Source organism: Tamandua tetradactyla, chromosome 24 (assembly GCF_023851605.1).
Source record: "Tamandua tetradactyla isolate mTamTet1 chromosome 24, mTamTet1.pri, whole genome shotgun sequence".
In the NCBI taxonomy this organism is placed as follows: domain Eukaryota; kingdom Metazoa; phylum Chordata; class Mammalia; order Pilosa; family Myrmecophagidae; genus Tamandua; species Tamandua tetradactyla.
In genome coordinates, this window is record NC_135350.1 from 51,779,645 (window position 1) to 52,068,002 (window position 288,358).

Consider the following 288,358-nt stretch of genomic DNA (forward strand, 5'->3'; position numbering starts at 1 on the left):
TCAGGTGGGTCTTGATTAGTTTACTGGAATCTTATAAAAGAGGAAACATTTTGGAGAAAGGGAGATTTCTGAAAAAGCAGAAAATGAGATAGCCATGAGAAGCAGAGAGTCTACCAGCCAGCAACTTTGGAGATGAAGGAAAACACCTCCTGGGAGCTTCATGAAAACAGGAAATGAGGAGAGAAAGCTAGCAGATGACGCAGTGTTCACCACATGTCTTTCCAGATGAGCAATAAACCCTGACCATGTTCACCATGTGCCTTCTCACTTGAAAGAGAAACCCTGAACTTCATCGGCTTTCTTGAACCAAGTTATCTTTCCCTGGATGCCTTAAATTGGACATTTCTATAGATGTGTTTTAATTGGGGCATTTTCTCGGCCTGAGAACTGTAAACTAACAACTTATTGAATTCCCCTTTTTAAAAGCCATTTCATTTCTGGTGTATTGCATTCCAGCAACTGGCAAATTAGAACAGCCTGTACGTAGGAGCAGTCCTCACCAATGACTCACTGGGTGGATAAATAACCTAACTCTTACATCACTCAGGTGGGATAACTCTGAAGTAGGATAATTCTGACATATGTGTCCTACAAGAGTCCCTCTGAATCTCTGACTATTGAGGACCATTGGTGTAAGGACCCAAGTGGAAGCTGCTGGAAATTCTTGTCCATTCCAGCATAGTAAATAAAAAAGCAGTAACTCATCCCTGAGGTAAATTCAGATTTTAGTGCCACTGTCAAAAATTTGATAAAAAGCAGGATATTCTAGTTTGCTAGTTGCCAGAATGTGATACACCAGAAATGGAGTGGGTTTTAAAAGGGGGAATTTACTAAGTTCCTAGTTTACAATTCTAAGACCATGAAAATGTCCCAATTAAAGCAAGTCTATAAAAATGTCCAAATTAACCCACCAATAAGAAGTTACCATCACTCAAGATTGGCCGATAAAGTTCAGGGTTTCTCTCAAGTAGAAAGGCATGTAGCGAACATGGTGATGTCTGTTAGCATTCTCTCCAGGCCTCTTGCTTCATGAAGCTCCCCCAGGGGTGTTTTCCTTCTTCATCTCCAAAGGTCTCTGGCTGTGTGGGCTCTCCTAGTGGCTCTCATCATTCTGAAACTTTCCATCATTCTCATGCTTTTTCAAAATGCTTCCTTTTTTAAAGGATTCCAGTAAACTAATCAAGACCCACCTGGAATAGGTGGAGTCACATCTCCCTATAATCATAGGTTAATACCCACGACTGGGTGAGTCACATCTCCATGGAGATAATCTAATCAAAAGATTCCAGCCTACATTATTGAATAGGGATTAAAAGAAAGGCTGCTCCACAAGATTGGATCAGGATTAAAACGTGACTTTTCTAGGGCACATAAATCCTTTAAAACCAGCACACAGGTAGATATCACCTTGTTGTTCAAGATGTAGTGGAGAGGCTGGAGGGAATTGCCTGAAAATGTAGTGCTGTGTTCCAGTAGCCATGTTTCTTGATGATGATTGAACAATGATATAGCTTTCACAATGAGACTCTGTGAATGTGAAAACCTTATGTCTGATGCTCCTTTTAGCTACTATATCAACAGAAAAGTAGAACACATGGAATAAAAATAAATAATAGGGGGAACAAATGTTAAAATAAATTCAGTTTGAAATAGTGGTAAATGAAAGCGAGGGGTAAGGGGTATGATACGTATAGTTTTTTTTTCTCTATTATCATTTTATTTCTTTTTCTGTTGTCTTTTTATTTCTTTTTCTAAATCGATGCAAATGTACTAAGAAATGATGAATATGCAACTATGTGATGATATTAAGAATTACTGATTATATATGTAGAATGGAATGATTTCTAAATGTTTTAATTTTTTTAATTAATAAAAGAAGTTAAAAAAACAAACAAAAAAAAACCCAGCACACAGGATTAGTGAAACCTATCATATCCCCCATTCAAATTGCCTGTGGCCTATACAGAAGTTGGAAGGATTTCAGAGAATGACTGTGGATTTTCATAAACCTAATCTGATGTGATCCCCATCATATAGTTACTGTTCAGATGTAGTATCTTTTCTGGAGCAAATCAACAAAGCCCCTAGCACCTGATATGCAGCTATAAGTCTGAAATTTTTTTTTCTTCAGACCAATTTGTACCCTTTGTAGTCTTGGGACCATGTCAACTCCACTGCTCTCTGCCATTATGTAGTCTGTGAGATTATGATTATCTTGTCCACATAAAAATCACATTGGTCAACCACATTGATGACGTTATCTTGACTGGAACTTCTCAGTAACTGACAGGAAGTAGCAAGAATTCTAAATCACTTAATGAGACAGAGGTGAAGCAGAGAGTGGGAGATAACCCTATAAAAATTCAGAAGAACTTTGAGTTCAATGTAGCAACAGAGTTCATACGGAAGAGTGGTGGGAAGGAGCTCATGCATTCCTTTAAAAATATTTGCGTGCCTATCAAACGCTGAGCTCAGTGCAATGGGCTGGAATGTAGTAGAAAACAAGAAAGACATGACCCTGTTTCCATAGAGCTTATGGCCTAGTTGTGGAGACATCATCATTTCTTAAATTACATAGTAAAAACTATAACGGAAAAGTAAAGGATGCTTTATGAGCACATAATGAAGGGAAAGTTTGAAGAAAACTTTAGAGGAAATAAATGAAAGCTAATATTACGCTTGATTTTGATAGGACAACTGCTGGAAAATGGAAAAATTTACCCTGGCGAATTGTTAAGATACCACTTCCATATTGCATAAAATTCAGATACAAAGATTATGTGGTTCAAATTCATTTGCAAACAGTTAATTCTTTCACACGTTAAGTGACAATATGTCTCAGTTGGAGACTTCAGGCTTAGTCAACCAGGTCAGCAGGAACAATAGTAAATGTGGGTTTGGTGCTGTTACCCATGGTCTGGCTGCTCCAAGTAATGACTAAACTATTCCATTCCATTTACAACGTACTCTGATGATTCCAGCAGATCCTATCTATTAGAATCATTTAAGGACAGATACTGAGACACCTGTAGTAGGCTGAACCATGGTCCCCCCAAAGATGTGTACCTCCTAATCTCTGTAACTTGTGAATGTTACCTTGCATGGTAAAAGGAACTTTGCAGATGTGATGAAGTTAAGGATCTTGACATGAGGGATTATTCTGGATTATTCAGGTGGGCTTGATGTAATCACAAGGGTCCTTATAAGAAAGAGGCAGGAGATCAGAGTTAGAAGACTATGGGACAACAGAAGCAGAGACCAGAATGATGTTGCCAGGAGCCAAGGAATGCTGCATCCTGTAGAAACTGGAAGAGGTAAAGAAGAGACTTTCCTGGAAACTCCCAGAAGGAACTAACCCTACAAACACCTTGATTTTAGCCTCTTAAGACTCATTTTGCTCTTTCACCTCCATAACTGTAAAAAATAAATTCATATTATAAAAAAAAAAATTAGATACCCACTACCTCAGTGAAGTTCTTGGGAGTCCAATGGTATGGAATAATTTCAAGGTAAAAGATAACTTGCTGCACCTTGCACAACCTACAACCAAAGAAGAGTCACTAGGTGGACCATTTGGGATTTTAAAGGTAATATAGACTACATTTGGGTATACTATTTAGATACCACTTACCTAGTAATCTGTAAAGCTGCCAGTTTTGAAGGGGACTAGAGCAAGTATAGGCTGATGTGCAAGCTTTTCCTTTTTATGACCCAGCAGATTCAGTGATACTTGGAGTGTTTGTGGCAAATGGGATGTTGTATGAAACCTTTGGCAGGTGACAATTTGAAGAATTACAGTGTAGAACTCCAGGGTTTTGAAACAAATCTATGCCTTTTCTGCAGAAAACAACTCTCATCTTTGGACACAGATTCTATCTTACTACTGGTACTGAACGCCTTACATGTGAATTGTGTTCTCATTATGAATTGAGTCCTTCCTAGTATAACATTGGGTGATCACAGGAGCAATCTACCATCAAGTGGAAGTAGTATATAAGAGATCAAGCTCAAGCAGGTCCAGAAGATACAACTAAATTGCCTAAGCAAGTGGCTTATATGCCTTCAACATCAACTCCTGCCACTTCTCCCTCAATCACACCTATGACCTCTTAGGGGGGTTTCTTATGAAAATTGAATGAGGCAAAAGATGCTCAGGTCTGTTTTATTGGTTTCCATAGTTTGCTGCAACAGAGTGGAATGGACAGTTGCAACATTCCAGTACAGCTCAGGAGTGTCTCTGAAGGACAACAGTAAAGTAAAGTATAGTCAGTGGGCAGAACTTCAAGTAGAAGTTGTGATTGTCCCGCTGTCTGAACTGAGAGACGTCCAGAAATGTAGATTTATACTGATTTCACTGGAAGTTGCTGACAGTTTGGCTGGATGTTCAGGGAGTTGGTAAGAACAGATTCGGAATATTTGTGACAAGGAGGTCTGGGAAAGAGATATGTGGATGGATCTCTCATAATGGCCACAGATTGTGGAGATATTTGTATTTGATGTGAATGCCCTCCAAACAGCACCCACTACAGAGGAATCTCTCAGAATATCAGCTAGAAAAAAAGCCACATATTCTGTATATTATCTGTATGTCATTCTTTCCCTAGCTATCTTCAGGCTTATCAGTGAAGACAAACCTCTGCGTTCTCCATACTGGATATGGATTTGTCTTTTCTGTTTGCAATGCTTTTGCAAGTACTACTATTTTTAGTATTTCAGAATGCTTTATTCGCCATCATGGTATTCCACACAACAATTCTCCTGATCAGAGAGCTCATTTCAGAGCCAAAGAAGTAGAGCAGTGGGCTCCTGCCCAGGGAATTTACTGGTCTTACCACATAGCCCAACACTCAGAAGTCATCGTCATAGAATGGCAGAATGACCTCCTGCACTCACAGTGCCAGTTGGGAGATGGGGTTTGTTCTAGTTTACCAGCTGCTGGAATGCAACACACCAGAAATGGATTGGCTTTTTTTTTATTATTATTAATTAAAAAAAGAATTAACAAAACAATTAGAAATCATTCCAATCTACATGTACAATCAGTAATTCTTAATAACATCACATAGTTGCATATTCATCATTTCTTAGTACATTTGCATCAATTTAGAAAAAGAAATAAAAAGACAACAGAATAAGAATTAAAACAATAATAGAAAGAAAAAAAAACAAAAACAAAAAACCTATACCTCACATGCAGCTTCATTCAGTGTTTTAATATAATTGCATTACAATTGGGTAGTATTGTGCTGTCCATTTCTGAGTTTTTATATCCAGTCCCGTTGTACAGTCTGTATCCCTTCATCTCCAATTATCCCTTCTCTTTTTTTTTTTTTTTAATTAACGGAAAAAAAGAAATTAACCCAACATTTAGAGATCATACCATTCTACACATGCAATCATTAATTCTTAACATCATCACATAGATGCATGATCATCATTTCTTAGTACATTTGCATTGGTTTAGAAGAACTAGCAACATAACCGAAAAAGATATAGAATGTTAATATAGAGAAAAAAATAAAAGTAATAATAGTAAAATCAAAACAAAACAAAACAAAAACCTATAGCTCAGATGCAGCTTCATTCAGTGTTTTAACATGATTACTTTACAATTAGGTATTATTGTGCTGTCCATTTTTGAGTTTTTGTATCTAGTCCTGTTGCACAGTCTGTATCCCTTCAGCTTCAATTACCCATTGTCTTACCCTGTTTCTAACTCCTGCTGAACTCTGTTACCAATGACATATTTCAAGTTTATTCTCGAATGTCCGTTCACATCAGTGGGACCATACAGTATTTGTCCTTTAGTTTTTGGCTGGATTCACTCAGCATAATATTCTCTAGGTCCATCCATGTTATTACATGGTTCATAAGTTTATCTTGTCTTAAAGCTGAATCCATTCTGCCATTCTATGTCTTTTGATTGGGAAATTCAGTCCATTAACTTTTAGTGTTATTACTGTTTGGATAATATTTTCCTCTACCATTTTGGCTTTTGTATTATATATATCATATCTGATTTTCCTTCTTTCTACACTTTACTCCATACCTCTCTCTTCTGTCTTTTCGTATCTGACTCTAGTGCTCCCTTTAGTATTTCTTGCAGAGCTGGTCTCTTGGTCACAAATTCTCTCAGTGACTTTTTGTCTATAAATGTTTTAATTTCTCCTTCATTTTTGAAGGACAATTTTGCTGGATATAGGAGTCTTGGTTGGCAGTTTTTCTCTTTTAGTGATTTAAATATATCATCCCACTGTCTTCTAGCTTCCATGGTTTCTGCTGAGAAATCTACACATAGTCTTATTGGGTTTCCCTTGTATGTGACAGATTGTTTTTCTCTTGCTGCTTTCAAGATCCTCTCTCTTTGACCTCTGACATTCTAACTAGTAAATGTCTTGGAGAACGCCTATTTGGGTCTATTCTCTTTGGGGTGCGCTGCACTTCTTGGATCTGTATATTTAGGTCTTTCATAAGAGTTGGGAAATTTTCAGTGATAATTTCTTCCATTAGTTTTTCTCCTCCTTTTCCCTTCTCTTCTCCTTCTGGGACACCCACAACACGTATATTTGTGCGCTTCATATTGTCATTCAGTTCCCTGATTCCCTGCTCAAGTTTTTCCATTCTTTTCCCTATAGTTTCTGTTTCTTTTTGGAATTCAGTTGTTCCATCCTCCAGTTCACTAATTGTAGCTTCTGTCTCTTTAGATCTACCATTGTAGGTATCCACTGTTTTTTCCATTTTTTCTTCTTTGTCCTTCACTCCCACAAGTTCTGTGATTTGTTTTTTCAGATTTTCTATTTCTTCTTTTTGTTCAGCCCATATCTTCTTCATGTCCTCCCTCAATTTATTGATTTGGTTTTTGAAGAGTTTTTCCATTTCTGTTCGTATATTCAGCATTAGTTGTCTCAGCTCCTGTATCTCATTTGAACTATTGGTTTGTTCCTTTGATTGGGCCATATCTTCAATTTTCCGAGCGTCATCCATTATTTTCTGCTGGTGTCTGGGCATTTGATCAGATCTCCCTGGGTGTGGGACCCAGCTGGTTGAAAGGTTTTTCTGTGGAATCTCTGGGCTCTGTTTTTCTTTTCCTGCCCAGTAGGTGGCGCTCGTGGCGGTCGTTTGTCTGCGGGGCAGTCGGCCCGGGAAACCGCGCGTGGAGGCGGGGGTCGCTGGCCGTGGCTTGGGGGAGTGCCGGTCCAAATTGCCCAGCTGGCCCGAGACGCCAAGCGTGACGGGAGGGCCCCGCTATCCAATGTTCCCAGTCAGACCGGGGAGCCACGTGCGTGGAGGGGACCCCAGACGCCAGCCGCCCCGGCCGGGAAAACGTGCACCCCTCGGGTATCTCACAGCAGTGGATTCTCCCTACCCGTTCAGCCGTTCCAGAATGGGGTACGCTGTCTTTTTTGGTCTCTGTCGTGACTCCGGGAGCTGTTTTGTATTGTTTCTGTTTCTTTAGTTGCTTTTCTGGAAGAGGGACTAAGACCCGCGCGTCTTACTAAGCCGCCATCTTCTCCGGAAGTCTGGATTGGCTTTTAATAAGAGGGGATTTATTTAGTTAATGTATAGTTCTTCAGAAGAAAGGCAGCTAACTTTCAACTGAGGTTCTTTCTTACGTGGGAAAGCACAGGGTGATCTCTGCTGGCCTTCTCTCCAGGCCCCCGGATTCCAACAACTTTTCCCAGTGTGATTCCTTTCTGCATCTCCAAAGGCCTGGACTGAGCTGTGAGTGCTGAGATGAGGTATGCTGAGCTGCTTTGGCTGTGCTATGTTGGGTTCTCTCATTTAAGCACCAGCCAATTAAATCAAACATCATTCATTGCAGCAGGCGTGCCTCCTAGCCAACTGCAGATGTAATCAACAACAGATGAGGTTCCATCCAATAAACTACCTGTCATCTGCTCCAGATGACAGGTAGTTTATTGGATGGAGAAAGAGAAAGAGAGAGATTTTGCTGTAGGTTACATTTCAATCTTTAGAGGAAGAATATTCAAGTGAGACTACGACTAAGGAGTAATCAACATGGTCTACAGATGGATTGGAGTGAGTATTGCCCAGAAATGGATTCAAAGACTATTAAGACTTTTTGTCTCCTCATTTGGGAAGATAAAAATGTCTTCATTTATACTAAGGATAGCTGAATTTCTGGTGGAAATGTAGAGTTCTTTATTGTTGTTTGGAAGGTAAGGTAAGTGTAGTGGTGTGTATGGATACTGAGTAGCCAAAAAGGTCGATTGTGTCAGTTTTTAAGCTATAATCTCTCAGCTGCAAGTATTCCCTTTTTTTTTTTTTAACTTTTTTGTTGTGAAATAAAACATATATACAAAAAAGCAATAAATTTCAAAGTACATCTTAACAAGTAGTTATAGAACAGATTTTAATGTTTGGTATGGGTTACAGTGTCACGATTCCTTATTTTTTCTTCTAGCTGCTCCAAGACACTGGAGACCAACAGAAATATCAATATAATGATTCAGCATGCATACTCACTTGTTAAATCCTATCTTCTTTGTGATATTCCTCCTTCTCTTTAAATAACATATATACACAAAAGCAATTAATTTCAATGTACATTGCAACAATTAGTTGTAGAACAGATTTCATTATTTGGTATGGTTTACAATTCCACAATTTTAGGTTTTTATTTCTAGCTGATCTAATGTACTGGAAGCCATAAGAAATATCAGTATAATAATTTAGCACTCATACTCATTTGTTAAGCCCGACCTTCTCTGTATAACTCTGCCATCACCTTTGATCTTTTCCCCCCTCTTTAGGGTATTTGGGCTATGGCCATTCTAAACTTTTTCATGTTAAAAGAGGCTATAGATAATATGGGATAGGGGGATGGAACTAGTTGTGTTCTGGAAGATCTGGCCCCTTTGCATTTCAGGACCTACAACATCTGGAGGTTGTAGGTTTTGGGAAGTTACCCTTGTGCATGGAAGCTTTTAGAATCTTTTTTTTTCTTTTCTTTTTTTTTTTTCACATGGGTAGGCACCAGGAATGGAACCTGGGTCTCCAGCATGATAGAACTCTGTCACTGCACCACCATTGCCCACCCTAGAATCATATATAATGTCCTAGGTATTCTTTTTTATTATTATTATTGTTTAGTATAACATATATACAAAGCAAAGAAAGAAAAAAGCAATAATTTTCAAAGCACTCTTCAACAAGTAGTTATAGGACAGACCTCAGAGTTTGTTATGGGCTACCATGCCATCATCTCAGATTTTTCCATCTAGCTGTTCCAGAATATAGAAGGCAGGAAGCTAGAGGGAATAAATTTTTTATCATCACAATGGGCTTCTTTTTTCTTTTTTGTGCAAAATAACATATATACAAAAAAAGCAATAATTTTCAAAGTACAGCACAACAATTAGTTGTAGAACAGATTTCAGAGCTTGGCATGGATTACAATTTCACAATTTTAGGTTTACTTCTAGCTGCTCTAAGATATTGGAGACTAAAAGAAATATCAATTTAATGATTCAGCAATCATATTTGTTTGTTAAACACTACCATCTCTGTATAACTCCACCATCGCCTTTGATCTTTCTATCCCATTCTTTAGGGGTATTTGGGCTGTGGCCATTCTAACTTTTTCATGTTGGAAGGGGCTGTCACTAATATGGGGTAGGGAGATGGAACTAGCTGATGTTCTGGAGAGGCTGGGCCCTCTAGTTTCAGGACTTATCTGGTCCAGGGACCCATCTGGACGTTGTGGGTTTCTGGAAAGTTACCCTCGTGAATGGAACCTTTGTATAATCTTATATATTGCCCTAGTTGTTCTTTAGGATTGACAGGAATGGTTTTGGTTGGGGTCTGGCAAGTTATGATAGGTAGCGATGTCTAACTGAAGCTTGCATTAGAGTGACCTCTAGTGTAGCCTCTCGACTCTATGTAACTGTCTCAGCCATTGATACCGTATTTGTTACACTTCTTTTCCCCCTCTTTGTCAGGACGGCATTGTTGATTGCATGGAGCCAGGGCCTGACTCATCCCTGGGTGTCATCTCCCATACTGCCAGGGAGACTTTCACCCCTGAATGTCATGTCCCACATAGGGAGAGGGCAATGATTTCACTTGCAGAATTGGGCTTAGAGAGAGTGAGGCCACATCTGAGCAGCGAAAGAGGTCCTCTGGAGGTGACTCTTAGGCATACCTATAGATAGGCTAAGCTTCTCCACTATCTACATAAGCTTCACAAGAACAAGCCTCAAGATCAAGGGCTTGGCCTATTGATTTGGGTGTCGCTAGTGTTCGGCACAGTATCTGGGATTTCCCCAGTGGTAAAGTTTAAAAGTTCCATAATTTTTCTCCCATCCCTTAAGGAACTTTGCCAATCCTTTTTTATAATCTGTTTAATATACTCTGGGATGTATCCAGGCATTACATTAAGCTATATAGGATTAAAGGCTCTCATTCTGGGCACCCTGTGTTGGGATTGTTTAAATGATCTATCTAGACAGGTTGAGTTAGATTATGTGCTACAGAAAATTTAGTTTCTGGACATAATAAAACTTTCTTCCTTTGGTCTCAAAGAGGGGGTGAAGTTCTATAATATAGGCAATGTCTTCACTATCCCTTCATTCTGAATTACCTTAATCTCATCCCATTAAGCTTCATTCTTTTCTCTAAATACCAGGTTATACATATATAAAAATCCCCTCAAAATCCAGAAATAACAATTACCACTCCAGACTAAATATGACTGCTATAAGGGCTTACAGTCTAGGCCCCAGTTTTCTTAATAAATGCTTTCTAAATGAGACCATATTCTATTAGTTCTTTTGTTTCTGGCTTATTTTGCCTCACCAAATGTCCCACAGGTTCATTCACATTATTGCATTTCTCACAACTTCATTCCTTTTTGTTCCTTTGGTCATGTTTGATCATATGTTTATGCCATCGTTTGCCGTGCAAGTGTACCCTTTTATACTCTGCTTCTAGATACTGGCATAGGGACTCTGCAAACTAAATGTTTTGCTTTACCAGTGGATTTCCCATTAGGCTTTGCCAATAGGGTGTTCTAGATGGATAGTGCAAGGCTGGAGGGACTCAAAAGGACTTGCTCCATGTACTATTTCTGCCTGTTTCCTGTGCCCATAAGCATTCTCCAGCATTACTTCTTACCTAGAAACACTAAGTTTTCCCCATAGTAGCAGCTAATTCAGTTTGCAGATGTTTCTATACTTGCAGAGCCATCAGAGACACTAGCCACCTCAGAGACACTAGCACCAGCCAGCAGGCACCCCTTCCTCAGAGGTCAGAGTCTCAGATCAGAGGGCCCCTCTTCCAAACTCAGAGACACCAGCATCAGTTAGACAGCACTTCATCCTGTGAGTTATGAATTTTACCTCCATGGGGCCTCAATCAACCTAAGTTTTAATAACTCCAGCCTCTTCTATTTACTCACCAACTTGGGAGTGGTAGCTGCTTCCTGTAACTGCTACTTCCACGATAACTTAGTGCATTCTTTTGGTGTTTTTTGGCTGCCTAATTAACAAATTGATATCTGGTTAACAGTTTCTTATGGTAGATCCTGTGACGGTTATGTGTCAACTTGGCCAGGTGATGGTGCCCGGTTGTCTGGTCAAGCAATCATTGACCTATCTGTTGGTGTGGAGATATTTTGTGGATTTAACTCATCATCACATTGATTACATCTATGGCTGATTACATCTGCAATGAATGATATTTAATCTAATCAGTTGAAGGCTTTAAAGAAGGCACAAGAGAGAATCTCTTTTTCCACTTCAGCTAGTCAGCCATCCCTAGAGAATTTAACAAAGACCTTCATCAGAGTTGCCAGCTTGTGGCCTTCCTTTTGGAATTTGGATTCGTGCATCCCCACAGTTGCATGAGACACTTCTATAAAATCTCATATTTACAGCTATCTCCTATTGGTTCTGTTTCCCTAGAGAACTCTGGCTACTACAGATGCCCTTGGTGTGCTTTCTCTCTCCTGACTGGATGCTAATACAGATGCCTTCCTAGGATTCCCTCACTTACACTTATCTCTCAGTCTAGGCTGGAAATCTCTGTTGTGGACCCCCTGTGCTCCCATATTAATACACACAACATCGCTGATCACAATTATCATATAACTTTGCCGTTGTCTGTTTTCCTATATCTCCCTCTACACGGAGAACTCTATAATGGCGTATATTTCTAAATAATTCTTCTTGGCATCTCCAAGTTCCAGCATAGTGCCTGGAAAATAGAGATAGTCAACAAATACTGAATGATTGCAGAATGAATTTGGGAAGTGTGGGAAGGTGAAAGAGAGAGATAGAGGTAGCCACTATACCAGTGGTCCAGCTCATTTCAGGATTCCTTTACATGGTGCTATTCTGGAAAGTGTTTATTAACCAGCTTTTTAAAATTATTGCTATTCTGGAAAATGTTTTGTAACCAGCTTTTTAAAATTATTGCTCCAACTTGTAGTGTTTGCTGATTTCTGTTGATTAAATTCTTCTTCCAAAGCCAATTTCAAGCCACTAAGACGACGTTACTAAACACAGAATTGGGAAGAGATCTGCAATGTGCTCAGGTGAGGCAGTGCAGACCCCTCCAATAAGCCCCTCCCTTTACACTCTTAAATACTAGTGAGCACCCTAGAGAGATTTAGTTTATGTATATTATATCTATCAATATGTACATCATTGTAAATCAGAGCTGATAAATTAACAGCTTTATTAATTTTTACAAATAACAATAATAAACCCATTGCCTGTTAACATACATAACATATTTTTATAAAATGTAACTATATATTTTAAAAAATGGTGAGAAGAGGGGAAATTATTTTACCTTTTGGAAAAGCAAGGGGGAATACAAAGAAGAACTAATTTGTTATAGGTGGCATAGACACCGGAAGGGAAAAAAAAACCCTAGAGGAGAAATGGGGTAATCAGGGCTATGATGGGTCACAAGCATACAAAAGTCATAATAAGAGGAAGCTACAGGAAAGGAGACACAGTAAGTAAAGAAAAGCAATTAAATAGAGGAAAGTGGCAGAAGAGAGTATAAGCAAGTTGTTTGGTAGAGGGAGTAGTAAGAGAAGAGACAAGAAAGAGTGACCCCAATACAATAGAGGGTCAATGAAATTCTGCTCCTGATTGGCCGGCTAGTAAATCCATGCCAAGCCATGTCTCTTAGCTGAGATTTCTTTTTGCTGTAGACATCCTTTTAAAAACAATGTTTTTTTGAGATAACTTGTAACAGCCATTATTCTTGTATTCGATGGACCTAATTAACACATATCTACTGGAGAAAGCACCATGCTAGGTACTTTTACATCATTTTCTCACTGAAAAGGTGTAAGCCATTATATCTCAATTTAAGTACATGCATCAAAAATGCTTCCAAATATCAAGTGCAATGGAATGTAACTAGGTTGGCATGATTTTTATGTTCCATGAGCCATACTAGAATATAAAGGCCACAGCCATAGGCAATTGTGTCATTAAAGAATTTGTTGTTTTTTTCTTCTGATTCTAAAGGAGAATATCAGTTGAACTACATAGTATTAGGGTGGTAAGAGAAAAGGTTGTGTGCAATTGAGATTCTTTTAGTTAAAAAAATAAAAAAGACAAATCAGTTGAATTAAGCAAGATTTTATTATAAGACTATATGAGTATCTCATAGAAGCATAAAAGAATGCTATGGAGACTCAGAAACAGCTACACTGATTTCCTCTATGTCTCTTATCATGATTCTCTCTGAGTAAAAGCTACATTTTCTGTCCACGCACTCTAGCTTTCTCTGTTTCCCCATGTGCATGGCAGAATAAGGGTCCCTTGCCCACAGTTCCTAAGTCTTCCATTTGTACATCTTCTTCAATCTCTCTCCTTTTCTCCTTCTTCCTTCTTTCTACTCCTCATCCACGCCAATCCCAAATTCTTAGGATTCCAAATTCTTAGGACTGATTGGTCCAGCATGAGTCAAATATTCATCCTTGAAAAAATGAACCACATCTGGGAAACAGAATCAAGGAATCACCTTATGCAAGAAGGAAATGATGATGGAGAAGCAGTGGGGAATGATCACTAGAGAAGAGCAGTTAAGTTGTGTTGTGATCATTATTATTTGGTTCATTTCTAAAAGATGTCCACTGCAAAGGATGAACTACTTATCTTCCCCACATTAGGTAAAATGATTCTTAAACTTTCTCAAATGGATGGACAACAATTTAAAAATGTGTTTTGAGAAATCTCCTCCTGTCTTTGCTTCTCAGATTGTCCTTTGTCCTTTCCCCTGGGCCTGCCATCCTCCATGCAATGTACCACCTTCTAGATCTGTCCCTTTCCTCCTGAGCAAAATCTGTTTTCTATCAGATTTTTCCATGATGACATCTCAAAAAATAACCTGTGCTAGAGCTCAATGGTCTGATACAGTTGGCCATTCCAAATAAAACAAGTGTTCTCTAGTCATAATTTCTTATTTTAGAAGAGTGGTTCTGATGGGGCAGCAACCAGGGTTCAATTTAAAATTAAAAAAGAAAAGATACATTAAGGCAGGTATAAGTATATCACTGTACAATGAACAGTGCAGCCCAACTCTCCAAATATATGGGGCTGAACTTTCCTTCTGTTCCCATTCTGAACTAGCAGTCTTATATTTTCTGGCCTACTTTTTTCCCCCTTGTTTTCATTCCTTTATTTATTTTTTTCTTTCTCCTCCTGCCTCCTTTGTCTCTTTTTCCTTACAATGATGACTAGGAACTCCAATACAACAATAAAGAGAAGCATAGATTGTTGGCATCTTTGCTTCCATTCTGATTTTTTTTTAATTAATTAAAAAAGAATTTTTAAACATAACAGCAAACAAACACAAACATTCTTACCATATGATCATTCCATTCTACATATATAATCAGTAATTCACAATATCATCACATAGTTGTATACTCATCATCACGGTCATTTCTTAGAACATCTGTATCAATTCAGAAAAAGAAATAAGAAGGAAAAAAATTCATACATTCCATACCCCTTACCCTCCCTTTCATTGGTCACTAGCATTTCAGTCTGCTAAATTTATTTTAACATTTGTTCCCCCTATTATTTATTTTTAATCCGTATGTTTTACTCATCTATCGAAAAGGTAGATAAGAGGAGCATCAGACACAAGGTTTTCACAATCACACAGTCACATTGTGAAAGCTGTATCATTATACAATCATCATCGAGGAACATGGCTACTGGAACACAGCTCTGCATTTTCAGGCAGTTCCCTCCAGCCTCTCCATTACACCTTAATTAAAAAGGTGATATCTATTTAATACATAAGAATAACCTCTAGGATAACCTCCCGACTCTGTTTCTCAGCCATTGATACTTTATTTTGTCTCATTTTGCTCTTCCCCCTTTTGGTCGAGAAAGTTTTCTCAATTCCTTGATGCTGAGTCTCTGGCCTGCTTTTTAACAACTGCTTTGTTTTCACATTGTAGCCCTCACACTGTGTTCTTTGCATAATAAATAACATTATAGAAAATGCTCATAAGAAAACATGGGCCTAGATCGTAAGCTCTTATAACAGAAGTGGTACTTATTATTTCTGGATTTTGAGAGACTATTTTATATATGTGCGTGTATATATATATATATATTACCTGGTATTTAGAGATAAGAATGAAGCTGATCAGATTGGGGTTAAAGTAATTTAGAACACAGGGGTAAGGAAGACATTGTCTATAATTTAGAACCACACATACTCTTTGAGACCAAAGGAAGGTTTACTTGGTCTGGAACCTAAATTTTCTGTAGCACATAATCTAACTCCACCTATCTGTATAGCTCATTTGAATAATTGGAACGCAGGGAGCCCAGAATAAGAATGAGGTCCTTTAATCCTGTATAGTTTAATGTAATGCCTGGATACATCCTAGAGTATATTAAGCAGATAATCAAAAAGTAATGGCAAAATTTCTTGAGGGATGGGAGAAAAAATATGGGAGTATTAAACTTTACCATCAAGGAATCCTCTGATACTGTGTCAAACTTTAGGGGCACCTAAATCAATAAGCCAATCCCTTGATCTTGAGGCTTACTCTTGTGAAGCATAAGTATGTAGCAGAGAAGCTTAGTCTACCTATACGTATGCCCAAGAGTTACTTCTGAAGGACCTCTTTTGTTGCTCAGATGTGGCCTCACTCTAAGTGAGGCCCAACTCCTCAAGTGAAATCATTGCTCTCCCACCTACATGGGACATGACATTAGGGTGAACTTTTCCCTTTTGACATGGGAGATGACTCCCAGGGATGAGTCTGGGGAACCATGGAATCAACAATTCCATCCTGACATAAAGGGGGAAAAGAAGTGTAATTAATAAAGTGTCAGTGACAGAGAGTTCAAATAGAGTCAAGAGGCTACTCTGGAGGTTGCTCTTATGCAAGCTTCAGTTAGACACTGCTACCTATCATAACTTGCCAAACTCCAACCAGGACCATTCCAGTCAATCCTGAAGAACACTCAGGGCAATATATATAACCACAAGGGTTCCATGCACTAGTGTAAGTTTCCAGAATCCTACAACCTCCAGGTGGGTCTCTGGACCAAATAAGTCCTGAATCCTAGGCGGCCCATCCTCTCTAGAACATCAGATAGTTCCATCTCACTACCCATATTAGTGACAGACCCTTCCAACATGAAAATATTAGAATGGCCATAGCCCAAACACCTCTAAAGAGAGGGATAGAAAGATCAAAGATGATGTGGAGTTATACAGAGAAGATAGGATTTAGCAAATGAATATGATTGCTGAATCATTAAATTGATATTTCTTTTGGCCTCCAGCATCTTAGAGCAGCTAGAAGTAAAAACCTAAAATTGTGGAATTACAACTCATGCCAAACTCTGAAATCTGTTCTACAACTAATTGTGGTGCTGTGCTTTGAAATGTATTGCTTTTTTATACATATGTTATTTTTCACAAAAAAGAAAAAAGTCAATTATGATGATAAAAAATATTTAGGCCTTCTAGCCTCCTATATTCTGGAGCAGCTAGAAGGAAAAATCTGAAAGGATGGTATGGTAGCTGTATTAGTTAGGGTTCTCTAGAGAAACAGAATCAACAGGGAACACTTGCAAATATAAAATTTATGAAAGTGTCTCACGTGACCGTAGGAATGCAGAGTCCAAAATCCACAGGGCAGGCTGCGAAGCTGATGACTCCAATGGATGGCCTGGATGAACTCCACAGGAGAGGCTCACCAGCCAAAGCAGGAATGCAACCTGTCTCCTCTGAGTCCTCCTTAAAAGGCTTCCCATGATTGCATTTAGCATCACTAATTGCAGAAGACACTCCCCTTTGTCTGATTACAAATGGAATCAGCTGTGGATGTAGCTAACGTGATCATGACCTAATCCTATGAAATGTCCTCATTGCAACAGACAGGCCAGCGCTTGCCCAATCAGATGAACAGGTACCACAACTTGGCCAAGTTGACACTTGTCCCTAACCATGACAGTAGCCCATGATGAACTCTGGGATCTGTCCTGTAACTACTTGTTGCAGAGTGCTTTGAAAAGTATTGCTTTTTTTCTTTCTTTGCTTTGTGTATATGTTATATTATACAATTTAAAAAAGTTTAAAAAAATAACATTATAAACCAGAGGAACAAAATGCAAAAATCCTAAGAAGTCTGCATATGTGCAACACCTTCCAACACTCTAAAGAATGAACAAATTAATTTTTTGATGAGCCCTAAGGGAATTTTCAAAGTGAGAGTTTTCCAAAATTTGCAGTTCCTGTCCTCTTAAAATGCAAACATACTTCCAGTAAAGAACTGTTTGGTTTTTTTTTTTTTGAAGACATTAGTGTTTACCTGCATTTTAATAAGTATAACCCATATTCTCAGCTCCCTTTTCACTTGGCTACAAATCATCCTAGATACTAACCAACTTAATCTTATGTTCTATCTGTAACTATGGTATAGTAACCAACCAGATGAGAGTATAAATTATTCTGCCAGACCCTCCAGCTCACTCTGTCAGCTGTAAAATCTATACATGGAAGCCCTAGGGCTTTGATTCTCCTTCTCTCCCACACATAAAAGGCAGTATGTCTTGTTGGTTAGACTATAGATTCTATAATCAGACGTCATAGGTTTAAATGCTTCTTTAGTCAATTGCTAGGAAACTTTGAGAGAGTTGCTTAAGCTCTGGTCCTCAGTTTCCTCAACTATAAAATGGGGATAACAATAGTATCTATTCATGTAGTTACTGAATAAGTTAATATTACAAAGCTCAGAACAGTGGTTGACCATAGTAAGGATTAGTTGTTATTACTCACACTTTGTAATTTCTGTTGGCTTAGCTGTTATTACACTACATTTGCCTTTAGATAATCTCTTTACAGGTCAGGAGAAGAGGCACATTTAGTAGATGGCTGTAACACCTTATTCTAGTCTCTAATAATTGAATCTAATATTTTATGATGTAAGATATTTGTAATGGTATATTTACACCTTAACTATATAGGAGAGTACAAGAGTATAATTGCATAGAGAGGGACCAACCTGTGAGAGTAAGGTAAAGGAACAGCAGGAATTACCTCCACCAGTAAGAAAATTTACATTGATCTCATTCTTTATTATACAGTCACAAACTCCTTTGTTGAAATTCATAAATAGGTACACATTAGATGAATTTCCCAACATTTTGTTAGAGCCTTACTGAGTATGAGTACCTCAGACTGTAAGGCTACCTATTTTCCCCTGCAAAGTTTTTATTCTATTATTCTGTAAAGAGCATGGAAGTTTTTTTTTGGGGGGGGTGCATGGTCCAGGAATCGAACCCAGGTCTCCCACATGGAAGGTGAGCATTCTCCCACTGACCTACCCATGCGCCTGGAAAGACATTTTTGCACTGAAATGGCTTTTCATGGCCATACAATTGTGAGAAAGACCTATAATACATATCATTCATGAAGACAAATATATACTTACTGTTCTGTCCTGTTAGTCCATTCCCCAAAGATCTCTTATATGTCAAAAAATAATAACTAAAAGGTCACACTGAAGAACTAAATTGTTTAGTTTTTAGAAGAGAAATAGAGGGAGTATGGAATAACTCAGTCATGTTAAATATCCTACAGATAGTGGAAAAGTTGGGCCCATTAAAAATTTTGCAGACCTAGATAATTTTTACCAGCCCTCCTCTAGACAATGCAACTGGAAAACTACTCAGTAAACTAAAGTAATACTTGTTTTCTTGGTTGGGTTTTGTTTCGGTTTGCTAAAGCTACTGGAATGCAATATACCAGAATAGTTGGCTTTTCAAAAAAAAAGTTTATTGGGTTACAGATTTGCAGTTCCACAGCCATAACAATGTCCAAACTAAGGCATCAACAAGAAGATACCTTCACTGAATAAAGGCCTGTGGCATCTGGTGTTCCTCTGTCACATGGGAAGCACATGGCAATGTCTGCTGGTCCTTCTCTCCATTATGTCTCTGGGCTTCTGTGTGTCCTTGCTTGTTCCTCCCAGGCCATTTCTGTCTCTGTTAGTGTCTCTAGGCTCTGAGCACTCTCCAAAAATGTCTCTCCCTTAAAGGAACCCAGAAATAGTCCTTGAATGGGCAGGGTCACATCTTCATGGAAACAACCTAATCAAAATATCCCACCCAACAATAGATCTGCCTTCCCAAGAATGGATTAAAAGAACATAGGCTTTTCTGGGGTTCATAACAGATTTAAACCAGCACAGGTTTCATAGACGCAGTACCTGAGAAAGGGTTCTAGTGTGTGTATTTTATTGATGGAATGTTCTTCAGGAAAAAGCTGTAGGAGAGGAAGACAGGCAAGATAGCAAAGGGTTGAGCAAGGATTTAGTCCCAGGTAAAGTCTGGGGTAGGGAGATGTGTGTGGGAGAGTGAAAATGAGTCAGTCTTTGGTTGACCTTGGAGAGGGGAGGAGGGTAACCCCTCAGGAGACTCCGGGGTCTTGTTTCCACTTAGCCAAGGTCAGTTTTCTGCAGAAAGTCACAGCTGTGAGCTGTTAGCAAAGAAACTCATGGAAGCTGAAGGACCCAACAGCCTGAAAAGAGGATCTGCCCTGGGCAACAACAGTGCCTACCATACTGGTCTTCATTCTTCTTCCATGATGACTTTTTTAACATATGAGGGAAGAGACTTTGCTTGTTGACTTGATTGTATCCCCAGGATTTATCACAGAGCCTAGCACATGGTAGGTTTTTAATAAATTATTCCCTTCTTTAAATTACATATTGAGAGAATGCTATTGAATTTATAATTAATTTCTTAGCGCCATCTTAATACAGATTTTTCTTTTTGTGCTCCTACAAAATAACATTGTGGTGTTTTCCTTCCTGCCATATGACAGGACCCTTACTGCTTACATTTTTTATTTTAGCTTTTATTTTTTATTATAGCAATATATATATCACATAAAATTTGCCATTTTAATGGCTTTTATGTGTACAATTTGGTGGCATTAATTGTAGTCACAATATTGGGCTACCATCACCACCATCCATTACCAAAACATTTTCCATCACTCTAAGTGGAAACTCTGTACCCACTAGGTAATAACTTCCCATTACTTCCTCCCCCTAGCTGCTTACATTTTACATTCTTCTCTGCATATCAATTACAGGAGAGGAAGGAAATGTGGTCTTGCGGTCAGAACAGCAGAGCTCCTAGCCTTACTTCTCTCTTATTGGATGCTCAAAGGAAGTCACTGAACGTGTGAGAACCTTCAGTTTTTGCAAGAATAATAAACTCCCTAGGTAGTCCGTTATTCTTCAGATGAGCTGCATCTTTCGTACTTTTCTTTATATGTCAAAACTTCTTCCAACGTTGTGGATGAAAAATATCTAAAGCACCTTCCTGCTGGAGACAGGAGCCTGGAAGTCCCAACGCTTACAGAAAACATTTCTAGAATCTTAGAATCCTGAAATGCTGGGCCTGGCACACTGTGTCATGTATAGAGCAAAGGAGCTCATCTTTGCTCACTGACCTTAGTGCACAGAAGCAAACTGGCTCATTCTGTCTGTATATAAATAGAGAATGGACAGAGAGGGATCTGGCAGGTAGAATCTGATAGGGTTACTACCAAATGGACATTGAATACAGAGGGTATTGGACCCCCTCCTAAAAATGCCTTTAGGTTTCATCAAACTTCCTAGACCTAGAGAAATTATCAGGTAACCGCTTTCTCACTGCAAGCATTGGGCCATGCATAGCTGGGGGTGGGGGTGGGGTGGAGTAGGGGAGCAAGGTATTGGATCATGTTCAAGAAAGCTCTGGTTCCTAGGTTTTTGAAGAGATGGAGATGTGTTGCCCAAAGTATTGTGGTATTTTAAACTAGGTAACTGAAGGTATTAAAGCACTGAAAATTGGGGAGAAAACTGCAAAGTTTTTATTGAATTAAGACACATGAACTCAAACACTCTAATGGAATTAATAGCCTTAATAAAACAGTTGGTAATAAATTACAACTAGATTAAATAGTGAACTAATAAATGCATTTATAACCACAAATTATGTCATGAATAATTATCTGGCTTCACTACATCTGAGGAAGTTTGGACTTGGAGAAAAGAGAGGAGGGAGTTTGGAAACTGATCTGGGGAAGGAACTTCTGAAGTTGACACTGCACATGTGTATATATTTTCGCTATGAGTGTAAATAAGTAAACATGTGAAGTGGGAGGGACAAAAATATTCTCTGTAGACTGGGATGGGGAAGGCAGGGATAAAGGGGCATAGGATACTTTGAAATCAAGAAAATAGGAAGTTCACTGATCTCTAAGGATAAATCTTACATTCTTCAAGAAAGTGCCTGGATTGTTTAACTATTCTCCCTCCCAGGGATTTGTTAGAAATCACATTCTTTAATGAGGCTCATGGGAGGCCCAGAAGAACTGCACCAACCCATCACTATATAGTAGCTTAACTAAATAAGACAACAAACTAATCAGCTCCATAAATTCTATTTACACCTTGGTAGCAAGACTTGATAAGCCCATCAAGTCTTCCACGTAAAAATATCTTCCTCCAAACTTCTATTTGTCACCAAACACTAAAGATGAAAGGCTTAGATAGACAAGAGAATCTTGAACCTCTCCTTCCTTCAACTCTCCCCACCCCTCTGCCCTCCTTGCTGTCCACAATGAACCTGAGCTTCTCAAAACCATGAGAGCCTCTCGTTTCAGTCATTTGTTAGTCAGTTGATTAGCTCTTTGGTTTCTCTCAGTGAATGTATTTCTCTCAGTAAATTTCTCCAGTAAATAGGATGGGGAATTTTTCTGATAAGTCATTTATCTCTAATCGTGAAGCCATGGGCCATTTGAAACATTAAAGGGATTTCACACATCAACACTCAGACACAATGTTTTGAGTGATGGAGGGCCTATGAAATAACACAAGGATTTTTAATAGACTGGCCTTAAAATTAAAGCTGATCAAATCATTTCATGGTTCTTTGGGTTAAGGTGAAAAAAAAAATCACAGTTCTGTCGATCTCTCCTCTTCAAAGGGCACCCTGCTTTGGTAGAAATGAAGACCTGGAAGCTGATGGCAGTTTCCAGTGACCCGTCCCCAGCAGCCCTCAGTGGTGGTGAAGTTATACAACATAAACTTTCCCTTCTCAACAACTCCCAAGCAAACTATTCAGTGGTATTAATCATATTCACTGTGTGGCAGTCTTCTCACTACCTTCCATTCCTAAATATTCTCATCTCCCCAAACAGAAACCTTATACTCATTTTGCACTAACTCCCTCTTTCACCCTGCCCTCTGCCCCTGGCAACCTGTACTCTAACTTCTGTGTCTATGAGCGTGCATGTAGAAAACTTGATTTTATTTCATTATATAAATATATTTTTATGCCATCTGTTCTAGTTTGCCAGCTACCGGAATGCGATGTACTAGAAACAGAATGATTTTTAAATGAGGGTATTTATTAAGTTGCAAGTCCATGGTTCTAAGGCTGTGAAAATGTCCCAACTAAAGCAAGGCTGTAGGAATGTCCAATCTAAGGCATCCAGGGAAAGATACCTTGGTTCAAGAAGACCTATGATGTTCAGGGTTTCTCTTTCAACTGGAAAGGCGCATGGTGAACATGGCAGCATATCTCCCAGCTTCTCGTTTCATGAAGCTCTCCTGGGAGCATTCTCTTTGTGCATCTCCAAAGGTCTCTGGCTGCATGGGCTCTGTGGTTCTTGTGGCTCTAAAAAGAGACTCTCTCCAAAATGTTTCCTCTTTTAAAGGATTCCAGTCAAGGCCCACCTGGAACGTGTGGAGTCACATCTCCCACTAATCAAAAGTTAACACCCACAATCGGGGGTGAGTCACATCTCTATGGGAACATTCAAAAAGCTCTCAGCCAGCAATATTGAATAAAGATTAAAGGACATCGCTTTTCTGGAGCCCCCAAATTCAAGCCAGCACACCATCCATTTCTGAAATTTGGGAATGCTCCACTTTAATAGGAAATGCCTATATTACTCAGAATATAAGAGAATGAGGTTATTATTTTTTTAAAAAATGTTCATTCTGGCATCCATTCATTATTAGAGGTATCCAGAATTCCCAAATCTCCCCAAAACAAACATACCCAAGTGTTGTCACAACTTTTTCACGTTATAAAAACTTTCATTAAGCCTGAGTAATTATACAGACGTTAAATTGGTATGAAACAGAAACTGCTATTCACTCAGTGCTTAAACTCCAAATTGACATACATTGATAAAAAAATTATTTGTTTTCAGTTCTCCATCTGTTCTTTGTGCTATGTCTAATTATCTCCAAAATAATTTGAAATTTGTAGAAAAGCCTTCATAAAATTTTCATTGAGGAAAATTGATACATTTCTTACATTGTAAATTTTTAATTAATCTGAATAACAAATAATGATCCTTTCAAATTGCCTAAAGATTTATGTTAATTTGTTAACTAATATTTGGTTTTCAATTTAAAATATCCTAGTGGCATAACTACTGAAGATAACTAACCCAATGATTTCTTTTGCATCTTTAAGTTGCTGTTCTAATTTGTTAGCTGCTGGAATGCCTCTCCTCTCCTCTCTCATGTTGTTTGTGGGTGTTAAAGAACAAAAAATGGTTAAAAGCAGACAGTAGAAAGGATGTCAGAAGGAACACAGAGGTTGCAAAACATACTAATTGAATAGCCAGTCCTTGAATAAATTGGTATTAATTGTGCTCTCAGCTATTGAATGATCAAATAAATGAAGGAAGACCCTACTTTTTCCAGTAGTATTGTGGACTAGATACCTTGACCATACCACCTACTGAAAATCACAAAGATTTCCATTTATAATATGCAAAGCATCTTTTTTAATGCATCAAAGAGCTAGGGAAAAAAGTGAAATACATGCAAAGGCCAAAAACTAAGCTAAAGTGGGAACCTAGGTAAATAAAGGAAGTAGTGAAGCTGGCTTCACCTTAAGGCACTTATATAACCCGGGTGGACAGAAGCATCACTTTTTATGTATTCCCAGGGAACAGAAGACAGGAGATAAAGCCCAAGACCTGCCCAAGGTGAGAAGTCTAAAAGAAGCTCCTCTTAATCAAAGGGATAAACTCTTAGTCTTAGGATGAACTAGAAATAATCCAGTTCCCCGCTCACATCCAAACCATAGGACCACAAGGTAAATTGTCACTTTTGAACCATGGCACTGGGTAGAAGGAAAAAGATCTCTTCTAAGAGTTTATAGTTACTGCATCAGGTTGAAAGTATTGTGTACCCCAGAAAAGCCATGTTTCCAGCCTGTGTCAATCTTTTGGAGGCAGCTGTTTCTTTTAATCTTGATTCATTACTGTGGGTTGGAAACTATCGATGAGTTTATCTCCACGGAGATGTGACCCCACCCATTCTAGGTGGGTCTTAATTAGATTACTGGACTCCTTTAAAAGAGGAAGCATTTTGGAGACAGTCAGAGCCCACAGAAACTTCACAGCAGAGTTGACACTGATGCAGGCACATGGAGAACAGAGACACCGATGTTTGGAGATGTGTAGAGCCTAGCAGAAATTGCAGTGAGATGTTAAGTAAGCCAGAACCTGGAGAGAGCCAAAGGAAGCCAAGAGGTCAAAGCCAGCCATGGAGAAGTAAAATGAGGAACCCCTGCAGAAACAGAGGCTGAAAGCAACACAGCCCAGGGGCAAGGGACAAGCAGATGTCAGTCACGTGACTTCCCAGCTGACAGAGCTGTTCCAGACAAGTATCAGTCTTTTGTAAGTGAAGGTAACCTCTTGTTTTGGTGCCTTAATTTGGACACTTTCACTTCCTTAGAACTATAAACTGGTAACTTATTAAATTCTCCTTTTGTAAAAGCTGTTGCAGCTCTGGTACACTGCATTCTGGCAACCAGCAAACTAACACGGTTACAAATCAACTTCAAACAAGTTTGTAGCCTGAATTTTTACTATTTCTGTTGCCCAAAAAACTTTTAAGCCTAGAATTTAATTTAAAATATTCTTAGGTTTCTGTGACCTCTGGGTACCAGGTAGAAGTGTTCTGCTTGTCATATGCTAAATAATAAACCCCTCTCTTACCCAAAACTCAGTAGCATAAAATAACCAATGTTTTCTAGGTTCATAGATTTTGTGGGTCAGAATTTGGAAAGAGCACTTCAGCAACAATGCATCTTTACTCCATGATGTCTGGAGCCTAGATGGGAAGATCTGAAGACCAACTGTGGGATGACTGGAAGTTGAAATCACCAAAATCTTGCTCACCCACATGTCTGATAGTTGATGCTAGCTGCAGACTGGGACTTTGGCTGAGGTTGTTGGTGAGAAAACCTATATATGGACTTTCCATGTGGTTGCAGGAGCTTTCTTACAGCATGATGGCTGGGTTCCAAGAAAGGCATCTGTGCTCTAGTTTGAAGCTGCCAGACCTAGAATGACTTTTAAAAAGGAAAATTTAATAAGTTACAAGTTTACAGTTTTAAGCTTATAAAAATGTCTGAACTAAGACATCCAGGGAAAGATCCTTTAATTCAAGGAAGGCCAATGGGTCTGCAACAGCTCTGTCAGCTGGGAAGTCACATGGCTGGCATCTGCTGTCCCCTTGCTCCCGGGCTCCATTGCTTTCAGTCTCTGTTCCTGGAGGGGTTCATCACATTGCTTCTCCAGGGCTGGCTTTCACCTCTTGGCTTTGCTTGACTCTTCAGGTTCTGGCTTGCTTAGCATCTCATGGTGACATCTGTTGGGCGCCAAGCATCCCAAACACCTGTGTCTCTTTTCTCCAAGTGTCGGCATCTGTGTCAACTTTGGGTTCTGAAGTTTCTGTTGACTCTCTCTCTGTTGGCTGTATCTTCTCTGACTCTTTCCAAAATGTTTCCTTTTTTAAAAGGATTCCAGTAATCTAATCAAGATCCACCTGGAATGGGTGGAGTCACATCTCCATCTAAGCATAAGTTACATTCACAATTAGGCATGTTATGCCCCTGTGGAGATAATCAAATCACACTTTCCATGCACAGTTTTCAATCAGGATTAAACGAAAGGGTTGCCCCACAAGATTGGATCAGGATTAAAACATGGCTTTTCTGTGGTGCATATTAGACACAAGCTGGCACAGCATCCTAAGAGAAACATGTAGAAGGTTAATTGCCTTTTATTTCCAAGCTTTAGAAGTCACATAAAAATCACTTCCACCCTAGTCACTAGTGCTCCCAGATTCAAGAAGCAGGAACATAGACCTCACTTCTCAATGGAAAGAGTGTCAAAATCACATTGTAAAAAGAATATGTGCAATGGGAAATGCTGTTGTCACCATCTTTGGAGTAGACAATCTACCATCTAGAAGTATATACAATTTTTTTTCTAGAATAGCCCATTTTCAACTCAGGCCTTAAAGTTTTTCCCCAGATAAAGTTCCAAATAATATGAGCACTAGAATCACAAAATGCATAAAATTCATAAAGAAAGAAAGCACCTTATGAAAGAGCCAGCAGACATAGCCAACAGAAATGTCTTCAGATACTGGAATTTATTCCTAGATATTTGATTCTTTTATTTGCTATTGTAAATGGAATTTTTTCTTGATTTCCTTTTCAGATTGTTCATGACTAGTGTATAGAAACACTACTGATTTTTGCATGTTGATTTTTGTACCCCACCACTGGCTGAATTCAGTTATTATCTCAAGAAGCTTTATTGTGGATATTTCAGAATTTTCTGTAGGTGGGATTATGTTGTCAATAAATGGGGAAAGTTTTACTTCTTCTATTACAATTTGAATGACTTTTTTTTTTTATTCTTGCCTAATTGCTCTGGCTAGAACCTCCACTTCAATGTTGAAAAACAGTGGTGACAGCAGACATCCTTTAGAGAGCTTTCAGTCTTCTGCCATTGAATATGATGTTGTTGTGACTTATTTTTATATGTCCTTTATCATATTGAGGATAATTCCTAGTATTCTAAGTGTTTTATCAGGATGGGGAGCTGGATCTTGTCAAATGTCTTTCATGTGTCAAGATGATCATGTGGGTTTTTTCCTGCATTCCATTAATATGGTATCTTACATTAATTGATTTTCTTATGTGGAAAAACCTTCCATACCTGTAATAAATCCCACTTGAACACTGTGTTAATTTGCAAGCTGCCTGAATGAGATATTTAAGAACTAAAATGGCTTTTTAAAAGGGGAATTCAGTAAGTTACAAGTTTATACTTTTAATCCTATAAAAATATCCAAAGTAAGGCATCCAAGGAAAGATACCTTAATTCAAGGAAGGCCAATGGGTCAGGAACACATCTGTCAGCTGGATAGTCATGTGGCTGACATCATCAGGTCCCTTGCTCCTAGGCTCCATTGCCCTCAGCCTCTGTTCCTCAGTTTACTTCTCTTGGCTGATTTCACCTCTGGCTTCCCTTGGCTTTCTCCAGGTTCTGGCTTGCTTAACATCTCATGACAACATCTAGCTTTCTCTCCAGGCTTCTTCAACAGCTTCCCCAGAATTCTGTCCATTCTGTTGGCTCTGTCAGTTCTAGTGGTTCTCTCCAAAATATTTCCTCTTTTAAAGGACTCCAGTAAACTAATCAAGAGCCACCTGGAATGGGAAATCATATCTCCATCTAATCCAAAGTTCACACCCACAATTGGGTGTGTCACATCTCTGTGGAGGATAATATAATCAAAAGATTCCAACCTACGTTATTGAATAAAGACTGAAAGAAACAGCTGCTTCCACAGGATAGAATCAGGATTAAAGTATGGCTTTTCTGGAGTGCATAATACTTACAAAACAGCACAGAAAGTCATGGTGTTTAATTCCTTTAATGTGCCATTGGATTTAGTCTGCTAGTATTTTTTGAGGATTTTTGTATCTATTATTGTGCCAGTTTGAAACTATTGTGTACACCAGAAAAGCCCTGTTTTTTAATCCTGATTCAATATTGTTGGGTGGAATCTTTTTTATTAAGTTGTTTCTTTGGAGATGTGACCCACCCAATTGTGGGTGGGATCTTTTGATTAAGTGGTTTCCATGGAGATGTGTCTCCACCCATCCTGGAGTCCTCCTGTAAGAGGGAACAATTTTGGAGAAGCCTTCAGAGCTGACACAAAGAGAGATGTTTGTAGATACAGAAACAAAACATCCCTGGGGAAGCTGTTTGAAACCAAAAGCCAAACGCCCAGCAGACACCAGCCACGTGCTTTCCCAGAATGACCTTTCTTTTTTTTCCTTATTGTCCACAAATTTAAAGATAAGTTTATTGTCAGAGTACCTTATTATCCACAAATTTAAAGATAAGTTTATTGTTAGAGTATAATGACACATGTACTCCCTGCCTGCAGCATAGGAAGCCCCTGCCCTTTATACATAAGATAGTCCGCATCATAAAGTCAACCGTTGTGAAGCAGATGCTATCTATGTATAAGAACAATATTGTAGTTAGGGGCTGAGTCACTGCATGAACTCAGGATCAAATAAATTCTATATTCAATTAACTGAATCTTATAAAAGCAATGCAAAAACATCTATAAGATTTTGTTAACCATTTAAAATTATAAAACTATGCTCCAAGCAATATAAAATGGATAGTGTCCTAGTTTGCTAGCTGTCAGAATGAAATATACCAGAAACTGAAAGGATTTTACAAAGGGGAATTTACTAAATTGCTAGTTAACACTTTTAAGGATGAGAAAATGTCCCAGTTAAAACAAGTTTATAGAAATGTCCAATCTAAGGTATCCAGGGAAAGATACCTTGGCTCATGAAGGCCGACGGAGTTCAGCGCTGGAAGGCCTTTTAATGCTGGAAGGGCACATGGCAAATAAGGAGGCATCTGCTGGCTTTCTCCTGGCTCTAAAAAGGGCTCTTTCCAAAAATGTTTCCTTTTTTAATGGATTAATGGGTGGAGTCACAACTCAGTGGAAACTATCTGATCAAAAGTTACCACCCACAACTGGGTTGGTCACATCTCCATGGGAACAAACAAAATGCCCCGGCCAGCAATATTGAATGAGGAATAAAGGACATGGTTTTTCTGGGGTCCACCACAGATTCAAACTGGCACAGATAGATATACTGTATGTATTGTTTGTTCAGGGGGTTGTGCATTCCAGAAAATATGCATATAACACCACTTGATTGTATTCATAAATATTACTTTAACAAATATGCTAATTTTAACTATAAAGAACTAGTGTTCTTTAAGAACACCTGTGTTTGCCTTTTTAAATATTTTCCAATTTTAATCAGATCATTAGATCCAATTTTTTTCTTTAGTTTTGTGTGCATGTGCACAGTTCTAGAGTTTTTTTTAAATACTTTTTTGAGAAATCTTCATACACATACATTCCATACATGGTGTACAATCAATGGCTCACAATATTATCACATAGTTGTGTATTCATCACCGTGATCATTTTTTAGAACATTTGTATCACTCCAGAAAAAGAAATCAAAAGAAAAAAGAAAAAACTCATACACACCCTGGCCCTTACCACTCCCTTTCATTGACCACTAGCATGTCCATCTACCCAATTTATTTTACCCTTTGTACCCACTATTATTTATTTTTTAATTCATATTTTTTACTCATCCATCCATACCCTGTATAAAAGGAGAATCAGACACAGATTTTCATAATCACACAGTCACACTGTAAAAGTTATATTTTTAGACAATCATTTTGTAAAATCAAGGCTACTGAAACACAGCTCAACAGTTTCAGGCATTTCCCTCTAGGTACTTCAAGACACCATAAACTAAAAAGGGATATCTGCATAATGCGTAAGGATAACCTCCAAGATAACATCTCAATGCTGTTTGAAATCTCTTAGCCACTGGTACTTTATTTTGTCTCATTTCTCTCTTCCCCCTTTTGGTCAAGAAGGCTTTCTCAATCCCTTAATGCTGGGTCCCAGCTCATCCCAGGATTTCTGTTCCACATTGCCACCAGATCGGCCTTTCTTGAGTCAATATATCTTACTCTGGATGCCTTAGTTTGGATATTTGTATGGCCTTAGAACTGTAAACTTGTAACTTAGTAAATTGCCTGTATAAAAGCCAACCCAGGGCAGGCAATGGTGGCTCAGTGGCAGAGTTCTCACCTGCCATGCTGGAGACCCGGGTTCAATTCCCAGTGCCTACCCATGTTTAAAAAAAAAAAATGCAACCTATTTCTGGTATATTGCATTTCTAGCAGCATTAATAAACTAAAACAATATTAATAAGAGATATTGGTCTATAATTTTCTTTGCTTGTGGCATCTTTATCTGGCTTTGGTAAGAATGTGATGTTGGCCTAATAGAATAAACTGGCAAATATTCACTCCTCTTCAATTTTTGGGAAGAGTTTGAGTAGGATTGGTGTAAATTCTTCTTAGAATGTTTGGTAAAATTCACCAGTAATGCCATCTTATCCTGGGCTTTTCTTTCTTGGGAGGTTTTTGATTACTTGATTAATCAAAAGAGTTTTGATTAAAACTCTTATTGCTCTATTGAGACCCTTTATTTCTTCTTGAGCCAGTGTAGGTAGTTTGTGTGTTTCTAGGAATTTGCCTATTTTATCTACTTTGTCTAATTTGTTGGTGTACAGTTGTTTATAGTATCATCTAATAATAAATCATTTTGTAATTGTGGGTCATTAGTAATGACCCCTTTTCATTTCTGATTGTAATTATTTGCACCTTCTCTCTCTTTTTCTTTGTCATTCTAGCTAAAAGTGTATCAGTTGTATTTATCCTCTCAAGAACCAGCTTCTGTTTTTGTTGATACTCTCTATTGTTCTCCTTCTCTATTTCATTTATCTCCACTTATTTCTTTGGGGTGACCTGGCGTGGACATAGAACTCATTTTGAATAGTGACGAGTTAGAGAATCTAGACAGTAGGGGGGTTGATTGAGCAGTGTCATATTAAATGCTACCTGGTGCAGTACTAGGGAAATTGACCAGAACATAAGATCTAAGAAACATAAGGAAAGACTATTTATCAAAAGAAGATAATTTTCAATTTGGGAATACTCTAGGCTGGGATAAAAGTGCTTTTAGTTTATTTTTATTTATTTATTTTCGCTAGGAAAGAGGCACCTTATACAATAAATATAATGAGACTACACAGGGAAAAATATGATTTCTTAAGTAAAAAACAAGAAAAGCAGGTTTTATAAAGGGATGGAATGCTAACTAATACACTTATTTACCCCCTACAAAAGTCCTGGTTTCAGGGGAATCAAGTCCCTGGTCCAAAGAATGTCAGAATGTCTTAGCAATTGTGTAAACTTGGAAAGCCTCAGATAACTTGTCTGGCAGGTAGCATGTCTTAGATATGTGTGGGTGATTTCAACATGTACAAGTTATCTTTTACTTCAGGCATGTATAGATAAGTTGACCTTAACTTTAGACAAGTACAAACAAGTTGGCTCCAGGCTTTTGCCGGTTTATTTAACAACAAAACTGTCTATCAATAAAAGGATGAATAAACAAAATGTGGGATAGTCATACAATGGAATACTATTCAGGCATAAAAAGGAAAGAAGTTCTACTTATACTTGCTGCAATACTAATGAACCTTGAAAACATTATGCTCAGTGAAATAAACCAGACACAAAAGGACACATATTGCATGATTCTCCTTATATGAAATATCTACATAAAGAAATTCATGGAAACAGAAAGTACATTAGAGGTTAAGGGTTAATGATAGGGAAGATGGAGAGTGTGCCAGTTTGAAATGATTAGGTATCCCAGAAAAGCCTTGTTTTAATCCTCATCCAATCGTTTGGGCCCAGATCTATTGTTTAGGGTGGGAAACTTTGATTTGATTGTTTCCATAGAGATGTGGCACACCCAGTTATGGGTGTGACGTTTTGGTTAAATTACTTCCATGGAAATGTGACACACCCAATTGTGGGTGTAGCATTTTGATTAGCTGGAGATGTTACTCCACCCATTCAAGGTGGTCTTGATTGGTTTTCTAGAGGCCATTAAAAGAGGAAATATTTTAGAGAAATCTCAGGTGCAGATACTTGTAGAACAGTTGCTTCAGAACTGACAGAGACATGGATGTTTGGAGATTCTTGGAGTGTGGACAAAGAAAGCAGATGCCTAGGCATGGGCAGAGCCAAGCAGATGCCAGCATATGCCTTCTTATGAGATGCTAAGCAACCCAGAACCCAGAGTTGTGTCCCAGAGGAGCTGGTGAAGGCCCAAGGATGCTTAAAGAGGAAACCACTGTCAACAGAAGTTGGAAGCAAGGGAACCAGGAATAAGGACCAGTAGATGTCAGCCATGAGCCTCCCAGGTGACAGACATTGGCCTTACTTGAGCCAAGGTATCTTTCTCTAAGGTATTTGCCTTAGAACTGTAACTTGCAACTTAATAAATTCCCTTTTTAAAAGCCATTCCATTTCTGGTATACAGCATTCTGGCGACTTTAACAAATCAATACAGAGTTTCTGTTTTGAGTGATGAAAAGTTTTAGTAATGGAAAGTGAGTAATGGTAGCAAAACAGATAAAGGCAATTAATGACACTGATCTGTATACTTAAAAATGGTTGAAATGGCAAATTTTATGTTATATATATGTTACCAAATTTAAAAATCATTGCACATTATTTAACATCATTTTTATAAATTCAATTTTAATCCAGTGTCTAGTAAGAACTTAGCAAATAATAACCTGGCTTTCAAACAGTTTTGGAAACTAAAACAGTAATACATTTTAGAGGCAAAGGCAATAACAACATACCAGGTTTACTTATAAAAGCAATATAGATACTATGATAGATAGCCTTGTTTTTTTTCTTATGTACAAACCCAGTTTCTACATTCTTAACATTTTAAGCAAGGAACATGCTACATATATTATAATGTGCATGGGCATAGATGTCAAAGTAAATCTATTGGATGTTCTATTCTATAATCATTAAGGTTAAAAAATTGACTTGACATCCAAATCAGTATTTTAATATTCATCATCTATTTATTTGTATGTTGTAAATTCCTGATAGTGTTTAGTAGACAAAGTTTCAATGGACCTATAAAAATTGACCAGTAGACCTTTCTGAGAGGCAGGATGGAGAATATCTGATACAGGGAGGAGGGACATGTCCCATAGAATATTGTAGTTTCTTTAGCATAAAGGTTGATTCCCCTTACCATATCTCTCTGGCATCACTTTTTCCTCTTTACCCAACCTTATCCTCAAGCATTCAGAAGATATTTTGAATTCAGGAATGGAAATTTATCTTAAACTTTAAAGTGGTGAGTTTTGGATTAGGTCTAATTTTTTTCTTTAAAATGCAAGAGAACATTAATAGAAATAAGGCAAGTCAAAATTAGCCAATCATTTTTTACATGGGTTGATTCAGATTTATTTTGTCAAGGTATCTTTCTCTAAGGTATCTGCCTTAGAACTGTAACTTGCAACTTAATAAATTCCCTTTTTAAAAGGGATTAGATCTTTGGTCTTAGTTTGTGCTATCATACCAGTTCAAATGAGTAAAAATAGTAAGTATAGCTCCTGAAAAATGAAAATAAAAACAAAAGGAGCAACGAATTCCTTTGAAATGGATTAGAGAAACTGTAGAATACTTTCCCTGGCAATCTTTCAGAGTGAAATAGGAAAAAAAGATTTTTTTTCCAGATGGTTTAGGATTAATTTTATAAAAGACAGCTGAATTAAATAAACTATCAAGATCTCCTCTATCTCCATGATATAATATTTATGTTGATTAGTTAGAAAACATAAGAAACTGGACTTAGGGGCGGGCCGCGGTGGCTCAGCGGGCAAGAGTGCTTGCCTGCCATGCCGGAGGACCTCGGTTCGATTCCCGGCCCCAGCCCATGTAAAAAACAAACAAACAAACAAAATATAATAAAACAAGAAAATGTTTAAAGATGTTTCCCTTCCTTCCTTCCATCCTTCCTTCCTTCTCTCTGTCTTTCCTTCCCTTCCTCCCTCTCTCTTTAAAAAAAAAAAAAAAAAAAAAGAAACTGGACTTAATAAATCCTTTATTTGTCCCTTCATGCTTGTCATGGTCAGGTTCATGTGTTAACTTGGCCAAGTGGTGGTACATGTTTGTCTGGTTGGGCAAGTGCTGGCCTGTCTGTTGCAATTAGGACATATCATAGAATTAAATCATGATCATGTCAGCTGATTCCATTTGTAATAAACCAAAGAGTGTGTCTTCTGCAATGAGTGATGCTTAATCTAATCACTGGAAGTCTTTTAAGGAGGATTCAGAAGAGACAGGCTCGCTTCCTGCTTCGACCAGCAAACCTCTCCTGTGGAGTTTGTCCAGACCCTCCATTGGAATTGTCAGTTTCACAGCCTACACTGCAGATTTTGGACTCTGCATTCCACAGTTATGTGAGACACTTTTATAAATTTTATATTTGCAAGTGTTTCTTGTTGAACCCTAATACAACTTGATACCAGGAGTGGTTCTTAAGAAACAGAATCTTAAAAATGAGTTTTTATGAAGGTTTTCTACTCTGACTGGACTCAAAGGCACTAAGAACTCTCATTCCCATAATCAGAATGACACTCCCAATCCATGGAGTGAGTTGACAAAAGAGATCGTCAAAATATCACCATTCAATTCTCCTAATGCTTCGCTTATATGAAGTCAGGCTCTGGGGGATAATGTTTTTGACACCTTTACAAAGTTTTGTGGAAATAAGAGATATACAGATGTTGGCTGGTTGTTGTTAGATACACTGGATCACTTAAGGAGTGAAAGGGATGGGCTTAAGGCTTCAAAAGAGAAACTTAAGCACCATTTGACAGATGTAGAAATCTCTATGAGTATCGTGAAGGAAAATCTTATTTCCTGTAGCTGTAGACTTGAGATCTTTGAAAATCAGACTCAGAATATTATTGTTAGAGTAGCAACTTTACAACGTAAACTGAAATCTCAATCTTGCATGGCGTCTGCCCTTAGAGTGAGGGCATTGATTGGAAAGGAGTGGGACTCTGAAAAATGGGATGATGACATATGGATTGATAATAATGTTGGGGGTGAGGTTGAAACCCTAGGCCATGCTGAGTCTTCTCTAGATAACCCTGTAATAGTCTGCCCTGAGGACATAGCCATCCCACCTCCAGCCTGACTTGAGGAACCTCATCCTGAAGGGATTAGCCCTAGAGTGATTAATCCTGTTTCACAGAATGAAATTGCAAATGAAAGCCCTGAAGCAAATGGCTTGGAAGATATTTCTAATTCTTTTCATGACCCACCCCCACCACCCCTCATTTCTTCTAGACCTATAACTAGACTAAAGTCCCAGCAGGCCCCTAAAGGTGAGGTACAACTGTCACACATGAGGAGATATGTTATAGTCCAATAGAACTGTGTGAGTTTTCCAATTTATATTAGATAGAAATCAGGGGACTATGTGTGGCAATGGATTTTAAGGGTGTGGGATAATGGCGGGAGGAATATAAGGCTGGATGAGGCTGAATTTATTGATATGGGCCCACTAAGCAGAGATTCTGCATTCAATGTTATAGCACAAGGGGTTAGAAAAGGTGTTAACAGCTTGTTTGGGTGGTTGGTTGAAACATGGATCAAAAGGTGGCCGACATTACCTGAGGTTGAAATGCCAGAACTGCCCTGCGTAGTGTAAATGAGGGGATCCAGAGGCTTAGAGAGATTGGAATGTTAGAGTAGATTTATCATGGAAAGCCTGCTTTTATACCCCAGAAATGTCTGGAGGATGGACCTTTTGCCGGAACAGTCAGAAATAAATTGGTGAGACTATGGCCATCATCCCTGAAGAGCTCTGTAGTTGCACTTCTCTGTAGGTCAGGTATTACTGTAGGAACTACTGCCACTGAGCTGGAATCCTTAAACATAATGGGGATGACCAGATCCTGAGTTGGCAGAAGCCAGGTGGCAGCACTTAATCGCCGAAGACAGGGTAGACAGGGTTATTGTAATAGACAGCAAACTCAGAACAGGACTCAAAATTATATGACTCACAGAGATTTGTGGCATTGGCTAGTAAATCATGGGGTACCTAGAAATACAATAGAAGGGCAGTCTACTAAATTCTTGTTTGAGCTGTATAAACAAAAGAGTTCTAGGTCAAGGGAACAGAAATCTAACCTGAATTACAAAAACACGGAGTCACGGCCCCTTAATCAATTTCTAGACTTGAGACAGTTTACAGACCCAGAGACCTTTGAACGAAGGGGAGGCCAGGTCCCTTTGGGGGAAAACCCTGTTACACTGCCACAATTTTATACTGTTAATCTTCCTCCAAGCCTTCCCCGAGGAGACCGACGGCCTTTTACCAGGGTAACTGTACATTGGGAAAAAGGAAATGAGCAGATATTTCAGGGATTATTAAACACTGGTTCAGAAGTGACATTAATTCCAGGGGACCCAAAACATCACTCTGGTCCACCAATCAGAGTGGGGGCTTATGGAGGCCAGGTGATCAATGGAGTTTTAGTTCAGGTCCATCTCACAGTGGGTCCAGTGGGCCCCAGACTCATTCTGTAGTTATATCCCCAGTTCCAGAATGTATATTTGGAATAGACACACTGAGCAACTGGCAGAATCCCCACATTGGCTCTCTAACTCGTGCAGTAAGGGCTATTATGGTGGGAAAAGCCAAGTGTAAAAGTGGAAGCCACTAGAACTGCCCCTACCAAGCAAAATAGTAAATCAGAATCAATACCGGATTCCTGGAGGGATTGCAGAGTTACTGCCACTCTTAAGGACTTGAAGGATGCAGGGGTGGTGATTCCCACCACATCCCGATTCAACTCTCCTATTTGGCCTGTACAGAAAACAGATGGGTCTTGGAGGATGACAGTGGATTAGCATAAGCTCAACCAGGTGGTAACTCCAATTGTGGCTGCTGTTCCAGATGTGGTATCATTGCTTGAGCAAATCAATACATCCCTAGTACCTGGTATGCAGTTATTGATCTGGCAAATGCTTTTTTCTCAATAACTATTAGTAAGGACTACCAGAAATAGTTTGCTTTCAGCTAGCAAGGTTAACAAAATACTTTCACTGTCCAACCTCAGGGGTATATCAACTCTCCAGCCCTATGTCATAATCTTGTCTGCAGGGATCTTGATCGTTTCTCTCTACCACAAGACATCACACTGGTCCATGATATTGATGATACCATATTAATTGGACCTAGTGAGCAAGAAGTAGCAACTACTCTAGACTTACTGGTAAGGCATTTGCATGTCAGAGGATGGGAGATAAATCCAACCAAAATACAGGGGCCTTCCACCTCAGTGAAATTTCTAGGAGTCCAGTGGTGTGGGGCATGTTGAGATATCCATTTTAAGGTGAAGGATAAGTTGCTGCATCAGGCCCCTCCTATGACCAAAAAAGAGGCACAACACCTAGTTGGTCTCTGGGTTTTGGCAACAACATATTCCTCATTTGGGTCTGCTACTCTGGCCCATTTATCAAGTGACCAGAAAAGCTGCTAATTTTGAGTGGGGATGTGAACAAGAGGAGGCTCTGTAACAGGTCCAGGCTGCTGTACAAGCTGCTCTGCCACTTGGGCCATATGATCCAGCAGATCCAATGGTGCTGGAAGTGTCAATGGCAAATAGAGATGCTGTTTGGAGTCTTTGGCAGACCCCTATAGGAGAATCACAATGCAAACCCTTAGGATTTTGGAGCCAAACCTTACCATCTGCTGCAGATAACTACTCTCCTTTTGAGAAACAGCTTTTGGCCTGCTACTGTGCCTTAGTAGAGATTGAATGCTTAACCATGGGCCACCAAATTACCTTGAGACCTGAGTTGCCTATCATGAGCTGGGTGTTGTCTGATCCACCAAGCCATAGAGTTGGGCATGTGCAGCAGCACTCTATTGTAAAATGGAAATGGTATATATGAGATAGGGCCAGAGCAGGTCCTGAAGGTACAAGTAAGTCCTATGAAGAAGTGGCCCAAATGCCGATGTTCTCCACTCCTGCCACAGTACCTTCTCTTTCCCAGACCAGAGCTATGGCCTTTTGGGGAATTCCTTACAGTGAACTAACTGAGGAAGAGAAAACTCAGGCCTGGTTTACAGATAGTTCCGCACGATATGCAGGTACCACCCAAAAGCAGATAGCTGCAGCATGGCAACCCCTTTCAGGGGTGTCCTTAAAGAACAGTGGTGAGGGGAAATCCTCCCAGTGGGCAGAACTTCGAGCAGTGCACCTGGTTGTTCATTTTGCTTGGAAGGAGAACTGGGCAGAGGTGCGTTTTTATACGGACTCTTGGGCTGTTGCTAATGGTTTGGCTGGATGGTCAGGGACTTGGAAAGACCATAATTGGAAAATTGGTGACAAAGAGGTCTGGGGAAGAAATATGTGGATAGATCTTTCTGAGTGGGCTAAAAACATGAACATATTTGTGTCCCATGTAAATGTGCATCAGAGGGTGTCTTCAGCAGAGGAAGGTTTTAATAATCAAGTGGATAAGATGACCTGTTCCTTGGATACCTGTCAGCCTCTTTCCCCAGCAACTCCTGTTATTGCCCAGTGGGCTCATGAACAAAGTGGTCATGTTGATAGGAATGGAGGTTATGCATGGGCTCAGCAACATGGACTTCCACTCACCAAGGCTGATTTGGCTACAGCCACTGCTGAATGCCCAATCTGTCAGCAGCAGAGACTCACACTCAGCCCCTGATATGGCACCATTCCCTGAGGTGACCAGCTGGCTATATGGTGGCAAGTTGATTACATTGGACCACTCCCTTGATGGAAGGGGCAGCAATTTGTTTTAACTGGAATAGATACATACTCTGGATATGGGTTTGCTTTCTCTGCATGCAATGCTTCTGCCAAAACTACCATCCATGGCTTAAAGAATGCCTTATCCATCATCATGGTACTCCACACAGCATTGCTTCTGATCAAGCAACACATTTCACAGCAAATGAAGTGCGGGAAAGGGCATATGCTCATGGAATTCTCTGGTCTTACCATGTTACCCGCCATCCAGAGGCAGCTGGATTGTTAGAACGGTGGCATGGCCTTTTGAAAACTCAATTACGGTGCCAACTAGGTGGCAGTACCTTGAAGGGCTGGGGTAATGTTCTCCAGGAAGCTATATATGCTTTGAATCAGCATCTGCTGCATGGTGCTGTTTCTCCCATAGCCAGGTGTATTGGTTTGAAAGGAAGTTTGCCCCCTAAGAAAAGCCATGTTTTAATATAAATCCCATTTCATAAAGGTAGAATAATCTCTATTCAATGCTGTATGTTTGAAACTGTAATGAGATCATCTCCCTGGATGATGTGATTTAGTCAAGAGTGGTTGTTAAACTGGCTTAAGGGACGACATGTCTCCACCCATTTGGGTGGGTCTTGATTGGTTTATTGGAGTCATATAAAAGAGGAAATATTTTGGAGGATGAGAGAGAGAGCAGAGAATGCAGCAGCACCACGAAGCAGAGAGTCCACCAGCCAGTGACCTTTGGAGACGAAGAAGGAAAACGCCTCCCGGGGAGTTTTGTGAAACCGGAAGCCAGGAAAGAATGCTAGCAGATGACGCCGTATTCGCCATGTGCCCTTCCATATGAGAGAAAAGCCCTGACTGTGTTCACCATGTGCCTTCTCACTTGAGAGAGAAACCCTGAACTTCATCGGCCTTCTTGAACCAAGGTATCTTTCCCTGGATGCCTTTGATTGGACATTTTTATGGACTTGTTTTAATTGGGAAATTTTTCGGCCTTAGAACTGTAAACTAGCAACCTATTAAATTTCCCTTTTAAAAAACCATTCCATTTTTGGTATATTGCATTCCGGCAGCCAGAAAACTGGAACACCAGGATCCATGAGTCCAGGAACCAAGGGGTAGAAATAGAAGTAGCACCACTCACTATTACCCCTAGTGATCCACTAGGAAAATTTTTGCTTCCTGTCCCTATAACCCTGAGCTCTGCTGGTCTACAAGTTTTAGTTCCAAAAGGCAGAGTGCTTCCACCAGGAGAAACAACAATGATTCCATTGAACTGGAATCTAAGCCTGCCACCTGGTTACTTTGGGCTACTCATGGCCCTGGATGAACAAGCCAAGAAGGGGATTACATTATTGTCTGAGGTGATTGGCCCTGACTATCAGGGGGAAATAGGACTGCAACTACTCAATCGAGGTAAATAAGAGCTTTCTTGGAATATAGGAGATCTCCTAGGGTGTCTTAGTAGTACCATGCCCTGTGATTAAAATAAAACTTGGGTTGTTGTAAAACTGCAACAACCCAATCCAGGCAGGGCTGCCAATGGGTCTGAAACTTCAGGAATGAAGGTTTGGATCACCCACCAGAAAAAGAACCATGGCCAGCTGAAGTGCTTGCTGAGGGTAAAGAGAATATTGAATGGGTAGTGGAAAAAGGTAGCGATAAATATGAACTATGACCAGGTGATCAGTTACAGAAACTAGGACTGTAATGCTGTTTTGTTCCTGTTATACTATTTAAGTTGTTAAGATATCAAGTTTAAGAATGAATATTACCCAAGGATTTGCACCCTATTCTGTAGAGATTTAATTTGTTTCCAGTTACATACAGGACAGTTGAGTACTGTTAGGTGAAAGAAAAAATGTGCATTTTAATGTTTTTTGTTTAGAAATTAGGTATGGTTTAAGGTGATATATTGTTCTAGTTTGCTAGCTGCCAGAATGTAATATACCAGAAACAGAATGGCTTTTAAAAAGGAGAATTTAATAAGTTGCTTGTTTACAGTTCTAAGGTTGAGAAAATGTCCCAATTAAAACAAGTCTATAGAAATGTCCAATATAAGGCATCCAGGTAAAGATACCTTGGTTCAACAAAGCCGATGAAGTTCAGGCTTTCTCTCTCAAGTGAGAAGGTACATGGCGAACACAGTCAGTTTCTCTCTCATCTGGAAGGGCACATGGTGAACACAGTGCTATTTGGCTTCTTCTCCTGGCTTCCTGTTTCATGAAGCTCCCCAGGACACATTTTCCTTCTTCATCTCCAAAGGTCACTGGCTGGTGGACTCTCTGCTTCATGGTGCTACAGCATTCTCTGCTCTCTCTGAATCTCTCATCCTTCAAAATATTTCCTCTTTTATAGGACTCCAATAAACCATTCAAGACCCACCCAAATGGGTGGAGACATGTCATCACCTAATCCAGTTTAACAACCACTCTTGACTAAATCACATCAACCAAGGAGATAATCTGATTACAGTTTCAAACTTACAGTATTGAATAGGTGTATTAGTTAGGGTTCTCTAGAGAAACAGAATCAACAGGGAACACTTGCAAATATAAAATTTATAAAAGTGTCTCACATGACCGCAGGAACGCAGAGTCCAAAATCCACAGGGCAGGCTGCGAAGCCGATGACTCCTATGGATGGCCTGGATGAACTCCACGGGAGAGGCTCACCAGCCAAAGCAGGAATGGAACCTGTCTTCTCTGAGTCCTCCTTAAAAGGCTTCCCATGATTAGATTTAGCATCACTAATTGCAGAAGACACTCCCCTTTGGCTGATTACAAATGGAATCAGCTGTGGATGTAGCTGATGTGATCATGACCTAATCCTATGAAATGTCCTCATTGCAACAGACAGGCCAGCACTTGCCCAATCAGATGAACAGGTACCACAACTTGGCCAAGTTGACACCTGTCCCTAACCACGACAGTCACCCCTTGTCAACTTGGCACATTATATATATATATATATATATATATATATATATATATATCACCTTAGACCATACTTAATTTCCAAATGAAAACAAATAAGCACACATTTTTTCTTTTACCTGACAATACTCAACTGTCCTGCATATAACTGGAAACACATTAAATCTCTCCAGAATAGCGTGCAAATCCTTGGGCAACATTCATTCTTAAACTTGATATCTTACAACTTAAATAGTATAACACAAACAAAACAGCATTACAGTCCTCATTTCTGTAACTGATCACGTGGTCGAAGTTCATATTTATCACTACCTTCTTCCACTACCCATTCCATGTTCCCTTTCCCCTCAGCAAGCACTTCAGCTGGCCGTGGTTCTTTGCCTGGTGGGGTGACCCAAACCTTCGTTCCTGAAGTCTCAGAGCCATTAGTGGTCCTGCCTGGATTGTGTTGTTGCAGTTTTCCATTGATTTTAATCACAGGGCATGGTAGTACTAATAGACGCCCCAGGGGATCTCCTATATTCCAAGAAAACTCTTCTTTACCTCCATTATGTAGTTGCAGTCCTACTTCCTTCTGATAGTCAGGGTCATTTACCCCAGAAAATAAAGTAATCCCCTTCTTGGTGTGTTGATCCAGAGGCATAAGTAGCCCAAAGTGACCAGGTGGCAATCTTAACTTCCAGTTCAGTGGTATCACTGTTGTTTCTCCTGGAGGAAGCACACCCCGTTTTGGAACTAAAACCTGTAGACCAGCAGAACTCAGGGTAGCAGGGACAGGAAGCAAAAATTTTCCTAGTGGATCACTAGGGGTAATAGTGAACGGCACCACACCCATTTTCACCCCTTGGTTCCTGGACCCATGGATCCTGGCTATGGGAGAAACAGCACCATACAGCAGACGCTGATTCAGAGCATACGCAGCTTCCTGGAGAACATTACCCCAGCCTTTCAGGTTTTTGCCACCTAGTTGGCACCATAATTGAGTTTTCAAAAGGCCATTCCACCGTTCTATCAATCCAGCTGCTTCTGGATGATGGGGAACATGGTAAGACCAGAGAATTCCATGAGCAAGTGCCCATTCCCGCACTTCATTTGCTGTGAAGTGTGTTCCTTGATCTGAAGCAATGCTATGTGGAATACCATGATGATGGATACGGCATTCTGTAAGCCCACGGATGGTAGTTTTGGCAGAAGCATTGTGTACAGGGAAAGCAAACCCATATCCAGAGTACGTGTCTATTCCAGTTAGAACAAATCGCTGCCCCTTCCATGAAGGGAGTGGTCCAATGTAATCAACCTGCCAGGATGTAGCTGGCTGGTCACCTCAGGGAATGGTGCCATATTGGGGGCTGAGTGTGGGTCTCTGCTGCTGGCAGATTGTGCACTCAGCAGTGGCTGTAGCCAGGTCAGCTTTGGTGAGTGGAAGTCCATGTTGCTGAGCCCATGCATAACCTCCATCCCTACCAACATGACCACTTTGTTCATGAGCCCATTGGGCAATAACAGGAGTTGCTGGGGAAAGAGGCTGACTGGTATCCACAGAATGGGTCATCTTATCCACTTGATTATTAAAATCTTCCTCTGCTGAAGTCACCCTCTGGTGTGCATTCACATGGGACACAAATATCTTAATGTTTTTAGCCCACTCAGAAAGATCTATCCACATATTTCTTCCCCAGACCTCTTTGTCACCAATTTTCCAATTATAGTCTTTCCAAGTCCCTGACCATCCAGCCAAACCATTAGCAACAGCCCATGAGTCAGTATACAAATGCACCTCTGGCCAGTTTTCCTTCCAAGCAAAATGAACAACCAGGTGCAGTGCTCGAAGTTCTGCCCACTGGGAGGATTTTCCCTCACCACTGTCCTTCAAGGACACCCCAGAAAGGGGTTGTAATGCTGCAGCTGTTCACTTTCGGGTGGTACCTGCATATCATGCTGAACCATCTGTAAACCAGGCCCGAGTTTTCTCTTCCTCAGTCAATTCACTGTAAGGAACTCCCCAAGAAGCCATAGCTCTGGTCTGGGAAAGAGAAGGTAATGTGGCAGCAGGAGTGGAAACCATGGGCATTTGTGCCACTTCTTCATGTAACTTACTTGTGCCTTCAGGACCTGCTCTGGCCCTATCTCATATATACCATTTCCATTAGAGTGCTGCTGTGCATGCCCAACTTTATGACTTGGTGGGTCAGACAACACCTAACTCATGATAGGCAACTCAGGTTTCATGGTAACTTGGTGGCCCATGGTTAAGCGTTCAGTCTCTACTAAGGCCCAGTAGCAGGCCAAAAGCTGTTTCTCAAAAGGAGAGTAGCTATCTGCAGCAGATGGTGAGGCTTTGCTCCAAAATCCTAAGGGTCTGCATAGTGATTCTCCTATAGGGGCCTGCCAAAGACTCCAGACAGCATCTCTATTTGCCACTGACACTTCCAGCACCGTTGGATCTGCTGGATCATACGGCCCAAGTGGCAGAGCAGCTTGTACAGCAGCCTGGACCTGTCGCAGAGCCTCCTCTTGTTCAGGTCCCCACTCAAAATTAGCAGCTTTTTTGGTCACTCAATAAATGGGCCAGAGTAGCACACCCAAATGAGGAATATGTTGTCGCCAAAATCCAAAAAGACCAACTAGGCGTTGTGCCTCTTTTTTGGTTGTGGGAGGGGCCAGATGCAGCAACTTATCCTTCACCTTAGAAGGAATATCTTGACATGCCCCACACCACTGGACACCTAGAAATTTCACTGAGGTGGAAGGCCCCTGTATTTTTGTTGGATTTATCTCCCATCCTCTGACACGCAAATGTCTTACCAGTAAATCTAGAGTAGTTGCTACTTCTTGCTCACTAGGTCCAATCAACATGATATCATCAATATAATGGACCAGTGTGATGTCTTGTGGGAGGCAGAAACGATCAAGGTCTCTGTGAACAAGATTATGACATAGGGCTGGAGAGTTGATATACCCCTGAGGTAGGACAGTGAAAGTACATTGCTGACCTTGCCAGCTGAAAGCAAACTGTTTCTGGTGGTCCTTACTAATAGCTATTGAGAAAAAAGCATTTGCCAGATCAATAGCTGCATACCAGGTACCAGGGGATGTATTGATTTGCTCAAGTAATGATACTACAACTGGAACAGCAGCCACAATTGGAGTTAACACCTGGTTGAGTTTACAATAATCCACTATCATTCTCCAAGACCCATCTGTTTTCTGCACAGGCCAAAGAGGAGAGTTGAACGGGGAATGTGGTGGGAATCACCACCCCTGCATCTTTCAAGTCCTTAAGAGTGGCAGTAATCTCTGCAACCCCCCAGGAATACAGTATTGCTTCTGATTTACTATTTTGCTTGGTAGGGGCAGTTCTAGTGGCTTCCACTTGGCCTTTCCCACCATAATAGCCCTCACTGCACGAGTTAGAGAACCAACGTGGGGATTCTGCCAGTTGCTCAGTATGTCTATGCCAATTACACATTCCGGAACTGGGGAAATAACTACAGGATGGGTCTGGGGGCCCACTGGACCCACTGTGAGACGGACCTGAGCTAAAACTCCATTGATCACCTGGCCTCCATATGCCCCCACTCTGACTGGTGGTCCAGAGTGACGTTTGGGTCCCCTGGAATTAATGTCACTTCTGAACCAGTGTCTAATAATCCCCGAAATATCTGATCATTTCCTTTTCCCCAATGTACAGTTACCCTGGTAAAAGGCCATCGGTCTCCTTGGGGAAGACTTAGAGGAAGATTAACAGTATAAATCTGTGGCAGTGTAACAGGTTTCTCTCCCATAGGGACCTAGCCTCCCCTTCATTCAAGGGGCTCAGGGTCTGCAAAACTGTTTCAAGTCTGGAAATTGATTAAGGGGCCGTGACTCTGTGTTTTTGTAATTCAGGTTAGACTTCTGTTCCCTTGACCTAGAACTCTTTTGTTTATACAGCTCCAACAAGAATTCAGTAGTCTGCCCTTCTATTGTATTTCTAGGCACCCCATGATTTACTAGTCAATGCCACAAATCTCTGCGTGTCATATAATTTTGATGCCTCCTTGAGTTTGTTGTCTATCTGTTCTTTGACCTTCAGTTCAGCTTTTTCTGGGCCTCTAGCTTAAGTTTTGTTTAACAGAGTGTAATTTTTCAGTTCTTGTTTTCTTGTTTCTTGTCCTGCTTGTCAGGTGCCTCCCCCCCCCCCCCCACCCTTAGGAGGGTCTACATAGGTATTACAGACTCCAGCCGGATTTTCCTGGACTGAACTGGCCTCCTATCAGGGGGAACGAGTCACCTGCATCAGTTTTCCCTAAGGGTGAGACCCAGCAGGTTGAAAGACTTTCCTGTGAAGTCTCTGGGCTCTGTTTTTCTTATCCTGCCCAGTATGTGGTGCTTGTCTGTCTGCAGGTCCCACCAGCAAAAGATGTTGTGGCTCCTTTAACTTTGGAAGGCTCTCCCTGCTGGGGGCATGGTGGAGACAGAGGAGAGGTTGTAGGCTGGTTTTAATGGCTTCAAATTGCCAAGCCCTGGGATCTGAATTCCTTGAGAGAGGGATTCCACCTAAGTTGGGCTTCACCCCTCCCCTGGGGAAGGCACACGTGGGAGATAGCCCTGAAAGCAGTCTGTTTCTGCCTATTCCTGGGGCAGTTGCAGCCCAAGTAGTCCCATGAGACACCTTTATGAATCTCATATTTACAAATATCTCTTGTTGGTTCTGTTTCTCTAGAGAACGCTGACTAACACAATAGGAATGATTCTTCTTTTATGAAACAGGATTTTGATCAAAACATGGCTTTTCTAGGGGGCATACTTCCTTTCAAACCAGCACATATGTATAGCTGCCAAGTTGACAAGGCATGGACTGTCATGGTCAGTTTCATGTGTCAACTTGGCCAACTGGTGGTACCTGTTTGTCGGTTGGGCAAGTGCTGGCCTGTCTGTTGCAGTGAGGACATTTCATAGAATTAAATCATGATCACGTCAGCTGATTCTATTTGGGTGGTGAGTCTTCTGTAATGAATGATGCTTAATGTAATAACTGGAAACCTTTTCAGGAGGATTTAGAAGAGACAGGCTCTCTTCCTACTTCAGCCAGTGAGCCTCTCCTGTGTAGTTCATCCAGACCCTCCATCAGAATCATCAGCTTCACAGCCTGCCCTTCAGATTTTGGACTCTGCCTTCCATGGTGATATAGGAAACTTTTATAAATTTTATATTTGCAAGTGTTTCCTGTTGATTCTGTTTCTCTAGAGAACCCTAACTAATACAATGCTATTTATGAAACCCTTTTCCTATAGCGTTAAAGATGGAAATCACACTTGGTTGAGATGGTAGGATTATCAGTATGTCAATGGGGAAGTAAGGAACACAGAACAGTTCCCTTTTTAGGAAACTAACATATCTGTTGAATGGTGTTGATATCTTCTTTGCTCATCCACAAAATCTGCTCATTTTATAGAACTAATCAAACCACCTACTGGTGTTATCCACCCATGGGTGCTTTCAAACCCACAAAGTATATGACGCTGGTTTTTTGGAGGGGGGGAGGACTTATTTTAAAAAATATTTATTCTTCATTGATAGATATTATATATTAACATACCATGTAATCATCCAAAGTATATAATCAATGGTTCACAATATCATCATATAGTTGTGCATTTATCATCACAATGCTGTTCTTAAGAGAGAAAGTCAAAGATGGGCTATGTTTTTGGAATTAGCTCTCAGACCACTCTCTCACCTTGTTCTGTGCTCCACCTCCAGATCTCAGCTCCCATTATTCTGCAAGTCCAGTTCTGCTTTTCCTTCCAGCTTGTTGTACCTTTTGCTCTGGTTTTCTATATTTTGTCTCATGCTGTGTCATATTAGGATGTGTCTATAGATTTGTAATCTGTATCAGATCCCTTCAAGTGGCCTCACAACACTCTCCAGCCCACCCCTACTGTGTCTTACTCCCACTGGGGACCCAAACTGGAGTGGGTTTGAGGCTGTTCTAGTTTGCTAGCTGCCAGAATGCAACACACCAGAGAAAGATTGGCTTTTAATAAAAGGGGATTTATTTCATTTGTTCTTCAGAGGAAAGGCAGCTAACTTTCAACTGAGGTTCTTTCTTTCAACTGAGGTTCTTTCTTTTAACTGAGGTTCTTTCTTACGTGGGAAGGCACAGGGTGATCTCTGTTGGCCTTCTCTCCAGGCCTCTGGGTTCCAACAACTTTCCTTGGGGTGATTCCCTTCTGCATCTCCAAAGGCCTGGGCTGAGCTGCGAGTGCTGAGATGAGGTATACTGAGCTGCTTGGGCTATGCTATGTTGAGCTCTTCAGTTAAGCACCAGCCAATTAAATCAAACATCATTCATTGCAGCAGGCACACCTCCTAGCCAACTGCAGATGTAATCAGCAACAGATGAGGTTCACATACCATTGGCTCATGTCCACAGCAATAGATCTAGGCACCTTCACATGGCCAAGTTGACAATGGAATCTAACTACCACAGAGGCCAAGAAAAATAACCAAAGTTTCCTGCTGTATGCTTAGGAAAGAAGGATATCTCTGGAAGCAAGGATGAAACAGCTTTACTTTTATGCTTCCTCTGCAAATAAATGATGCATAAGCAATACTTATATTTTTAGAATCACAGATACTAAATCATGGACTACAACTGGGTTGTTTAGTTTCCAACTACATTTCTACCCTCCTTCCTAACTTCTAAAAGGAAGCCTTAAAAAAAGGTATCAAAGAGAAAGAAAAGGTACAATTAGGGGAGAATAAATAATAGAGAAAAATATTTTGAAAGTCATTTAAAGTAGTGAATTGTATAAAAAGGATAATTTACTAAAAATATGTGGATTGAAAAGGAAAAGTTTAAAAAGGGAAAAACATGTTAATAAATTACCAGATTTGTCATTTACCATAAAGAGGACTGATGATCAAGCACAACAGACAAATATTCCAAGATACATTCCCTAAAGGAATTACAATATTCTATGGGAACACCCCGCCCCCACCCATATCAGATATTTAATGATATGTTTCTCAAAGAAAACTACTTGTCAATTTTTCTAAGTCCAACAAACTCCTTACTATGGGATTCAAAATCCTTCTCAATCCACCCCCCAAATTAGAGATTAAGAGAGTAGAGATTAAAATCATGGTTTTTGTAATAAAAAATGTGATTTCCGGATCTGTATCTGCCATTTACTAGATGAATATGTTGAGAAAGTTAATTTACCTCTCTATGCCTCAATTTCCTCATCTTTAAAATGGGAATGATGGTAAACCCCTCAATTCTCTAGCCATGTTAGATTACATGCTGTTCTAGTGTAATCTAGTGTGCTAGCTGCTGAATGCAATATACCAGAAACAGAATGGCTTTTAAAAAGGGGAATTTAATAAGTTGTTAGTCTACAGTTCTAAGGCCAAGAAAATATCCTAATTAAAACAAGTCTATATACAAGTCCAATCAAAGGCATCCAGGGAAAGATACCTTGGTTCAAGAAGGCCAGTGAAGTTCAACGAAGTTCACTTCTCTCTCAAATGAGAAGGCACATGGCAAACAGGGCTGGGGTTTCTCTCTCACCTGGAAAGGCATGTGATGCGAACATGGCATCATCTGCTAGCTTTCTCTCCTGGGCTCCCCTTCACGAAGTTCTCTGGGAGGCATTTTCCTTCTTCATTTGCAAAGGTTGCAGGCTGGTGGACTCTGCTTCTCGTGGCGATGTCATTACCTGCTCACTCTGAAATCTCTTTCTTTCTCCAAAATGTTTTCTCTTTTATAGGACTCCGGAAACTAATCAAGACCCACCCACATGGGTGGAGACATGCCTCAATCTAATCCAGTTTAACAACCACTCTTGATTAAATCACATCTCCAGGGAGATGATCTAATTAGTTTCAAACATTCAATACTGAATAGGGATAAGAGGAAATGGCTGCCTTTACAAAATGGGATTAGGATTAAAACATGGCTTTTCTAGGGTACATAAATCATTTCAAACCAGCACACATGCCATGGAATTTACTCTCTCAATTCCATTGTTCCTGCCTGTCCTTTTGTCTCTTTGCCTGTCAAAACTTGTTCCTACTTTCCTGCCCATGTCTGTGGTCTTTTAAAACATATGTCCACAAATTCTTCAGTATCTACTGTCCTCTTTAAGCTTGATTCCCTTCCCCTTCGGTATAGGCTGGACCTAGTGAGTAGCTTCTAACGGATAGAATATGGCAGAAGATTCTGAGATTACATCATACAACTTCAGCTTCCATCCAGGGCATGTTTGCTATCCCTCAGATCAGCTTACTCTGAGGGGGAGGGGTGGGACAGGAGAAGCCACTGCTTGGTCCTGAGCAGCCCTATAGAGAAGTTCCAGGGCAAGGAAACTGAAAGCACCCTGGTAACACTCACAGGAATGATTTTGGAAACATATTCTCCAGCCCCTTCAGATGACTGCAGTCTTGGCCAACAACTTCACTGTAACCTCACATGAGACCCTGAGCCAGAACCATCAGCTAAGTGTTTACAGGTTCCTGACATTCAGAAACTGTGAGAAACTAAGTCTTTGTTGTTTTTTGCTGGTAAGTTTTGAGGTATTTTGTTATACAGCCAATAAGTAATATGACACAAATTCCTTGACCAACTCAGAACTTCTCCTTTCTCTGTTTTCTTATAGTAATTTTGCATATGAACACATTCGTCATGTTATATTAAAAGTGTGGGTTTACAAGGCTGTGAGCTCCTTGAGAGCAGATCATCTTTAACTTTTTCATGTGAAAAACAAATCAAACTCAAGCCTTTGTTGAGCTGTATTCCAGGAGCCTTGATTCTTGAAGACAATTGTATAACTTTATAGCTTTTACAATGTGATCATGTGATTGTGAAAACCTTGTGTCTGATGCTCCTTTTATCCAGGGTATGGACAGATGAGTAAAAAAATAAGGATAATCAATAAATAAATAATGGGGGGGTAAAGGGTAAAAAATTGGATATACTGAAATACGTGGTCAATGAGAGGGGTAAGGGGTATGGGATGTATGGGTTTTTTATTTTCATTTCTTCTTCTGGAGTGATGCAAATGTTCTAACATGATCATGTCGATGAATACACAACTATGTGATAATATAGTGAGCCACTGAGTATATATAAACTATGGACAGTATGTGCATGAAGATTTCTTAATAAAAGTATTAAAACAAACAAAAAACCCCTCAAGCCTGGCACATAGAGGCATTTCACAATAGTTAGGCTAACAATTAATGTTTCCTATGTGTCATACCATTGTTCTAAGCTGTTTACAACTTTTAGACCCATTTAATACTTATGAAAACCCTACGAGATATAAGCTATTATTATTCTTCATTTTACAGATGAGGAAACTGAGGTCAAGTTATAGAGAAGTTCAATAACTTGCCTATGGTCCTACTGCTAATAAATGTTGCTGAATTAAAGAACAAATGATATGTTGCTTACAAACAAGAGTCACGTTTGACTCATTAAAATCTCTCACTGTGACTAGCCCAGTATGCAGGAGGGGCTCAAATATTTGCTAGATCACCATTTGTTAATAAAAGCAGGTTAGTTATATGAGAAGGGAGTCTAGGAAAACTTGGATTGTGAGTAATTTTAGTAGATTCCCAAGACAATTCTCTTCTTCACTGAGAAGAAATAAACATATGTTGTGATGAAACTAAAAATAATCTTTGGAATGTTTTTACCTCTCCTCCCAACTTTTCCCCAATAAATGTTTGATTACATAAACATTGTGTGTTCATAGTTTGATTATGTAAGACATAAAAAAAAAACAGATTCTGTGATTTGGCATTCAAAACAGTTCTTGAAAGAGCAAAATATGTTGTTTTAATGTTGCCTTTTTTTCTCCAACAGAAAAATAAAAAGTTTTCTACTGAAGTCTTTTTGAGAGACAAATTTCAAATAGGCAGCTACTATTCTATTTCTTTGGCTATTAAAATAAAGTATGGAAGCCATAGTCCCTCCTGGTGAGGTCTTTCTAAATAAGTACTGTTCTAGTTTGCTAGCTGCCAGAATGCAACATACCAGAAATGGAATGGTTTTTAAAAAGGGGAATTTAATAGTTTACAGTTCTAAGGCTGAGAAAATGTCCCAGTTAAAGCAAGTCTATTGAAATGTCCAATCTAAGGCATCCAGGAAAAGATACTTTGATTCAAGAAGGCCGATTAAAGTTCAGGGTTTCTCTTTCAAGTGGAAGGGCACATGGCGAAGACGGCATCATCTGCTAGCTTCTTCTCCTGGCTTCCTATTTCCTGATGCTCCCCGGGAGGCATTTTCTTTCTTTATCCCCAAATGTTGCTGGCTCGTGGACTCTCTGCTTCATGGTGCTGCAGCATTCTCTGCTCTCTCAGGATCTCTTTCATTCTCCAAAATGTTTCCTCTTTTATAGGACTCCAGAAATTTATCAAGACCCACCCAAATGGGTGGAGACATGTCATCGTCTAATCCGGCTTAAGAACCACTCTTGATTTAATCACGTCTCCAGCAAAATGATCTGATTACAGTTTCAAACATATAGTATCGAATAGGGATTATTCTGCCTTTGTGAAATGGGATTTAGATTAAAACATGGCTTTTATAGGGGACATACATCCTTTCAAACCAGCACAAGTACCTATATATGAAAAACCTAAAGCCAGTTTATATTCATAGTTGGCCAAAGTCTAGAAAATAGGTTGAAGCTTCCTTTTAACATTTTTTGACTAGTTCTCTCTAAACATTTCTCATCATTAGTGATTAGATCTTATATTGTTTGTGAATGGGGACTCTTTTTCTTTTGATGTCTTGATGGTTGGTTTGGGAGATTTTCTCTTCTTGCATTCTGTCTGGGTAGAGATCAGTGAAAGCACATATTCTGGGATCTGTTAACAGAATCCTTAAGTGTAGGCAGATGCTAAAGATGAGTGACTATGACAACATTTCCTTTGCTCCTGAAGGCTTTAATAGTTCTATGAGACAGTACTTCCATAAATTGTCGGCTGCAAATGTTACCCTAAAATTTTCATTTAGAACAAAGGACACTAGAAATTTTTGTCATTAAAGATTAAATCGCCTTGCCTACCCCATTCACAAAAATGGGAACAGCACATTTCTAATTGCATTTCTTTAAAGATAAGGATACTTAACAAGCCATTTTGTAATCATCACTTTGATCCTCTTCAATTGTCCTAGACTTCTGAAGGAATATCATTTTATGCTATTTTGCATTTCACAACAGAGCTTTATTATGAGAGCATGCTCTTTCTCAGGTAGTTCCTTACTCTACTTCTCTGCACTTGAAGCAAAGTATGTTTTTTATTTCAGGATTCAATATTCCAACCACAAAATTAAACAAGTCTAAGAAAATTTAAGTAATGCCTTTCCATGAAAAATCAACAATTTAGGAACACAAATATCAACTGCTCACTAAATGTTTTTTTTTTTAATCTTAATTCTAAGATGAAAGGCAAGCCAAATGCAACCAGAGGGTGATTATTTTTGTTCTAACACTTAATGCAAGCCAGAAATATCCACAGGGCGAATGAGTAAAGAGTAATGAATGAAAGCACACCATGCTTTGGAGTCAGAAAAGCTGGTTTGAATCCTGGTTATGCCTGTCCAAACTGTGTGATCAATCTAAAGGATTTACTTTACTACTTTAACTCTTAGTATATTCTGTAAAATAAGGACAATGAAAATAACTACTGTCTATAGAAGGATGTTGTCGGGATAGAATTCAATCAAAAGTACTTAGTAGATGTCTGGTACACACTGAGTAATAGCAAATTATTATTCTCATATTCCACATAGAATGGCATTCTATTTTTACTGTTAAGAAAAATGGGAAACTTTTCTTAAAAATATAAAAAATATGAAAAATATAAATTATTTGGAAAAATGGATATCAGTGTTTTAAAATATATACCTTATTTATTTTTTCAGGGTATTTTAACGACCTTCCATTTTTCACATCTATATACAGTCCATTGTAAAAACAATATCAGTTAAATATTGGCAAAGTCCCTTGAGAGATGGGAGAAAGCATATGGAACTATTAAACTTTACCATCAGGGAATCCTCTGATACTGTATCAAACATTAGGGACCCCAAAATCAACAGGCCAAGCCCTGATCTTGAGGCTTGTTCTTGTGAAGCTTATGTAGGTAGCAGAGAAGCTTGGCCTGCCTACAGGTTCTGGAGGACCTCTTTGGTTGCTCAGATGTGGCCTCACTCTCACTAAGCTCAACTTTGTAAGTGAAATCATTGCCCTCCCCACTATGTGGAACAAACCATCCAGGGGTAAAAATCTCCCTGGGCAGCATGGGAAATGATTCCCAGGGATGAGTCTGTCCCTGGCACTGTAGGATCAACAATTCCATCTGACAAAAAGGGGGAAAAGAAGTGTAACAAATAAGGTATCAGTGGCTGAGAGTTCAAATAAAGTTGAGAGGTTATTCTGGAGGTCACTCTTACGCAAGCTTCAGTTAGACATTGCTACCTATCATAACTTGCCAAACCCCAACCAAAACCATTCCTGCCAATCCTAAAAAACATCTAGGGCAATATATAAGATTCACAAAGTTTCCATGCACTAGTGTAAATTTCCAGAAACCTATAACTTGGACCAGGTAAGTCCTGAAACCTAGAGGGCCCAGCCTATCCAGAACATCAGCTAGTTCCATCTTCCTACCCCATATTATTGACAGCCCCTCCCAACATGAAAAAAATTAGAATGGCCATAGCCCAAATACCCCTAAAGAGAGGGATGGAAAGATCAAAGGGGATGGTGAAGATACACAGAGAAGGTAGGCTTTAGCAAATGAATATGATTGCTTAATGATTGTATTGATATTTCTTTTAGTCTCCAGTATCTCAGAGTAGCTAGAAGTAGAAACCTAAAATTGTGGAATTATAACCCATACCAAACTCTGAAATCTGTTCTACAACTAATTATTGCGCTGTGCTTTGCAATTTATTGCTTTTTGAATATATGTTGTGTTTCATAAAAAAGGAAAAAAAGTTGACTGTGATGATAACAATATTTAGGCCTTCTAGCCTCCTATATTTTGGAGCAGCTAGAAGGAAAAATCTGAGATGATGGTATGGTAGCCCATGACAAACTCTGGGATCTGTCCTGTGATTACTTGTTGAAGAGTGCTTTGAAAACTACTGCTTTTTTCTTTCTTTGTTGTTCTAGTTGCTAGCTGCCAGAATGCAATATACCAGAAATGGAACAGCTTTTAACAAGGGGAATTTAATAAGTTGCTGGTTTACAGTTCTAAGGCCGAGAAATGTCCCAATTAAAACAAGTCTATAGAAATGCCCAATCTAAGGCATCCAGGGAAAGATACCTTGGTTCAAGAAAGCTGATGAAGTTCAGGGTTTCTCTCTCAAGTGAGAAGGCACATGGCGAACACAGTCAGGGCTTCTCTCTCAGCTGGAAGGGCACATGCAAACATGGCATCATCTGCTAGCTTTCTCTCCTGGCTTCCTGTTTCATGAAGCTTCCCGGGAGGCGTTTTCCTTCTTCAACTCCAAAGGTCACTGGCTGGTGGACTCTGCTTTGTAGTGTTGCTCTCTCTGAATCTCTCATTCTCCAAAATATTTCCTCTTTTATAGGACTTCAGAAAATAATCAAGACCCACACAAATGGGTGGAGACATGTCATCCCCTAATCCAGTTTAACAACCATTCTTGACTAAATCACATCAACCAGGGAGATGATCTCATTACAGTTCCAAACATACAGTATTGAATAGAAGTTATTCTACCTTTACGAAATGGGATTTATATTAAAACATGGCTTTTCTTATGGGGCACATTTCCTTTCAAACCAGCACATTTGCTTTGTATATATGTTATATTACGCAATAAAAAAAGTTAAAAAAAAGTATCAGTAAGAAAAAAAAGAAGTGTTTAGTAAAAGTAAAGTCATATAAATGAATATTGAGGAAAAATGCCATATTTTAAGATAACTGGATAACTAATTCCTTACCCACCTATTAATCACTTATAGCTATGTTTATAGTATTGTAATTTAACAGTCACTGGCCATCTTACGGACAATAAGCCAGTTTTAATAAACCTAAACCTCAAAAAGGTTAAGTATATAATGAAATGGGGCTCTTAAATTCTTCTGATTACATTTTAATTGGTTCAACTCCTCTGCCAAGCAATTTGGCAAGTCGGTATTCATCAAAAGCCATAAAAATGTAAATACATCAGTCGCAGGAATAACACAGGAGAGGGCATGCATGGAGATGTTAATTGTATTATTCTTTTTGTTCCACTGGGTTTTCAACAGCTTTGCTGACATACAATGAATATACCGTAAAATTGACCCAGTTGAAAGTGAACAACTCAGTGGTTTGTAGTATAGCTAGAGTTAAGCAACCATCAACATAATCTGTTTTAGAAATTTCTATTGCATCAAAAAGAAATCCATTCCAATTGCTCCATCACTCACCTCTCAAACCCTGCCCCAGCTCCGTATAACCACCAATCTACTCTCTGACTCTGCAGATTGGCCTATTCTGGACATTTCATGTAAATGGGCCATTTATACATGGTCTTTTGTGACTGACTTCTTTCACTGGGCAAAATATTTTGAAGGTTCATTCATGTTGTAGCATGTATCAATACTTTCTTTTTATGACCAAATATTCCACTGTATGGATATACATTTTGGATATACATTCATCAGTTGAGGGATATGTGTATTGTTACCACTTTTTGATTTTTATGAGTAATGCTGTTATGAACATTCATGTATTATTCTTATAGGATTGAAAATCAGAAGCAATTTCATGGTTCAACAATGGAATTATCCTATACTTCCAAGATTACTATGAAGAAAAATATATTGGCTATATAGAACGAAGACCACGCAGTAATAAAGGAAAATGTTATGCCTAGTGAAAAATGCAGGATACAACCCACTTAAAATCTTTCCGAGGCTTCCCATCCCCTGCTATGTCCTATGGAATCTGCCCCCTGCTTTCTGCGCCTGCCTCAGCTGTCTCCCTCTCAATTCCCTGACTGGAGTCACAGCTGACTCTAGTCACACTACCTTCAAAGATTTTTCACACGTCTCATCTTCAGATCCCTTGCACATGTTGTTCTCGTTACCTGTATCACTCTTACCCCACTTCTTTGCCCATTGGTTTCAAGTCTCTTCTTATATGTCACTTCCTCAAAGAAACCTACTCTGATATCCCTAAGGCTAGGTTTAGGTGTTTCCATAGCAGCTTGCAATTTTCCATCTTAACACTTTTGATACTGGTAAATTTTTAGTTACTAACAAATATTGAAAGCCTTTTACATGCAGTAATATAGGATGAAACAAAACGTGCAAGATTCCTGCCACCCTTGCGCTTACATTCTAGAGCGGCAATACAATATATAAGTAAATCAATGTACTGGGTACTTTTTGATAGTGATTTTTAGCTCCACCGCCATTCTCTTTGTTTGGACTGTAAACTCCACGAGGGCAAGAGTGTTTGTCTCCATTACTTCCATTCGCTAGAGCTTACGATTGAGTTTGACCTGACGAACAAGTTCAACAAAAATGTTTTCACTGATAGAATAGGCATAAGACACAAATAAAATTATTCCTCTAAATAGATGAGTCTGGATCCTTGTCTCGTTCAAAACTTTCTGTACTACTACAAACTCTTTGTAATCATTTAAAAATTAAAAGAAAATCAACATAAGTGAATTTAAAAAGCCCAAACAAAACGCATTTATGTCATCACACAGGTTAAAGACTTTGAAGTAAAACCTACTTTGAAATATTCATGTTTGTTACGTGTATAGAATTTCCTTGACACATTACCAAGCTGGTTCCTGGCCTCAGGAGCATAAGGCACGGTTTCACACGATGCCTTACGAACCCAAAAAGGTCGTTAAGGATACGATCCCCGCAATTTTCCCATTTCTAAAGCATTTTATGATGCATAGTGTAGCACCGAAAGAACACAATTTCACTTTCACGTCGGTGATAAGAAAAAACAATTTTTTGCGAAATCAAAAAATAAAGCAAGATCTTTACACAACAGATCACTGACTCCTACCCAATAGGGCCTTCTACCGACCCTTTACAGAGGTCGGTTGGATAAAACCAGGCAGTTCCAGATTCCGGCAGAAGAAAAGCGGAAGAAGGACCTGCCGCGTAGGTCTTACACGAGCGCATGCGCAACGCACTCTCCAGCCAACACAAACCTCTTTCAACCAGCGGAGGGAGGCGCTTACGTCATCGTTCGACATAAGGGATCCTTTCGCACCTCCAAGGAAAATAAGTCCGCACACCCTTGGCTTTTCCTAGCCCATGGAAAACATCATCCTGTTTCCAACACGGTACCAATGACTTCTCCAGCCTGTTTCCAACAGCCTAGTTTTTTGCTGGGACTTCTCTACACGTTCGTTCAGCTGGGAAGACGGCGCAGAGGAAAAAGGGGGAGGGGAGAGGGCAGTTCTGCGCTGTTTACAATGAGAGTTAGAAATCGGTCCGCGAAGGCGGAGCCGAGGCAGCCGGCACTCCTTTCCCCAATCCCCTCCCTCCCCAGCCTTCCCCGCGAGCGGACGCGGCAGCGCCTCTGTCTCGCTTTTTCTTATTTTTCCCCTCCCTTTCCCCTTTTTTTTTTTTTCTTCCTTTTTCCCCCTTCCCCCTTTCACCATTTCCTCTCGGAGGCGCTTTCTCCGGGCAGGGGCAGAGCCGGTCTCCCCACCCGCCTCTCCCCGGCCCCCGCCGCCCTATGGCGAGAGGGAGCCCCCTCCCCACCCCGGCACCGGCGGCGGCGGTTGGAGGAGTGGGACTGACGGTGGCGGCCTCGGGTCCAGGATCATCATGGAACTAACTCGCTGACCGATCCACCGGCCGCAGCCGTGCGTCCCACTCGAGCCCCAGCGCCCGCGTCCCCCGGCCCGGTTCCCCCTCTTCTCCCTCCTCGGTCGGCCCGGACCTCGTCCCGCGCGCCCCGCCGCCGCGCGCTAAGGAAAATGAAGTGGTAACGGGCCCGCGGATGAGCCGGCGCCACCACTGTGAGGCCTACAGCTCTGCGGGGGAGGAGGAGGAGGAAGAGGTGGAGAAGGTGAGGGGCGGGGGCTCGAAGCGTCTCCGTCACCTACGCCCGCGCGCGGCTCTCCTGCGGCTCCCCCCCCCACCCCACCCGTGCCCCCCACCCGTGCAGCCTTTTTCTCTCGCGAGGTCCAAATGGAAGACCCCGGCCCGAGCGCGCCCGGGCAGAGCGTCTCCCTTCCAAAGGAAACCTTCGGGACACTCCCTTTGCTCTCGTATGTGCTGAAACAGCCCGGCACCTGCTCAGTTTGAAAACCGCTCTTTGTTACTGTTAAAGCCGGTTTTTATGTCAGCGAGTAACTTTTGTTGTAACAAAATTACTACATATGATTTACTGTCGTGCATGTTTTTAGACACCGCGGGCCTTATAATAGCACACAGAGGAGGGGACACCCCCCCACCCTGAGACTGATGAACCTGCGGGAGTTACAGGGAGATATTTTGCAAAGCGCAGTGAATGCCAAATGAATGGAGCGAACCCCCACGATTTCCCTGCTTTCTGAAGGGCAGATCAAATTACCGAAATTTCGAGAGGAGGTCGAAGGGTCTTCTACTGAGCTATGTGTTTTATATTGCGTATTATTTTGGCAGGAGTTGAGAATATAGTGATAGGTGTCTCTTGGGAGATAGGGTGAAATCAGATTTTGAAGGTCTTTGAATGTCAGGTTGAGCTATAGATTTTATACTGTTAGAAGGGAGCCACCCACCGTTTGAGCAACAGAGCATAACATTATGATGTTAGTAATAACACTTGTTGAGGCGAACTGTCTGCCAGGTACTGTATTAAGTGGTTTGCAACTGATTTGATCCTCACAATGACTTGTTGGGGCAGGTAGAATCTCATTTTACAGATGAGAGAAATTACTAGACCCTTATTTAACAGGGCTGCAACATTTAGGCCAGACTTCAAACTCGGGGTAGTCTGAGTGCCTGTGCTATATGGTTTCTATACCGAACATGAATTTGTGCAAAGATTAGAGACAGTGTTTTGAGCTTTTAACTTTTTCCAGATTAGTTATTGCAGAAGAAATAGAAAGGATTGGACAAATAGATTAAGAAATAAGGGACAGGATTTACATTGACTATGGAGGCCCATAGGAGAGTGTAAGGAGAATCGGTTTCTTGAATAGGAATGAAGAGCGGAATAGTAGAGAATCAGTATACGTTGGAAGGACCCAGTAGAAATGATTTACAGGTTGGAGATGTTGAGTTTCATGTGACATTGTGACATGCTTGTAGGTTAGAATGGAATTCTACAATGTGTTGGTCAAGACTGGAAGTTAGAGTATGTGTACCTGCTTTATTCTGATTGTTTAGCACTTTAAAAATCAAGAGCACTAACCTTACTGTGCATGTTTCTTCATCTGTAAAATGGAATATGCCAACTTAATAGGATTGTGTGAGAATTAAATGAGTTGAGGTGTAGCACCTTGAACAGTTCCTGGCCTAATAAGCACTCACTGCTTTTACGTGTTATGAACTTAGTGACCGTAAGCTATTATTATTTACTAGGCATAATGCTAAACTCTAGAGATGGTTTGCCATCAGGGAACACATGGTTAATAGAGGAGACAGTTCTGCGAATAATCAATTATCATGAAGCAATCAAGTGCAAAAATAGAATTATTGTATTTGCACGTGTGGGATGCAGGGCAAGACTGCACAACTGCAGGGAATGTTATCCACAGACTAAGATATGAATAGCAACTTTGTAAGAAGGGAATGTGAGCCAGAGAAAGACATTTTAACTGAAAGAACAGTGTGGAGAGGAATAGAGATTGGGAAAGATAATTCTGTTATAGAATTGGAAGTTTTGGTAGTTGATGATAGCTGGAGCATAAAGTCAAGGAGAGAATGGTAGAACATAAGGTTCTTGTATGGTCATAATAATAAATCCGTCTTTTCAGAAAAGGGTTAAGACCTAGAAATCAGCACTCCCACAGATTGTTACTGGAGTTAGTATAGTATAACAAATATAATAATTCCATAATAATAAAATTGAGTTCCTATTGTATACATAGTACTGTGTGGCACTTTTCCTCAGAAGAGCAGAAGGCCCTGTATCTAATTTTGTAAGAGTTTATGCTGTACAGTAAATGTTTTATGAACAATTATCTGAGACTTTAAGTTATTTGATAAGCATGGAAAAAGAAGTTGAAGAAAAAATGAAAAGAATGGGAGGAGATTATAAACTTAGAAGTGTGCAGAATATGCCAACCAGAATACAATCATTTTGTTGTTTAGTTCATAGAGACTTTTCTATTCAAGCATTCAAAATTCTGAATATGATCAACAGTAGGCATAAAATAACAAGATACAACCACCATAAAGCTTTTTTATTTAAACAGTAAAATTGTATTTTTAGTGATTGTATTTTTATTCTTTAGCAGGATTTGTTATCTAATTCAAATAATCTATTTTTACACATTAGAAAACAGGCTTGTGCACTATCAGTAAAAGAAATAAAACTCTAAAGCCAGCACTTTCTCCACTGCACCATATCATCTCTCGTACAAGAGTTATATAAAGAGTTATAAAAATGCCATAAGTGCTTCCGTAGATTGTTTTTTATTTGCCTTTAAAAAATTTTAACTTTAAATGTAAATAATTTGAAACTTAAATCCTTTACTCATATTCACCTATTGCTGACATTTTATCCTGTTTGTTTTGTTTTTCTTAACCCCGTCCATATGTGTGTGTGTGTGTTATAGATTAGTCATTTACTCCTAATATTTCAGTGTATGTTCTCTAAGAAGAGAGATATTTTTTCACAGAACCGCAGTGAATCCATCAACTTTAATAAATTGAACATTGAAACATTTATTTTTATTTAATTTTACCATCCATAGTCTAGTTTTGTCAATTGACTTGATAATGACCTGTTTTATAGCATTTATACTCTAGTGTGGATTCCACCTTAGGGTCAGATGTTGCACTTTGGCTTTTCTATAGCCTCATCTAATCTGGAACATGCCCACAGAAATCACCCATCCCCACCCCCTTCTTTGTCTTTTATTTGCATTATTTGTATTTCATTTCAAAAGGTTTTAAAAAGAAAATGCCAACTTTTTGCCCCCTTGGTTACAATTCTATAGAGTACCAGAAGAATTTAGAGTGATTCTTCTGTTTTATTCTGTTTGTATGGCATGTTACATTGATTGATTTCTGGATGTTAAACCAACCTTGAATTCTTATAATAAATCCCACTTGATGGGTATGTAATTTTTCTTTAGATAGGTATATAGTTTGTTAGGATTATGTTGGGGATGTTTGCATCTGTATTCATAAGAGATCTGGGTCTGTATTTTTCTTTTCTTAAGACGTCTGTCTGGTTTTGGTGTAAAGGTAATACTGGTTTCAGAATAGGTTGGGAAATACTTCACCGCTTCTGTTTTTTGGAAGAATTTGTGAATAATTGGTATTAATTCTTCTTTAAATGTTCGTAGATTTAATCAGTGAAGCCATTTAGGACTAGGGTTGTCTTTGAGGGTAGTTTTTGATTACTAATTCAATCTCTTATTTAGATCTATTCAGCTATTTATTTATTGAGTCAGTTTCAGTAGTTGCTTTTCAGGAATGTGCCCATTTCATTTAAATTGTCTAATTTATTAGTAAACTGAGTGTTCATAGTATTCCTTTCTAATCCTTTCTATAAGGTAGATAATAATGTTCCCTCTTTCATTTCTGATTTTAGTAATTTGAATCTTCTCTTCATTCCTTGGTCAAGCTAATTAAAGGTTTGTTGATTTTGTTGGTCTTTTCAAAGAACAAATTGGTTTCATTGATTTTCTCGGTTGTTTTTCTATTCTGTACTTCGTTAATTTCTGCTTTAATCTTTATTATTCCCTTGTTCTGTTTTCTTTGCTTTAGGTTTGGTTTACTCTTTTTCCAAAGTTTTAAATGTAGGAGATTAGATTATTGATTTAAGATCTTCTCTTTTTATATAGTCATGTACAGCTATAAATTTCCCTCTGAGTGCTGCTTAACCTGCATCCTGTGAGTTTAGGTATGTTGTGTCTTCATTTTCATTCATCTCAAAAGTATCTTGAAACATCCCTTGTGATTTTTTTTGCCTTTTTAATTAAGTAATTAAATTTATTTTGTATTATCAAATCAACAACATACAAACGTGAGCATTCTTTTTTTAATTTTTAATAAAACTGATAACACACAATATGAACATTCTTTTTTTTCATCACATAGTTGTATATTCATCATCATGATCATTTCTTAGAACATTTGTATGAATTCAGGAAAAGAAATAAAAAGAAAACAAAAAAAAATTCATACATACCATAACCCTTACCCCGTCTTTCATTGATTGCTAGCATTTTAATCTAAATTTTTTTTAACATTTGTTCCCCCTATTATTTATTTATTTTTAATCCATATGTTTTACTCATCTATCCATAAGGTGGATAAAAGGAGCATCAGACACAAGGTTTTCACAATCACACAGGCATATTGAGAAAGCTGTATCATTATACGATCATCTTCAAGAAATATGGCTACTGGAACACAGCTCTACAGTTTCAGGCACTTCCCTCCAGACTCTCAACCTGGAGAGCTGAATCCCAGCTCATTCTAGGATTTCTGTCCCACGTTGCCAGGGAGGTTTACACCCCTGGGAGTCATGTCCCACTTAGGGAGGGCAGTGAGTTTGCTTGCTATGTTGGCTGAGAGAGAGAGGCCACATCTGAGCCCCAAAAGAGGTTCTCTGGGGGTGACTCTTAGGCCTAATTTTTTTTTTTTTTTTTTTTTTAATATTTTGTTTATTTTATTATTTTTTGTTTGTTTGTTTGTTTTTTACATGGGCTGGGGCCGGGAATCGAACCGGGGTCCTCCGGCATGGCAGGCAAGCACTCTTGCCCGCTGAGCCACCGCGGCCCGCCCATTAGGCCTAATTTTAAGTAAGCTTAGTCTATCCTTTGCGGGGATAAGTTTCATATAAACAAATCCCAAGATCGAGAGCTTGGCCTGTTGATTTGGTTGTCCCCATTGCTTGTGAGAATGTCATGAATTCTCCAGATGGGGTAGTTGAAGTTCCTTGCCTTTCTTGCCACTCCCTAAGGGGACTTTGCAAACACTTTTTTATTCACCGTTCAAATGGGGCATGTGATTTCTTTTTTGACCAGTTTCCTTTGTTCATTAAGAAGTTATAGCATCTAAATATTTGAAAGTCTTACTAATCATAGATGGCTGGAGAGCTGGAATCTCTTAAACCTGATTTTTTTTTTTAACTTTTTAATTGTATAATATAACACACACAAAGCAAAAAACGAAAAAAGAAGTAGTTTTCAAAGCATTCTTCAGTAAGTAGCTAAAGGACAGATCCCAGAGTTTGTCATGGGCTGCTATACCATCATCTCAGATTTTCCTTCTAACTACTCCAGAATATAGGAGGCTAGAAGGCCTAAATATTGTTATCATCATAATCAGCTTTTTCCCTTTTTGTGAAAACTAACATATATACAAAAAAGCTGTAAATTTAAAACACAGCACCACAGTTAGTTGTAGAACATATATCAGAGTTTGATATGGGTTACAATTGCACAATTTTAGGTTTTAGGTTTTTACTCCTATCTGCTCTGAGGTACTGGGGACTAAAAGAAATATTAATGATTCAGCAATCGTATTCGTTTGTTAAACCCTCCCCTCTCTGTATAACTACACCATCACGTTTGATCTTTCCATGCCTCTCTTTAGGGGTATTTGGGTGATGGCCATTCTAACTTTTTCATGTTAGAAGGGGCTATCACTAATGCGGGGCAGGGATATGAAACTAACTGATGTTCTAGAGAGGCTGGCCCCTTTAGGTCTTAAGACTTATCTGGACCAAGGACCCATTTGGAGGTTGTAGGTTTCTGGATAGTTACCCTAGTACATGGAACTTCTGTAGAATCTTATATATTGGCCTAGGTGTTTTTTAGGATTGGCAGGAATGGTTTTGGTTGGTGTTTGGCAAGTTATGATAGGTAGCAATGTCTAACTGATGCTTGTGTAAGAGTGACTTTCAGTGTAGCCTCTCGACTCTATTTGAACTCTCAGCCACTGATACCTTATTTGTTACACTTCTTTTCCCCCTTTTTGTCGAATGGAATTGTTGATCCTACAGTGCCAGGACCAGACTTGTCCCTGGGAATCATCTCCCATGCTGCCAGGGAGATTTTCACCCGTGGATGTCATGTCCCATATGGGGGGAGGGCAATGATTTCAGTTGCAGAGTTGGACTTAGGGAGAGAGTGAGGCCACATCTGAGCAACGAAAGAGGTCCTTTGGAGGTGTTTCTCAGGCATACCTATAGGTAGGCTAAGCTTCTCTGCTACCTACATAAGCTTCACAAGGACAAGCCTTAAGATCAAGGGCTTGGCCTGTTGATTTGGGTGTCCCTAATGTTTGACACAGTATCAGCGGATTCGTTGATGGTAAAGTTTGATCGTTCCGTATTTTTTCTCCCGTCCCTCAGAGGACTTTGTCAATATGTATTGATTATCTGCTTAATACATTCTAGGATATATCCAAGCATTATATTAAGCTATACAGGCCCTCATTCTTATTCTGGGCACCCTGTTTTTGTTTTAAACCTGATTTTATTCCTCTTTATATGATCCTGTATGCCCCTCTCCATTGCCTATCTTTTCTAAAAATAGCATTCAAAGGAAACCTTGGAAAGGAAAAGTAGTCACAAAGGGCAGCTGACCATTGGGATGTGTTGAGAAGGCTGGTGGATCCTTGTGAGCCACCTGTTGGGTATAATTAATGGAATAAATAGTTAAGTAATTTTGGGGTTTTAACAAGAGTTCGTAAATTGTAGACTAAAGTTAGATTTGAAAGAAACCTAAGAAGCTGTGGAGTCCAACCTCCATCCAAAATAGATGTTTTATCTAAATATTTCTTGACGGATAGTCATCCAGTCTATACTCCATTTCTAAGAGTTATATTTATCTCTGCTTTAGATGAAATTAGGGTGAGCTACTCATCTGATTTTAGAGGCCCTGAGAAAAGTACCAAGGTGACAAATTGGAATCTGAGCATATCTCAGTAGAATACAGCAGTGGATCTAACAAGACACTTAAAAAACATTTTTTTTTAAGAAAGAGTGAAGTTAAGGCTCCAAACAAAGTTATGCCAAAAAGAAACAAAACCCCGCACACAGTGGAATGAGGGAGGTGAAGGGAAGTTTGACCTAACTGTACCTGAGAAAATCTTGAGTTTTAGTTGACCATAAACCCAGTCTGAATAGATAGTGTAGTAAGGTCTTCAAAAAATAGCTGATGATTTTAGACTGCATTACTAGTTAAACTGATGCTAATTCAGAAAAACCAAAATCATGACGTGTGAGGAGTTATTGAATGAACTATGGAAAAGATTGTTGAGCATGATACCTTCAAATGTTTGAAGGTTATAAGAGAGAGATTAGACTTTTTGTTTGTTTGTTTCATTCTGTTTTAGGTGGCAGTGTTTGAAACTGGAACCATTGGTTGAGTCTTTGTTTTATCAAACTACTGAACTGTGGGCAAAGTGAGTAATGAAAAAGTGATACTGGTAGATGTACCCTCAAAGGAATTGATGAGTTAGTTGGTGAGATAGTGCTTTTGAGGAGAGAGAAATAACATCTGATTAGAAAATCAAGTTCTTGGATGAGATTACCTTTGAAATGGGCCTTTAATGCTAGGTATTAGTTCTTTTTGTTCTCTCAGTTTATTTTTTTAGTATCAAAAATGTTTCATGCTCATTGGAGAAAATTTACGGAGAGTCAGGAATTTAAAGAAGCAAGAAAAATATCCCTTTTCTAAAAAAAAAAAAAAAAATGGACAGCACAATGCTACCTAATTGTAATGTAATTATGTTAAAACACTGAATGAAGCTGCATCTGAGCTATAGTTTTTTTTTCTTATATATTTTTGTATTTTTTATTTTTATTTTTATTTTTTCTCTATATTATCATTTTATTTCTTTTTCTGTTGTCTTGCTATTTCTTTTTCTAAATCGATGCATATGTACTAAGAAATGATGATCATACATCTATGTGATGATATTAAGAATTACTGATTGCATATGTAGAATGGAATGATTTCTAAATGTTGTGTTAGTTAATTTTTTTTAATTAATTAAAAAAAAAATTCTGTTCAAAAAGAAAAATATCCCTTATGATTCTATTTTTGACCCAGATTCCTTATAGCATCTTAACCAGAGGCAGCCTGCAGTAGGCTATGAAAAGTAAAGATTTGGCCGTGTTACTCTCTGAACGTCCACATATACATCCCCTTATCTTCCCAACATAGTTTTATCGTGTTTATTGAAGTACATATTCAGTATTTTCATTATTGCTATGTAAATACTGTGGTGTATTAGTGATTACATTTTACTTTCCTGAAGCTAATTACCTTTTCATTTGCTAGCTTTCATCAAATTTAGCTAGGTAGTTTCACATTTTTCAACTGCCTCTCAATCCAGTTTTCTAAACATAGTCAAACCGCTCAAATCTCCCCCTTTTTTTATTTTAAATCTATAGACCTCTCTCTTGTACTCTCAGTTGCCCTGCACTGATCTGGACTGTTGTCCTTTAGACTTGCTGCACAGTTGTTGTCCTTGGAGGCCCTTCCACCATAATTTTGGGATAGCTCTTTACTTCTCTCCTGTGTTAGATTCCTGGTTCTTGGATTCCATGTCTCTTTCTCGGTTTACTCCTGTATTTTGAAGGTGGACATTCTTCTGTAGTTTTCTGAAAAAGGATGCATATAAAGTAAAATTTGAGGCTTTGTATGTCTAAAACATCTTTATTCCATCTTCTTTTTTCATTGAGAGTTTGGCTGGGTATAGAATTCCATTCAAACCCTTTACACATTTTGTTTGGTTATTCATCTTTTTATTATTGAGTTATAGTAGTTCTTTGTATGTTCATATATAAAGACCCTTATCGGGTACATATATGCAATTATCTTTTTTCCTGTTTTTTTTAAGTTATCTTCTCACTTTATTGATAGTGTCCTGTGAAACACAAAGATTTTTTTATTTTCAAAGTCACAAGGATTTACAACTGTGTTTTCTTCTTAAGGGTCTCATAGTTTTAGCTTTTACATTTTGAATTAGTTTTTGTATATGTTGTGAGGGAAGAGTCTAAGTTTGGGTATAGAATTCTAAATTAGAAATAATTTTCCTTCAGAATTTTGAAGGTGTTGATCATTGTGATCTAGCTTCCAGTGTTACTGTTGAGAGAAGTCTGGTGCCATTCTGATGTCCCTTCCTTTTTATTGTCTTTTTTTTTTGAGTTTTGTTTGTTAATCCACACCCTACCCATCTCAGCTTTTAGGACTTTACCCCTAATCTGATATTTCACAATGATATTGCCTTGACATGTCTCTTTTCTCATTCATTGTTAGATATTTTAATCTGGACATTCTAGTACTTCTTTGGATTTTTTTTGGAGGGGCTATTATTTCCTAGATGATTTCCTTCCTGCAAATTTTCTAGCTTGTCTTCTTAGAACTCAGTTAGTCCTATATATTAGGCCTATAATTCTTTACGCTTTCTCACATTTTTCCATTTATTTGTCTTTTTGTTCTACCTTCAAGAGCATTTCCTCAACTTTTCTTTTAATTGAATTTGTATTTTATAGGAGCCTTTTTTTCTTGGAATGTTCTTTTTTTGAAATTTTTATCATTCTGTACATGACATACAAGATAATGTACATGATTTTTCATGATCATTTCTGTTTTTTTTTAACACACTATCTTCTGATCAGTGAAGTAATTCTTTTTCCATCAAGTTTTGTTTTTATGTGTATTTTTATCACTATTTTTCATGCTGCAGGCTGTTTTCAAATATCTGATGACCCTCGTCTGGCCAGTCAGTATAAGATTGAAGCACTTAAATGCTGGTAGAAAGTTCTGGGTGCCTAGATTCCATGTTACAGTGAATGTACAGGAACCTGGTCTTTTCATTTGGGATTCAAAATTCAGTATTTCTAGGTCTGAAATTAATAGATTTTCTTCCAGTCTGATGGGAGGAGGATGGTGGTGGTCAGGAGTGTATGTGCACAAGGATAATATATTTGAAGCCTAGCGTTCTGGGAGCTGAGCCAGGAAAGAAGGCCAGGAATTCAGTATGTAGATTTTCACTTAGTCTGTTTTCACTAAAGCCATATCTTCTGATCAGAGCCTCTGTGATTCAGTCTTCAGAGAGTAAGCCTCCATTCTTCCGTCAGGGATTGTAAAGATTAATGAATACTGCTATTTTTAGCCCTATCTGTTTTCTGAAATGCCTGCTGCCTTCAATTCCTGCACTTTTACAGTATTATGTGTTATAAATAGCTTGATTATTATTAGTGTTCCAACTTATAGGCATTTCCCTTTAGATTCCTCTGGTCATCTAGTTAGCTACTGTTGTCTTTTCTCTGTCTGGCTTTTAAGATCGTGTCAACATTGTCATCTGTTATTTTCTCCTTTATTTTAAGGATGGGTTAGAGAGAGAGGGTTTTTTTGTGGGGGGCTTATATCTTTTTATTCTTTTAATACAGAGGAAGGGGATATGAGTCTGTTTAATTTGATTTGCTTAACTGGAAATTTCAAGTGTTTAAAACCTTAGCAAGTTGTGGAAGGAGCTAGAGGTAGAAGTTGATGATAAAGAAAAAGCAGGAGTGGGGGACTGCTGAGGAATGTGTTATAGTCAATAAAAAAAGTTCCCTGAAAGAGGCAAAAATGGATATGATACAGAGGGCAGGGAAAAAGGCAGCTTTAAACATGGAGAGGCATCTTTCTAATGTAATAGGCAGGAAGGAAAGAGTGGGAATAGATTCAAGGTAATGTGTAGTTTTGGTTATAGGAAATTGAAAAATTTTTTCCTATGAAATTTGTGTTTAGGTCATGTGCTGAAGTGCTGGTTACAATGCGAAGGAGATAAGTGAGAACTGACAAAGTTTAATATAGCTATTGTGGAGAATAGAATATAACTGGTTATGGGAGCACGAAAATATATCTGAGCACCTTTGAATACCCAGTTGAGATTAGAGATTAGCATCATGCTGTGGTATCATGATTGAGGAAAATTTTTTTTTTTTTGCAAAAAATATTCTTTAAAATGAATTTTATTGAGATAATATCAGTTAAAGTTTAATTATTTATCTTTATGAGTCTCTTTACCTAAGTTGATAACTGAACATAGACTTAAGCTGTATTATGAAGTCTACATACACTGTTTAGTAATGATCTTATTCTTATTTTGCTTTATTAATTGCTTAATAAGTATGAACATTTTTATGAATGTATATAAAATGCTATACTTATTCTGTAATTAAATAACAGCGTTGTTTATATTTGGTTTTATAGATAGCTACATCAAGCTGGGTGGCAGGCAGATCCAAAGGATATAATGAAGTTTCCAGGACCTTTGGAAAACCAGAGATTGTCTTTCCTGTTGGAAAAGGCAATCTCTAGGGAAGCCCAGATGTGGAAGGTGAATGTGCCCAAAACACCTACAAATCAGGTAACGATTTCTCTCTTCACCATGGATAGGTGAATTTTATTAGAAGTATGTCTTCCCCTGGCATATATAATAGTATTTATAGATTACAACTGCATTGGAGAAATATGTACCATTAAAAGATAAGCTTTATATTTCAGAAACATCTGTTTGTTTCTGAAACAGAGTTAGCAGATTTGTTTGTTTTGAGTTACATCTTTAAGAAGATGGTTATTGCTTTTCTCCTCCTCCTTATTCTAATAGTAACAGTAATACGCTTTATTTCTAGATACATAGTTAGCCAGGCATACTGAATACCTTTATACCATTGTCTTTTAGTGAATAAAAAATTGCTCTACTTTGCATCAATATTGATTAAGGAGTTCATGTGAAATACCAAGGTAAATGCCAATGCTTAACTCCTTGGGAAACAACCAGGTGACCAGATGACTTCTGAATTATTGTTGACTCTGTGTCTTTTCATTTAGAAATTTCTGTTCTTCTACTATGTAATTATGTCATTGTTAGTTTTTGAAAGTAACTATGATGTTTATCCCTCCAAAAGTTCACTATCTTATACATCTTTTTTAAAAATTTTCTTAGAGAAGTTGTGAGTTAACAAAATATTCATGCATAAAATACAAGATTCCTGAATCCCACCCACCACCACCATCTTGCATTGATATGCAACATTTGTTACCATCGTTGATAGCACTTTTTGTTTTTATAATTGTTCTTTTTTTAAAAAAAAAACCATACTTACCTTTGTTAAACTGCTGAGAGATGATTAAAATAGTTCTACCATCCATTATTTATATTAGATGTATTTTTTCCCATATACCACTGTATTATCACCTTGTATTAGTATCAGTTGTTACAATTAGTGAAAGAATATTAAAATATTTCTATTAACTGTAATCCATTGTTTACATTAGGTGTATTTTTCCTGTATACCACCATATTATTAACACCTTGTAATAGTGCCATACATTTGCTATAATACATGAAAGAATGTTCTTATATTTGTACCATTAACCACATTCCATCCTAGTAACATACTGAACACAAAACTTCCCCTTTTAACCACATTCACAAACATAACTCAGATTGTTAATTACACTCACAATAATGTGCTACCATCACCACTAGCCCTTTCCAAACATTTACAATCAATCTAAATAGAAATTCTGCACAAATTAAGCATCAGCACCCCATTCTCTATGCCCATTCTATCCCCTGGTAACCTGTATTCTAAATTCTAACTCTGAGCTTACTTATTATAATTAGTTCATGACAGTGAGATCATACAGTATTTGTCCCTTTGTGTCTGGCTTATTTCATTCAGCATAATGTTCTCAGGATTCATCCATGTTGTCAAATGCATCAGGACTTCATTCTTTCTTATAGCTAAATAATATTCCATCATAAGCATGTGCCACATTTTGTTTATAAGTTTATTGGCTGATGCACACTTGGGTTGCTTCCATCTTTTGGCAATAGTGAATAATGCTGCTGTGAATAGTGGTGTGCAAATGTCTGTTCAAGTCCTTGCTTTTAGTTTTAGGGATATGCCTAGTAGCAGGATTGTCAGATCATATGGCAATTCTGTACTTACCTTTCTGAGTAATTGCCAAACTGTCTTCCATAGCAGCTGCACAAAATTTCTTACCAGCAGGAGTTAGTGTTCCTGTTTTCTCCACATTGTCTCTAACACTTGTAGTTTTCTGTTTTTTTAATAGTGACCATTCTAGTAGGTGTGAAAAAATGTCTTGTGGTTTGGATTTGCATTTCCCAAGTAGCTAGTGATGTCGAACATCTTTTCATGTGCTTTTTTAGTCATTTGTATTTCCTCTTTGGAAAAATGTCTATTCAAATCTTTTGCCAATTTTTTTAATTGGGTTGTTTGTCTTTTATTGTTGAACTGTAGGATTTCTTTGTATATTCTAGATAGTAAACCCTTATTGGCTGTGTGGTTTCCAAATATTTTCTCCCATTGCATATGTTGCCTTTTTCCCTTCCTTGACAAAGTCCTTTAAAGCACAAAAGTTTTTAGTTTTGAGGAGATCCCATTTATCTATTTTTTCTTTTGTTGCTTGTGGTTTGGGTGTAAAGTCTAAGAAACCATTGCCTACTGCAAGATCTTGAAGAGGCTTCTCTACATTTTCTTCTAGTAGTTTTGTAGTCCTGATCTTTGATCCATTTTGAGTTAATTTTTATATAAGGTATGAGGCAGGGGTCCTTTTTCTTCTTTTGGTTATGGATATCTAGTTCTCCCAACACCTTTTGTTGAAGATATTGTTCTGTTCCTGTTGAGTGGACTTGGCAGCCTTGTCAGTTATCAATTAGTCTTAGATATGAGGATCTATTTCTAAACTCTCAGGTCAATTCCATTGGTCAGTATATCCCTCTTTATTCAGTATCATGGTTGACCACCGTAGCTTTGTAACATGCTTTGAAATCAATAAATGAGAGCCCTCCAATCATTCTTCTTTTTCAAGATATTTTGACTGTTTGGGGCCCCTTACCCTTCCAAATGAATTTGATAATTGGATTTTCTATTTTTGCAAAGTAGGGTGTTTGCATTTTAATTGGATGGCATTGAATCTGTAAATCAATTTGAGTAGAATATCTTAAAAATATTTAGTCTTCCACTTCATGAACATGGAATGTCCTTCCATATTTTTTAGGTCTTTGATTTATTTTACCAATGTCTTGTAGTTTTCTGCGTACAAGTCCTTACATGTTTGTTTAAATTTATCCCTAGATATTTGATTCTTTGTTGCTTTTGTAAATGGATTTTTTTCCTTAATTTCCTCCTCAGATTGCTTATTACTAGTATATAGAAACACTACTGCTTTTTGCATGTTGATCTTACACCCCACCACTTTGCTGAATTTGTTTATTAGCTCTAGGAGCTTTGTTTTGCATTTTTCAGGACTTTGTATATATAGAATTATGTCATCTGCAGGTAATGAAAGTTCTACTTCCTTTTCAACTTGGATGCCTTTTATTTCTTTGTCTTGCCTAACTGCTCTAGAACTTGTAGCACACTGTTAAAGAACAGTGATGACAGTGGGCATCCTTGTCTTGTTCCATATCTTAGAGGGAAAGCTTTGTCTTTCACCAGTTGAGTACAGTGTTAGCTGTGGTTTTTTCATATATGCCCTTTATCATGTTTAGGAAATTTCCTTCTATTCCTGTCTTTCGCAGTGTTTTTATCAAGAAAGGATGCTGGATTTTGTCAGATGTCTTTTCTGCATCAATCAAGATGATCATGTGGTTTTCCCCTTTTGATTTGTTAATGTGGTTTATTGCATTAACTGATTTTCTTGTGTTGAGCTACCCTTGCATTCCTGTCATAAAACCCACTTGGTTCTTTTAATGTGCTGTTGGATTCTATTTGCAGGTATTTTGTTGAGGATTTTTACATATATTCATTTGAGAAATTGGTCTGTAAATTTCTTTTCTTGTAGCATCTTTATATGACTTTGGTATTAGGGTGATGTTGGCTTCATAGAACGAGATAGATATGTTCCCTCCTCTTTAAATTTTTGCAGGAGTTTGAGGACAATTGGTTTTAATTCTTGGAATGATTGGTGGAATTCACCTGTTTAGCCATTTGGTCCTGGACTTTTCTTTGCTGATAGGTTTTTTGTTTGTTTGTTTGTTTGTTTTACATGGGCAGGCACCGGAAATCGAACCCGGGTCCTCTGGCATTGCAGGCAAGTATTCCTGCCTGCTGAGCCACCGTGGCCCGCTCTGCTGATAGGTTTTTGAGGACTGATTCAATCTCTTTACTCAGAATTGGTTTATTAAGGTCTCCTATTTCTTTTATCGTCAACGTAGGGTATTCGTGTGTTTCTGGGAAATTTTCTGTTTCATCTAAGTTGTCTAATTTGCTGGCATTCAGTCGTTCATAACACCTTTTTAGGATCTTTTTTATTTCTATGGGGTCAGTAGTAATGTCCCCCTCTCATTTCTGATTTTATTTGCATCTTCTCTGTTATTTTCTGTCAGTATGGCTAAGGGTTTGTAAATTTTATTGATCTCAAAGAACCAACTTTTGGTTTTGTTAATTCTTTCTATTGCTTTATTAGTCTCAGTTTCATTTATTTATTCTCTAATCTTTGTTATGTCTTTCCTTCTGCCTGCTTTGGTATTAGTTTGCTGTACTTTTTCTAGTTCTTCCAGGAATGCAGTTAGGTCTTTGATTTTAGCTCTGTCTTCTCTTTTAATGTAGGGAAATTTAATTATATTGAGACTTGTTTTGTAACCGAACATTTTGTCTGTCCTAAAGATATGGATCCATGAGCACTTGAGAATTCTTCTCCAGTGCTATTTTGAGGTACAAAGTTGTGTATATATTTGTGAGTTCTAGTTCATGTATCATATTATTCAAGGTCTCTTTCTTTACTGATCCTCTGTCTAGATGTTCTGTCTATTGATGAAAATGATGTATTAAAATCTCCAACTATTATTGTAGACATAGCTGTTTCTCCCTCCAGTTTTGGCAGTGTTTACCTGGTGTATTTTGGTGGTGGAGAGGTCCAGTAGTCGAAGAAACCACTAGAGCTGGAGCTGACCCTGCCTGGTGTATTTTGGGCCACAGTGGTTAGGTATAGAAATATTTATCATTATTTATTCTTGGTGGATTGCCCTTTTTGTTAATATATAATGTCCTACTTTCTCTCTTATAACAGCTTTCATTTAAAGTCTGTTTTGTCCATTGTTAGTATAGCAACCCCAGCTCTTTTTTTGGTTACTGTTTGTGTGGAATATTTTTTTCGAATCATTCACTTTCAATCTATTTGTGTCTTTGAGTATGAGTCTCTTGTAGACAGCATATACTTTTTTATCCATTCTGCCAATTGGCATCATTTGATCCAGCCAAAATTGGGCCAGAGACCTAGGAAGGGGACTCAGACCAGCTCCAGAGAGCACTGGGGGAAGGATCAGGAATGATACCAGAAACCTTTTGCACGATTCTTCAAAGCTTCGCTTTCCTGGCCTGCTCAGCAAATGGTGCTCTTCAGCAGATTGTTCCCTGCAGTCCTAAGGAGGTACTGTGTCTATAAACCTCCACTATCTCAGCTACTTTTGGGGGGCATGGTTGAACCAATGACTGCTGCCGTTTTTGTATGGGGCACGTTGAATTTGTAGCCCTGTGCTGGGACCTAGTAATCCAAATTCCCTAATCAAAAGCCATAATCAGTACTTGACTGCCCCCGCTCATCACCCCCACCCCCAATCTTGCTTTTTTAAAATTATTTTATTTTTTTAAATACCAAAAAACACCTACCAAACATAAACATTCCTATTTTGATCATTCTGTCCTACATATATAATCAGTAATTCTCAGTATCATCACATAGTTGCATATTCATCATCATGATCATTTCTTGGAACAGTTGCATCTATTCAGAAAAAGAAAGAAAACGAAAACAGAAAAAAAATTTATACGTACCATACCCGTTACCCCTCCCTTTCATTGAACATTTCAAACTAAATTTAACATTTATTCCCCCTATTCTTTATTTTTATTCCATATGTTCTACTAGTCTGTTGACAAGGTACATAAAAGGAGCATCAGACACAAGGCTTTCACAATCACACAGTCACATTGTGAAAGCTTTATCATTATACAATCATCTTCAAGAAACATGGCTACTGGAACACAGCTCTACATTTTCAGGCAGTTCCCTCCAAACTCTCCATTACATCTTGAATAACAAGGTGATATCTACTTAATGCGTAAGAATAACCTCCAGGATAACCTCTCAACTCTGTTTGGAATCTCTTAGCCGTTGACATTTTGTCTCATTTCAGTCTTCCCCCTTTTGGTCGAGAAGGTTTTCTCAGTCTCTTGATGGGGAGTCTCAGCTCATTCTAGGGTTTTTTCTCAATCCCTTGATGCTGAGTCTCAGGTCATTCTAGGATTCTGTCCCACATTGCCAGGAAGGTCCACACCCCTGGGAGTCTTGTCTCATGTAGACAGGGGGATGGCGGGGAGTTTGCTTTGTTGGCTGGAGAGAGGCCACATCTGAGCAACAAAAGAGGCTCTCTTGGGGGTGACTCTTAGGCCTAATTTTAAGTAGACGACCTATCCTTTGTGGGGTTAAGTTTCATATGAACAAACCCCAAAACTTGGGGCTCAGCCTATAGCTTTGGTTGTCCACACTGCTTGAGAGACTATTTAAAGAGTTCAACTTGGGGAAATTGAATTTTCCCCCATTCTCACCATTCCCCAAAGGGGAACATTTAGTTGCTATCAGTATACAATCTGGGCATTCCTGAATTATACCATCTCAATTGTTAACATCTATCTTTCTTTCTGATTTCATTTATGCCCCCAGCCCTCCTCCCTCTATCATTCTCACATGCAGCTTCATTCAGTGTTTTAACATAATTGTATTACAATTAGGTAGTATTGTGCTGTCCATTTCTGAGTTTTTACATTCAGTCTTGTTGCACAATCTGTATCCCTTCAACTCCACTTACCCAATATCTTACCCTGTTTCTATCTCCTGATGGTCTCTGTTACCAATGAAATATTCCAAGTTTATTCACTAATGTCAGTTCATATCAGTGAGACCATACAGTATTTGTCCTTTTGTTTTTGGCTAGTGTCACTCAGCATAATATTCTCAAGGTCCATCCATGTTGTTACATACTTCATAGCTTTAGTCTGTCTTACGGCTGCATAATATTCCATTGTATGTATATACCACAGTTTGTTTAACCACTCCTCTGTTGATGGACATTTTGGCTGTTTCCGTCTCTTGGCAATTGCAAATAATGCTGCAATGAACATTGGTGTGCAAATGTCCATTTGTGTCTTTGCCCTTATGTCCTTTGAGTAGATACCTAGCAATGTTATTGCCGGGTCATATGGCAATTCTATGCTTAGCTTTTTGAGGAACCACCAAACTGCCTTCCACAGCGGTTACACCATTTGGCATTCCCACCAACAGTGAATAAGTGTGCCTCTTTCTTCACATCTTCTCCAGCAGTTGTCATTTTCTGTTTTGTTGATAATGGCCATTCTGGTGGGTCCAAGTACATTTTAACAAGTAGTTATAAAACAGATTTGAAAGTTTGGTATGGGTTACAGTTCCACTTTTTTTTTTTTTTTTTTTTTTGCTTCTAGCTGCTCCAAGATACTGGAGACCTAAAGAAATATCAATATAATGATTTACCAGTCATACACATTTGTTAAGTCCTGTCTTCTCTGTTATATTCCTCTCTTTCTCTTTTTTTTCTTTTTTGTGATAAATATGTATGAAAAAGCAATACATTTCAAAGTACACTGTAACAATTAGTTGTAGAACAGATTTCAGAGTTTGGTATGGGTTAGAATTCCACAATTTTAGGTTTTTACTTCTAGCTACTCTTGAGATACTAGAGACTAAAAGAAATATCAATATAATGATTCAGTAGTCATACTCAATTGTAAAACCCTGTCTTCTCTGTATAACTCCACCATCATCTTTGATCTTTCTCATACTCTTTAAGGGTATTTGGGCTATGGCCATTCTAACTTTTTCATGTTCAAAGGGGCTGTTGATAATATGGGATGGGGAATAGAAGTAGTTGGTGTTCTGGAGAGATTGGCCCCTCTGCATTTCAGGACTTATCTGGTCCAGGGACCCATTTGGAAGTTGTAGATTTCTGAAAAGTTACCCTAGTACATAGAACTTTTGTTCAATCTTATGTAATGCCCTAGGTATTCTTTAGGATTGGCAGGAATGGTTTTGGTTGGGGTTTGGCAAGTTATGATAGATAACAGTGTCTAACTGAAACGTGCATAAGAGTGACCTCCAGAGTAGCCTCTCCACTCTATTTGAACTCCTCTTCTTGAGCATTTTTAAGATAGTTTTTTTTAAAGAGTGTTTGTTGGAATGGTGCTGCAGTAAGGGAATACTCACATGGGAAAAGAATGTAATTTGACTCCTGCTATACAGCATACAAAGAATAAAAAAAGTATTTGTTGGGTTTGTCCACTTTCTGGCCTTCTTCGTTGGTGTGTTCTGGATATTTACCCTCTTTGGTTGGGCCATCATTCTCTGTCTTGTCCTCTTTTGTTGTATATTGTACATTTTAATATTTTAGAATTTTAACTCTGAGACTTACTCCCTGAAATATGTTTTTCTGATTATAACCAGCTGGAGATAAGATATTTTCTTGAGCCTCAGCCCTCCTATCAGGAAGGCTACCCAAGGAGAGTGCAGAGTGCAAGGTCCTTGCTGTCTTTTCTTGGCCTGGGTCTTTCCCTGTGCTTCTGCTTTTTAATTGTTTTAGAATTTCCCTTTTTACAGGCATTTGAATGCCCCCTTTATTTCCTAGGAGATGGACCTCCCTCTCTTGGGTGTTTAAATCAGGCAAGTCTTTGCCTGTGTTGTCCGCCTCAATAGTTTCTTGTAGTCCTTTTAGTGTTTCGTGTTAGTTTTGCCTCGAGGTCACTGGGGCGTGCGTGCCACAGAGGAGTTTCCCAAGTCAATCTTTCCTAGGTGAAACAGGGCCAGGGACTCTTGAATGGGGCACAGATCAGGTCCACACTACCATGGGGAGGGGATCAGGAAGGGTGCCAGGAGCTACTTCTGTGGCTCCTTAAAGCTGAGCCTTCTTGACCTGCACAACACATGCATCCCTTGAACCATCCACAGCCCTGAGGAAGCTTAGTGTCTTTAACATTCTAGACGGTTACCTTTGTCCAGGGCGGATTGAAACTCTGGCCTTAGAGCCGTGCCCTTCCCCCCATGGTGCTGGTAACCAGTAACTGGAGGAGGTTCTTCATCCTTCACCAGCACAGCCTACTGCGCAACTCCTTGAAAGAGATGCCCACAGTGCTCCCCTAGGACACTGAAGGATGGGAGGGCTACACCAGCCAGAAGTTTTTTCTGCGCATCCTGACCCCCAAGAAGGAGTATTTCATCCGTGCAGAGAACAAGGAGATGATCATTGGGTGGCTAGAGATGCTTATGGTCTATCCCAGGACCAACAAGCAGAACCAGAAGAAGAAATGAAAAGTGGAGGCTCCCATACCACAGGGCGTGAGGGCCTACCAAGATGGCAGTCACCAGCAGCAGCATCCCCAGTGCCAAGAAAGTGCTACCTCCCAAATCCATACTCTGGCAGGTACGGGCCAAGAACCAGCAGAGAGGAGGAGACTGATCCCAGTGCAAAGGTCAGGGTCCACTGGAAGGTGGCTCCACCAAGGAGCTGGGTTGGAGAGCAGAGAAGGAAACACCATGAATAGCGATCAGGTGAACTGTGGCCTCATAGTGTGGGTGGAGAGTGGCTACTTCTCTCCAGAGAAGACAAAGCAGGACTTGAAGGCCAGGAAGCAGCAGCTGTCCCTGCTGCTCTCCCCACCCAGCCTCAGCATCCCCAACAACAGGAGGTCCCAGGTCATTGAAATATTTGAGGCACTGGACATTAAATGAGCAGAGCACATGAGGACCAACCCATCAGCAGGGTCCTGTGACAGCAAGCAACAGCTGGTAGGGCTACAGCAAGATGAGTATTCCCCCAGAGGTGGGACTTCACAGTCCCTCTCCTGGACACTGCAGCCTCCCTCTGTCTCCACACTGAAGAGCAAGTCACTGGACAGGAGGTCCTCGGAGTCCTCCTGTGGTGTCCAACCTGCTGATTTTCAAGAAAGGTTGGCTGACTAAGCAGTATGAGGATGGCCAGTGGAAGAAATACTGGTTTGTCCTGGCAGATCAAAGCTTGAGATACCACAAGGACTCTGGCTGAGGAGGCAGCTGACCTGGACAGGGAGATCCACCTGTCCACATGCTACGATGTCATCAAACACTCAGTGCAGAGGAACTACAGCTTTCAGATCCATATGGAGGAGGGCACATTTACACTCTCAACTGTGATGTCAGGAATCCGGCAGATTTGGATCTACACCATCAGGAAGCATGTCCACCTAGCCACTGCTCCAGATGTGATGAGCTCCTTGCTGGAGGACAAGAGCAGCTCCTCTCCAGAGAACAGCCCAAGACTAAAAAGACACAGGAGGTGGGCCTGGGGAAGACAAAAGGGCGAGCAGAGGAGAAGCTGTGCCCTGGAGCAGAGGCGGGAAGACTGCTCCAAGACCTTGGACTGGGCCGAGTTCTACCCCATCCAGCATGCCCTGGCTCAGGAGCGCCCTTAGCCCGAGCCTGGGGAGCTGGAGCGCAGTGGGAGTGGCAGCGGGAGGCGTGCTGCAAGTACTTCAGGATGCTGGACGTCCCAGACGGGCCGAGTATGGACGATGTGGGCCTGTGGATGGACATGGACCGGGAACCTGGGCTGCTGGTGTCCGCAAACCTCAAGGCACTATGGCCATGTGGAGATCGAGCAGTAATGGCACCAGGTAAAGACTGTGCCTCTGTGGGAGGAGAAGCAGGTACCCATCGCCCCCCTCCACCTGCTTTGCAAGGGTAGGGACGAGCAACTCTCCAACCATATGCTGACCTCTCTGCTGGAGAAGGACCTGGAACAGAGCCAGAAGAAGGACCTTCTGGAGAAGAACTGGCTCCTCCTGGGCCAGCTGTACATGGCTTTCAGCCAGGAGCAGAGCAGTAGGGAGGGCTACCTGCTGCAGGCCACATGGAAGTGAGGATTTGCAGCGATGGAGGCGACCCACCAGAAGAAGATGGGGGACCTGCAGAGACAGCACCAGTAGGAGCTGGAGAAACTGCACGAGAAGGACTGCCTCCTGGCTGAGGAGATGGCAGCCCCCATCTCAGCCATCAAGGCCAAGAGGAGCTCCCACTGCGAGGAGCTGGAGAAGACCCAGCACTCTCTGAGCAGTGGCCTCAACTTAGACATCGCGGCACTGAAGCAGCAGCACCTGCAGGAGCTGCAGTTGATACAGCGGGAGCTAGAGGTACTGTCAGAGTAGTACTCACAGAAGTGCCTGGAGAATGCCCATCTGGCCCAGGCGCTGGAGGCCGGCAAGCCCTGTGGCAGTGCCAGCGCAAGAAGTAGTTGCTCAGTGCCCACAACCAGGAGTTAAATCACTACTTGGCTGTGGAGATCACCCCGCCTCAGACCCTGCTGACTGGTGACAGGGGTGACTTAGGCAAGGACACCTGTGAGCTCGAGGTCTTATTGCAGGTCAAGGAATCGGAAATAACTAAAGCAGGAGACCGGCTCTCTCAAGAATGAGCTGCAGATGGCTCTGTGGGACAAGAAACTTGCTAGTGATAAGTACAAAGACATCCACACAGAACTCAGCGCTCTGAAGGCAAAGCAGACTGTGACATCAGCAGGTTGAAAGAAGAGCTCAAAGCAACTGCAGAAACACTGGGTGGAAAGTCCCCTGAAAACACCACGGTGCCAGGATATGATATAATGAAATCTAAAAGCAACCCTGACTTCTTGAAGAAAGACATGTCCTGTGTCAGCCTGCACCTTAGAAATGTCAAGTCAAAGTCTGTAATTGAGCTGGTCACATGGAATAACTGGAATGAGCCTGATTTCAGGTCCCCTGGCATAGTCTGAAGGGAGTCCTGACCATGCAGGAGTGGCTGAAGGTCTTTGAATCCAGGGACTTGAAGAAAAAGTAGCTGTTGCCACTCAGCTACATGCTTCCCAGCTTGCGGCAGCTCGCCCAGCACTGTGTCCCATCTGCACCAGTGTTTTCTGTTGTCGTCATTACTGTCATCCCGAGCTGTGGGTTTGGGTACATGAGAGACACGTTTATGGCCAACCCTGCCCTCCCTCCACTTGGGTGCCAACCCCTCGTCAAAACTTCCTTCCCCAGACCAGATGAGGTGGTGGGGCCAGGGAAACCATTCTAAGCCCCCTGCATGCTGCATGCACTGTCAGTATTAGGCCCACATGCTGGCATGTGGAAGGCCGGGTTGGTGGCCACAAATAGCCCTCCAGGTGCTAGAGGTTTGCCTGAGTCCTAGCACTGGCAGCTCCCAGCTGTTGGGTAAGCAGAGGAGAGCCAAGGTCAAGGGGTTCACTTGCTGTGAACCACATCCCTGTGACTGGGAGAGCTTAGGAATTCTTGGAAGCAACCATTCCTCATTTTGTTTGTTTTTCATTAAATCTTGCATATACATACATGGCAAAATAAATTGTGGGGAGTCTGATTTTATTGACTGTAGGTCGATTTGGGGGAGAATTGGCATTTTTACAATGTAATTCTTCCAATCCATGAACATAATATGCTTACTTTTAAAGGTTCTCAGCCTCTTTTAATAATACTTGGTAGTTTGGATTTGTTCCTGGAAATTTAATTCTTATTGGTGCTATTATAAAATGTTCATTTTCTCTGTTTCTGTGTGCTGCTGGTAGAAATAAGATTGATTTTTATATATTGACTGTACTAGATTAATTTACTAATTCTAAATACTTTGCAGAGTCATTTGTATTTTCTGTTTTATATTATCATGTCATCTATGAGTGATGCTTTTCTTTTTGTTCCTTTCCAGTACTTACCCTTTTATTGTTTTAGAAAATTAGCTAGAAACTCCAAAACATTGCTGAATATCAATGATAGCTGGCATCCTTAACTCAATCTTAATACGAGGGGAAGTTCATCAAGTATTCAGTAGTTTATTATATTTTACATATATATATATATATATATATATATATAAACTTTTTATTATATAGGATAACATATACAAAGCAAAGAAAGAAAAAAGCAATAGATTTCAGGCAGGCCATGGTGGCTCAGGGCAGGCCACAGTGGCTCAGTGGCAGAGTTCTCGCCTGCCATGCCGGAGACCTGGGTTTGTTTCCCGGTGCCTGCCCACGTGAAAAAAAAAAAAAAAACCATAAAAGAAAGCAGTACAATTTAAAGCACTCTTCAACAAGTAGTTACAGGACAGATCCCAGAGTTTGTCATGGGCTACCATACCATCATCTCAGATTTTTCCTTCTAGCTGCTCCAGAATAAGGAGGCTAAAAGGCCTACATATTTTTTTTTTATCATCACAATCGACTTTTTTTCCTTATTTGTGAAAACTAGCACATATACAAAAAAGCAGTAAATTTCAAAGCGCAGCACCACAGTTAGTTGTAGAACATATTTCAGAGTTTGACATGTGTTACAATTTCACAATTTTAGGTGTTTACTTCTTGCTGCTGTAAAATATTGGGGACAAAAAGAGATATCAGTTTAATGATTCAGCACTCGTATTCATTTGTTAAATCCTACCTTCACTGTAAAACTCCACCGTCAACTTTGATCTTTCCATCCCTCTTTTCAGGGGTGGTTTGGGATATGACCATTCTAAATTTTTCATATTGGAAGGGTCTGCCACTAATATGGGGTAGGAAGAAGAAAATATCTGTTGTTCTGGAGAAGCTGGGCCCTATAGGTTTCAGAACTTACCTGGACCAGGGACCCATCTGGAGGTTGTAGGTTTCTGGAAAGTTACTCTAGTGCATGAAACTCTTATGGAATCTTATATATTACCCTAGGTGTTCTTTAGTATTGGCTGGAATGGTCCTGGTTGGGGGTTGGTAGGTTATGATAGATAGCAAGGTCTAAGTGCAGCGTGTGTAAGAGCAATCTCCAGAGTCGCCTCTCGACTCTATTTAAACTCTTTCTGCCACTGACAGTCCATCAGTTACACTTCTTTTCCCCCTTTTGGTCAGGATGGCATTGTTGATCCCACCGTGCCAGGGCCCAATTGATCCCTGGGATTATGTCCCATGTAGGGGGGGAAGGCAGTGATTTCACTTGCAGAGTTGGGCTTAGAGAGAGTGAGGCCGCATCCGAGCAACAAAAGAGGCCCTCCAGAAGTAACTCTTAGGCATGCCTGTAAGTAGTCTAAGTTTCTCCACTACTTACATAAGCTTCACAAGAGTAAGGCTCATGATTGAGGGCATGGCCTATAGATTTGGGTGTCCCTAACATTTGACAAAGTATCAGAGGACTCCCTGATGGTACGGTTTAATAGTTCCATATTCTTTCTCCCCCACCTCAGGGGACTTTGCCAATACTTTATGATTATCTGCTTAATGTACTCTAGGATATCCAGGCATTACAGTAGTCTATACAGGATTAAAGGACCTCTTTCTTATTCTGTGGTCCCTGTGTTTGAATTGTTCAAATGAGCAATACAGATAGGTTGAGTTAGATTATGTGTGTGGTAGATAGATTCAGGTGTCAGCTTGGCTAGGTGAAGTTGCCTAGTTCTATTGCTGCAGACATGAGCCAATGGATGTGAACCTCATCTGTTGCTGATTACATCTGCACTCGGCTAGGAGGTGTTCCTGCTGCAATAAATGATGTTTGATTTAATTGGCTGGTGCTTAAATGAGAGAGCTCAACTTAGCACAGCCCAAGCAGCTCAGCAAACCTCATCTCAGCACTTGCAGCTCAGCCCAGGCCTTTGGAGATGCAGAACAGAATCACTTTGGGGAAAGTTGTTGGAACCCAGAGGCCTGGAGAGAAGGTCAGAAGAGATCGCCATGTGCCTTCCCACATAAGAAAGAACCTCAGTTGAAAATTAGTTGCCTTTCCTCTGAAGAACTATATGTTTACTAAATAAATCCCCTTTTATTAAAAGCCAATCGTCTCTGGTGTGTTGCATTCTGACAGGTAGCAAACTACAACAATGTTACAAAAAATTGAAGTTATTCTTGCAAGAACTAATTCATATTTCCAGTGTCAATCAGTGAGACACATAAGTCTATAAACCCCTTTCAATCTTGTTTATCTTCAATACAGTAATACTACTTGTAGACTGACTAGAGCCCCACCTTCACTCCTATCTGTTCCTTTACATTGGAGTTCAACCTTATTAGCTAATGGGTCACCCATCTCTATCTTCTATGTATCTCTAAGTCCCCTTTATTCTGTATTGTAAGCTGCTGATTATACCTTTATGATGGTCATAAAAGTGGAATCATACAGTATCTAGGCTTTGTGTCTGACTTATTTCACTCAGTATTATCTCTTCAAGGCTCATTCATCTTGTCATGTGCTTCAGGACATTATTTCATCTTACTACTGCATAATATTCCATTGTATGTATATACCACAATTTGCTAATCCACCCATCTCTATGGGCATTTGGATTGTTTCCACCTTTTGGTGATTGTGACTAATGCTACTGTGAACATTGGTGTGCAGATATCTGTTTGTGTCATTGCTTTCAGCTCTTCTGGGTATATACCAAGTAGTGCTATTTTGGGGCCATAGAGTAACCTGATATTTAGTTTCCTCAGGAACCGCCAAACAGTCTTCCATAGTGGCTACACCATTATACATTCCCACCAGCAGTGCGTAAGTGTCCCAGTTTCTCTGTATCCTCTCCAACATTTATAATTTCTTGTTTGTTTAATAGCAACCATTCTTATAGTTGTGAGGTGGTATCTCATTGTAGTCTTGATCTGCATTTCCCTTATAGCCAATAAAAATGAGCATCTCTTCATGTGCTTTTCAGCCATCTGTATTTGTTCTTCAGAAAAAATGCCTATTCAGATCTTTAGCCCATTTTATAATTGAGTATTTTGTTCTTTTGTGGTTGAGTTGTATGATTTTTTTGTGTATACAGGAAATCAAGCCTTTGTCCGATATGTGATTTCCAAATATTTTCTCCCATTGAGTTGGCTTCCTCTTCACTTTTTTGACAAAATCTTTTGAGGTGCAGAAGCATTTGATTTTGAGGAGTTCCCATTCATCTATTGTTTCTTTTGTTGCTTGTGCTTTGGGTGTAAAGTTTAGGAAGCTACCTTCTATTACTAGGTCTTAAAGATGTTTACCTGCATTTTCTTCTAGATACTTTATGGTGCTAGTTCTTGTATTTAGGTATTTGATCACTTTGAGTTAATTTTTGTGTAGGGTGTAAGATAGGGGTCCTCTTTCATTCTTTTGGCTATTGATAACCTGTTCTTCCATGCACAATTATTCAAAAGACTATTTTGTCCCAGTTCAGAGGATTTGGGGGCATTGTCAAAAATCAGTTGACCATAGATTTGGTGGTCTATTTCTGCACCCTTGATTCTATTCCATTGCTCAGTGCTTTTACCTTTGTGCCAGTACCATGCTGTTTTGACCACTGTGGCTTTATAATAGGTTTTAAAGTCAGGGAGTGTTCATCCTCCCACTTTGTTCTTCTTTTTTAGTATACTTTTAGCTGTTTAGGGTCTCTTTCCCTTCCAGATGAATTTGGTAATTAGCTTTTCCAAATCTTCAAAATAGGTTTTTGGAATTTTGATTGGTACTGTGTTGAATATGTAGATCAATTTGGGGAGAATTAACATCCTAGCTATATTTAACCATCCTTTCCATGAGCAGGGAATATGTTTCCACCTATTTAGATCTCCTTTGGTTTCTTTTAGCAATGTTATTTTGTTTTCCGTATTTAAGTCCTTTATGTCCTAAGTTAAGTTCTTTCCTAAGTACTTGATTCCTTTAGTTGCTCTTTTGAATGGAATTTTTTCCTTAACTTAACTCCTCAGCTAGGTCATTGCTTGTGTATAGAAACGTTATTGATTTTTGCACAAAAATTTTATATCCCACCACCTTGCTGAATTTGTTTATTAGCTCGAGTAACTTTACTATAGATTTCTCAGAATTTTCCAAACATAGTATTGTATTATTTGCAAATAATGAGAATTTTACTTCTTCCTTTCCAATCTGGATGCCTTTTATTTCTTTGTGCTGCCTGATTACTGTAGATAGAACTTCTAGCACCATGTTGCATTATAGTGGTGACAGTGGGCGTCCTTGTCTTGTGCCTGATTTTCGGGGGAAGGCTTTCAGTCTCTCTCCATTGAGTATGATGCTGGGTATCAGTTTTTCTTATATTCCCTTTATCATATAGGTAGTTATCTCTGATTCCTACCTTTTGGAATGTCTTTATCATAAAAGGAAGCTGAATTTTGTTGAATGCTTTTTCAGCATCATTAGAGATGATCATGTGGTTTTTCCCTTTTGATTTGTTAATGTGTTGTATTACACTAATTGATTTTCTTGTGTTGAACCATCCTTGCATTCCTGGTATAAACCCTGCTTGATTGTGGTATATAATTCTTTTAATGTGCTGTTGGATTCGATTTGCTAATATTTCATTGAGAATTTTTGCATCTGTATTCATTAGGGAGATTGATTGGCCTGTTGTTTTCCTTTCTTATAGCATCTTTACCTGGTTTTGGTATTAAAATGATATTAGCTTCATGAAATGAGTTAGGTAAAGTTCTTTTTTCCTCAGTTTTTTTGGAAAAGTTTGAGCAAGATTGGTTTTAGTTCTTTCTGGAATGTTTGATGAAATTCCCCTTTGAAGCCATTTGGCCCTGGGCTTTTCTTTGTAGGAAGATTTTTGATGACTGGTTGAATCTCTTTACTTGTGATTGGTTTGTTGAGATCTTCTATTTCTTCCTGAGTCAGTGTAGCTTTTTTGTGTGTCTCTAGGAACTTGTCCGTTTCATCTAAGTTGTGTGGTTTGTTGGCATATAGTTGTTCATAGTATCCTCTTATAATTTCCTTTATTTCTTCATGGTCTGGTAACACACCCCTTCTCATTTCTGATTTTGTTTATTTGCATCCTCTCTCTTTTTTTATCAGTCTTGCTAGTGGTCCATTGATTTTCTCAGAGAACCAACTTTTGATTTTATTTATTCTTTCTATTGTTCTCTTTTTTCTCCTTTCATTATATCTCTGCTTTAATCTTTGTTACTTCTCTTCTTCTATTTGCGTTGGGGTTAGTTTGCTTTCTTTCTCAAGTTCCTCCAGATGAGCTGTTAAGTCCTCAATTTTTGCTCTTTCTTGTTTTCTAATATAGGTATTTTGGGCAATACATTTCCCTCTCAGCAGAGCCTTTGCCACATCCCATAAGTTCTGATAAGTTGTATTCTCATTTTCATTTGTCTCCAGATAGCTACTGATTTCTCTATCAATTTCTTCTTTGACCCAGTAGTTCTTTAAGAGTATGTTATTTAACCTTCATTTATTTTCGAATGTTCTCATTCTTTGGTGGTTATTGGGATCCAGCTTCATCCCACTGTGATCAGAGAAAGTGCTTTGCATAATTTCAGTGTTTTTAAATTTATAAAGACATGTTTTGTGCCCCAGCATATGATCTGTCATGAGGAATGTTTCATGAGAAGTAGAGAAAAATGTATATCCTGGTATTTGGGGGTGCAATGACCTATATATGTCTGTTAGGTCTAATTCATTTATCAAGTTATTTAACTTCTCTATTTCCTTCTTAATCTTCTGTGTGGTTGTTCTGTCTATAGAGGACAGTGGTGCATTGAAGTCTGCTATGATTATTGTTGAACCATCTGTCGCTCCCTTCAGTTTTGCCAGTGTATGTCTGTTATACTTTGAAGCTCCTTGATTGGGAGCATAAACATTTATGATTGCTATATCTTCTTGGTGAATTGATCCTTTAATTAGTATGTAGTGTCCTTCTTTGTCTCTTATGATGTCTTTACATTTACAGTCTATTTTGTCCAATATGAGTATAGGTACTCCTGCTTTCTTTTGGTTACAACTTGCATGGAAAATCTTTTTCCATCCTTTTACTTTCAACCTATTTGTATCCTTGTGTCTGAGATAAGTCTCTTGTAAGCAGCATATAGCTTGTATTATGTTTCTTAGTCTATTCTGTCAATCTCTATCTTTAAATTGGTAAGTTTATTCCATTAACATTCAAAGTTATTACTGAAAGGGCGTTTTTTTTTAATCCACCATCTTATCTTCTTTATTTTATTTGTCAGATCTATATATTCTTTTCCCTGTTTCTCTTTTTATCTTTTAAATTACCCTTACTGGTACTCTTCAATTCTGTGCTGTCTTCCAGACCTCCCTTTCCTGTCTTTTTTTTTCAGCCAGCAGAACTCCTTTTTTGTATTTCTTGTAAGGTTGGTCTCCTGTTGACAAATTCTTACAGAGTTTGTTTGTCTGTGAAAACTTTAATCTCTCCCTCAGTTTTGAAGGAGAATTTGGCTGGGTACAGAATTTTTGGCTGAACCTCTTTCTCTTTCAAGATCTTAAATATACCACCGCCTTCTCGCCTCCATGGTGCTAGCTGAGTAGTTTGAACTCAGTCTTATGTGGTTTCCTTTGTATGAAGTAGATTGTTTTTCTCTTGCTGCTTTCAGAATTTCCTGCTTCTCTTCAGCGTTTGACAGACTGATTAGTACGTGTCTTGGGAAAGGCCTATTTGGATTTATTCTGGTTGAATTTGTTGGGCTTTTTTAACTTGTAAATTTATGTCCTTTATAAGGGTTGGGAAGTTTTCCCCCATTGTATTCTCAACTATTTTTCCTAGCCCTTTATTCCTCTCTTCTCATTCTGGGATATCAGTGATTCTTTGTGTACTTTGTTTTGTCTATCATTTTCCTGAGATCCAATTCAAATTTTTCCATCTTTTTTGCCATTTGCTGTTTTATGTCTTTAGGGTCATTTATCCTGTCCTCTATATTGTTTATTCCTTTTTTCTGTCTCTTCAAATCTGGTGTTGTGTGCCTCTAGTATGTTTTATATTTGGTCAACAGTCTTTGTATTATCCACTAATCTCTGTGTTTTCCATTATTTTTCTGTTTATTCTTTCAAATTCCTCTTTATGCTCTTCTTCTGTCTTGATCTCCTTTATGTCATTTGATATCCCACTTATTTTATTGAGTGGAGTTGTATAAAATCTTTGATTAGTTGTTCCAATGTTTATGTCTCCTTTGGGTTTTAATTTGGTCATTAGGCAGGGCTATATCTATCTGCATTGTGATATGCGTAGTGATCTTCTGTTGTTTTCGTCGCATGTAAATATCTTGATTGATTTGCTTTAGGAGTTGATTTCTTTCCATTCGTTGTCTGAGGCCTTGTGCTAGCAGAATGGTTGTATAGCAGGGAGCAGAGTATGGGGTGGGATACAACAGTGCAGTGATTCATTTCAGGGCACGTATATGTGCAGGTTGGGGATGTTATGCTGCTGCTTGTGAACATGGGCTCCCAGTGGCCAGGGAGGATGTTGCTGTGCAGGTGCATGGGTTTGGGGTTATAACCCTGGTGTGTGCTGGTCTAGGGCGCAGGACCCTTTTAGCAGGTCGGTGTTATGCCTTTGTGGGTTGGGGGCTGACATGATGTGGCAGCATAGGTAAGCACTTTCTCAGAGTTGGTAAGTCTGACTGAGGGCCGTGTGCACACGGGGTTCTAGGACTGCCATAAACTGAAGTTCCCAGAGCTGAGTGAAGTGATTGGGGGCCCATGTACGTGTGCGGGACTAAGTGCTGTAAACTGATGCTCAAGGCTCAGGGGGTTGGGATGAGGCTGTGCAACATTATGAACAGGGGGTGGTAGTGGTCTGCGTATGGAGGTCAGCACCTGCAGCCTTTATGCGCAGGCAACAGTTGCAGGGAACAGGGATGGGAAGGTAGTGCTCTGGAGGGGTATAGGAGAGGTGGGTTGGGCTGCACTTGGGGTGTGGGTGTGGGACAGGTACACATACTGGGGTTGGTTGGGTGGAGTGCCTGGAGCATGGGGAATGAAAACGGGTGACAGGGTTCAGGTGCCAGGGGTATGGGGTGAGTCGTCGGTCACAGGCTGCATGGATGAGGGGTAGCATGCCCAAGCAACACGGCCTGGCTTACTTGCTAGTCCCTGGCTCCCATTTGTGCACTCTGCACTTCTGCACCAGGCTCCAGTTTTTTTCTTCTCAGTTCCTCGGCCTCTGTAACCAGGGCTGCCCTATGTAGTGCAGAAGGCTCGCAGGTCAGCTGCACTCCTAACTGCCACCTCAGTAGCCCACTCAGTTGTCCTTCTTTAACTTCCATGGAGCAAAGCTGATCTCGAGCTACTCTCTCTTTGGCCCTATATATATTTTTAGATAATTTTATCAGTTTAAAATATTCTTTTTTCTGATGTAGTTTAAGTCAGAGAATAAATAGGTATATAAAAATTCAACATACCAATGATTCTGTTAACATTTTGTTTAGGATTTTTGTATCTGTTCTTGGGTGAAATGCATTTGTAATGCCGTTGTCAGGTTTTATGATGCAGTTGTTATGGCTTTGTATAATGAATTGGGAAGTATTGCTGCCTTTTTTTTTAGACCACACAGTTTATTAAACATGATAGGAGAGAACCTCCATCATTATAGAAATAGAGGTACAGGATGGATCTCTGAGTATATTCTTTATATAGACTAATAAATTTATGTTTCACAAGACATGGCACCTGTGATTTGTTGCATACCAACAGACATTATTCCGAATTTCTTCTGTCCTAAAAGAGCCCTTATTTTGTCAGGGAATGCAGTGTGCCCTGTCCAGGCAATGCCTACCATCCCCTTCTGTTTGGCTTTCTGAGGCTCTCTTGTGAACCAGCACCTACTAATGAGCTGTAAGAGGAAATTCTGCTAGGGATTTTGAGGGAAGATTTTCTTCCCAAATAAAAAGAAACGTGAAACAAGAAAGTGTTTTGCTCCCTACTTCCAGTCTTTGATTGGGATTGAAATACCTGGAGCAGCAATAAACCGTATTGTATTTATGAGGAAACAACCATTGAGGACAAAAAGTCAATAAGATAAGAACCCAAAGGGGAAGGACAGAAAGAATGTAGGTCTAGGTCCTTGATAACATTGAGCTACTACCAAGTACTAAATTACTTACCATCTTTAGCTTCATTTTAAAAATTGTTCAGTGGCCTCTGAGATGTTTTCAACTTTTTCTAATTTGTTTAACCCTAGTTCTCACTTCATGTTTCTCATGAGCAAGTGAAAGCCTTAGTGTGGCCAATGTCCAGCAAGATTCTCAGTTCTAACAATGATGCTTCTTCTGGACTGTTCATAATATGTACACAGAATAAGGCCTGATGACTCCTCTGATATATCTCAAAGTAAAATCCTTTTCCATTTCTAGGGAAGGACACTAAGTCCAGTCACCTCAAAGACAGGAAAGATCTTGGTTTATGCAGAGCCAGCTACCTGTAGGCAGTGGCATTTCTGCATGCTTTTGTGTAAACTGGGTAGGTGTTGCCTGATAGAATGTGATTTCTCTAACAATGACCAATTAACAGTAATGTCACAGTCACTGAAGACTGGGCCACACAGAGCCCAATGGTATATATGAGTAAATGTGTGGGGCCTTACCTCCAATACTGACTTGTCATATGTAAATAATTAGATTGTGGAACTTTTTAGGAGGGAGCAGGCCTATGTTCCTACTTTTTTAATGATCTCAGAAAATTAAATGTTTAAATATTCTTTCTTAAACATTTGGTGGCATTCACTAGGGACCCACTGAGGCCTTGAGGTTTATTTGTAGAAAAGTAATAATATCAACTTCCTTGATAAATATGAGATAAAAAGATTTTCATTGAATTCTTGTTTCAGTTTTGGTAAATTCTGTTTTTCAAGGAATTTATCCATTTAGTCGAAAATTATCAAAATTATTTGTGTAAAGTTGTTCATAATCTCTTAGAGTTTTTACATGTAAGGGGTCCATAGTGATATTCCTGTTTTCATTTCTGAGTTGGTGGTTTGTACTTTATCTTTCTCGATCAGTCCTACCCAGAGATGTATCAATGTTATTAGTCTTAAAAGAGAAAATGACAACTTTTAATTCTGTTGATATTCCCAATTATATATTTGTTTTCTTTTCTTTAAGCTTTTGCTCTTATTTTTATTATTTGTTCCTTTCTACATTAAATTACTGTTTTTTTTTTCTTTTCTTTTGAGATATATTGCTTTATGGTGAACCTATTAGATGTTAAATAAGCTGGAGGGGATTTGTGTTTTAAAGATCAGTGTAGCAGCATGTAGAATATGAAGCCCTGTGTTTTACAATTTTGAACCAACCCATTAATAAATTCTTTTTGAGATTAGTTGTTCAGTCAACTTACTGAATCCTCTTAATCTTGCGTAAGCAATCTTATGACAGAGAACACATCCCTTGATGAAATCAGGATATACTGTCTGAGGCTTTTTTTTTTTTTTTACCTAAGATAAATGGGAACAGGATTACTTAGGAACAGACCGTATTTTTTGTAAAGCCATCCTGATAATATTACTGTTCAGTACATGCTTGAATTAATTTGGAAATGTGATCTTGGAATCATTACTCTTCACTAGGGGTGGGTCTTCTCAAACTCTAATAATACCTTTTGCGTTTTTTGATTGTTACTGGTTTTGGCTAGTGATAATACTGCCCATGCAAGAATGCTTTCTTATCCCTGTTCTTAAGTATTAATTTCAGGTATATTAAAGGTCAAAGATACTGTCATGATCTCTTTTGTGACTCGTTGTACATATATAATAATTTTTGCAGTTTGTTTTTGTGACATCATTAGAATATCATATTTTCAAAGGTGGGAAAGGAGAAAAATAGTATGAATGCCTTTTGCGTGCCTTGTGTGTGCTTCATATAAGTATCATTTAGTTATAACTGTGATAATGGTAATCTCCATATAACTTTTCTTCCTTTTGTTACCCCCTTAAAGCACATTATGCCCATATCTGTAGCACTTCTTATGATTATATTTTTGTGTTATGGTTTAATGTCAGATGCCACATACTGTAAATAATGACATTATTTAATGTGATATGTCATTTAGGCCCTGTTTTTTCTTCCATGCTTCTAGGTGTCGCTTACTGGAGGTGGAATTAGTAATGTTGCTGTTCCTCATTGCTACTTTAGAGCACTGTCCCTTTCACCTACCTAAAAGCCTCTCTTATCAGATTATATCTACCTACCTTTATGTGAGTTTATTTCCTTGTTGATTTGTTTGGCTGGCTTACTTAGCATTACTTTTCCTTACTTGTTTTGAAATTTCAGATAAAGACTTATCTTGGTAGGAATTTAATTTCTCTTGAATGCTTATATCTGTCCATCTAGAAGTTTTGTGACTGCCTTCACTTGGTTCCCAGGGACCTGTAGGTGCCTCTAATTTAGAACCAGGTCTTAAGGCGGCACCACCAGGCTATGTGGAAGTATGGAATAATGTAGAATAGTGACCATGCTAATGGCTGTTTGACCTAGGTCTCAGCTTCAGCGCCATGTCTGCTTCCTCTCACCTTTATAACCTCAGAGAGTGTTGCCCTCTTTTTCAGACTCTTTTTGTGAGAAGAAGAATTTTAGTAGACCAACTCCAATTTTCTCCATAATCTTGGGCAGTAGTTTCTGCAAAATATAAACTCTCCTGTGCTGTATGCACCCAGAGCCTATCAATTTCACAGCTTCAGTTCCATGTACTGACTTATGTTGTCATTCACTTTTTGATTTATAGAATTGTTTACTTTGTTTTTTGAGCACAACTGTAATTCTTAAATTTTTCTTTTTGTATATTTCTTTGTTCTGTGTTTGAGAAGGAGGGCGGATTAAGTTGCATTAAACATGAACTCTTACAATTCCATTTCTGTATGCAAAGATACTTTATTTAAGTAAGTGATACATTTATAGAGATTTTTCTAAAATAGTTCAAATTTCTTTACCTTGTTAAACAGAATAAAATGGATATTGGATTAACTCTTTCCTAAAGACTTAAAAATAATATTAAGAACAAACTGTTTCAAGAATCCATAAAGCACACCTTATGCAAAAATTAACACAAAAATAGATCAAAGACCTAAACATTAGAGTTTAAGACCATAAAACTGTTAGAAGAAGATGTAGGGAAATATAAATCTTGTAATAGGAGGTGGTTTTCTAGACCTTACACCCAAAGCATAAGCATTGAAAAAAGAAACAGATAAATGGGAACTCCTCAAAATTAAACACTTTTATGCATCAAAGAACTTTGTCAGGAAAGGGAAAAGGCAGCCTATGCAGTGGGTATTTGGAAACCACATATCAGGTAAGGGTTTAGTATCCAAAAAGAGATTCTTCAACTCAACAAAAAAAAGACAAACAACCCAATTTAAAAATGGGCAAAAGACGTGAACAAACACTTTTCAGAAGAGGAAATACAAATGACTAAAAGGCACATGAAAAGATGCTCAACTTTACTGGCTATTAGGGAAATGCAAATCAAAACCACAATGAGATATCATCTGACACCTACTAGAATGGCTATTATGAAGAAAACAGAAAGCAGCAAGTGCTGGAGAGGATGTGGAGAAAGGCACACTTATCCACTGTTGGTGGGAATGTAAAATGGTACGACACTCTGGAGGGGTGTTTGGTAGTTCCTCAGGAACCTAAGTATAGAATTGCCATATGATCCAGCAATCCCAAAACTAAATATATATCCAGAGGAAGTGAAGGTAGGGACAAAAACAGACATTTACACACCTATGTTTATAGCAGCATTATTTACGATTGCCAAGAGATAGAAATAGCCCAAATGTCCATCAACAGGTGAGTGGCTAAACAAGCTATGGTATATACATAAGAAGGAATACTACACAGCTATAAGGCAAAATAGTCATGAAGCCTGTAACAACATGGATGAACCTTGAGGAGATTATGCTGAGTGAAATTAGCCAGAAACAAAAGGACAAATACTGTATGGTGTCACTAATATGAATTAATGTTAATGAGTGAACTTTGAGAGTGCAAGTTAAGAAAACAGGTTATCAGGAGATAGAAAGAGGGTCGAAATTGGGCATTTGGTGCCGAAGGAATACAATTGTGCAACAGGACTGATTGTAAAAATTAAGAAATGGGAGCACAATAAGTATGCTGAATATGAGTATGGTTGAGGGAGAAGGGCTGGGAGTATGTATGAAACCAGAAGGAAAGATAGAGGATAAAGGCTGAGATGGTATAACTTAGGAGTGCCTAGAGTGGACAGTGATGGGGATTAAATGTTCAAATACAAAAACGTTTTTGCATGGGGGAGAACAGATGAATGTCATCATTGCAAGGGATAAAAAATGGATAGTATACAGAAGGAGGTACAATCATGAATGGAAGCTAGGGTATGTAGTCAACAGTAACATTGTAATATGCTCCTACTGAATGTAACAAAGGTATTACACTACAAGTAAATGTCAGCAAGTGGAGAGCATGGAGACGGGGATTCTTTGGGGAAGAAAAGATAATATCTTCATATAGATTGTAGTGGTGAAGGCATTTCTATTTACTTAGGTTGGATTGTAGGATGTGCAAATAAAATTGTTAAAAAATGAATCAGTGGCTGGCTGGTGCTGTGGTGGCTCAGTGGCAGAATTCTCACCTGCCATGCCAGAAACTCGGATTCGATTTCCAGAGCCTTTCCATGCCAAAAAAAAAAAAAAGAATCAGTGGCTGAGAGATTTCAAATAGAGTTGAGTGGTTATCCTGGAGGTTATTCTTACACATTACATAACTATCCCTTTTTAGTTTATGGTGTATTGGAGTGGCTCGAGGGAAGTACCTGAAACTGTTGAACTGTGTTCCAGTAGCCTTCATTCTTGAAGATGATTTGTGTAACTGTATAGCTTTTACAGTGTGACTGTGTGATTGTGAAAACCTTGTGTCTGATGCTCCTTTTATCCAGAGTGTGGACAGATGAGTAAAAAGGATAAAAATAAATAAATAGTAGGGGGAGAAAAAGGGTAGAAATTGGTTAGATTGATATACTGTGGGTCAATGAGAGGGAGGGGTATGGGGTATGGGATATATGATTGTTTTTCTTTTAATTTTTCTGGAGTGATGGAAATGTTCTAAAAGTGATCATGGTGAAGAATATACAACTGTGATGATATTGTAAGTCATTGATTATATAATATGGTTGGGCTGTATGTATGTGGATATTTCTCAATAAATTTTTTTTTAAAAAAATAACAAACTGTTGCAGTGTAATTTATTATAATGTGAGCTATTCACATCTATGCCTTGTACCAAATAGGTGGGTGTAGCTTCTTTTTCCTCTTTATTGACTTTCAGTTCTCAGTGTATCTAACGCTCTCTTCTACCCACCTAGATTTTATGTGCACGTCTTAGGAGGTTTGACTATATATTATTGCCTTGAGGTTGACATCATTCGTGTCCTTCAGAGTAAAGTTCACAGGCTTAAAACGCTGTCTCTTCTTGGCCTTGCAAGTGATATCCCCTTCTCTTTTTAGCTTTAACATTCAGGCTAGGTGCTGTATCTATAAGAAGCATTCACTCTACTCCTACTCTGCACCAAACATCCTTCCAGTGTGCTCCCACAGCACCCTATGCATACCTCTCTTTGAACACTTACCATACATATTTTATTAAGCTTTTATCTGGTTGTCTGCCTCACTGTGAACTCTGAAGTTTAAACAGGGAGCATCTCATTCATCATTGTATTCCCAGGACCTATTACATAATAGGCATTTTGTTAATATGAACTGAACTATATATCATGATTGTCAGGTTTTTTTAGTTTGTTGTTGATAGTCTTGATTCCAGCTTAGTGGAGGGTGCTAATAAAAGTGGTTGAAACCATCTATATCTCATTTTCTTGCAGTATTCTAGGGTCAGCCTTTGACAAAGGGAATTGACCAGAGGTTATGTATGCAGTTAACCTTCCAAAATACCAGAGTTTGGAGCGAGATATAAAAAATTATATAAGTATGATTAGTTGATTTGGACCACACAAGGAAGCACTTTACTTTGTGGTACTAAAGCTGAAAATGACAGGAAGTAAAGAAAGAGGAGTTGAAATAAAATAAGAGAAGTTAGCAGATGCAGTAGCAGGGATGACATCAGCAGCAAGTCATGTATTCCTGACAGCATTAGAGATAGCCAAGAGGAAGAGAGGAAATTCAAACTAAAATACCTGTTTGAGGAGACATGTTATCAAGATGTATAGCCCTCCATGCTTTAACAGGTCTTTATTTTCATCCTTGTCTGATATAGAAGTTAATTTCATAAAGTTGACCTTGAGTGATCAGGAACTATGGTTATGGTCTCTATTCTCTCTAAGGAAAGAGGTAGGTAATATACTTTAAAAAAGATATCCATCAGAAATGGTTATGTTTAGGACTACAATGTTTCAGTTAAACTTTTACTTGTCTGGTATGCCCACGTACAGAAAATGCTCTTTTCTACTAGTCACGGAGTCTCTTCTGTATTTTGTTGTATTTTCAGGGCAGAAGTAGTTACTTGTAAGGATCTGTTTCATTTAGCATTAGTAAATTATTACTAGTTTTTTTTTTTTTAAATGGTGGCAGTGTGTACCTTCGAAAATTTAAGCCTACGCTCAGCTGTTAAAAAGATTATGTAGGTAATGGTAAAACAATAATGATGTTTGTATGTGTTTTGGGAGTAATCTTTCCAAGTAGTAATTTAATTCAGATTAATTTCCCCTTCAATTTTCTTTCGTCATGCTTAAAAATATGTAATTTCATCTGTTGTCCTTGGTTTTTTTTTTTACATTTATTCCTCTTGATTTTAGTTTTGGTTTTAAGGGGCTTTATATTTCCTAAGATGATTTAATTGCTATTTGCTAACTTAGAAATAAATTTACTATACTTTCTTATTCTCGAGAAATGGGAAAACTTAATTCCAAAATTACCCAGTTGAATAGTATTACCTAGGACTTTTAAAACGTCATATTCCCTGTACACCTCAATTTCATTAAAGTGTGTAGATTTTTGGTGATATGACATGGTGGAGATTTTATTTAATGAAAAAAGATTAAGAGAATGTTATATATTCATATTAAATGCTATATATATATTCTGTGCATAAAATTTTATCTTTATCAAAAATAGATGGATTTTGAATAAACTTGAAAACATTTTTTAGCATATAAGCATGTATTCCATAAACCTTTGGTGAGAATTCTAGACATATTCTTGATGATAACTTGAAATGTTATTTGTCCTCTTTTATTTTATTGATTTTTAAATATTTCCCTTACAGAATGTTTCTCCATCCCAGAGAGATGAAGTGATTCAGTGGCTGGCCAAACTCAAGTACCAGTTCAACCTTTACCCAGAAACATTTGCTCTGGCTAGTAGCCTTTTGGACAGGTTTTTAGCTACTGTAAAGGTAAATATTTTAAGATATACTCATACACAACCTCTTGTTTAAGGGTTTATATGTTACACCAGGGTCTATTAATACAAGTTCTATAAAGTGAAAAGACCTGATAGAACTTCGTGGAGAAGAAAGACACCATAAGAGGTATTTTCTGCTATTGCTTTAGATTTTCAGAAGTCTTCCCAATTGTATTCTATAATTTTCTTTTACTATGAATATTTATAATTTATATTTAACCTAAGAGATCTTTGATCACTTGATTTTAATACAATTTGCTGAATGTTTAGTTATCTTCTAATAGATTGGTGTACTAGATGTGAATAGTGAATCAATAGAAAAGTATAAGCCATCATGTATTTTTTTGTCACTACTTACTTTTTGACTATCCATATTATGTGGTTTTCTGAACAATGTACACATATTTTCTAGGGTATACATTTGTAATACAACAAGATGGAATGACTATCATAAAACAACTTTATTGAATAGCAGCATGAAAATGCATTCATACGTTTTATATTGCCCCTGTTGATATATCGTTGGTTATGTTATATGAAGTTATAATAGGACCTTAAAGCAGAAAGTCAGCGTTCATTTAACGGTAGGGCATGAAAGGGTAGAAAAGTAAATTCAGTTGTTGTCATTGGCATGCATAGGAATACATAACCTGAGGGAACTATGAATTCAGTGCTGTGGGTACTATACTGTTTGTTTAGGTATAAAAAAAAAATAGAAGCTAAAGAATTAAGTAGTGGAGGAATTTTGATAGCCACTCAGTTACCTTTTTCTGTTTCAAACTTCTGTCTTAAGAGACTCAAAAAACCCTAAATTATAATGTTGCTAATTGCTGAAATCTGAATTGAGATACCTATTTTTAGCTCAGTATCAAGTCTCCTTCCTTCCTCCATAACTTCCTACTACAGCAGACCTACCTTTCACAGATAATTCCACAGAAATATCAGTTTAAGTATAGTATCCTTTCATAGGTTGTATATTCTTTAAAACTTATGAACTCGTTGTACCTTCTGTCATCAAAAAGATGTTTACTGAGTTTATTAAAGATTTTAAACAAATTTTAGGAAGTATATGTGAATAATAAAAGGATTTTGCCAGGTATAATCTCATTTTTTCATATTTGATATTTATTGGATCCTGGCATGTTTATCAGTATCACATACCATTACTTAGAAAGGAGAAATACTCTGCAAAGAGATGGTTAATTTATATCAAAACAGTTCATCTAAAATGAATTTGGAGCTTAAATAAAAGCACTTAAAGCAAACTTTAAAAGGGTCTGTAACAGTGAATGGAGCCTCAGTCCTAGCTGTGCAGCAGAACTTCCTATGAAGCTCTTAAAAGTAGAGAAACTGGGCCCTATTCCAGGCCTCCTGAATCTGAATCTCTAGGAGGTGAAATCTCAATGTCCATATTTTAAAAGCAAAAACAAACCATGCAGATGATTCTGTGTACAACCAGGATTGAGGACCTCTTGGTTTAAAAAATCACATTTGCTGTGGAAATTCTCATTTTTATTACTAAATGTATTATCAGTGCCCTTGATTTACGGTGGAGGTTGGGGGTTATATTGCCTAAGTTGTTAACTTTATAGGCTCTTTTGCATTGTAGTGAACTTGATTACCTCAGAAATAGGAGTTTGGTATAACTGTATACATGAAGAAATTAAGGGAACCTGGAAGATGGTTTTAACAGCAGTGGCAAGACATGAGTTTACTTCCTAGATCATCCATTTGGTGTCACTTAACCTTAATGTTTCTGAGATTTTCTTACCTGTAAAATGAAGCCATATCAGATATGATAGCATTTATGAAAGTGCTTTCAAAACTGCAATACTTTGACTAATGGTAATGATTATTTGAAAATACTGGATGATTTTGGACCAGCCTTTCTTGTGTGGTCAGAGGACTGGAACATTTCTAGACAGTATGTCAGGAATACCAAGGTGTAGTGGTCATTGGCATGTTTTAGTGATAAACTAAAGTCCAAACTCTGAGGGTCATCAGAAAGCTTCTACAATTTCATAGGAATGTAATACTTTGTTTGTCTGTAGTAAGGTTGAAACAGGTTTTACTGTTTTCTTTCTTTTATTTAACTTACCTGTCATTTGATAAAATTAGATTAAATTGTTGTATTATATTTAAAAGTGAATTCTGATGTGACATTAGCAAACACACTGAAAGTAGGCCTACCTTCATGTAAATAAGGAAAGAAGGCAAGTTCAAGCCCTACTATGTGTCAAACCCAATTTAAACTAAATTCCTTATGGGATTTAGGAGGCTTTCTTTCCTACCTTGAAACTTGAATATAGAATTTTTTGTGGATGCCTAATTATTAGATAATTTATGCTCATCTGCTAGCATATTATAATTTTGTTTAGGTGTCTAAATATACTTCTTTTATATATTATTATATTTTCTTTAATCCTCCTAACACCTAGTTTGTTATCTTATTGATATGTTATCAGATAAAGAAAATAAAACTAGTTTATCTACCCACATACATAGATAACTACTTACAAATATATGAATATATCTTTTAAATTTGGGGCATATTATTTGGGTAGACGTTAAACTTTGACTGCCGTTTTCTGACCATCCAGCAATGGAATGATCTTATTGTTTTCTGTAGGGTGTCATATGGCTAGGCCTATGATGTTAAAAGTCAACTCTGATTTAGAAGGCAATGGGTGGAATCAGATTAAAGTCAAATTCCATAGAATTGTTTATCTACTTGTCTCATCTGCATATCTAGTTGTTTTTTTTATTAACTCTTTACTTTTTGAAGACTTAAAGTTATTTTTTCCCTTTTAAAATTTTTAGGCTCACCCAAAATACTTGAGTTGTATTGCAATCAGCTGCTTTTTCCTAGCTGCCAAGACTGTTGAGGAGGATGAGGTAATAGAACTTTAAAGTTTAGTTATGTTTCTTTTTGGAATTTTTGCTCTATTTATTAACTTGTTTTGAATCAAAACAAAAATTGAAAATGAATTTTTGTGCTCTGCTCCCTGCTCCCATTTATTCTTGCTTTGGATAGAGAATTCCAGTACTGACGGTGTTGGCAAGAGACAGTTTCTGTGGATGTTCTTCATCTGAAATTCTGAGGATGGAGAGAATTATTCTGGATAAGTTGAATTGGGATCTACACACAGCTACACCATTGGATTTTCTTCACATTGTAAATATACCTGAAGGCTTTTAGTTTCTTATTGAAATATGCAGTCCTGTTTCAGTAACTTGAAAAGTAAAATGCCAACTCATTTGTTTTGTTCTTATTTTTAGGAAAGAGAAAATTATTGACATTAGCCAACAAAAAATTAGAAATTAGGATATATGTAAAACCACTGAAGATTAAATTGTAAACTTAGAAATTGAGTAATACCTGAGGAGGTTACATCAATTTCTGTACATAATTTACCCAGACATTTAAGTAAAACTAATATGATGTTCTTGTGACTTTCAGTTCCATGCCATTGCTGTGTCAAGTAGGCCTCAGTTACTCTTCAGTTTGCCCAAACTGAGCCCATCTCAACATTTGGCAGTCCTTACCAAGCAACTACTTAAGTGTATGGCCTGTAACCAGCTTCTGCAATTCAAAGGATCCATGCTTGCTCTGGCCATGGTTAGTTTGGAAATGGAAAAACTCATTCCTGATTGGCTTTCTCTTACAATTGAACTGCTTCAGAAAGCACAGGTAGGTGCCAGTCTAATTAAATAGTGTTCTTTTTAAGCTTATCTTTTATTGCAATACATAGTCTTAAGAAATAGTAATAAAACTAAGGTAGAATCTTTTCCAGTCTTGTAGTGGTAGACTGTTCATAAGAGTAGACAAGAGTGAAGTACTTTATACTTTAAATTCATGAGCTGGATGTCTTTTTTTCTTTTGTAAAGCTTAGATAGTAAATTTTCTCAGTTCTTTTCATCCCTTCTCCTAAATTACTTCAGTTAAATTTTGATCAACCACTTAAGTGAAATGTAAAACTTCTGTGGAGAAAATTCTGATTCAAATGGAAAGTTGGTAATAGTACTACATGGTAGCAACTACTTTGAGAGAATCTTTATTGGTTCTGTTCATGTAATCAAATAGAACTGATAAATCTTGTTTCTCCTGCAAATCTAACTCATCTACAAGCAGAGTCCATAAAAGACTTTCTCTTTATATGGCTCTTATTTATTTCTATTTCATAATGCTAGCGATGCCTTGTTTTGTTGGGTTTTATTTAGAGAAAACACTTAATTCTGAGCTTAAAAATATTTTGCAGTGTAAAAAGAACTAATGGTATCAGAGCTGCAGTTATTGAACTAATGAGACTTATGAAAGAATACCATAAAAGAAACAGAATACTAATACTTGAATTTGGTATTTTGTAAAATAGTTATAACTGATAATGTAAAAGTTAGCAGGCATTTAAGAAGTACCTCAGTGCTACCATCATCTTCTAAGAATTTCTTGCCCTAATTTGTGAGCAGAGAAAGGCTGAGAGCATTTTTTTTTTCTTAAAAAGGATGATAATCAGAGCCATATGTTTGCTCTTTGTCTTGTAACACATGCTCCTTTATAAGGAAGACACATTATTTTAAAAGCATATCTCAGATTAAAATAATTTATTTCTTTGCATTGGCATAAGTTGTGTAATGCAAATGAATAATTCCTAGGAAATGCTTGCTATTTAGTTGCAAAAATCTAAATTTCCAGAAATTTAGTTTTTCTAGAAACAATCATAGACCACCATGTAAATGCATAGTGTGGCAAAATTTGTTTTGCTTATCTAGAGTGTTGGAAAGTGAGTGAAGTGTTTAATATTAATCATTTACATTAGACTGTGAAAGTAGGGGGAAGGGCATTAATAGAGAACCTTCCACTTTACATTCGTAATTTTTTTTATTGGAACAAATGACATATCTTTAAATACCTCCTAACTTGGTGTCTGTTCTTATTCCCAAGCTGATACAGAGAAAATTTGGTATATGAAGTGTTATGTCAGGATACAGACTTCGACATATAAATAATACGAATGTTATAAATATTGAGTATATTTTTGTAGCTTTGAGAATGTGTTCTTTACTGAAGAACACTGGAAAATCTGCTGATTCTCTTTCACCTGGCTTCTGGTCCTAGGAGAAGAAAAAGTATTACTGAAACTACCCCCTGCCCCTCCCCCTTTAACTGAAGGAGTATTATGAACTTAGAATTTGACTGGATCTTAATAATTTTGTGCAACTCCTTTATATAGTTCTAGTCTAGGAATTTGAGACTTTCTCAGAGCCACACAGGTATGCTTAGTGGTAAGGAAGATTAAGAAGATCCAGTGCTTTTCCATACCACACGAACTTTAAAGATTCTACTCCAGTGGTTTTTAGATTTTATTTTAAAAGTGGAGCCCTTTTTTGACCCCAAGCAAAATTTTGTGCATACATAATCCTAGAATGCAAACTGTGGAGCTATACTTGGTAATATGTGTTTGGTGCAGAGACCTGTCAGGGTGCAGAGCCCTACTCCATAGGACTTCTTCTTTTCCCCAAACTGTATGGATGTAGTTTGAAAACCACTGTTCCATTCTCTCATATACATGCATATGGATACAGTAATTTTTTTTAAAAAAAAGGTGTCTGCCCATGTAGTGTTCAAGCTCTAATGGGGAAGCTCTTTATCAAATAAAATGTTAAAAAACTTAGTAGAGACTTTGGAACTTGGTCTAATAGTGCTACTGTAGAATCTATTTGGACTCATGGCCAACCCTTGTGGCCCAAACATGGATGTCTTCTCATTCTTCAGAACTTTTTGGCTTTGTTCAGGTAGGAACACTTTATCTAATGTCTTGAGGCCATGAGAATATCATATATTCCTCTTGGATTTCTGGCTCTAGTATGAGAAATTCTTGTATCAGATTAGGTGAGATCATGCCAGAAATATTTCTGACATGTTTACCTATTTTGGTTTGAAGAAAGGAACCAGTGTTTCATCACACACTGTGAGCTGGCCACTATCAAAGTTTGCTTGTGCCCCATCTGGACTGGAAACAAAGTATAGTGAATGTTCTCAGGTTTGAAAGGCAAGCCTCCTTTCCTCCTTCCTAACCCTACCCCTACCCCACCCAATCCCCATAACCCACTGACTGCCCTGTGAGCTCCAAGCTACCTTTTGGCAACAGTTCGAAGATGGCCAAATCTTTTCTCTTAATTATTCTTTTCCCATTACTTTATCTCTGTCCTCTTCTTTTTGATGATTCCAAGGTTTTAATCTACTTAGATAACTGTGGTTGTCTTCCTCATCTTTGGTCAGGTAGTAGTCAAAGTAGGTATTTCCTGGTATGTATTTTAAAACTAGAATAGGGAATTAAAGAAGCAGACTCTCCTCAACATGATCTCCTTCTTCTTGCAGAGATACCTGAGGTTATACTATTTTGGAATGTCCTTTCAGTGCCTCATGCTTCCACTGAACCTGGATTCGTCTGTACCTATCACTAATTCATTCTATTCTCCCCATTCCCGTCAGCCCCCTATTTGAATATCTGCCCTGTAAACATTAGCTCACCTCTCTTGATGAGCTCAACTCTTTTGGTTTGATTACTTTTCTAGCGGGGGGTGGGGGGGGGATACTTAGAAATGGTTACCATATTCGAATTTGGGGAGATAGTGGTGAAAAATAACAATAAATATTCTCTTGACACCTTACACTTAGAACGAGATCATTTTAATAATTCCTTTTAACAGTGATCCGTTAAGTCTGGCGTCTGCAGTTGTAATGCCAAGTAGATGTGCTTGTTATGTTTCTCCTTTGGATCTCAGCAAGGATCAGATTATTTTGTGTCCTTACAACAAATTTAGGTTGTCCTAGACTAGAAACAATTTGTGTTCCTGTTATTTTGGACAAAGGACTGGCTTGGGACTTGGGTCAAAATGGGATTATAATGCCCTGTTTAGTTATAAACAGTTTTCGTTTCATTTAAATACGTGGGTTTTATTTTTTTAATGTATTTATTATGAATTTAACCAGGCCATTCGAATATTTGTGGTGTTTTAATGCTTCTTGGCCACTAAGTATCTTCAGTTAATAGTTCATTAAACTAGGTACAGGTAGATGAAAATACTGTTGATCAGTAAGGGGTATGGTATGTATGAGTTTTTTCTTTTTTCTCTCTTTTTTCTGGAGTGATGCAAATGGTAAAAAACTGGTCTTGGTGATAAATACACAACTGTGTGATGATATTGTGAGCCATTGATTGTATACCATGTATGGAATATTTGTATGTTAAGAATGTATGTTTTTATGTTTTATTAATAAAAATATTTAAAAGAAAATAAAATTAGGTACACAATTTTTAGAAATAATTTCTATGCTATAACCTTTTTTTCACCCTCCAGAAGTTACTTAAAATATTTGCTAGGGTACCAATTGACTTAAAGAACTTTGTGAATCCCCATTCCCTCTTCTCTGTATCCCCTCATCCTACACCTCCCCACCCCCCACCCCCACATACACACACACACTATTTTTGGTATGGCTAAGCTTGTTCTACATCACTGGGGCATGTAGTAAAGTTGATAGGAGTTTTCTGCTCTCATGACAATGCTCAGCATACAACTGCAAATAAAGAATTCAAGTTCCAAAAGACATTTATATTAGAAATACAGATTTGGTTGTAATTCCTAAGAAGATGATAAGTAGACTGGAGAAATAGGTAAGTTTGAGGTAGAAGATGTGGGAAGAGAAAAAAAGCTGGGGGACAGTTTTAGGGGGCCAAGGGAAAAAAAGTGGCCAGCAACTATATTAATATGAAGTTTGTGGTGTTTTTCTTTTTTAATTCAGATGGATAGCTCCCAGTTGATCCACTGTCGGGAGTTTGTGGCACATCACCTTTCTACTCTGCAGTCTTCTCTGCCTCTAAATTCCGTTTATGTCTACCGTCCCCTCAAGCACACCCTGGTAACCTGTGATAAAGGAGTGTTCAGATTACATCCCTCCTCTGTCCCAGGCCCAGATTTCTCCAAGGACAACAGCAAACCAGAAGTGCCAGTCAGAAGTACAGCAGCCTTCTACCATCATCTCCCAGCTGCCAGTGGGTGCAAGCATACCTCTGCTAAACGCAAAGTAGAGGAAATGGAAGTGGATGACTTTTATGATGGAATCAAACGGCTCTATAATGAAGATAATGCTTCAGAAAATGTGGGTTCTGTTTGTGGCACTGATCTATCAAGGCAAGAGGGACCTGCTTCCCCTTGCCCACCTTTGCAGCCTGTTTCTGTTATGTAGTTCCAACAAGTGTTATCTTCAAATGAAAAGGTAGTCTGTTCTGGGAATGGGAACATAAAAAACCAGGAAAGAGGCTATATAAGGATATAAACCTAACAGGCTAAATTGAAAGTGAGCCAGAAAAAACCTCTTGTTTACTTGTGCAGTTAATTATAATCCAACATTATTTAAGTACTTAAAGACCAAAACGTATACAAATTTCAAAAGACCCAAAAACTTAAAAAAAAATTACAAAAAGAAAAAGGCAAAAAATGTATTTGTAGTGTTTGTCAGTTCCTCCATTTTCTCCATTAAAATGTTACCCCCATGAATTCACATTTACTGCTAAAAAAAAGTTTCTAAATTTATAGCTAGTAAACCTTGTCCCCAGTATCGTGATTAATTTTCCTCTTGCTTTTGCTTGTTCATTCATTGAATACTTAATGAATTTTATGCATGTTGATTTATACCTTGACCTCCACTGAATAGGAAACCCCAAAATGATTTTTTAGCAATTAATGAACAGATTCTTTCAGTGTGATAACTATGTTTAATCCATGATCAAATTCAGATTCGTCTGGGTGAGCAGCGATGACTCAGTGGCAGAGTTGTCGCTTGCCATACCAGAGACCTGGTTTTGATTCCCAGTACCTACCTGTGTAAAAATAAAAAATTCAAATTGTACTTTGAAATTCCCCATATGAATCAGAGATTATAAAATAGAAAAAGGACCCATATTACATTGATTTTTTGTGTTTGTCTCATTTTGATCTCGAGTTTAGAGACAAAATTACTGTTGCCATTTTTGTTTACGGTGAAATTTAGTGGCATGTAATTAGGACACTGTTAGACTTGTTGAAAGCATTTTTGGCATTTGTATAAAAGAATTTGTGATAAAGTTAATATATATCCAGGTGCTCACCAAAGAAACATGTTAACAACTAAAAATTAAATTTTGTAACTGATCAGAATTTTCACTCATTTATAATCAGTAGGAGACTGTCTAGATGTTGGGGCAATTCTGTGATTTGAGTCTGTAACATAATAACCGAATCCAGTACCCAAGTTTTATGTTAAGCTAAGCTGTTAGGATTTTGATAGCTTCTTGCCCTCACCTTCCACCCCCACATTTCTCTTGATTTCTGGATCCCGAGTTCCCTGTGCAATCCAAAGAAGGTATTGCAGTCAGAACCATGTACTGATGATAAAAGCCTCTGGTAAGCAATAAAAAGTTGTCCTTAAGCTTTGTTATCTGTAACTTTCTTCTGCTCGTAAAGAGGTATAGGTTCTTGATTGCCTCTTAGGCACTGCCGTTTCAATAAGGAAAACTATGAAATCCTAAGAATATTCTCACTGAAAATAAAACATGAAAAGGGGATTTGAATGTGACGGAGGGATATAGTTTTTAGATATACAGAAATGTTTTCTCTTTATGACATTTTTCTCACTGGTGGGCAAGGTACTTCCAAACAGTGCTCTTATTTTAATGGAACTCTAGATAACATGTCCTTTTTAGCTCACTGATTTTGTTCAAGTTTAACGGAGTAAAGGATTCTCAGGTCAGCATTTGGCTTTTTTGGAAAATTTTGCAGTAGGGCTGGCTGCTTTGTGGTATCATGGTCTAATCAGAGGGGGAAGCATTTACTTGTATGGAGGTGGGAAGGAAGATAAAGAATGAAGGAGCCATTTGTGTTTGAAGATGTGTTCATAATAGCTGTAAAATCAATGGCACCTCATTATTTTTCCCATGTACAGATGAAGACACCGTGTTTGTATGTATGGGGAGTGTTAGATAGAAACCTTGGGATAAAATTGAGTAGGGTTGGAATATTGTTTGTAGTCCAGTAGTTACAGATTAAGCAAATTAGAGAATAGGATTTTCATTGCTTAATCATAAAATTTTCTAATCCCATTGATGGTAATACTCTCTTTGAAGATTTGGAGGGATGCCTCCAGAGTCAATTGACTGGTGCCTCCTGGTGGCTAAAAAAAACATCATTCCCGAAAGGCAAGGGAATAAATTTGATAGGTATAAATTCTTCTCTTCCAATCAACACAAAAAGCAAAAGAAGCATATTGATCCATGCTAGAATTCCAGCTGTAGATTGGTGCTGCAGTTGGTTATCTGTGGAGAACTAAATGCTTCCTGTACAGATGGTGTCTTGTATTGGGTGGGGTGGAGAAAATGCTTCCAAATAGAATGAAAAGGTCACATATAACTAATTTGTCAGAAATGTTCCTGACTCTATGGCTGAGGGTATTAGACATTTATGTCTGTGCCACCCCAACACACTATTTCTTTTTTCCTGAAACAACTATTTGAATATATCCTCTACTCTCTTTATATACCTAGATTTTCAGCTTTCTCATTTACTCATTCTGGAGTTCCTGAAGCAGGAAGGTAAACTGGGCTTGACCAGTTACCCAGGGATTCTTGGCCAACATGGGTACGGAGTGGGGGTAGGCTGGGAGCTTACTGTCATCCTTAAGGTACAAGTGGCAAGTCTGCAAAAAAAAGAAAAAATTCATAGACTGAAAGAGCAAATCCTTAAGGTAGTTTATACATTTTCAACTGGAAAGGGAGAATGTGCTTACATCCATTCTGGGAGATGAGCAGACCTATTTACGTTAGCAAATTGAGGGTTAGAGTTGTCCACTGCCACGGTACCTGAGGTTTTGAACAGGTTTCAGCTGGTAACTCATCTGAACCTTTACACCCCTCCTACTTGAAACCTATCATGAGGTTTTTGTCTAACAAATGTCATTTCTGAAGCCTCCAAAATTGAGATTAGCCTTTATATAATGTTTCCTATACCTGAGTTATTAAATAATGTTGAGTTTTGGCCACTAGATGGTGCTTCTAGGGAAAAAAAAATCAACTTTAAAATAATTTCTGGGAGAAGCTGAGTTGTTTGGGCTTACCGCATGGGACGAACAGTTGAACATTCATCTCATTTGATGCTAAGCCAACAAAATCAGCACTATTTAGTTTTGTTTTTTTTTAATATGGAATGCTTCATGAACTTGCATGTCATCTTTATGTAGGGGCCATGCTGATCTCTATTGCTCCAATTTTAGTGTATGTGCTGCCAAAGCACTATTTAGTTTTAAGAGTTAACATCACTTAAGGTACAAGTGGCCAGTCTGCATGCGGGGCTGGGGAAACTTTTAGCAAGGTCAGCCACAGAAAGGGGCACATGGGGTGGGCCATGGCTCAGCAGGCAGAGATCTCACCTGCCGTGCCAAAGACTTGGGTTCGATTCCCTTTGTCTGCCCCATGGGGAAAAAAAAAAAAGCACATTGTAGCTGGTAGCAAATCATAGTTAAGTCCAGCTTTCTTGAATGCCCCCTCTGTCCCCAATGCGTACAAACATTTGTTCTTTTGGTAGAACAATTAATATCCTAGTTATAGAATTTGCCTCTCATGATCTAGGTACCATGATTTTTGGGGGAAAAAAAGATTTCATAGACTGAAAAAGCAAATCACAGCACAGATGTGAAATCTTCACTGGTACCTCACACGATGTTTCCCTGGGAGCTAAGATTTAATTTACATACAGCTACTAGTCAGGTATAGATGTTTGGCAAGAGAAGGGAGTGGATACCTAGACTTACAATTATGCTTTTCAAATGAAGTCTCCTCATCAGCCCTGGGTAAGCCAGTTGCTTGATAAAGACATTGATCTGAAAGCCTGACTGTTAGTCACAAGGCCCACCAAATACTAGGTCCCTGAATTTAAGCACAAGGGTCTTGGAAGTGAGCTGCAGTGCCCTCACTGTTGGATCTCCAGAATGCCAAGATGAAGGTTATCTGCAAAGCAGGTTTTCTGTTGGAATGTCACTTAAATAGAGTAAAAACTGTGTAGTTTTTCAGATATTTGGAAGTTTACCCATAATTTGGGCCACTGACAGGTAAACAACACTTAAAACTGAATAAAGTTTCATTTTACAGTATAGTTGATGGGAGGGGGGTGAGGAGTTTGGTCACACATTGGGAGTATGAATTGTGCTTATCTGTTCTAGTCCAGTGCCTGATTGAGATCACATCTCTCGTTTAAATGTGTGCTGTGCCAAACTCAAGCAGACTGTCTAGATGAGACTTAGCAAGGCAGAATATACATCTGAAATCATATAATTTTTTTAAAAGGCTGAATGGAATAAAATGGAAATAGATTCAGATAGTACAATTCCCCTTGCTTTTCCACAATCTAGTTTGGGGTAAACAAATAATTCCTATTGATAATTATTCCTGCAATAATTTCATATACTTCAGTTGGTCAGCCAAGAGCATATGAGAACCTACCAGTTTCATCAACACTTGAGAAACTGCCTGAGGTAAAATGCCAAATCAATGGCAGTGCACTTGGCCAGTGGTTCCATGACCAGCTTCTCATGGGTAACTGCACAGAGGCCAACCTACTTAAAATGGCCTCTGCCCCCTACTTCCATCAAGGTGGTTATAAACTTCCTAACCCTGGGAACTAAAAAGGAAAAAAAAAAGTAGCAATAACAGATTACCCAGTACTATTTTTAAAAAACTACTGCCTAAGATGGCTTTTAAATATTGTTCATAAAATATCTTTAGAACCTGATGCAGAGTTTTTTGTTTTTAAAATATGATAGCCAATGCAAACTAGGGTCTGTAGCTTACAGTAACATAGCAGTATGCTTCCATTGAATGTAACAAAGGAAATATGCCAAAACTGAACGTCAGTAAGTGGGGGATATGGAGGGAGGGGTATGGAACTCTGTAGAAGAAATGTTCACATATAGATTATGGTTCCAAAGACATGGCTATGTGATTATACCTGGAACCAGGGATTTTTTACTTAGGTTGGATTGTATGATGTGTGAATAAAACCATTTAAAAAGGAAAAATAAGTGATAGGGTAGTTAAAGCTAATATTAAAATATTTTAAATAAAGAGTTTAAGAATAAAGCTATTGTCATACTTAGTGATTACATCATTTCCTACACATTAAGATCTACATATTCAACCTACAAAACTGATACCTCACGCTCTGACATCAGCTAAGGAGTTGCTATCACCTTCTACAAACAACGGTCATGTGCTAGCAGATTTCTCTCCTTACAAATTCTAGTGTAGCATGAAGGGGACTCTTAGGTTTTATTATTTAATGGCTCAGATAAATCTGACCTGACTTAAATTTAACAATATGTTTTGTCTAAGTCAAGAAAGCTTGCTGGCACGCTCACTCAGTTGCTCCAGGTAAGCTCTTTCCAGGAATCAAATGATTAAAGAGGCAGGTACTGTTTTCATTAATTCACTTTCCAATGGAAGTATATGTCACCATTCTCATATAGAGGAAAACATTCCTAAGGATCTTGGATGATCTACCTTTTTGTAGATCTACTTAATCTGTCTCTATAGGACTGAAAAATGAAGATGGAAATAAGCAAAGATTATAGACAAGTAATGAAATTTAAAAATAACTTAAAATGCATGCTCATGCTCTAAAATAGATATGAATCTTAAAACTGTGCCTTGACTGAAAACTGCTCCTAAAATGTAGCTGCTAATAAAGCAATCTGAATCTGACCCATAACAAACAGGCCAGCCTTAGAAATCACAGACTCTACTCAACTGGCAGACATGTGTGTCTATGTGTGTGTTTTAAGTGATCCAGAGTGTATACTTTGATTTCCAACAGATTTTTTGCAGACATTGTGGAGAAAGCCAGAGGGATAACTCTGTGAAGGTAATGTGTATCAGAGGCAGTTAATGCTGCTGTTATCTGGGAGAGAATATGTATTTGTTTGGGTTTTATTTTCCATTGTCCAGGACACATGGGTCCTAGGTAAAAAAACTGGACACAGGCAAAGCAGAGCTTCACAATAATCTAAAAAGGCAGCAGAAGGGCCAGAAAGTTATTTTAAGGTATCTTTAAATATAAATTGAACCCCAGAGGCAGAAAAGTCATCTACCCAGCACTGGCACATTTTAAACATAATTAAGAAATCAAAATCCCTGTGACAACAAAAGGATTTCTTTTTTTTGTATGAGAGAAGGAGGGCATCATAAACAGAAGTTTAGCACTTCATCTTAAGTTTCCTCTTGAAATAAGTTTTTAAACTGGCATAATTTTGATACCCAAACTAAGTGAATAATGAACACAGAAAACCACTGGCTAACTAAGTTTTTTTTTCCAAAACATAATCCCAAACCCAAAACAACTTATATAAGGGATGTAGGTAACAGAAAGTCAACTAAGACAATAGTCCTGAATTAAAGGAAGAATGCCCACTTCTCTCTTTCAAGAGGCAGATGGTCAGCTGAAAAATAAAAACATTGGATCAATAGAACACTCCAAATTGAACAAAAAAAAAAAGCAACCATCTCTGTTCATGCAATTAAATGTTAAAAAAAAAAATCCAAAACAACCCCCAAAACTAACAAAAAGGAAAATGTTTCCCAGATCTTATGACCTGTTAGAGGATCCTGATTAGGGTGTTCAGAATGTTGCTCATGGGACAGAGAGGTCTGGAGTTAGCACTAGGTCAAGTTTGTAGGCCCTGGAGGTGGTAGCCACCTCAGGATAGGATGCACACTTGTCTTCGGTACATGAGTTCTTGGATCAGCAGCTTCAAAAACATAACAGCTAAGTAAGAGGATCCCAGCACTTAGCTACCTTGTGTCTTGGCCCATGTTCTCTGTTTCACTCAATTTCTTTTTCTTTTTAATTAATATTATTAAATATTTGTTTTTGGTAGTGATAAGTCACTTCAGTATCCACTGTAGGCAGTGGTGTGTAGACAGACATTGACAAATACAAACAGCAGTGCAATATTTGACCCAGACTTTAAAAGAATAGGAGACGATGGTGGAAATGAGGTAATTCTTCCCCAAACGTGTGAACAGACAGCTCCTGCTCTTCTAATGTTCTATGTCCATTAGGAGAGAGTAGGGCTTGTCAACGGGATGGTTACATAAAGAAGAAGCTACAGAAGAGAAAAAAGAAAGGTTCAGATTCAAATTTGATTCTTAAAGGCATAAAAAAGAAAAAAGGAGCTTCTCTATGATAAGCTGTGAAAGAACTGCAGTGTGTTGGTTAAAGGGATGCCTTCGCAGAGCAGGTCTGGAGAGTGAACGGCAGCAGCAGCAGCACTGGCATCAGAGTCCAGGGAAGGAAAGATGCTTCAGCTGGGCCCAGGGCCGTGTAGTGCCAGGGAATGCTAATCAGCAGGGCAGAAGGGCAAGGGAGTGGGGGTAGAAAGGGTGGCAGAGATGGTATGTGAAGTGCAGGATGCCACAAAGGTATCTTGAAAAAGTAGGTGCTGCCTGGATGGTGGCACCAAAAGTCCACCAGAAAAGGCAAGAAAGCATTATGCTTTTTTATCCCTATTTCTTTTATCCAATATAATAAGCAGGTACACATATGCATAACAAGCAATGACTAAAAAGAACTCACAAAAGGGCACACAAAATAATGTTTGGGTAAAAATATATTTCCCCCACTTGATGTCTTGGCACTGTTGATATATGCATAGATTACCTGTCCGTTACTCTCCTACCTTAACAGACACCAAATTACCAAGCATGGTTGCTGAGTGATTACTTTCATATTTGAAAAAGTGATATGCTTCACATCAATACAATTATTTTAGTTTTCTTAAAAAAAGACAAGTGTCTAACATGCAGCTTACATATATGACAATTCTGCATAAACACTGAAAGTAGATTACACAAGTTTTAGAAAACACATTGGTTATTTTCAAACAGCAAAATGACAATGATCTATAGCTACAGTTTAAGGCATATCAGCATATTTTAAAATCAAGAAATAGACAAAGTTCTAATGCTGTTCACAGCTTAATTTTTAATGTATTTTTAAAATTCCCTTCATACCTACATACAGCTAGACATTATAAGTCAAAATTTCCATTAAAGAGTCATCACATACATGTCCTGTAAATGGAACTAGGACTTTTGGAAGCTGAGACTTGACAATTTCAGACGGTCGCAAATGCAAACAAAGGGGTCTGAATGGACAGTTTTGGTAGGACCACACAGAGACAGTACGACATGGGTTGGTAGACGGCTGAAAAATCTAACACAGCAGTTTGTATGTGAAAAACTTATGGATATATCAAGAAAGTGAGGAAAACAAGTCTATCTGAGATGCACAAAATACAGAGAAGAAATGTTATTGCTGGTGAAATTACAATGTAGAGAAGGAAGATAAGTAACATATGCCCAGTGTTAAATGATTTCCCCCATTGAGAAGCCTTTTCTGGACAAAACCTTGACAAATTCATAGAGTCTAAGCTGGGAAAACAATCTCTGAACTGTCAATAAATTCTCAAAAGGCTTTTCTGTCACATCCAATAGCATATATAATTGCTATGGGTATCTAAACTCAAGTCCTGAAGAAACAAAAAGATGGTCATTATGGTTGAAAAAAGGATAGGAGAGGCCAATCCAAGTGGTCTGCACCAAAAAAAAAAAAAAAAAAAAGATGACCACTGCTAGCATCATGAGGGAGAGCCCATGAAACTAAGATCACCCAAAAATTAATCAGTGATGAAGACAGCCTTGCATGAATTTTTTTCCTTTTGTTTTGTCTAGTTGAAGGTAGCGGTTTCTTATTCTAGTTTTATCAACACTGTCAGAATCAAAGACTCTATACTATTCACTGATGCCCATGAACACAGACTAAGATTAGTAATTTCTGAATGTCTACACTGATAGGAAAGGGGAACATGAATTTATGTGCTTCTTGTGAAAAAGATATAAATGTAGTCATTCAAAATACATTTATAGTTGTCATTACCTCTGTATCCCACTTGAAAAGAATGAAAGAAAAGAAATCCATCCATCCCCTTTGTTTCTTCTACTTTTAAAAAATCAGAAAGCTCTCAAAGATTTCTTACTACTGTACTTACATGCAGAGGCGAAAGCACATCCAATTAGACTGAGGGCATCATTTATTCCGTGCAGAGCCAAGGACTACTGTGAAAAAAGGCATAGATACAGAAAGAAAAGAGAAGAGCAGCAATAACAAACTAAATAGGGTTGGGGAGGAGTGGTAGAAAAAAACTCAGAAGCAATACATTAAGGGGGAAAATGCTCTATATCTTTCTTTTGACTTTTTATTCCCTGACTATATGTTTTATTTTATTTTGAAAATTTTAATGCAAAAGAAAAACAATCAATAATCTTGGAATCAAAAAGTCGTTGGATGCCTTTCACTGGTAGGCTCATTTTAATAATGTTTTAGTGATGCAGATGATTTTAAAGTGTATTTTCTGTTATATGGCACAAAAAAGCTCACACAAGCAGTGGTGGGAACAAGCACATGACTTGAGTATTCAGGCTTTTGTCTGTGCACAGCGGTGAGCAAATTCAGCCAGTGGTTAGAATGGGCATGCCATCTCAGACTTGGCTGCTTCACAGCTAGCCTCAGACTAGACTCAATAAACAAACAAGCAGACAGACAATAACAGTACCTCCTAAGCCTGTCTTTACATCACTACTGCTAGTTGAATTTGGGCTTCAATAACCGATTTCCTTACTTAGCCTAATTAAGCCTAAATCAGTTCACACAAGACCATTCCTTCTTTCTTCCTAAGAACATGATTGAGGACAAAAAGAAGAAAAAAAAATCCATGTAGAATCAATGGAAGACGTATTAATTGAAGAAAAAACTGTGGGGTTGGGTAGGTTAGATTCTATTCTATTTACTTTTTATATGACTACTGATGGTCAGAAGGAAGTTGTGGGGGTGAATTATTTGGTCATGAGAAATATCTTTTCAAGTAAGAAACAGGACATTACAGAGTAAGAAACTTTGGCAGATCTTGTTAAGAGAGAGAGTAAAAAAGATCAAGATGAGGATAAGCATCAGAAAGGAATGGTACAGAAAAGAGATTAAACAAATAGGCCCTTTTCTATGCAAACTAAGAACACGGTTTACCTCCTTGGCCCCATTGCTGAGGCTCTGGGGCTCTGCCTCAATGGGCCTTAGACAGAGAGAGCAGGTGAGGCTAGTCATGGTGAGGAAGATTCCAAGACAACTGGATTTGAGGAACCAGCTGTTCTACTTCTTCTTCCTTTTATTGCCAAATACTGAAGAGAACTAAGGAAGCCAGATGGAAAGCTGAATTTCTACTTTCCTGACTCATGGGTTTATGTTGTATTCTTCCCCATTTTCCCCTCAAATTTGTGCTGCAGATGACACACAGTTTAGATCAAATTTTCTATTTGAAGCATTTCTGGAAATTCTTCTCTTGGTTAGTTAAAAATTTTATTAGAAGTTGTACTGATATCTTGGAACCCGTCATTAGGTCCTACCCACCCAACCCACTGCGAACAAATGTAGGTGTGTTTATGACATCCCTTATCCTAGGTGATAAGCAGGGTGAGAAAACCATCATCCTCTGTCCGGTCTAAACTTTGAGATTTCTATTTGTGAAAGTATCAAGGTTACACTAATAAAAGTGAACAGAATCCTAAATTTTCTTGTGACAGCCCCATTCCAACTTGACCGAGATTTGAGTAATAGGGGTTCAGATGCAGTTTCAAACCACCAAGAGGAAACAGTCTAAACAGACCCACAACCCAAAAAATGTTATTGATTAAAATGAAAAATTCATATAATGCTTACCCCCAGTTCTGCCTATACACAAATCTACCTTAGTTTGGAGCAGGTATAGAGAAGAGACAGGGTGAGTTCAGGGATTTTGCAATTACTGAGATGAATAATCAAGAAAATGCAAGTTGTTGTCATGGCTGCTCTGGTTTTTAGTTGAGCTGCCGAGGCGGTGAGAAGTTTTCGCATCAGACGTTACACATAGCATTTCACCCTCCTTTCCTTGGTCCAAAGCAACATACAAGTAACAGGCATGCTTCCTGCTGCCGTTCTGAACAGGCATGACAGACAAACCATTTGCTTTTCAGAAACAAAGTCCGGCTGCACATAGCTTTTGCTACCATTCCCTTGTTCTATCATTTTCCACCACCCAACAACATTCAGTAATGAGTTAATAGTTATTGGTGTTTGGAGAAGAGTAAAAAATAAAAATAAAATAAAAGGACACATATGGCAAAAGACACAATATTACTGCAAAAGCAGGTGAATGCGGGAACATCCTTGGCTTGCCAGGCTTTATGTGAAGCTTGCACTGCAAGTTAAAAAACAAAACAAAAAAGTTAGAAATAATAATAAATAAAAAAGAAAGGAAAATTAGGAGTGCCAGCACCAGCATTCAGTGATGGTGAATGCTCATGCAATGATTATGGAATTGACAGAAATTAAAACAGTAAAAATTTGAGTAGGCTATTCTACATGACAAGCAAAAGCAAATTTTAATTTTGAATTAAAGAACACATGGTTAGTTTCCATTTGCATGTAATTTAGAATTCACAGTGACTTCTTAAAACCACTACATGTTCTGGTGGAAAGATAATGTTTGATTTTTGTTTTCTCAAATAAAACAAAACCATTCTATTAGGTTTGGGTATTGCATTAGAACTAAACAGGGGTTTCATCTTCCACTCCCGAGTTGCTGAAGGAGTCAGAGAATAAATGTACAATAAATGTCTTTTTACAATTAACTTAGAGAAAATGTCTAAAGTAGCTTGAGGATTAGAATACAGTGGATACATGCTATTAATCTTCTTGGGAAGAGAAAAAAAAGGATGGTCATTATATAGTTACAGCTAAAGCAGTGCTGTAAAGCAAAAGGTTCCTCCTCTTTTAGATACAAAGCAATGCCAAACCATGCAACTTTATTCTTCCTTAGCAGGAAATAAATTAAAAAAAAGAAGAAGAAGAAGATGAGTGGATAGTTGTGTAAACTGTAGTTATCAGATGTCAAGTACAGTTTTAAAATGATGGATTTTAAAACATTTTGGGGGGTAGATGCATTGTAGTCAGCAAATGCATGTCAGTAACTGTGTGTATAATTTTCAGAAAAAATTACTACTGTCCATTGAACAACTTACCCTTGGCCAGTCCCACCACTGTGGTGGCCAGAGATGGCAGGAGGTGGGGGGGTCCAGTTAATGGCAGTGGCAGCATTGATTCTACTTTGTAATCTTAGGAAATGTTATATGCTCTCATGCCACTACACATGAAGAAGTGTAAAGTCTTACCTTCATTAAAAAGGGAGTATTTCATTAGAATAAAAGAAAGAATTTAAACCTATTAGAAAAACTAAGTTAAGTTCTGAGGTGGAATCACTGCAGTTAAATAAATAAGCATCTCTTTTGTATTTTTTACTTAGAACAAAACCACCTGCTAATGGGCACATGTGAAACTCCAGCTATCTCCTCCAACTAAATGGTGAGGTAAGAGTCTTCCCATTTATTTTCAAAGTGCTGTTTTGGTTACTCCCTTATTGTCTTTCTGTGGTCCTCTCTAACCAAAACTCTCCTATAGGTACTGGCACTGGCAATAAGAAGAGCGATTTTTTTTTTTTTTTCAACTTTTATAGGTCTCTAACTGGCAGTTGCTTTCACTATACTAACCGGAAAGTGTGGAAAAGGGTAAGAACCTAGAAGTTACACAAAAACCTATACGCCATTGTCAGGCATAAAGCCTAGTGTCTACTGTGAACCAAATTAAGTTTAATTACATTAATTACAAATGAGACTATATAAATTAGGCTAGAACAGAATTCACACACAATTATGTACTATAAAAGCGTTAAATATTGGTAAGGCCCAAGAATAGAAAGAAAATAATCTAAAATGCTTGAAGGGGCAAAGAAAAACTTCCCTATATGGGAAAGGTTTTTACGTGGGAGATCATTTTTTAGTGGAAGCATAATATTGATCAGCTCTCGGAATTTTTAATAATAGCTTAAAGGCACATCCAGTATACATGAAATATTCTTTTAACATTGCTGGTCTTTTATAAACAGTTTTAGCTTTAAAACATGTACCCTTATGCACTTTAGTGCTTTAGGGTAAGAAAAACTTGACTTTGGGTTTTCTAAGCTGAGTCAGCAGCTTTTTCTCTGTTTCACCCACTCATGCCTACAGATGTACATAAAGATACATGCTCATCTATACATACAAACACACACACTCATTGACACACACCCCTATTTTCATCTTGGTTAGTATGGATCAGCAAAGGTACAATGCCAAATGGCAGTTTTTGAGAAATGTACTTTGATTTTGTCTCTACTGGAAGAAGAGTCATGGCAATCTCTGAATCTCTGCATGTAGACCATCACCATTTGCGTCCAGTGCACCCCAACGTGCATAGCTACCAAACTTTTCCTTGAACTGGATTATAATCTAGAAAATGTTTATTCTCAGAATTAATCTAACATAACCAAATTTTGGAGACTTGGACTCCTTTGATCACTTGTATCTATACCCGTCTCCATTAAAATCACATCTCATCTATACCAAATACTTTCGCTATTGATGAGAAAAATTTCCTGTTCCATGCTCTCTTGATGCGTCTTCTGCTGTCTCAGAGCTTGGAAAGTCAAAGTTTGTAACTGTCACTGTGCATTTTGATTTTTACAACAGACAATTTAATGAGATTCCTTTAGGGCCAGGTCTATTCCAAGTTAACCAAGCCAAAATGAAGAACTCTGGTGTGCTCACTTTTCCCTTTGAAAGTTCTCAATGATTGTGCAGAGACTCAATCCTATATACTATATTTTTAAAGAATGTAATTCTTTGCTTGCTTGAGTACCAGCAATTTTGTTGTTTACTTAGTTGTCAGCTCATTTCCTAGAAATTTAGCATCTAAGGATGGAGAGCAAGGATTCTGATACAACTTGTGAATCTCTTCATAGCTGCCCTACGAGCACCACATTTTAAACAGACAAAGTCAGGGCAGCATATGCAGATTTGTGAGTCCACCACAAAGTTTTCCTGAAAGGTATCCTACTGACCACTGTGTTTACTTTCAAAGCAATAGCTCTTGTCATAAAACTGCACCCTCCAGTGTTTAAGATGATTCAACTTAGAGCTTCAAATGAAAGGAAGATTTCAAGGAGGTCCAAATCTCCCACTGGATTCAGGCAGCTGCTATTGGAGTATCTAGGAAGTGACCAACTCAAGAACAGAACCTGACTCTTTGGCACATTAAATCAAAGCCATATTTAAAAATGGTTTATGTGTGGGTGTAGGTATGGTTTTAGGCTTGGAGGGGCATTTTGATTGGATAGGCATTTTGATACCATTGTGGCAATAAAACATTTCATCATCTTGCTGAATTTAAATGAAAAATTATGGTCACTAGTAACTCTTCCAAATATTTCATTTTGGGAACAAGACTTTCAATGACTGGCTTACCAAGCTTTAAACACAGAATAAGAAAATAATTTTAACAATCACAATCAAGAGTCACAAGAAAGGTCTTCAGAGAGTCCTAAAGAGAACTGAGCCTGCCATTTTTTGGAGAATCCTAGCATTGGTGCAGAAGATGCTATAAGAGAGGAGGTTACTCCAGTCCTGACTACTTGATCAATGTGGTCAAGTTTTATAAATTAATATTCATGTACCCTTGAAAAATACTTTAAAAACCTTCATCTTCCCTGAACTGTAGAGAAAATACTTGCTTTGATCTTTCTGGCAACAGACCAGTTTCCAGTCTGTAAATGGGAAAAGTAGAGACATGCAAGAGGAATAAATTGTTAGAGGCCCCCGATACCTGGGGGTGACACCAGCTTACTTTTTCTTATCCTTGTCTTTCTTGGTTTGCTGGGCCCCCGATTGCTGGGCTTGGGACTGTAATAACTGAGCTGCTGCTTTCTTCTTCTGGAAATTGTTCACCTCCTCCTCAAGCTCCTTCTTCTTGTCTTCTACTTTCTTCTTCTCTTCTTGGTGTGTCCGTTTCAGGAGGTCAAACTTCTCGTGAAGCTGGAAAGAAAAAGAGGACGGGATTCGTAAAGGGGATGAAAATTTTACTGATGTAGGGTTTTTGGATCTCCTGCCAAACAATATTTGTATCATGTGACTGCTTTAGCTTTGATTACAGGCGTGAAATATGTTTTAGTGACTTACTGGAGGAACTATGTTAAAAAGCATCCCTTGGAGTCCTAGCCTTTGAAATTTGAATTCTTTGGGTCAAAAAAATATATATATACTTGTTATAAAAGGTATAAAGAAGAAAATAAAAATTGTCCATAATCATACAAGATATTCACCCCTGTGGTAAGAGAAGATTTTACTTCTGGTACTCTATTTAAATGTATACTATACATTTATTTATAGTCATCTAATGCTTACTTATGAATATATGTATTAGCTCTTTAATAAGATACACTGAGAAATTTCTGGCTCTTGAAAAATTGAATTTAAGAAAATATCATGCAGAAACAAAATCTGAAATAAGGAAGGAAGGAAGGGAGAGACAGTGGAAAGAAGGAAGGGAAGGGGAAGGGAAAAAGGGAGGAAGAAGGAAGAAAAACATTCTTACTATCTTACATTTTTACTCAGCATCTGCTTAGTTCTTAAAAGCAATGGCAAATAGGGGTCAACGTTCCTTCCTCTGCACCCAAATCATTTTAAGTGCTTAGTTATTTAAATATTCTCTAAGTTTCAGCCATCTTAATAATGACAAATTAAAATGGAATGATGAGGAAATTATTCAGACAATTTCGTTTAAAAATATATTGAGCTATATATGGGTCAAGCTTTTGAAATACTCATTATTTATTTACCAGGAGAAGCATATTATACGCAGACAAACAGACACATGCACAATAATAAAATGGGATGAGTGTAATAGTAAAAATCCATGTGAACTTCTAGGAAGCTGTTAACTTAGCCTAGGGTATGGGGGACATCTTGGGGTCAGAGGACACGGGGCCACAAATGCATGGTCAGCAAAGGCAGAAGCACGAGCACTAATGTGGAGTCAGAGAAGGTTTTCTTGAGTGTTCAACCCATTCATCATTTAACAGACAGTACTTGAGGGTCCCCTTCAATGTTTAGCTCACTTAGTTGGCTGATAAACTAAGATACAGTAAGAGTCCAGAAGCCCAAATCTCATTATCAAGACTTAAGAGTTAAAGAAATATAGTGCTAAAAAGAAGACTATTGCCTGGATATATCCTAGAGTATTTTAAGCAGATAATCAAAAAGTATTGGCACCCCATATTACTGACAGACCCTTCCAATATGAAAAATTTTGAATCACATAGCCCAAACACCCCTAAAGAGAGAGATGGAAAGATCAAAGGTGATGTAGAGTTATAAAGGGAAGATAGTATTTAATAAATGAATATGAATGCTGAATCATTAAACTGATTATCTCTTTTAGTCTCCAGTATTTTAGAGCAGTTGAAAGTAAAAACCTAAAATCGTGAAATTGTGACCCATGTCAAACTCTGAAATATGTTCTACAACTAAATGTGGTGCTGTGCTTTGAAATTTATACCTTTTTTCTATATATATATGAAAAAGAAGGAAAAGAAGTCAATTGTGATGATAAAAAAATACTTACGCCCACTAGCCTCCTCTATTCTGGAGCAGCTAAAAGGAAAAACAGGAGAGGATCGTATGTAGCCCATGACAAACTCTGGGATCTGTCCTGTAACCACTTGTTGAAGAGTACCTTGAAAACTATTGCTTTTTTTTTTTTGCTTCATATATATGTTATACTGTACAATAAAAAAGTTTAAAAAAAAAAAAGTATTGGCAAGGGATGAGAGAAAGAATATAGAACTATTAAACCTCACCATCAAGAAAATCCCCTGATGCTGTGTTAAACGATAGGGACACCCAAATCTATAGGTCATGCCCTCGATCATGAGGCTTACTCTTGTGAAGCTTATGTAGGTAGCTAAGAAGCTTAGATTACCTATAGGCATGCCTAAGAGTTACTTCTGGAGAACCTCTTTTGTTGCTCAGATGTGGCCTCACTCTCTCTCAGCCCAACTCTGCAAGTGAAATCATTACCTTCCCCTCTACGTGGGACATGACATCCAGGGATGAAAGTCTCCCTGGTGATGTGGGAGATGACTCCCAGGGATGAATCCAGACTTGGGACCCTGGGATCAACAATTCCATCCTGACCAAAAGGGGGAAAAGAAGTGTAACTAATAAAGTATCAATGGCAGAGAATTCAAATAGAGTCGAGAGGTTGCTCTCATACAAGCTGCAATTAGACCTTGCTACCTATCATAACCTGCCAAACCCCAATCAGGACCATTCCAGGCAATCCTTAAGAACACTTAGGGCAATATATAAGATTCCACAAGGGTTCCATGCACTAGAGTAACTTTCCAGAAACCTACAACCTCCAGATGGGTCCCTGGTCCAGATAAGTCCTGAAACCTAGCCCAGCCTCTCCAGAACATCAGACAGTTCCATCTTCCTACCCCATATTAGTGACAGATCCTTTCAATATGAAAAATTTAGAATTGTCATAGCCCAAACACCCCTAAAGAGAGGGATGGAAAGATCAAAGGTGATGGTGGAGGTATACAGAGAAAATAGGATTTAACAAATGATTATGAATTCTGAATCATTAACTTGATATCTCTTTCAGTCTCCAGGATTTTAGAGCAGCTAGAAGTAAAAATCTAAAATTGTGAAATTGTAACTCATGTCAAACTCTGAAATATGTTCTACAATTAAATGTGGTGCTTTGCTTTGAAATTTGTAGCTCTTTTGTATATGTTAGTCTTCACCAAAAAAAGAAGAAAAAAAGTTGATTGTGATGATAAAAAAAATATTTAAGCCTTCTAGCCTATATTCCGGAGCAGCTAAGAAGGAAAAACATGAGATTGTATGGCAGCCCATGACAAATTCTGGAATATGTCTTGTAACTACTTGCTGAAGAGTGCTTTGAAAACTATTTCTTTTTCATTTCCTTGCTTTGTAAATATTTTATACTATACAATAAAAAAAGTTTTAAAAAAATGCAGAATATTCCTTCAGACTTGAATATTTGATCATGTCTGGTGGTTTGAGATTTTTAGTTTCAGTCTCAGCTCTTTTATTAGCCAGACATGTGACTGCACAAATCTCCTAACCTTTATGACTGGAGATTTATTATATATAAAATGAAGATAAGGAGATCTGACTCACTTTTCTTGATGGGTTGGTCTGCCACTCATGCAATATAATGTATGTAGAAAGCATGAAGCACTATAAAAAGTAAAGTATTAATAAATTACCTCTTTCTCTGCCTCTTTGAGTTCAGCTTCTTTCTCCTTTACTCTCATAACAAACATTTGTCTCATTTCTTCTTCTTTCTTCTGAAGTTCTCCCAAGAATTCATTCCGTTTTGCTTCATATGTCTCCTGAAGACTATTCCAAATTCAAAAAACAAGGACAGTGTCATGAAATTGCATAATAAGAAATTTCAGTTCATAGAACTTCTACCCCATTTACTTTCAAAAAATAGACAAGGCTGCTGCTTATAATATTAAAGCACGAACAAAAAGCACAATCTTCATTTTAGCTGATTGAAAAGACAAGTGCTTCAAGAACCAGAGATGAGGCAACAGCTACAATTCAGCACTGCAAAGGCTGTCTCTTACTAGCCAAGTTTAAACATACATGTATTCATACAGAGGAAACCTAGGCTGGGTTGGCTAGCAGTATCCTCCAGATTGATAGACAAGCAAGATCCAAAGGCATGATTTACAATTTTAGAAGATGGAAGCAACATACTGTAGGGAGAGAAATGAACAGGCACTGGAGTCAGACAGAGCAGGGTTAGAATTCTGGCTGTACCAATTTACAGACTGATGTTGGGGAAGGCATAACTGCTCTAAGTCTCAATTTTCTCATAGATAATACATGGGTATAAGCATGCCTTCCTGGGATGTTATTAAGAGAATATAATAAGTATTTCACATATAATCAGTGCTTAATAAATATTATTCTCCTCCCACTCATTACCCTCCAACCCCATCTGGAAAATAGACACAGTGAATAAACTAAAGAGACAGTAGTATCTCTAAGTATATTAGAGGAAATTGCCACTTTTAAAAATCTACCAACTGTAAATAAAGCAGAAAAGATTTCTATATTTATGTTAAACCCCATACTCCTACTTATTGTCTACAAGAACTTAGAGCCGAATATCTCAAACTGAATGCCACACCTTGGCTTTTTTTCTAAGAGAAATTACCTTTGATAAAACAACTTACTAAAACATGTATGCCGAGAAACATTTGCTGCTATTTTAAAAGATGCTATTTCTATTTCCTCTTGCAGTTTCCCTAAAACAATACTTGTTATGGTAACACCACCTGTAGGATTTTCCTCCATCAGCCATGGACCAAATTCATCCACTGGGTAGCAATGGATGGTGCCACCCCATAGCATTCACATCTGTCTGTTCAGAAGGAGCTAAAGGAAATTCAGAGATGGAAGAACACTTACATGTAATATGTATACATCTAAAAGAACTAAACAATTAGAAAATGTGCTAAATAGGATTGTTTTGTTTCTATAATCAATACACTTATTTTTAAAAATGAGGTTTAGTGTCAGGAGTGAATACTACCTATTTATAAGCAATCAGATATGTGGAGTTTCCAGAGGTTTATTTAGCTTTCTCATTATCTGCTGAGATAAAAACAAGTTTGGTCAATGTTAATGTTGGCTAATATTAATACAAGTATTTGGACTTGGAAGTTTAAGATACACAGCCATGGAGATATGGAAATCTGTTGCTAATAAAGCTATAAAATAGTTCATGATATGACTTTGCTCATTAGCTTATAATAAACTCTTCATCACCATTAACCGGGTAGGAATTGCTAAAGGTGGCAGATGACTTGTTTCTACTATGAAATTTTGGGAGAAACTCAGCTTTTATTGATTTTAATATTATGAACATATTTCCTATTTCTTATGAGCCATGGAATAATACCTTTCACAGAAAAACTACCAAGACACACTTCCCAAATTCTGTCCCATGGGTTACTAGTTTCAAGATATGATCTTCAAAACAGGGGCTCCAAAGTGAAAGCAGTTAAGAGAAAATGCAACATATGATCTACCATTAGGAGCTCCACAAGTGTAGTGGATCCCAAACCTGGAAGCACATCAGGATAACCTGGTCACGTTTTTTGTTTTCTTTTTTTTTATGCTGAGTCTCAGCTCATTCTAGGGTTTTTCTCAATCCCTTGATGCTGAGTCTCAGCTCATTCTAGGATTTCTGTCCCACGTTGCCAGGAAGGTCCACACCCATGGGAGTCATGTCCCACGTAGACAGGGGGAGGGTGGTGAGATTGCTTGGTCACATTTTATTGTACTTTTATATACACATTCCTAACCCCACTCTTGGAAATCCTTATTCAGAATGTCAGGCTAAGGCAAAATAATCTGTAATTTTTAAATGCATCCCGGAGCTTTGACATATTTTGCTAACTACTGCTTGTCTTAAATACTCTGAGAAATTCTTCAGTAAAATAACCTGTTTAACAGCAAGCAAACTCACCGCCCTCCCACTCTCTACATGGGACCTGACTCCCGGGTTGTAAACTGGCAACTTGGGTAAGAAATCCTAGAATGAGCTGCAACTCAGCATCAAGGGATTGAGAAAACCTTCTCGACTGAAAGGGTGAAGACAGAAAAACAGAATCAAGAGGTTACCCTGGAGATTATCCTTATGCATTTTATAGATATCCATTTTTTAGTTAAAGGTGTATTAGAGAGGCTCAAGGGAAGTGCCTGAAACTTTAGAGTTGTGTTCCAGTAGCCATGTTTCTTCACAATGTGACTGTGTGATTGTGAAAACCTTGTCTTTCTGGTGCTCCTTTTATCTACAGTATGGACAGATGAGTAAAAAATGTGGATTAAAAATAAATAATAGGGGGAACAAATGTTAAAATAAATTGAGTAGACTGAAATACTAGTGAACAATCAAAGGAAGTGGTAAGTGGTATAGAAAAAATAATAGGGGGAACAAAGTTTAAAATATATTGAGTAGATGGAAATACTACTGTCAATGAGAGGGAGGCATAAGGGTAAGGTATGTATGAGTTTTTTCTTTTAATTTCTTTTTCTGGAGTGATATAAATGTTCTAAAAAATGATCACGGTGATGAATATACTACTATGTGATGATAATGTGAGCCACTGATTGTACACCATGCATGGAATGTTCGTATGTTAAGAATGTTCATGTTATACGTTGTTTTAGTTTGATTATAAAAAAATCAAACAACAAAAAAAACCTGTTTAATTTGATAAACTTAAGAGTTCCCCAAATGTGTTTCAATGTCCTTTATTTTTTTATTTTATTTTTTGTCATGGGCAGGCACTGGGAATTAAACCCTGGTCTCTGGCATCAAGGTCCTTTATTTTTAAGTAAGCTAGACATGGAATATACTTTGGATCATTCTACCCAAAATACCGAGAACCTTCAAGATGATTGACTTAATCAGTCTCAACCATGACCTATCTTATGTTATAGTTTCTGGCAATAAATTTTCAATGTTGAGTCTTAACAAGTATATTACAGGAAAGTTTAAGAGACTAGGAGAGAAAATACCTAGAGCACATTGCAAACAATAAGAGTAGGCATTATTTCATGAAATGTGCATATTGGATCATGCTGAAAACGTATTTTATACAGAAGTTTGCAGTGCGAAAGCTGGAAAGCCCCTGTCCTAGAGAAGCAGTTTGTCTAAGGAGCAACTTTGCTATTAGCAAGATGGCCCTCTGCCATGAGCCTGGTTGCAGTTTTGACATCCGGGCTGGAACAGGAAAATAAATTCAGCAAATGCTACTTATTATTAGATTATCGTATTATTGGAGATGACTATCAGAAACATATGAAAAATAAATCATACAGCTTTACCCCAAACAGTCAAAGCTACAATAAGTTACTTAGGAGTAATTTAGAACAACTGCAGCATCCAGTCATATTCTTCAAGCACCTCTGCCAATCAAATTATAAATTAGAGACACCAGACAGACACACTCACTAATGTTTTTGTCATTGAGAACCAGTTCAGAAGGAACTAGGTCTACAGTATGCACTCACAGATACCTAAAGTGAGTATTTTTTGCAATTCTTAGCTCTTTAAAACTTAATTTTAGATTGCAATTATTAATACCCTTTTGCCAATGATATTTGAAGCTGAGGAATTTATCTTCTAATTTTCTCTTAATAGGACATAGTACAGGCAAGCTTTCTCATGGAAGTCAAGGGAAAGGAGAATGAGTACAGACACTTCAATTCATCTCTCATTCTGGTAATTCACATATCATAATTCTCTCCCTGTTAGAATCTCCTGGAACCTAGTGGAGGGCATGCTATTTATAATTGTCACTGCCAGTATGTTTGGCACAATTTAGATGTGTATTCATGTAATTCTTTTAACAGCCCAACAAGGTAGGTATTACTAGGTGTTACTATCATCTCCACTGTATATAGACACAGAAACTTGGACACAGAGGTGTTTGGCAATTTGTCCGGGCCACAAAGTAAAGAAGTGGCAGAGACAGGATTTGAACCTAGGCTGCTTTGCTCAGAGCAGGAACTCTACCCACTGACTGCACAGCCTGTGAGCCCTCGTTATTGCATAGCTGGTGAATCCTGGCCTAGAAACTCCTAAAGACGAATGGGTCTCATGGGCCTGGAAACTTCCTATTCTGTTGGGACAATGTTGGTAACTGAGCACATTTTTGTGACCTGCCTGGTGGACAGTCAAGGAGAAGGTGGTATTCCGAGATGAAGAGGAGTTCAGACAGGCAATATTCTGAAAAAGACAATAGTAACTCATAAGAAAAGGAAGCAAGAAGTGGCTCAAGAGAGGACACGATCAGTCCCCACTCATATCCTTCATCCTCTTCTCCGCTTCTATCTCAAAATGCTAGCAAGAAAAGGAGCTGGCTCTGGGTAAAGGAGGGCCCTGGGTCTAGGGAAGGCATGTGTGCTTGGCTGTGTTGAAGCATGAGTTCTAAGCCTACAGGGCAGCAAGTGGCAAAGATGGGCACAGGAAAAAGCAGGCTGATACCAGAATATATCCTGCTACTAGATAAGAAAGACACAACTTTGTATGTAGGCAGGTTTAAGGTGAATGCCAGGTTCAGGCTCAGTTAGCTCTATTGCCTGTGGTATGTTCCCACAGCTTCCAAACAGCCCTTTACTATGCTCACCCAGACATAATATACAGGTAATGGTTGTCATATACTAGACTTAGCCTTTGAGGTCACTCTCTGCTCTACAAATACAGTATAAATACAAGTGGAACCTCAGGGCACATGATGGACACAGAATGCAGGAAGGGAAGGATGAACTGCATTGTGCACCACACAGGAATCCATTGCTTTGAGAATATAAAGTCTTAAGCTCCTTATTTATGCTTCTCTGGGCTGAGTCTAAATTCATATGGAAAAGATCTTCTTAGAGTGTCCAGACAGGGTGACTTCAAGGATGGACTTCTGGGAAATCAACTGTGGTTTCTTTTCCTTAATTCCTTCATCCTTCAGCACTCCACTCCACTGCTCCCTCGGTATGGTTTCAGGTTCACAGGAAGTGATGGGGATTCCTGAAATTCCTCAAATGCAAGGACTGAGTCCCTTCTAAAGTAGAGGTTTCCAAAAAAAGGAAAATGAAATTCAGTTCACACTGCTATTTGCTAAGATGTGTAGTTCAAAGCCACACTTTATGTTCTAAATAACCTTTTCTGAACAGGAGGGACATCTGAGTTTGAATGAGTGGATTTCTAAAGGAGAAACTGTTTCCAGTTTAAATGGAAAACATGAACCCAATTGTTGGGATGACAGAAGGTATTCATTTGTATAAGGTCTACTTTTTTCTACTTCTTATGATCTTATTTAGGGAAAAAAGTAAAAGCCTTGGCAATGAATTAATTAGATAGATACATGGTATCTACTCAACCATAAGGCCAGTAGAAATAGAATCAAAGGGGAAAGGGGAAACATGGATAAAAGAAGTTCTAGCATAAGCCCTACTGATGTATCCAGCTCCACTTTCCCTCTTATGGGCAGTTACGGGATTGCAGCAGGTGCCTTAATTAAAATACCAGCAACAGAGATAGCATAGAAAGCTACATGCCAGGAGCAGCAGGTAATCCTCTCCATTCTGGGTTTCTGAGAACCTAAGGAGACCTAGTGAAGATGGCAGAAGGCTTGGCCACCCCTGTCCCAGCAGGAGACAGAGGCCACTTGGAGCAGGATTGTATCAATGACTCTTCAAATTTTAGAGCTGAAAAGGACCAATATGTGCTGAATGGTATTAACTTGACAGGAGGAATAGGGGAGTAGAATAATCTCTAACAAACTTAAGGAATAGTCAAAAAAAAAAATTGCAGGCTCTTCATGGGCCCCAAGTTAGGATGTAATCCAAGGTTTGGCAGTCTACAGCATGAGGGCCAAGTGGCCTGCCACCTGTTTTGGTAAATCAGTTGTTCTTTTTAACACAAATATCCAATCAGTTATGTCTTGTCTGTGGTTGCTCTGGCACTACAACAGCCGAGTTGATTGGTTATAGCAGATACTATATGGCACACAGAACCTGAAATATTTACTATCAGGCCCTCTACAGGAAAAGTCCTTTTACTAAACGTGACTCCTTATCTAGTTCAACTCCTCATTATATAGATGAAAAAACAGAGGCCTAGAGAGGTTAAGGATCAGAGTAGTAGCAGAACCCAGACTCCTGACTCCTAGCCCAGTACTCTTAAACACTGCCTGGACTTCAACAAGGGCGAGGAGTAAATGCGTTCCACTTTATTTATTGCAGCTCCCTTTGCTCCATCTCTAAGCATGAAAACAAATACTCTGGAACAACAAAGATAGCCTGTACCCCGTGAAAATCATTTTCATTAGAATTAGCAACCACAGAATCAGCTTAATTGTGTATGATTATTTTCTGTTGAATACATTACAATGCTCAATTAGCTAACCAGTGTAAACAAAAAGGAATCCTATACCTTGCCACAAAAAGTGATATTTACGTGGTTGGAAATGGTCAGCTTTACAAGCCTAAGCACAGAATTTAATGAGACAGTCTTGGTCAGAAGCTCTAGCCCTTTGGCTGGGGTCTTTATTTGTTCTTGCCAAATACACACAGCATTCCACAGTACCATGGTACCATGTCCTGGACATCAGAGTACCAGCTCAGACACTACTTAACCATCTCTAAGGCACTTCCAGCAAAATAAACCCCTCACATTCTTATGGTCAGTCAGACCCAAGGGGAAGGAATCTGCCCATACTGAGAACTGGCTACCTCAGGTTCTAAAGCCAGCTGTCTCCTGGACATCAGAGTGTGGGTTACAGGACCATCCACAACAGAGGAAAACAGTCAACTACAAACAACTGTGCCCCCCCCACCCCCCCGCACTGGGTGGAGGTTTCAAGCCCAGACATATCACCTCAATCAAAATCCCTAGTAAGAAATTGCTTGGGCTCAGTGTGGACAAAGAGACCCTCTCTTGGATCAGAAAGTAAAGAATCTCTCCTGGCAGCTCCACCTTCTACCATTACCCAGGACAGTCCCACTATTCTCCAGGCCTGGAGAAGCAAGCAGTAGCCAACCCTGCACACCCTTTCCCTATCACTGGGTTTTGAAAGAGACTGGGTTATTGCTTGGGCATTTTTACTTGACTCTCCCCTTCACACTTTGCCTCTTCATAGTCACCCATTAATTATGTAGGAAAATACATAAGAAATTTTCTAAAAATATTTTTTTTCCCACTCATCAATTGTCATGAACCACTGAAAACCAGTAGGAGTGCCTCATAAAATAAGAGCCTGGAAAGCTAAACCTCTTTGGTAAAAAATGAACGGAGAGGGTGGGCCATGGTGGCTCAGCAGACAGAGTTCTTGTCTGCCATGCCAGAGACCCAGGTTTGATTCCCGGTACCTGCCCATGCCAAAAAAAAAAAACCATGAATGGAGAAACCTGTAATTAGCAGCTATACCTTTTAAAGGGCTTTCTACCTCTGCAAGTATAATGGTTAAGAACGTGATGGGATCAGGAGTCAGACTATTAGGGTTTGAAACCCACCCCCATCACTTACTACTGTAGGGACCTTGGGCATCATCAGTAAAATGAGGGAGATAATAATGACAACTATTACTTCAGTTAATTGAAATAATGCAAAAAAAAAAGTGGTTATTGCAATGCCTGGCAATATGTACTATTCTTCCCCTAACAGATCCCTTCTTCACTGATGATCCAACAAGGCATTTCTGTGATGTGCCAATGCATCGCTCCCACCACTGTCTAGGAAGCATCTGCTCGCTAAGCCCCTCCTACCTGAACGGCTTGCTATCAGGATCCGTGTCTTTGAAGCCCATCTCCTCGAGCTTACACCGCCGGTAGAGTTCATAGTGTCGAGTGTGAGTCTGTTCTCGCAGGTCTTCCATGTTCACTCGGATCAGCATCTCCCGGAGTTTCACAAAATCACAATGGTTTTCATTCTCGACTGCAGGAGATTTTAAAAGAAAGTAGGGGACGAGGGTTCAGCAGCAATGTCAGATTTTTAATCTGAAGTTACTCTCACTCCTGAAATCTCCAAGACCCTTTTGGTAGGATTCTCCCTGCATTGCTAATGAAAGCATTGACCTTAATGCTGGCGATGACAATGGTGACTGTCAAGGGCCCACTCAGTGCAGGGGGCTGCGGAGGAGCTCCACAAATATTTTTTTTACTCTTTATGATAATCTTACAAGGTAGACATTGCAACTAGTTATAGGTACACAAGCACTATGACTCTGTTAAGCAAGATGGCCTCTCAATGAGAGGTAGCAGAGTCTAGATTCAAACAGTTACACCTGGCTCCAAAGCCAGGGCTATTTCTACTACTCCACGCAGTCTGGCAGTGTACAAGGAGTTTAATATATACTGTATCATTTAATTTTATCAACACTATGAGGAAAGGAGTTTTCTTATTGTAGAGAAATTGGGTGGATTCAGAAAAATTAAGCAAATTTTCTTAGGAAAAATTCTCATTACTTTCCACAAATATATTGCCTTTACATAGAACAAAGGAAAAGGAGGACTTATACATCTTGAACAAATGAGGGAACTTTCTATAGCCTTCCTTCAAAAACACACAAAGGTAGGTAATGGGAGTCCTAAGCCCTTCTAAGTGACATACAAGAAGCTTCTTTAGGTTAGACACTGTGATCATGACCCACAAAGCCAAGTATAGGCCAGACACTCCCATACTGCTAATATTTATTGAAGTAACATTTCATTAGAAGATAACTTTTTCAGAGATGATGAAGAAACAAGTATCCTCCTGTTTGCTAAGAAAAGTTTTTGAAGCTTTCTCATACTTTGCTTATGAAACTTATTCAAACTCTTAGGGAAGAATGCTTTTCTATCAAAACTACACTGACTGCCCCATACAACATGCATTATTGAGGGGCCACCTGATTGGCACCAGGGCTTAGCAGACATTTCTCTCCATTGTCTAGCTACCTGGTCACCATTTCTTTCTTCCTCATTCCATGGAACATGATTGTCAGTGGTGAAACCCCACCACTCCCTCTGCCTGCCCACTGCTGAGGACCTCCCCAAGCAAGATGCTAAAGAAAGAACTATGGAGAGTTACCACATGGGTTAAATAGGAAGAAGCCCTTCCCTGTGATGTGCACATACCCTGCACCACACCCCAAGGGTACTGCCTGGCCTTTGCCATCTTGTTGCCGATCTTCACCTCTTCCGTGCTGCCGACCACTGCAAATGGGAGATGGACCTGCCAACCGAGAGAAGCAGAGTAGTCATCTTCCACAGCCCCGGCCAAGATCGGTTCTCCATCAGCAACACTCTCCCTCCTACTTGAGGCCTCTATTAAGTGACCAGATATCTGAAATTTCTAGTACATCTCACACTGTAGGAAGGAAGGAAGAACACATGCTTTTTCTGTCTTCCCTAAAGTTAAGGAGCAATGGGACCCTTCTGGCCGACATTTTTATATAATGGCCAAGGGAATCGCTTTCTCTCTCAAATGTAGTAAGAAAAGCAACCCCCAGTGAAATTTGTTTTCCTCAGATTTCTGCATCACGTACAGGATTCCATCATCAGGAATCGTTATCAATGAAGAGCCTAAAACTTTCCTGGTAAAGAGCAAGTTTAACTTAGGAATGTCAAAGATCTCCAGTTCTATCAAAGCGATAGAGAAAAAGAGAACCAAGAAGCATGGATATTTTCTTTCCAAGAGATTTAACACAAATTTAGTTTCATCATGCAAACTGACTCAAATTGAGAAGAAAAAATTAGATGTTATTCATTCACGGTACTCCAAAATCCTTTCAAATAGCAGGTTTATACCAGTTAGCTAGCTCTGCCTGTGTTCTGACCATCCTCTAAAACAAGTGTATGCCTCTGCTTGGGTGTGCTTAGTATAAACATTGAGAGTATGACTCTAGAGCTAAACTACCTGGCTACCAAATCCTGTCCGCACTGCTGACAGCTGTGCAACCTTAAGTGCTATGCTACAGTTTCCTTGCATGTGAGACAGGAATACTACTAGTACTTATCCACAGAACTGTTCTGAGAATTAAACATTAAGCCCTTGAACAGTGGCTGGCGCACAGTAAATGCCCCATAAGTGCTGGGTAAAACCATTATTATGATGTTCATCAATTTTAGAAGTAGAAGAGATCTTACATATTATGTAGTTTGATCCTATATTTGAATTTCCTCTGAGTCAGCTGAAACAGAATCTGTTGCCCACCAACCACTCACATGGGAACTCACTACTTCAGTAAAGTGTTTCTTCCATTATCAAGGCTCTGACAGTTAAACATTCCCCTTATATTGGGCCAAAATCCCTCACTGCTCTGTTGCCCATTAGTCTTGGTATTATCTTTTGAAAAGAAGCCTATTTTGCTCTCCTTTCACACCGTTCACACCTTTTATTTCCCAGGAGAAACTTGCTCTCTGGTTTCTTCCGGCTGTGTGTGCCAAGGAGTCCAGCTCCTTTACTTCCCAAACGCAGAAGTGTGATAGTCAGAGTGGGTCACAGAACTCAAAGAGTGACCAGACAAGGGCAGAGTGGAGCTCAACCATCTCTGGACTAATGAGACCCTAAATTTTAAACTCACACACTGTCAGTCCCAGAGGTCAGGGAGGAAGTTATGTTTTCTTTCAACATTCTAGTCATATTGGAAACAATTTAAAGAAAGAATTCCTCCCTTAAGAATGGCAATACAAAGTTCTTATGCTGAACTGAAGAAATAGAAGTCGTTCTGTGGGATAACTCTGATCCCCCAAATCACAGTGGCAAACAACACAGGACTGGGGATCAGGTAAATTGGGTTGATATTTCAGTGCCCCTATTAACTATTTGTATGGATTTGGCCAAATCATCTAATTCTCTAGATGAGTCTCAGATGATTCCATTTATGGGCAACATCTGGAACAAGAAATCTAGAGAGAAAGTAGATTAGTGGTTACCTAATCTACCCCAGGGCTGGGGAAGTGAGAGATCATTACTAAAAGGTATAGGGTTTCTTTTCAGGGTGATAAAAATAAATTGATTGAGCCATGTTTCTTGAAGATGACTGTATAATGATATAGCTTGCACAATGTGACTGTGTGATTGTGAAAACTTCGTGTCTGATGCTCCTTTTTTCTACCTCATCAACAGACGAGTAGAACATATGGAATAAAAATAAATAATAGGGGGAACAACTGTCAACATAAATTTAGTTTGAAATGCTAGTGATCAATGAAAGGGAGGGGTAAGGGGTATGGTATGTGTAATTTTTTTTTCTGGTTTCATTTTATTTTCCTGTTGTCTTTTTATTTCTTTTTCTGAATTGATGCAAATGTTCTAAGAAATGATCATGATGAATATGCAACTATATGATGATATTGTGAATTACTGATTATATATGTAGAATGGAATGAGCATATGTTAAGAATGTTTGTGTTTCTTTCTCGTAATTTTTTTTTAAAAATTAATTAAAAATTGATTTTTAAATGATTGTTGTACAACTCTGAATATACAAAAACACATTAAATTATACAGTTTAAATGGGGAATTATATGGTATGTCAATTATACTTCAATAAGGCTGTTATTAAAAAAGCCAAAAAAACTAAATGCCTTTAGTACATTTAATAATGATTTGATTAGAAACAATTTTTCATGATTACATCTTCTAAGGAAAGTGGAGCATATCTCAACAACCATAAACTGAAAAATCTAGACTCCTTCCCCTGTCACCAGCACACTTATGAATCATTATTTAGCATGTTTTCAAGAAATGCCAAGCTATTTAATAGTCTCTAGTTACTTTTCATTGAAGCTAACCTAAAAATCTAAGAATTCCAACAATCATTATTGGGCATCTACTATGTGTTGAGAATGCTGCGTTTTGCAGACGTTTTGCATCCCACAATTAACAAAATATATATATGTATAGTCATTGGAGCTCGTGGCTGACCCATGAATATGAGATACAAATAAGAGCAGCGGAAAAGATTCGGGTACCAAGTGGCAGGAAAGAAGTTCACCAGGAGAGAGTTCACAAACATACTTACAAAAACAATCATAGCTTTAATCATGTCTCTGTCCAGTTCTCTGTGATATGGAAATTGTACTCTCAACTACCAGTTTACCTAATAATTCAGGAAGGGTTAAGAAAAATAAAAAGGAGGGAAAGGCAAAAACCACTGATGGGAGTAGAGAGGCATATTTCTGTCAACCCTGGCAGACACAACAGATATCTATTTCCTTCAAGCTGCTTTGTGAGAAATGGTGCTAGCATTTCCATCCCATAAGATTTACCACAGAAATCATAGCTGTTAGAGCTGGAAAAATATTTGAGATCATCTTGTCTGACTCTTATTTGTCAGATGGCGAAACTGATGAGCAGAGGGGTATAGTGACAGAATTGGACTACAAAGACATCAGATTCCTAGAGCACTGTTCCAGCTACTCTACAACGCTGTTACTAAAAAGAGCTTTCGGGAAAAGCACGTGTTGGTCCCTTCTTGTTTAGGACTTACACTCATTGTTGCATTAATCTCTGCCACCGTTTCTTCATCTGTGGGGAACTGATATATCTGGACACCATTGCTGACTAGTTCACTCATGATCTTACTCTTGAATTTGTGTAATTCATTCTTGGCAATTGTGTCAGCTTTTGCAATTATTGGAATGATGTTCACCTATAAAACAAAGAAGTCCGTTTTACACAATTAAACATTGTGAATAAAATACAGCAAAAAAATAAATAAAATTGTAAACCTCATGGTAAAAAAATGGTGATGATATTGAAAATCAGACTTTCCACATAGTGCAAAATTAAGACAAAGGATAATCTTTTCGTTCCATCTCTGAGCACTTTTATTTCCTCTCATCCTACACTGAAAGCATATTTGTAATTTCCTCTCTTATGTCACCTAATTCTCCTTTACAGAATAAAAAGGAAGTGTTACTATTCTATGACAAACAGCAAAAAACAAAGAAACGTATTCTTTGAATAACCAAGAACTACTTTTAGACCTCTCAAGATGCTTTCTCTTCTGATGATCTGATGATCTGAATCAGCTTAGAAAGGAGAATCTAAGCATTAACCAAGACAAAAATGGTTTCACGTACTTTTAAATTATATAAATTCATATCTTAAAAAAGAGCTTCTATCGAATTACTCCTCCATGCCAGAATGAGACTTAGCACCAAAGGCAGGGCTCAATTTCAAAGTATCAGTTACAAAGAGCAGGGGAAAAGTCAGAATTTGAACAATTGAGAAAAAGCCAAAACAAAATGAAAGGACAGGGCAGGCCACAGTGACTCAGTGGCAGAGTCCTCGCCTACCATACCAGAGACCTGGTTTCGATGCCCAGAGCCTGTCGATGTCAAAAAAAAAAAAAAGGAAAGGACATCCCAGACCACAGCTTTCAAACCCTGAGGTGAGACAGTCTTTTCCAAACTGCCCCCAGTCCTGTCCCCTGCACACATTTTTTCAAAGGTGTTTTCTTTTTACTTTATTATTTTTCAATGATTTTTTTTATTACAGAAAATACATGTAAATAAAACATATACAAAATACAGAATTCCCATATACCCCCCATTAGTGGTAACTTTGTTACGATTATACTATTAACTATGGTCCATAATTTACATCAGGGCTCACTGTGTTTGTTGTACACTCCTGTGAGTTTTTAAATAAATTTTTATTCTAGTAATATAAATATAACTTAAAATTTCCCTTTCTAACCACATCCAAATGTTTTATTTGTTAGTATCAATTTACATTTACAATTTTGTGCTACCATTACCACTATCCATTACCAAATTTTTCCATCACCCCAAACAGAACTCTGTACCAATTAAGCATTAACTCCTTGTTCTCTATTACTAACCCAGCTCAGGGTAACTTGTATTCTAGTTTCTGACTCTATGAATTTGCTTATTCTAATCATTCATATCAGTGAGTTCATACAATACTTGTCCATTGTGCTTGGTGTATTTCACTCAGCACGATTTCTTCAAGGGTCATCCATGTTGTTCCATTTATCAAAACATCAATCCTTCTCACAGCTGAATAACATTCCGTTGTGTATATATTTATATATATACACACCACATTTTGTTTCTCCATTTATCTGCTGATGGATATTTGAGTTGCTTTCATCTTTTGACAATTATGAGTCATGCCTCTATGAACACTGGTGTGCAGATATCTCTTCAATTCTTTCAATTCTTTCGATGTATACCTAGAAATGGGATTGCCAGATTCATGGTAATTCTATACTTAACTTTCTGAAGAACTGCTAAACTGTTTTCCATGGAGGATGCACCGTTAAACACTCCCACCAACAATGACGAGTGTTCCTGTTTCTTCACATCCTCCTAACAATGGCTATTTTCTGTTTTTAAAATGCCATTCTATTAAGTTTGAAATGGTATCTTATGATTTTGATTTGTATTTCCTTAATAGCTAATGTTAAGGAAACTATTTTTTTTTCTATGTACTTATTGGCCATTTGTAGATCTTCCAAGGAGAAATGTTTCTACAAGTCTTTTTTCCCAGTTTTTAAATTGGGTTATTTGTCTTTTTGTTGTTGACTTACATGCTTTCTCTTTTTATGTATTAGATAGTAAACCCTTCTCAGATAAGTGATTTCCAAATATTTTCTCCCAATCTGCAGGCTGCCTTTTTATTTTCATGATTCAGTCTTTTCATGCTGAAAAGTTTTTAATTTTGATGGAGTCCAATTTATCTATATTTTCTTCTGTTGTCCATGCTTTTGGTGTGAAGTCTAAGAAACTATGCCTATCACAAGGTCCTAAAGATGCTTCCCTATGTTTCCTTCTAATAATTTTATAGTTTTAGCCCCTATATTTAGAGCTTTGATCTATTTTAAGTTAATTTTTATATATAGTGTGAGGTAGGGGCCTTTTTCATTTTTTTGCTTATAGATATCTAGTTTTCTCAACCCTATTTGTTTAAGAGAATATTCTTTCCCTACTGAGTGGACTGGGAAAACTTGTCAAAAATCAACTGGTCATAGATATGAGGGTTTACTTCTGGATTCTTAATTTGATTCCATTGGTTTATATATCTGTCCTTGTTCCAGGACTGTGCTGTTTTAATTATTGTAGGTTTTTGTAAGAAGTTTAAAAATCAGGTAATGAGAGTCCTCCAACTCTGTTCTTTTTCAAGATGATTCTGGCTAATCAGGTCTCCTTAAATTTGATGACTGACTTTTCCATTTCTGCAAAGGACTCTGTTGGAATTTTAATTAGGAATGTATGGAATCTGTAAATTGCTTTGGGTACAAATGACATCTAAATAAATATTTACCCTTCCAACCCATAAATAAGGAATATCCTTCAATTTATTTAGGTCTTCTTTGATTACTTTCAGCAAAGCTTTGTAGTTTTCCACTCACAGTTTTTTTGTTTGTATTTGTTTTGTTGTTGTTGTTTTTTGGGGGGCATGTTCTGAGAATCGAACCCGGGTCTCCTGTATGAAAGGCATCTGTGCACCCCATTGACAGTTTTTTATGTCCTTGATTAAACTTATTCCACGTGGAATTTTTAACTTTGGTTGCCTCTTCAGATTGTTCATTAACTACTATAGAAACACTACTGATTCTTGTGTTTTGCAGAGTTCCTTTATAAGCGCTAATGGCTTTGTTGTAGATTTTTTCAGAAATTTCTACATGTAAGATCACTGTATCCGCAAACAGGGAAAGTTTTACTTCTTCCTTTTCAATTTGGATTCCTTTTATTTCTCTTCCTTAACTGTTATGGCTAGAACTTCCAATACAACAGTGAACAACAGTGGTGTCAGTGGACATTCCTATCTTGCGCTTGATCTTCAGGGGAAAGGTTTCATCTCTCTCCAATGAGTATGTGTTAGCTGTGGGTTCTTCATATATGCCCTTCATGCACTTCCCTTCTACTACTAGTTTTCTAAGTATTTCACCAAGAAGCAGTCATTTTTGTCAAATGATTCTTCTGCTTCAATTGAGATGACCATGTGGTTTTATTTCCTTCATTTAATTTTTCCTTATTTCCATACTATCATTGTGCTATATTAAATTGATTCTCTTATTCTGAACAAACTTTGCATACCTGTGATAAACCTCACATGATCATGATATATAATTATTTTAATGTGCTAATGGATTTGGTTTGCTAGTGTTTTGCTGAAGATTTTTGCATCTATATTCATATACAACAATTATATTAGTCTATAATTTTCTTTCCTTGTGCCATCTTTATCTGGCTGTGGTATTAAGGTGATGTTGGCCTTGTAGAAGGAGTTAAGGAATGTTTCCTCCTCTTCTGTTTTTCTGGAAAAGTTTGAATAGTTGGTTAAATTCACCAGTGACGCCATCTGGTCCTGGGCTTTTCTTTGTTTTTGATTATCAGTCCCATCTCATTACTTTTAATTGCTTTGTTGAGATCTTCTGTTTCTTCTTCATTCAGTATGGAGAGTGTGTGTGTTTCTAGGAAATTGTCCATTTCAACTAGGTTTCTAGTTCATTGGTGGACAGTAGTTCGTATATTTTCTTATACTCCTTATTAGTTTAGTGGGGTTGGTAGTAATGTCCTCATTTTTTATTTTAGTTAATGGCATCTTCTCTTTTTTGTCAAGCTAGTGAAAGGGTTGTCAATTTTATTGATCTTTTCACAGAATGAACTTTTGGTTTGAGTCTCTTGTTTCTGTTGTTGTTAAATCCTATCTTCTCTAATATTTTTAAATTGTCAATTTCATTTACCTCCAGTCTAACTTTTGCTTTGAGTTTAGTTTGCTTCTCTTTTTCTAGATCCTCCTTGGGGGGTGATATCTTATTTGAGATCTTTCTTCTTTTTAAGCATTTAAAGCAATAAATTTTCCTCTCAGTATTGCCATTGTTCCATCCCGTAAGTTCTGGTATAATGTGCTTTCATTTCCATGTGACTTAAGATATTTCCTAAATTCCCTTGTGATTTCTTCGTAGATCCATTTGTTGTTTAAGAGTATGTTGTTAAATTTCCACATATTTGTGAATTTTCTAATTATCCCTCTATTGATTTCTAGATCATTCCACTGTGGTCAGAGAAGATACATTGTATCAATTCAATATTTTTAAATTTCTGACACTTGTTTTGTGATCTAATATATGATCTATCCTGGAGAAGCATCTATGTGCAGTAGAGAAGGACGTATATTCTGCTGCTGTTGTATAAAGTGTTTTACATTTGTTAAGTCTACTTGGTTTATAGTATTATTCAGGTCAGCTATTTCCTTATTGATCTTTTGTCTTGATGTTCTATCTATTACTGAAAATGGTGTGTTAAAGTCTCCTACTATTAAGGGAAAACTGTCCACTACTCCTTGCAAATTTGTCAATATTTGCTTCAAATATTTGGGGCTCTGCCATTAGGTGCATATATATTTATATTTGTTGTCTTCTTATTGAATTGACCTCTTCACCAGTAAATAGTGACCTTCTTTGTCCCTCATAACTGTTTTTTTGTGTAAAATCAATTTTATCTGATATTAGTATAGCTACTCCAGCTCTCTCTCTCTTTTCCTTTTGGCGGTGGGGGAGGGGTGGTGGTGGTGGTTCCAGAAATGGAACCCGGGTCTCCCACATGATCCAGCTCTCTTTTTTTTTTTTTTTTTTTAACTTTTTATTGTATAGTATAACAAATATACAAAGCAAAGAAATAAAAAAGCAATAGTTTTCAAAGCACTCTTCAACAGTAGTTACAGGACAGAACCCAGAGTTTGTCATGGGCTACCATACGATCCTCTCGTATTCTTCCTTCTAGCTGCTCCAGAATATAGGAGGCTAGAGGCCTTAAATATTTTTTTATCATTACAATCGACTTTCTTTCCTTCTTCTTTTGTGAAAAATAGCACATATAGAAAAATACTATAAATTTCAAAGCACAGCACCACAATTAGTTATAGAACATATTTCAGAGTTTGACATGGGTTTGACAATTTCGCAATTTTAGGTTTTTACTTCTCACTGCTCTAAAATATTGGAGACTAAAAGAGATATCAATTTAATGATTCAGAATTCATATTCATTTGTTCATATATCTTCTATGTATAACTCCACCATCACCTTTGATCTTTCCATACCTCTCTTTAGGGTTGTGTGGGCTATCACTATTCTAAATTTTTTATATTAGGAGGGTCTATCACTAATATGGAGTAGGGAGATGGAACTATCTGATGTCCTGGAGAGGCTGGGCTAGGTTCAGGGCTTATCTGGACCAGGGTCCCATCTAGAGGTTGAAGGATTCTGGAAAATTACTCTAGTTCATGGAACCCTTGTGGAATCTTTTTTATTGCCCTAAGTGTTCTTTAGGATTGCCTGGAAAGGTCCTGGTTGGGGTATGGCAGTTTATGATAGATAGTAAGGTCTACCTGAAGCTTGCATAAGAGCAACCTCCAGAGTAGTCTCTTGGCTATATTTGAACTGCCTCTGCCACTGATACTCTATCAGTTATACTTCTTTTCCCCCTTTTGGTCAGGATGTAATTGCTGATCCCAGGGTCCCAAGTCTGGGTTCATCCCTGGGAATCATCTCCCATGTCGCTAGGGAAACTTTCACCCTTGGATGTCATGTCCCAAGCAGAGGGGAAGGCAATGATTTCACTTGCAGAGCTGGGCCTAGAAAGACTGAGGCAACATCTGAGCAACAACAGAGGTCCTCCAAAAGTAACTCTTGGCATGCCTATAGGTAGTCTAAACTTCTACGCTACCTACATAAGCTTCACAAGAATAAGCCTCATGATTGAGGGCATGGCCTATTGATTTTGGTGTCCCTAAAGTTTGACACAAGATCATGGGATTCCCTGATTGTTAGGTTTAATAGTTTCATATTCTTTCTCCCATCCCTCAGGGGACTTTGCCAATATTTTTTGATTATCTGTTTAATATACTCTAGAATGTTTCCAGGTATTACAATAATCTATACAGGATTGAAGGACCTGTTTCTTATTCTGTGCTCCCTGTGTTTCAATTGTTCAAATGAGCTATACAGATAGGCTGAATTAGATTATGCACTACAGGAAATTTCAGTTCCAGATCAAGAAAACCTTTCTTCCATTGGTATCAAAGAATATATGAGGTTCTAAAATATAGACACTGTCTTCCTTACTCCAATGTTCTGAATTACTTTAACCCCAACCTGTTCAGCTTCATTCTTATCTCTAAATATCAGGTTATATAATATATAAAACAGCCTCTCAAAATCCAGAAATATTCATCTCACTTTGGACTTAATTTGTCTGATCAAAAGCTTACAGTCTAGGCCCCTGTTTTCTTATAAGCATTTTCTAAAGATTTAGACCATACCATTCTTTTTCTTTTGTTTCTGGCTTATTTTGTATCACCAAATGTCCCACATGTTCATTCACATCGTTGCATGCCTCACGACTTTATTCCTTTATGTAGCAGCACAACCTTCATTCATGAATATATACCATCGTTCACCAATCTACTTCTCCAACAGTGCATCCTTCAGCCATGGCATTCATCGGGCATCATGTAGAGGGCCCAAAGTCCACAGTCCATCAACATTCTCAATTTTGAAAATTTCATTGTACCCAAGAGAAAGAAAACCAATAAATATATCCTCATGAAACAGGAAATCTAAACTTCCTCTTAACTCTTGTCCCTCACCCCATTATTTACTGATAAATAAATATGCTGTTGCTGTGTTAGTACTGATGGTTTCCTTTGGAACACAGCTCATAGCATGCAATAGCAAGCTTCCCCCTGTACCCTGGACTTAAATACTCTTTATACAAGAATGGTATCTTTGAAGTAATTCTTAAGAGAACTAATTCATATTTCTAGTGTGAATCAATGGGAAAGGTAGGTCTATACACCCCTTTCAATCTTGTTCACCTTCAATATGGTAATATTACTTCCAGACTCACTACAGAATCACCTTCATGCCTCTCACTCCTTCACTCCTTCTCTTGGAGTTCAACCTCATTAGCTAATTAACTAGAATAGCTAGTTCTCCCATCTCTCGTTTCTATGTATCTCTAAGTTCCCTAAATTCTGTATTATAAGCCTCTGATTATATCTTTATGGTGGTCATAGAAGTAGAATCATACAGTATCTATCCTTTTGTGTCTGGCTAATTTTACTCAGCAGTATGTCCTCAAGGCTCATCCATCTTGTCATGTGCTTCAGGACATCATTTTGTCTTACTGGTGCATAATATTTCATCATATGTATATATCTCATTTTGTTGATCCACTTGTCTGTTGATGGGCATTTGGTTTGTTTCCATCTTTTGGCAATTGTGAATAAGGCTGCCATGAACATCAGTGTGCAAATGTCTCTTTGTGCTGTTGCTTTCAGCTGTTCTGGGTATATACCAAGTAGTGCTATTTCTGGGTCATGGGGCAACTCGATATTTAGCCTGTCAAACAGGTTTTCACAGTGGCTCACCATTATACATTCCCACCAACAGTGCATAAGTGTCCCAGTTTCTCCACATTCTCTCCAACATTTATAGTTTCCTATTTGTTTAATAGCAGCCATTGTTATAGGTATGAGGTGGTATCTCATTGTAGTCTTGATCTGCATTTCCCTTAATACTAATGAAAAGGAGCATCTCTTCACGTGCTTTTGAGCCATCTGTATTTGTTCCTCAGAAAAATGCCTATTCATATCTTTAGCCCATTTTATAATTGGGTTGTTTGTTCTTTTGTTGAGTTTTGTGATTTCTTTGTATATACAGTAAATCAAACCCTTGTCCAACATGTGATTTCCAAATATTTTCTCCCACTGAGTTGGCTGCCTCTTCACCTTTTTGACAAAGTCTTTTGAGGTGCAGAAGCATTTGATTTTGAGGAGTTCCCATTCATCAACTGTTCTTTTGTGCTTGTGCTTTGGGTGTAATGTTTAGGAAACTACCTCCTGTTACTAGGTGTTGAAGATGTTTCCCTACAGTTTCTTCTAGATGCTTTAAGGTGCTAGTTCTTATATTTAGGTGTTTAATGCACTTTGAGTTAATTTTTGTATAGGGTGTCAGATAGGGGTCCTCTTTCATTCTCTTGGCTATTGATATCCAGTTCTTCCATGCCCAATTATTGAAAAGTCTATTTTGTCCCAGTTCAGAGGATTTGGGGGCCTTGTCAAAAATCAGTTGACCATAGATTTGGTGGTCTATTTCTGCACTCTTGATTCAATTTCACTGGTCAATGCTTTGTCTTTTTGCCAGTACCATGGTGAATTTGACCACTGTGGCTTTATGCTAGGTTTTAAAGTCAGGGAGTGTTAATCCTCCCACTTCATTCTTCTTTTTTAGGATGCTTTTAGCTATTTGGGGTCTCTTTCCCTTCCAGATGAATTTGGTAGTTAGCTTTTCCAAATCTTCAAAGTAGGTTGTTGGAATTTTGATTGGGGACTGTGTTGAATCTGTAGATCAATTTGGGGAGAACTGACATTTTAACTATATTTAGCCTTCCTATCCATGAGCAGGGAATATCTTTCCACCTACTTAGATCTCCTTTGATTTCTTTTAGCAATGTTATGTAGTTTTCTGTGTACAAGTCCTTTATGCCCCTGGTTAGGTTCATTCCTATTTTATTTTTTTAGTTGCTGTTTTGAATAGAATTTTCTCCTTAACTGACTCCACAGATAGGTTATTGCTTGTGTATAGAAATGCTACTGATTTTTGCATATTAATTTTATATCCCACCACATTGCTGAATTTCTTTATTAGCTCAAGTAACTTTGCGGTAGATTTCTCAGGACTTTCCAAGTATAGTATCATATCATCTGCAAATAATGAGAGTTTTACTTTTTCCTTTCCAATTTGGATGCCTTTTATTTCTGTGTCCTTCCTGGCTGCTCTAGCTAGTACTTCTAGCCCAATGTTGAATAACAGTGGTGACAGTGGGCACCCTTATCTTGTACCTGATCTTTGGGGGAAAAGCTTTCAGTCTCCCAATATTGAGTACAATGCTAACTATTGGTTTTTCATATATTCCCTTTATCATATTGAGGTAGTTACCTTTGATTCCTATCTTTTGCAGTGTTTCTATCATAAAAGGATGCTGAATTTTGTCAAATGCTTTTTCAGCATCAATTAAGATGATCATGTGATTTTTTCCCTTTCAATTTGTTAATGTGCTCTATTACCTTAATTGATTTTCTTATGTTGAACTATCCTTGCATTCCGGTATAAACTCCACTTGATCATGGTGTATAATTCTTTTAATGTGCTCTTGGATTTGATTTGCTAATATTTTATTGAGAATTTTTGCATCTATGTTCATTAGGGAGATTGGCCTGTAGTTTTCCTTTCTTATAACATCTTTACCCGGTTTGGGTATTAAAATGATATTAGCTTCATAAAATGAGGTAGGTAGATTGCCTTTTTCCTCAATTTCTTGGAAAAGTTTGAACAGGATTGGTGTTAGTTCTTTCTGGAATGTTTGATAAAATTCTCCTATGAAGCCATCTGGCCCTGGGCTTTTCTTTGTAGGAAGATTTTTGATAACTGTTTGAATCTTTTTACTTGTGATTAATTTGTTGAGATCTTCTATCTCTTCCTGTGTCAGTGTAGCTTATCTGTGCGTCTTCATGAATTTGTCCATTTCATCTAAGTTGTCTAGTTTGTTGGTGCATAGTTGTTCATAGTATCCTCTTATCATGTCTTTTATTTCTTCAGGCTCTGTGGTAATGCATCCCTTCTCATTTCTGATTTTGTTTATTTGCATCCTCTCTCTTTTTTTCTTTGTCAGTCTTGCTAGTGGCCCATCAATTTTACTGATTTTCTCAAAGAACCAACTTTTGGTTTTATTGATTCTTTCTATTGTTCTTTTGTTCTCCCATTCATCTCTGTTTTAATCTTTGTTATTTCTCTTCTCCTATTGGCTTTGGGGTTAGTTTGCTGTTCCTTCTCAAGTTCCTCCAGGTTTGCTGTTAAGTCCTCGATTTTTGCTCTTTCTTGTTTTTTAATATAAGCATTTATGGCAATATATCTCCGTCTCATCACAGCTTTTGCCACATTTCATAAGTTCTGATAAGTTGTATTCTCATTTTCATTCATCTTGATAGCTACTGATTTATCTACCAATTTCTTCTTTGGCTGACTGGTTGTTTAAGAGTGTGTAATTTAATTTTCATATATTCATGAATGTTCTCGTTCTTTGATGGTTATTGAGATCCCACTTCATTCCATTGTGATCAGAGAAAGTGCTCTGAATAACTTCAATATTTTCATATTTATAAAGACCTGTTCTCTGCCCCAGCATACAATTTACCCTGGAAAATGTTCCATGAACACTAGAGAAGAATGTATAACCTTGTGCTTTGGGGTGCAATGACCTATATATTTGTTAGGTCTAATTCATTTATCAATGAAGTTAAATAACTTCTCTGTTTCCTTGTTGATCTTCTGTCTTGTTGTTCTGTCTACAGAGGATAGTGGTGTACTGAAGTCTCCTACTATTATCGTTGAAACATCTACCACTCCATTCAGTTTTGCCAATGTCTGTCTCATGTACTTTGGAGCTCCCTGATTGGGAGCATAAACATTTATGATTGTTATATCTTCTTGGTGAATTGACCCTTTAATTAGTGTATAGTGCTCTTCTTTGTCTCCTATGATGTCTTTACATTTAAAGTCTATTTTGTCTGATATTAATATAACTACTCCTGCTTTCTTTTGGTTACAACTTGTGTGGAAAATCTTTTCCCATCCATTCACTTTCAATCTATTTGTATCCTTGTGTCTAAGATGAGTCTCTTGTAAGCAGGATACAGCTAGATTATATTTCTTAGTCCATTCTGCCAATCTGTATCTTTTAATTTGTAAGTTTAGTCTGTTAACATTCAAAGTTATTACTGAAAAGGTGTTTCTTGATTCCACCTTATCTTTTTTATTTATTTGTCAGATCTATATATTCTTTCCCTCTTTGTATTCTTTAAATTGCTCTTGGTGGTACTCTTCAATTCCATGCCCTCTTCCAGACCTCCCTCTCCTGTCTTTTTTTCAGCCAGCAGAACTCCTCTTAGTATTTCTTGTAGGGCTGGTCTCTCATTGACAAATTCTTTCAGGACTTCTTTGTCTGTGAAAACCTTAATCTCTCCCCAGCTCTCTTTTCATTACTATTTACCTAATAAAATTTTTTTCCCCATCCTTTCAGTTCCAACATAGTTTTGTCCTTGAATTTAAGGTGAGTGTCCCTTATAAACAGCATATAGTTGGGTCATACTTTTCTATTCCTCCTGCCAATCTCTGCCTTTTTACTGCAGAGTTTAATCTATATACATTTATAGTAACTACTGATAATGTAGGCTCTTCTTCTGGCCACTTTCCTATTTGATCTTCTACCAAACAGGTATACCAAAATGAATCCCTTTTATTTCTTCTGTTAATGCCTACTTTCATATTTATTTGACTTTTTGTTTCTTTGTATTGCACCCTGTGAGTCTCTTCTCATTTCTTCCCATACATATTTTTCATATATTTTCTTTATGATCATCACAGGGCTAAAATTTAACATCCTATGTCTGTAATAATCACATCTGATTCTGCTACCAAGTGAACTTCAATAGCATAAAATGCACTGGTCATATGCCCTTTCACTCTCCCATTTTTTCGTTTTACTTTTTAAAAATCTATCTTTGTACATTGTATGTCCAAAATGATAGATTCATCATTACTTTTTTATGCATTTGCATTTTTGAATCTTTGAGAAGTACAAATACTATTACATTCCAAAATATACAATGCAATAGTACTGGCATTTATAATTACCCAGATGATTACCTTTATCAGAGGTTCGTATTTCTTTTTGCTATCTTGAACCACTACCTGGTGTCCTTTTCTTTCAACCTAAAGGACACCCTTTAGCATTGCTTGTAGGTTAAGTCTAGTAGTGATGAACTCCCTCACCTTTTGTTTATCTAGGAATATATTCATCTCTTCCTTATTACTGAAAGACAGTCTTGGTAGATACAAAATTCTTGGTTGGTAATTCTTTTTTCTCAACACTTTAGGGCGGGCCACGGTGGCTCATCTCACCTGCCATGCCGGAGACCCGGGTTCGATTCCCGGTGCCTGCCCATGCAAACAAACAAACAACAACAACAAAAAAAACTCAACACTTTAAATAGTTTGTTCCATTGCCTTCTTGCATTAGAAATAATCAGCACTTAATAATCTTATTGGGGCTCTCTTGTATCTAACATGTTGCTTCTCTCTTGCAGCTTTTAGAACTCTCTCCTTGTCCTTGAAATTTGTGCCAGTTTGAAGCTATTATGTACCCAAGAAAAGCCATGTCCTCTACTCGGTATTGCTGGGTGGAATCTTTCTGTTTCCATGGAAATGTGACCTACCCAGTTGTTGGTGGTAACTTTTGATTAGATGGTTTCCAAAGACATGTGTCTCCACTCATTCAAGGTGGGGTTGCTTACTGTAGTCCTTTAAGAGGGAACCATTTTGGAAAAAGCTTTAGACAGAGCCAACAGAACTGACAGAGCCCACAAAGCCAGAGACCTTTGGAAATGCATAAAGAAAATGCCCCCAGGGAAGCTACTGAAGGAGCCTGAACAGAAAGCTAGCAGACGTCGCCATATGCCTTACCAGCTGAGAGAGAAACCCCAAACGTCATCGCCTTCTTGAGCCAAGGTATCTGACCCTGGATGCCTTAGTTTGGACATTTTTATAGCCTTGCCTTAATGTGGACATTATCATGGTCTTACAACTGTAAATTTGCAACTTAATAGATTCCCCTTTTTAATACTGTGTTTCTGGTATATTGCATTCCAGCAGCTTTTGCAAAGTAAAATAGCACTTGATACTTCTACTTCTATACGTCTTGACATGGTTCTCTTCAACTACATCCTGTTTAGGTTTCACTGGGTTTCCTGATTGTGTATGTTTATGTCTTTCTTTAAATATGGGAAGTTTTCTTCTATTATTTCTTTGACTATTCCATCTACCCCTTTCTCTCTTTTTTTCTCCTCATAGGATTCTCATAATGCACATATTGGTATGCTTAATGGTGTCCCACAGGTCTCTTAGGCTCTGTTTACTCTTTTTTATCCTTACAAAAACACCTTTCACAGTCTGCAAATTGGTTCTGAATTGGCTGGTGGTGCTGTCCTTCAGAGCCTATCAAGATTAGGCTGAAGTGAATGTGAAGTGCTGTGTACTTTCTTTTTTTCTGAGCCTGAGTTTTGTTCAGGACTTGTGTTTGTACATGGCCTTAGGAATTCCTTCTTTTATATGAATTTGAATACCCCCTCTACTGCCTATGTAATAGACTTTCTCCCCATCCTGGGTGCTCTATTGTATACTTAAAGCAGGTCATCTTTTGCTGCAGTCTGCTTCCACTTAATATTCCTTGCACTGCAAACTGCTTTTGCCTGCAGGGCAAGTCCTGGGAGGCTGAGCCAAAGAGGAGATTCCTACCCAATAGATTGGAACCAACACACAGGCACCCAGTATGTGCACAGTGGCTACCCTGCACTCTAGAATAGGACCAGGGGCCCATGGAGGAAGTATAAGCTGGCTCCACAATGCACCAGGGAAATGGTGGAGGAGGGACAGTAAGGGTGCCACGAGGTTCTCCTATTGTTCATAAAGCTGTGTTTTCTTGATTCAGCCTTGCTCAATTACTGCAACCCTTTAACTGTTTTCTGGAGTTTTAGGGAAGATTCCTCTGCCAGTTCTGCTAGAGGTTCAAAGATTCTGTGGGGGAAAGCGTCCTGGAGCATCTTATGCCATCTTCTTGGTCATGTGACCTAAATACATTTTAAATTTCACTTTTTAAGATTAATTTTCTTCTATTTCCTGGAAAGGGATAGAGGTTTCAATGAGATGCTACTGATACGTGAACCTGAGATCATTCTTTCCACCTATTTCAGGTGAAAAGGGAATCAGAATTGGTACGGGAAAGCATTCTGAGCCAGGGAATAAAGAGAAAGGGATCAAGTTCTTAGAGAGGTTTTTCAGGTTAAGTCAGCATTCCTTTGCTTCTCCTCTTATCCCAAAGGCCAATTCACAAATCCCTGATGAACCAAACACCTATTCAACCCATTTCTCAACCAATTCTTAATTTTATCACACTTAGGCTTCCTCCAGCAAATGGCAAACAGAGAAATACATGATTTAAAGAGGGGAATTGTTTGGATCAAGACATGAGGAATGAAAAATTTCCCTTGTTATTCTTGTTGGCTAAGTATTTTACACACTTAGTATCCAATTTATATCAACAGAGACCAAATGGCAGTCATTCATATTTTCTTAGCCAATTTGATCAGCAATTTAGAATCAAAATCTCTTTTGCCTCTGTATCAGGGGTTTGAAAGTCTTTTCTGAAATTATCATATGCGCCTTAATGCTTCACTTTACTTATATAAACAAAACTTAGACAATAACATCTTTCTGAAACTGCCTTGCTCTCCAACTCTACAATAATATCAGTTCTTTGAAAATTTAGCCTGCTTTGTGGGTTTTTGGTTGTGCTTGTTTGGTCGGCTTTTCTCTGTTCTTTTAAAAAAAAAAATCAACCCTAGTAAACATATAGTTGGGTATTATCCTGAGTGTGGTCAGGATACTCTGCTGCCTGCTTAAGGAGCCATCTCATTGACTCCCTTCAGAACACCTGTGGAAAGCCGGGCACTCCAGACCACAGCGGCATCGAGCCGTGCCTGAAGGACTCAGTAGTGCGGAGAGCAGGGCTCATCACTGGGCTCGCTTCCACCGTCAGCGGCTGTGGCCACCAGCACAGCTCCCAGTCTCTAACTGCAGATGAATCAAATGCAATGAAAAAATATTTTAATTTATTCTCCCAAGAGTACTCTAGTTGCCCTCATCCTTTCAGGCCATTAGAATATTTTTTCTGTAAACCAATGCCTCTGTGCAAGCTGGAAGGCCAAGAATCCTGGCTCTGTTTCAGTCAGTCCAGGCCCCTATGGCTGGTTCACAGAGAGGCCATAGGCAAGGCTGATCTTTTGAACATTTTCTCATGATTTTGTCCCTCTGGAGAGAAAGCAGTGTTAAACGGTATTGTTTGGGCAAAAAAAAAAAAAATGCACTCAACAAGCCCACTAAAGATGACAAGATTCTTAAATTTTAAAAAGGGTTCAAATCTAAAAGAAAACACTTGAGCTTAATTTATGGTTGTTCTTGTTGTCATTTGCTTTTTTATTTTAGATTAATTGCCTTCCATTTATTGCAAAATAGAAAATCAAATTAATTGTAAAGTAGGATGCCACATTTTCCTTCAAATATTATAAAACAATGGTAAATGTAAAAAGCTCAGGGGTCAAACTAAAACTAAGATTTTACTTCTTTTGAACAAACACATGCTGTTCAGTTTTAAAATCCAAAAAGCTGACTGTTATCACATTGGAAAAAAATTAGCACTGTTTTTTGGTCCAAGCTCTGAATTAAAGCACAACTTTTAAAAAATCTTGAAAACAGATATTTAGAGAAAGTTAAAAACAAAAAAACAAAAAAACCTTGAATCTTTATTTCAATCTCCCTTTTAAGTTTAAATTTAACCTTCTTGTGATCATTTAGACATCTACTGTATGTAATTCCCCAAACCTTAACAGAAGTGAAATAACACTGGTGCTAACATAAGAAGTAAAAATACTTTGTAACAAACCTATGGCTTTGTAACAAACCTATGTTTTGTTTTTTGCCTTTCATCCAGAAAAAATTCTGAAGCATTTTTCTCACTTTGCTAAACCCAAAGCTTTCCATAATCCAGAAAAGAACAAATTACACTGAAAGCAGAGAATGATTAGGGCCTTAGGATAAAGATGATGTAGAAGGAGAGGGAATGGTAATCAGCGTGGCAGCATGTACCTTACTGTCCAGCTTTTTCATAGTGACCAGGTCCAGGGACTTTAGTGAATGTCCTGTAGGGGCAATGAAGTAGAGACAGGCATGGATCCTTGTATCATGGTAGTTAAAGAGAGAACGTTTGATCTTCAATTCCTCTTGCAGGTAGGCCTCAAATTGGGCATCAATATACTCCACTATTGGCTTATAGCTAGAATACAGAAGAATAACATTTTTTCAAACATTTTCAAATCAGCCATGTATCTAGTCTCAAACCTCTTTTACAGTTCAGCAGAGTACAATCCACTAATATTCTCCCATGGTCTCTCTTCCCTGATAGAAGTCCTAGAATACCTCTCCAGCCAGCCTCATCTCTCCCCACTCCCTCCCAGCCCACCCTTTCTGGGGCAACAAAGCACAATGCTTACAGCTGCCCGCAAACATCAAGTTCTTGTCGGCCTCCATGCCTCTGCTCGTGCCAATCCCTCTACCTGGAACATTCTTCTTTCTGTGATGCTCTGGACAGGAAGCCACCCTTTTAAGACATTGTAATTAGGTGCACTTCCACTGTAATGGTTTGAAGCTGAATGTATTCCAAAAAAGATCATGTTCTTAAAGCTAATCCATTTCTGTGGATGTGGACCCACTGTAAATAGAATCCTTTGAGAAACAGGATCTTAAGTTGAGATGTGACCCATCTAATTCTGGTTGGGTATTAATCTTACTGCAGTCCTTTATTAGAGGGCAAAAGGCAGAGAGAAGACACAGAAAAAAGCCCCAAACAAGGTCAGAGAGAAAAGCCAAAAAGCTTAACAGAGACAGAAGCTAAAAGAAAACTCCAGAAGCTCAAAGAGGAAGCCAGTCCTGTCAGAAGCCAGAAGCAACGAAACCCAGAAGAGAAGGGAGCAACCAGTAGACATTGTCATGTGCCTTCCCATGTGTCAAAGGAGTCCCAGATTGCCAGCAGCCTTTCTTTAGGAAGAAGGTACCATCCTGATGATGCTTTGATTTGGACATTTCCATGGCCTCAAAACTGTAAACTTGTAAATTAATAAACCCCCATTGTAAAAGCCAACCCATTTTTGGTATATTGTATTTTGTCAGCTTTAGCAAACTAAAACACCCATGGACACCCATGGAAGATACTGCTGAGAGATCACTGCCTTCTTTCCTGCTAGGCCAAAAATTGAGCTTCAAAATCCTGCCCAATAAATTTATTTTGATAGCCCTTATCAATTAATTGACATTGATGCACAAAACGAAATAGGTTTGCCATTTCAGGAATACATTATGACCTCCAACCCATCCCTTTAGCCTCTTGCTCCATTCCTCCAGAGGGGAGGGTTTCTCTGTGCACCATATCATAACCTAATCAATAAAATGAGGTGCTCTGCTGTTTTGAAATGATGTATGTACCCTAGAAAAGCCAGGTTTTAATCCTAATCCCATTTTGTAAAGGCAGCCGTTTCTTCTAATCCCTATTCAGTACTTCATGCGTGAAACTGTAATCAGATCATCTGCTTGGAGATGTGATTTAATCAAGAGTGGTTGTTAAGATGGACTAAATAGAGGTGTGTCTCCACCCATTTGGATGGGTCTTAAATTAGTTTCTGAAGTCCTGTAAAAGAGGAAACATTTTGGAGAATGAGAGATTTGGAGAGAGCAGAGAATGCTGTGGCACCACAAAGCAGACAGTCCATGAGACAGTGACCTTTGGAGGAACTTCATGAAACTGGAAGCCAGGAGAGAAAGCTCGCAGATGACGTCATATTTGCCATGTGCCCTTCCAGCTGAGAGAGGAGCCCTGACTGTGTTCACCATGTGCCTTCTCACTTGAGAGAGAACCCTGACCTTCATCAGCCTTCTTGAACCAAGACATCTTTCCCTGGATGCCTCAGACTGGACATTTCTATAGACTTGTTTTAATTGGGACATTTTCTCAGCCTTAGCACTGTAAATTAGCAACTTATTAAATTTCCCTTTTTTAAAAGCCATTCTGTTTCTGGTATATTGCATTCCAGCAGCTAGCAAACTAGGCGGTGCCTAGACTATTTTGATTTTCAAGATCCTTTCCAACTACAAAATTTTAATACTTAAATGTAAACCTACTTTTCTCTCCACCAAATCAGAATCCAAATTTTTTCTGAATAATTATGTATGATTCTATTAACTGACCATAAACACACAATCATTAATAGAATATTGGCAATATACATTCAATAAACCCTATATTCACCAGGGATTAAGTAGTAAATTAGTTCACTGTGGGAAACTCAGTAACTCTTTCACGAATGTAAAGGGACTACTCAGAAGAAATTAGTTTCAGCAGCATAAATTAAACCAATATCCTTGAAAGGGAACTAAATTTTTTTTATAACAGTGAGGATGACAGTAGACATCCTAAGGGCAAAAAAATAACAAAAACCAAAACAAAATTATGACCAAAACTGAAAGCAGTCAGAAAAAAGCTTCTTGATATGTTCCTTTCATGATTTATCATAATTCTTTGATTTAATCTGATCAGACAAAATTAAAGATTTGACAAAAAGGGAAAAGGTGCCTCAGCAATAATAAAGTTCTGTAAAATAACAGGCAAAATTCCAAGAAAGAGGGTGAGCAAGGAGAAGAATTTTTTCTATTTTCCAATTTTTAAATATAATTATGAATTATATAAAAATAATAACTATTATGGGACAGCTATATAGGATAGTGTTTAGAGGCATGGACTCAAGCCAAACTACCTACTACTAAAATCCAGCTCCATGACTTACTAGTTAGGCAAATTGCTAAATCTCTCTGAGTCTCAATTACCTCATAGGTAAAATAGGGACAAAAATAGTACCTACATCAATGAGTACTATGACAAAATAAACGAGCTAATATGTGTAAGGGATTGGCACATAAAAGCATTATATAATATCTAATAATAAACAGCAAATATTATAAAGGAAAGAAAGCCTGACTTTTTTAAAAAGGTAAAAAAAAAGGAGGGGGGGATTTACACCCACCTGGTTCCATGACAACTGATCTGCTACTGCAGCTCATGCACCATAAGGAAATGAAATTTTCAGTATGGGCTGATCCTCTGTCCCTGACACTGTAGCATGTGTTTGGAGGATAAGGGTGGAGGTGCCCCAAGAACCCTCTTAGGCTTAAGAAGAAAAGCAGCTCAAAGACAATTGTTCCTTCCTTCCTCTCTAGTTTCTGATTTTTAGCTTCTCAGCTTTACAGTAGTCCCACTCTGTTTTCTGAACCACTTACTGCTTTCTACTAATTTCCCTCCTTGTCTCTGGTTTTGACACTGATGTTCCTCAAATTATGGGATGCATAACACATCTCCTTCTTCAATGAGGAATGCTTTCTGCCCTGGTTTCAACATGTCCAAGAAATCTTTAGTATTCCTCTTACATCTGAGGCCTCCTTTAGCTTGTCATTTTTAGGAAGTTCTAGCTAATCTTTCAATATTCCTTCTTCTCATCCTCTGTGGTCTAGAATTTCACACTTATTCCCATGAATCCCTGATGATGATTCACAAATGTCTACCTCCAGTCTGGATCTTTCCCCTAAGCTTCAGACTATCCTAACCAATTGTTTCTTAGATATTTCCACTTGTTTCTCTAACTAAACATGTCCAAAACTGAACTCAGGTTTGAACCCGTCTTGCCCCCAAACCCACACTTTCCCCTGTGTTCCTCAGCAAGATAACTGGCACTTCCACCCATCCACTAGCCAAGACAGAAGCCTGGGATTCAGTCTGAAGGCCTTTTCTCTTACCTTTCACGCACAACCAAGCACAAAAGCATGCCCATTTGTTTATACCATTATAAACAAAGAAATGTTCACATACCTGAACAACTATTTTACAAAAATTATCATTCTCTGATTCAAAGATTTAATTATTATGTTGAAGAAATAGATTCTATGATGAATAACAAGCCAGCTAATTGGTTTTGCATTTCCCTTCATAATCCTTTAAGCCCCTTTCTCTAATTTTTTTCCATTTTTTGTTAACTACATTTGCCATCATAAAGATAATGAAGTTTCAGGTGGTGCAATAGTGGCTCAGTGACAGAACTCTCGCCTGCCAAGCTGGAGCCTGCCCATGCCAAAAAAAAAAACGATAAGGAAGTTTTATCCTATTGTTACTTTTTGTTAGTTTTCATCCTTATAAAAAGGACACCTTACACATGGCTTAGCCAACTTAAATTTCTCTGAACTGTACCCATTGCACGCAGAAGAAAGCAGGAAGGGCAAATAAAATCTAGATCAGTAGGAGGATGTTCCTTTTTACCCAACTACTTATTTTAATCATAGACATCCAGCCATAAAATAGTAATAAAATGACAGAGGTTGACCCTAAAGCTAACAGGAAATTTGTTGTTTTATAAAATGATCTACCATTCTTGATCACTCTTGCAAAAATAGCCAATGCCATCAACCCTCCATTTTATGTGTACAGAAGTTGTCTATCACATGTTTTTCATTATTTTGCTATCTGTTAGCCAAAGTCAATTTTCCTATCTCTTACCACCTCCCCCAGAAAATGTGATAAATCTTAGAATTTAAAAGGCCAAATAGTCCACTTTACTACTATTTTATAATTCTGATAAACATTTTGGTAAGTGTCAGAGAATTCCCACTTAGTAGATTTCAACTATGCATGATTTTCAGAGCTGGTTTTCATTACAGTTAGTGAAATGTCATTGAGAGATCATCTTTCAACTATGGAGCAAACTGAAGTTTGCTGTATTTACAGGACAGCAATACTTTGGGTTCCCCTCTTCTCCAGACCCTTTTCCTTCTTCAGTCAAGTGGGCAGATTTCAAAAAACAAGTAAGCCCTTAAACAGTAAAGAGTTAAACATGTTTGTAAACATAACAGGAAACCTTACCAGACCTCTCATCCTGCCTCCTTCTAGCTAGCCTGGTCAGAAGCAGATAAGGATGTAGGAATGCTGACATGTCCAAAGTCTACATAAACAAACTGGGACATTCTTGGAGTCTTACAGCCATGATAGAAATGCTTGACTAATCCCCAAAATAGGTAAAAATAATCATGGGTTTAGAGAACATCACATCCCTTTCCATATAGTTACATACCACTGCAAAAATGCATATCCTGCTTCCAATTTTCTGATGGAGGCAGAACTTGTCAGAATAACCATTTTTAAACAAAAATAGCCATTTGGGTTTTTATCAAGTGTCAATAATGCCAGCTGAGGTACAGGGTAAGAAGTTTTAAATGCCATTTAAAGAGGTTATGCAATAGCTGTCATGAAATTTCAGAGGAAAAAAAAATATTTGGTATCTAGGTTAGGTTAATATCACACTTCCTCTCTTCTAAATCTCCTTGGAAACTATTATTTGACCCAAATGAGTCAGATAATTTCTTAAAGAGGCCTCCAGCTGCAAATATGAAGATCCAGATTCTAGTCACTTACTACTCAGTGCTGGTGAGTAAAAACCCACTAGCTTGAGGAAAAGTCCCAGATTAAGGGTGGAGAAAAGCTCAGTGCAGCACTAAGCAACAATTCTGCACTGGAAAAGTACATGGAATCTTAGCAGCAGGGTGAGGCATGATGGTTCTCATTCCTTCAGAAAAGGGATCCTGAAAGATTCTAGCCGTTCTCTTCAACTGGGGACTACACAAGCATGACATCATCTTAACCCCACAGAGAAATATGTGTGGGGCTGAGCGATGAGGAATAGGCATTGATCTGAGTGTGCTATGTGACCATGAAATGACCAGGAGCCCCTGGCTCTCTCCCCTGCTCCTAGCATGTACCTGTGCCCTTTTTCTTTTCTCCAGGGCTTTTCTTCACTTATTTCACTTGGCATTATACACAGCCTTCAGGCAGTAACCTTTCCAACATTCCTTCGCAATGAGGTCATAAATTAAATGCAATCACTCAGCTGCAGGGTTCTGCAGCTGAGTCCCTACCCCAATAGAAAATACAGATAGTCTGTTTTAATCAGATGCAAAATAAAATCTTTCTCACTACATCAAACAATTGCTGCTCCTGTCTATTGAAGAGTATTTACTCTATGTTCTATAGGTAAAATAAAGTTTGGCATTCATCTAAAGAATTAAATATTTCTCTGTCATTAGTATGATGCTCATATTTATACCAGGGATAGGTGAAAATGAAAAACAAAACCTAGTACTAATAAAATTTCTGAGCCTTAAGCAAATATAACATAATATAATTTATTTTTTAATTTGTAATTATTTTTTTGGCAGGGGCAGGCACCAGTTTTTCTAATTATTATTATTTTTTCAATATAATTTAACTTGGTATTTACATTGTTAAATGAGTAATCATTTAATAATTAAATGATTAATAATCATTATTACTTGATTTATTTCTACAAATCGAATTCTACAAATGGTCTAGACACATTCTCAGATGTCTCTGGAAATCCCTTCTAGAATGGCCAGTAGGCCTGGAACAGTTTTATTTTAACTTTCTCAAACATCTTTTGAGAATGAGTTTAATATTTAAAATAGTCATAGACACGTGAAGTTGAGATAGATGAAAAAGATGGGTGATCCTGAAGAGGGTGACAAGATCTTGGGACTGATATTAGCATACGGGCTGTAAACCAGGAAGCTCTTGGGAATAGCAGCTCCCCGCAAATAAGGGCATACAGTAACTCATGATGAAAAGCTAGTTACCTGGTTTTATATATTAGCTATGTGTGTTTTATAAAAATAAAACCTCACGGGCGGGCCGCGGTGGCTCAGCGGGCAAGAGTGCTTGCCTGCCATGCCGGAGGACCCCGGTTCGATTCCCGGCCCCAGCCCATGTAAAAAACAAACAAACAAACAAAATATAATAAAACAAGAAAATGTTTAAAGATGTTTCCCTTTCTTCCTCCCTTCCTTCCTTCCATCCTTCCTTCCTTCTCTGTCTTTCCTTCCCTTCCTCCCTCTCTCTTTAAAAAAAAAAAATATAAAAATAAAAAAAAAAAAATAAAACCTCACTATGTTATTTTACAATTATATCTTCAAGGATAGGCTGAACCAGTTTTAATACATGAATACATAAGACAGATCTGCAGTAGCACCTCTATCTACACACAAACTACTGTAGCAAGGTTGTCAAAAAATATTTTATTTCTGAAGTAGGTTAAAAGTGCCTTTTCTTTCACATATGCAAAGAATCATGTTGACTGGATCACCCAATTTACATACCAAAATCAATCTGTATAGAGAGGAAACCTTAATCCAATCAAATTGAGTTCCTCATTAGGCTCAACTAAAACCACAATCGTTATCCCCAAATTGATTTGGGGACTCTGCGCCCTGAGTGTTCCCTACTTTGATTAATCCACAGGAAGACCCCAGACACTTCACAGAAGGACTCACAAGTGACACATACTACAACACTAACATCGCTGCCACCTAGAAATTAAGGTTTCTCCAACTGGTCTTTCAGTAAAAACACTTTCTTCATTTTGGGGTTTCAGAAATTAATAGCGCTTTTGCCAAAAGCCATAAAAATACAAAACAACTCCTGTTACTATCATATGCTTCTCTTCTAGGCCTAGCCACTCACAGGGTTCTTTCTTAGCCTCGCCCCTATAAAAGAATTTTTCAGTGCCATACTGCAAGTGACCTTAGAGAAAATCTAGTGCAATTCCTTTTAAGTTAAATGAATTGCCAAAATCCCAAAGCTTGGCAGAAGCCAGACTGCAACCCAGGGCTCCTAACTGCTGAGCTGTGGCTTGTGCAAAATCATGCTGACCCTCAGTTTTCATTCACATCTGTAAGAATGAGGGTATCAAATCAAATATGTCAACCTGCCTCAAGGACTAGGTGACTATGGGAGATTATGGTCCCAAAATCCATTTTATTTTAATGCCTTCCTATTTTGCAGAGTTAAGAAAATAAAAAATGATATCTCCTAGACTCTCTTGCCACTAGCATTTTGCATGTGGCCTATCTAGTTCTGAAAAGCAGATGCAGCCACATAAGACCTAGAAGCAGGGAGTAAGCAAGACAAGGCAGAAGTCACACAGGGGGAGAAGGGGTCTTCTCATACGCAGAGGCAATAAGGCATTTATTTCTCTGGGACAGATTTGGTGGAAGCTCTAGAGATTTCTGTCTGGTGTCACAGGTACCAAGCTGTGGTAGTCTGAAATGGGTTCTTAAACTTAACCCATTCCTGCAGGTGTGAACACTTGTAAATAGGAATTTCCAATGAGGTTACTTCCGTTAAGGTGTGGCCCAACTAAATCAGGATGGGTCTCAATTTTATTACTGAAGGCTTTCTAGGGAACGTCATAGAGAGAAAAAGCCAGAGGAAACAGTCGGAATCTGAATGTCAGTGGAACCCAGAACAGCAGGGAGAAGCCAGGAGAGGGTATTATGTGTATTGCCATACAACAGAAAAACAAGGACCAAGGATTGCTGGCATTCAGCCCTAGAACACCACTATCTTCTAGGAGAAAGCATCGCATCGCCTTGAAGATGCTTTTACTGTGGACTTCTAGCCTCAAAACTGTGAGCCAATGAAGTCCCATTGTTTAAGCCCACCCATTGCATGGTATTTAACAGCTAGGAAACTAAACCACAAGCAGAATGAGGGGCTTCATTAATCCTGTTCTGTGGGGCGTTTAGGATGTTTTTTTAAGCAGAGAAAATCCTTTAACAGTTTCATGACCATCCTGAAAGAAGTGTCCTAAACTCACTTAGCCCCTCAACAAATCCCTTTTCTGCTCTAAACTAGGTATAACAAATTGTGTTGTCTGTTTTGAACTTCAAGAGAAAATATTACAAAAAAAGCTTCTCAGGACAAGAACGTCAAATCATTTTTGGCTACCATAGAGGACCAAACCGCATAACCACTGAACACCAAAAATACTTATTTAGCTTCTGATTTTGCCCAGGATGGGCCCTGCTATCTATCTCCTCACCCATTTTACCCCTCCAAAATCTCAAGACGTACCTGTCATCTTTATTTATCTGGTCTCCAAATCCCACGGTGTCAACAATGGTTAACTTCAGCCGTACATTGCTTTCCTGAAGCTCATAACTTCTGGCTTTTAACCGTACACCTGGTTCATTGTGAGTAGCTGGGTCATTTTCAAATTTGGTATTGAATAAAGTGTCCATTAGGGTGGATTTGCCAATACCTGTTTCACCTACAGGAACACAAAGGAAAAATCAGAGAATGCATCAATGCCTTGCCGAGTATTTTTGCATCAGTATTTTTTTCTTAAACATGTTTATAAATTTTAAAAAAGTAAAATTTTATAAAGTCAACATCACCAGATATTTCAACATCAGTTTTTTCTGTGCGTGATCTATGGATTACCTCCCAAGAAATGCCTTAATGAATTTCAGAAACTTATTCAGCAGAAGAGATCTTGAGCTTACAGATCAAGATGTCCTTTACCTCTGGATGGAGAAACAGGATCTGTAAGTTTGCCTAATATGCACACAGCAGAGTGCAGGTACCTGGCACCATTACACTAACCAAATGGATCAACTAATCTGAAACCAAAATGTGGAATAAATGAATAACATTTTAGCTCAATCTTCAAAATAAGACCAAGTAGGAGGACAGTGCATAGGTAGTTCAGTGGTAGAATTCTTGCCTGCCACATGGGACACCCGGGTTCGATTCCCAGATAATGTATTCCCTGACCCACCCCTGCAAAAAAGTTCAACAGATGGTGCTGCAATAATGGAATATTCACATGGAAAAAGAATGAAATGTGACCCCTACACCACACAATATACAAAATAAGACCAAGCAAAATTCTCTCAATTCTTATTCTTATGTTGAGTCGAATATAGTTGACAGTGGGAAAGAATCCATCCTGGCCTTGGGTAGTGATGGCTGAGTGTGGGTATGGGGAGATGATGAAGACAGGGAGGTAAACATCAAGGAACATCAGCCCTGGAAATACTTTTTTTTTAATCTGGAAAATTCCCCATTTAGATTTCCAGCTTAATTCAAACATGCCAATGCAACACAGCCCTGCCAAACAATCAAAATCCAAAAGATTTTCCAAGGAACATTTCCTCTTCTAGAGGACTGCTATAATGACTTTTAGGATAATGAAAAATTCCATTATCCTAAAAGTCATTATCGGGGGGAGGGGTGCGGGGGGGGTGGAGTTCTGGAATTTGTAGCTTTAGGATAACTCTCCCACTGTAATGGCAAAATTCACCTACTAATTACAAGTTTTGTATTACTCATCGCTTTCCAACATAATATAAACGAGGATGGAGTCTTTCTGGATTTGAGCTTTCTCTAATTAGAAACCTTACATGGTTTGCCGCCAATTACAATGATTCACTAGCATATCTGAAGTTGTTCAAGTACCATGTGCCTTACTCTGTAACCTTTCCCGCTGTGCCCCAAATGTATTTAAGAACAAAGAACTCCCCCTTCCATCAGGCTTTACTCAGTCAGTATTTTTCCAATGCCTACTAAGAACTAAGCACTATGCCAAGTACTGGGGATATAACAATGAATGAGCCAGACATGGTATTCTCCCACTGCATGGCATCTGGCTGGAACATGAGTGGCTACACATCTCAAACGAATTTATCATTGTGGGGATGCTATTATAAATGCCTAGCCATACCCACATTCTTCTTAAGAGCAAGACCTTACTTTATACCATGTGACCTGTGTATTAACTACAGTTAACTGAGTCAGAGCTAGGCCCTTGACCCAAATGCAGCCTGGAAGTCTGACCACATGTTATGAGATAGTGCTCCATACCAGAGGGTGACTAGTATATCCATCAGAACTTCTCTCTTTGGGGGTTTGAATAAGAGTTACGGTCTGTATGCTACAATGGAATGGCATGAAAAAGTCAAGATACAGAGAAGGAAAGGAGAAAACACAAGCCACAAGGCAGCTGTGCTAGTCTGAAACTATTACGTACCCCAGAGAAACCATGTTCTTTTAATCCGTATCCAATCTTGTGGGGGAGAGACCAATTGTTCAGGGTGGGACCTTCTGATTAGATTAGGCACGGCCCCTCCCATTCAAGTTGGGTCTTAATTCATTTACCGGAGTCCTTAAAATAGCCAACAGAGATGTTTGAAAAGCAGACACAGACATTAGGAGATGTACAGACATTTGGAGATGCAGATAGAAAATGTCCCAGCAGAAGGCAGACAGAAATATCTTGGGTGCTAAGCAAGGGCCCACAGAAATAGTAAGGACCTGGAGAGAGTCAAAGGAGGCTAAGAGATGAAATCCAGAGTTTTTCCTGGAGAAGCTAAGTGAAGTCCGCGAACCCTTGGAGAGAAGCCATGGAAATGGGAGTTTAGAGAACTGCTTGAAACCAGAAGCAGGAAAGAAGGATGGCAGACATCACTATATACCTTCCTAGCTGACAGAGAAACCCCTGACAACATTAACCTTCTCTTCAGAGTCAAGGTATCTTTCTCTGGATGCCTTAATTTGGACATTTTCATGGCCTTAACAACTATAAATTTATAACCTAATAAATCCCTTTTGTAAAAGCCAATCCATTTCTGGTATACTGCATTCCGGCAGCATTAACAAACCAAAACAGCTGCAAAGACTGTAAGTAAACAGAAGTCATGGTATAGGTAGAACCATTAGCTGGGAAGGTAAGAGAAAGAGAACAGATACACACTCAGTATCAGAAATCCATTGACCCAACTGATTTTTAAGTATTTACTATGTGACAAGCACAGGTGCAGGGTAAAAATGGTGAATTGAAACAGACAACTGGCAGGCTGTCTGAACTGCTATTGTATCCTGAGTGTCTTTCCATGTCTCTATGAGGTCTGGCTATATGTCAGTTGAGACTGCTTCCCACTTTCCTTACTTTCCTGAATATTCTTACAAAAAGCCCCTTCAATTAAAGTAACATCAATTAGTCCATTCCCCAAACAGATGCTCAACAATTATGTGTTACAACCTCATACCCATGATTCATGAGCTATGTTATAAAGGCCTCTACATTCTGTCAAAGGTTCTGTCAGTTAAAAGTAACCCACTTAACTTTGATCTCTTCCCCTAAGCACAGCAATAAAGACTTCAACTTATTTAACAGGGTTCTAGGTTACCTGGACAGGACTCAAATTACAGGGTGATAATTATTTAAGCACATGTGAATTAGGCAACACCATACTTTTTTTAAAAAGGCACGGTAATTTTAATTATCACTAACATTAAGGTGGAAATTATAAACAATTAGTAATCCAGGCCCACTTATAGCATAGGGTTAATCAATGGGTTGGAAAAACCACTGTTCCTCTAAATTTCTGTATTTTGCTTTCCATTTCTATACTCTGTGCTTTTAAGGGCCATAATTAGATCCAGCTACTTTAGCAACAGAGTGATTCACCAAAAGCAGCTCAGTAGGAAATGACAGCTTTTGGGATAAAAAGAATTAGGAAACAGGGAGTTTTTCAATGCATTAGCTTTTGAGGCATCTCTCTAACCCCAGAAAGCAGGGCCCTTTTCTATACTTTTAAGTTCTCACAAGAGCAAAAAGGCTTTCTCACTGAGTAACTTCAAGCCTACTAGGCATTCGTTCCAATTTGAACCAAAAACCATAACAATATTTTGAGAAATTTAATGGCTAGCACTAACTTCGAAGTATTTCAAAATTCTTAGCAGAGAATCTTGTATATAGTAGGCATTTATTAAAATTAATTGAAAGAAAAATGATCATGGTGATCATTTATCTTGACATTTGCCTCTTTGGTAGATTTTTCAGAGTTTGTTGTTTATTCTAAATTCGTCTGCCTAAACACTCAGTTATTAGGATAATTAGAAAGTTACTCCTGAAGCACTATCTGTGGCTTCTGTTTTTCCTGCTCCTTCCAATGCTGGTGAACATGCTACCCACATCACAGTAGAAAGCAATCCTACCAATTCCATTTTATTCTCAGGTTTATTTAATCATAAACTCTAAATTGACATGAAAATATTGACAAAATAGGAGGATGATATTATTAATTAGAAGGTAATTACAGATTGACCAAATATTTAATCTATGATCCAGCTAAACAGTGTCTTTTACTCTAATTGCCAGGACTGGCTACCTGAATAATTATCCCAGTAATTGTGCAGGAAGGTTTGCCTCACTTGCAAATATTCTAAATTTTTAATGAACAGGATAATCAAAGAGCTGTGTACCTAGGCTGTGTTGTTGCAACTCCTGTGATGCACATGCTTTAGCATAATACCATGACGCTGCATGAGGGGCTGGAAAGAAATAGCATGTGGCACTTGGCATTGCATCAGAGTAACCAACCGCAAGGAGAGCCCAGACCACTATATCCCACTACAACTAATTCCTGAAACTCCACAGGAGACAATTTTCAGATAAAATTATGTTTCAACTGCGTAAAACTGTGGAACAACTATTTTGTTTTTACTTTATAGATACTGTAAATCGTAGCACACAATATGTCTGCAATAAATACCCATCAAATGAACAAATTAAATTTTTTCATGCTTTGACCACTAAGCTTAGAGACAAATGGACTGCCTGATAAAATTAATTGCCAGAGTGGATCTGATGGCAGGATTTTAGTTATGACTCTATCTCTAGCTTCACCTTATTTTGGGGGGGTTAATTTTATCTTTATTCCATTTATACCCTGTAAGCCACTTTATATTCTTTCCTGGAAAAGCAAAATGGGATAAAAATTTTAAAGATTTAATTGAAAAATTCTACAATTTGTGTTGACTTTATAGCCTTGGCTAAAACGATCTTAAACTTGTCTGTTTTCTATTACTCTTCTCTCATCCCCTCAGAACAATTATTTCTATTTTCAAAACAAATTAACTCTACTCTTGACCTGGGTCCACTCCAGAGACAGGGATGTTGTGGTACTTTATTCAGAACATCTTTGAATTTCATAAAGAAACAAACACAGCGATACTGGATCAGTATGCATTAGTGACATTTTAGAATATGAATGAGAGATAAATTTAAAACTGTGAAGACAGGCTGAATAATAATTTAGATTATTTGGAGGCAAATACCGCATAGGTAAGACAGAAATGGCTCATATAAACTAAAGTACAGCTTTGGGAGCATTTTAGTGTATGGGGTGGAGGATGGGAAATTATGCACTGCTGGGTGTGCTATTATTTAAATTACCAGAATTCTTTTCCTGGTTAAGTAAAAACTTTTTCTTCTATTACATTTCTACCCAGGATTGAACAAAGATGGAATCTAATGGCAAACATTTAATTCTGTACTTCTGAAACTAGATTAAGCTTATGCTTAGTGTAGTGGTTTCTACACTGCTTATTTCCTCTGCTTTCAACCTATAGGCCATGCCACAAAACAAAATTATGACTCTGAGACTTTTTTTGATAAAAATCACAGCTTCCTTGGTGGGATCATAACTTTTTTTTTTTAATCCTCAATTCTCTTTCATACTTACCACATGAAAATAAAGCAATAATGCCATAAATATCAAATGTGCATATTGTGTAAGAAAAAAATGCAAATGGACAGCATGATGACAAGAAGGAAAGAAATCACCATGGAGACTCAAGTTAAATATGACACCTAGTTCCCCTATGTAGTTGACTAAATATTTTGATCAACTAGAGCTTTTTTTTTCTTTTTTTAATTTTTTTCTCTCTATTATTGTTTTATTTCTTTTTCTGTTTTCTTTCTATTTCTTTTTCTAAATCAATGCAAATGTACTAAGAAATGATGAATATGCATCTATGTGATGATATTAAGAATTACTGATTGTATATGTAGAATGGAATGATTTCTAAATGTTGTGTTAGTTTTTTCAACTAGAACTTTTTAAATAGACTCTTACTTTAAAAATAGATGGATCATAGGTTGACAGCAGGTTTTCTTATTTAGACTTTCGCTATAAAATATTTGTGGTAAAGGGACTTGACATGTTCTCCCTCTGAGGACAAGAACACTTAATACTTTATGCTGACACCCATACTTCTCAAAGCACAAATGCCATCTCCAATCAAAGGGTCATGGAAAAGAACCAGGATAGCTGTATTTACTAGCATTGAAAGATGTCCAGGGCTTACAGAGGAGTAAAAATGAAAATGTAGAAGAATATGGACAGCATGATCTCATTTGTATAAAACTAAAAGGAAAAAGTACCTATGTAATTGTGAGAGAGCTATCTATATTTGTCTGTCCAGTGTGTCTCTCCCATGCTCAATCCCCTTTTTGATAATATACGTTTTCTTTCTTATAGGGAGCCTCTCCTGTGTGTGGGTGGGCAGATGCTCACCTCTCTCCAAGTATGAACATGTCACCCAGGCCTGCTCAATCAGACACTTTCCTGTGGCTTTAGAGTTGTCAGCAATGACTTGTTCTTCTCCACCGGGGTTGATAAACTGGCATCACTGCTAAAGGCCATATTACTACGGTAAGCAGAAAGGAGCAGCACTGAGAACCAGAGACAGGGTCCTGACTCTGTCTGAACTCCTGAAGCCAAACTGTTCTCATGTACAAGGTACAGTTAATTACTTTTCCTGTGTATGTGTGTGTTGGGGGCAGGGGGTGGGGTGGGAAGGTGGTAGCTACTTAACTGAGTCTGTAATTCTCAGTGGAAATTTTCCTAATACAAGAACAGTCAAAGATTTATCCAGGGTATGGAAAAATGAGTAAAAAAATAAGGACAAAAAATAAATAAATAAATAGTGGGAGGGGGATAAGTGGTAAAAAAAAAATTGGGGTAAATGCAATATCGGTGATCAATGAGAGAGAGGGGTTAGGAGTATGAGATGTATGGGTTTTTTTTTTTTTTAATTTGCATGCCGTGAAGTGAATGTTCTAAAAATGATCATGATGATGAATACAACTATGTCATGATACTGTGAGCCACTGATTGCTTAGTTTGGAAGAAATTTCAATAAAAATATTTTTTTAATAATATAAAATTTTTTAAAAAGTAGTATACAAACTCAACAACAAAAAGACAGCCAACCCAATTACAAAATGGGAAAAAGACTTGAACAGACACCTCTCAGAAGAGGAAATACAAATGGCCAAAAGGCACATGAAGAGATGCTCAATGTCCCTGGCCATTAGAGAAATGCAAATCAAAACCACAATGAGATATCATCTCACACCCACCAGAATGGCCATTATCAACAAAACAAAAAATGACAAGTGCTGGAGAGGATGCGGAGAAAGAGGCACACTCATCCACTGTTGGTGGGAATGTCAAATGGTGCAACCACTGTGGAAGGCAGTTTGGCGGTTCCTCAAAAAACTGAATATAGAATTGCCATATGACCCAGCAATACCATTGCTAGGTATCTACTCAGAGGACTTATGGCCAAAGACACAAACGGACATTTGCACACCAATGTTTACAGCAGCATTATTTACAATTGCAAAGGGATGGAAACAGCCAAAATGTCCGTCAGCAGACGAGTGGCTAAACAAACTGTGGTATATACATACGATGGAATATTATGCAGCTTTGAGACAGAATAAACTTATGAAGCATGTAATAACATGGATGGACCTAGAGAACATTATGCTGAGTGAGTCTAGCCAAAAACTAAAGGACAAATACTGTATGGTCCCACTGATGTGAACCGACATTCGAGAATAAACTTGGAATATGTCATTGGTAACAGAGTCCAGCAGGAGTTAGAAACAGGGTAAGATAATGGGTAACTGGAGCTGAAGGGATACAGACTGTGCAACAGGACTAGATACAAAAACTCAAAAATGGACAGCACAATACTACCTAATTGTAATGTAATTATGTTAAAACACTGAATGAAGCTGCATCTGAGCTATAGTGTTTTTTTGTTTGTTTGTTTTTTATATATACTTTTCTGTATTTTTTATTTTTATTTTTTTCTCTATATTATCATTTTATTTCTTTTTCTGTTGTCTTGCTATTTCTTTTTCTAAATCGATGCAAATGTACTAAGAAATGATGATCATACATCTATGTGATGATATTAAAAATTACTGATTGCATATGCAAAAAAAAAGTAGTATACAGTGGCCTTTATCTCTAATAAAATCTAATATGTGGAGAAAAAAAAAAAACGGTCAAAGAGATATGCAATATTGCTAGCTTTGAGGATGGAGGAAGGGGACAGGAGCCAAGTAATGTGGGTAGACTTTAAAAGCTGAAAAAGGCAAGGATACAGATTCTCCACTGAAGGTCTCAGAAAGGAACACTGCTATTGATTTTAGTCCATGGTAAGACCCTTGCAGGACTTCTAACCTACAGAATGGAAGGTAATAAATTTGTGTTGTTTTAAGACACCAAATATAACTTCCTAATACAGAAAGATATAAACTTTCTAGGATTCCACAGCATTGTCTCTGTGGAAGGGAATGGGGCAGAATCAGATGAAAAGATTTTATATAAACAAGCATGTATTGTTTTTATTAGTTTGAAAAACTAAGAATGGAACCAGAATAAAAATCCAAGAATTACAAGTTTCAACATCCACTCAGGAGAGTCAGAATAGCAAGTGCTTTACAAATCCAACAGGGCAGCACCGATTTGGCATGTGAAGAATTCCAAGTAGCATCATAATCGTGCTATTTAACACAAGGGGTCAGACACTGAGCCAACACATCCCATTGCCACACCACACCTTCTGTCAAACCAGGCCCTTCCAGCAAGATGGATTTCACTGGAAGGCTTCACACTACTATGTAGGGGTAGGGGCATAACTATCAGCTATATTCTTGAAGCTGATTTTGGAGACAGGACTGGGGGAGGCAGAGAAGCCAGAAGAGCAATTGGCCTAGGATTTCAATTTAGCACACTTCTCAAAAGAGAACCAACAAAATTGTCACAAATTGCTACGGTAATGAAGAACTGCCCTAATCTGCAATGAGCCTTTACCATGAGACAAAAAGACAGTTCATTTATGCCACTCCGTAGAACAAGCTGCCATTCAGGAGGTCTCCTGCTGAATTTTAAGAGGCTTCATGTAGAGAAAAGGAGAGTTGGCTGCTTTGGTCATGTTTCTCTCCAGGCATTGGCTTATTCTGGGCTTAAGACCTAATACCAGAAAGTGAGCTGGTTTAGAGTACAAGCCAATTGCGGCTTTCAACTAATGAATGCCCAGACAGAGGCTTCTTTAAGTATGTTTCTCAATAGGTTTTCAAAAAAGGAAAATATCTGCCCGCCCCCTTATATAACAAATAAGCAAATTGAACACACATCTTTTCTAAATCCAGTTCATTTTACTTGGATACTTGGTACATTCTGCCAAGCTTAAGGGAAAGATGGTCCACTTGGTTATTTAGAGAACACCGTTTGCTGTGTCACAAAGTGTATGTCTCAGAAGTACACGCCCAGAGAACAACAGCCACAAAACAGCACAGCCCAAATCACCTCATTGTTATGTGGTGCGGTCATTTACGAGGAGGACAGGGATGGCTGAAGGAAAAGGACATTTTCTGTTCCAGGGACATTTCTACTTCAAAGTAACAGGAGGTTTTTACATTTTCCTTACCACCACTACCACCTCCCCACCCCACCCCACTTTTTTTTTCCTACCTTCCTCCTATAACTTTACAAAACGGAAATGGTTAGAGAAAAGAAAGAAAACCCTAAGTCCAGAGGCCTTGGCTAAAGTTCAACATTTAAGGGATATGAATAAAACAACACCAAGGATGTAAATAAGTCAGATTTCTCCGGCCTTTTCTACTTCAAGGAATAAACTAAAGTCAATTTAGGTCTCAATTAAGAAGAGAAGGCTATTCCAATGATTCAGGCAGGGAATTTATTTCAAATATAAAATAGAATTTCAAATTGTTTTGCTGTGAAAGCAAAGTTTATGAACATAAATTTATTCATGTAGGTAAGAGTAATTCTGGATTTATTTACTTTATTTAAGTAGCATATATTTAAAAAAAATTTCAATGGAGATTACAGTACAGTCAGAGACCCTATAAACAAATTCTTACATGGATTTTAAATTACCTTACTATGTACAGCTCAGTTCTTTCAAATTCCTATAGACCAGTCAGTATCTGAGACCCTCCCCCAACCAAAAATAAAAATGTGTTTGAATAACTATTAAACTGACCAATTGCTGGATTATGTAACACAAATAAAAATAACAATTTGGGTAGCACCACAAAGTTTACAAAGCATTTACCCAAATACAAATCTAAGTCTTTGTAACTAGCATGCAGAACAAGTATTACCCTACCTTACTAATAGAAGGGGGCTGGGGGAGGTGGTAAAATTATCACTCTCTCAAAGGTATTCCTGTGACCGCTGTCTGCCTCCACCTAAGGGCCAGACTTCTTGCTCAGCAGCAGGTGATGGATCACTTACCAACACACAGGATGTTGAAACAGAATCCCTGAGAAGTGGACTTGTTGACCAGCTGGTCAGGAAGACTGTCAAATCCAACATGGCCAGAAAGGGACAAGTTTCGGAGCTCTTCACTCTGCAATTTCGGGGGGTGGGGGAGGAATATTTGAAAATCCATGAATCAGGCCAACTAGGTATTATTCATTACAGACATCACCCTCTCCCTTCTCCTTTTTCACATGCATATAAAGAAATCCCCTCTGCACCCACACCATCGTTGACTTCTACATCACAGAAGGTACTATCAACCCAAAAAGCCATGCTCTTTCCACAAAGTCACTGTCTCCCAAAGCAAACTCTTTCCCAGGGCATCTCATTCCTTGTTACAAGTGGACTGGTCCAGGAAAATTAAAGCTTCTAGTCATGGGCCCTTGAACGACAGCTCTATCATTTTGATACCTGCCATCACTCAAGAAAAATCTTCAATTTACTTTAAAATACATAGTGAAAGAAAGAATGAAAGAACAAAAAGTGAAATAGAGAAAAAGAAAGAACTCTTCCAGATACACAGAGGAGCAAACAGTGGAGGATATATACTTGTTACAATTATGGAATAATGTAACTATCATAATGCAATACATTCAAAATTACTCAACACATGAAGTGGTCCTATCTCCTTCATCAGCTGTGCGGGCTGCTTAAGCCTGCTTTGCTCTCTCCTACACAGCATCTAGTACAGTTTCTGCATTCATTAGGTCTTCTCAGAGTTTACTGATAGAGACCAGCAATTACTATACATTAAAAATCAGGTGATTAATGTCATATGAGATGGTGCTGACTGTCTCCTCAACTCTGAATGTATCCCATGCATTAGTTGGCAATATCTGTTAAATCTTTCATTCCCTAGAAAGCAGAGTTCAGTCGCATCCTTCAATTTACAATATCACAGTTATGGTTGTATTTCCAGAAACTAGATATTAAAAGACAAGACTCTTTGAAGACAAGACTCCTTGTGTTCAGCTATGTTGCAAACTAACTTTATATTCAAAATATTGAAGTGACAAAAGAATATCAAATTTCATTTTTTCCAACTAAAAAAGCTTTCAGAGGATCAGTTAGTTGATCAGCTTTTAAAAACTGACTTTATCCTATTTGTGTTATGCTATATAATCTTGAGGATGATTTTTTTTCATAGTCAGGAACTGAGACCCCATTTCTAAATCTCTATGGTCACTATTTAGGTAGAGAAATGTGATTCCATAAATATGGTGATTTCAGTGGAATGCTTAATGAACAATATAATTCCTAAGGTCTTTACCAGCTTTAAAATTCTGATTCTGTGAAATAAAAATCACCACAATGGCAGAATATGAGGGTGGCAGCTGCAGGTTTGAGGTCAATGGGACAGTGAACAAATGTCTAGTCTAAGAATAGTTTCCTTGAAACCTGCCAACAGTGAATAGGAGACTCTCAAGTAGGCACTTACTTGAATATGACGGCTTGGTCAACAGTTCACTAAACAGTTTCCAGAGCAGTCCCCAGTGGACAGCAGTTCTGGTAACCGGCCAAACCTCCAACAACTATCTACTTCTAACAGCCCTGATTCTAGTACCTGCTCCTTCCTCTTTAGATACCTCAGAGGCTCAGAGAGCAGGTATTTTTAGGGTATTTACCATATCCACCAAGACTTGGGGGAGGAGGATTTGAAATGAGTCCTGGGCTATATTTAGAACTCTTTCCATCACAGCTGTGCAGTGGCTGTTGCGTATCAGGCGAGGGGAAGCCATCACACCAGCCTTCACTTCTGTTACTTGCTGACTTGAACAGTCACTGAAGACAGTGAAAAGAAACAAAGCAAGGAAGACTGTCTTCCTACATTCTTGCTCCTTTCTGCCGCAATACTTGGAGTTTCTGGGGGAACAAGGGTGGTGGGGAGGCATGGGGTGGGGAAAGAGTGGTTAATTGCTCTGAATTCTAGATTGTTGGGTTTTTAGATACCAGATATCCACCCATGAGCCAATCCCAGGAAAGAATCAGAGCTGGTAATTATAGCTTTCATCCCAGAACCCATGCTCAGCATCTCATATTCTCACCATTTCCAAAACACCAGAAACCACCCACGCACCCACTGAGTATTTTTATACCCATTGAAAACCACATATGAAATGAAAAGTTATAAAACAGTTTGGTCTTTTTGAAATTTAAAGTTACATTTTTCTCTGTCTTCTAACTTTGTAATATAAAATATATAAATTTGATAATACAATTTTTATATTTCCTAATTGGAGCCCAATTCTTTGCCAGGCATTAAAAGAATCCTGAGAGTCACTGTCTACCAGTATATGATGAGAAAGGGAAATAAGAAATTCTTCCTTTGGTTCAGAAACTGGCTTTTAAAACTGAACAATGAACCTGGTGACTCACATACGACAGCTGAATTGAATTCTAATACTCCAGAATTTTATTGTGCCTTAGCCGTCACTTTCCAAGGAATCTGGGCTCTTGGGCTCTTTGGGTCTATAGGCCTAGTCCCAGGGAGTCTCATATATTCTCATGTCATTAACAATATCTAGAGATGATACCCCAAATTTTATCTCCAAAACGCATCTCTTCTGCCTGGGTTCCAGCTCTGAATTTCTATCATACAGGCAATTCCCAGGGGGGTGGGGGTGGGGCTTATTCGTACCTCAAACTCGTGCATAAAAGCTTACATTATATTCCTTTATCACAAACTCACTCCTCCACAGAGCTCCCTATTTCTGCTATTGGCATTCTTCTATGCTTAAAACCACCCGCCTATCAATTCCCAAGTCTTATCAATGCTACATTCTTCTCCTCTCTATTCCTATGAACGAACAGCCACCCAACTGGCCTCCCTGCATGGGCCCATCCTTCTCTAATTTTTTCTCTCTCTACCTTATTACCAAAGAATTCTCATTGCTTAAAAGCCTTCAATTCAAACTCCTTAGCCTGTAATCTCAGACCCTCCCTGGGATGAACCCAAATCTCTGTTACCACTGCATCTCCCCCTTCTTCCCGTGGAACATCTTACACTGCAGTTAAACCAAACTACTTACTGTTCCAAGGACAAACCCAAGTTCACCACCACCACCTCACAGCAGGGTTTACTCACACTATTCTATGTGAAATGGCCTTATAGCTAAGGTTTACATAACCAAACCTGCCAGATCCCACTCCAATTTTACCTCCACCATTGTCTTTATTATGAAATTTCAGGGAGAAGTATAATAAGCTTCCCCTTACCAATAAAAGGAAAATAGAGATTGGATAAAGATGGCTCAAGCTATTTGGATTCTGTTATCACCATCATTACAGCAAACATTTATTGACCATTTCCAATATTCCAGAAAAGCCCTAAACACTAGTGAATTAATTTATTTCTCTTAACAGTTCTATTAGGTTTTTACTATTATTACTGACCTCCATTTACAGATGAAAAAATAGGGGTACAGAGGTTTAGTAACCTGCTCATGGTCACACAGCTAGTAATTGAGTAAACTATGAACCCAGGAAGTTAAGAGTCCAGAGTCCATGTACTTAGTCATTACTTTAGTGCTATCTTATGATGACTAAGTGCCCAGACAGACCCAAACAACATAACGATTTCTGCTGCTATAAAAATCTAATATGTTAAAACAGAAAGGGAAAAACTATTCCCTAAAACAGTAATTTTGGCAGTTCTAAGAGATGAAAGTTGAAGATTAGAATTGGCAAAGTAGCTGCAAGTATATTGTCACCGGTTCTGACAACACCAGGACCAGATTATGACTTTTTGCAAGTGATGGCACATGAAGCCCAAGCCCATAACCTTAGTTTTGAACATTTTTGAAATAAAAATACCAACATGGCGCCACTAAGAAACTCTAAGACCATAACTGATTTAGCTCTCTATTTTTTAATCTATCTAGTGAATATTTGTACTTGGATAATTTCTATAACCCCTTTCATTGTGAATGGATTATGACCAAACTCAATGGTATGAAATAAAATAACTAGTCTTTAACTGGACTATCTCATTTTTCTCTTTTTAGAAAATATCTACCACATAGACACCATTAATTTTTTGTTCATCAAAAATACTCACTGCCCAAAGCACCCAGGGAGCTAAAATATGTTTTCATTATTCACTGATAAACATAATTCCCATCATCAAGAAGTTTACAATGTATCAGTAGAGATGGGACATATAAAAATGTAATATTATCAAGGACAAAAGTGATAAATGTCATGACCTTAACTATAGGAAGCCTTAGAGGGGAGAAGTGGCTTTTGCCTAAAGAAATTCAGGGGACACGTTTTAGGAAGGGCTGGCTCTCCCTGAATCAAGCAGGTGTTACTTTACTATGAATATATCCTCTGAAGTTTATAATTGACCAATGTTTCAGATGCCCTGCTGACTTCATTATTGAGATAATTATGAAAAAATAAGTAAGTACATGTGTCAATACCTACATTCTGAGTGCTGCTTTAAAATACATACAAAGTAAATTATGTTTCACAATTCCAAATCTTGCTTCACCGGCAGCAGAACAGGAAGATTTGGAGTCAGAGAGACATAGGATTGAATCTCAGCTTTGCTTCCCACTTAAGTCTCTGTTCCTCCAATGGTAAAAATGAGGCACTTAGCAGGGTTGTTGGGAGAAGTAAATAAATAAATAAATAAATACATACATATATATTTATATGACATTACTTAGCATTTACTAGGTCCTTGTGCTGGTTTGAAAGGATATATGCCCCCTAAGAAAGTCATGTTTTAATATAAATCCCATTTCGTAAAGGTAGAATAATCTCTATTCAATACTGTATGTTTGAAACTGTAATGAGATCATCTCCCTGGTTGATGTGATTTAGTTAAGAATGGTTGTTAAACTGGATTAGGGGATGACATGTCTCCACCCATTTGAGTAGGTCATGATTAGTTTCTGAAGTCCTATAAAAGAGGAAATATTTTGGAGAATGAGAGATTCAGAGAGATTGAGAGAGATTCAGAGAGAGCAGAGAATGCTGCAGCACCACGAAGCAGAGAGTCCATTGGAGATGAAGAAGGAAAATGCCTCCCGGGGAGCTTCATGAAATAGGAAGCCAGGAGAGAAAGCTAGCAGATGATGCTGTGTTCGACATGTGCCCTTCCAGCTGAGAGAGAAGCTCTGACTGTGTTCGCCATGTGCCTTCTCACTTGAGAGAGAAACCCTGAACTTCATCAGCCTTCTTGAACCAAGGTATCTTTCCCTAGATGCCTTTGACTGGACATTTCTTTAGACTTGTTTTAATTGGGACATTTTCTCGGCCTTAGAACTATAAACTAGCAACTCATTAAATTCCCCTTTTTAAAAGCCATTCCGTTTCTGGTATATTGCCTTCCAGCAGCTAGCAAACTAGAATAGTCCTCAATAAACTTTGGTTTCCTTTATCCAAATGAGATGGAGGAAGAGAGATTTAAAAACTGTACTTTTTAAATTTAAAATGAATTATTTTTCCTGCTGTTAGGTCTACAAGTTTAGGATTCGAGGGGAAGCTGCTTATCAGCAGAGCCCTTGGATTTAGGAACCAAGAAAGTAAAATAACTAAGGGAATAACAGAATGAATAAAAAGAAAGGGGAAGGGAGACTGAGGTTTCCAGTATGAAGAAACTCCACCCTAAACAGGAAACTCATTTACAAAGCTGGGGGTGGGGGGGGTGGGGCGGGGAGAGCCACAGAATCACATTCCTGTTTGCAGCCTTCATCAATTTAACAGCACCAACATCTTTCAAGGCTGAAAACCATTCTGGATTCTCTATCTTCACATTTGCTTCTATTTTAATCCAGCCCAGTGTCTCTGAAATTAAGAGTGCTCCTAAATGGATCCCAGTCCCCATTCTCAAAGTGAAGCTCTTCAGGGACTGAGGTTAAGTAGCCTGCAGCCTCTGATCCTTCTCAGCAAAGGGAAGCTACAGAACATGTTACCAAGGTGATATGTTTCCCTTCAAGAACACTTAGACTTAATTTTTACCTTTACAAGCATGTTACAATTAAGTTTAGAAATACCCCTCCCTTAAAATTTAAATTATTTTTTTATAAGCCGTAACTTTTTTTTAGAGAGCTGGAGATTTTATTTACAAGAAGTGGTGATTACATTTTTCTCAACATCTCAGTTTATGGATAATAAATTATATTGATCCAATCCACTTAATCCCCAGGCTTATATTTGCTCATCTGTAAAATGAGAAGATTAAATCAAATGACCTCTAAGCAATGTCTCTGATTCTAATGCCATTTCTAAGGTTTCTTGAGTCTGGGAATCAGAGATTCATAAATCTAATCCTGTCAAGTTTGCTTGGGGAAAGTCAACAGAGGATGAAAATTTCCTGGTAATCTATTTCCTCTTAGCAGATCTAGACTGGCTTAATTTTTAAATTATCCAGGAAAGGACATTTTTATCAGTTAACCTGGAAAATGCCAAACCTAGTGGAAATCTGTGTTTTCCACCTGAACTTTTCATGTCTGCCTATTTTGTTTTGTTTTGTTTGCATGGGCAGGCACCAATAATCAAACCCGGGTCTCCGGCATGGCAGGCCAGATCATGTCTGCTTTTTAACTACAATAATTATGACATCGGTTTTTTTAAAAAGTTATATACCTACCTTCTACAACTGCCCGGCTAAAATCAAACAAATAAAATAACATATCCTTTAGTTATATCTGCAGTCTTCCATAAGATTTTTGCAAAGTGGGTTTTATATCCCAAAAACTTAACTAGGAAATAACTCTTCTGTAAAAGTCAGTTACCTGTCTTCAAGAAGAAAAGTAAACTTTTATTCATGCTTTCACTCACTCAACAAATATTTATTGAGTACCAAACTGTGCCCAACACTGTGCTAAATGCTAAGTAACAACATGGTAAGAAAACAATGTATCCTTAACTCATGAGGCTTACAGTCTAAAGTGGCACATGGATTTAATCAAGCAGTCACAAATATATAATCATAAGCTATCCAGAGTACAGGATACTATGCAATCTTATAATTCATGTGATTAACTACTCATTTTTTTTCTCTGAGCCAATCTACTAGCTTATACTATGTAAAAACGTATTAGTCTGAAATAATGTCGTATACTCATTTAGCAGTTTATTCCCATGTACAGTTGATGTGCAGATTTTATGTGTTCAGATGAAAATAGAGTTGTTCTGAGCAGCACTGTCAAATGGGAAGAAGTGGAAATGATTAAGTTTCAAGTTTTAAGAAAATGGATGTGAATTTTAAATGGAGTTGAGAGGGAAGCACAGGCAGCAGAAAAACCAGAGTATATGGCATACCTCTTTTGCTCTCTCTCTCTTCCCCATAAAGAAGTCCACTTGGAGAACAGAAGAGGTACACTTCCCTCCCTCATTTTACTTTCGTTATTTTTATTTTCATTTTTTGTTTTTCCCTCCCTTATTTTAGTGTAATGGATTTTCCTAGAGTCCTGTTTCGGTAATACAAATGGCACCAAAGCAAAGGAGAGAAAAAAAAGAACTTCCTAATCCTCACATAAAATTCTTGACAGTCCACTGGATGCTTCCCAGTATTTGGAGAAATTCTGGCCTCACAATTTGTCAATTTTATAAATATATACTCTTATCTAACTACGTTCCAGAAAGTATGGAATTGGTTTCTCACACTCTTTTAAAGAAAGGAAGGTTGGTGGGAAGATAGGAATGACTTTTGTTCCAAGGAAAACACTGGAATGCAAAGTATCAACCCAACCCACAACTATGAAGCTTGTGTTGGGATGTTTTCATTATGTAAAATTATGTAAAATGTCTGAAACATCCATTACCAATGAGGGCTGCATTCTTTAAAGATGACTTGGACAACATTTGCTACTCTTCTTGTCATCTATACCATCAAGTCCCAAGTTCAGAGCCAGAAAACCTCCAAGGAAGTTGTCTTACACCAACAACAGAACAGAGAGCCAGGGGGAAGAGGGGAACAGTTAGGAGAAAAACTTTATGGTGATAACGAGGAAAGAACTGGCAGCTGGAACTGAAAAGGAGAAGGGGCCAAGCTCCCACCTCACAAAGCCAGGTAAATGTGCTCTGCCAAACAAATCTAGAGAGCTACCTTAGCCACCAAGACAAATAAAAAACACTAATACTGAATGATTATCCCAATTCCAAGTACTATCTTTAAGTAATTCCCAGCAGGGGAATAATTTTTCCCTTTCCAGTTCCTTGCAAAAATAATGCAGTATAGAGGTTTTTTGGGGGAGTGGTAGGATTATAGGGAAATTTTACCAAGTGTTTTGTTTCTGTAAGATTTGAATTATTACAAAAAACTACTTGTACTTTAATAACAGAAAATAAAAGGTTTTAAAAAGGGAGAAATTAATGAATATAATAACTATTCAGTATCACATATGAAAAGCCTTTGTCAAGGAGGTAAGCTTGCAATTGTTATTGCAACTAATTTGTAAGTGATAAAACATGAAAGGGTAATTTTTGTTTGTTTGTGTTTAATAGCAGAACCAGGTGACATCAGAATGAGCCAAAGAGGCAGGACGGTATAGTAGGAGGAGCCTGACCTGTAGAGCCAGAGGACTCAAGAGTAAGTCTCAACTCTGCCACTGTTTAGTTGTATGACCTATGGTAAATCATTTAACTTAGCCTCAGTTTTCTTAACTGTAAAATAAACTGTTTCACAGGACTACTGCAAAACTTACTTAACATAATTCTCTATCCTCAGCTCATTTTAACACACTTTTTTAGATGATTTCATCCTCTCCCATGACTTTCGTGATCAACCCCAGTCACGGCCCACAGCCCCCATCTCTTTCCTGTACTCCACACCTGTGATCTCGAAGCCAACCCCTCCCACTTTCTCATGCCAAATGGTGACTTCTACTTTAAGGTGTCTGCGAGGTCCTAGAATGGCTCTGTTAGTTTACATATTGCTAAAAATGATTAATTCTACACTCTCCTATAGAAGAAAAAAAGCCCACTATCTAATGTTATACCTTACCCTATCCTCTCCATACCCCGAATTGGACAGTAAAAACTCAAAGTCACCAGTACCGAGTTAGTTTTTCTTCTCTTCGTCCAGATGTAATAATTCCAATATTTGCCAGGTATCCACAACATCGTTTTTGGCTGAACTTTTCCCACGAGCCTCTTAACTGACACAACTGCAGTCAGTCTACCAGCTGGTTTCTATTTCTGAGACTTAAAATCCATGGCTTGGAGTCTTTGGTGTTCTTTTTCCAATTCTACCCCTATCGGACTTGACAAAAATTTGTATCCAGTGTGGTGTTTCATGAAACTTAGATAAGGAAACAGAGACAGTGGTTAAGTGGCTGATATTCCTTCCGCACAGGGCCAAGTGGAAAGAAACAGTTGTGGCACAAACCCAATGCCACAGCGCCTGGTCTCTCCTCTCCCCATGACACTGATGGCTTCACAGATTAAGAATTCAAATGGTTTGCTGAGTGAAGCATAATAAAAAAGGCCTGAAAAGACAGGGCTGCTTTAGTTCTCATGTTTTTACCCATGCCACCTGTTCCTTTCTGTCCTCCTCTACAGCCTACCTTCAGATTGAAACAGTAACTTCCTATATCTTTAGTTCTCATGTTTTTACCCATGCCACCTGTTCCTTTCTGTCCTCCTCTACAGCCTACCTTCAGATTGAAACAGTAACTTCCTATATCTTTAGTTCTCATGTTTTTACCCATGCCACCTGTCCCTTTCTGTCCTCCTCTACAGCCTACCTTCAGATTGAAACAGTAACTTCCTATATTTCCTCCTAGTCCACTGATCTGGCTGGTTCATCACTGACTAGCATCTCACCCTAGAACCATCAGAAATCAAATTTCTTAGACTTTCAGGAATATGGTGGAACAGGGAGTTGCAGGGCTCACTCCTCTCCCCAGAACAGCTAATGAACAGATAAAAAAAACTGGCAAAAACAACAGTTCTGGGGCTCTAGAGACCACGGAAGTACTCACAGCATCCTGGGAAGAGTGGGACTAAGAAACTGAGGTGAAAAATTTTGACTACTGTGGTCAAGGTTCCAGGCACTCGTCCTGTGCCTTCAGGTGGGCCCATCCCTGCCTGGCAGGTACTTGCAGACTGGGAGGGCTGTGGAAGTCCTCTTTCCCAAGAAAAGGGGACATGGCCCCCCTCTTAGAGTCAGCTATTAGTTGGCACTGGGTCCCACCGCTTTAACCCTTCCTAAAGAGGTGCCACCTGAGCCACTGTTTCAACACATATCAGAGGTGGAACCACAAAAGGTTAAACATACACTGACTTCTTAGGGTTTCAGGGAACATGTTGCTGAATAGCACCATCGGCTAGGTAGGCCAGGAAAGCACACCCTTGGAGAACTAAAATATAAGTGTTTCGGTGCCATTTGTGGCTCCCTCAGCAGGGCCCTTGGGAATTGGTCTGTGCCCCCATGTGGGCCCCTGACCTTGTTTTGGCTGGGAAATACTGATGAACCAAGAGTCAAAGAAGAGCCTCAACACAAACCCAATCAACAACAAAATCCTGGATAAGAGAAATCAACCTTCAGAATAATCTCATCAAGAAAATCAGATACCTAGATATAAGCAAAAATTATAAGCCTTACTAAGAAATAGTAGATATGGCCCAATCAAAGGGAGAAATTAGAAAGTTGAAGGAGATACTGAATTTGGAACAGCTAATCAAAGGTGTTCAAACAAATCACCTAAACCATGCAAGAAAATGGATGAAAATATGGCTAAAGAGAAAAAGGACACTCAATGAGCAGGAAGAATATGAAAGCATACAAAGAAAAACAACAACTTATGGGAACGAAAGGCACAATAGATGAGATTATCCTAGAAGTAGACAAGAGCAGATCTGAACAGAGAAGAAAGGATCAAGAACCTAGAAAACAGAACATCCAAAACTGAAATGATAAGAACAGATAAAGAAAAGAATGGAAAAATTTAAGCAAGGTCTCCATAATTGAATGACAGCATGAGGTGCACAAACATACACGTCACAGGTGTCCTAGAAGAAGAGGAGGAAAAGGACAGAAAGAATACTTGAGGAAATAATGGCAAAAATTGTCCATCTCTTATGAAATACATAAATATGCATAGTCAAGAAGCACAATCTACTCCAAAGAGAAAAAGTTCAAATACTTACTCTAAGACACATACTAATCACAACGAAAAGAGTAAGGGATATGATACGGATGAGTTTTTCTTTTTATTTCTTTTTCTGGAGTGATGCAAATGTTAAGAAAAATGATCAGGGTGAGTACACGAGTATGTGATGATATTGTGAGCCACTGATTACACACCATGGCTGGAATGTATGTGTATGAAGATTTATCAATAAAAATATTTTTAAAATAAAATTTCCCCACCAAAAAAAAAAAAGACATATACTAATCAGACTGTCAACTACCAAAGACAAAAAGAGAATTCTGCAAGCAACAAGAAAAAGAAGCAATCCATCACATAAAGGGCCACTCAATAAGACTAAGTCCCAATTTCTCATCAGAAACCTTGGAGGCAAGAAGGCAGTAGTATGGTATATTTAGAATACCGAAAGAGTAAAACTGCCAGCCATAAAGTCTTTATCCAGGAAAGCTGTCCTTTAAAAATGAGGGAGAGGTTAAAATATTCATAGATAAACAGAAGCTGAGAGAGTTCATCAATAAGAGGCTTGCCTAAAGAAATAATAAAGGGAGTTCTGTAGGTTGTAAAGACAAGATAGGAGAGAGGGGTTTGGAGGAGAGTGCAGAAATCAAAATTATCAGTAAAGATAAATAAAAAGGTAAAAAGACAAAAACAAGATAATATAAAAGCCAAAGGACAAAATTTTTTAAGTAAGTACTGACTATGAATGGATTAAATGCCCCCAATCAAAAGACACAGATTGGCAGAATGGATTAAAAAATATGATCTATCTATATCCTTAAGCCTAAGAATACAAATAGGTTGAAAGCACAAGACTAGAAAAAAATATTCCACACAAGCACTAGCCAAAAAGGAGCAATGGTAACTATACAATATGCACAAAATAGACTTCAAATGAAAAACGTTGTAAGAAACATAGAAGGACATTATATATTAATAAAATGGGCAATCCACCAAGAAGAAATAACAATCATAAACATTTATGCACCTAACCAGGGTGCCCCAAAATACACCAGAACTGAAGGGAGTAATCGACATCCCTACAATATTTGGACAGTTTAATATACCACTCTCATCAACAGACAGAACACCTAGACAGAGGATCAGTAAGGAAACAGAGAACTTGAATAATATAATGACCGAACTAGACCTAATAAAATTTATGGGATGCAGCAAGAGCAGTGCTGAGAAGAAAATTTATAGCCCTAAAGGCCCATATTAAAAAGGAAGAAAGACCTAAAATCAAAAACCTAACTGGACACCTGAGGGAACGAGAGAAAAAACAGCAAACTAATCCAAAAGCAAGCAAAAGGAAAGAAATAACTAAGATTAAAACAGAAATAAATGAAATAGAGAATAACAACAACAACAAACAATAGAGAGAACCAACAAGATGAAAAATTGGTTATTTGAGAAAATCAATAAAATTGGCAAACCCTTAGTTAGATTGACAAAGAAAAAAGAGGCAAGGTGTAAATAAAATCAGAAATGAGAGGGGGACATTACTACAGACCCCATAGTAATAAAAAAAAGATCATAAGAAGATACTATGAACAACTGCTGCCAACAAATTAGACAACTTAGATGAGATGGACAATTTCCTAAAAATACACGAATGACTTATGCTGACTCTGAAAGAAATGGAAAACCTCAACCAGCCAATCACAAGTAAAGAGAATGAGTCAAAAAGAAAAGTCCAGGACCAGATGGCTTCACAGGTGAATTACACCAACCATTCCAAGAAGAATTAATACCAAACTTACCTCCCTAATTTATTCTATGAAACTAACATTACCCTAATACCAAAGCCAGCTAAAGATAAGACAAGAAATTACAGACCCATCTCTTTAATGAATATAGATGCAAAAATCTTCAAATAAATACTTGCAAATCAAATCCAACAGTACATTAAAAGAATTATACACCATTATCAAGTGGGTTTTATTCCAGGTATGCAAAAGTGAAAATCGGTTAATACACTACACCACATTTACTGGTTTAAAACTGTTATGTACCCCAGATAAATCATATTCTTTTAATCCTAATCCAATATTGTAGGGGCAGACTTATTGTTTGGGTAGGACCTTTTGATTAGATGGAGAGGTGACCCTGCCCATTCAAGGGGGGTCTTATTTAGCTTACAGGAGTCCTATAAGAGGGGAACATTTTGGAGAAAGCTCCGACTTTCTGATCAGAGATACAGAAGGATCTGAAAGAGACATTTGAACCCAGAAGCTGGGAGAGAAGGACAGCAGATTTCACCATGTGCCTTCCCATGTGACAGAGAAACATCAGAATTAGCCCTTCTTGAGTGAAGCCATCCTCTTTTTGGTACCTTAATCTGCATATTTTTACAGCCTTAGAATTGTAACTTATAATAAATCCTTTTTATAAAAGTCAGTCTATTTCTGGTATACTGCATTCCAGCAGCTTTAGGAAACTGAGACAGATTTTGGTACCAGAGAAGTGGGCTGCTGTGATTTGCAAATACCAAAAATGATGGAATAGCTGTATAAATGGATAAGGGGAGGACTCTGGTAGAACTGTGAGATGTTGGACAGAGAAGTCCTAATTGGCTTTGAAGGGATCACTGGTAGGAATATGGGCGCTAAAGATACTTCTGATGAGGGCCCTAGACAGACACGATAAATATGTCACTGCTAACTGGAAGGAAAGCCACCCTTGTGTTAAAGCAGCAGAGAATTTGGTAAAATTGAGTCCTGGTGTTGGATGGAATAGAATTGGAAGGTAATGGGCTTGAAGATCTAGCGGAGGAAATTTTCAAACTACAAGTGAAAAATGCAGCCTGGATTCTTCTTGCAGTTTACAGTAAAATGTGACAGGAAAAGGAGAAGCTGAGAACTGAACTCATGGGTACAAAGACACCAGAAACATAGTTTGGAAAATACTGAATTTTTGGAAAATGAGACCTGGAAAGAGTATTGCCCCACATGAGGATTTAACCAAACATGAAAGGAATCAGCCATGTCAAGACATGCCAGGATTAGAAATGAAGTTACCCAGAAAGGATTTATGGAAGTCCTACTGTTTGCTGTTCGACCCCTGTAAGCTGCATGCCAAATCAACAAAGTTTTTTGTGATAACTGTATAAACAGTACAACTGCCAGTCTGGACCAAAAGGAAGAGACTGAAGGAAAAATGACTTCAAAGCAGAAAACTAAGGTCTGAATCCAGGAAAACTTGGGCCAGGACAGCAGATCCAGCTATACATGTGGAGAGGGTGAGTTTGCCCCAGAAGCAGAAAGCAGGTCTTCCGCATCATTGCTCAGGAAATGTTGCCCCTCAGGCCTCAGAGAGGGTGGATGGAACACATTCCCCAGAGTTGTCGAGAGCCTGCTAGTCACTACTCCACTGTTCTGAAGGGGCTGAGCATGTGCCCTGAAGATAAAGGTGGTGTTCCCAAAGCTTGGATGTTGGAAGACTTACCCCAGTGTTTGGAGAGAGCAAGGCCGCTGTGTAAGCCCTTGGAAAGGGTGGGGCTGCTGCTCTCTCAAGCCCTGAGGATGAAACATCATTCTATAAATGATTCTCAGACCTTAAAATCTAATGGAGTTTGCCCTGCTGGTTATCAGAACTGTTTCAGTCCTGTCAACCCTGTTTTCCTTTCAATTTCTTCCTACGGAAATGGAAATGTTTATCCTTTACATATTGGCAACACATAACCTGTTCTGAGTTTCACACATCCACAGCCAGAGAATTTTGCCTTATAGACCATGCCTTTAATTAATTTTGAGGAGATTATGTACCAATTTTGAGTTGGTATTGTATTTGTATTGTTATTGAAATGGTTCGAGGCTTTTGTGATATGGTGATGGCATGAATGTATTTTATATATGGGAAGAACATGTCTTTTGGGGTCCAGAGGGTGGAACGTGCTGGTTCAACTGTTATATACTCCAGAAAAGCCTTGTTCTTTTAATCCTAATCTGATCTTGTGGGGGCAGACCTATTGTTTGGGTGGAGCCTTTTGATTAGGTTGTTTCCATGGAGATGTAACCCACCCAATTATGGGTGTAAACTTTTAATTAGATTATGTGACCCCACCCATTCAAATTGAGTCTTAATTGGCTTACTGAGTCCTATGAGAGGGGAACATTTTAGACAAAGCTCAGGCACAGATGTCTGGAGGACATGCAAAAGTTGCTAAGAATCCCAGAACTGTTTCTGCACCAACCATGGGCACCTTCGTGGAACTCAGTACCAAAGCCAAGATGCCCGTTGTGGGACTCGGCACCTGGAAGTCTCCTCCAGGCAAAGTGAAAGAAACTGTGAAGACAGCAACCGACATAGGATATCACCACATCGACGGTGCCTATGTCTACCTTAAAGAAGATGAAGCTGGCGAAGCCATCCAAGAGAAGATCCAAGAGAAGGTTGTTAAGCGGGGAGATCTCTTCATCGTTAGCAAGTTATGGTGCACCTTTTTTGAGAGACCCCTTGTGAGAGAAGCCTTCCAGAAGACCCTCAAGGATCTGAAACTGGACTATCTGGACCTCTATCTTATTCACTTTCCACAGGGATTACAGCCTGGGAAGGACTGGTTCCCTAAAGATGATAAAGGCAATATTCTTCCCAGTAAAACAACATTCTTGGATGCCTGGGAGGTAATGGAAGAGCTGGTGGACGAGGGGCTAGTGAAAGCCATTGGGATCTCCAACTTCAACCACTTCCAGATCGAAAGACTTCTGAACAAACCTGGACTGAAACATAAACCAGTGGCTAGCCAGATCGAGTGTCACCCATACCCCACGCAGGAGAAACTGATCCAGTACTGCCACTCCAAGGGCATTGCAGTCACTGCCTACAGCCCCCTGGGTTCTCCAGATAGACCTTGGGCCAAGCCAGGGGAACCTTCACTGCTGGAGGATCCCAAGATTAAGGAGATTGCTGCAAAGCACAGAAAAACCACAGCCCAGGTTTTGATCCGATTCCATATCCAGAGGAATGTAGTTGTGATCCCCAAGTCTGTGACACCTCAACGCATTGCTGAGAACTTTCAGGTCTTCGACTTTAACTTGAGTGATAATGAGGTGGCAACTATACTCAGCTTCAGCAGAAACTGGAGGGCCTGTGCCATAGACCAGGTCTCTCATTTGGAGGATTATCTATTCAAAGCAGAATATTGAAGCTGAATCTCCTGATGAGCTTATCCAATGGATACTCTCTTTCTTCACTACACTGACATGCACTTCCCTCTACCTGCAACCAATTTTAACCAGGCTTTTCAGAAATCATACTGCATGTGGCCTTGCTGTATGCCAAAATCTAGTGTTTAATCAGAACCAGTATATTCAATTAAGAGCATCTCATCATTGGGAGATTAGACTTAGAAAAACAAACAGAAGTTTATTTGTTTGATCATATATTAATATTGTGAACTCTGCTACCACTGAGAATATAAAGGTAAAAAAGACTAAATAGTAACTGCATTTATTGAGACATTAGCATGCTGCTAACACCACGAAGTGCTTTTTATATGTGTTAACTGTGCTGGTTTGAAACTATTACATACCCCAGAAAAGCCATGTTCTTTTAATCCAGTCTTTTGGGGCAGATCTATTGTTGGGTGGGACCTTTAGATTTGGTGGTTTTCATGGATTTGTGACCCACCCAATTGTGGGTGGTACCTTTCCATTAGGTTGTTTTCATAGAAAGGTGGGCCTTAATTAGTTTACTTGAGTCCTTACAAGAGTGGACAAGAGAGCAGAGAGATGAAACTAAGACACAGATGTTTGGAGATGCTAAACTAAGAGACGAAAGCTAAGTAAAGAAACACAGATGCTTAGAGTGAAAGCCACTGGAAACTGGGGCTGAGAGAGATGTTTGAGACCAGAAGCTAGGAGAGAAGTTTAGCAGATGTTGCCATGTGCTTTTCCATGTGATAGAGAACCCCCTGACAAGATCAGCCTTTCTTAAGTGATTGTATCCTCTTTTTGATTCCTTAATTTGGATATATTCATGTTCTTAGAACTGTAAACTTGTAACTCAATAGATCCCCTTTCTGGTATATTGCATTACGGCAGTTTTAGCAAACTGAAACACCACATTAACAAATTAATGGGGAAAACCCACATGCGCATTTCGATTGACACAGAAAAGACATTTGACAAAATCCCACACTCTTTCTTGGTAAAAACATTTTGAAAATAGGAAAAGATGGAAAGTTCCTCAACATGATAAAAGGCATATATTAAAAACCCACAGCTAATAGCACACTCAATGATGAAAGACTGAAAGCTTTCCCCCTAAGATCTGGAACAAGATCTATCAACATTGTACTGGAAGTTCTAGCCAGAGCAATAAGACAAGAAAAAGAAATAAAAAGCATTCAAATTGGAAAGTAAGATGAAAAACTTTTACTATTTGCAGACAACATGATCCTATATTTAGGAAAGTCTCAACAACAAAGCTACTAAAACTAATAAATAAATTCAGCAAAGTGGCAGGATACAATATCAACACACAAGTCAGTAGTGTTTCTATACATTATTAACAAGCAATCTGAGGAGTAAATCAAGAGAAATTTGATTTCTCATGTGACAAGGAAAAAAATGCTTAAAAGCACTTCTCAGAAATGGGTATCTGAACAGAGCCCTGGCTGCTGCCCTCTAACCCTGATCCTTTGGGGAGGGGGTAATATAGACATCATTAGTAAAACCATCATTCAGCAGAAAACCACCAAGTGTGACAAGTCTTACATCGGAAAATTGAGAACACTTTTTCTTACAGACAGAATGTTTTTCTAAAAGTCAGTGTAAATGCTGAGATGTTAAATCTAGTTGGATGTCAAGAATTAGCAACAACAATAAAAAAACCTTCTCTTAAGTTTCCAAAGATGCCTCTTTCTATTTAAGTCAAAGTGATTAACACCTGTAACAGCCTAATGTTACAAACTGCTGATCAGCAGAAAGTCTCATATTTCTGAATGACAAAGTCCACATATGCATTCCAGGGAATCTTAGAAATTTTGCAGTACTCGGAGGAAAACAGGGGTGGGAGGTAAGCAATGTGACAAAAAGGCAGGAGGCATTTATAAAGGCACAATTCGATCAGAAACAGATGCTGCAGCTGTTCTTTGGCACTGTTTCACCTCAGCAATGATGAGAATCCCTTCATAGCTAGCCACCTAGGAAAGCTAATGAGAAAAATATGGGGGTGAGGAAGGGTCACTAATGAATTTAAAACTCTCTCACTTTCCAGTGGGGTTCCAAGTTCCCTGATTCCATTTAATTCATATCTCTCTTGCAAAGGAGAAAGCCACCCAATTGTTTCACAGTTGCTCATTTGGGTCATTTTTGTCCCTTTTGCCCTGCATTTAACAGGCAGTTATATCATTCAAACAAACTTTTTCAAAATGGCAATAGGAGGTCAAAAGGAATAGAGTCCCAAATCAGTTGGAAGCTTTTCACAACTTTTTACGTAGGGTTCTATCTTCATATTCACATGTCAATTTCTCAGTGCTTCCTATTTGGGAAATATTGTCGCACATGTCATATATCTCTACTCACTAAATGCATTAATCAGCAAATAATGAAATATGGATGGGACACTTCCTTCCTCGTGCTACCATTTCTATAACCGGATATACATTAGCCACTTCCTTTTGACAGATACCACTTATTTCTATCCCTTTCTGAAGGGGCAGGGGATTTTCGGTTACAGTAATGGCATGTAATGGTAGTCACTGAAAAAAACGAAAAAGAAATACCCAAAGTAGCTCTAAAGCAGTCATAAACAGAAGTGCCAGGCTGTCTCCACAGTAAGAAACTGGCCACACATAATCAGTTTGTTAGTCAGAACATCTCTGACCTAGAACATCTCTGAGTGCAGTGGCATATTTCAAGTACCTGAAAACTGAGGGTTTATACTAAAAATGCCTAAGTCATGGCAAATATACTCTTGGGAAATAAATATTTTTTATTTAAATATAAATTTATAAATATTTATATTTTATTGTAATAAACAAATTAACATTTGATAGAGCCTTGCAAATATTCCTAAATAATCCTGGCCAAAATTTTCAAGCCTTCCTAAGATTTCCACTGCGTCTTAAATTTCAACCCTGGATGAAACACCATCAGGATGATACAGAGGTTGCTTACAGAATATTGAGCCAGGTATTAGTTTCCTATTGCCATGTAGCAAATTACCTCAAAATCAGCAGTTTAGAACAACACACCCCTTGATTAGCTCTCAGTTCTGGAGGTCAGAAGTCTGGGATGACATGCGTGGTTCTCTGCTCATGGTATGTGAACTCTCCAGAAGTCTAGAAGCTGTGGGGAAAATTCCACTTCCAAGCTCATTAAGATTGTTGGTAGAATTCAGGTCCTTGCAGCTATTGAACTGAGGTCCTCTTTTTAGCTCCTCAAGGTCACCCACAGTTCCTAGCCACATGGCCACCCTCATCCTTAAATCTAGCAATGAGAAATCTCCCACATGTAAAATCCCTCTCACACTTTCAATGTCTTTCTTCAGGAAGAGTCCAGTCCTTTTTAAGGGACCACCGGATACGTCAGGTCCACCCAAGACAATCTCAAACTCTTAAAGTCAACTATGCTATATAACAAAACCTAAAATAATCATGAGAATGACTATCCCATCATATTCACAAGTTTATACAGGATAAGATATGACCAACAATGGGTAGGGATTCTGGGTCATTTTAAAATCCAGTGTCCACCAGTGTGCATTACAACATTCCTATCTGCTCCTGTGTAAATAACAAAATAATGAATGTTAGCATTTCCCTAATTCATAATAAGATTCAAGAAAGTGTCCAGGGAAAGGGAGATGGGAAATGTGTAAAAGCACAGTGAGTAGAATTCTCTTGAGTCATTTCCGCCCTCATTTACACTTAATTTGATAAGGTCTGTTAACCACTGACTGCGAGTTCACTTGCCTTTGGAGGAAGTCCTCCAGTAACAAAACTAAATTTTGCAAACACTTAGGTGCCTACTATGTAACAAAAATTCTAGGAAATGCAAAAGCTTCTTAAGGAACTTGAGTCTTACTAGGTAAATAAGTCATCGAGATGAAACAGAAGACAACTGCAAATTGTTTGATGATGAAATCTAGTACAAAGGTTATCAGGAGTTAGGCAATAGAGACTGACACAGACCAGAGCGAAAAAGTAAGGCTTTCTTAGAGAGGGTCAGGTTTGATCTAGGGTCTTGATAAGGTAAAAAAAGATTTGGAGCGCTATAGACAAGGAATGGATTGGGAGGCGGGAAAGAAGTAGAATCTGTCAAGAGAGGCAGCAGGAAAAGAAAGAGATCCAAATGGTGTGGATATGACCAAACTGAAAAAATTGAAGAATCCAGAGTAGAGGATATAAAACTTCAAAACTTAATGGATATGCTTTTAAAGTAAAGCTCTATGAAGACACAGGCTCCCCGCTTTCCCCTCCTGGCCCCCCATGTAAGCAATATGCCATCAGATACTTAGAAGCCCTGGATCTATCAATGTGTGTTTAAGGTTTGAGTGGGAGAGAGATCTAGGAACGGTTACTGAGCCACGTCATGAAAGGATTTTCTGTTTCCTGCCACCCAGTGCACTTAGGAACATATCTTCCCACAGACCAGAAGACCAAAGGATTTCAAGTATAGAACTGCTTTCTAGCCAAGGCTTTAACTGAGATTATCAGCCTGGGCAAGCATCCAAATGGTAAACTATTTGATGCAAACTTCCTTCACAGCACTTTTTATAAAATGCATATCTTGCAGAGAACCTACTTAGTTATGGCTGCAATTTCTGCCATTCTAATCAAGCTAAAGCTTTCTTTTTTCTTATTCTGTCCTCCTTCTCAAAAAATAAAGCCAATTAACTCCTAAAAATAAAAACTCCGACTTGCAGAACAACTTTCTGCCTTACTTAGAAGGTTAATTGCACATCATCAAGGCATCCATCCAGCCATAAGAGAAAATTGGTTTAAAGGTTTTCTCACACATATTGGTGTGCTTAGTAAAGCAGGACCAAGAAGCTATATTACAATTTCCCTCTTCTCTAAAATTTTTCCTGTAGATAGGTGATTTTAGATGCTGGCTTTCTTGTCTGGATCAACTAAAGCTAGATAAGCTTTTCTTTTACACATTGCTGGGACAAAAGAATGTTCCCACAGTAACCTCCACCTCCCTCATTGTCCACTAAAAATGTCTCTTAAAGAGGCATTTTCACTATGATTAGTATCAGGTTGGTATTTTTTTAATAATCAAGTAGGACCCAAGGAGAACACTGGAAAAACTCTATGCAAAAGTCATTATAAAATCCAATCATTTTTCAAAATAATTTTTGAAATTTTTCAAAATTTTTCCAAAATAATCATAAAACGCATGTACATTTTTCAAAATAATTATAAAATACACGTACAACAGCAGATGTTCCATTTTCATGCATGTTGTCACCACATACTGCAAAGGGGTCAGCAGTCCAGACTTCTCACTGTGATGGGCTCTGGTTTCATCCCAGCACTCCCACGGGATATATAAATGGGAATATGTTTCTGATCTTTAACAGCATGATTACAGGGAAGCATTAAACTGAAATCAAAACTTCTGAAAGATTATAGCTTGGCAGAAGAGCCTTTCTGTAACTCATACAATCCACCCACAGGACAGAGAAACTGAGAAAGTTAGTGCGACCCAGGGTGAAAGAAAAGACCAAAATCAGCAAAACTCTTGGGCACTGATTCAAGTAGCTGCCATTCAACTCTTCCAAAGCCCAATAGTCCATTAGAATTATTATTCACGTGGTAAAAATGAAACACAGAAAAGGGAAAAATAAGAGATGATTATACTGAGGAAAAAAAGAAGAGCTACTTTGGTCATTTGCATTTGAGAAAAATCTAAACCTCAAATCCCTCCCCACACAGAGCGTATCAGACTATGTATCTTACTACAATCATGGCTACACAGAGTTAAACCGATTCTGCCACAATTGCACCAACTGTATACATTAGATTGGTTATTACTTGGAATGGGTTTAGCACAACGTGGTGACGGGAACCACCAATGTAAGGAAATAAGGGTTGGCAGCTATCCCCCAGGATTCCTCCTCAGCCCAACGTCCACCAACTCCTTAGCCCAGATACTAATAACTCAGAAGACAGTCTGACAACAAGCCACACTGCTCACATGGATATACACACAAGGAACCATGACAGTAAAACCAAATATACTTGGACAAGCAGAGAAACTAGTGAAAGCACCCAGAGGCAGTAAAGCACTAATAAATGCATTGCATATTTCACCTCACATTCCGAATTCAGAGTGGAAAATAGATCCATATCTTTTAAAAGTGTCAGTTCAAAATTGCCTGGAGCATCTGTATAATGAAAGTTAAAGTGCTTTAAGAGAAGGAACAGAGGGAATGATTGGCTCTATGCTTTTTACCCAGAGAAATAAAAAAGAGGTACTAATATTTCCTTTGATCAATCAACCAAAAAGCAATTATGGAATATTTATGTAAATACCAGAATGCTGAGTGCTTTTTAGTAAAAGTGAACAAGGTACTTGCACGTCTCTACGTTTAGACATTGATCTACCCTTCAGCCTTGTCAATACTTTCCTCCTTCCACCACAACCATCATAAAAATAACCATTTACTGCACACTTTTGTGCCAAGCCTAAGAACTATACCTGCCCCTTTAAAAAAAAATCTTCCCATCTAATTTCCATAAACCCCAAGAAGTAGATATTAGCAACGTTTTACAGATGAGAAAATCAAAGCTCAATTAAATGGCAAAGCCAGCATTCAAACCAGCTTGGCCAGATTCCAAGTCCAATCACTTCCTACCACCACTGACTCTTTTTAAAGTACACCCCCTTCCACACAGAGAATGCCTCCACCCACAACTCCACCTGTCAAGTCTACTCTTCCTCAAAATTCCTGGGAAAATGGCATGCCCCCTTCTTCATTAAGCCTTCTCTGGGTTCTTGAATTAGACACCGTTGCTCTATAGCTTACAAAGCTCCACAGTACTCGGTTGTTTGTCAGGTCCTGGCATTTAGCCACATAGTTTTCCACTTGCCAGGCCCCCAGAAGAATGTACATTCCTTGAGGAAAAGAACCATGTCGTTCTTTGAACTTGGCCTAGCTCAGTAGCGCATGTATCCAGTGCTACAAATTCAGGATGAATCAATGTAGAGATTCAGTCCTTAGAGTTAACAGTCTATGACCAGCCTTCCCCAACTGAAAACTACCATGGAGCACAACAGTGAGGCAAAGCTCACAGAAGGCAGCATTTGTTATGGGCTGGGATGCCCAGGGTATGTTTGATGGGAGAGGGAAGGTTTAAGAGGGCCCTTGAAAAATGGAGAAGATAGATAAATTAATGCTCCAGTCACACAATTCAGTATTTCTTCTCCATAGTCAGAGAAACCAACTGTGGGGTAGGAGGAAACAATGTAGTTCAGAGGTCAAACATTGTAAGGGAGCCAGCAAAATAATTATTCCACTAGAGTTAAAGTTAACATTTATATAGGTACACACACACACACACACACACACACGAACACACACACACGAACACACACACACACACGAACACATATGCACAAAGATAAATTTATGCCAACACCATCTTATCTACTTTCCATGGGAATCTCAGTTAATTCTCACAACCACCTACCAAGATATGTACAATTATTATTCCCATGTTACAAATGAGGCAATTGAAGCTCAAAGAGACTAAATTTCTCAGGGCCACACAGGGTCAAAGCCAAGCAGTCTGCCTCCAAAGCAGTATATCGGTAAGGCCTGGAAGCCCAGAAAAGCTTCTTTGGATCTATCTTTTATAAACCAGAGAGTGATATGTGTGTGTTGGCCAGCAGGGGACATCCACAGCATCACATAAGTGCAATACACTAAAGAAGTCACCATCTTACAAAGTTAGAAATAGTAGGAGAGTTAGTTCTGTCATGATACACAGGCCCTAGGCCACCGTGTGGGAGCACACAAGGAATGGAAAGTGGAAGCTAAAGGGAGTAGGGACAGCAAGAATCTGCAAGAAGAGAAGAATCTAAGAGAAGCACTTCCAAGCACGAACTGTTGGAGTAGATTTCTTATATTTCTCACATAAGAGAAACTCTAACCTAGAGATTATAGATTAAGGTTGAGCTACCTACAGCAATCGCTCTTACTCTCACTCATCTAAATAGCAAAATTATCAAGTCTCCTTCCTTCCCTTTTCCTCGCAAAAATATAAAAATTAGTGGTACAGGGCAGACCATGTGGCTCAGCAGACAGAGTTCTTGCCTGCCATGCGGGAGACCTGGGTTCGATTTCCGGTGCCTGCCTATGTGAAAAAAAATATCAGTGGTACAGAAAAACCTACCAAAGCTTACACAGCAGATGCAAAGAAAATGCATCAGAGATAGAATAAAGACAGGATGCAGACAGCAGTCCGAACTAATATCACATGATTAAAACATCAGAAATTCCAAAAACTTGCTCCTTAGTTTCTTAAAGATCACTGAGGAGCTAACATGCATATATGGTTTACTGCAAACAACAACAACAAAACCTTCAGTTAAGGACTGAAAAAGAAATATTTTCTGTGCTGCTACCTACTATGTGTGAAAAACCAGCAAGCCATTTTATCAACTTGATTATCAAAAAAAAAGATGCACCTAATGGAATGAAAGAACCTCTCCAGATTCATTTCTTCATCTTGCCCAGAGGCCAAAAATGCTCATCACCCAGGTATTTAAGATGACTAAGGAAAAAATAAGTATCTATTGATTTACTGATGAAACACTATTACCCACTTCTTCTGAACTTAGGTTAAAAATGAAACTTTTTAAAACTAATAATACTTTTACCCTCAGGGAAACTAACATTCATGATTCTAGAACTTACCCTGAGCTAGGCATTAGTTGACAATTTCACTTATGTTGTTTTACTGAGTAAATATTTACTTAGACTACCAACTCTGAAGGCATTTTAATTGCACTAGTATTGTTTTATTGCTTTACATGTACTTCTCTGCAATTTGCAATTCAGAACAAAGATTCAACTACTACCCACTTTGGCAGCAAAACAAAATACCTGTTTGTTGATTTCTTAACAATACATGAGGTAATTACAAAGTTTACTCAGGCCCATGAAAAAAAAAAACATGTTATCTACTTAGACAATAATATTTCTGTAAGTGCAACAAATGGCCAAGAATTTTCAAATCAAACTTTAATAAATGTAGAGTTACACACATCATTTAATACCATTTTTCCCCTCCAAAAAAAATCGGTGGTTGTACCCTCTTAAGCCTATTCCTCTCTGGTCTAAATTTCTCTCCCACAAAATTTGTTTTCCTTGGGATACTATACTCTCCTCTTTCTATCTCTTCCATATTATATTACATAGCCAGACTTATTTGCCTTAAAACAAATAAACTCACACATATAAAAGCTACTTTAACCATTATATTCCATAGTTAAAAATCCTCCAGGGCTTCCAATCCTATTCTAGCTAGAGTATAATTAATGTGGGCCTCACTTCTCTGGCCTTCAGTTTCATTACTTCTAAAATAGAGGCAAGGAAAGGGGAGGGTGTGGTTGTTGATGAAGCATACATAAACAATTTCTACTTATTAAATTATGGGGTTCTATTATTCGCAATGGCACAGAGAAAGAAAAACTTCTCATGCCTATATTAGATTTCTAGGCTTCAAATAAAAGCTTACAAGAAGTATTCAGTCCTCAAAACTAAAGTATAAAATACTCGAGGTAAGCAAGAACATATGACACACAGAGCAGGATGGATCCAAATACAAGTCAAATAATTTACTCTAATCAAGTAGCACAACTTTAAAACAGTTGTAAAACTACAAAACCAGCCTATTATCTAGCAGAAAGCAAAACAACCGACCAGATCAATGTGACATGGATGCTCTGAGCGGGTTGGAAAGCCATGTCACCTAACTCTTCCCACACCAAGAGGGTGCATAATTCATGCTCAATATGAGATTTAAAAGGCTCAAATATTGTTTATTCATAAAACAATGAGGGAAGCACAAGTCTTAAACCTTGGGTTAACACAAGTGCAGGGAGTGAGGGTGCATGGGTAGTTCACTGGTAGAATTCTTGCCTGCCATGCGAGAAACTGGGGTTCAATTTCCAGCCTATGCACCGCCCCCACCCCTGCCCACACCCAAAACGAAAACAAGTATAATGAGTGAAAAACTACTGTGAGGGGTATAGTCATAACATACATATCAAAATAGATGTTTCTTAAATTAGGCGTAGAAAGGCTCAAGAAATTGAAGCCAAAAAAGCATAAACTACTGAATGAGAAAAATAATGTAAATATTGTTTCAAGTACTAAAAATCAGAGCTCTCATTAAATATGTCTATAACATACCCTTACCATGAAAAGATAATACAACAAACACTCATATACCCAACATTCAGCCCAAGAAACAGAATACCCAAAGATTCGAAACCCCTAATGCCATACATGATGTCATCTCTTTCCCTCCATAACCCCCACCAGAGGTAAACACTATCTTGAATTTGCATTAAATTATTCTTGTTTTTCTTTACGTGTTACCTTATACACCACTATCAGCAAACAGTCACTAAGAGTCCTAATTTCAAAATAATAAAAGTGAATTGAAGTTGCAATAAAGCCCATGGGCATGGCCAGGAAAGTACTTTGTTTTGGTATAAAGGATGACAACTAACCAAAATGTCCCAAACTAACACTGTCACAGTGGGCACTCTGGGATGGTAGAGAGTTTTCAGATGACGTTCTGTGTGGTCTGTAAAACATTAGTCATTCTTTAGTCCACAAGGTGGAGATACCAACAGTACCAACAGTAACCCAAGCTGTGCTATATGAGCCTTTTGCAAGGGCTCACATGTTTCATAAATGGTGGCTCGCCATAAGTATCCAATGTAGTTAGGTCCTTAGTTAAACTTGTTTCATCCCAGCTTCAGCCCAGCTCTAAAACTGTGACATTTTTTTTCCCACCATAAATTAGCCAGTGTCAGGGTCCTAAAGATGAATCAGGTAAGAAGGGGAGTTTGGATTTTCTCCCGGGCAATGGAAACCACTGAAGAATACAAACTCTCTATCTAGAACACCTCCTTTCTACTGTCCTTGGATTTGTCAAATAAACAAAAGTCAGGGGATCTGGGCCCCAGCTCTGAGCCTGTGGACCTTAAACAGGTCACTTACTCTCCTGGGTCTCTGCTTCCTTTGCTGTAAAATAAAGGAGCTGGATGAGATGATCTCTTTAAAAAGTCCTTCCTCCTCAGTACTCTATGAAACCCCAAGCCACAAAAACCCGAAGTGGTATTCACTTTTTCTCCACAGGCTCTAGTACAGCACCTGACCCAGTGTCAGTGCTCACCTGCATCACTGAGCTTTAAATAGTCAACAGTACCCCTACCATAATAAGGGGTAATTTTAAGAGGGAAGAAGGCAATAGAAAGAGGAGAAAGTAGGAAAAGTCACACAGGACACTTAGAATGTTTTAATCCAGTTTTCAGCTGCCAGGGTAGAACTTGTGAACAAAATCTGTGCTGAGGGGAGGAAACCCAAATCTTTAGGCTTAAATGAGGGAACAACATAAGGGTATAATCCATGATGAAAAAGGACAGACCCAAAGTCAGAAGCAGTATTCCCGCAGCTCAACTATGAATGAACCCTATACTTCTAGAGATCACAGAAATGCCTTGATCTACAAGGGAAAGTAAAAGTGGTATCAATTTACCAAAATTGTTAGAGGTTAAGAATATAAAGATGTCTCTAAATGTATAGAAATAGCACCAGGACCACCACTCTGGAAGCAGTACCTCACTGCTTTAAATCTATAAAACTAACCGATACTAATGAAGTCAGTTTATATGTCAGGCACTGTTCTGTGTGCTTTTTCTACATTAAGGTCAGTATCTTCACAACCCTGTAGAGGTAGATATTATTATCCTTATTTTACAGATGTGAGAACTAGGGCACAGAGAAACAAAGAATCTTGTCCAAGGTCTCAGAGCAAGTAAAAAAGTCTGGATTTTAACCCAATTTAACACAGTGAAATTATATCAATGATTCACCTGAGGATTTGTTTTATATAAATACATTTTATATTTATATAAAAGTTTCTGTCCTGCTTGCCTGATATATGCCACCCAAAGAGGTAGGTAAATTTACATCCAAGTAAGTTTATATTTTGGGCAGTCTGACAAAATACTAAGATGCCTGGAGAGTTGATCTGTTGATGAAGGAGCCCTGGAGAGATGGGTCATTCTCTGAGCAGTAGCAAGCAAGCTGCTTCCCTCACATGTGCTCTATGTGACTGCTCCACATATATGTGTACATCATATATGCACACACATGTTGCATACACACACACTGACAAGAATGGCCAATCCCTTTGTACCAGAGAAACATGTAGGTTACTATGTGACCTGTTAAGGACCGCAGAGTGCAAGGTTAAGGGACACTCCTATAGAGCAATGGACAGAGAACCTGACTCATTCATTACCTTGGCAGACAGGAGCTAAGGCAGTGTAGAAAGCAGGATCCCTAGGAGGGATGTGGCCTTAATGTTTTGTTTTGTTGTTTTCAAAGAGGTAAAGCCCTGCAAAAATTGTCACTTCCACAAAGTACAATGAACTCACACAGAACATCTCATCAGGTGATCAACAGGGTCTGAAAACAGAACAGGTACAATCATTGACTGAAAGGACTCATCATTGAGTATCTTCACAAATACTTTTTATCTTTAAAAACATGTAAATAGCCAAGAGTCTGGGCAGCTCAGAGGTAGAAAGAATTGGGTTCAAATCCTGACTTTGATATTTACCCAACTGCTGTGCAACGTAAATGGGCATTTAACATGTTTAAGGCTGTAGTCTCATCTGTAAAATGGTATAATAATGGCACTTACTCATAAGTCTTTGTTGATTAAATGCACACTGCTTAACATACAGCAAAAAGTGTTCGGACTATTATTTTATCACTGATAGGATAACTAACTTGACTTCGCTCTATAAATTAGGAAATAACCCAATTGAACAGAGTATTAAAGGGAATCAGCCCTCAAAAAAAAACAAACTTCCAACTCAGTTAAAGACCCAATCACTGACTTAAGTGCTCCCTTGCGGAACTCAACTGCTAATTGCAAGTTAGATGTTAATTGTAAATCATTAAAATTCCTTCACATCACATGCTTTAAATGCCTGTACTACTGTAAAAGGGCTTGATTCATGAACTCTCTTCCATTTCATACCCTGGTTCCAAGCTCTTCCCTTTTTGGCCCCTCTTTGAGTTGTTCTTAATTTATTAGTTCAGGACCTCTCCCACTGGATGACTGTGTTTCTTAACAGTTGCTACATTCTTGTCCCCTCTAAACCACTGAGCAAAAGACAAAACAATTGTTAAACATAAATAAATGACCTTCAATGAAGAGTGAACTAAATTTCTAAAACAAGACCCTAAAAGCACAAATCAAAAAGAAAAAGATGGCACACTGAAAGTTTCTGTGTAACAAGGCAGCAAAAACAAAAATAAAGATTCAGGGCAAACTTGGAGAAGATATTTGTACATATAATAGAGAAAGTAAGACAGTGAGAGAAAGACAAAAAGACCAACAGAAAAGAGGCAAGGATATTAACAGATTAATCACAGAGGCATGAATATAAATGGACAATAATCTTATGCAAATGTGTACAAACTCACTATAATCATACAAAGACAAAGTAAAACAATGAGCTCCTTAGCTGGGTATCAGAACCTCCTAGAGGTCTTCTCATAACGAGGAGCTATTTGCCATCTTCTAGAACTACTTTTAAAAAGATGCATTTTGTCCTCATTTTTAAAAGGCCTAATTTTTTTATTTAAATATTTTTATTGAGAAATACCCATACACATACAGTCTAAACATATTATACAATCGATGGCTCACAATATCACCACATAGTTGTGCATTCTTCACCATGGTCAATTTTAGAAAATTTGTATCACTCCAGAAAAAGAAATAAAAAAGAACTCATACATCCCACACCCATTACCCCTCCCTCTCATTGACCCACAGTATTTTTTTCTTAGAAAAGTTTAGTGCATTTCTTCTTTTTTATTAATTTTTTAAAAATATATAACAACAAACACAAACATTCTTAACTTACGATCATTCCATTCTGCATATATAATCAGTAATTCACAATATCTTCACATAGTTGCATATTTATCATCATGATCATTTCTTAGAACATTTGCATCAGTTCAGAAAAAGAAATAAAAAGACAACAGAAAAAAACTCATACACACCATATCCCTTACCCCTCCCTTTCATTAATCACTAGCATTTCAATCTAAATTTATTTTAACATTTGTTCCCCCTATTTTTTATTTTTATTCCTTATGTTTTATTCATCTGTTGATAAGGTAGATAAAAAGAGCATCAGACACAACGTTTTCACAATCACACAGTCACACTGTGAAAGCTATATCATTAAACAATCATCTTCAAGAGACATGGCTACTGGAACACAGCTCTACATTTTCAGACAGTTTCCTCCAGCCTCTTCATTACCTCTTGAATAACAAGGTGACATCTATTTAATGTGTAAGAATAACCTCCAGGATAACCTCTCAACTCTATTTGGAATCTCTCAGCCATTGACACTTTGTCTCATTTCACTCTTTCCCCTTTTGGTCGAGAAGATTTTCTCAATCCCTTGATGCCGATTCTCAGCTCATTTTAGGATTTCTTTCCCACGTTGCCAGGAAGGTCCACACTCCTGGGAGTCACGTCCCATGTAGACAGAAGCAGTGAGTTTGCTTGTTGTGTTGGCTGGAGAGAGAGGCCACATCTGAGCAACAAAAGAGGTTCTCTTGGGGGTGACTCTTAGGCCTAATTTTAGGTAGGCTTGACATTAAGTTTCACGTGAACAAACCCCAAGACTAGGAGCTCAATTGCTTTGGTTGTCCCCACTGTTTGTGAGAATATCAAGAATTCAACTTGGGGAAGTTGAATTTTTCCCAAAAGGCCTATTTTTTAAAAGACCACACAGAGCTGGACAGAGCAGAGGCACCAGAGCATATGGTTTGGCATTTAACACCCAAGAACCTCACTGGTTCATTCAGGTCTTTAAGATGAGTGGTTTGTCACTGAGTAGCCCCCAAAGTTGTGCCTATTTTAAGATTCCCCCCCCCAACTTTCCCAAGTGAATATTATCCTAAGAGGCCCATAAAAATCTTGGCATATTCTTAAGTGTGCTGGTACACCTAAATAGGATTCAACAAATATAATTAAAAAGCATTCATCTGAAACCACAATATTCTGTTCCAGAACAATATATAAGCACACTTAAAATTTAAAAAGTGTTTTCAACATGTATCCAACAGATGAATGAATTTTAAAGATGTATATATACATACAATGGAATATTATTCAGCTGTAAAAGGAATGAAGTTCTGCTATATGCTATAATATGCATGTACCTTGAAGACATCATGATGAAATTAACCAGACAATAAAGAGACAAATATTGTATGATCTCACTTATAAAATAACTAGAATGGTTATTTTTATAGTCAGAAGGAAAATTACAGGTTACCAGGGGTTGGGGATGAGGGAAACAGGAGTCATTGCTTAATGGTTGTAGCACAACATTGTGAATGTAATTAATACCACTAAATTGTACACTTAAAAATGGTTAAAATGGGAAGTTTGCAATTACATATATGTAATTACCACAAAAAAAATCTTAAAGAAAACAGTGTTTCCTTTCACCAACATAGGCCCAAGACAGCTGTACATGAAGTCCATGTGCCATTCTCAAAGTTACTACTAAGACCTTAATATCTTAAGCAATTCGCTTGAAAAAGTAACTTTGCAATAAATATAAAAACATAAGTAGCATGGCACAGTGGTATGTATTAGCTGGGAGTCAGTCTGGTGCAAAAATTCCAGCTCTGCCATGTTTTAACTGAATGACTTTGCAGCAAATCACTTTAAACCTCTTTTTCCTTCCTTGTAAAATGGGGATAGTATCTATCATCACAGGTTTGTTCTAGTTTCAACTGAGATCATATAAAGTACCTTGCATAATCTGCTCACATTAAACACTTCCATAATAAACAATTTTAAAATATTCTTCTCTATCAATTCAATGTCAACTCTGCTAGCCATTTAATATTTTACATAATATATACATATCATATGTGAACTTTTTAAAAATGTAAATACTTATATTCATGGATATTATATCCTCACTTCCAAAGGACAAAGGTATCGATGAAAACCATCTCACACACTGTTATTTCACCAAGCATGCTGGCAGTTCTCTGAAAGGTAATATGTAATGAAAATAAAAATTTTAAGCTAATTTCCAAACACATAACTTCAGGGTAATTTCTATACATATAATTTCAATTACTAGGAAAAGTCCAGGGAAGGGAACTGAATACAGCATCAAAGAGAATTACCTACACCATATGCTGTCTTAACCCAGTTACTGTGCAATATTTTCTGATTGACAGGAGTAAATTTTATTTTGCTCTGTCAATTCCAATTAGTATGATCTGACAAAACCAGGACTGAGAAAAACTAGATTGAGACAAGAAACAGGTGAAATGAAATTAAAATCTTAAGTAATTGCATTTGTGTTAATTGCTCAGCCCTCCAAAGCTTCCTGCTGTCAGATGCTTAACCATCAAATACTGGTAACTATAAGAACTCCTGGGGAAAATTTAGCAGTCTGTTCAATTCTCTGCTTGTTCTGTGGTCTCCTTCTAGGATGTTGTGTCACAGTAATTTTCACACATTCATACCTTCTACCAAAAAAATCTAGGTCTCTTACTATATGGTTATTTATTTTTAAATACTTTTATTGACAAATATTCACACAAACATACCATACATGGTGTGCAATCAGTGGCTCACAATCACGTTACATAGCTGTGTATTCATCACCGTGATCATTTTTTTAGAACATTTGCATCATTCCAGAAAAAGAAATAAAGAGAAAAAAGAAAAAGCTCATATATCCCATACCCCTTACCCCTCTCTCTCACTGACCACTAGTATTTCAATCTACCCAATTTATTTGACCTCTTATCCTATTATTTTATTTACTTTTATCCATATTTTTTTACTCATCTGTCCATACCCTGGATTAAAGGGGCATCAGACACCAGGTTTTTACAATCACACAGTCACATTATAAAAGTTATATCTTTATATAATGGTCTTTAAGAATCAAAGCTACTGGAACACAGCTCAACATACACAGTTATTTTTAAAGCATTTATTGAGTAACTCCTTTGAACGAGGCACAACTCCACACTTAGTATTTAAGATTCAAAAATGAATAAGGCATGAAATCTATTAAGGTATGACAAGACATTTGCTTGTTACAAGAGCTAAGAAAGAAGGAAATGAAAAAAAGAAAAAAAAACCCCACTAACTCGGCCTGGGTGATGAGGCAATAAAAGGCCTGCGCAGTTTTGCGGGATAAGTAGGTGAGGGAGGGGGAAAAGGCCAGGAGAAAAGTATCAATGCAGCCTGCAAGGCAGAGGATGAAAGAGCGGTATACGCGCAGCCCTGCAAGCAGCCTTCCAGCCTAATCTATGAAACAGTAAAGCAGCAAGTCATGGAGAATATGCACACCGTGCTGGATAACGCAGCCTTTATCCTCCAGAGAACAAATCAGCATGGAAGGGCATTTTTACAGATATAAATTAAGAGGGGAGAAAAGCAGAGACAGTCTCTCCAGCAGCTTTTTTCCTTTGGAAAACCTTCCCCCCCGCCCCCCGCAAAGACCCTTTAATTATATAGTTTGCACAAAAATATTATGAAATGTTTTTTAAGAACTGGAGTAAAGCATTTAAATTTTTAAATGAGCAGTCAGAAGGGGTTTGGAAATGTCAGAAGGGAAGTTCTAACACTTTGGTTCAAGATAGCAGAGAAGAACCCCATTTCCAAGTTGCTGTTCGTGATGGCGTTTTAGTTATGTTTGCTCAGCTGAGGTGCTCTCTGCTCCTTACGAGTCACGAAGCGGGTACAGTTCAGCTTTCTCTTATTGATTAAATTCTGGGTGGATCTCTTCTCATTTTTTTTTTAAGAAAAAAAGAGTATGCATACATTTACTATTTATTCCCTTGAATAAATAAATCTAAAGTCAAAAATTTATTTTATTTGGCTAAGAGCCTGAAATATGATTCTGAGGCATAATATCTCTCAAGTAACTTTTTCCGTTAACTTTCACAGTTAAGTTCAAATTCATCTAAAATAATCTTTAAAATGCTACAGTACTGCTGAATAAACCCACTTCTTTTTTTTTAATTATAATGCTTTATTAGGGCCATTCTTGAGAAGTTTTTTTTTTAATTTGGACTAGGGTTTGTCTTTTTTTAAATTTATTTTTTATTTATGATACATAACCACATACAAATGCAACCATTCTTATCATATGATCATTCCATTCTTGTTATATAATGAATAACACACTATCATTACATAGTTGTATATTCATCATCATGATCATTTCTTAGAACATCTGCATCAATTCAGAAAAAGCAATAAAAAGAAAACAGAAAAAAATTCATATATACCATACCCCTTACCCCTCCCCTTCACCAATCACCAGCATTTCAATCTACTAAATTTATTTTAACATTTGTTCCCCCATTATGTATTTATTTTTAATCCATATGTTTTACTTGTCCGTCGATAAGGTAGAGAAAAGGAGCGTCAGACACAAGACTCTCACAACCACAGAGTCACAATAAGACAGCCATATCATCCTACAATTATCTTCTAGAAACATGGCCACCGGAGCACAGCTTCACATTTTCAGGCAGTTCCCTCCAGCCTCTCCATTACACCTGAACTAAACAGGTGAAAGTTTCTGACACTGCTTTCTATTGGTTTATTAGCCCATCTGCTCCCCTTCTCTACCCCGCTACAACCACCACCAAACCAGAATTAGAATGATGTAATTATAGAAACAGGGAAATATTTTCAAGAGTCCCAGATCTGCAACACAAGTTGTAATCTTAAAAGTGCATACCAAATAATTGTGCACTTGACCAAGACTAGGCATACAAAGTACTTCCATTTCTAACTTGCTTCTGTTGGCCGGTAGTATTAGAAACAAGTCCAGCATCTGGCGTTAGTTGCAGTCTTTTCATCAAGGGCAAGTGGTGCTTTTCAAGCCAAACATAACATGTGGAAGGGAGATTGTTCCACATGCACACACAGAATCTCCGCATTCAATTCTGCACTTCTCACTAAAAATGCTCCAGAATATCAGTGTTCTAGCATATTTTAGCAAACTGCAAAAAGCTGAGAGGTTAATCAGTGACCATACAAAATGCCAAAATGTATTTAGAAGAATAGGAAAAGATACTCAATATTCCTTATTATTACCCTTTGTTTAAGCTACAATCTTGAATCACATGAAATTTAATTTTTCTAGTTAAAAAATGGTTCAGAAGAACAAAATTGGAGAACTCACACTCCTGATTTCAATACTGATTACAAAACTATAGTAATCAAAATATTGTGGTACTGGCACAAGAAGAGATATACAGACCAATGGAATAGAACTGAGAGTGCAGAAATAAATGGTCTCTTCAACAAATGGCGCTGGGAAAACCACACATATACCAACAAAGGAAAGGAACTGGACACTTACCTCACACCATATAAAGAAATTAACTCTAAATGAACCAATGACCTAAATATAAAAGCAAAAACTATAAAAGTATTAGAAGAAAACATATGGAAATATCTTGAGGACCTTGTTTCAGGCAATGACTTCTTAGAATTTACACCAAAGCACAAGAAAGCAAAAGGAAAAAATATAAAAATTGGACTTCACCAAAATTAAAATATTTTGTGTAAAGGATATTAACAAGAAAATGAAAAGACAGTCGTCTTTTGGAAACCATATATCTGATAAGGATTTGATATCTAGAATACATAAGGAATTCCTATAATTCAACAAAAGGACAATACAAATTTAAAAATGGGCAAAGGAATTGAATAGATATTTCTCCAAAGAAGATATACAAATGGCCAATACAAACATGAAAGATGCTTAATATCATTAACCATGAGGGAAATGCAAATCAAAAGTGAGATACATTTCGTACACACTAGAATGGCTAATATTTAATATTTACATAATATTGAAGGAAAATATTTAAATAAAAAATATTTTTTAAATGAAAAATAAGTGCCTATGAGGATGCCGAGAACCAGAAACACTCACACATTACTGGTGGGAATATAAAATGATACAGTCACTGAGGACAACAGTTTGGAGATTACTCAGAAAATTAAATTTAGAATTACCACATCACTTGGAATCCCACTTCTAAGTATATATATATAATTTATATATATATATTTATATACATAAATTGGGCAGATGAAAATACTAGTGGCCAGTGAGAGGAAGGGGTATGGGGTATGATATGTATAAATTTTTTCTTTTTTATTTCTTTTTCTAGAGTGATGCAAATGTTCAAAAAATAATCTTGGCGATGACTACACAACTATGTGATGATATTGTGAGCCACTGCTTGTATACCATATATGGAAAGTTTGTATATTAAGAATGTTTGTGTTTGCAGGTTGTTTTATTAATAAAAATATTTTTTAAAAAAAGAATATGCGTATGTTAAAAAAAAAAAGAATCCCTGCCACTACCCTGACATCCTCTTCACATCACAACTTGCGTTCTACTTCTCCCAATTTGACCTCCTAACAGCCCAAAACTGTTACGAAAAATAAAACACAAAAGCTGTGATGCTGCCCTCAAACAACCTATACACTTTCCAATCAGAGTTCAAGCAACTGCCTTATTTCTCTTTTAAAAGCAAACTTATTTTCCAGAAAAACTGCTTTAATTGTTCACATGTTAAAGCCTTCTAAAAGGCCAACCAAAAAAAAAAAAAAAAAAACCTTAATGGTTTCTTTATTCAAATACAAGAAAAATAAATGAATTATTTCATATGGAAATCCTCAGACTGAAAATTGACAGACAGAGTTCATGAACATGTGTACATAGCCCGCACTTGACTTAGTTGCCAACATTTTCAGATATGGAAATTCCACCTCAAACTCGAAATGTCTATTTTGAAAAATCAAAAAACATGGCACCACTAGGCTCTCGTTTCCCCAACTAGAGCCAAGAGATGGCACATATTTGCCCATTTGCAGCAGTTTCACTGAAGATACTAAGAATTTCCTTCTGGTAATTTTTTTTTTTCCTCAAATAAGTGAGCCAAATAATGAGGAAGCTCACCAGGTCAAAGATGGTTTTATGTATTTGTCTTCTTTATTATCTTACCATGCAATAAATAATTCAATCCAGAATCAAATAAAAGTCTACCAAAGCTATGTGATAAACCATCAATCATTAACTTCTATTTCTTATTAATGTTATGGTTATAATGAGTTAAGTATTGTTCTAACTGTAATAAATTGTAAACATTGAGACAAATATTATACAGATTTTTAATTTTCTTTTTCAAGATTTATAGTTGCTAGATTTAAATTTGACCTATTAAAAAAGCTTTTCAAAATCTGTAAACTTAATACATTAAAAAACAAACAAGCCCTATTGTTCATACTAAGCTTGTGCCCTCTTTGCTGAAAATAGTTGTTATATTTTCCTAATCAGGTCACAGTCATTTTAAAAGCCTTAATAGTTTCTTGTCTCTACCCTACATGAAAAGGACAGTGTAACTAACTTGACAAAAAAATCTTTACCTAAATTTTGTTCCTAGCCCTACCATGGATTAAAATATTTCTTGTCAAGTGAAGAAGGCTCATTTCATGGGAGTATTACTTGTAAAAACAACATAAATCTTGGGAGTTGTAATAACATTAATAACGAGAATGTTAATCAACTATTCTGTATCTCCAGTAACCATGAAATAAAAGCGAATTAGATTAAACTACCACAAAGATGATGAGATTAGACATACCTTCCCCCTCTCCCAGGAATGTGGTTAACAAAAGACTAAGGGAACACAAAGAATGCACTCTTCTGGAGACTTAACCATGTAAAAGAAATAACATCTTGCTACAGCTGTAGGCTTACAGTTGTTCAGAATGTTGCTAAAATGTTGAATATCACCCTTGTAAAGCACATTATCCTTTTCCATCAATAGGACAGCTGAGCCAAGGCCTGGGAGCATTTCTGATGATACAAGATCCTTTTACCATCGCAAATTCATTCCCCTTAAATCCTGAGATCCTAAACAGAGGGTTTGGGTTCCAAATATAGAATATACATACTCTGCACTCTATCATAAGGAGGAAAATCATTATTAGGTTTTAAATTGAACTACAAAAGCACAGCAACAATTCTGGCTTTATGTTACAAAAGAAAAATGCTCTTTTAAATATTACCAATGCAAGCATTATTTCTTCAATGTACCCATATGGTCAAAATGTGCTTAATACATGGGTTTCTTTCCTAAACAGAGATACAAAAAACAACAGGTATTTCCTGTAATATCATTCACTTAAAATTCTTAATTCTTAAATTCTCAACCGAAAAGACAGAATTTCATAAATAACTGTTTTATCCTACTAATTACATAAAAAGTTTGCTCGAGCGAGAGCTTTTAGAACGCTGCAGGTAGACTTAGACATAACCACATCTCTGTTCTAAAAGAAGTCATAAGAATCCGCTATTTTGAAAATTAGGTAGGAGTGACTTGGTGCTGCAAGTTTTAACTCAGTGATCCAGTCAATCTGGCTTGTGCGGTATGATAGAAAGCACTGGATCGGGTGGTATGAGCTCAAGTTAATTTTCTCTGGAACTAAGTTTTACAGAAAGACTAGACTAAATATGATCCTCAGCTTTCTTTCTACCTTTTAATGTCCTGTGATTCTATAGTACTGCTGGCCTTCAATAAAACTAAATGATAAATATTGCATATGCATAACATTTAAGTATTGTAAATTATGCATAAACCCAAAGTTCAAATAAAAGCACAGGTAAACAAGGTTTGGCACGGTGATTGTTCCAGCTCAAGCTTGGCTTTTTATTATTATGATATTGACAAGGGAAGTACTTTAGGCATGCAAAATAGCATCTATATATTCATTACCTATCCTTATCACACCATAATTTTTACCATATATACGTCTTTTTTTTCTTTTTAATCTATCACAGATACTTCTGAAGATCCCCAAGAAGCGCTTCCTAATGCCATTCCCATCAGGTCACCAGCACAGCGCTCAAAACAAAATGAGATTCAGCTGTGCCTGGAATCAACTTCAAAATAGTTTGTAGGGGGGTGAGAGTAGAAAGAAGGGAAAGTAAATGACATTAGATTGGCTATAAATTGATAATTAATCACCAGTCTGGGTTATAGGATGGACAGGAGGTGATTCATTATACCATTCTCTGTTCTTCTGTATATATTTGAAATTTTCCTTAATAAAAGTTTTTCTAAAAAACAAAGAGAGATCAGACAATAAATACTTCTGCTATCCAATATGGAAGGTACTTGCCACATGTGGCTATTTAAATTTAAATGTAAATTAATTAAAATTAAATAATATTTAAAATTCAGTTCCTTAATTACACAGGCCACATTTCCAGTACAATCTATGGCTAGTGGCTACCACGGACTATGCACTTTTTCCATCATCCCATAAAGTCCTATCTAACAGCACCATTTAGAGTCTAGGCTTATATTTCCATATGGGAAGAAGAGAGTATAACCAAGAGTCAGGCTTGGCCTTAAACTCATCACTATTTAACTTGGGCAAGGCACTTAACTCTCAGGGTCCGAATCCTAATCTATCAAATACAGGTTGAGGGCCTGGGTCAAGAATAGTATCTATTCTGCATGATTTTTCCATAAATCCACAGTTTCTCATTAAAAAAATTATATGAATGACTAATATAGAACCAAATTTGCAAAGATAAACGTTTACCAACTGAAAACTAATCACAGGAGAAATATGCAAAATTGCACAATTTCTGTTAGGACATCACTGCAGTGTGTGGAATGGGTTTAGTGGCAAAGCCAATATTCAAGTTAGCAATAACATTCCAAAAAGTATATTTAAAGACAAAAAGAAAAAAAAACTGAAAACAACTCCAGTTTTAGTTTGAGAAATGGAGATATCACACATTTCAGCTTCCAATTTGTTAAGTCTTCTCCTCCTACTCTCTTTATTTTGGAATTGAAAAACAACTTTCCACTTGCTTTTTTAATATTTAACTTTCTCATGGTTGGGATTGAAAATTAATTAAATTACAGTGGTAAAATGCTTGCCGTCCACGTGGGAGACCCGGGTTCTATTCCTGGACCAGGCAGCAGCCCTCACCAGCCCGCCGAGACAAAACTTTAACTGCTGATGGAAGATTACCCAAGGATAGCTGCAACGTATCATTTGGATTAACACATCAAGGCCTTGCATAAATGCAAAAACACAGAAAGGTTAACTTACTAGTAAGACTACAGTTCAAGCTTCCATCTATATATAAAGAGCTTCTGCTTCCCAGACAGATTGGGTACATCTCTGAGTAACCTGTGTTTGCATTTCATGTGTATGTGCATGTGCGTGTGTCTCAAAGAGAGAATTTAAAGGATCGCTGAAATAAACTTGCCTTTCCAAAGAGAAATTATTTTGCTTCCAGAATCATATTTCCCTTTTTTCTGGACAAAGAGAAACTGATGAAACAGTTAATGTTCCTAGTGTTCTTTTATCTTTTTGAAAGCTGGGATCAGAAGACAAAAACAAAAAAACAAAAAAGCTGATAACCATTTGCATGTGGGTATAAAAGAATTTAAACAATGACAAGTGTGTAACTTTCTCAGAGACATTTGTATCTCAGTCCAGAACAAATTCTTAATCTTTTTTTCCCCATCTACCTATGTGTGATAATTCCATACATATGAAGATCCACAACCAGAAGGTATAGGTATTAGAATATGGGGTGTAGGGAACACAAGTTGGGAGGGATGATTGTTTTATATGGTAGAAGTCCCTTTATCTAAGCTTATTGTGGTAGTTAAATTCAGTTGTCAACTTGGCCAGGTGAAGGTGTCTAGATCTATTGCTGTGGACATGAGCCACTGGCATGTGAACATCATCTGTTGCTGATTACATCAGCAGTCGGCTAGGAGGCGTGCCTGCTGCAATGAATGATATTTGATTTAATTGGCTGGTGCTTAAATGAGAGAGCACAACATAGCACAGCCCAAGCAGCTCAGCATACCTCATCTCAGCACTCAGAGCTCAACCCAGGCCTTTGGAGATGCAGACAGGAATCACCACTGAGAAAGTTGGTGGAACCCAGAGGCCTGGAGAGAAGGCCAGTGGAGATCACCCTGTGCCTTCCCACACAAAAAAGAACCTCAGTTGAAAGTTAGCTGCCCTTACTCTGAAGAACTAATGAAATAAACCCCCTTTTATTAAAAGCCAATCCATCTCTGGTGTGTTGCATTCTGGCAGCTAGCAAACTAGAACAGTTATTATAACCAGGGTTGGACAATTTATCTTAAAAGGCATTTAAAGAATGGGATTTTAAAAATACTGGGTATAGTCTAAACATTTTAACTTAAAACATATAAACATACATTTATTTACCAATGTTTTGACAAAGGGCCAAAGCTTTTCCATCAAAATAGGTCAATGGATTAGAGACATCTTTCTCTCATAAACCCACAAGCCATCATCGATAATTTATAGTTTGGAAGGAGAATTTAAAAGTACTTATAATGCAAGCTGAGTACAGGGTCTTTTTAGATACTTAGCATTTTTCTCCAACATCTTACAATTGCCTTACCCCTCATTAAATTCATGGAATTTTATTTTAGCAAAATTGTCTTGTGTATTAAATCTTTCCAAAGCATTTTGAAGCAACTTTATTTTCACACTTATCTTCATAGATTTACATAATATCACATTAATTTACTCAATTGCAATAATTACTGTAACAGGCATAAACAGGTTTGGAAACAAATGACTGACCCAGTAGGCATACAATTCTGTTGGTGGGTACAAAAATGCATGCATGCAAGAATAGAATACTCGCTTATAAGTCAAAAGCATTTGTCATGCTGTGGGCAGCAGTCAATGTTTTGTGGAAAGAATGGAGAGCACAAATTAATCTGGCTGTTTGAAAACATTCCCTCCAGATTCTGATACAACTTCCTGTCCTTTTACCTTTGGTATACTCCATTCATCACTGACTAAAACCAAAAGAATTAATTTCTAATGGTAAATTAGGAGAAGGAAAAAAGCTGGAGATTATCTTTTAGGTAGTCCTCAAAATCCTAATATAAAAGGCAGAGAAGGCAAATGAAATGGGCCTCACTTTTTCTGAATGCTAAACCAAGTTTTTAATCTCTATTTACTAAGAGATATTCATTATCTAAGAGAAAGGGAAGGGCTGAATAGTGCTCAGAAGGGTCGTGAAGCGAGACCACTACCAAACAGGAGTTGAGCATTATCTCTTAATCCTAGCCTTTTCTTCCCAGCTACACTGCTGGGCTTCTCAAAAGCAAGAGGTTGGTCTCACACTTATGTATTTTCAACAACTTGGAACACAGGATTAGAAACATGGAAGGCCCTCAAATATCTGACTATTTGAAAATGTACCATAATGAATGAGCAGCAGTTGAGACACGCGGTAGGACTGACAAACAAAACTTGGTAACTCATTCCTGAATTCAAGACTTACTTCAAGATTTTGGAACCTAGTGATGAGAGATCTATTTGCAAACTCAGATTTTGGTTCCGGTTTAGTGGGAAAGTAGAAAGGAATATAGTTTTGGCATCTTCATTCATACATGGTGCTGGCTGGGGCTCAATGAATGTTTGTTGAAATAATGAGAAATTAGGAAAAGGCACTGAAGAATAAGAACACAAGAAAATTTAGCAATACTTAGCAATATCCCCACCCCCAACCCAAAGGTTATATAGATCTCTAGTACATAAAGCCACTGAGAGTTTCTTCATCACCCCCAGCTTAGACTAGGTTATAACATCCAATTTAGACTCAGATCCTCTTTCCCAGGGCTTAAAACCCAGCTTTACAACAGCAGCTAATAGACAGCATATTATTAATTTCAATAGATAAATTTAATTTTCTGCCAAAATTCATAAAATACCTTAGAATTCTGGTTTCTGAATGGGGTAAAGTTTATTACAATAATTAAAAGACTCAGAGATAAAACTATGCTTTAACTGCAGCCCACCCAGCATTGGAGGAGAGGACTAATTAAGACATTGAATATGGATTGGATGAGGCTTTGAAAACAAGGAGGTATGTAATAGATAAACAAATCATCCCATCAGGCCAAGGTACTAGCCAAGACGGCCCATGCAAGAAGTCAAACCAAACCTGAGAGTGAGAGCTAAGGTGACAAATTTGGGGAAAATTGGAGAATAAATCAGTTTGGTTTATGTAATTTCCAAGGACCTCTACTACATTCTCAGAAATTATCCCTAGGCTTCACTTAGAGGAAGTGAAGTAATGATTTGAACAATTATCTTAAAAACTTTTAGACATTAAATTCAGACCCTTAAAAAAGTTCAGTATTAGTTCATTAAAAGTTGTTTTAAAAATTATTACCTCATTTTTCCAGTCTTCACAGACAGCATAGCCCAAAAATTTTGATTTTTTAAAATAGTTTAAAGCTTTGACCCAAGTTCACATTACATATATCAAAAACATATTTTGAATATAAAAATCTATTTTCCCCATATACCCTACATTTAGCACCTAAAACATAAAATATGAAATTGACTTGAAATAGATAAGTAAAACAAGCTACAGAACAAACTCAAAAACAAGCATTTCCATTCTGAGACAAAGTGAAGAAACTACCGGAAGTTCCAAGAACTAGAAATGAAAATTATAGAAAAAATTCAGGTGATGAAACCAGGTTTTTTTTTTCTCTTCTAAGTCTGATTTTTACTACTGCTTGAAATCTTACTGCTAATAAATAGTAGTCAAAACCTGGTAAAAGATCAGTTTGCTCTGAGCATTTATTTTTAATTAATGTCCAGCATAGTTTGGTATGTTATAAAACTAGTATTTATATTTTCTTCTTAGCATAATATAAAAGAGCCCCAAATTACAAGGGCCTGAAACAAGGACTTGCATGCATGCAGTTATTTTGGAAAGTGATTCAGAGAAACAGGAGTGGGGTGGAACAGTGAAATAGGGAAGGAGGGACAGCTATCCTAAGGGGAGACATTAGGAAGCTGACCACTGATGTGGGCTGCGGGTGGTTTACACAACACACACTCCCTTCCCCTAAGATTGTTGATAAAGACTAAGAATGCATGTCACATGGTCAAGGACTACACAACATGTGGCTAGATGGTAATGAGGCTTTCTTAAATGTTCACAACTATATTTGATAATTCCTCTTTATTTCAAAAAATTTAACTGTTTAAAAAAAGTTGGGGCTGGTGTGGGGAAATTCCAGTGCTATGTGGATGCAAGCAATCACTGTTTCAGTACTTCAAAGAAAGAAAGTACTGGCTACACAGCAAGGGCATATTTAATCACTGCCTCAAAGGCTGTCAGGGTACTCAGACTAGAAAAAGGAAAGACTGCGCATTTCCAGGGTGCAAGAGAAGGAGCAAATGCCCACTTTCCTACTGGGGTAGGTTGGGTTAGAGGTACTAGTATAAGCCCAGTCTTCAGTACCAAACCTCTATTAAATTTCCCCAGGATAACTAATTTTGTTAAGATGTATGTTCCTGGCATCATTGTAACTCTTTGTATATACTAACTCATTTAATCTTGCAACTCTCCAAGGAAGGTGCTGAAATTATCTTACAGATGAGGAACATGAGGTAGACAAGGTACCTTGTCTAAGAAAAAAAAAAAAAAGCTTGTTAAATGGCTCACAGATGATTCCCTACAGCAGGCGCAATCTGGCTCCAGAGCTCAATTCTTGGCCAAAATGCTATTTACTACTGCCTCTCAGTAGAGAGAAAATGAAGCAAGGAAAAGAAGAGGACCATCTGATGCATGCGTAGTTAGGAACAGGCAGACTGGGAAAGGTCTGATTTGGAAACATCTCAAGGGAAATGATTCTGTCCTGCAGCTAGAAGCCCTAATGTCCTCAAAACCATTTCCCAGAGTATATAGGCCACAGCTGGGGACAACCAGAGAGTAGAACAGAAGGTCACCACCTACCACTTGATGATGATGCCTCTGGAAGCTCATCCTGGGTAAACAACCAGAATAATCATACTCTGTCTTTAATTCTTCTATTTAACGCTCTTAAAAAAAAAAAAAAAAAAAGGATACCAGTGGGAATCACAGTTAAGTAAACAGAGTGAGAAAAATCATGACAGGCAGGAAGACAGTTTAAAAAAAAAAAAAGACTTCTGGCTTTAAAATAGATAACCTAACTAGGATGGCATGGTAAACTGTATTATTCAAAATATTCACTGCTCCTTCGTAGGGAAGCTTTACTCCCCCATCCTATGGCCCCCAAGCTTGGAAAAGTGATACACAGTCCCACTCCCTGCAGGATTATCCATCCCCATCCTGCTGAATCATGGAGTGAACATGTGACTTATTTGACTAATGACAGTTGTGTAGAAGTCAGTCCATGGTTCACCATGTCTTTTTTTCCTCTACTACCAGATTGGCAAAGTCCAGACACAGGATGTTCCCTTAGCCTGGGTCCTGGAATCAGTACAACATGGAGCAGACAAGTTGCATTTCCTGAGTGAGAAGTAAACTTTCGCTGCATAAGCCAACAAAACATGGAATCAATTTGTTACCTCAACATAATTTAGTCTAACTGATAGAGATGGGAAGTCTGCACAAATGTTGATCTAAGAGCCCTTGGTTCTCAGCTTACTCTCCCACTAAACAGCTATATTAGATTAGGCAAGTAACAACTTCTATGTGCCTGTTCGTTGTCTATTTGGTTTACTTCTTGGGAATTTTGTGAGGATAAAATAACTGTCTCAACAGTAATTTGCATAGAAAAAAATTTTAATTAAGATTTGAAGCAGGCTTCCTAGATACAGAGATTTTTGGTCCATCTTTCTCTTCCAACAACAGGTATGAGTAAATTTAACGAGCAGCTTTAATAAGATTTGTAAAATGTATATTGGTAAGAAAATGGTTCACAATCAGGTTAAGATGAATGAAAAAGGCATTAAGTCTTGAGTGTGGGGGGCAGGGGGAGGTAATGGGGAGTCTACCCTGGCTTTTAACAGGCTTTTTTCTCTCTTATTCTTATAGAACTCAATGGATTTTTTTCCATTTTTTAATTAGAGCAGTTGTAGGTTTACAGAAAAATCATGCAGAAATACAGAGTCCCCATACACAACCCTATTAATTAGCACCTTGCTCGATGGATTTTTGGGGGGATAGGCGGTGGGTGCATGGACTCAGTGGATTTTTAATTTCCTTTCTGGACAATACTAACTGCCGCTTAAAATTCAAGGTCGGAGGGTGTCCTGCCATAAGCCCCAAGCCCCCTTAAAGATTAAGTTGCTTCAGTGTTCAAGAAAATAAGACTTTCTCATTCTCTATCTCTATGCATAAGTCTCGACAGTAGAAGATCTATGCCTGCAGCATTGTCACTGTCATCCTTCTCTGTGTGACCTTACTTGGTCTTTACTTCTATTCTTTGAGGGCTCAATTTGGGTATGAAAAGAATCAACTCCCCTGCTCTTTTTCTCATCCTGCCTATTCAACTGAATCCTGAAGAATTATTACCAGGCAGATTTTCAGTGCTTCCATCAACCACTTTCTAGGTAAACCCAATATTAAGAAAGAAACTGAGCTATCTTAAATTAGGGAAGAAAGGCAGATAGGATATAAATATACAAAGAGCTATGTAGAAAATATGCATATGTCTTCAAGAGTGCACTACACAATCTGGTCTCTTCCCACCTCTCCAGTCTTCTGTCTTCCCACTCTCTCCATCCTACCCTGAACACTAATGTCCCAGCCACACTGGATTTCTTTAAGATGCTCTCCCTCCCCCCTTCCAGGGCTTTGCACATGCTGTTCCTTTGGCCTGGAACACTTTTCCACAGCTTCCTCTCTCCTCACTTTCCTTGCTAAGTTCTATTACTCATCCTACAGAGAAATTTCATGAGAGCAGCAGGGACTGCTTCAAGCAACACACCATAATAGCCTCAGCACCAGGTGCACAGGTGGTTCAGTGGTAGAATGCTCACCTGCCATGGGGGAGACCCAGGTTCGATTCCCGAACCATGCACCCAAGAAACAAAACAAACAAACAAAAAATAAATAAACAACCTCAGCACCTCCACATACAAAGTGCACAAGAAACAGCTGATAAAATAGATGAATTAGGAAGCCAAAAAGAATTAATGATTTGTTAAGGTGTTGAGGGTTGTTTTGTTTTTCAGTTCCTAACCTTCCTATATTATTGTGATTTTATTTCTCCAAGGGAAAAGTTAGAAAGTAAGAAAATCATAAGTTATCTTCCCAAAGGCATGTTACTTAACAATGATCAAAAACAAGTGGAAACAAAGTTCCCACTTGTCAGGTACCAAAGATATGAGTGCAATAGGTTCTTTCGGTACGCTGAAGACTTTCCCAGCAGCCTCTCCACTGCAGCCTGTTCTCTCTATCAACACATCATACATCACACTCTATCCCAGATGGTCACAGTTGAGCAGGTGAACAAAGCATGTCCATACAACTCGATTTCCTGAGTCCTATAACTTGAGCAATTCACTCCCAACATAACTATACTCCTTGGAGCTGACTGTAAAGGTGGTGGGTCTAGTATCTTGGCTTTAGACATATGAAGGGATGCACTACTGATTCCTACATCAAGTCAAGCCCAAGAAATTTTACTTCAGATCACTCAGTAAATTCTTTTTAAAAGCCTGTTTGTATCACCTTAGCTGAAGTATTGTTTTTAGGTTTAACAGCAGCTGCATTGACCAGCTGCCAGCAGAGTCTGAATGGGTAAGGGAACTCATTGTTTAGTTGGAAGGGAGTTTTCTGTCAATCTGGATAACTAAAAAAAAAAAAAGTGGGTATCAATTATTTTGTAAAGCAGGTCTCTTTGGGAAAAGATAAAAGCCTTAGATCTGCTGGTTCTTTGTTTAGGTAATAGTTCAGCTTCACTGTCCCCAATTGGAAAATGTCTAGCTAAAGGTTATGAAAGACAATAAAACGATTTAAAAAATCTAAGAACAGCTTTTACTCCCAACCAGGCCTAATGCCATCCTATAAAGAAAAACACAGGCATAGAAAACTCTGATTATAGCCTATTCCACAGAGTCTATACCTGATGAAATTCTCAACTGTGGGATCATCAATGGGTATAAACACTGGGTCTTTGGCAATCAATCACAGCCATTCAAGTCATAGGAACAGTCTCACAATCATTCATTCCTTTGTGTGGACTTGATGGCCCTGCCAAAACACTAAGCATTGTTTCCTTCATCATGAGAGTGTTTGAACAGCCAGCTATGACCCATCCAGGCCCACAATTTGGTCTCTAAGTATCAATCTATAAGAGATGGGCTATAAATGCTGATATAAATCTCAGAAAGTTGAAAATACACTAACAAACTAAGAAATGTTATATGAGGATAGTGGGATATGGATAATTTTGTTCTTTTAATCAATTATTTGGGTCTATTTTCAATTTAAGTAGAAACTTCATTTTTTATATAGATACTTCATTTTTTAAGAAGATATTTTAAAGGTAAAAAATTAATAATGGCTTCCAAACGCTTTAAAAAAGGAGAGTACTACATTTCAAACACTTCTTAATAATTGCTTATGGAGCCTCCATGTGTATAATTTATGTTACTGACCAGAGTTTCAATTTTTATAAATCTCCCCCTAGATGACAGCCCCTTTATCGTTGATTTGGTCCTCCCCTGGACCTTTTTCAGCTCCATTAATCTTTCCCCAGGTACAACAGCCACAGCTCTCAACCTGGAGTCACATCCTCAAGTCACAGAAATGGCAACTTGATAACAAGGGGAAAGAACATTCAGTATTGGTACCCACTCTCCTGAAGATGCCACCATATCTTCTGGGACTGCTTATAGTGATCTCCAGACAGATATCATCCTTTATGCATCATAACTGCTAGCTAAGCAAAAGATACATAATTTCTTTTCTCCCTAAATTATTTACAGAGTCCATGAAATGTGTCACTTTAATATCTATGCATACCAAATCTCTAAGAATAAAAGCTCCAGGTAAGAAAGGACTTTCTCTCTTATCCACAGCTGTATCCCCAAGCACCTAGAACAGTACCTGGCATTTATTTGGTGCTCAATAAATAGTGTTAAATGAGCAAATTAATAAACTTGGCTTTTTCCGTTTCTTTTGTCTCAACAGACAGAAGAGCAATTAAAAGTGTTTCTTGAAGGATATCATAGGGGACTCTTCACCACTGCAAAAGTTGAAGCACATACCTTCTGCTAGGGATAAAGAAAGAAATATTTCTGCTTTGGGGAAGCAGCTGAACCAAATGACCTTTAAAGGTACTTTCAACTCCTAGACATTATAACTTTCTGAACACAATACCTAAAAATGAGGCACTAGGTAAAGGACAGCAGATCAGCCATTTAAGCCTGCTCCCTGGGAAGAGTAAATTACTATGCTCTGTTTAAAATAAAATTAATAGCTGCCCTGGGACTTGGATGCAAATATACTAATTCATCCAAACTATGGACACATCCCTGGGGCAGGGGTGCTCTTGTAAATCATCAGTTGCTCTCTGGAAACGCAGATATGCTTCAGGTCTTCTCAGGGCCAAGCTCTAAAACCATTCACTGGAAAAGGGAGAAGCTAGGGGGTTAAAATTAAAACTGAAACAGAATCACATTAAACTGAAGGTTTGTCTACCTGCCAACAAGTACACTTAAGAAGCATATCTGAATTTAGCTACAAGGACTAAATGAATGTAACTGAATATAACCACTTCATAAGATAAAGATAATACTGCATTTGACATACAAGGATATTTAGACAAATGACATTATTTACCTGGGATATCATACAAAGATGTTTAAATTCCGGAACGTCTAAAATTGGGTCAAGCTATTCAATTGAATTTTTCTTGAATCTGAACGACAGGACCAGTTTATAGGGAAAAGAGATATACTTGTGTCTTACAAACAACTTTTAAAAAAATCTAACTCTAAATTAGTGGCTAGGGAAATTCCATTCACACATAAATCATCTTTGGAATGATTGTTTTCACACCTTTCCTCTCTTCTGTTCAGATCACAAAATTAATAAGAGGACAGGAGGAACAGAAAACACTAATGTTAAAGATATGGTGCAGAACCTTAGAACTGGGTTTGGAGATTCTTCTACATTCACTAGATTGTTGTGAAGACAAAATAGGCTAAGAAGTACAGAGACTACACTTACAGTAACCCAGTGAATAAAGTGCAACAGTTCAACAATTCCAACGGAAATTTAATCACACATAAAAGACTTTTCAACTTTGTAGTCAATTCCTGATCCCCCACACTACAACTAGTAAAAAAAAAAGTTGTTTTTAAATTCTAAGTAATTCTCGGTTATTTAATGTTAATTCCAGTGACAACAGAGAACGTGCAGAGAAACCAGTTACCTCCTCTACACACATATATCTTCAAAAATCTCCTCTATTACCTAAATGAGAAAAGAGGTCTTACACAGCATTCTGCGGATTATGCTCACATCTGGTTGACAGACCTGTGTTGGATGTGATTACAGCCACAAAACTAACTCTTAAATCCACATACTGTTCCTATTTAACTGACATATATGAACCTAACTAATTTATAGAAAATGTGCAGCAAATTACTTCTTCCACCTCCCCTACACTCAAGAATGTACCAGCAGTAGGTGTTACCAAAACGTCCCAGCACACACACACCCAAAAGAAACTCTTTGCATTTCTGAATACTCTCCAATTTACCTAAAGCAGAGGTTATTTCAGTTATCTGAATCTGTACCCGGGAAACGTGTATAGTGGGGGGAGGGTGGAAGAATAATTTAACCAGATCAAGTTGACCTTTGTGGACCTCAATTTCCTCACCTGCAAAACAACGTGATCAGCTCACAGACCATGCCAATTCCCTCAATAACAATTTATACTCACTAACTTTCAAAAGCATATTTTCCGTGCAAGTAGAGAACTAAGTTAAGAACTTGTTATTAAATATCAGAGTTAAAAATGCCTAAAAGACCCAGAGCTGCACTTTAAACTGACCATCCATTGCACATTGTCTGACCGTGGAGAACGTCTTTGAAAATACCGCGGCAAGCAAACCACCAAACCGAGTTAGAACAAGCTGAACCACCCCGCGCGGACTTCCTGCTTGGGGGCGGCAAAGTGAGTGTGTATCTGAGGAGCAGCTGAAAAGAGAGAGGGAAAGAGCCGGTAGTCTCAGGGCACAGCTCGCACTTCTGTGGTTTCAAAGCTCCCAGGATCTCCGTGAGATTTTGTCTACAATTACAAGTCCTCTCAAGCCACCAGCTACAACTTCACAGCTGTAGGAAGGGGGGAAAAAAGGAGGAGATGGTAAAGGCCCTCGCTGCACGGGACCTCAAAGCGTGTCGGGCGAAAGGGGACTCTGAACGCCGACAAAGAAATGGGGAAAGAGAAAGAAAGAGCCCTCCGCCTTTCCCACCCGACTCGGCTCCTTTCAATAAAAAAGAAAGGCTGCCGCCGCCCTTTACCCCCGCCTTTTACCCGGAGATGCCCAGCACAACTGGACCGCACCCTCCAAGTCCGGCTCCCTGCAGGCCGGATCCCGAGTCCCGCAAGTCCAGGAGGCGCGCCCTCTAACCAGCCCGCGGCCCTCGAAGTCGAGGCCTGAGCATCCCCCTCTCTCTGTCCCTCACTCCGGGTGGTGGACACCGGATTCTCCACGCACCCGCCCTCCCTTCCTCTTCCTCGCGTCCCCGCCACCTCCGCGCCGCCCCCGGCCTTCAAGCCGCAGAGCATTTCAATACTCCACCCCAACAAGGGAGCCTTTAGAAAACTTTGTGTATCTAGGGCTTTTGTCCACATCCTGGGCAGGGCCTGGTCACCCGGGTGGGTGCCTGAGGGTGTCCGGAATCACACAATGTGCTGGGGAAGCCACCATGGAAATCCCACCCTTTATTTTTGCCCGCTTCTACAACTGTGTGACAAACAGAGGTTGGGCTAACAATTTCCATGCCCTGACAGCCCCCTGGGGTGGGGAAGCCGGGAGGAAACCTCTGCACCCGGTGCCTTTCTCCAGTCACGAGGAAAGAGGTGTGCGCGCCGAGAGGGAGACAGCCGAGAAACACCGCGGCTAAAATAATCCTTTTCAAATAGGAGAGGGGGTCCTTTTTCTCCCATACCCCGCAGAAGGGGCGAGGCGAGGTGATACACTGTTGCATCACGTAGTAACTGAAGCTCAGCTCACCTCTCCTCAGCCCTAGACACGCGCCCAAATGCATGCACACACCCACAGCAACCACGGTCCCGAGCCCCCGCCCGGGTCCTCACATTCTCCACCCGCACTCGCCCCCCAGCGCGGACCACCAGGCGCAGGAGACGCAGGGGAGGGGGGAAGCTAAGCCCCAGCACTCACAGAGGGTCTTCCCACCGCCACGGCCATCGCGGCTGCGCCTCCGGCTCCGACTGCGCCCGGGTGCTTTCCGCCGACACTGGCTGCTGCTCTGGCTCCGGCTCGCCTCCCCCGCGCCTTTCTCGCGGCTGCGCTCTACTAGCGCGCGGCTCCCGCTCTCGACCAGCGGCATCTGCTCCCCCCACGCCACCGCCCCTCCCGCTTTATTAGAGCAACATGGCCACCCGCCTGGAAGGGACCATTCTCTTCCCCAGAAAGGGGTGTGAGCCTGCGCCCCCGCGCTGAGGCGGCGGGAGGGAGACGGTGGGCGGGCTCTGAGTCCCAGCCCGCCCGCCCAGGTCGCAGGGCTAGCCCTCGCCGGAGGTAGCCGCCGGCGGGGAAGCGACCCTCACCGGTGCCAACGAGAAGCTCCCCGCAACTGCGCTGACGGCTACCCCTGCCTCCACCACGTGCTGAAGTCCAAGTAAAAGCCTGAGCTCGGAGGTCGCAGCCGGGTCCCCGGCACGCGCTTTGCGAAGCCAGCTAGCCAGTGGGGCTGCGGAGAGGGGGGAGGGAGGCTGGGGGAGACGGGTCCCCAGAGAAACACCTCGCGTAGAGTTAGTCCCGGGTGGTCACACCCCAACCGTAGAAACCTTATTTGAAAGGGGGTTTGGGCGACCAGGGAATGGTTGGCGACCGAAGTGAGGTTGGGCAGGCCCCGGACAAGGGAAGAGTTGCCCCTACAAACTTTTTCGATATAAAGACGGGCAGCTGGAAGCTATCACTGCAGCGGGCACCGGGTAGTTTCTGCTGCGGACGACCCAACCACCTCCTACTTGAAAGGAAGAAAAAAACGCCCGGGCTGGAGAATTAAGGCGGCTGTTGGCTAGCCTAGGGAGTAGAGACCGAGGCCTCCCCCGGGTGTAACTGGAGAGGCGCTGATTGCACGTAGGGGCTCAGCCCACAGTATTTGATCGCGAGAGATAAACACCTGACGACCCTGAGGCTGGCACGTGGGAGCTGTGGCTTGGGGGTCCTGCGAGGGGCAGAAGCCGCGATGGCGCTAGGCTGGGGCGGTGGCGTCGGTGGGACTGAGAAACTGCTCTTCGGTGGACAAGGATTTTTCCAGGAGATTGTTGGTTGTTACTGCTTGTCTGTGGCGGATGGAACGGCGGAGTCCTAATGCGTGAGCGGTGGTGCAGCACCACCACCCCGCATGTCAGGGCGTCAGATGCGCTGTAAAATGCCCGCGGCCCCTCGTGGAACTGGAGAAGCGAGACCCTGACGACGTGCTGCTTGAGGATAGCTGCCGGACTGAGGCGCGAACCAGTTGGATTGAAGCACAGGGAAAGTGAGGTGAGACGGAGAAGAGCTGTGATCAGCCCACGGATTGCACCCTCAGGGAAAGCCAGGACCTATTGAATTAGGTGAAAGACAAACCGCCTCTTTGGTCTGGGGCGCCTCAGAGTCTGATCTGAGACTTCAAACACCTAAGTCTCTTGTGTCTGCCCCTCCCGCGGTCTCTGTCTTTCTTCAGTGGGTGGTAGGATTCCAAAGCGCCCCACAGCCTTTGGCTAAAGGTGGTATGGTTGTGACATAACCCGGGAGGTGAGCAAGGAGTCCGAAACTACCCAGGATGAATTCCACGACAGGACAGCGCTGAAACAGCCAGAGTCGAGAGAGTGCAGGCATGAAAGAAAGGTGAAGGCATTGATTTGGGGTGTTCAGCCTGGGGACTGACCCAGACTTGTAAAGCACCGACCTCTCCAGTTTTGAAAGCCCACCACCACCACCAAACTTCAAGACTTTTGTGAGGGAAGGGGCCACCATTTTATACTAAGTATGCAATAAGTGCTGAATTAAGATTACACACGAGTGGATGTTATGCAAAGAGGCGGGCGAAAGAGAAATATTTTTCATATGCATTACTGTTGTGTGTAGGCATTTTGTCTTTTCTGCCATAGGGAAGATTGGATGGCCACGTTGCCCATGGACAAGTGGTCTCAAGTATTCTCCCAAAAAAGCAATTCCACACACTACCAGCTGAATGTAGAGGCCAATTGGGAACAAACTCTCCATTTTGTGCTATGTTGAACAGACTGCAAGCTTTGATTTTTGTTGTTGTTGTTATTTTTTGCTTGTCAATGTTTGTTGTAAACTCAGCTGACTAGATTGTAAGGATATGGGCCCCCTACATTTGTGGGTATGTTAGCTTAAAGTTATTTATTCCACTATTTGTTTCAGGAAACCCTTCTAAAGGACAAAATCACTGTTTTAATCTAGGAACAATGCATTAAATTCTCCCTGTCCTTTTTTGGCAGGTAGGCCCAAATTCGTAATAAAAATACAATTTAGGGCGGGCCGCGGTGGCTCAGCGGGCAAAGTGCTTGCCTGCTATGCCGGAGGACCTCGGTTCGATTCCCAGCCCCAGCCCATGTAACAAAAACAAACAAAAAAAAACAAAATACAATAAAACAAGAAAATGTTTAAAGATGTTTCCCTTTCTTCCTTCCTTCCTTCTATCCTTCCTTCCTTCTCTCTGTCTTTAAAAAAAAAAAAAAAAAAAAAAAAATACAATTTAATTACTTTTGACCGTGGGAGGGTATTTCAGTATCAACTCTCATGAAGTTTTTCAAATATTCATTATATAACCAAACTACCTACTTTCAAAATATGGGCTTTGGGGACATAAAAATTTGATGGGACAGACCCTTGATCTTGGGGATTGCCCTTATGAAACTTATTCTTGCAAAGGAGAAGCTAAGCATACTTAAGATTATGCCTAAGAGTCACCCCCAGAGAACCTCTTGTTGCTCAGATGTGGCCTCTCTCTCTAACCCAACTCAGCGGGTGAACTCACTGCCTTCCCCTTGTACGTGGGACATGACTCCCAGGGGTATACATCTCCTTGGTAATGTGGGATATGACTCCCAAGGATGAGCCTGGCCCTGGCATCATGGGAATGAGAAAGCCTTCTTGCCCACAAGGGGGAAGATAAATGTAACAAAATTAAGTTTCAGTGGCTGAGAGATTTCACATAGACTTGAGAGGTCTTTCTTATGCAATATATAGATAGCCTTTTTCAGTTTTTTTGGTATATTGGAATAGCTAGAGGGAATTACCTGAAACTGTTCAGCTGTAATCTAATAGCCTTGATTCTTGAAGATGATTGAATAACTTTATAGCTTTTAAGGTGTGAACATGTGAGTATGTAAACCTTGTAACTGACACTCCTGTTATCCAGTGTATGGACAGATGAGTGAGAAAAAAAGAAGAAAGAAATGACGGGGAGGGGGAGTGTCTGCGGGTAGTAGGATGTTTTGGGTGTTCTTTTTTACTTTTTTATTTTTATTCCTATTTTTACGGGTCTTGAAGTAATGAAAATATTCAAAAATCATTTGAAATGATGAATGCACAGCTTTATGATGATACTGTGAACCACTGATTGCACACTTTAGATGATTATATCTCAAGAGATAAATCATTGAAGAAAAAAAATACTGACTTCACCACTTTCATGTAACCTTGCGCAAGTTATATAAACTTTCTATGGTTCAATTTCCTCATCTTAAAAATATGTTTAACATGATAAGATGCTCAGCTTCATTAGCCATTAGGGAAATGCAAATCAAAACCACAGTGATACCATTTCACACCCACTAGAATGGCTACTATTCTGTTATTTAAAAAAGGGGAAATAAGTGTTGGAGAAAAAAGACCCTTAATACATTGTTGGTGAGAATGTAAAATGGCTCTGACAGTTTAGCAGTTCCTCAGAAAGTTAAGTACAGAATTACCATATGGCCCATCAATCCCACTTCGGGTCCGTACTCAAAAGAATTGAAAGCAGGGAGTGGAACAGATACTCACACATTGATGTCCAAAGCAGCATTATTCACAATTATCCACAGATGGAAGCAACACAAGTATCCACCAATAGATGAATAGAGAAACAAATGTGGCATATATGTACAATGGAATGCTATTCAGTTATAAAAAGGAATAAAGTTCTGATACATGTAATAACATGGTTGAACCTTGACGACATCATATTGAGTGAATAAACCAGACATAAAAAGACAAATATTATATGATCTCATTGATATGAAATAATTAGAATAAGCAAATTTACAGAGTCACAAACTAGAATACAGGTTATCAGTAGCTGGGGTGGGAGTAGAGAATGGAGAGTTAATGCTTAATTGGTACAGATGGAAAAGTTTTGGTAATGGATGATGATGGTGATGGTAGCACAATATTGTGAATATAATTAACACCAATCATTTATATATCTAAGCACGGTTAAAAGGGTAAATTTTAGGTTGTATATAGTTATTAGAATAAATGTTAAAAATATATGACTGTACAATATAGGCAACACTAATGTATAGTATGGACAGTATAATTAGTAGTGCAATTATAATAATCTTTCATCAATCTTGAAAAAGGAATCACACTATTGCAAAGTGTTAATAATAGGGCAGGTATTTGTGAACTCTGCATTTTATACATGACTTTTCTGCAAAAAAAAAAAAAAAGCCCTATTACTAATTGTTTTAGTCTGCCAAGGCTGCCAGAGTGCAATGCACCAGAGATGGATTGGCTTTTTATAAAAGGGGATTTATTTAGTTAAAAACTTATAGTTCTTCAGAGGATAGGCAGCTAACTTTCATCTAAGGTTCTCTCTTACGCAGGAAGGGCACAGGGCAATGTCTGCTGACCTCTCCCAGCTTCTGGGTTCCGACAGCTTTCCCTAGAGTGATTCTTTACTGCATCTCCAAATGTCTGAGCTGAGCTGCAACTGCTGAGATGAGGTATGCTGAGCTGCACTGAACTCTCTTCTGGCCTCTCTCTTTTAAGCCTCCAGCTAATTAAATTAAACATCACTCATTGCTGAAAGCACTCCCCTTAGCCAACTGCAGATGTAATCAGCCATAGATGAGCTTCACATGCTAATGGTTCAAGTCCACAGCAACAGAACTAGGTAACATCACCTGGCCAAGTTGACACCTGAACCTAACTACCACACTAATAATAATAATGGAATGTAAATAAATAAATAAATAGGCTTGGGAAAAATTTCCAAAAGTTAAAAAAAGTCACAGGCTTTTATCACAGGATAATATTTATCATAGTGAATATTATTTGAATCACCTAAACATGAGTAAACAAACTTCCAGGGATCCACTTTTAATAATTCTTATCATATTACCTGTGAATAAGGCATTATATATAGATACTCTGCAAAACAGTTTGACAGTTTCTTATAAGGTTAAGCCTACCCTTACTATATGACCCAGCAATCCCACTTTCATTTACCTGAGAAATGAAAAGTTACATTCACACAAAACCTTGGACACAATGTACAGAAGCCTCATTTATAATTTACAAAAACTGGAGATAATGCAAGTGCCCTTTAGTGAGTAAATGAGTAAACCTACTACAGTCAGACAATGGAATGCTACTAAGCAATGAAAAGGAGAAAACTACTGATAAAAGCAAAAACTAGTATAAATTTCAAAGGCATTTTGCTGAGTGGAAGAAACCAATCTCCAAAGATTGCATGACAACAGTTATATGACATTCTTGAAAAGATAAAACCACAGTGACAGAGAACAGATCTGTGGTTTGCCAGGGTTTAAAGATAGGCGGAGGCTACAAAGAAGCAGCACTACAGACATTCTTAGGTGATGGAATTATTCTATATCCTAATTACAGTGGTAGTTCCATGTCTATATGTATTAAAATCCATAAAACTATATACAAAAGGAGTCAGTTTTTTTTTTTAAAAAAAAAAAAAGAGTCAATTTACTGTGGTAGTTTTGAAAATAAAATGAGATTGGTAGGGAAAAATTTGTTTAATGATAGTTCCTCCCTAACAGAGTTGTTGAAGGATTATATTAACTTTTAAATTATGGGCCTAGCACTATATAAAGACAAGATAGAAAAGTGATGCCTCTCTCACTCCTAACCAGTGCAGAGTCTGGTAAGAGAATTCTGATAAATAAACCAAATCCTCAAAGAGGGATTTTAAAGCACTGTAGGAACTATTCTGCATGTGGGAATAGGAAAGCCTTCACCAAGGTGGTAGAACAGTGCTGGGGAGCAAGGAGGTTACTCCAGGCAAGGGAATAGAATGAGGTTTCAAAGGTGAGGATACTATATGCATGGTAGATTGTCTGGCATTGATAGGATAAGTATAAGAGCTTTAGAGGGAATGTGATAGAACAGGAGAACATGGCATTTCATCAGAACTTTAGATCACCATTTATTAGCTTTGTGACATTGATCAAGTTAACTTTTCTTTGTCCAATTTTTTCAGTTGTAAAATAGGATAGTGTTCTAGTCTGCTAGGGAGCCAAAATGCAATATACGAAAAATGGGCTAGCTTTTAAAAATGGGGATTTATTAGCCTTACAAGCTTACAGTTCTGAGGCCTTGAAAATGTCCAAATCAAGGCATCATCAGGTGATGCTTTCTCCTGAAAGACCGGCCACTGGCAATCCTTGACTCTTCTGCCACATGGCAAGGCACATGGCAGGGTCTGTTAGTCTCTCCCTTCTCTGCCAGGAGGGTTTTGTTGCCTTCAGCTTCTGGTCTCCTGGGCTTTCTCCTTCAGCTTCTGTGGCTTTCTCTCTGTGTCTTTTTCCCATATTCATTCCATTTATAAATCCAGTAAGAGGATTAACACCCATCCTGGGCTGTGCCCCAATTGAAGTAGTCAGAAAGTCCCACCTATAACAGGTTCACACCAACAGCAAAGGATTCACTTTAAGAACATAATTTTCTCCAAACCATCACAGACACTAACAGGGAATCCTGGCAGTGGACATTGCTTTGCTACGTGAGATTCATTCTCAATGCTGCCCTCTGCTCCTGGAACCTGGGTTTATGGACTACATCAAAGGGGTTTCTTTCACTTTTGCTTGCAGTAGAACAGAGGGAGGGTAGAGTGGGAGTGTTTATTCTCTAAGACTCCCTTGCTGTGGCATTATCGCAGGCTGGCTGCACCCCTCAACCAAAGCTCAGAGCAATCCACTGTTACTCCCTTGGAGGTAACCTCACCACAATACACCCAAGAGATTGTGGTCCAAGCTTGGACAATCAGTGTCAAGTTTGAAAACTGAGCCAAGGGGCACAAAGACAGTACAAATTATTAGTTTGTGCATTCCTTTTTTTTTTTTTTTTTTGGCTTATGTTATCTAGTATTTATTACTGTGGCTTGTGATCAAAGAGACCTAACACAAGATTACTCTAGTTACAGTACAAATGATGGATGGAGAGGGGTAATAATTGGAGGATTGTTAAGAAGATAAGTGCTATGGTCAAGAGAAAGCAAATCCACAACACGGGTTAGAAAGCACTAAAACTACACAAATTTTCTAGGGACATATATGGATCCTAATGTCCTAGGACTCAAGTGTGCTAGGTAGGGAGTAGGGGAAGGAGAGAATCAAAGATTATTCAGCATAAAGCTGGAAATCCAGTAAAGGCTGCACATTCAAGGAAAGCTTAATTGGTACAAATGAAAAAGTTGGGGTAATGGATGGTGGTGATGGCAGCACAACACTGTGAATGTAATCAACACCAATGACATATATATGAACGTGGCGGTTAAAGGGAAATTTTAGGTTGTATATATGTTACTAGAATCAAAATTTAAAAAAACAACAACATAGGGCTGTACAACCTAAGCAGTGAATGCTAATTTAAATGATGGACTATAGTTAATAGTACAATTATAAAAATGTTCTTTCGTGAATTATAACAATGTACCACACAAATGCAAGCTGTTAATAAGAGGGTGGTTTAAAGCAATAGGCTGAGCCCCCAATCTTGGGGTTTGTTCATAAGAAAACCCCACAAAGGATAGGCTAACTACTTAGAATTGGGCCTAAGAGTCACCCCCAAGAGAGCCTCTTTTGTTGCTCAGATGTGGCCTCTCTCTCCAGCCAATACAACAAGCGAACTCACCACCCTCTCCCTCTCTGCGTGGGACATGACTCCCAGGGGTGTGGACCTTTCTGGCAACATGGGACAGAAATCCTGGAATGAGCTGAAACTCAGCATCAAGGGATTGAGAGGGCTTTCTCAACCAAAAGTGGGAGGAGTGAAATGGGACAGAATAAGGTGTCAGTGGCTGAGAGATTCCAGGCGGAGTTGAGAGGTTATCCTAGAGATTATTCTTACGCATTAAATAGATATCACCTTGTTAGTCAAGATGTAATGGAGAGGCTGGAGGGAACTGCCTGAAAATATAAAGCTGTGTTCCCGTACCATGTTTCTTGAAGATGATTGTATAATGATATAGCTTTCACAGTGTGACTGTGTGATTGTGAAAACCTTGTGTCTGATGCTCCTTTATCTACCTTATCAACAGATGAGTAAAACATATGAATAAAAATAAATAATAGGGGGAACAAATGTTAAAATAAATTTAGTAGATTGAAATGCTAGTAATCAATGACAGGGAGGGGTAAAGGGTATGGTATGTATGAATTTTTTTCTGTTGTCTTTTTATTTCTTTTTCTGAATTGATACAAATGTTCTAAGAAGTGATGAATATGCAAATGTGATGATATTGTGAATTACTGATTGTATATGTAGAACGGAATGATCATATGTTAGGGATATTTGTGTTTGTTGTTATATTTTTTAAAAATTTAAAAAAATAATAGGATGGTTTATAGGAACTCTGTATTTTATGCATGACTTTTCTGTCAACTTACTACTTCGCTAGTTAAAAAAGCCTCACCTTTGAGCATTGGTGGTCCTCACATAGATTTCCTGAATCTACATTACTTATATGCTCCTAAGAACTGCAAGTTGAGATTTGTAAATTAAAGTGGACCCAGGTCTACAGCATTCTCAGATGCAAAAACAACCACAAATCCTCACTATGGAAACACATCCTTATTCCTGCTCTCCGAATATTCCTGCAAAATGCCAACAAATATGATCTCACAATCAAAATTCACCAAACACTTTAAGGGAATAAGGTAAAATGAGTTAGAAATAGATCAAAGAAACAGATCCACAAGCTTCTGATAATAGAATTATCAAACAAGGCACATAAGTATTTTATTATATGTATAAAAATAAAGAACCCAAAGCTATGATTAGTGATTCTGAGAAAACTATAACACAATATAAAAAAACAAAACACTGACCCCCAACTTACATTAATTTGCAAAAATTAATCCAAGACGAATCATAGACCTAAATGTGAAAGCTAAAACTACAAAGATTATAAGAGGAAAGATAGGACAATATCTTCATTATCTCAGAGTAGCCAAAGATTTTTTAAACAGGACACAAAAAGCACTAATCATAAAATAAATAATTGTACTTAACCAAAATTGAACGCTTTTGTTTTTTTGGGGGGGGGCGGGGGGCAGTGCATGGTCTGGGAATCCAAAATTAAACACTTTTGTTCAGCAAAAGGTACCATTGAGAAAGTGAAAAGACAAATAAAGAAAGTGAAAAGGCAAGTCAATCTGATAAAGGACTAATATCTATTTCTCTGATACCTGAACGTATTTTATCTATCTATCTCTATATTTATTTATCTATCTCTTACCTATCTATTTATCTTGCTAATCAATAATAAAAAGACAATTTTAAAATTGGGCAAGACCTTACCCCACCCCCAAGTGGGACATGACTGTCAGGGAATGTAAACCTTCCTGGCATCGTGGGACAGAAATCCCGGGATGAGCTGGGACCTGGCATCAAGGAATTGGGAAAACCTTCTCGACCAAAAGGGGGAAATTGTTATAAGTAAAGGAAGTTTTACCTTATTCAAAGATAAAGACTCTTCATGTCTACAAGAAGAAAGAAGAGAGTGCAGAGTGTTTCCATGTAGTATGGAATTATTTGACTAGTGGAAATACATGAACTTGATGGTAGAATAATGTATAGTGCATAGGTCAAGACAAATGTGAGAATATACAGGTATGTATGATGCTTTTCTAATTCAGAGCAATTATAGTAGGCAGGAGGACTTCGACTACGTAAAATAGTCTAGACTCATAAAAAGGAAAGACTTGCCACAGGGAGACAGGAATTATCTGAGAATGCGAGATGCCAGGCCTAGGGAAACCAACCTGGTTCTAGGGCTGGCTGCCAAAGAGAGTGGCCAGCAGGCTATCATCATATTCCAAGTAGCATGTGTTTTCACAGAATACATTTTATTGAGATCAAACTTTAAAAGGACATGAATTTAATAGAATAAAAAGTCTATAAAGTATACAGCTTGATTAGTCTTTTCATATGTATAATCACCCTATAGTTCAAGAAACAGAACATTTTAATCATCCAATAGAGTTCCCTTCGTTCCATCCTAGTCTTCCTATCCAGAGGAAATACTGCCTATCCAGAGGAAACCATAATTTTGAATATTTTCACCATGATGCTGGGTATCTAATATATATCATTGTGGCTTCAATTTGCATTTCCCTATTGGAAATGATGTTTAGCCCCTCTTTATACACTTGTGGGTGATTTGGATATCATTTTTTATGAAGTGCCTATTATGTTATTTTGCCCAATTTTTTAAAAATATTTTTATTGTAAAGACAACATACAAACATACATTCTTCACACACATTCTATGCATGGTGTACAATTAGTACCTCACAAAATCATCACATAGTTACGTATTCATCACCATATCATTTTTTTGAACATTTGCGTCACTTCAGCAAAAGAAAGAAAAAAGAAAATCTCATACATACAATACCCCTTACCTCTCCCTCTCATTGACCACTAGTATTTCAATCTACTCAATTTATTTTAACCTTTGTTCCCCCTATTATTTCTTTATTTTTTATCCATTTTTTTACTCCTCTGTCCATACCCTAGATGAAAGGAGTATCAGACACAGGTTTTCACAATCACACAGACACATTGTAAAAATGATATCATTATACAATAATCTTCAAGAAACATGGCTACTGTGACACAGCTCTACAGTTTCAGGTACATTCCCTCTAGCCTCTCTAATACACCTTAAACTAAAAAGAGGATATCTATATAATACTTAAGAATAACCTCTAAGATAACCTCTCGACTCTGAAATCTCCCAGTTCTATTAAATTGTGTTCATCTCTTTTTGTTAATTTTTCCAAATTCAATTTGCTTTGCCACCATATCTGTTTGAATTAGCCTATTAGTTCCTGAATCCAGACTATATTCTATCCCTTCCTGTTTTTTAAGCCTTGAAGTGGACTTTTTCTACTTATTCTTTCTCTGTGATATATATTTTCCCCCTCCCATCACCTTTTATATCAGTTTTATCTGGGCATTCTTCTCCATTTCCCTCAAATGTGAGATTAAAGACTACTTTGACTGGTAGTAGAGATGTCTGTCATTGCCCACCATGCCCAAATCCCTTCAAAAATGGTCACTCTTTTAGTCTGTGCAGAGTAATCATGGCCAGGTTCTGGATCACCTGACTCTACTCCCTGAGCACAGTTGAATAAACTGAGTCGGTCCCTCACTCAAAGGCAGCAATCCATTTACTGATCCATTTCTTGAGCAGGTTTTTGTTCCTGACAAACAGAATAGTCCTGAATACAACAGTTCTCAAATCTGCCAAGTGTATTTTCCACGGGTATTATGAAAATACGTCCTATCCTTTACCATGATACCATTGCTCCAGTATCTTATTTATGGTTTCAAAACTCAAATCTTATTCTTGGATGTTATCTACCTGGACAGTTGTTTACTTCCTTTGACTTTCTTTCTCTTCCACAAGTCACTTCCTACTTCTCATATTTGCAGACTCCACCTGTGCCACTAGTTCTCTTTCCAATTTATGATTTCAAAAGTCAACAGCAATATATTTCAAGCTTCTTCTGTCTGTTTCATTTAGTCTCACCTGGATCAGCAGAAATGGATATCATTTGGTGGTATGATGAATTTTGGCAGGTCTGCTTCATACTTCATCATTTCACCCTAGGAAGATAAATAGCAGCCATTGCAAGGCTGCCTCCTTACTCATTGGCAATAAAAAATACAGCCTTGGAAGTCAGGAGACTTGGGTTCATGTCCCTGCACTGCCGCCTATCATGAGCTATATAAATTTTTTAAATGGGTATATTAATCTGCCTATAGGTTAAAATTGCTGTAATAGAGAAACTCAGTACCTGAAAAACCAGATAGATGTTTCTCTCTCATGAAATAGTCCTGGAGTTGGTGAGCAGTCCTCAGACACCTGGCAACTGTGCTTCTGGAGGTCATCCAGGAACCCATGTTCCTTGTTGCTATCATTTTACTCCCTCAGCTCCTAATGTGGTAGTATTCTACCACTACTATTCACAAATGAGCCTCATTCCATTCGTATTTTTTCACTGCTAAATTATTGTTTAATTTTCAGGGGTTGATGTATTATTTTCCTAAATAGAATATAGGTATATTCATATATTTTAAATGAACATGTAAGGATGAGCATGGACTATTTTGTAAGTTTTCATTTTTCTCACAGCTTGCACATATGGTAGGCATTCAGAAAACATTTACATAGTCATCCATGATAAATCAAGTTAAAAAATAGAAAGGTTAACATCCTTACAAAGGTATCACATGGGTAACACGCATGCTTAGTTGATATTCTAGTTTCAGTGAAAGCAAATAGTATTACTACTAATAATAATTAAGGGAGCTGGAAGAGTGAGTGGACACGAATCAAATTGGCCCTAGCAGAAGGTGTTGGGGAGAGAGAAGCTAAGTTTTTAGGACTAATCCCTGTTCTGGTTTGAAGCCATTATGAATCCCCGGAAAAGCCATGTCCTTTAATCGTCATTCAGTATGGTTGGGTAGGATCTTTCTGATTGTTTCCATGGCGATGTGACCCACCCAATTGTGGTTGGTAACTTTTGATTAGATGGTTTCCATGGAGATGTGTCTCTACCCTTTCAAGGTAGGGTTGCTAACTGGAGCCCTTTAAGAGGGAACCATTTTGAAAAGCTTTAGAAACAACAGAGCCAACAGAGTCCACACAGCCAGGGACTTTTGGAGCAGAAGGAAAATGCCCCCAGGGAAGCCTTATGAAATGAGGAGAGAAAGCTAGCAGACATCACCATGTGCCCTCCCACCTGAGAGAGAAACCCTGAATTTCATCAGCACTTTCTTTGGAGTTAAGTATCTTTTTCTGGATGCCTTAATGTGGACATTTTCATGCCCTGAGAACTGTAAACATGCAACTTAATAAATTCCCTTTTTAAAAGCCATTCCACGTCTGTTGTATTATAGTCAGGCAGATTTTACAAATTAAAAGAATCCCAAATTTGGATCTGATCCCTCCTCTTTCTCTCTCCCATCTCTCTTCATCCTTTCCATGATGAAACCTCCCAACCAGAAAGGAATTGAATTTTAGTTTATAATCAGCTTTTTCTCCGATCCTATTCAATGAAACAGTTTATTTGGAGTTTGGATTTCATATTGGGGGGGTTTTTTTTGTTCTTTACTTTTAATTTGTGTTGAGATAAATTACATATGTGATATGTATGAGTGTTTGTGGGTATGTGTGTATATGTATTCTTTGCAGACAATTTGTAGAACGTTAAAAATATTTAAAAAGAAAATTAGAATCTTTAATAACCTAACTTCTCAGAGAAAAGCACAATATGCTGGTGCGTTTTCTTATAAATACTGAATATTTTGAGGTTATTAAGAAGATGATAAAAATAGTACTTTATACTTTTTTCTTCTTCACTTAATTTTTACATTGTTGAAAATCCTTCAAGAATGTTACTTTCAATAGTCTGTTGATTATTTCTGATTGTAGATATACTATGATCTCCTTGCAAATAATTTGGAAAACTCTGAAAATGTAAAGTGAACAAAGGTTGCTCACAACCACACTATTTGAATAACTGCTGTCAAAATTCTTATATATTTCATTCTAGATATTAGCTATGCATATATTCATATATAGATATATTTATAGAGTGGTATTGTGTTTTTTGCCCATATACCACCTGAATTGGTATAGTGCTGTATAACTTTTTCACTTAAAAAGTATATCAGAACATCTTTCCAAACCTCCATTACATTTTCAATTGCATTTACCTATTGATATGAAGGTTTTTCTGTATTTAATTTTTATAAATAGCTGTGGTTAATAGCCTAGCACATATAGCTTTGATTTACATGTTTAATTATTTCCTTAGACTAAATTCCTGAAATTGCTATTGATGTTATGTGGCAGGAATTTTAAGAAAATCCTCATTCTCTAGACTACCTCCTTCTAACTGCCCTTAGTATTTTGTAAAAACTCCCTCTGTATTCCAAGGGGGTTATAGGAAAAGTTTTTATTTGTATGGATTGCTATGTGTAAAGATTACAAAGCAGAAATATGTCAGTTATCTTGTCTGGGTTTTTTTGTTGGTTGGTTTGGTTTTGAGCAATAGATATAGATACTGGTTATACACAGAAAAAGAGGTATTTGTTGTAAGGGCCTGGGTAGTTCCCACAGAAAGAGTTGAATGGTTAGGTCTCAATAGGAATTATCAATGGCAGGAGTCAGCTTCATTTTCCAACTTACTGTCACTCTGCTCAAGACTCCAATTCCCAAATGAGAGTCTTGTGGGTATGGCTTCCCGTGCACAGCCAATGACCAGGGAGTGTGCATGCACATGCACATTGGCTGAACCCACCAAGTTTCCATAGTGTGGGCTATACTCTTTTCAAAAGAATGGTAAGGCTATTTATTGGACAGGCAAAAGCAACAGTGAGTACTATTAGGATGTTATTTCTATTAGAACATGTCTATGAAATTAAGGATAAAAGTTCATGTCTGTGAGCTTCTTTAAATGATAACAAAGAAAGTATTTGTTAAAAAAGTATTTCAATATAGAAGCATAAATTGGGAGCCCAAGTATGGCTCAGAAAGAAACTATCTTTAATATTGTTTTAGTTTCCTGGGCTGCTCCAAGTAAATGCCCTGAAATGGGTTGGCGTAAACAACAGGACTTTATTAGCTTACTGATTTGAGGTCATGAAAATGTCCAAATCCAGGCATTATAAGGTAATACTTTCATCCTCTGAAGATCTACTGCCAGCAACCCCTGGCTCCTCTGCCACAAGGCAAGGCACGTGGCTAGTCTGCCAGTCTCTCCCTTCACTTCCAGGTTTCGTTACTTTCAGCTTCCTGCTTCCGGTAGCTTTCTCTTTCTTTGTCTGAATTTTATTCCCTCATAAAGCACTCCAGTAAGAGCTGATTAACACCCGTTCTGATTGAGGTGGGTCACACTTTAACTGAAGTAGTCTCATCAAAATGTCCTGCTTACAATGGTTCTACACCCACCGGATGGATTAAGTTTAAGAATAGGTTTCCCTGGGGTACACATAACTCCAAACCATCACACTAAGTAAAATTCTTCTATTAAGACAAGGGGTACAAATTGTAACAAAGAAGACATCAGTGGCTGAGAGAGTTCAAATAGAGTTGAGAGGCTACTCTGAAAGCTTCAGCTAGATATTGCTATTTTCATAGTTTGACAAACTCCAACCAAAAACTATTCCTGTCAACCCTACGGAACATCTAGGGCTTTGTCTGAGATGCTGCAAAAGTTCCATGCACTACGATTAATTTCCAGAAAACCTACAACCTCCAGATGGGTTCCTAAGCCAGGTAGGTCCAGAGGGGCCAGCCTCTCCAGAACATTAACTAGTTCTATTCCCCATCCCACATTATCAACAGCCCTTTCCAATGGGAAAGAATGGGCATTGCCCAAATACCCCTAAAGATTGGGAGAAGGATCAAAGGAGAAGGTGGAGTTATAACAGAGAAGATAGTATTTAACAAAGGAGTATGACTGCTGAACCATTAAATTGAACTTTCTTTTAGTCTCCAGTGTCTTGGAGCAGCTAGAAGGAAAACCTAAAACTGTGGAACTGTAACTCAAATCAAATTCTGAGTTCTGTTCTATAATTAATTCGTGTGGTATGCTTCGAAAGTTATTGCTTTTTTGTATATATGTCATTTTTCACAATAAAAAAAAAAAAGCAAGGGGTACAAAATCGGTAGGGAGTGTGGTTCTGTGAAGCAGACAGGGAGGACAGGATCCTCACCCAGGGCAAGGACAACAACCAGAAGACAGTTTAAGGTTCCGAGGTCCCACATTAAGTTTATACTCCACAGAGTGCATCAAAAGCTTGAGCCAATCCTACATGGGGGCTCTTGGCACCCTCAGCCTTGGTATTCCACAGAGGGTGCCCCTTCCTTCCCCCCATTCATCTACAACAATTTCCCTCTGCTTGGACTGTCCTTTCACCTGAATGACTCCTTTCATCACCATGCAGCAGTCTGTATTCTCCTCTGTTTACTCCCCCATTCTTTTCTGTTTTAGGATCTAAGGGGTGGCAGGAGAGAGCTGCCTAAAGGACCTTGTTACAGATTGGGCTTTCTGGCAGTCTGCATTCCATTCTGAGATCCCAACCTCCTAAATATTTTTTTTTAATTTGCATAGTTTAATGTTCACACTTTGTGCTGTGAAGTTCTACAGATTTTGACAGATAGTGTCATGTGTCCGTTACATGTAGGATTCAGTACTGTATTATACAAAATAGAGTCTCACTGCCCTAAAACTATCGTTTGCACTTCACCTATTCAATCCTTCCTCCTCCCTGAACCTCTTGCAATCATTGATCTATTAACAGACTCTATTGTTTTGTCCTTTCCAGAGGGCATATAAATGGAATCATACAGTATGGAGCCTTCAGACTGGTTTCTTTCACTCGGCAACATACACCACTTCTTTTTTACCTTCCATTTAACACCTAACTAACTATGGGGTAGAAACAAGTTGCAACAAAAGAAAACTTTAAGAAATCTTAGTGAGATTTGGAAAAATATATTTTAAAATCCAGCACATTAGGAAATTATGCACATTTTAAACTTTTGATATATATTTCATTTTATGGAAAGGACCTCAGTCCTATTGCCAGTCCTGGGTATCTTTTTTTTTTTTAAATCCTTGCCATTTTAGTAGTCAAAAATGATAGGTTGTAGTTTTTTCAATTAAATTTTTTTTATCTATTAGTGACTCCATTTCTAAAACTATGTTTATTGGTCATTTTTTCTTTGTGAATTTCCTGTTTGTACTGTTTGCCTATTATTTCCATAAGGAATGTTTAACTTTTTTCTTGGGCTGTAGAAGATTTTACACATGAAGGATAACCATTTTTATAGAAAGGAAATTATATTTATGGCTACACAATAGTTCATCATATAAGTGTATCAAACTATCATGCCTTGGTTATTGAATATTGCTTTTGCCAATTTCTTTTCTCTCTTCTTCTTTCCTTCCTCCCTCCTACCCTTTCTTCCTCCCTTCTTCTTTTCTTACTTTCTCCTTTCCTATCATCCTTCCTTTTTGCTACAATAAGTAATACAATAAACATCTTAGTACATAAACATGTTGTGAATATCTAATTATTTTCTTAAGAAATGTTTGTGGAAGTGAAATTACTGGACCTAAGTGTGGGTCTGAACTTCTTTTTTTTATTTTTTATTATTATTATTTTTAATTTTATTAATTAAAAAAATTACAAGAAACAAACATTCCCAACACATACACTCAGCAATTCACAATATCATCACATAGTTGCATATTCATCATCATGATCATTTCCCAGAACATTAGCATCAATTCAGAAAAAGAAATAAAAAGACAACAGAAAAATATAACAAACAGAAAAAAAAAATTTACAGGCCATACCCCTTACGGATCCCTTTCATTGATCACTAGCCTTTCAAACTAAATCTATTTTAACATTTCCCCCTATTATTTATTTTTATTCCATATGTTCCTCTCATCTGTTGACAAGGTAGATAAAAGGAGCATCAGACACAAGGTTTTCACAATCACACAGTCACATTGTGGAAGCTATATCATTATACAATCATCATCAAGAAACATGGCTACTGGAACACAGCTCTACATTTTCAGGCAGTTCCCTCCAGCCTCTCCATTACATCTTGGATAACAAGGTGATATCTACTTAATGCATAAGAATAACCTCCAGGACAACCTCTCGACTCTGTTTGGAATCTCAGCCATTGACACTTTGTCTCATTTCACTCTTCCCCCTTTTGGTCCAGAAGTTTTTCTCAATCCCTTGATGCTGGGCCTCAGCTCATTCTAGAGTTTTTCTCAATCCCTTGATGCTGAATCTCAGCTTATTCTGGGATTTCTGTCCCATGCTGCCAGGATGATCCACACCCCTCGGAGTCATGTCCCACGTAGACAGGGGGAGGGTGGTGAGTCTGCTTGCTGTGTTGGCTGGAGAGAGAGGCCACATCTGAGCAACAAAAGAGGTTCTCTTGGGGGTGACTCTTAGGCTTAATTTTAAGTAGGATTGACCTATCCCCTGTGGGGTTCAGTTTCATATGAACAAACCCCAAGACTGGGGGCTCAGTCTATAGCTTTGGTTGTCCACACTGCTTGTGAGAATATCAAGAATTCAACTTGGGGAGATTGAGATTTCCCCCGTTCTCACCATTCCCCGAAGGGGACTTTGCAAACACTTTTCGACTCACTGATCAAATCACTCTGGGATTCATCAGGGCATCACCTGGACAAACCAACAAAATCTCATGTTCTATACAAAGTTCCATGTACTTAAGGTGTTCAATCAACTATCTACATAAGTTATATTAGGAGATGCACTAGTCAAAGTATAGATTTGTATCAAATAAACATTTTTTGCTTTCGTCTCACACGTTAGTTGAAATTTTTAAATATTAAGTGCCATCTATTTTCAGCACACTGCAGTAATGACATTCTTTTGTTCTTCCTCATGCAAAAACATTTTTTAAATTTGTACATTTAGTCACTATCATCATACACTGTAGGCATTCCTAGATTACATCATCTCAATCTTTATCGTCTATCTTTCTTTGTGATTTCATTTATACCCCAGCCCTCCTCCCTCTATCATTCTCATATGCAGCTTCATTCAGTGTTTTAACATAATTGTATTACAGTTAGGTAATATTGTGCTGTCCATTTCTGAGTTTTTATATTCAGTCCTGTTGCACAATCTGTATCCCTTCAGCTCCAATTACCCAATATTTTACCCTATTTCTATCTCCTGATGGTTTCTGTTACCAAGGAAATATTCCAAGTTTATTCACTAATGTCAGTTCATATCAGTGAGACCATACAGTATTTGTCCTTTTGTTTCTGGCTAATCACACTCAGCATAATGTCCTTAAGGTCCGTTCATGTTGTTACATACTTCATAACTTTATTCTGTCTTACAGCTGCAAAATATTCCATCTCATGTAAATGTCACAGTTTGTTTAGCCAACTGTCTGTGGATGGACATTTTGGCTGTTTCCATCTCTTGGTAATTGTTAATAATGCTGCTATAAACATTGGTGTGTAAATGTCCATTTGTGTCCTTGGCTTCGTGTCCTTTTAGTAGAGACAGCATATAGATGGGTCCTGTTTTTTAATCCATTCTGCCAGACTATCTCTTTTGATTGGAGAGTTTAATCCATTAACATTCAGTGTTATTACTGCATGGGTAGTACTTTCTTCTATTATTTTGCCTTCTGGATTTTACATGTCATATCTAATTTTCCTTCTTTTTACCTTTACTCACAGTCTTCCTTTCTACACTCTTCTCCACACCTCTCTCTTCTGTCTTCCTATCTGTCTCTAGTGTTCCCTTTAGTATTTCTTGCAGAGCTGGTCTCTTGGTCACAAATTCTGTCAGTGATTTTTTGTCTGAAAATGTTTTAATTTCTCCCTCATTTTTGAAGTACAATTTTGCTGGATATAGAATTCTTGGTTGGCAGTTTTTCTCTTTTAATAATTTAAATATATTATCCCACTGTCTTCTCGCCTCCAAGGTTTCTGCTGAGAGATCTGCACATAGTCTTATTGGGCTTCCCTTGTATGTGATGGATTGCTTTTCTCTTGCTGCTTTCAAGATCCTCTCTTTCTCTTTGACCTCTGACATTCTGATTATTAAATGTCTTGGAGTATGTCTATTTGGATCTATTCTCTTTGGGGTACGCTGCACTTCTTGGATCTGTCATTTTAAGTCTTTCATAAGAGTTGGGAAATTTTCAGTGATAATTTCCTCCATTAGTTTTTCTCCTCCTTTTCCCTTCTCTTCTCCTTCTGGGACACCCACAACACGTATATTAATGAACTTCATATTGTCTTTCAATTCCCTGAGTCCCTGCTCATATTTTTCCATTTTTTTCCCTATAGTTTCTGTTTCTTGTCAGATTTCAGATGTTCCATCCTCCAGTTTTGAAATCCTAAGTTCTGTCTCTCGAAATCTAGCATTGTAGGTTTCCATTGTTTTTTTCATCTCTTCTACTGTGTCTTTCATTCCCATAAGTTCTGCGATTTGTTTTTTCAGACTTACAGTTTCTTCTTTTTGTTCTTTCCTTGCCTTCTTTATATCCTCCCTCAATTCATTGATTTGGTTTTTGATGAGGTTTTCCATGTCTGTTCGTACATTCTGAATTAATTGTTTCAGCTCCTGTATGTCATTTGAATTGTTGGTTTGTTCCTTTGACTGGGCCATATCTTCAATTTTCCTAGTGTGATTTGTTATTTTTGCTGGCATCTAGGCATTTAATTACCTTAATTAATTTATTCTGATTGCTTTCACTTCTTTTATCTAGGGTTTTCTTGCTGGATGAATTTGTTGTCTATCTGTTCTTTGACATTCCGTTCAGCTTTATCTGGACCTTTAGCTTAAGTTTTTTTTTTAACAGAGGAGAATTTTTCAGTTCTTGTTTTCTTGTTTCTTGCCCTGCTTGTGTGGTGCCTTTCCCCCACACACACTTAGGAGGGTCTACTTAGATATTATAGACCCCAGCCAGATTTTCCCAGACCAAACTGGCCTCCTATCAGGAGGAAAGAGTCACCTGCGTCAGTTTTCCCTGAGGGTGAGACCCAGCAGGTTGAAAGACTTTTCTATGAAGTCTCTGGATTCTGTTTTTCTTATCCTGCCCAGTATGTGGTGCTTGTCTGATTGCAGGTCCCACCAGCATAAGATGATGCAGTACCTTTAACTTTGGCAGACTCTCCCTGCTGGAGGCGTGGTGGAGACAGAGGAGAGGTTGTAGGCTGGTTTTAATGGCTTCAGATTACCAAACCCTGGTGTCTGAATTCCTTGAGGGAGGGTTTCCACCTGGGTGGGGCTTCACCTCTCCCCTGGGGAAGGCACAAGCTCCAGATAAACCCCCAAAAGAGCTCACTTCTGCCTATGCCTGGGGCAGTTGCAGCCTGAAAAGTCCTGCTGCTGTATCCAGAGGCAGTTAAGCCTTTGCAGATACACAGCCACAAAAACCTCTGTTTCCTTCTTTTTTTTTCCCCCCTTTTTCTGTCAGTCCTGCCCCCTTGGCACCGGGGCAAAAATGAGCAACCTCCGCTTTGATCAGGTTCACCTAAGCTGGGGGCCTATTTTTAGTACTCAGAATTTGTTAATTAGTTCCAAATTGGCGTTTTATTGTGCCCAGTCCCTGCTGCTGGTAAAGGTCTTTCCTTTCCCCTCTGGGAAGTGGCCTGTGGGGGAGGGGTGCTGGCCACTGCAGCTTTGGGAACTCATGGTTCTGGGGTTGCTCGCAGCCGGTCCAGCTGGTCCAGACTGGGGTACGCTGTGTGTCTGGTCACTATCGTGGCTCCAGGAGCTGTTCTGTACTGTTTCTGGTTATTTAGTAGTTGTTCTGGAGGACGAACTAAAAAGCGCATGTTGTTAAGCTGCCATCTTGACCCGGAAGTCGGTCTGAACTTCTTAAAACTCTTGATATAAAGAGTCAAATTACTTTCCAGAAAGAACCAACTGATTTATATTTCCATCACCAAAATATTGACGTTTTCAAATCACTGCACCTTAATCAAGAGAAAAGTATTCTCAAGGTGCATGGGTGGTTCAGTGTTAGAATGTTCGCTTTCCAAGCAGGAGATCCGGGTTCGATTCGTAGACCACGTACCCCCAAAAAGAAACAAAGAAAAAGTATTCTCTTCCCATGGATCTGATACTGCCCTAGGATGCTTTTCCATCTTGGGGCAAGCCCAGAAAGTTTGTCTGCCCATGAATACAGAAATCCTTAAGAGATCTTTTCTGTCAGCATGTGCAGTTAAGAATTCATAGTGTTCCCCTCTCTGTGTGAGACATGACTCCCAGGGGTGTGGACCTTCCTGGCAACATGGGACAGAGATCCTGGAATGAGCTGAGACTCAGAATCAAGGGACTGAGAAAAACCCTAGAATGAGCTGAGAATTAACATCAAGGGATTGAGAGAAACTTCTCGACCAAAAGGGGGAAGAGTAAAATGAGACAAAGTGTCAATGGCTGAGAGATTCCAAACAGAGTCGAGAGGTTATCCTGGAGGTTATTCTTACACATTAAGTAGATATCACCTTGTTATTCAAGATGTAGTGGAGAGGCTGGAGGGAATTGCCTGAAAATGTAGAGCTGTGTTCCAGTAGCCATGTTTCTTGATGATGATTGAACAATGATATAGCTTTCACAATGAGACTCTGTGAATGTGAAAACCTTATGTCTGATGCTCCTTTTAGCTACTATATCAACAGAAGAGTAGAACATATGGAATAAAAATAAATAATAGGGGGAACAAATGTTAAAATAAATTCAGTTTGAAATAGTGGTAAATGAAAGCGAGGGGTAAGGGGTATGGTATGATTAGTCTTTTTTTCTCTGTTATCATTTTATTTCTTTTTCTGTTGTCTTTTTATTTCTTTTTCTAAATCGATGCAAATGTACTAAGAAATGATGAATATGCAACTATGTGATGATATTAGGAATTACTGATTGTATATGTAGAATGGAATGATATCTAAATGTTTTGTTTGTTAATTTTTTAATTAATAAAAAAGTTTAAAAAAAAAGAATTCACAGTGTTAAAAAAAAAAAGAATTCATAGTGTTGACATATCTACAGCTCCTTCAAGATTCATTCTACTCCAATTCATTGTTTATCAGAACTTCCAGATTAAACCATGTTCATTGAATTTCTTAGAAGCTAAGAATATATTTAAGATTACACAGGGACACGTTTAACAACAAACAACAGCATGCTTGTTAAATACAGTTGCTAAGAAAGATATAGACTAAGAAAGGATGAAAGAAATTCAATTCTAGCACTGAAGGAAACACAAAGAATCTAACATTCTTCTCTAGAATTGTCATGTTAGATAAAGGCAAATGGCATTTTCATGATTAAACAATTGTAGAATCGCTGAGCAACAGTCAAAAAATCTATATTTATACACATGTTGTCATATCATAATTTCTTATTTTTTCACAGAAATAATACTTACCTTATGACACTTTATATAGATATAGAATGATGACTTCAGTATTCAAACAATGAAAAGGAGACGTGAGAAAGTGAAAAATATTTCAGAAATTCCTTAGCAAATATTACTCAGGAAATACTTTCTTAAAAAAGAAATGTCATTTTTTTATGCTAATAGTTTTAATCATACCTTAAAGTTTCCCACACCTGCAAAATTTTCATTGCACTTTACATACCTCATAATAGGATGAAAACAACACTTACAGAAGCATACTCTAAACGTTGCCTAGAACCATAAAATTCTGTTTCCATTGTCAGATAAAATAGTAATTACTATTTATTGAGGTCTTACCATAGGATCCATTAAATGCTTTACATATATGTCTCAATTAATCATCACTGCAATATGGAATCGATTTTACGTTCTTTGGGGTTTCCCAAAAGCGAAACCTGAGACAAGACAGTATGCGCAAGTAATTTATTTGAGAGAGAATCCCAGGAAGCACAAATGGAGGAGTAGAAAAAGTCAGACAGGGAGGCAAGAAATGCAAATCTAGGGTGAATTAATAATCAGATTATCATTTGTTTTAGTTTCCTAGAGTGCTTACAGCAGATAACTTGAAACGCATTGGCTTAAACAATACAAATCTATTAGATCACAGTTTGAGGCTATAAAAATCTCCAAATCAGGCATCATAGAGGCAAAGCTTTCTTCCTGAAGACTGGTTGCTCATGATCCTTGGTTCCTCTGCCACAAGGCAAGGCACGTGGTAGTGGCTACTGGTATCTCCCTTCTCTTCCAGGGTTCATTGCTTTTAGCTTCTTGCTTGTATGGTACTCTCTTTTTCTACCTCTCTGTGTATTTGTTCGGTCTATAAAGACTCATCTAAAAGATGTGGGTCACACCTTAACTGAAGTAGCCTCATCAAAAAGTCCTGTTTACAATGGAACCACACCCACAACAATGGTTTAAATTTAAGAACATGTTTTTCTGGAATACATATAACTCAAACTACCACACCACTATAGACAACTGGGACTTGGTCCAGCCAGTGGCCCACTGAACAACTGTGAGACTGCCCCCAAATTGTCCCAAGAGTTATATGCTTCTCACTGGTAGAGGGTTCTGTCTGGGGACATTACACAGCAAGCACTTCTGGGCTGCACAAGCTCCTAAGGCATCAGAAAAAAGAGGCCAGGTTCAGAGAAATGAGATAGGGCCAGAAGTGGGTAGCTAATGGAGGGCATGGAAACTGTACCCTGCTCTTGCAGAGACAGAAAGACCTTTGGGGCAGGAAATTAATAGTTTCAGCTTATTATTAAGACTGTTTTAAAATTGAGTAAATTGAAATTCAGAAAGGTTACCTGGCCAATGTCAATTGTAAGTAAGTGGCAGAACAGGGAATTTGTCTTGTGTGGCTCCAAATCCTATATCCATTACAACCACTAAAACACACTAATGTTTTAAGCACGACCTAGAGACTGTGAAATTAATCATAGAATTAATCACAGATATTTAGAGCTAGGAAGTTCCTTTGAGATTCTTGAGTCCATTCCCTAGGATAAGGAAACTGAAATTCAGGGATGCTTCATGAACTTGTTGGTCTGAGATTTCAGAGCTGGATGGCTTCAGAGCAGTATAGAGCTCAGGCTCCCAAACAGTGCATCTTTCACTGCCATACATAGCCCCTCCTATAAATACATTAAACCCATCAAGAAATTAAAAAGTATCTGAAAGCTAAAATTTACAGAATGGTCTCAGTTCTTTTCTTCTAACTAATATCGTAAGCACTGTGCCCAGTGAAATCTTAAAGATCATTACATATTTGATTATTTCTCTTCTTGCTGCCTTATACTTTCTCCCATGAAGTCATTTCCTAAATTAAAGTGTTACAGCTAAAATTAAATTAGCGATTACAAATAAATGAACTACTTTTGGTTATAGTCTCTAGGAACTACTTTGGATGAGCTTATGTGTTATTCAATTAGCAAACTAAAAATTGCCTGCATAAATTTATTCATGTTCACAATTTCCTCAAGGTGCTATGACAGAGACACCTATAATTTTAAAATTTTAGGAAGGTAATAAATACAAGACATTTTCTCTAGTGTAAAAGTCAGTCCTTAAAGACCCATAATAAAACTGTAATTGTGATTTTTTTAAATGGGGAAAAAAATGTAATATGATTTGATGAACTAATTCAAGGAAGTACACGAAATATTCTTATTTGAAATAATACTAAAATCATGGCTTGCACCTAGGGGAAAACAAGTCTCTCACTAAAATTTTATTTATTTATTTATTTATTTTATTTACATGGGCAGGCACTGGGAACCGAACCTGAGTCTCTGGCATAAGCAGGTGAGAACTCTGCCTGCTGAGCCACTGTGGCCTGCCCTCTCATTAAAATTTTAACTTGCACATTAATGCTGTCTGTGGGGTTTCTGACAGTGAGATCAGAGTCACACTTATGATAAAGGTTATTCTTCACAGGAAAGACCCGGTATTCACACACACACACTAACTTTTTTATATATTATTTTTGCTACTGCTTTTTGAGTTGAACAATCTCTTTATAAATTCTGGATACTAGACCTTTATCTGATATGTCGTTTCCAAATATTGTCTCCCATTGTGTAGGCTGTCTTTCTACTTTCTTGATGAAGTTCTTTGATGCACAAAAGTGTTTAATTTTGAGGAGCTCCCATTTATTTCTTCCTTTCTTCAGTGCTCTTGCTTTAGGTTTAAGGTCCATAAAACCGCCTCCAATTGTAAGTTTCATAAGATATCTCCCTACATTTTTCTCTAAATGTTTTATGGTCTTAGACCTAATGTTTAGATCTTTGATCCATTCTGAGTTAACTTTTGTATAGGGTGTGAGATATGGGTCTTCTTTCATTCTTTTGCATATGGATATCCAGTTCTCTAGGCACCATTTATTGAAGAGACTGTTCTGTCCCAGGTGAGTTGGCTTGACTGCCTTATCAAAGATCAAATGTCCATAGATGAGAGGGTCTATATCTGAGCACTCTATTCTATTTCATTGGTCGATATATCTATCTTTATGCCAATACCATGCTGTTTTGACCACTGTGGCTTCATAATATGCCTTAAAGTCCGGCAGCGTAAGACTTCCAGCTTTGTTTTTTTTCCTCAAGATACTTTTAGCAATTCGGGGCACCCTGCCCTTCCAGATAAATTTGCTTATTGGTTTTTCTATTTCTGAAAAATAAGTTGCTGGGATTTTGATTGGTATTGCATTGAATCTATAAATCAATTTAGGTAGGATTGATATCTTAACTATATTTAGTCTTCCAATCCATGAACACGGTATGCCCTTCCATCTATTTAGGTCTTCTGTGATTTCTTTTAACAGTTTTTTGTAGTTTTCTTTGTATAGGTTTTTTGTCTCTTTAGTTAAATTTATTCCTAGGCATTTTATTCTTTTAGTTGCAATTGTAAATGGAATTCGTTTCTTGATTTCCCCCTCAGCTTGTTCATTGCTAGTGTATAGAAACGCTACAGATTTTTGAATGTTGATCTTGTAACCTGGTACTTTGCTGTACTCATTTATTAGCTCTAGTAGTTTTGTTGTGGATTTTTCCGGGTTTTCGACGTATAATATCATATAGTCTGCAAACAGTGATAGTTTTACTTCTTCCTTTCCAATTTTGATACCTTGTATTTCTTTTTCTTGTCTAATTGCTCTGGCTAGAACCTCCAACACGATGTTGAGTACTAGTGGTGATAATGGACATCCTTGTCTTGTTCCTGATCTTAGGGGGAAGGTTTTCAATTTTTCCCCATTGAGGATGATATTAGCTGTGGGTTTTTCATATATTCCCTCTATCATTTTAAGGAAGTTCCCTTGTATTCCTATCTTTTGAAGTGTTTTCAACAGGATAGGATGTTGAATCTTGTCAAATGCCTTCTCTGCATCAATTGAGATGATCATGTGATTTTTCTGCTTTGATTTGTTGATGTGGTATATTACATTAATTGATTTTCTTATGTTGAACCATCCTTGCATACCTGGGATGAATCCTACTTGGTCATGATGTATAATTCTTTTAATGTGTTGTTGGACTCGATATGCTAGAATTTTGTTGAGGATTTTTGCATCTATATTCATTAGAGAGATTGGTCTGTAGTTTTCTTTTTTTGTAATATCTTTGCCTGGTTTTGGTATGAGGGTGATGTTGGCTTCATAGAATGAATTAGGTAGCTTTCCCTCCACTTTGATTTTTTTGAAGAGTTTGAGGAGAGTTGGTACTAATTCTTTCTGGAATGTTTGATAGAATTCACATGTGAAGCCGTCTGGTCCTGGACTTTTCTTTTTAGGAAGCTTTTGAATGACTGATTCAATTTCTTTACTTGTGATTGGTTTGTTGAGGTCGTCTATTTGTTCTTGAGTCAAAGTTGGTTGTTAACGCCTTTCCAGGAACCCGTCCATTTCATCTAAATTGTTGTATTTATTAGCATAAAGTTGTTCATAGTATCCTGTTATTACCTCCTTTATTTCTGTGAGGTCAGTGGTTATGTCTCCTCTTCCATTTCTGATCTTATTTATTTGCATCCTCTCTCTTCTTCTTTTTGTCAATCTTGATAAGGGCCCATCAATCTTATTGATTTTCTCATAGAACCAACTTCTGGTCTTATTGATTTTCTCTATTGTTTTCATGTTTTCAATTTCATTTATTTCTGCTCTAATCTTTGTTATTTCTTTCCTTTTGCTTGCTTTGGAATTAGTTTGCTGTTCTTTCTCCAGTTCTTCCAAGTGGACAGTTAATTCCTGCATTTTTGCCTTTTCTTCTTTTCTGATATAGGCATTTAGGGCAATAAATTTCCCTCTTAGCACTGCCTTTGCTGCGTCCCATAGGTTTTGGTATGTTGTATTTTCGTCTTCCTTCGCCTCGAGATATTTACTAATTTCTCTTGCAATTTCTTCCTTGACCCACTCATTGTTTAAGAGTGTGTTGTTGAGCCTCCACGTATTTGTGAATTTTCTGGCACTCCGCCTATTATTGATTTCCAACTTCATTCCTTTATGATCCGAGAAAGTGTTGTGTATGATTTCAATCTTTTTAAATTTGTTAAGACTTGCTTAGTGACCCAGCATATGGTCTATCTTTGAGAATGATCCATGAACACTTGAGAAAAAGGTATATCCTGCTGTTGTGGGATGTAATGTCCTATAAATGTCTGTTAAGTCTAGCTCATTTATAGTAATATTCAAATTCTCTATTTCTTTATTGATCCTCTGTCTAGATGTTCTGTCCATTGATGAGAGTGGTGAATTGAAGTCTCCAACTATTATGGTATATGTGTCTATTTCACTTTTCAGTGTTTGCAGTGTATTCCTCACGTATTTTGGGGCATTCTGGTTCAGTGCATAAATATTTATGATTGTTATGTCTTCTTGTTTAATTGTTCCTTTTATTAGTAGATAGTGTCCTTCTTTGTCTCTTTTAACTGTTTTACATTTGAAGTCTAATTTGTTGGATATTAGTATAGCCACTCCTGCTCTTTTCTGGTTGTTATTTGCATGAAATATCTTTTCCCAACCTTTCACTTTCAACCTATGTTTATCTTTGGGTCTAAGATGTGTTTCCTGTAGACAGCATATAGAAGGATCCTGTTTTTTAATCCATTCTGCCAGTCTATGTCTTTTGATTGGGGAATTCAGTCCATTAACATTTAGTGTTATTACTGTTTGGATAATATTTTTCTCTACCATTTTGCCTTTTGTATTATATATATCATATCTGACTTTCCTTCTTTCTACAGTCTTCTCCACACCTCTCTCTTCTGTCTTTTTGTATCTGACGCCAGTGCTCCCTTTAGTATTTCTTGCAGAGCTGGTCTCTTGGTCACAAATTCTCTCAGTGACTTTTTGTCTGAGAATGTTTAATTTCTCCCTCATTTTTGAAGGACAGTTTTGCTGGATATAAGAGTCTTGGTTGGCAGTTTTTCTCTTTTAGTAATTTAAATATATCATCCCACTGTCTTCTAGCTTCCATGGTTTCTGCTGAGAAATCTACACATAGTCTTATTTGGTTTCCCTTGTATGTGATGGATTGCTTCTCTCTCGCTGCTTTCAAGATCCTCTCTTTCTCTTTGACCTCTGACATTCTAACTAGTAAGTGTCTTGGAGAACGCTTATTTGTGTCTAATCTCTTTGGGGTGCACTGCATTTCTTGGATCTGTAACTTTAGGTCTTTCATGAGAGTTGGGAAATTTTCAGTGATAATTTCTTCCATTAGTTTTTCTCCTCCTTTTCCCTTCTCTTCTCCTTCTGGTACACCCACCACATGTATATTTGTGCACTTCATATTGTCCTTGAGTTCCCTGATCACCTGTTCAAATTTTTCCATTCTTTTCCCTATAGTTTCTGTTTCTTTTTGGAATTCAGATGTTCCATCCTCCAATTCACTAATTCTAGCTTCTGTCTCTTTAAATCTATCATTGTAGGTATCCATTGTTTTTTTCCATCTTTTCTACTTTGTCCTTCACTCCCATAAGTTCTGTGATTTGTTTTTTCAGTTTTTCTATTTCTTCTTTTTGTTCAGTCCATGTCTTCTTCATGTCCTCCCTCAATTTATTGATTTGGTTTTTGAAGAGGTTTTCCATTTCTGTTCGTATATTCAGCATTAGTTGTCTCAGCTCCTGAATCTCATTTGAACTATTGGTTTGTTCCTTTGACTGGGCCATATTTTCAATTTTCTGAGCGTGATCCGTTATCTTCTGGTGGCATCTGGGCATTTAATCAGATTTCCCTGGGTGTGGGACCCAGCAGGTTGAAAGATTTTTCTGTGAAATCTCTGGGCTCTGTTTCTCTTATCCTGCCCAGTAGGTGGTGCTCGTGGTGCTTGTCTGTCTGCGGGTCCCACCAGTAAAAGATGCTGTGGCTCCTTTAACTTTGGAAAACTCTCGCATCGTCAGCCGATGCGTCTTGGGGGAGTGGCAATCCGAATCACCCAGCCGGCCCGGGAATCCGCGCGTGGGGAGGGTCGCCGGCCTCCGCGGCTTGGGGGAGCGCCTGTCCAAATTTCCCAGCCGGCCCGGGGCACCAAGCGTGGCAGGGGGGTGCCGGCCGCCGCAGCTTGGGGGAGCGCCTGTCCAAATTTCCCAGCCGGCCCGGGGCGCCAAGCGTGGCAGGGGGGTGCCGGCCGCCGCAGCTTGGGGGAGTGCCTATCCACCGTTCCCCGCCGCACCGGGAAGCCAGGTGTTTGGAAGGAACCCCGGTCGCCGGTCTCCAAGGCTTGGGGGATCTCTGATCCAATTCTCCCAGCTGGTCCGGGGGACCGCGCGTGGGGGTGGTAGCGCTAGCCACCGTGGCTTGAGGGGGTCGCCTGTCCAATTCTCCCAGCCGGCCTGGGAAGGAGGGAGGGAGGGACTCTGGCTGCCTGCTGCCCTGGCCCGGGGAAGCACGCGCCCCTCGGCGATCTCACCGCAGCAGGTTCTCCCAGCCAGTCAGCCATTCCAGAATGGGGTACGCTGTCTTCTTGGTCTCTGTCGTGGCTCCGGGAGCTGTTCTGTATCGTTTCTACTTCCCTAGAAGCTGTTCTGGAGGAGGAACTAAGACCCACGCGTCTTACTAAGCCGCCATCTTCTCCGAAAGTCTGCTATTGCTTTTTAAAAGAAGTCTTCTCATTATTTATATTCACCTTAAAATATTTAGGTTATATTATGCAACATGAATTGCTTTGGAACCTTTTCCTTGTCCAAATCTAAAACTATGGCTCTTCCTTCCCTTCCCTATTCACTGCCCTAAAGATCAGGAAATTAGCATTTTTTATCTCCATTTTCTTGGAGTGATGCAATTTTTTCACAATGGACTATTTTTTGCCCCTTTAAAGTCTTGAGTATTTGTGCTTAGGAATTGTGTTAATGGATTTGTAAGAATGTCTTTCTTCCTACCTGGGATTGGGGGACAGAATAAGAAAGGAGGAGGTTGAAGAGAGTTGGAGGGGTGGGTAGTTACAGAACAAGGATGGAAATATTCAACTCTGCCTAAAAGGATCAATGTAATAAAAATGTCTATTGAAAGAAATTTGTTGCATTCATACCATAATTCATACTTACTTGGATGGCAGCTGCTGTTTTGTTTCAAGAGCCATGGAGAAATTCTCTGTGGAATATACATATAGTCCTGTGGCCAAAAGAGAGCTTCTAATTTCATCCTTTCATCTTCAGAGAGATCTACCCCTAAACAATTTGGGGTAAACAGACCTCATTATCTTTGAAAAGGCTGATAAGAAGAAAGTGTCTTTTGAAAATTATCCCTAGTAAATATCTGTATAGTCAAGTACAACTCAGTTCTTAAAATGTCAATTTTTTCTCTCCCTTTAACGAGTGTTTTAAAGTAACGCAGTTGCTACCTTCGCTCATATTCAAAGTTTGGAGCTTTTGTACTGCGTACTATTCTGTAGTGCCTCCCAAACCTTTTAGATAATAGCCCACTTGACAAACGCCACTTACTCCAGTTATTCCAACTTACCTCTGGGAGTGGAAAAAAAATCCCAGGGATAACAATGATGCTCTACCATATAAGCAAAAGTGATGATGGATGGAGGAAGGGAGACAAGTATAATACATCCTATTTAACATTGAATCAGTTTGTAATTCTTGGTGCAAATGGCAACCTTAATACTCTTTCATTTAAATATATTGAAGTTATGCTGTGTAATGACTCTCAAACCAGCTCTCCTGTTTGTTTATCTCTGGATCTACTTCATTTTTTTTGTTGTTCTACTGCTTTTGTTCTACTACAGGCTTCTTCTGCAGAGGGAGAGGGAAAGGTAGTCCTGACAGTACAGGTGTTTTGTTTTTTTTAATTTAGGTCTTTTATTTCTTTTATCAACTTCTTCAATTTTTATAACAGTCTTATAAAGATATAATTCACATACCATGCAATTCACCCATTTAAAGTTTACAGTTCAACGATTTTTAGTATATTCACAGAGTTGTGCAACCATCACAATTTTTAGAATATTTTCATCGCCCTCAAAAGAAATCCTTGTAAAGGTTATGGGATGTATGAATTTTTTTCTTTTTTCTTTTTATTTCTTTTTCTGAAGTGATGTAAATGTTCTAAAAATGTCTGCGGTGATGAATAGACAACTATGTGATGACATTGTGAGCCATTGATTGTATACCATGTATGGACTGTATGTGTGTGAAGATTTGCCAATAAAAATATATTTAAAAAGGAAAGAAAAGAGACCCTGTATCCATTAAGAGTCACCTCTCATTCCCCCCACCTCCACCCCACCCACAGCCCTAGGCAATCACTAACCACCTACCTGTCTCTATGTAATTCCCTATTCCAGACAGGTCGTATAAACAGAATCATATAATGTAAACTTTTCTATCTGGCTTTTTTCACCTAACATAATATCTTCACGTTTCATCCATATCGTAGTATGTGTCAGTACTGCATTCCTTTCTATTGTCAAACAATATTCCATTGTATGTGTGATGGTTAATTTTATAGACAACTGGGCTAAATAATGGTGCCCAGTTCTTTAGTGAAACATTGGCTTAGGTGTTACTGTGGAGGCGTTTCATAGGTTGGATTAGCACGTGCAATCAGTTGCTATTAAAGAAAGAAGATTACATGCCTTAATATGGGTGGGCTTCATCCAATCATTTGGAAGTCTTAGCAGTAAGAACTAAGGATTCCAGGCATCTAGAAGGAATTCTGCCTGAAGACTAAACCTTCCATTCCATCCTCAGTTTCCAGCCTGAGGAACTCAGACTCAAGAATCCAATATATTATTCACCAGACTTTTCTCTGGCCTGCCCTACAAATTTGGACTTGCAGTCACCAAATTATGTGAGCTAATCCCTTATAACATGTCTTTTTGTATGCACACACACACACAGCACACACACCCCCTATATATTCTGCTTCTCTGGAGAACCCTGACTGATACTTGCCATATTTTATTTACATATATTACTTTTATTTATCCATTCATCATTTGATGGACATTTGGGTTGTTTTCACTCTTTGGCTATAATGAATAATGTTTCTATGAATATTCTTGTACAAGTTTTTACATGGACATGTATTTTCAATTATTTGAGGCATATAACCAAGAGTGGAATTTCTGGGTCATTGGTAACTCTATGTTTAATCATTTGAAGAAGTGCCAGACTGTTTTCCAAAGTGACTGCATCATTTTACATACCATTATCAGTCATCCCTATGTATAATGAGCATTGGATCTTTTTTTATCATTTTATTTTATTTTTACATATTTTTATTTAAGAAAACCAACAATACACTTAGAACCACCAAAAATGGATATCTTAGTTAGCTTAACCATAGGCATATTTAAATAAAGTAGTCATAAAATCATTGTAAAGCCTATGTTCGCACAGTAAGTTTCATAAACCAATTTAAAATTAAGGCAACAGGGACAAAATCTACGTATTCAGATCGCAAAGTTCTTAAAATTCTAAGTATTAAACACTAATTTAGATACCATTTGATCAGCTGTCAACCTGTGAATGTTCTCAAAATATCAAGTAGAAAGTTCTTATAAACATCCACATTGCTATAGTAATGACCTATGTTACTAAATATTTTTCCTGATTTCAGAAAATATGAAGATACAAATATTTTTACAATTAACACATGGAAATCTTAGCCACCTAAAAAGGATATCTAAGTTAACTTATCCATAGGCATATATTTTTTTTAAATCTAAGTAATCATTGTAAAGCCTGTTTGTACAATATGTTTCATAAACTAATTTAAAATTAAAGCTAGGAAGGAAAAAAAATCTAAAAATACAGATATCAGAGTTACTTGAATTCTAAATATTAAACAGTATCTTAAATATCATTTGATTAACTATCAAAACTGCACATTCTCAAAATATCAAGTAAAAAGTTATTACACATATCAACTTGAGCATTGGATCAGATATCACCACCTGTGGAGAAACTGAAACCTTTCTCCTAAGTCCAGTTCAAGAAATGCTTGGAAAATATCTTAGTTGGACTGGCTGAAGTCAAGTGCTGATGTGTTTTCTGATCTCAAGTGAAGGATTATATAGAAATGGTGATTTCATGGCCATACATGGGTAAGGGCAGAAGTATTTCCTGGAAGGGGATATGCTGCTATATACGCAGACAAAATAATAGAATCATGCCTCAGAAACCTAAAATTTAGAGTGCATTATAGCAGAGGTGCTAGTTTTCTCCTTAATAATTCATTTCCCCCTCTCTCAAGAAGTTCAACAAGGGTTAACATCACTCCCTAAGGGTAATAATAAATGCATAGGAACACTTTGGGTTGATAAAATAGCTGAGAGAGTGCTGCTGGCATTGAGGTAATCTCTGGGGAGTGAAAAATTGTAAACATCCTAAAATACACCAGACAGTACAATTTAATAAATCTCTGCCACTCTCAGCTGAACCGAATCCTAACATAAGCACATACTTTGTGCCAGGCACCTTCTCAACTCTCTTACTTGTATTCTCATTTACTATTCATACCTCTTCTGTGACTCTCCGATAAACCACAATGCATGTCTATAACTCAAAGTACCTTTAATGCAGTTGTGTATGCTGACATATAACAAAATATATTGTGCCCTTACTGTGTGCTAAATACTGTCCTGTGAAGGCACTTTACATGCAATAACTAACGATTCCCCACATCACCAACAAGATAATACTCTCTCTTGCCCCATTTTCAGATGGAAAAATGGAGGTGCAGAAAAAATTAAATAACTTGTTCAAGTTCACACAGATTGTACATGGAAGACTTACTACCTCCAGAGTGTAACTATCCTGCAGAGACATCATCAAATTAATCAACCTCATTGCAAGATGATGATGATAAAACTAAATAGCAGCTTATAATTAACAAGCAAGAAGAACTGTAATCATAATCTCAGCTACATTAATATAATAGTGATGATGCATCATAAAAAATTGGCCTTCTGAAATTTGGGGGAAATCCAACTATCTACATGTGTGCATTTGCCAAGCATTTTTGTGGCTGCCAGACTTTTTAGTAGTGTACTAAATTAGAAACCTTAACTCTTTAGATATGTGCCAATTGTAGTTTATAAATATCAAATTATAATTACTCATTTAGCAGATTATTAATAAGTAGCCCTTAGCTACATGTGGAAATGAAAGTCTGTGGAATTATACATCCTTCACATTTAATGAATGATGCACATATTTTAAATTTAGTTCACAAGTGTCAAAAAGACCTATAGACCATATTTTGAGAATCATTCCTATAAAATGCTGTTTGTAAAATTAAGACTGTTTTTTAAATCCTTAGCCCTCTGTTTCTTTTTATTTTTCTCTGTGTATATATATCTATGTAATATATATATATATAAAATATCAGTTTGAGGTTTTGGGCACTGAATGTTCTGAGATAAATTCAATTAACACTCATCGACACCTACTTCTTGCTACTGCATGCATTAGGAACAAAAATAATGACTAAGAATGACCCTTGCCCTCCAGAAACTCTCAGTCCACTAGGGGAGAAACTAACAAGACAAGTATAACCCAAGGACAGATGTACCATCATAGAGGTATGTTATGAAGGAAGACAAAGGAAAGCGACTATTTGTGCCTCTGGATATTCAAGAAGGCTTCAAAAAGAAGATAAGTTTTTCACCTTGAAAAACCATTAGGAATCTGCTAAATGAAGGGAGAAACAAGACTAAGAGAAAAACAGTAATAAGTACACAAATCTATAGAAAAACTATAACATGCTTAAGGAGTGGTAAGTTGCCCAGAGTGATTTATTTATTCTAAATTATATGCATGTTTTATTATATGAATTTTATATATATTATAAAAACATAAGTAGAATTATTAAAGGAAATAAATTGTAGAGGTTTTACTAATCATGATGGCTCTTCAGCTAAGGCTTCAAGCCCCAAAATACACTTAAGGAAGGACTCATCAGTAAAGATATAAAATGTAAATCTCTATTCCAAATGCCTTTTTACGTAATTTTAAATGTGGGGGGAAATTCTTGCCAGATGTGTTTAGATCATTATTTTTTTAAGTCTAATGTTTCTGAAGGTTCATACTAGTCAGCTGTACTTTATTTTCATTGTACCCTTGGGCTTCCAATGTTAGCATCGCCCTTAATCCATAGTTTCTCTGCAAGAATTATTTTAAATCATTTGCTTACTTGTTTGGAATTAATTTAATTAAACTAGATAATATAGTCATAAATCCATTTGTATACTTGGGTATACCAATAGCAAGATGCTTAGTATATATTCAAAACAGGTAAGGATGCTATCAGCTCCTTCCTGCTGTAGTATTTTCCCTTGGGATACCTCTGTTATTGCCTGCTATATGAAGTTGTCCAATTGAGAACACCCATGTCAACCTATATAAATTTAAAGAATCCTCACTGGTATGTAAGTGTAATGAAAGCAGCACGGGGTACGTAGTAAGTACTCAATACACATTCATTGAGTGAACAAATAAGGAAGTCATATGGAAAGGTAGTTTGTAGTTTGATAATGAAGATCTTGAACCTGCAAGCAAGGAAAATCATTAAAAAGTTGTTTGGGGGGCTTTGTTGTTTTAACAAGACAATGATATAATTAGATAAGGCTTTGAGATAAATAAGAAAAATGAAAGGGTAGAGAATGAACTACAGTTGAAGACGCAAGAGTAGAGGCAAGGAAATCAGTGAAGAGGCTAGTGCAATAGTACAAGTGAAAGATATAAAACCTGAAATATGGTGGTGGCCAAAAGAATGGATGTGAGAGAGTTCAGGAGAGGTTCACAGGACTTTGGTGACTAATTGGCAGTGGGGACGAAGGGAGGTATTGAAGAGAAATTCATGTTGACAAGTTTGGATAGCTATGAATTTGATAATATGGAAAAGTGACTTTGGGGGAAGGGAAAGATAATGGGGGTTGGTTTGGACATGCCAAATTTGGCCCTAGCAAGACCCAACAAGAAGCTGGAGATGTGAGACTTGAGCTCAGGAGAGAGGCCAGAGTGCCACTACGTATTTGGAGGTGATAATTAAAACAATATTTAAAGAAGAAAACACAAGGGAAATCAGGAAATATCTTGAAATGAATGAAAACTAAACACATTACACCAAAGCTATAGAATACAGTAATGACAGAGCTCATATTTGCATTTTTAGCTGGAAATGTTTATGCTAAAAAAAAAATCTCAAATCAGTAACCTAATTACATACCTGGAAGAACTAGAAAAAGAAGAGCAAACTAAATCCAAAGTGAGCAGAAAGAAGTAAATATCAAGATAAGAGTGGAAATAAATAAAATGGAGAATAGAAAAAAAATAGAGGAAATCAATGAAACCAAAAGTTGTTCATTTGAAAAGGTCAATAAAATTGGCAAACCTTTAGCTAGCCTGACAAAGAAAAGAAGACAGGATATAAGTAACTAAAATCAGAAATTAAAGGGGACATTACAACTGACTTCACAAAATAAAAAGTAAAAAAAGAGAATATTATTGACAGTGATACACCAACAAATCAGAAATCCTAGAAAAAGAATGGACAAATTCCTAGAAACACACAGATTACCTAAACTTACTAAGGAAAATAGAAGCTCTCAACAGACCAATAATAAGCAAAAAGATTGATTCAGTAATCAAAAAGCTCCCAAAAAAGAAAAGTACAGAATCAGATGGTTTCACCAGTAAAGTATAAGAACCTAGTGCCTGAGATAAGGTCCTACAGATATTTCCCTATGTTTTCTTCACACATATAAGAATGGCTATTACATTTTAAAAATGGGAAATAAGTTTTGGTGAGGATGCAGAGAAAGAGGAACCATTATACTTTGTTGGTGGGAATATAAAATGGTGCAACCACTGTGGAAGAGTTTGGTGGTTAGACATAGAAATAGCATATGCCCTGGCAATCTAGATATATCTGAAAGTGGGGATTTGAACAGATATTTGTATCCTCAATGTTCATAGCAGCATTATTCACAATATCAAAAGGTAGAAGTAACCAAGTGACATCAACAGATGAATCCATAATCAAATGCAGTACATACAATGAAATAGTATGATTCCACATATATGAAATAACTGTAATATGAAAATGCATGGCCACAGAAAGTAGATTAAGGTTATCAAGGATTGGGGAAGGGGTCTTCGAGGAACCAATGTTTAATGGGTGCAGTTTGTTTGGGATGACGGACGGAAAAGTTTCGGTAATAGATGGTGGCCATGGTAGCACAATATTATGAATGTAATTAATGCCATTAAAATGTATGCTTGAAAGTAGTTAAAATGGGAAATCTTATGTTATATTATTTTACCACAATTGTTTATCTCCCAAAGAGAGATACATTTGAAAGAGAAGTTGATCCTACCAAGCTTTAGCTTGTTAAGTTGTTGGAATGCAATATACCAGAAACAGAATGGCTTTTAGAAAGGGGAATTTTATTAAGTTGCAATTTTACAGTTCTAAGGCCATGAAAATGCCCAAATTAAGGCACCAATAAGAGGTTACCTTCACTCAAGAAAGGCCGATGCTGTCCAGAACTCCTCTGTCCTCTGGGAAGTCATGTGGCTGGCATCTGCTGGGGTATTTGGCTTTGGACACCTCTGTTAGCTGGAAGAGCAGATGGCGACAATTTCCATTGTCTTAATGTATCTGTCCTTTGTTATGGCAGCCCTAAGAAATTAAGATCTGATTCTACTACAAAGTACTGGATCTGAAGTCAACTTAATTCAAGTATCAGTTCTGCAGGACACTGAACTCTGAGATGTGGTTTTCCCATGTACAAAACCAGGATATATATGGAAAACCTGGTGACTCTTTCAAAACATTTAAACTTATGCCTTCCAAAGTTGGCAATGAAGGGAAATTTCACAATGGGGAGGAATGGCCGAACTTTACTCCAGACCCAGAAATTAACCTTACTCTTGCAGTATCACTCATGCTAATGTCAGTTGAAGCTACTATTAGCAGACTGGCCTTGGGAGGACAAAGCACAGAATTCACATTCCTTTTATTCCCCATTTATGCCTAGAACCAGGCTTTATTATTTAAGTAAGATTCCACTAAAGGGTGGATAGCTAATGTTGGCATGGGACTCTCCTCTTTCTAGATTCGCTCCATAGATCATTTCATTTAATCCCAGAGCTTTAAAATACCATTTCAAGGGCAGGTCACGGTGGCTCAGTAGGTAAGAATGCTTGCCTGCCAAGCCCGAGGACCTGGGTTCGATTCCTGGTGCCTGTCCATGTTAAAAAAAAAATAAAATACTATTTCAAGGCTCCCAAATTTGCATCTCCATCCTTGACCTCACCTTATATATATGCAAGTGTGTAACAGAGTGCTAACAGATGTAATTATAGTTATTGAATCATTATCTAATGCTTTCTAATTTTCTGATATATTGATTTCCTAGTATTCTGTTATACGTAGCCAGAAACAAATCCCTTTTGTAACTTTTTCTGAAACTCATTGAATTATAACCCAGATGCCTTCTTTCTTTAATGCTGATGCCATGTTTTAAAGCTGCATAATCTTTACCCTGTAACTGGACAGCAACAAAACAACTTGTGACTGGTCCCACCTCTATCCCTGTATCTCATTTTGTAAACCCGAAGTTGGGTGTCCTTGCACATAGCTGTCTGAAGTCCGGTGCTCTTGTACATAGTCCCTTTAATGATTATTAATGAAATAGCACAAATCAGCCCAGACCTGACCAATTTGGTCATTATCCCAAGCCTGCCTGCCTTTGTTTGAATGCTGTAAAACACTGAAAGTTTTTCCAGTTCAGAGAGACAGATTTAAGGTCCATAGGCCTTCTGATGTCCTTACTCAGCACTTAGCAATAAACTCTTTCTCTTCTCAACATCCTGGTGTCTATACTGATTCTGTGGGTATCAACTGACTCTGTGCACATCAGGTGAGGACTCACTTTTTTTTAAGTTGGATTTTTTTTTTTAACCTGGGCAGGCACCGGGAAACAAACCAGCATGGCAAGCGAGAACTCTGCCACTGTGCCACCATCACCTGATGACTCACTTTTGAGCTGTAACAGTTGCCTATTCTAGATGTCTAAATAGATGTCTAATAGTCACCTCAAAGTTAACTTTTCCAAAATGGAACACTCGACTTCCTTCCCCAAACCAGCTATTACCTCAGTCTTCCCAATCTTGGTAAACTTACATCCAATCCTCCAAGTCCTGTAGGTCCTACCTCCAGAACATTTTCCAAATCTAAATCCTTCTTTATGTCTCCATAAATACTTGCTAGTTAAAGCCACTACAATCTCTGGCCTGACCCTCTGCAACAGCCCCCAACCCCACCTAATTGGATTTTACATTCTGCTTTAGCTATCCTCTACAATCTACTCTCTACACAAAAGCTAGGTGATCTTTTTAATACATAAGTCATTGCTTGATTAAAAACCTCCAATGGTTTCCCATCACATTATACCAAAAACCAAATCCTATTAGGCCCTACAAGATCTAAATCCTGCCTAAATCTTTGATCTCTTTTCACTACATACTTCCCTCTTAAGATCCTCTGGCTTTAGTCCCTGGTTTTCTTTCTGTTCCTCAAACACACCACACTCATTTCAGGCTGGACATTAACTATTCCCTTTATCTAGAACATTCTTCCCAGCCTACTCTCTCCCCTCTTCACATGATTACTTGTCCTGAGGTCTCAGTTTACCACCACTTTCTAAGAGAGGCCTGCTCTGTCAATCCTTGCTAGAATAGCTCTGCAGTTAGCCTCTATCATATCAGTCTGCTTGAGAACTTATCACTAGTGATACAACTTATTTGCTTTTATGTTTACTGTCTCTTCTCCACTGGAATGTAACTTTTCTGAGAGCAGGGATCGTAATTGGTTTACCACTGTGTTCCCAGCCCCAGAAAAGAGCACACACAGGGCAGGCCTTCAGTTAATATTTGATGAATAAGCAGGACAGGAAAAGGGAAATAGATTCAGGAAGCTCTATATAGTTATAGATTATCTGCTCATAAATTAGAGCTCTCAACTTCAGCTCGCAGCCCAATATGAAAATATTTCCCCTTGCTACTTCCTAGCTCCCTGGGGAGTGCCCAAATTTGTGGAACTTCAAACCTGAGAGAAATATCTGGTTTCCTTTCCTGCCTTTCTAAGTTCCACCTTAGCTCTAGTTTTTCCTGGGGATCTACCCGCCTACCTGTAGGATTAACTATGGGCAGTTCCACCTTCTTGGGTGGAGATTCCACTTGTATTCACAGTAGAGGTTTGGACCAAAGACAAAAATATGCATATTAGAATGCATTCCACAAGAGTATATTCATATTAGTAGCAAAGAGAGCTACTTTCTGCAAGATAATGATCTCCTTTCTGAGGATCAGATAAGAAAATGGAGAGTGATCTGGAATGTGGCAAACATGAGTAAATCACTATAACATTGTTGAATGTATTTGTTGATAGGAACAGGGTAAGTATTCCTGGCAAAATGCCAACTGTGTTACTCATAACCCGATACTGAGGACTTTTGTAGATGGCTCTTGGTTTCCTCTCCATCCTAGATGACTTCAGTATCCCTGAGTAAGACTCATTCAGCACCCCTCTTACAGTTCCTTACCACCCCCAGTGCCTCTCACTTCCACGCTGCTTCATTCACTCACAGACTATTTATCTTCAGAAACCTTAAGCTCCAAGACTTGAGAATTTTTATCTTCTGCTAATAATATCCTAAACTTCTAGCGCTCATATTCACTCACTCCCATTCTAGCTGTTTCAATCCCACCAATAATCTCTTAAACCGTCTCTCCCTATCTCTTAGACTCCTTCAGATCTGACTTCTTTCCTTTTCTACCCATATCTCTACCTTCTTTCATACTTCTTAATTTTCACATCTTCCACCTGCCAACACTCAACCCTGGAACTGTCCTGTGTCTGCTTCGACCCCAAAGGTATTGTGACCTGATAGAAGAAATCGTATAGTGATTTGATCTGGTAGCACTATAAACTTTCAATGTTAAGTCGGTTCCTTTGACAGAACTGCAATCCTATACGCCTCTTCCAGTACCCATAAACAATATGCAAACCTTATTCATGCCTCTTTATCTCCCCTCAGACTTCACACACTACTTCTGCATCACAGGGGAATTAGAGGTCTTCCTGCATAAAATATCTCAGCTGTTCCACCAAGTATAAATGAAGTGACTCTGCATACATATCTGTAGCAGAGACTCATTGCTGTCTACCAGAATCTGTTCCTCCCTTCCTCCTGGACACACAGCTAAACCTCATTTCTCAGGCTCCCTTGCAGTGAGGTTGGCCCATGGAATTTGTGCATTAGTATTATATACCATTTCCTTGACTGGTCCATAAATATGTCCCATGTACACATTACCATGCTCTCTCTCATTTTGCCAAGTTGAATGATGATATGGAAACCATGTATTGAAGATGGCAGAGATACCAGCTTGGGTCCTTCAAAAACTGAATGGAAAATAGCTACCTACCTGCGATGGTTTGAAAGCTTTACAGACTCCAGAAAAGTATGTTTTAAGTTAATCTGTTCCTGTGGGTGTAGACCTATTATACATGGGAAATTTTTATTAGATTATTTGAACTGAGATGTGACGCACTCATTCAAAATGGGTCTTAATCTCTTACTGGAGTCCTTTATGAGAGAATAAGAGACATAGAAGCTAAGAGATGAAATTAAGAGAAGCTCACATGAAAAGACCCAGAGAGGCTGAGAGGAAGCCACTGAAGCCAGAAGCGGAAGCAATGGAACTTGGAAGAGAAGAACCAGCAGATGTCAACTGTCAGCAAAGATAGCTTTGTTATCTGACAGAGGAGCCCTAGCTCACTAGTAACTAATCTTCAGAGAGGTATAGTCCTGCTGATGCCTTAATTGGGACATTTTCATGACCTTAGAGCTGTAAATTTGTAAGCTAATGAATTTCCATTGTTAAAAGCCGGTCCATTTAGGATATATTGCATTTCGTCAGCTTTAGCAAACTAAAACATTGCCTATCTGTAAAAATTGCCCCAGAATAGTACAAAAGTGGAAAATAAGCTTTCATTGTATTTAAGTATTACAAGTTTGGGCTCAGTTTAGCCTACCTTAACTAATGCAACAGCCATTCTTTCTTTTTTCTGTTCTCAGTGGGAAAAGTGGCTCCTGGCCCCTAGGTCTTCATCTTATTCTTTCCTGGGTCTTTTCCCTCAGCACATAGATATGATTATATCTCTTCTAACAACTACTGGGGTAGTTTGAAGCTGCTATGTACCCCAGAAAAGGCCATTTCTGTGGGTGCAGACCTACTGTGGGTGGGAATTTTTTATTAGGTCATTTCAATTGAGATGTGACACACCTCATTTAAGGTGGGTCTTAATCTTTTTACGTTAGCTCTTTATGAGAGGATATAAAGAAATTAAGATACACAGAAGCTAAGAGATGAAATTGAGAGAAGCTCATGAAAAAAGCCCCAGAGAAATTGTGAAGAAGACACCAAAGCCAGAAGCTGGAAGCAATGACCCAGAAGAGAAGGCCCAGCAAACGTTGCCATGTGCCTTGCTATTTGATAGAGAAGCCCAAGCTTGCCGATAACTCATCTTCAGAGAAAGTATTGTCCTGTTGATACCTTAATTTGGATATTTTCATGGCCTTAGAGCTGAAAACTTGTAAGCTAACAAATCCTCGTTGTTAAAAGCCATTCCATTTCCGGTATATTGCATTCCAGCAGCTTTACCAAACCAAAACAATTACAAAAGAAAAGTCCTATACTATGTGAATTATGTTCCCTTTATCTAGCATTCTATTTTTTCCCTTTCTTTCATGGTCAAGTTATTTTTATTAGTTGCGCCTATTCCCTCACCCCACTTTCTCCTCATTCCTGTGTGACCTGGTTTCTTTCCCCAACACTCTTCTGAAAATACTCCATTTCAGACCCCAGTGACCTAGCAAGCCATGGTAATATTTCACTTCTTATCTAACTTGGCATCATCCTTAGAAAGCTGTTCCTCCTTCTGTTTCTGTACTTCTGCGTTACTGTGCTCAGTGGTGTTCCTCTTCCCCTTAAGTCTCCTTGACAAGTTTCTTTTTCTCTTTGTGTTTGGTAAATGCAGTTCACCCCACCCACCACTCCTTCCCTTTCCACCTCCTGTATATTCCCTTTGCAAACAATTTTATTCTTGACTGTGGTTTAAATGACTATTTTTATAAGCTATCATACATCCTTGGAATTTCAAACTTATATTGCCAACTGCCTTCTAGATATTTCTGTTTTTCTGGTCCTCAGGCACTTCTAACTCACCATGTCCAAAACTGAACTTACCATTTTTCCCATTTCTAAAACTTATCCTTTCTATTTTTTTTTTTGTCCAGGTAACATCACCCATCCAGCTGCTCAGGCTAGATACATTGAAGCAAGCCAAGCTTGCTCATCCCCTGAGTAGTCAGGCTCCAAATCTTGTTACATCCATCTGCTTGTCCCTCTCTCTTTTGCTCTGCTAAATTCAGACCTTTCCATCCCTTTCTTGGATCATCTGGATAATTTCTGGATTGGTCTTCCTGCTGGCAGACTCACCTCCCTCCTCCAGCCCGAAGATTTGATGTTGTTAATTTCTTTGTTATCTGTATTTCGTTTATGTCTTTTTCCTTTACTGTCTTTTTCAAGCTAAAAACTAACATAGTCTCATGTTAAAATAGTTCATTTATAAGGCTACAAAGAAAAAATTAGTCATTCCTCATCTAGTCTTCAAGTCTTACCCCCCAAAACACATACAAATACACTTTTTTTCCTAAAAAATAGGATATGAGTAAACATGCTGCATTTCACCTACTTTAAAAGGCAATTTTCCCTCACATTTTAACATCTCTGAAATTAAAATGTCATACCATCAGTGGTGTCTTAAGTTTGGTTGAATACATTATTGTTCTGCAATGTGCTCCTTTTATATGTTCGTATCAGTCATGATGCCAAACCTGCACTTACTTCCAGAGTGATCTTTCAAAAGGACATCTGGTCAGGTCTCTCTCTCCTCCTGGAAACTCTTTAAATGTTCCACCCAAGACCCTTCATCTTCTGACTCCCACTTATTTTTTTTTTTAATGATTTTATTCACATACCCTACAATTCCATTTAGGTAAATGATTAATGTCCCACTTTGCATTCTCATTTCTAGGACCTTCACACACATCCTCTTCCTTAAAACCATTAGTTTTGAAAAGTATCAAAAAGGGATTCTTTCCACTTATTGTTTCAAAATGCCCACCAAAGTTTCCATTTGGACTCTCTCCTTCTCAAGGAATGCATATATATACCTTTCTGTCCCACCAAGACTCAACACCAGGAAATAAACACAAAGGGATGTTGAGTATAATGTAATTCCTTTATTTTAATAATTAACTTAGAAGTTTTATGTTATGTAGAGACATCTGTAGAAACCATTACCCCTCTCTCAATCCAGGAATGGGTTTGGATTCTAGAAAATGCTAAAAATAGACCCCAAAAAATGTTTCCCACTACTTTCTGGCCTAGATGATTCAAATTCATTCATGGAAAAGTAACCCAGAACTCTTATGGACTCACAGCTCAGCTGATGTGACTATGTGGGAGTCACTATGATTGGTCCATGCTAAAATATGTTGGCGATTGTGGGGCCAACGTACTTTCAACACTTTCCCTTGGCAAAAAGACAGGGACTTGTGAAATAATCAGAAATGATAGAACAAGGTGGGAAGAGTGAATGATGAGGGAAGCGGAAGAAAGCAGAGTGGCAAATGACAGGGAAGGGAAAAAACAGAGCCTTTGGAAAGTATAAGAATCACGGGAGAATTCTGATAAGAAAAAGACATATTTGCTGTTAGAGTTCACGCAGAGGACAGCAAGAATATCATGTAACTCAAAGAAATGGGAAGACTAACTTAAAATAATGGGGAAGGCATCCAGCCACAGTTGTTAATAGATAAAACAATGTAAGTATCTTGGACATGTCAACAGAATTGATAATAAACAGTGAGAGGCACTCAGGATCTCAACTCAAAGACCAAAGGATCATTAAAGAAAGGGCAGTGTCAACATGTGGAAAGATAAAATGAAAAGGAAGGGAAGGCAGCTGTTGGGGGTGGAGGGGAATGATGTGATTCTAACAGGAAAGTCTAGCTTGCAGACACCCATGAAGAAAACAGCCCTAGCCTACCAATATACTCAGAATTAGGGGTAGTTCATGGCCCCTCCCTGGTTTGGAGGAATGGAATCAAATCAGACTAGCTTGCAATATGCTCAACATTTGAACGTGGGGACAAAGCCTTACATTCAGAGAGAAAATACAACTTCACCACTTAAGACAAATCTATTCTGTTGATATATTTTAGAGGAGATCAAAGTAATAGTAGGCATCTAATATTTTAACTTGAGACATGTTCTGTTCGTTTTAGCTGCTGGGGCAATCAACTATCGAACAGTGTTTTCCCCTCTACCATAACGTGAGACACTGGGGGGGGGGGGGGGGGGGAGGGAACAAAGGCAGAAATCAGCACTGGTTTATAATCTCCAGGGTGGCTTTCCTTATCGATACAGACTTGGGTGTGTTCAAATCCTTGAAACTGGTGCCCAGGAGCGACCCTGGCAGTATCTCCATATCAACAGAGACCTGGATGCAAACTATGTTTTCCTGACCTCAATCCTGCCTCAGGGAATCCGAAATTTCTGCCCTGTAGCATTAAGAAAGAAAGACACCTTTCTGAACAGTCCGCAGAGTGCCGGTTAATATGTACCTTCTTCTCTACACCGACTTCAGCCATAACTTATGCAATGCAAGACAAGGGCAGGAACGGATCTTCAATTGCTTTCGTTTCCTACGTGGCCGAGACCCACGGGAGCGGCCGTTTGCCTACCTGCCTTCCATTTCCCGGGCCGGGAAGGGCTGTGCGTCCTCCGGAGCTGTTCGCTGCCGGATCCCGCTTCCTCCAGACCTCACCTACCCGCGCCTTCTGCGGCTTTGACCCATCTGACTCATCTGGGATAGGTGGCGGGCGGTGAGGTGGACCTCAGAGGGCGGAGGGACAGGAGGCTGCGGGCCGGGCCCTTCCCCCAGAGCCAGAGAGGAGGCGTCACCAGGGCGCAGGTGAAACCGACTCTGACCTACCCCGGGAACTTTCGCCGCGGGGGCCCGCTGTGAGAGGCCCGCGCCGCTCCAGGGCGATCTGGGAGTCGCCTTCTCCCACCCCGGCTGTACTGAGGGGCTGAGCCAAGGGGCCACCCCTCCGGGCACCCGCGGCCGTCCTGGCGCGCTCGGGGACTGCGGGCAGCGCCGGTCACCGTGGCTGATGGAGGCGGGTGGCGCAGCCCGGGGCGCAGGTGACACACGCCGGGCCAGGATTTCTGCTGGCGAAGAAGAGCACCGGGAGGACGAGACGCAGACTCCAGTGGGAGAGAGGACAAGGCAGCGATGGCCCAGGAGCTGAGCCAGGAGGCACTACTGGACTTTCTGTGCCAGGCCGGTGGCCGAGTGACTAACGCCGCCTTGCTGAGCCACTTCAGGAGCTTCCTTCGAGACCCCGATGCGCCCCTCAGCGAGCACCAGCGTCGCCGCGAGCTCTTCAAGGGCTTTGTCAACTCTGTCGCCGCAGTGCGCCAGGACCCCGACGGCACCAAATATGTGGTACTTAAGAGGAGGTACAGGGACCTTTTGGGGGAGGAAGGGCTGCAGCGACCCCGCGACCCGCTGGCGTCCGCCGCCCCTGCAGGGGGAGCTGCGCCCTGCTCCCCGCAAGGCGCACGCCGCGGGGAGCCGCGGCAGCAACAGCCCAGGCGGCGGCGGCGGGAGAAGGAGCAAGAGGAGGAGCCAGCAGGTGCCGCACCCAGAGTGGCGGACGCAGGTTACATTGGAATTCCAGCCAGTGGCGCCCGGGAGGCAGCAGGGAGAGGTGGAGGGCGGAGGAGCAACTCCGGCCACAGGGCGCCCACGCAGGCGGCCGCAGCTGGCCAGGCCAGAGCGCGGTGCGCGGCAGCCGGGCCACAGGGCAGCTGCTGCTGGGAATGCCTCCAGAACAGCCTGGGGGCATACACCGGAGAGCCGCTCCTCGGAGCGCTAGCAGATTCCGCCGCCGCTGGGGAGAAGCCGGCGCCGGCGCCGGCGCGGGTTCCTCCTGCCCGGAATGACCGCGAGGTTCCCGGGCAGCGGCTGGACAGCGCGCTCGCAGCGCCCCCCACGCCCCAGGCAACTGTTGAGGCTGTCGGGAACAGGGCTTCCCAGCCAGCTTTCCTGCCCCGCCCCTCTCTCCTCAAAGACCCGCCAGAAATGTTAGTCCCCAACGCCTTGCAGTATTCTACCCTGCAGCAGCAGCAGCAGCAGCAAGAGCAGCGCACTCGGGAATGGGTAGCCAGATACCACCAGACGCCCGAGGCCCGGGACCAGGGCCCCATCCGTGCCTGGTCAGTGCTGCCAGACAACTTTCTCCAGCTGCCATCCCAGCCGAGCTTCTTGGTCGCAGAGTCTAACTCAGCGCTGCCAGGCCCCCGTCCTTCCTCTCATTCTAGCCATCCTGTTCCTGATGTGTCGTCAGAATCCTGGCTGGGAAAACCTCCATTGACAGTCTTCCGTAGCATCCGCTGTCAGTTTTCCCTCCAAGATCTGGATGGCTTTGTGGACCAGGAGAGCCAAGGCAGTGAAGAGAGCAGTACTGGGCCAAATGAATCTCCAGGGGGTTCTGAAGAGGACTTACAGATTACCTTGGAAACCCCACATTGGAAAAAGATCAGGAATCCAGATGGGGGTCTTTCTATATCTCCAGAAGAGGGGAGCCCCAGAAGGAGGCCTCAGGGCCTCAGGAACCCAGGTGATGTCCCCACCTCTCAGCAAGTCCCAGCAGGGTCTATTGGTCTTGCAGTCCATCCCCAAGAACCTTTGCCCTGGCCTGATCCCAAATTAAGGAGATCCCTCAGGAGGAACACTAGAGCAGGGGAAGCTAAATTGTCTTCCTCTGATGAAGAGTTGCTTGATGAGAACTTGCTAAAAAGGAGTCGTCGCCCACCTCGCTCTAGGAAACCCTCCAAAGTGGGAGCAGTGCCCAGCCCAAGGATGGATGCTGCCTTGACACTGAAATATTCAGAAATTAAATCTGCCGTTGCTGAACTGCGTCGGCCACGTAGCACGTGGGCCCCCTGTGGTCAAGCACAGACCTTGGTCACTCACAGAACTTCTGAGCACAAGTCATCCCTGGTGCCCCTGGATGCCAGGGAGCATGAATGGATTGTGAAGCTTGCCAGTGGCTCCTGGATTCAGGTGCTGACATTGTTTTGGGAGGACCCCCAGCTGGCTTTGCACAAAGACTTCTTGACTGGGTATACTGCCTTGCATTGGATGGCCAAACATGGTGACCTCAGGGCCCTTGAGGATCTGGTCTCTGGTGCACAGAAGGCAGGGATTGCTCTTGATGTAAATGTAAGGTCCAATGGTGGGTACACCCCACTACACCTTGCAGCCATTCATGGCCACCAGGGGATCATCAAATTGTTGGTGCAAAGATTGGCTTCTCGGGTAAATGTCCGGGACAGCAGTGGCAAGAAGCCATGGCAGTATCTGAGCAGTAATACGTCTGGAGAAATATGGCAGCTACTGGAAGCCCCTCGAGGCAGGCCCATTTTCTCAGTCTATCCCTTAGTGCGAAGCACTTCCCCCACCAGGAAGGCCAAGAGCAGGGAAGTATCTCGAAATGTCACACGAAAAACTTCCTTTGCAGCATTACTCAAGAGTCAGCACAGCAAATGGAAATTTGCCAACCAGTATGAGAAATTCTCTAATCCAAGGGAAAGAGAAGAATATAGTGACTGAGGCAGGCCCCTCCCTTCAACATGCAGCTACCATGCCCTCATCCTTGAGCTACTCAATGAGAGGATTCAGGGGGAAGAGAAAAATTGCTGAGGAATGAGAGGTCAAGTGGGGTGGCCTAGCATACTTCCCTAGATTTTATATTAGCACATCCTGGACCTCAGAGGTCATCTGAACTTGAAGACTCAAGTCCTTGAACCAGTGAACCCAAGACAAGGGGCAGAGTCAGGTGCCCAGAACCCAGAAGGTATTCTTTCTCCTTCCTTGCCACCACTGGTCTGGGCATAGTAAGCCACACTGTTTTCTGAAGTGGCTATCCCAGGCCTAAGCTAAAGAGGGAACAGATGTCCAACAAAAGGGAGGCAATTCAAGGAATTGATGAAGCTCAAACAAAATCTTCCTTGTCTGGTAGCTTTCTGGCTTCTATTCATTTGGAAAATAAATCTTGGCTAAAAGTGGAAAGCACCAGGTTTGAAATCAGACGGCTTCTCCTCTCTCTCTCTCTCTGCATTCAAATCAGTGAAATAAAATTATCACTGGAGAGTAGAATTTGATTTATGAGATTCCTCAGCCAGTTCCTTGTTTAAATGCAACCCATTGTGGCTAATAGGTGAAATGATTAGTGCCTCTCTTGGGTCTCTTTCCCCCTGATCGGAGAAGCAGTGGGGTAAGATCCATTTAGAACCTTGACTCTATGTCCTGCAGGAATGGCTGGTAATCAGTCTCTGCTTTCTTGACCCTTGGGAAACTTTCCAAACAGAAAGCTCATGTGGCTTATTTGCATAGTGACAGAAACCATCTTTTGCAGTATAGAACTCCCAGTGTAACAAACAGGATTATCGTTAGTAGTTTTCACTAGGTTTTTTTTAAAAAATATTTTTATTGTGATATCTTCACACACCATACAGTCCACCCAAAGTGTACAATCAGTGGCCCACAATATCATCACATTGTTGTGTATCAACACCATGATCATGTCTTAGAACATTTGCATCACTCCAGAAAAAAAAAAGAAAAAGAAAAAAGAAAAGCCCCACACACTCCATACCCTTTACCCCACACTCTCATTGATCACTTCAGTAGGTTTTCGTGGCCAACCTGCAAAATCATAAGAAAAAAGAGAAATGATTTCACACTGGGGAGGTGATAATTCCTCCCCACCAGGAAATTTCCTGAGCTGCTAAAAATAATTTTATTTGCACTAAGCTTGTTGCCAATTAAGATTAAATATTAGCCTTCAAGTACTGTATATCTAACAGCAAGTGCTTTTAACAGCCTGTGAGGGACCAATTGCTGTGGGTCTATGGAATGGCTAGTCTGTAAAAATGTAGTGGATCATCCAGATGTTAGAATGTAACCTCAAAGAAGGCTGAAAAATGAAATGTTCGAAGTGGAATGTGTTAATTTTTGATGAAAATATCTTCATGTATTGTGGCAATGATGCTGTATTTTAAAAGTATTTTTGTGTTTTTGGCTTATTTTCTCCCATCAAAATATCAACAGATGTTTATAATTTATCATACTTATGCTGTTAATTTTCAGAAATTGTCTCAGTGAGTGATAAGTATTTTTGTTTCTTTGTAGTATTCTTTATAATTTTGTGGAAATATATATTCTATTAAAAAAGAAAAGTAGACATGATAAATCTAAGGGCTGTTTTTTTTTCAAAAAGACCTATAAAAGAAACAAAACTTTGGTAAATCAAATCAAGAAAAAGACAAGAGACAACCACAAATGATGGGGCATGGTTAGGAGAGGGGAACATTTAAGAGGATAAATGGTAAACATCCTTGTGAATGCTCTTAATAAGCAAGTCATTTTCAAGAAAAACAATTGCACAAACGTCAACTTTTAAAAAGTCAAAGAACGTTTTTACTTTACCATATTATTATCACGACATTGATTTATTCAATAAATATTTCCTGCTTAGTGTCATGGGATTAACAAAGGTGCATGAGACATGGCCTCCGTCCCCTTGAAACTTAAAATTTATTTTTTGTTTTCTTGATTTATACCCCAGCTTGCTCCCAAGGTGTCTTTTGAAGCTGCATTGCTTTAGATAAGCTTTAGATAAGCTGCATTGCATTATTGTACAATGAGGTAAAGACAGAAAAATGTGGTACCCTAGAAATGAGGACAAACGAGCACAATGCAAGAAAAAATGTTCAAAGTGGTAAAAGTACAATATTAAAAAAAGAGAGAGAGAGATTCCTTTGGGCTAGAAAATCAAAGAAGGCTTCATGGAGGCTGGGAATCTTTAAGAGAATGAAAAAACCAGCCTTGTTAGTTCTACCACATTCTTGACTTCTGCTTCAGTGTGTGATTTACATAGCACTCGTGCTGGCTGATTACTCACTGGTTAGAACACAGTCCTGGGTTTCATATTAATTCTTATGTGATCTGTCTTGTCCCTCTGGCCTTTAGCCATTCCCCTGGTTCTGGTCAACATGCTATGTTGGGAGTGGCAGAGAAGGATGTTGAGAGTAATGTAAAACAGATCTGATCCTGTCATTTCTCTCTTGCTCATATCATAAAGTCCAGGCTGGGAGGGTTACCACGCCCAGCCCACTTTTCCAGCCTCCTGCCAACCACTCCCCGCCTTACTATTGAGCCCTACCCTCTTAGCTTCTGTCTTACTGATGAATTTCTTCAGCTTACAATCCCTTTTCCATGTTTTCCTTGTGAATTTAACCTTGTTCTTCAAATATAGCTCAAATGCCATGCCCTCTATGAAGATTTCCAGGCTAAACAGCTCCATAAATTCTTATAATACTGTGTACTTACCTCACATATAGTTTTTTGTCATGTATTATTTTAGTAATTGTTTGTATATCTTGAATTTCTTTAAGACTTTGAGCATATAGAGATCAGAAAATATTTTTAACTTGTCTAAATTGAGCCAGTATTTATTGAAAATCTATAATGTGATAAGAACATAATTTCTGCCTTCAAGAGCTCATAGTCACCTCTTGTTGGCCTTAATGTGGATATTTCCACAGCCTTAGAACTGTAAACTTGCAATTTAATAAATTCCCCTTTTAAAAAGCAAGAAAAAAAAAAGAGCTCATGGTCTGCTGGGGGAGGGGAACGTGAAGGTGGAGTCACTAAAATACAAACAACACAGCGAGGTCAGTGGATAGACGTGTGTATGAAGACTATGACCACACAGAAGAGGATATTTGTGGAGCATTTTCCATGTACCTGCACCTGTGTTGTACTGGAAATGCAACACTTAGTAAGATGTATATGCTCCCTGTTCTCATGGTGCTCCCCTGGACTGGGGAAGTCAGGGAAGGTAAGAAAGAAAGTTAGACGGGCCTTGAAGTGAAGGAGGAATGTTGCAGGAAGAGGAAGACGCTTGAACAAAACAGGGTGCAGGCTGTAATTGAGGAATAGTCAGTCACGAAGTGGCAGCAGAAAGGTAGCGTGGGCAGAGACAAAGACAGAAAAGTAATTTAAGGCCAGGTTGGAAGAAATGTCTTTTATGACAGATCAAGAATTGCGTTCAAAATGTTAAAATAAATGTAGTTTGACATGCTAGTGATCAATGAAAGGGAGGGGTAAGGGGTATGGTGTGTATGAATTTTCTTCTGTTTTCTTTTTATTTCTTTTCCTGAATAGATGCAAATGTTCTAAGAAATGATCATGATGATGAATATGCAACTATGTGATGATATTGTGAATTACTGATTATATTTGTAGAATGGAATGATCAAAAGTTAAGAATGCTTGCGTTTGGTGTTTTTTGTTTTTTTTTTTTTTAATTAAATTTAAAAAAAAAGATGTATTATGAAACAAAAAGCAGAACCTAAAAGCAATCCATAATCCCATCCTTAAATGTATCTACTATGAATATCTAGTTTCTTATTATAAGTATATTTTGATTAATAAATAAGATATAATAAAAAAAAAGAATTGTGTTAATTTTCTGGAAAGCCAGGGATATTCAGGGCTCCTCCAAGAAAGCTCTGGTGTTGTTCCAAATCCAGATGTATTCCTGCAGAATTATATTGAGACGAAAAGTATATCAAGTATTAAACATATTAGATGGGGTGTGCTCAACTTTGAAGCTTTAACATTTTTTGAAGTCTTCAGTGTTGCTAATTTTTGTTTGCTAGCAAATAGTGGTAGACAACAAAATAGTTAAATAGCAAGTTAGCATTAAAGGCAAACATTAGAACCTGTTTGATAAGCTTAGCTCAACCCTTGACTCCCTTCTAGAGAGTTATGAAGTAATACATTTTTATGTGGTAAATATCTTTATTGTACACCTATGCTGGTTTGAATCTGTTATGTACCACAGAAAAGCCTATGTTCTTTTAATCCAGTCCTGTAGGTGCAAGACCTATTGTGAGTGGGACCTTTTGATTAGATTGTTTCCATGGAGTTGGGACCCACCCAATTCAAGGTGGGCCTTAATAATTTCCTGGAGCCCTTTTGGATAGAGGGGAAGAAGGAGCTAAGAGAAAATGATACGCCCTGGGGAGAAGTAAGACCCACAGGAGCTGAGAGAGCCATTGGAAACCAGAACCCAGGAGAGGATAACAGATGTCGCCATGTGCCTTCCCATGTGACAAAGGAACCCTGGATGCCAGCTGCCTTTCCTCCGAGATGGTATCCTCTTTTTGCCCCTTAATTTGGACATTTTCACGGCCTTAGAATTGTAACTTGTAACTTAATAATATCCTTTATAGAAGTCAATCCATTTCTGGTATTGTTTTAGTTTGCAAAAGCTGCCAGAATGCAATATGCCAGAAATGGAATAGCTTTTAAAAAGGAGAATTTATTAAGTTGCAAGTTTACAGTTCTAAGGCTGTGAAAACGCCTAAGCTAAGGCAAGGCTATAAAAATGTCCAAACTAGGCATCTAAGGAAAGATATCTTGGCTCAAGAAGGCTGATGATGTTCGGGGCTTCTTTCTCAGCTGGAAAGGCATATGGCAACTCTGTATTCTCTCATTTCATAAGACTTCCCTGGGGGCATTTTACTTTGGCATCTTCAATGATCTCTGGCTCTGTGGGCTCGTAGCTTTTTCCAAAACGGTTCCCTCTTAAAGGGCTCCAGAAAGCAACCCCAGCTTGAATGGGTGGAGACACATCTCCATGAAACTAACTGATCAAAAGTTAGCACCCACAATTGAGTGGGGCACATCTCCATGGAAACAATAAAGAAGATGCCACCCAGCAATATTGAATGAGGATTAAAGGACATGGCTTTTCTGGCGTACATAGCAACTTCAAATCACCACAGGTATATTGCATTCCAGCAACTTTAGCAAACCATAACAACACCATAGTCTTATTTTATGTTAGTAAAATTGCTTATAGTTTAATATTTTAAGGTATCACCCACAGCATGCTATGACTTCCAGATGTTTTGATTTCTATAAAAATTTTTTGATAGCAGCTTTATTAAGATAAAATCAACATACTTCACAATTCACCTATTTAAAGTGTTCAATTGTTTTTATTTTTATTTTATTTATTTTATTTTTTAGATTTTTTTTAACAATTGTTTTTAATATATTCACAACTATACTAAACCATCACTGCTATCAATTTTTGTATAAATTTGAGAGTCACTGAGCCAGGCAATGGGCAGCCATTAATAATTTAATGCAGGGGGGTGACATGTATAGACTGGTGTCAATCAAAGCTTCCTCTTGCAGAGTTGGGGATAAATTGGAGGAAGAGATCAACTGAGCTGTTGTAATATTTTAGTTTCATATTGGAAATATTAGGAATTTGGCTAATTCAGCTGGATAAGGGACATAATATTGGGTGTCTACATGGAGGTAAGAACATTTTAATTTGGGGGGGATTGATTTTGTTGATATTAGGTTAGATCCAGAAGGATCACCCCATTTTCTTTCTGTTCCAAAATGCCCTGGCCTGGTGATTAGATTATTCATTACCATAATGACTCTCTGGGTTCATGGTGGTACTGAATCTAAGAGTGTAAATTCAATCCCTGTACAGGCTGCTTAGCATTGCAGAGTGGCTGTGGTATCTGTGCTCCTGTTTACAGGTGAAAGTCAAGATCAAACTGGTTGATTTAAAATGTGTAAAGAATGATAGGATAGTAGTACTTAAGCTCATAGATAATGAAGCTAGGCTGCTTGAGTTCCAGTCTTTGCTAGGACAAGCCTTCAGCTTCTCAGCTTTCTCATTTGTAAGATTGGGAGAATAATAATAATGCCAATATAAGATTTTTTTTCCCCAGAGGGTCAAAAGAATTAATACAAAGTCCTTAGGAAATGCCTGGCACACAGTAAATCCTCAATAAATGTTAGCCTTTATTTTTCACACTGTTCAAAACATACAGTTCACTTTAAATTTCCATCCATGCCAAAGAAAAAGAAATTCTCCAGTTGATGAAAACACCACCACTATTAGAACAAAATTTACTGATAAAGCCAAGTGTTCCCCCTTATACTTTTATTTTATTTATTTATTTGCATGGGCAGGCTCCGGGATTTGAACCTGGGTCTCCAGCATGGCAGATGAGAACTCTGCTTGCTGAACCACTGTGGCTCACCCCCTCCTTCTACTTTTAAATAAAATAATGCTTATGCTTCCCATTTCAAGAAAAAAAAATGACTATCTTTTGTGTTTAACAATCACTAGCTATTATGATATATTGTCATTGAAGCCCTGCAAACTAACGCCAGTCAAATTAGCAGCTATGGTATGGACTGGAACTGAAACTTAGGCAAACTCTTTAAGAGGAGAGGGGATAGGATGAAGGGCGAGGCTTGTGGGGATGTGTGTGTGTGTGTGTGTGTTCACATCTCATGAATGTGTCACTATTACTCGTGAGATGTGAAAAATCTCAGTTCAACTACCGATAAACTATTACAACTTCACTAATTTGGTCAAGATGAAGTCTCACTGAGCTGGATCAAAAAGACCTATTGAAGTCTTTTCATACCATCTCCTTGGTATGAAGATACTTCTTAATCTCTAGCTACCAAGTTTGACTTCTCTTTTCTACTTTTAAGACTCCTGCTAAAAAAAAAAGACATTACCGTATGCAAATTATGCCTCAATTATAATAGAAAATGATAAGACAATTAGAAATGTATTTTTCCCCTTGCCTGCTGGGGCCAAGCCAGGACTTTATCTTGGTAGAGTCTAATTCCTCCAAATGCTCTATTTCTTTTTTTTCTAGACACAAGAACACTTCCAAATCTAGCAGCTATGAACAAAAATTTCTGTATCATCACTCTTTTATAAAGCCATAATTGTTAGTCTTATAGGACTTAAGTTTTCTGCAATTATATTTATGTCCCCAAACAAAATTAGCTTTTTAGTGAACACCAATCCTTTGGCGTCAAATAGGGAATCGCTACAGGGACAGGAATGCCACAACCCCATGGTGAGTCTCATTGTCCAATAGACTGGGCCCACCAAGGCTGGGCTAACACAAGGATTTCATTCTATGGCCCTGGAATTTGACCAGAATGCTTCCTTAGTGGGTTGAGGACTGGGGACTTTTCAAAGCTTGCTAAGTCACATATGTATGTCTAGATCAGAATACATGGAGTTTCACATTGAAACTGACTTCAAGTAGACCTTCATTCAACTGATGACAATCACCTTGCCTGAGGAGTGGGGGAGGAAGGGTCACATTGATTTTTCTTTCTTGAAAGTTCTCCAATATTCCTGCATAGGAATAGCTGTGCTTTACAGTGTTCAATGTCCCCTGGGTATCAAGAACCTTATTTCTCCACCTGATTTGATCCTAAGATATCTTCCAGGTTCTTCAAAATAAAGGAAGCACTGCGTGAAGTGGCTGACTCAGCAACCACTCAAATCCCTAATCCTGTGAACAGTCTATGACTTTTTGAAAGGGAAAAGAATTAATTCTCCAGATTCAAGTTAAAAAAAAGCATCTGCAGGCAGACGTTGTATTAAGTGCTGCCTGACCATACCCTATATCCTGTGTCTGGGTGTCATAGTATATCCTCCTGTGGGCCCATGGGTCCAGGTGTTTGCCTGCTGAAGGCTTGTCAAGGCCACCTGGAAAAGCACAGAGGCGGATCAGGTGGACTCACATCACCTGTGATCCCAACCTGTTGATGTGGGAATGGCTCTTGTCCGCCACCATTAATGCTTCCTCTGTTACTGTGGTACACTCCTGACTAAATTCAGTGGTGGAGACCTCTGTGTGGTTTTTTCTTAGGTTCAAAATTCCTTGTGTCTTTATTTACTTTCTGTGAATTGAGAAAAGAAAATCCTTGTCCCTTAGAAACTTAAAGCCGCAGCATCTAGATACTGACTTATGATGGAAAATGGCTTTGAAGTAATAGACTGTAGGTGTTCCAAGAAGGAAATAGAAAGTTTATATGGGGAGAAGTTACGTAGTATCTTGTGATGTGGTGTTAGGCACAGTAAATATTCCTATTGTCTGGTAGGTTTGGGAAATGGATTGCTTTGATTAATAAAATATTCTAGCTAATAGAGATTTCTCACATATACTTTACATGATTAACAGGTTTTAGAGAATCAAACTACAAGTAAATAATACTCAGCAGTAAAACTAAACAGAAAGTCATTTAATCTTGTGTGTCAGGAAAGAATACATGGTCCTTAAGTGCTTTGTGCTTATCATTAAGAATATAAATTATCACTGAATTTTAGATGCACAGAAATCAATTGATAAAAGGGTTGGTTTTTATAAATTTTACATATTTTCTGTACTTTAAAGAATTTAAGAATTACATAAGTAATGCATTTTTTTGTAAAAAGAGATTATATAAATAACACAAAGAAAAAGAAGAAAACAAAACTACCCTAGGTTCCTCAAGCTAATCACTACTAATATTTTGTGGTATACCCTTCCAGATTTTATAGCAAAAAATGAAACCATACTGTACATAGTAATTTATAACTTATTTCATTATTTAATGTAGCATTTTCCATTTAGGATTCCATTTAAATTAGGTATTATTTATTGAGTTCAAGATAAACCTTTGTTTTCAGATGCTGAAAGTGGGGCAGTTCAGAGTTCATTTGTAGACCAGACTTTGGCCAATGCCATTTCCCTTCTCTGCAATCTAAGGTTTAAATCCTAAATTGTGTTGTTTAAAATTGTTATAAAAATAGTTCCTTGTATTTCTTTAACTTGCAACAATATTTTGTTTGTTTTTTAACCAGCTTCTTTGCCCAGCATTTTGGGTTAGACTACTTCTCAGGAAGGAGGCCCCTCCCGCAGGAAACTGGTTGCCTGCTCCCATGCTTAGCAGGAAGACAAGAGGGAACTCCTAGCCAGACTGCTCATCTCATACTGGCAGGTTTTCTTTACTTATGGAGGAATGGAGACATTGAGACAGGTGTGGATAACACATGATTGCTAAACATTTACTATGCTTGACTGCAACTTAAAATGGGCCGTATCTAAACTATCATTGATCTTATTTGTATTTTATTTTTTCTTGATAGCTAGAGAGAATGTTTTAGAGTTACTTTATCATTCAACATAGGAATGGAGATGGTAATATAGGAATCTCTTTTTTTTTCCTGATCATATAGATCTTCTATGTAAAGTATTATCTGAAGATGAAGACAGCTGCTAGTTTTGTTTTTTAATTATCTTTTTAGTTAATTCTGACATTCTTATAGAAGTTATGACCAAATGAGGAATAAGTTCTAATTATTTCCAATTCCATAAATTCTCCTTTAGGTTACATAATTCTAATCAGCATCATGTATTATTTTACCCTCTGCTATTGACATTTACTGCATATTCCATGTATTAAAACAGATGTCCTAGTGTACAGTTTTAATAGAAATATTAATAAATGACCGTTTGCTTAGCTGTTCCCCTACTGTTTAACATTTGGATCACTTCTCACTATTACAAATAATACTGGTATGAAGGTCTTTGCAAAATAATTACTTGGTTCTTTCCTCTCTGAGCTCTTTTCCCAGTGTAATTTTGTATCTTTTGTTACTTTTTATCAGCATGCTTTCCAAAAGGATTGGCTTATGTTAAAGTGCTACCAGCAAGACCTATTTCCTGAAAGCCCTACCAACCATGGGTTTCATCATTTTTAATTGCTTGCTAATTTATTTAAATGGGCATCCCCTGCAACCTTTAAACTGAGTTGCATTTCTTTTGTTGCTAGTGAGACTATCTTGTTAGTTTTTTAATGCCCCAATGCTAAACACCATAAATGTAATATATGTTATCTAACTGTAACAAATTACCCCCCAAAATTAGCAGTTTAAAAAAATAAAAACAATTTCTCATAGTTTCATAAATTAGGGATATCTTAGCTGTGTGATTTTGGCTCAGGGACTCATGTGGTTACAGTCAAGACACTGGCTGGGGCTACAGTCATCTGAAGGTTTGATTGGGCTGGACAGAAAAGGTTTTAAGATAGCTCACTTAAATGGCTTCTTATAAAAGATCCCCGTTCCTTGTTGTCAATTGGCAAAACCTTTCAGTTCATCTACATAGGGCTGTTTGAGTATTCTTCTGATATTGCAACTGGCTTTTCCCAGAGCAAGTGATTCAAGAAAGAAAGCGAGCAAGGAAGAAGTCAATGTTTTTTATGACACAGTCTCTGAAGTCACACATAGTCATTTCCACTACATTCTGTTCATAAAAAGAGAGTGACTAAATTCAGCTCACACTCAAGGGGAGTGGAAGAAAGCTTCACCACTTGAAGGGAGGAGTAGCAAAGAATTGGCCAATGCTTTTTTAAAAAACTTTTTTTTAAAATTTTTGTTTCAAAATAATATCTAACTTACAGGATAGTTGCAAGAATAATACAAACCCCAAACAGAGACCTCCAACACACCTCCACCCTCCCAGGTCCTCAGATCCACCAATTTTAACATTTGGCCACATTTGCTGTTTCATTCTATCTATTCATCTATCTCTCCATCCAATTTCCCATCTATCTTTCTTTCTATGTCTATTTATCTATTTTCTGTACATTTGAGGGCAGGTTGAACACATTATGTTCCTTGAACACATAATACTTTCATGTACATTTCCTAAGAAAAAATAATATTCACTTATGTAACCACTTTAAGGGCAGCTATTAAGTTTAAGAAATTCAACATTGATTGAAAAGTTAGTCTATATTCCAATTTTTCATATGCTCCAGTAGTGTCCTTTTGAGACTTTTCTCCTCCATTATTAGATCCTGGGTGGATATATTTTAAAGCCATCACATAGTATTAAAGTGCAAAAACTTCAGTGTGAGAAACCAGTCCCTCTTGATTTTTCTTTGTTCCTGGTTTGGTGGCTGTTTTGTGGGCTGGCTCATGAAATATGAAGAATATTTCACTTCCCTAAAAGAATATCCACTTCCCTAAAACAGTCTCACCTGGGCTTTACTCCTTGGTCTAATGTTTAATGATGCCTGGGTTCATATTATTAAGAAAAATAAACATGCAC

General features: G+C 38.5%; 3 protein-coding genes and 3 pseudogenes across 8 annotated transcripts; 4 read left to right on the forward strand and 2 right to left on the reverse strand.

Annotated features, from left to right (window-relative positions):
• Nucleotides 1-58,619: 58,619 nt before the first annotated feature.
• Nucleotides 58,620-108,948, forward strand: CCNI (cyclin I). 2 transcript variants are annotated; one of them, XM_077143084.1, is made up of 7 exons: nt 58,622-59,170; nt 70,485-70,641; nt 99,340-99,468; nt 102,297-102,371; nt 102,511-102,651; nt 102,937-103,167; nt 107,284-108,948. In XM_077143084.1, exons 2-7 carry the CDS (start codon nt 70,528-70,530, stop codon nt 107,725-107,727), a joined length of 1,134 nt encoding a protein of 377 aa, XP_076999199.1. In that variant the 5' UTR covers nt 58,622-59,170; nt 70,485-70,527; the 3' UTR covers nt 107,728-108,948. The 2 variants fall into 2 exon arrangements, with proteins under 2 accessions (XP_076999200.1, XP_076999199.1); XM_077143085.1 differs by lacking the exon at nt 70,485-70,641 and having other exon boundaries at nt 58,620-59,170.
• On the forward strand, nt 70,652-99,327 carry LOC143668347 (myosin phosphatase Rho-interacting protein pseudogene; annotated as a pseudogene).
• On the reverse strand, nt 107,590-227,018 carry SEPTIN11 (septin 11). Of its 5 annotated transcripts, none has more exons than XM_077143081.1 (10): nt 226,861-227,018; nt 174,175-174,289; nt 163,841-164,036; nt 154,915-155,101; nt 138,607-138,768; nt 135,248-135,344; nt 133,898-134,066; nt 125,821-125,953; nt 122,367-122,554; nt 107,590-114,000 (listed from the first exon to the last, which is right to left on the reverse strand). In XM_077143081.1, exons 1-10 carry the CDS (start codon nt 226,885-226,887, stop codon nt 113,997-113,999), a joined length of 1,278 nt encoding a protein of 425 aa, XP_076999196.1. In that variant the 5' UTR covers nt 226,888-227,018; the 3' UTR covers nt 107,590-113,996. The 5 variants fall into 5 exon arrangements, with proteins under 5 accessions (XP_076999196.1, XP_076999195.1, XP_076999198.1 ...); XM_077143080.1 differs by having other exon boundaries at nt 107,590-114,666; XM_077143078.1 differs by lacking the exon at nt 107,590-114,000 and adding an exon at nt 114,717-116,677.
• Nucleotides 110,707-110,804, reverse strand: LOC143668609 (U6 spliceosomal RNA; annotated as a pseudogene).
• Nucleotides 189,485-190,450, forward strand: LOC143668346 (aldo-keto reductase family 1 member B10 pseudogene; annotated as a pseudogene).
• Nucleotides 227,019-273,982: 46,964 nt separating the features above from the next.
• SOWAHB (sosondowah ankyrin repeat domain family member B) lies at nt 273,983-279,888 on the forward strand. Its single transcript, XM_077143086.1, has one exon. The coding sequence runs from the start codon at nt 274,566-274,568 to the stop codon at nt 276,948-276,950; it is 2,385 nt and encodes a 794-aa protein (XP_076999201.1). The 5' UTR covers nt 273,983-274,565; the 3' UTR covers nt 276,951-279,888.
• Nucleotides 279,889-288,358: the final 8,470 nt, after the last annotated feature.

Bases quoted from the DNA above. Each gene is read 5' to 3' on its own strand.
- CCNI (XM_077143084.1), top strand. From the start codon at position 70,528: ATGAAGTTTCCAGGACCTTTGGAAAACCAGAGATTGTCTTTCCTGTTG. The intron at 70,642-99,339 runs GTAACGATTTCT...TTTCCCTTACAG, and splicing joins CCAAAACACCTACAAATCAG to AATGTTTCTCCATCCCAGAG. The intron at 99,469-102,296 runs GTAAATATTTTA...TAAAATTTTTAG, and splicing joins GGTTTTTAGCTACTGTAAAG to GCTCACCCAAAATACTTGAG.
- SEPTIN11 (XM_077143078.1), bottom strand. From the start codon at position 226,887: ATGGCCGTGGCGGTGGGAAGACCCTCT. The intron at 164,037-174,174 runs GTAAGTGATCCA...GTGTTCCTGTAG, and splicing joins TTTCAACATCCTGTGTGTTG to GTGAAACAGGTATTGGCAAA. The intron at 135,345-138,606 runs GTAAGTCCTAAA...CTCGGTTGGCAG, and splicing joins AGATTAATGCAACAATGAGT to GTCCATCTCCCATTTGCAGT.
- SOWAHB (XM_077143086.1), top strand. From the start codon at position 274,566: ATGGCCCAGGAGCTGAGCCAGGAGGCACTACTGGACTTTCTGTGCCAG.